The sequence below is a fragment of the Micrasema longulum genome, unplaced genomic scaffold, assembly GCF_059751315.1.
Source record: "Micrasema longulum isolate JH-2025_06_02 unplaced genomic scaffold, ASM5975131v1 h1tg000250l, whole genome shotgun sequence".
Taxonomy (NCBI): Eukaryota; Metazoa; Arthropoda; class Insecta; order Trichoptera; family Brachycentridae; genus Micrasema; species Micrasema longulum.
Genome location: NW_028277455.1, coordinates 891,630 through 1,179,987, shown reverse-complemented (window position 1 = coordinate 1,179,987; position 288,358 = coordinate 891,630). Strand labels below are relative to the sequence as shown.

Below are 288,358 nucleotides of genomic sequence, written 5' to 3'. Positions count from 1 at the left end.
TTGATTCATAATACTGTTTTTCTAAAACCTGAAAATAACAGTATTTTTATAACGTCACGATCCAAAATTTGTTCTTCGAATGGAAAGAGGCGATTTGGCTATTTGACTTATAATTTATTCCGAAAATTTCCCTACGCCTATATCAACATCAATATATTGATCTTGTTGATGAAAGTCTGGAGATTTTAAGAAACTATCATTAGCTGGTTTTAGTGGTCATTTTTTTTTTTTTTTTTTTTTTTTTTTTAAGGAATAACCCGCTAAGCCTCTATTTTGAGGCTTGTCAGCAGGTGGGATAGAGGGGATATGGAAGAAGGTAATGAAAAATACATCACAACACCCAGACCAATTGAGAAAAAAATCTTTCTTGGATTTTTTTCTTGCAACTGGCGGGAATTGAACCCGCGTCGCCAGTTTCACAGATAGCCGTCTAACCAACTGCACCACGGCGCCATATTACATACTGTGAAATATTCACTATTTTGCTTGTTTCAAACATCCCTATTTTATCGATTCCTCCATCCGTTGATTATTGTGATGTTAAAGCGTTGAAGCCTTTATTATTGATGCGGGTCAGATTCATCTAACTGAATCATTTCACCTACATACTAGGCAACGCCTGATATTATTATTTTTTTGTACTTCTTGAGCCAGTGTCAGTAATTGAATTACCAATCTTTTGAGATTGTCAAAACTTTTGTCGAGAAGAATTAAATTTCACCACCGAGGGAGTTATTAAGATTAATGTATTACAACAGAGTTAAAGAACATTTTAAAAAGATGAGCTAAACGGTTTATCATTGCAATATTTTTGAAAGGACTAGGCATCTCTACTATTTGACAGGTTATTTTTCGTAAGTAACAGATGATCGGGATACGCTTCATTTTATAAATCAATTTAGTGCTCTGTGTACAATCAAATGCGGAAAAGGATATGATGAAATATGTTTCCATAGTATGTTTACATTGTATTTTATTTAGTAATGAGGCTATGAGTTTTATTATTACTACCTTACTTCGATTTTTTAAGGATTTGAATTTACAAATCCCAATTTAAAAAAAAAAAATTCGTGTGATATCGCATTTGCCTCCTAGTTATTCTGAAAAAATGTGTTTTCTTTCCACTTAAATGTTACTTTTTTATCGCGTTTATGGTCGACGAATAATTGTAAATATATTGCCGATAGCTGTGTGTTTTATACCTTTTGAGACGTTTTTACAAAAAATAAATCTTATTTTTACTGTGCCTAAGAAAACGTTTAAGAAAAACATTTTCCTTACCTAGAGGCTAAAGATTTTAGCTGTATTGGTTCACTGAAAACCTTAGCAGGAATTTCAGTAAACTTGCAAGTAAATAAAAAAAAAAACAACTTAATATAGAGAATTTTCAAAATACAGAAGATGGAGAGCGCAGTTCATAAATGCAGCAATTAACAAATCATCAGCTTTTAAACTACAATGTTTAAATAAATAATTCTCCCACAGTTGAATATTATTAAATGTTATTGTTTATCTGAATGACATAAATGTTTTTGTATTTTTATTAGGTCTAACAATATCCAATCACCCTAAGATTAATAAACAAGAAATCCACAATCGTGGATTGACAATGAATCGTAAATTTACAAAAAAACAACTTGCTAATATTGTGTATCTTTTTTGGGGTAATACCGTGTATGTTGGATTTGATCCGACGTTTCGGCTACCATTGCAGGAGCCATCTTCAGGGAAAACTGTGTGTTTTATAAAGAAATGTATGTGTTTATGTACTAGTAATTTGTACCGTGTCACAGTCAGCAGAAGGCACATTTCTAGTTTTGTAGGAAAGAATAATTATGTTTATGTACTAGTAATTTGTACTGTGTCGCAGCTGGCAGTAGGCACATATCTATTTGTTTTTGTCATATGTAGTGCTGGGAACCATGTTGAATTTAATTTAAGCCCGTCGTCATTGTTTATATTATCTGGATGTCTGTGTATTTCAATTGCCTCTTTTATTATTCGTGCACTACAACATTATTAAATCGCAAGGACAAGGACAAGGGTTTTGGGTATGACATAATTCGTGCTCTGGGAAAACCTCGTACGGACATTTTGCTGAGACCTCTCCTAATTGTTCGATCAGAAGTGTGTAAGTGCTTCTTTTAGGTTCAGTTGTCTCTTTTGCAAATACTACCCTAAATGGTGATATTATTTTTGCCGCAACATATCGGTTCCTTAGAACTGGCATTGCCTATATAGGGACCGATAGATCCTCTCAAGTCTTCCGCCATACCGCACTCCTTCGATTGCTTGATTTATCCTTAGTGTTTAAATAGAATATTTGTTTGTAATTTGGCTAATGTGATTTTTCTAAAATATAAATAAATAAATAAATATTCAGCACCTTCAAGTATTGGAACAGCTGTTCTGACGAGTGTGTTAGAGGGCGCCGGAATATTATTCACAATAATTATTTCTGTGAAATTATGCGAGGCTTTAAAATTAATATACGAAGAGACATTTGAAAGTATGTTAAATGAAAAAAAGAAGAATCTAAATGTTTTCTATTTTTTAAAATGCTGAATTAAGATGATTGAAATACTCGAAATAATTTTAGTTTACCATTTCAGAACAAATCACACAGAAACCAGTCCTACTTTTGGACAATTATACCTCTGTCAATATTATAGATAAAAAGTCTTAAAAGTCATATTGTGTTCACATATTTATCAGCTGGCAAAATATTTCTGTCAAACTTGTCATTAGTCATAAAACGAGTTTATTATTATGAATTGAATTCATTTACAACAAAAAGTAAGCTTTCATGCTATATTCGCTACTTTTTTAGCTTATAAAAATCTGGTTTACACAATTTGCATATTAAATATTGAAGCTGGAAAGGAAAAAGTTACCAAGCCACATGTAGCAACATTACAGAAGTGCCAATTATTATTCTTTTAATTAAAAAAGAATCTTGTATTTATTTTTTTATTTAAATGATGTAGGAATAACGCTGAAATAATACGTATGTGTGAGATTTATTAATTATCTAAAATAAAAGAAAACTTTTATTGGCTCTTCTGTAAAGTTGCTACATGTCGCTTGGAAACTTTTTTCTTCCCAGCGTCGTCGCCTCGGTACGTATGGTTGAAACTACATTTATTTGTTTGAACATGTGTTTGTTACATTTCTAACCTCAAACTCGAGGTCAAAGTTATAGTTTAAATTTTTTAGTGTACCTATGGATAGATTCTGAAGAGTAAAAGATGGAGGCAGTTTTTTATGCCAAAATTGCTGTACCATTTTAGAGGAGTCCCATGCAATCAATTCTGAAGAATTGTATGAATTATACCTACAAAAAAAATATGTATAATTCATTTTTATTTTATTCATATACCCACCTACCTACGTGGCATTTTTGTATGCGTATTTTTGAATCTATTGTTTCTTTTATGTTAAAAACATTTTTTTTTCGAAAAGCATTATAAAACTTTATGTGCGCTATTTCTATCATTTTAAAAATAAGAGAGCTATAGCCAATAAAATCATAAATCTGAATCAAAAACAAAAAATGTCTGTCTCTGTTAACAAACCAGAAAAAAAGAAAAAAGTTGCCCAAAGGGTGCACCCAGCTATTACAGTATTTTTTTCTTACAAATCGTTTTCTGTAACATATAGAAAATATGAAGAAAAAGACAGAAAACATAACTAACCTTTGTTTTACTTTTTTAAAACATGTTCAATGTACACTTAGTTTCCGTAATACTGCATAAGGTACAACGCGAGTCTGTTTACACTTAAGGCCGGTTTCAGTAAATATTTATCTCTGTCCAGTCTACAATTCGGACCTGGACCTGCCTTCTGGCAAGTGTTAGCGTCAATATTTTTAGAAACGCTCACAATTATTCTGCATTATCAATTGCTGGTAACGAAAATACACGATATTACATAAAGATCTTGGTTTTTGTACGCGAACAACGTTCGAATTTCATCAGCTATCATCGACCGATATTGGTGTTCTGTATTCAAGGCTCATTTATTTTCGTAATCTGCCGTTCTTACGAAGAGTGCAGTATCTAGCATTTTTGACGACATTTGTTAAATGCAGATTCGGAATCACATTTTTTTAAATTTATTTTAGTCTTATTTGCGTATCAATGTTCCTTCAGGAACCATGGAATACGGGAAGCAAAACTGCACTAGCTAGATTTTTCACTCATAAAAAATTATCTTCCATTTAGTTTTTAAGTTTGATATGCCAATTAATCTTAATATTTTCTCAGTTTTTTCCTTTCTTTTGCTACGGTCATATAGTGATGACATGCATAGTATTGAAACTACAACAAAGACAACCTTATTTTCTTTTACCACGTTTTCAGAAACCTACCTAACTGAGATACTGCATCTTTCATACGGGGGACAGTATTTGTGAAGCTAAAAAACAAAAATGGCTATCTTCATCCACTGTCCTTTTTGAAATTTGTGGTAAATATGACTGCTAATATTGTTTTATATAATAATATTCAATTTTAACAAAGTCCTCTTCTTTATCAACAATATTTTGAGCTTGTCCAAATTTTTCTTCTTTACATTATTTACCTCTTCTTTACTTCCTCTAAGAAAACAGTTTAAATGCAAGAAGAACTCACTGGTTATATTAATTGGTCTAAGACAAAAAGTTGACTTACTAAGTTTCACTTATAGTGGATATAGCCACGTTTGTTTTTCAGCGTCACATTTATTACTACTACTACTACTACCATCACGCCATTTCCCCGTAGGGGTAGGCAGAGAGAATGGACCGCCAAACACGTCTATCCTGGCATACAATCCTAGCCTCTTCCACATTCATACATCTTGTCATACATGCCCTTCGGTTCTGTCTGCTTTTGAGATGACCAGACTTAAGATTTTGGTTTATCTGATCATGCTACGTCTTCCTTGGTCGTCCTCGTCTAACGTTGCCGTTCATTTTCGCCATTGTTTTACCATTCTTTCGTCGTCCATTCATTCTTCGTGACCAAACCATCTCAAAGACCCTTTCTTAATCTTATCAATTATACTTGTCTCAGATTTACACTCTCGCTTGATTTCATCATTCGTAACCCTGTCATACATTGATTTCCCACACATTCGTCTAAGAGATCGCATTTCAACCGCATTTACTCGGCTTCCATCCTTCCTCTGCCAGTTCCATGTTTCACTTCCATACATTAGTGTTGGGACTAAAACTCCGTTGTGCACTGCCAGTTTAGCTTCGATTGACATATTTTTATTAGCAATTACTGTGCTTAGTGCTCCGTTCATTTTGTTGCCCGCATTCACTCTTCTTTCAACATATTTTTCTACTCTTCCATCTCTTGAAAACATGCTTTCCAGATACATAAATTCTTCTACTTGCTTGAGACATTCGTTGTTTACATTTATTATGCAGTCAGTAACCTCACTATCCCTTTCAAATACCATCACTTTTGACTTACTTTCGTTCATCGCCAATTCGCTCTCCAGGCATACATCATAAATTCTATAGACTTTTTGCGGCAAATCAGCCTTGCTGCTTGCTAACAAAACTGCATCATCAGCATACAACAAGCAGCTTACTCTCTTTCATTCAGTTGTCCATGTATAGATTAAACAACCATGGTGACATTACACATCCCTGTTTCACGCCTTTTGAGATCGCAAACCAAGATGTAAATCCCCCATTAACTCTTATACACGCTGAACTCTCCTCATAGAGAGACGATACTGCACGTATAAATTTATTTTTTACTCCATACTTTTCCAACACGCCCCACAATTTCATTATTTCTACTTTATCATACGCTTTTTGCAAATCGACAAATGCGCAGAATAGTTTTTGACTTTTTGCCAAAAACTTCCCCGTTAGCATTCGCAATGCAAAAATTTGATCCGTGCATCCACGTTCACTCATAAAGGCTCCTTGCACGTCCCACACTTTGTCTTTCGTCACCCTTCTTACTTTCTCGATTATGATTTTCCCATACAGTTTACCGACAGAACTCAGAAGACTGATGGCCCAATAGTTTCCACATTCCGCACGAGATCCCTTTCCCTTATATAAAGGCACGACAACTGCCCTCCTCCAATCCAAAGGCGTATATCCTTCCTTTAGGCAGAGATTGAAAAGTCTGTGCAGCCATGTGTCCACGATCTGGCCACCTCTCTTCAGATATTCCACAGCGACCTTATCATACCCAACGGATTATCCGTTTTTACTACTTTTCAGCGCACTCTTTATTTCTGCTTATCTCACATGACCTATTGTGAGATAAGCATGGTAGAAATAAAGAGTGCAATTATAATAATACGTGTATTTATAATAATACCAATATTATTTACATATTTATATGTTCAATTTTATTACTTATTTTAGATTATATGTTATATTTTTGTGAGAATTTACGTTACTTATTACGAGGAAGCCTCTAATTGGACTAATTTATAATACCGTCGGCCGGCGTGCGCTAATCTATAATACAATTTTTGGCAAAAATTATATTTTTAACTCATATTGGATGTCCCCTAATCAAACGATTGGCCTGGGACCAAAAACAGGCGAGCTTTCTGAAAAGTATCAATACCGCGGATTTTAGGGTCAGTTTTTACCGTCTTCTGGAAAAAGTTAATTTAGTAGATTGACGGTAATGCACGCCGACCGACAATATACACGGGCGATTGGAAAATGGGTTCAAGGCTTTGAGGCAAAGATAGTACAGACAATTTAGAACCATTTAAGCAATGGTTATCTAAGATGAAGTCTTACCAATATTTTTTTACCTAATTCAATGTTTTTTTATAGGAAACTCCAAAAACTTTAAGTAAACTGCTAATTTATTTCAAATTAAATTTTAAAATACGTACACTTACACGTTTATATAATTCATCATTTCTCCATTTGCTGTCAGTGCGTTAGACTGATCACCTTACCCCGTGTCGCAGATAATCAATGTACAATGCGTTTGGTTACCTAATTTAGCGCTCTATGCACCATTGGGTGCGATAGGGGTATGATTATATTACAAATAATATTTTCTTCTTATTTTGCCGCTCCTACCAGAGGTTGGCGACCATCTTTCTAAATTCTCCACGATCCTAGGCCAGTCTAATCAGCGCTGCTGCATCCGGCACACCGATCCACTGTCTGAAATTTCTGAGCCGTGATGCTCTTTTCCATCTCGTACCACGCCTGCTCTATATCTTTCTTCCATAATAATTTGGAGAAGGGCATAATTCTCATTGCGGAAGATGTGACCACGGTATGAGGCTTTTCTTCTTTTGACAGTGGTCAGTAACTCCCTCTCTTTGTTCGTAATACTCCAAACCGCTTCATTGGAGACACGATGATATACACGGTTTTTATGGGTCAGACCGCAAAACTACGGAGGAATATTCCTCAAAGAAAGCTTTTAAAAAAATTCTTATCATTTTTTTTCAGTAATTAAAAAAAATATATATATTCTTAAAATGGAGTAAATCTTCAATTTCTCGGATGAGCATACCTTTCGTAAACCCCTACCCCTCCTCAACAAAAAAAAGAGATACAAACATATTTGACCAACAAAGCGATACGCACCAGACGCGGACAAGGGAAGCGGCTGGGTAGGAGAGGAGTAGGGGTTTGTGGAGGGACTGCTTGTCCGAGAAATCAAGGATTTACTACATTTTGAGATGATTTTTTTTTTATTTTTTATAAATGTCTTTTTGAAAAAATATTGTCAGGATTTTTTTAAAGCTTACCGTGAGGAATATTCCTTTGAAGTTTCGCGGTCTGGCCCTGAAAAACCGTGTTTAAGTAATTTTTCAAGAACTGATATTTTATCACTCATTCGGTTCTCTGTCTGATAACATACTTATTTTTATGCAAAACTTACATTAGTACATCGCATCGATTTAATTACAACACAAAATTCATTCATAGGAGTGTTGTGACTCTGCATCATTTTAGAACAGAATAATTTTTAAAAATATATTAACCGCATAATAATAGCACTCGATTTACTTATTATTTTTTTAAATTATAAATTTATAATTTTAATCCACAAATTTGTGGATTTAAGTATCACTCGTCTTTTATTTATATAATAAACAGACGTTGTCCTGCCAGAACGTTGGCTTCCCTGTTATTAGCTTGGAAAAAGACTTTTCATTGATAAGCAGGTACCTAAATACTTGTTTGTGATTTAATTCCAAAACTTAACATTGATAATATTAAAATATTTTATTTAAGTAGGTACCTAGGTACTTGTTTATATTTGAATTCCAAAACATGAAATAAATATTTGTTCAAATATGGCATTATTTTTGCAAACGTCAAACTCCGGTCGTCTCACCAACAAAAGGGTGAACTTATGTAGGATTACGATTTTAAAAATGTATTGAATAATATTATTTTAGTGTTACCAAAAATCCAATAAAAAGAAACCAATGGGTAGAATTTATAAGGAATTTAAGAAAAGAATCTGATTGAGATCCACAAAAAACAAATGCTGTTTGTAAACATTCAAAAACAAACTTTATTTATACACAAAAAAACAACATCTTTCCATTTTTTGTAAATGCATTCTCCTCAAATGCAACCTTGGTAGATCCATGAATCAAACAGTTATGCTCCTAACTTATTTTTTACATATTTGATTGGAGATTTTAATATCTACGTACACGCACAGCGCAAAGATCTATGTTTCTCTGAAAACCGCACGTAAATCGGTTAATCCGTTTAGGTTACATCACACGTACAGAGAAATTATATATATATAAAGATTACAATGAACTTCCATAAAGAATTTTCACTTACAAACTTAAATGTTGTAACTTATAAAGTTTTACCAACTCTTTGATAAATAAATCGGACAGAAATAAAAGTACCAGTATAAAATTAAGAGGAAATTGAGTGGTTATCGGTATAAATATCACATCTCCCCGTCCAAACGCTCTAATATGACTCAGTATTTTTAGCAAGCCAAAACAATTTGATCTCAGGAAAAACTGTAATTAGGTGACTTTTACCTTGTTCTTGGCTTTAATAAATGTTTGCAAGTAACTGAATCATTAGACAATCTTGTGACTGTTGATAAACATTATCCCCATCAGATAATATTTTGAAGTCATGATCATATTACCGAATTTCATAATTTTAAGAAAGCAGATTATATTGCGTAAATTTAGGTATAATAAAGGAAATATAAAATACCTTTGTTTTTAAGCACTTCTTTCTTATTTTTTCAACCGACCGGTTTCAAAACTACACGAGCTTCTTTTTTTATTTATTTATTATTGGGGATATCAACAGTAATACATGTAACAAAAATATAACAAATAAAATATACAGAGAATAAAACCAATGACAGATATCCACAGAAATACATTAAATACACGTACAATACATACTAGTGTGTTTGTGTGAGTGTAAGTGAGTGAGAGGGTGGGTGAGTTGGTGTTATATTGGAATGAGGGTGTCGAAAATATAAATATATATAAAATATTAAGAATTAGAGATAAAATTTTATAAAATTAAATAAAATAAGATAAAATAAGACTTCATTATTTAAACTAAGTATAAGACAAAAAAGTATGTTTTAAGACGCGCATTTTAAATGTTATTTTTTTACAATCAAATAGATCAATAAGGGGAAAGTTCAAATTATATTCACCAGCAAAACGTATAAGTGGAGAGTTCTGGGCATAGTTCGTACGAACTGCTGGCACATGAAATAGAGAGCTCGACGTGTGACGGGTGCGGTAGCCGGGGACATTTAATGATAACTCCGACAAAAGAGCCGGACTATCAAGGCGTCCATTGAGTATGTCATGAAGCACCCCCATGTCCAACAGTAGACGGCGATCTTCTAAAGTAAGCAAGTGGTGTTTTTTTGCAGGAAGACATATAATTGAGATCGGTATACCTGCATCTCCAGTTAAGATGTCTAAGAAATGTCCATAGAATTTTCTCAAACTTTTCTTTATTTGTGACATGTTGTGGAGACCAAACAGAAGAGGCATACTCGAGCAAACTGCGAACATGAGCAAGGAGACCATTTTAATACACGCAATATCTTTAAATACCTGACATGTACGAAGTACAAAACCAAGGTTTTTATGTGCACGGGTCAGTATGTCATCGAAGTGATTCTCAAATGTAAGTTTGCTATCAAGAATAACACCCAGATCACGTACGGTATCAACTCTCTGAACAGGTTGGTTTTTTAATATATAATGATGTGGGATTGGATGTCTACCTCGCGAAAAAGAAATAAGCAAACACTTTGATACATTGACGTTAATACGATTTTTCAAATAGTATTCTGTCAAACGGTTTAGTTTATAAATCTTGCGTTCATAAATACAACATAAATATCATAGAGATACGCGTTGTAAAACAATGGTCCCAAATGTGAACCCTGGGGTATATCAAGGTATACTTAACTAACGAATTTTCTCTTATTTTATTTTTACAGTGATAACTAAATATTTCACTATTAATACATCGGTAGTCAGATGGCAGAAGTGACCACATGTAATTTTTAAAAATATTCAGGAGAGCTGAAATACGACTCAATTTCAAGACTTCAATCCCCAGACTAAAATATTTTAGTGTTACTTTTCAAAATGAATTACCATTCTAAATGACGTTTTTTTTGTTGCTATGTGTATTTACTGAAATATTGATTAAAACTTTTGAAAACTAAAACACAGAAAAAATACACATGGTCCCTTATGCCATCTGACTACCGACATATGGAGCCGACAAGTTAAGTGTTTTGTCAAGTTGTTATTTTAATGACAAAGTAAAATGAATAAAGAAGAATAAAGAAGCTTGTGTAGCTTTGAAACCGGCCGGTAAAGAAAAAAAAATGTTAAAACAAAGTGGTTATATATTTATTTTATTTAAATTAATCATCAGAAAGTTATGCTTCAAATATAAATTTTATATGTATGTAGGTATATTTAATTTGGTTAGTTCTTGAATTCTTTAAAAGGTGATAAACCGTGTATAATAAAGAGAAAAAATGGTTTAGTAATCGCTAAAACGCGTAATAAATATGGTAGACAAACTATGAATTATATGGTACCTTATATATTTCATTTACTTCTTACAGACCTTAAATTTTACCTCTACTCAATCAGTTTAAAAAAATAATTATGGACGTGCAATCCATTCGAATTGTTAATAACATTTGCTTTATATGTGAATAAAAATAAGTTTCATGTAATCATTCAAATGCACTTGTTTAATTGGTTCACTGACAGACACTAACATATTCATTTTTCGAGTAGGATTAATTTTATAGATAGCTCCACCTCAAGTCACAAAATGTGACTTGGTGGGATTTTCGCACTGACTCATGTAAATTTTCTTGTTTTGGATTAAAAACTTGCGAATGTACTTATATATTATATTTCAACAAATAAAAATCAGAAGAAATCCAAATTAAAAGAAATTATTATTAACGAAAATATTTTTATTTCTATCATAGGATGTTTTTCCAGATTAATCTATTTGTACAATTTAAAGTTGCGCAGTAATTAAAGCGGAACATTGTTTATCATAAAACATCCAATTAAAATAATAACTCACGATATGTTGCCACTTATTAATTATTTTGTAGAATTGAATAGCGCAATGAAAATGTGGCTTTAGCAAACAATGGAAAACTCGACGTATTGTCAAGTGCGTTGTTACAGTCTTAGGAAACTGTTTGAAATGTGTGAAAATAGTTTTTATGAAAACCAAAAAAAACTATTTACGTTAGTTGTATTGTTTTGTGCCAAAACATATCTTCGTCAGTACCGTAAGATGAAATTCAATTAAATAAATTTATTTAAAAAACGTTTAATTACAAATTTATTGAGTTGAATTCGGGTCATGGTTTTGTAATGTTCGGGTAACATATTAAATATTTTGGGGCCCGGAAACCTGAAATTTCTTTGCCCGAATTTAGAGTTTATGGTAGATTCCATGACCCATCCTTTAGTTTGACATCTGGTAGTGTGGGAGTGTTCCTTTTGAGATTTGGTAGAACAATTTGCTTTCACATACATAATTATTCTAGATATATATATAGTTGCCTTAATCTAAGATCTCAAATTTCTCAAATAACTTGGGTACCTGAAAGACAATTTAAAAATTATTTTATAATTTATTTTTGAGCAGATTTGAGAGGTTTTAATATTGATATATTAGTGCATCCCCATTCTATAATGCCATTAGTTATAACTGAGTTACATTAAATATAATATCCATAGCTGTTTGAGTTTAATTGGGGATAAAATGTTTTGAAAGTTTTCTAATTTTTTGTGTCATATATTCTATGTGTTCTGTCCATTTAAAATATTTATCAATAATTATTCCCAAATATTGTGTACTATTTCAAGTATTTCAGAGCATATTTTTGATTGAAGGTTTTGTTTAGGCTGTCCCACTGTGGTTTTATTAAATGTCATGTATTTTGTCTTGTCAATATTTAAAGTTAAGAGATTGTTATCCAGACACATTTATAATGTATTGACACCGTTTTGAGCCGCAGAATAAGTTTCATCCCATTTGTCGCTTTTAAAAATGATATCTGCAAATGCCATGTCACATTTTTTTATGTGTGTCAGACATTGATCATCTATATATATAATGAACAAAATCGGACCCAAAACACTACCTTGCGGTACACTGTAATCATTATATTTTTCTTCCCTAGTAATATTACCTATTTTAACTTGTTGTGCTCTACCACATAAATAGCTTATAAACCAATCTAGTAAATGGCCTTGTAAACCTATATTTGACAGACGTTTTATCATGATTGTATGTGATATCGTGTCCAAAGCTTAGTCTAAAAAAATTGATAGATATTTCTAGCCGGAGTCTACATATTTAGAAATAAGATCTGTTATACCAGAGATTGCCGTATCTGCACCTTTCCCTTTTTCAAATCCGTACTGTTTTTTCGATAACGTATAAATTCATATTTTGTTATTTTGTGATAAATATTATTTTCTTTTTTAAAAAAATCTTTAAAATTCTGACAAGTTTCGCACCGCCTGACTTTCTGGTAAATCCGAAATATTTATCAAGTAATTACAAATCATATTTTTTTTTGTAATTATATGTTGTCGGCCTGTAGTGATCAGCGCATTACCTTACCATGCAGAGGTCTAAAGTTTGATTCCCAACATGGTTGACATGAAATTTTGATTTAAAAGGGTGTTTTTACACTAGAGTATTTCATAGTCCCTGGACAAGCACCTGGGGCGGAAGAATGATCATCTACCTTCACGTAACAAAAAAAACAAGGTACGTTGCGATTGGTATACCAATGCAGTGCCCTTTGCACCATTAGCTGCGGAAAGAGAATGATGATGATGATAATAAATCCGTTTGTCAAACGACAACAGCTTTTGAGTTTAAGTTTAAACGTGATGTAATCTACGGTGGGGTTATTTTTCGTTTTAAAAGTTTACAGATAAAATTTTGTAATTGTAATTAATATTCCAAGCATTAACATTGTGTACGAACGTTTAAATAAATTTAAATTAATAAATATTAGTAAATAACCACTTACCAATTTTTCTGTGTCTACCGGTTTCGAGACGTACCCGTCTCTTGGTCAAGACACTAAACACACCAGCATGCAAATTCCACTATACACATTCACCATAAAAGTTTCACGAGAATATAAAACCAACGTGCTGATAGGACACATGCTATTAGAAGCTAACACCAACATGAACAAGTTGGATATGTGATTTGGGAACTCTAAGAGGGTTGTACCTTGTAAGTTATATGAGATTAGATTCATACCCCTCCCTTCCTCGACCCTATTTTTCAACTTTTTTTCCCACACGGTTAAATATTTTTTAATTATTATCAGTCCACGTTGGTGTTAGAATATAATAGCATGTGTCCAATCAGCACGTTGGTTTTATATTTTTGAATAACTACTATGGTGAAGGTGTATAGTGGAATTTGCATGTTAGCGTAATTTGTGTCCAAACGAAAAGGCGTGTTCGTTTTGAAACCGGTAGGCACAAAATCGGTAATTGGTCGTGCACACGTATTGTCAAACATTTATTACAGATATAACCTTATGTATAATATACACTGGATCCACGTTTTTAGCGGTTTTGAAATAACAGGGTCCAAAAACAAAAAAAATATTAAACAAAAATAAATCGATTTAACAATGCGTAATAGTAATTTAAGTAAACTATTCGTATTAGAATGTCCTACATCGCTCTTTTACTAACTTAACCCTTTGCTTGTTGAAGGTATAAATGTGTTATGGTGTAAATATCGTTGATGCACCGAGCTGTACAGTTATCTTATAAGGAAATACCATCAAAAATAAGAGAGCAAAAAATATTATTTCATTTAAATGTCAGTTAAAAAAACATGTGTTTAGCAGATAAGTTAGTTTTTAAAAGGTAATCTTTTTCGTGTTACCTTTATAAAAGTTTTCTTTTTAAGTGTACGAATATGAAATATTTATAATTACACTCATTCATTATGTTTGGACTATTTTAAGACAAAATTTTTTAAAAATGTTTTTTTTTTTTAATCATGTATCTCTCATATAAAAATACATTTTATGTTACTAATCACTCTCGGCATATATTTGGACGTTTTTGAGCAGTTTTGGCTATTTTGAAATACACTAGAACTTTATACTTTAGAAACAATTGACGTACTGCGTTTTTTATAAGTAATCATGAGAGATTATTTACAGTTTTTTAAATATGCATAAATACTAAAAAATGACATATCTCAAAATATGGCTCTTGAAAATAACTGCCCTTTTCAACAGTGCTCTGAGTATGACCAAATGTTTGTAGACAGGCAGGATTTCCTCCCTACGGAGTTATTTAAATCTAAATTTGTTGCAACACAGGGAAAGCATTTTTGGTAACGGAATATAGAAGTCTTGGCGTTTAGAAGGCTGATGACCTGTGACTGGCTCGTTTAAGTGGCCTCTTTACACACTATGTAAAATTCGTTGCGTGCGTTCCTAGCGTGCGTTGCCTAGTAGGTGAAATTGTTCAGCGGATGAATCTCACCCACATTATAAAGGTTTCAGCTCCTTTTGTTATTTTTTATTTTTATATTTCTTTCTTTGCATTTTACAATAGGTTAGTTACAAATACAAAAAATAAAACTATTATATTAATATTAATACAAAAAAACCCACAAAGGCATGGCCTGTGCGTGGGTATACATTTTATTTTTAATTGAAATAAAGGCTACTGGAAGAATCCAATAGATACCAAAAAAATTGAAAAAGAGTGATAATACAATTTTTTAGTCACTAAAAATAAGAAAACTATAAAAGAGTAAATTCTATATTTTACTTAACAAAAGTCAACAGATGAAAGAGTTGAGGAAATGTGAATGTTTAAACATAGGCTGAATATGGCAGAATACATTAAATGTACAGTGTGAAGTGGTCATTTAAACCAGCCAACTACAGGTCATAAGCCCTGAATATGCCTAAACTTCCATATTCCCTTCTCAAAATTGTTTTCCCACTGTTGCAACAAATTTAAACTGCCTTTTTGCTTTTGATGGCAGAATTTTTGACGATTTTTAAATTATTATTTTGCATAACAGGGCAGGAGGCCTAAATACAGTGGTGAATTACATCACAGAGCACCCAGGCTTGAGAAAAATCACATTTTAATTTTTGTGTTCTCACCGGGAATCGAACCCGGAACCTTCCGTGCGTGAATCAAGCGTCTTGACTACTACACCACGGAGGCCTTTATTATATTTATGAAAAAAATAAGGTACCTATGATAAATAGTAAACTGTTTCATTTTTTTTTATTACCGAATTGATATTTAAGAAAGAAAATCTATCCAGCATTGTTCCTATTTGGTGTATTTTTTTTACACAGTTATGTGTGGAACGTATCCCCTAGTTAAAAGAGGTTCCAGTGTACATATGTAGGTAATTTTTCAATAAATCAGATAGTTGAAACTGACAACCTTCGTTGAAAAACAACGTCGTAAGAACGTAGAGGTTTTGTTCGGTTGCTGTATCATTTTGATATCTAAACAAGTACATTGAAAGTGTTATCGATAAAAGTTAACTTTTTAAACTTAAACTTCTCAAAAAGAAAATCTCTCCAACCAATCGGAAAACTTGATATTTACGTACTTTGTGATTTGTTTCTTTTGCGACGTCACTAGGCGCAAGGTCAAGTTTTTCCTCAATGAAAAGAAAATTCCTACATCCTGTTACTTGTTTCAGCGAACCTAAATATCGCTTTCGTGGAAAAGTATTTCGCATTTTGACGTTTGAGATTTTTGACAGCCGTTGCTGGACTTTTTGCTATCCGGTTGAAACTGTTCGGAAAATGCATTATGCGGTATTGTGTTTATGTTTAGCTTCCAAACGCACGACCCGGAACGGTTTCAGGAAACTATTATTTATAACCTTACACGATATCGCACAAGCGGCAGTTTCCTGGAAAATGGTAGAGAAAATAGTCCATTATTCAGAGGAAATCGAACCGAGTCGAATCAGTAATATGAAATAACGTGGGCATAATAAATTCATCGCAAACTTTCGAGCTTCGTAATAGAAGACATTCTTTGTGCTTGAAAATATTGTAGAGTTGTGATATTTCGCGTTTGGACAGAAAGAAAGAAATCGGCGAATTTAAACATGTCACTTCTCGTTGCTGAAAATAAATAAGTGAGTGGATTAAAGCCGGGAGAGAGTCAGGAGAGTAGGAGAGTAGGAGAGTAGGAGAGTAGGAGAGAGGAGCCGCGGGAAGCGGCCGAGGATGGAGGGCGGCGGACCGCGCCAGAGAGCGGCCGGGCCGGGCGGCGGCGGCAGGGCGAAGGGATATTTGGAGCGGTCGGTAATAATAGCCGGAGGCGGTCAGTGCTCGGCCGGCTATTTCAGTCCTCCCGGGCCCCACTCACCTGGGCCACGTGTAGACGCCCGACACCTCGAAGCCGTAGTGCCAGGAGCCCGAGTAGGCCCCCTGGCCCTTGGGGCCCGTGCACACGCCGTGGCCGTGCGCCTTGCCGTCGTCCCAGCCGCCGCAGAAGGTCCCTCCGTCGTCGAAGTCGAACCTGCCCCCGCTCACCTGCGGCCTCCCCCCCTCCTCCCCACTGTTCACTCGGTTCGCCTGTTGCATATTTCAAATCTACACACATCTATTCGCTCGCCGGTTTCGATCGACGCGAACATCCGTTATTTTAATTTTTAATTATTTATAGTTCGCGTATTTTTACTTTCGGTTACTAAAACGTAATTGGCGGCGTAGAGTGGCGTGGCGCGCGTCCCGTGGCCGCACTGCGCGCCCATCCCGCCGCGCCGCTGCCGGCGTACTGACTGCCGCCGAGCGCCGCGCCGCCCGCGCCCCCCGGCAGGGGAGGGAGGGAAATGCGAGGAAAAGCGCGGAGTGACGGAAACACTGTTCTCGGCTAGCGTGGCCGAAGTTTTGACGGCCGCCTCTGTGTTATTATATCTTCAGTCCGACGCTATTGTTTGACGGAGTTTGGCTGAGTTAGCGACTTCCGATTCGCTTGCCGTGGCCGCCCAGAGCGGACGATCCCATTATTCAACCCACTGCCTGCCGCTACACACCGCGGACTACGGACTACACACTACGGTAGAGTACGGTACAGTACAGTACCGCACCCGTCCGGCGTACAGAGTATAATGCACACTGCACAGACGACTCCATATTCCTCCACATACGATTGCGTTCTTTATTTCACATCCATACAAACAAACGCTTCTTCACGTTTCTACTATACACCCTTTTCCTTGTGAAACATAGCATTACAATGCAAACCCACGCACTCGTTAATCATACACAATACGATTCAATACAAAAGCGTGAGCAAACTATTCAATGTGCACAAAACCTACAATAAGGCCTTTCGATGTGAAAGAAAAATATAAAGGCGAGATGTATTCAAATACATAGTTCAATTTACCAGATCAATTTATAAAAACGGTGTGTGGCGGTCTAACCTCTCTGCCAGCCCCTTCGGAGAAATAGCGTGATGATATTAGTAGTAGTAATATTACATGATACGAGATTTGCGTTACTGCTGATTTATAGTACTATTGTGGATTCTAGATGCGATGCCCACTTAACCGAACCTTAAAACCTATTTTCTAGTTGTTTTCGATTCAAATGAATATGCCAAAACTTTTCAAAATACAAAAAATTACCCCCGGTATCTTTACTGTTCATTAAAATTGGTTTTGCCTTCTTTTTTTGGGTCTTTTTTACCGCAATTCTGGGGTGTTCTAGCCAGTGTCGTGTTTTGTTTCGTTTTTTTTTATGACATTTACACAATTTTCATATACAAATATTTATATTTGCAAGTTAGTGTAGTAGTATCTAATATTACACTATTTACAACATATTTACAACTTAATTTTATTAGTTACAATATATATACAAATATATTCGCTTGACGCGTAATTATAATTTATTTTTCAATAACATAGACATATTTAACTGCAGTAAACTCACTTTTAAAACCAAAATTAAAAAACTATTATTTGAAAAAAAATATGTTTCGTTAAAAAAAAAAATATATATTTTTACATTATAATTTTTAATTGTTTCTATTCACTCATATCAAATACACACTTACCCTGTCCTTAAACCTACCCTCACACCCATATACAATCACACACATATTCACATACCTACCAAAACCACACTCCACTTTTTTACACACGCATCCTCACACAAAAAAAAAACTCGCACACATGCACTTCTATGAATTATACTCGTATTTAACTGAACTGGATTTTTATAATTGTATTTATGTGGAAAACTGATTTGGCTTTATTTTATGTTTTTTTTTATAATGTTGTGTATATTTTTTTTATTGCTGTTGTTTTTCTTAATAAACAAAATTTAAATTTAAATTTAATTTAATATATATAAATATACATGGTGTCCCAGAAATCAACGTCTACCCGGAAACGGGTGATAGGCCAAGTCATGACAGTTATCAGAAAAATATTTTTTTAAATTTCGGTAAAGTACTTTTTAAATTATAAGTATAAAAAAAAATCGGAAAAACTGACACCCTGCGATGATCTTTCAATTCCTGTGACTACAAAAATTACCTTTTCAAAGATTTGTTTTCTGTAATGTAACCATGAATAACCTTTCTGCAAATTTCAGTTTAAAATTAGAATGTTACTGCCTCAGTTTTAATTCAAATGTTAGATTTTTGCCCAACATCATTTATTAAAATGAAAAATAATTTCATCAGCCAACTTTAACTGACTGTACTGAAAAAAAAACATACAGTTTTGATAAGTGATTTCAAAAGATTGCGCATTTTTTTAAAATTCTAAAATGGTACAACACTTGCTAGATTTGTTTTTAATTGAGGAAAAATTTTTTTTAATGAAAACTGATTTCATGCCAATTCTGTTAAATTAGATAAAGTTGACGTTGATATCTAAGACACCCTGTATACAGGTTTATTGGATGAAAACAGAAGAGTTATGATATTGGCAGGGAGTGGAATGTTAATATTGGAGAGGTTTGAAACGAATCTAAGATAACAAGTCGTCAAAAATGTGGTTTGTATCTTTCTCCTCGAGCTGACATTCCCTCGTGGCAGAATCCCGGACATGATAATAGTAATAATAATAAATCTGTATTGACCATAATATATACAATGTGATAAATAAAAAAAATAATCAATAGTTTTTCTTAAATAAAACAAAGTTATACATTTTTAAATGGCGGACTAGCAATTTCTTACAATCTGACCAAAAAAAAATACAGTAATGAAAAAAAAGTTTTAAAAAAATAAAATGAAATAATAAAGTAAATTTATAAAAAGTCAAGAAAATACAAACAGCAAAAAAATATATTTAAGTTACGGTGTCTATTTCTGACGCTATTTACATTTTAAATCATTTAATTACATCTTCCGAGAATTCATTTACGAGTATACTGTAGAAGCATTTATTTATTAGAAACACTTTTAACACTCTTGAAATTATTTTAATACAATTTATTTCTTTTTTTTGGAAGCTTATAGTAAATTTTGCAAACATGCATTTGGGCTCTCTTTCTATAAATGATTATTTCGTCTCTAGAATTTTTAATTTCCCTTTATTTCTGGTGTTGAAAGTGGCTTTTTTTGCGTACTAAAATATTCGGGTCTTGATTTATCAATAAGACTTAGTTCCATTAAACATGGTTTTTCAGGGCAAAACTGCGACACTTCAGAGGAACATTCCTCATGATAAGCTTTAAAAAAAATTCTAATCAAAATTTTCCTAAAAGTCATTTTAAAAAAAGGAGTTCAAAAAAATTGTCATCTCACAATGTAGTAAATCCTTAATTTCTCGGAAAAGCAGTCCCTCTACAAACCTCTACCCCTCTCCTACCCAGCCGCTTCCCTTGTCCGCGTCTGGTGCGTATCGCTTCGTTGATCAAATACGTTTTTATCGCAATTGTTTTTGTCGGGGAGAGGTAGGAGTTTGCGGAAGGGATGCTAGTCCGAGAAATTAAAGATTCACTTCATTTTGAGATCATATATAATGTATTTTTTATATCACTTTTTGGAAAAATTTTATAAGGATTTTTTTAAAGCTTACCATGAGGAATATTCCTCTGAAGTTTTGCGGTCTGGCCCTAAAAACCGTGTATAAATGCCCGTCACTGTCAATAAATGTAATCTTATAAAAATTGGTTGGTAATCATGGATTTTGAACAAGTGAAAACATTGTTTCGTCTTATTGTGCATTTATTTATTTATTTAAGCGCCTTTTAGGCTTTTACATGTTTTACATACATACATACAAATAAAGACAGACATGTATTTTACAAAGAAGTAGCAAAAAATATATAAATGATTTTTGGAAGAAAAATAAAAATATCTTAAAATATTAGTATAAAAGTGGAAAGAACAGAAGTGCATTTTTTAATATAAAGACAGAAATGCATTTTACACAAAAAAAGGAGCAAAAATAAAAATGAATTAAGAAGAAAAAGAAAAATAAAAATAAAATTAAAATTAAAAAATCATTACATATTGGTAGAAAATATATGAGGATACATAATAATACATACATTTATTGTAGTGGAGGACAGGAGTACATTTTTGCGTATAGGTTGTATTAAAATAATTTTAAAATTAGAAGAAGTTAGAAAAATACTTATTTAGAATACATATATAAGTCAATAAACGGTAAACAATTGAAATCAACATAAATGAAGGTCTTTTGTTTTTTTGCTTATTTTTTCGTATTTATTTTTTAAAATATATTTGCAGAAATAACGTTACATTGTAATAAATGCGAAATTATACGTTTGTATAAACACAGTAATACATTTTAACGTAGTTATGCTGAAAGCAGCCAGCCATAGAAAAGGTAAACTGAGGTAAAGCACTTTTGTGAAAATAGTGAATAATCGAATCTACACAACAGTTAGAATGTTTTTGGCTTTAACAAATGATAAACAATTAATACATTAGTTCTTTTTTATTTCAAACCAGAATTTAATTGTGTATTTGACCAATTTTGATGATTTTTAAAGTACCGTAAGATTTTTCTTCTGCTGTGGGTAATTTCTTTAAACAAAGTTAATTTTGAGACTATGTATAGATATACATGTAATATCTTATTTTTCTAGAGTTATTTAAATAAATACGTTAATTTGTATTTTAAGTATATATTCTGTAAATAAATTAAAACACTAAAAAAGATTTTTTTTTATTAATTGTTTTTTAGTAACATCAATAGCTTATATTTTTTATGTACCCACTGGGCACAACGCGTGTCAAGGTATTCATACAGGGTGTTCTTAAAACCCTGTCACATCTGAAACCACGATGATCAGTATGAGCAAGAAGACATATTGGCACATTAAAATATTTTTTTAAAACAACTAAAATCTTAAAAATAAAATATTTAAAAAAACAAATGGTTGCTAAATGAATTATAAAAACCAATAACACTTTCATATTTACTAGACTACTTATCTGTTAGGGTGACCATCTCAAGGGAGTTTTCGGGGCCAGAATTGTAAAGCCGTTTTTGCGTAAACTATTCGAATTGCGATTTTTTATAAAAAAGTAAATGCAAATAAAGATAATAGGCACCAAAACTTGCTAAAGGTGCTAAAATGCGTCATTCAAAAAAAATCTGCTCTACAAAATATTGTGTTCAGGAGATAATCCTTTAAAATGGAATGTCAAGTGGACAAAACTGATCATTTTCATCACCTCCTTTTGTTCGCGTTCAATCGGGGAATAGAGCTGCCAAAGCTGCTCGTGATATTTGAGCAGTGTTCGGTAAAGGAGCGATGAATTATTGACTTATTTGTTGTATTTTTCATTGTGTCCTCTTGTTCTCTTCATTTGGAAGAAAACGGACAGAATCTATTTGAATCGGGTTGTGGTCCCGTGGCTAGTGTTACGGACTCACGGATCAGAGGACTGAGGTTCAAACCACACTCGACCCCAACTTGATTTCAATTTCCTAATAGTAGGTTATTAACAACTCGTTGAAAATAGCCACCAAAATTGAAATAATTTGGGTAAATTATGAGAGTTGCCTACTATGTGATTTGGTTCAGCCGGATGAATCTCACCCACATTATAAAGGTTTCAGCCCCTTTACTTCACACAAAGTAGACCAATTGAAGAGTTGAGGAACTGTGGATGTGAATCATGGAAGGATGGTGAATGTTACACAGTGTGTAAAGTGGCCACTTACACCAGCCAATGACAGCTCATAAGGCCTGTAAATGCCTAAACTTTTCAATTCCCTTCTCAAAAATGTTGTCAAAAACTATTCGATAATAATAATAGTAATATTTGGCTTATTTATATGGCGCTATTTTTGTGAAAAATCACCTCAGGGGCGCTTTTTTAAAAAAACTTACAAGTGACATATTATGTTTTCTGATTTAAAATTGAGGGTATGATAATCTAAAGAAGTAAGACTTTAGTTGGGATCTGAACTGACTGGGACTGTCCATGATTCGTAAGTTTGAAGGCAATTGGTTCCAGGCAGAGGGTCCGGCAGCGGCAAAAGCACGATGTCCAAATCTAGTGTTTGGGGAGCGCCGGATTCCGACAAGTTTTCGTCTTCCTGAATCAAATGCTGACCTAAAAGTAGATTTTCTTTGACATGTATTTTCCCTAATACAAAGGTCCGATAAGTATTTTGGAGCCATTTTATGAAGGGATTTAAATACTGTCCAGCAAAGCTTGTGTTTTATTATCTCCGGGCTTTTTTACCAGTACAAATCTCGAAGATGTTGTAAGATGTGAGAATACTTTTTTACTCCCGTAATAAGCCTTGCTGCTGCATTGAAAACAGATTGAAGTTTATTAGTTTGATATTTTGGGAGATTTGCGTTTATTCCATTACAGTAATCTAGACGCGAAACGATGCCGACGTAAGCATTTATAAGAGCTTTAGTTGCGTCCATAAGAATATTTCTCCGTACGGATGTAATTTCCTTCATTATTTTACGACAACTTAGATTTTTATTATTATTTTTAGTATTTTATGACAATTCATAGCCACCGTACACTACGTAAATATCGCGGACAGCTTTAAAAGCTTTATTCCCTCGATTGAACGCAAGGACGCTTGTAATTAAATAAAATAATTCGATAATAATGTTTACAATGAAAAAAAAAATTATGAAAATAAACTTCAACAAAAAATAGGCTGTGAAATACTTAAATCAGTACACCAAATAAAATATTTGGGAGTAATTATAGATAAATATTTTTAATGGAGAGAACACATAGAATATATAACACAAAAAAATGTGAAAACTTTCCCATATCTTCAAGTCGATATGAAACATCTTATCCTTAATTAAACTGAAAAAACTATGTTTTATTTCATATAACTCCATTTTAACTTATGGCATACTAGGATGGGGAGGCACTAATAAATCAATATTAAAACCTGTCGAATCTACTCAAAAATCAATAATTAAAATAATTTTGAAAAAGCCCTTCAGGTACCCCAGCGTCAAGTTATTTGAGATCATAGATATAAGGCAACTAAATATTTTTTAAATAATAATGTTGATGAAAGCAAATTATTCGACCACATCCCAAAAGGAACACTCCCACAATAGCAGAAGTCAAGCTAGACGATGGGTCATGGGGTCTACCACAAACTCTGAATTCGGGCAAAGAAATTTCAAGTTTCTGGGCCCCAAAATTTTCAATATGTTACCCAAACATTTCAAAACCATGACCCGGATTCAATTAAATAAATTTGTAAACAATGAGGAACTTCAGCCCTACGGGAAATTGGATACTAAAAATGTTTTCTTACGCGGGGTAAAAATTAGACCATTAATTTGTACGGCAAAGTTTCTTGAAAATGTACAGAAAAAATAATAAAAAATATTTTGACAAAAACGCACTACTTTAAATGACGTCACTGGTTCATGTGAATCAACCTATGATCTGAGAGCTATGGAAGATTTCCGGTCTGCTTGTCGCTTCTGGACCAATGGGAAGAACTGAATGAGAATAAGCGGAAATGAACCTCTGACGTTACACGCGGAGTTATTTCAGAAATACAAAACTTTGAAAAATCGTAGCGCCGGTAATACGATATATAAAAATTAAAAAAAAAATTTTACTTAGTTTAACAGTCTATTAAGAAATATTTTTTTTTTTAAAAAAACACTGAACTTCTTCATTGGTTACTGGTAAGGTCGAGAAAAATCGGAAAATTTACTCAAAAACATTCTTAAATAATAAATGGAAAAAATAATATTGTATAACTGTATCATAAATTAACTAGTAGGTAGTAATGTTATTGTTTATTTCGCATAAAAATGTCTGCCTTAAAACAGGTTGTACCTAGTTAGGCAGACTAGACATGATCCAGAGAAATCTATGACCCAAGTGTATGTTAAATAAATAACAGCATTTATCGATACTATTCCTGGCCGATTACCTTTCGTTCCCATCCTTCCTTTGACCCATCCTTATGGTACCTACCTAACATCAAGATAGAAGAAATTCAAAATTAGAAAATTCGGATTTAGAACAAAAACCGATCAACATTTTTGACTTCAAATAAAATCGGATAAAAAGTGGTAGGAATCGTCGCGCGTCGTGGAAAACATTGTTACATTTTATAGTTCATTTTGTCATCCAGTGCCCAAAATTGAAGAACATTCACACCATGTTAAAGGTAGGTATCCATTCCATGTTCCTATCCTTTTTTCAAATAATTCCCTATCACAAAACTGAATGAAATTAGTTTTTCATTTACAGTCCGCCTTTTTGTTAACAGTGTGTATATATAGTAGATAAAGTCATTGTTATTTTTCTTAATAAACCATGATTATTAATATTATTACTAACGTAAAAGTAAATAAAACCTCTTTAAGAGGAGAAAATTTTCTAGTTTCTAATGACATTTATCATTTTTTTATATTTTTTATGCTATTTTAAAATTTGGAATAAAATGGACGCAATTTATGTTGACACCTAATACATCGGGCGTTTAATCCTTAAAACTTATTATCCTTTTCGCTAGAATATACAATGTAGCTGTATAATCATTCCATTCCGAACATCTGTGGGGTATTTCCGAAACAGTATTTCAAGTACCTAAGTTGAGAAGCAAAAGTTTCCAAATGGTCATAAATCAGTAAAACCAGACCACAGAGTCTGTGAATGAAAAACTTTCGTTACAATTGGCGGCGAACAACCCAATTTGGAGTATCCGATAACAAATCCGGCGCCGAAAATTGAGAAATTCGATAATAAATTACATCACAAAATTCATATCAACAATTTAATTAGCAAAGTGGCGACATTATCGAGCCTTTTTTTAAATCAAAAACTTTGTTCCTAAAACGGAAAAAATTCTCATACACGAAACCTATGTAAAAACTAAAATATCTTACATGCAACTACTATTGGGAACAGCAAATCAAAATGACATGAACAGTCTGCAAAGACAGCAAAATATAATATTAAAGTTAGTATATGACCTACCCTATCTAACAGCAACTAAAGAACTATTTAAACGAACTAAGCAATTAAATATAACTGAAATCTTGAAACTAAAATCCCCTAAATAAATTAGCCCTAATGTAATTGTAAACGAAGAACTTAAATTTGAAAAAAGTTGTATTAAACATGGACACAATACGAGAATATCAGAAAAATATCATACACAACCTTCTAAAACGAGACAAGGACAGTCGAGACTAATAAACCATTGACTGAAATTATGCAATAAACTACCAGACAAAAGTAAAAAAAGACTCAGACAACCTTTACAAACAAGATGTTAAAAATATTATCATTTACATTAGAATATGAATTTTAACAGTAAAAATATTTTATAAAATTATTGTAACCCATAAAAGTTTTTCAATTATGCTTTTTAAAAAAAACGTATTTTTTCATAATTTTTCAATTTAATTAATAAAACAGCTGTTAAATGAAGATGTTCGGCGGCTTTTTTTATTATTATTCATTAATGGACCATCAAGCGTAACCATTTAAATATATATAATATATATATATATATAATATATAAATTTGCCGGTTGATGCCGCCCGTCAATTAATAAATGCGTTTGTAGTGTCTAGAGTCGATTATTGTAATGGTATCTATGCAGGTCTACCAATGAACAAAATGACTCGCCTACAATCTGTATTGAATGCCGCAGCGAGACTTATTTTCGGAATCTCTAAGTTCAGTCATATCACTCCACTACTTCGGGAACTACACTGGCTACGTTTTCCACAGAGGGTCGAATACAAACTCTGTTGGCTTATGTATAAGTCACTGCACAACTCGGCTCCGGAATATCTAAGGGAACTATGCATTCCAGATGAACTAGCTGACAGGCGTCTTACGCTTAGATCAGCTACGTCTACGGCGAGAGGAAAAGTTATTATACCTCTACGCAAACAGCGCACTAAATTTGGTGAACGCGCATCTGCGGTCGCAGGCCCTATGGCATGGAATGCTCTCCCAGCAGAGGTGCGAGGCTGTGAAAGTGAAGTGATGTTTCGGAAAAAACTTAAAACCCACTTGTTTTCTAAATCATTTGAATAAACCCGTAGCACGTGACAACAAAATAAATCATTTTAATTAAATTACAAATTTAAAAGCTTCAATTAAATTAACTTAACAATAGAATCACCATGTAAAGCGCCCTTGAGGTATTTTATTACGAAAATGGCGCTATATAAGTTGTCCATAATAAATAAATAAATAAATAAATAAATACAGGTGTTCTTTAAACCCTGTCACATCCGAAACTACGATGATCAGTATGAGCAAGAAGATATACTGGTACATTAAAATATTTTTTTTAGAATTACTAAAATCATAAAAAATAAAATATAGAAAAAAAACAAATGGTTGCTCACTTCTGCAGGGGAGAAACGAGAGGGGGGAGGGGGGAGTCTGAGCTGCACGGCCGCGCCCCCCTCGCTTCTCCCCTGCAGAAGTAAGCAACCATTTGTTTTTTTTCTATATTTTATTTTGTAAGATTTTAGTTGTTCTAAAAATTATTTCAATGTTCCAATATGTCTTCTTTCTCATACTGATCATCGTGGTTTCGGATGTGACAGGGTTTAAAGAACACCCTGTATAAGTAATATAACTTTTGAAATTACTCCGCCTGTGACGTCACAAGTTCTCTTAGGTGAGTTCTGCTAAAAGGTGAATTGGTTTTTCGTAAATCAAAAATCTATCACGGCACTCAGTCATCAGTTGATTCAGAAGAACTAGTGATCGTTCAAAGCAGTTCGTTTTTATCAAAGCTATTTTTATTATTTATTTCATACATTTTCAAGAAACTTCGCCGGACAATTAAAAAACTCATATTTTTTATAGTAATAACCTAATAGAGTTGAATTATTAACGACGAAGTTAGCTACATATTACAGCAATACAACGGGCGGTAGGTACTAAGTACGTGGGTTGAGAATTGCAAGCGCTAACCAAAACTGCCCGTTAAACGTTTGTCGTTAAACTAAAAACCAAACTTAAACCAAATCAAAAATTAGGAACGCCGGGAACTCCAGAACTCTCTAATCATTGATTTATTCATATGAACTAGTGACGTCGTTTTTTAAAATGTATTTTTCGTACATGTTCAAGAAATTTGTTGTATACTTTAATGCTTCAATTTTTACCGGCCTTAAAAAAACATTTTTCGTACCCTATTTCCCGTAAGGCTGAAGTTCCTCATTCGAATTTAAATTAAACAGATTTGAAAATTATTTTTAAAATGTCGGTCTCCGTGGCTAAGATGATTGACTCACGCACGGAAGGTTCCGAGTTCGATTCCCGGTGAGAGCACAAAAAAAAATCATGTGTTTTTTCTCCAGCCTGGGTGTTCTAAATAATAATAAAAATATTTGTTAATTTAAAAGAAGAACTAAATGGATTTAAAGATAATAAATCTAAAAAGTAGAGAAGAATAGGTAATCTAATTAAAAAGTAAGTCGAAAATAGGTCCTGCTCAATTACTGTTACAACCTTCGTTCCTAGCTATTCGTAAAACAGTCCGAAATTTAGCAAGGAACAATCCATTCCTCGATAACAACTGCAACTGCTCTCTTTAATCCGCGCCTCATGCCTGAGGATGGTGATCACGCTCAACTTCAGGCATGTCTCGAACAGACAAGGGACAAAGGTTCACAGGGACAGACACCCTCCGTCTAGAACAGTCTTGTACGGTTCTGTTGGCATTTGCAAGTTCTGAAGGGTTTTTCAATTGGCGCGGGTAGATTTTGACGGCCCTTTTGGCCGTTTTGTTTTGATGACATCTATCAAATATTTTTTTTATTATTCAGTTACTTATGTCAAATCACCATGGCAAGTTACACAGTTAAACAGTACGTTCAAATGATACAAATTTATTATCAAAATGAGTGTTCGTTAGTGCAAACGTTGCGCGCATTGCGCCCATTTTACGGTCGACATGGTGGCCATTCACAGTCAACTTTTCAACGTTTGGTGGCCAAATTTGAGACGACTGATTTGTCAATCAATTAGCCAACATTCGTACGTTCAAGGAACGCAAGATCGCCTGAGAACATCGCCGCTGTCCGTGAAAGTGTACAGCAGAACCCGAAGCAGTCAATTCCTCGCGGCGCACAAGAACTTGGCCTTTCGCAGACTTCAACTTGGCGAATATTGCATCGGGACTTAGGCCTACACTCGAACACGATCCAACTGACCCAGACGCGGGATCTGGAGCGTGCGGCCGCGGTCTCAATTTGGAACTAACACTGTATTCCTCCACTGTCATACTGGGAAATTAGAAAAAGGTGATTGTGCTGACCATGTGTATTTGATTGATCACAAACTGACAATACTGCAGTGAGGGGTACAATAAAAGTTTTTAAAGTTTATTTGTTTTGTTATTTTCGCGGTTTGATTGTAAAGAAATATTAAATTTTCGCTTAATTAGTTTTTTTTAAAAAAGATATTGATATGCGAAACTGAAGAAAGACTCAAGTATTTATGAACAGTTTCGGGAAAGGGGCGAATGCTTTCATTGACCCAGTAGCTCAAAGTTCATGGCCATAGACAACGCCGTTTGTTCGCTGACTGAGCTTCGAATCGTTTGGAAGACGACCCCAATTTTTGCCGAAAAATATTTTTTAGCGACGAGGCATATTTTTGGATGAATGGCTGTGTTAACAAGCAAAATAGCTATATAGGGGGACAACACTAACCCACGCGAGGTTCACCAGGTCATAATGCATCCTCAAAAAGTTACCGTTTGTGTGGATTTTGAGAAAACGACGTTGGTGAGGCGGTCACCGTCAACGGCGAGCGCTACAGGACGATGATAACCAATTTCTTGTGGTCCAAATCGAACCATATGGACCTAGACATACTTAGTCTTTAAATAAGAATCTATGTACCAAAATTTGGTCTTAATTTTAAAAGGCATAATCTGCCGGTCAAAAAATAATAATATTTAAGTTACATAAAACTTTTAAGTACATTTTTTAACGGAAATGCCTTTAAAAAATATTGTTTTTATCTTATGCAAGTTTCCTTATTTTTTTTAATTTCGCGATTTTGAAAAAAAATCGTTTTAAAATGGCAAAATCGTATGATTTCCTCATTTTTTGTGCGTTTTACTAGACTACAGCCTAAATGTCAGTTCTAATAATATTGTATGTCATTATGTCCGAAATTTATGTCGTTTTACCAAAACTGTATGGACTGGTTTTTGGTTTATCTTTCATATACCTACCTATTATTATTTATAATTAAACCTAAGCCGTCTGTAGATAATAAACCAAATATGTTTGTTAAATACTGCAACCTAGAACTAGAAAATACACTATGAAAAAGATGAATGTTACAATGTGCTGGAACAAACTTATGACACATGTTCCAGAAATTATATGAAAATAATAATTGGAGACATGAATGCCAAAGTAGGAAAGGATGATATTCACCGTCCGACAATAGGCCACTATAGCCACCACATTGACCTGTCAACATCGAGAGGTATGTCCATAGAAGGTATATTATTCCCACAGAAGGACATACATAAGATTACATGGAAGTTGCCCGATGGAAACACATTGAATCAAATAGATCACATATTAATAGATGGCAGACATGTTTCTAACCTTCTTGAACATATAAAAGAGCCAACTGTGATTCTGATCATTTCCTAGTAGTAAGTAAAATTAGAGCACGAATATCCAGAGCTAAAATGCACCAAACGGAAAAAGCACAAAAGGTCAATACTGAAGCACTCAAGGATAGGTCAATAAGACTAAGATACGAAACGGCAATAGCACAGTCCCTACAAAACATAAATGAAAACCAGGATATAAACGAGGTGTGGAATGAGTGTCAAAACACAATAAAGAGTGTGGCCAATGAGGTACTTGGAATAAAGAGGCAAGAGAGAAGGTCACTCTGGTTCGATAATGAATACAAACAGGTGACTGAACAGAAAAACAAAGCTGACATGCAACAGAAAAAAACTAAAGGTGCAGAGGAGGAATATAAACAGAGGAGAAGAGAGGAGAAAAGGGTGCATAAAGTGAAAAAGAGACGATACGAACAAGGGCAGATACGTGAACTTGAAACAACGAGATCACAAGCCGAAACAAGGAAATTTTACAAATGCATCAACGAACAGAGAAAGGAATTTAAACCAAGACTTGTCACATGCAGATCAAAAGATGGTGATAATGACAAAACAGATATTCTAAAGCGCTAAATGCAACATTTTGATGAGCTGCTTAATGGAATCTCTGACACAAAAGGTAATACAATAGATGTAGACTTTGGTGAAAACAATAATACTGAAACACCACCCACATTGGATGAAATATGTCACTCAATAAAATATCTCAAAAACAATAAATCACCTGGGCATAATAATATCCATGGAGAACTGCTCAGATATGGCGGTAGTGGTGTTTGCACAAAACTAAATGATTTAATTATTAACATATGGGAAACGGAAACGATGCCAGACGACTGGAACATCGGTGTTATATGCCCCCTGCACAAAAAGGGAGATGCCATGAACTGTGATAATTACAGAGGTATAACACTGCTAGACACAGCTTACTAAGTCTTTGCTGCATTCTTATTTAAAAGACTTCCCCCACAAGTCGAAAATATAGTAGGACAATACCAGAGTGGATTCAGACCAGATAGATCAACAACGGACCAAATATTTGCATTGAAGATCATACTGGAAAAAATGCTGGCATATAACATTGAGACCCCACTACATGTTTATTGACTTCAAAGCGGCATATGACAGTATCAAGAGGTCGAAACTGTACGAGGCAATGGTGGAATTGGGGATTCCTAAAAATTGATTTAATTATTAACATATGGGAAACGGAAACGATGCCAGACGACTGGAACATCGGTGTTATATGCCCCCTGCACAAAAAGGGAGATGCCATGAACTGTGATAATTACAGAGGTATAACACTGCTAGACACAGCTTACTAAGTCTTTGCTGCATTCTTATTTAAAAGACTTCCCTCACAAGTCGAAAATATAGTAGGACAATACCAGAGTGGATTCAGACCAGATAGATCAACAACTGACCAAATATTTGCATTGAAGATCATACTGGAAAAAATGCTGGCATATAACATTGAGACCCCACCACATGTTTATTGACTTCAAAGCGGCATATGACAGTATCAAGAGGTCGAAACTGTACGAGGCAATGGTGGAATTGGGGATTCCTAAAAAGCTAATAAGACTCACTCAGATGACAATGTCTAAAATACAATGCTTGGTGAAGGTTCAAAACAGCAAGTCAGATCCATTCCAGACGTACAACGGTCTAAAGCAAGGTGATGCACTGGCATGCCTGTTGTTTAATATTGCTCTTGAAAAATCCATAAGAGATGCAGGAGTAGAAACAACAGGAATTATTTTTAGAAAGACCACCCAGATATTAACCTATGCAGATGACCTAGACTTAATTTTCAGAACTGTCCCGGGAATAAAAGATGATTTCTTAAAGCTTGAAATGGCTGCAAATGACATGGGTCTTAAAATAAATGCATCTAAGGCAAAATATATGTTTGCAAGAAAGTCACAAATAAACTATGTACAACAGGCAATTGCAATGGTTCACACCACATAGACAATGTCAATTCCTTTAAATATTTAGGTACTGAAATGACTAATGATAACAATTATAGTACCGAGATTAGAGCGCGGCTATCGGCAGCCAACATATGTTATTATAGCTTGTTTAAACATCTAGGATCCAAATTGCTCACTAGAAAAACTAAGACCATTATTTACAAAACTCTCCTCAGACCGGTCATTACATATTGTGCCGAATGCTGGGTTATGACCAAAAGAGGTGAAAATATGGTATTAGTATTCGAAAGAAAAATATTAAGGAAGATATTTCGTGTTGTCAACCAAAACAGAGTGTGGAGGAGACGGTTTAATCATGAATTAGAGGCACTGTGTGGCGAACCCAACATTGCACAATTCATCAAAATAAGAAGATTACAATGGTTGGGCCATGTGCACAGAATGAATGATAACCACACCCCAAAAAAGATTATTTATACCACTCCGGAAGGCAGACGAAGCAGAGGCAGACCAAAATCAAGATGGCTGGATAATGTGGAAAGTGACATTAGAGCGATTGGCCTGACGAACTGGAGAAGAGCCGCGGGGTGCAGGGACGAATGGAGACAAATTCTGGAGAAGGCCAGGGCCCACAACGGGCTGTAGCGCTACTGATGATGACTGTTCTAGTTTTTATAATCAAGAATATATTAATCAAAATAAAAACACTATTTCATTTTGTCCATACATCCCCTATATGTACATTGAGCCCAAACTTATTATCTATTTTTACGTGGAAATTAAGTACTTGCTAATCATCTTTAATAATGACAACTTACCATATTTTCCAAACGAACACAAATAATATCTATAGCTAGGTATTCAAGAATACAGAAAGCAAATTCAAGAAATATATAGTATATTAGATTATTTAAAATAAAAATAAAATATTAATAAAAATATACTCTTGTCTTATTTAAACGAGTTGCGGTCCTGTGTTCAGAACTCACGGATCAAAGATCCTAGGGTTTAGATCCTACTGTACCCCAACTCAATTCCAATTTTTAAGGTAGGATCTGTCGTGATGCCAAGTCAAGGTAGAAATACATTGTGTCATGTTGTAAAGTGGTACGGTGTGTTGAGGGTTCTTCTGTCGTTTTTATTGATCATTCATCGCGTTTGCTTAACCCAGGGAGAAAATACAGGACTATGTTTGTATAAAGAGAAGTAAGACCGCGCGTTGAATTTTTTAACTTTGTTCGTATGGCACTAAATTTTATGCATTCTAATATGCGTTTAAATAATTTTAATTTAATTTTTGCAAACCTCTTAACTATCGTATTTTATCAATCAATTATAGAGCTTAAAGATTTTTACTTGTTTTAGACATTATGGAGAGGTTGGCAGGTTTAGAAAATTAGAAAAGGCATTTTTTAAACAGCTCTATGGCCAATTTTGGATCCTTCTTCAAATTATCGGCCAAAAGATTACGAAGAGAAAAATGTAGGAAATAAAAACTCCTTGTAAAGAATAAATTATCTTTTATTATTCAAACCAATTGTAATATAAAAATGTATAAAAATACAACACATTACTGAATCAAAACATAATTGTCTCTTTCAAGTTTGTAGGTAGTATTTTATTTAAATATAATAAACATTATAATAAATTCTGTAAAATGTGGTAAGAATATAAAGAGCAAGAAAAATCTATCAAAATTCTATGATGAATAAAAATGGGCTTAACTTAAAAATAATAATGATAAAAAATACATAAATGAAAAATAAGCATTCCTTTCTAAGGTACGATCGATACTTTTTTTATAATACATAATCATTTTAACAAACTTTAAGATATTGATTTTCCGTACCTATAAAAAAATATATTATACTTATAGTTACAGCTTTGTCGATTAAAGTCTTTCAAAAATATCTACAATAGAGTATTAAAATCTTCAATTGTATATTATTATATAATGAATGATATCATCAGTTAATTTGTTATTCTGTTTTTTAACAGTCTATTTTATAACATAAATAAATATGTGTGTATTTTTATTTATGAAATTATTCAACTTTATAACAATTCAGGGATGTGATTTCATCAATCGTCCGCTATATTCACACCTAATTGAAGATTAAACAAATAGAATATAGTTGATTGTTGATTATATGGCTATGTCAAATTCAATATGAAAATGAATAAACCTAAATGTTATTCGTATTGCTAATAGAAAAGTTGGAGAGCTTATTGTATGGTCGTGTTAAGGTGGGAAGGGATTCACTTGTAGAACTTTTTGGAGGGATCCTTTGCCATGTCCGTGAGAGTTTGAGACGGCTTGAAAGCAACACCATAAATAGCGGCAAATTCTTCCATTTTGCTGACGAGTTTTCCAGCTCCGTAAGCGTCCACCCATCTATTGAAAAAAATACAATGTAGGTATATACATGTTATGTACTATTTTTTTCTCCAAACCCAATTTGTATAAACATTATAAAAGCCAACATATTACAACAGAGATGAAGAACAACATCAACAGATGAAAGAATTGAAGGAATTCAAATATGCCCAGAATTGTGAATGTTATAGTCTGTAAAGTAGCCACTTAAATCAGCCAATAACAGGTCATAAGCCCCGTACATTATCTCTGTTTAAATCACGTCTGAAGAAACATCTCCTTTCTCTTCCTTTCCTCTTTCCTCTTTTTTCCTTTTTCCCATTGAATAATAGTTTTGATTTAAGGTTATTTATAAACAAATACATTTATTTCTGTTTTTATATATCTTAAGCTTTTTAATCTTCATTTTCTATTAAATATGTTCGGTAACTTAAATTATAAAAATTAAACTATTATTTTATTGGTTGGTTGGAAGAAATTGCCATTTGGCAATAAGCCCGCCAATGTACAAATAACATTATGTACAAAAAGTTAAATAAATAACTCCTCCTACCATATAATTACTATAGATTCATGTAGGCTAGACACGAGCCAGCATAACAGATAGCAGAATAATGACTATTTACAAAGCACATTATTTCATCGATGACGTTATGCAACACTACAGGAATGAGGAAATTAAGGAAAAGTGGAGAACATATAAGGAGTAGTAGATTTACCTGAACGGTCCTCCGGTGAATGGGGGGAACCCAAGACCAAATACTGCTCCCACATCTCCTTCCAAGGGACTATCCAAAATCTTTTCTTCTAGACATATAATGGCTTCATTGACAAATCTAAAAAAACACAGCCAGTTTATAAAAATGAAGTTATGCATTCATTTCTATTTGCAATTCTAGCCAATGCATGATAACTTTTTTTTTAGGTTGAAGTTTTTTCCTCTTTTGGTGTCTGTAAATTTGGGGTTTGTCATATAATCGATGGCGTCTTAAAATTGCTTTAAAATCCCCAGTCATGATGAATCATTCACGGGGGGGGGGGGGGGGGGGGATCAAATCGCTCTGTCATTTTGATTTGTAAAACTACAATGGACATTTTTTTTTCATAAATAAAAATTCTTACCGTGATACCATTCTAAGTTGCATGTCTTCATTTGAATTAGCTCCCTTTGATTGCAGTGCATACTTTTCTTGGACCAGTCTGACGGCTTCATCATTAACCTCTCTGTGTTTGGATCCTTTCTCATAGATGTAAAGTCCTTTACCAGACTTTCGACCCATGAATCCAGCTTTTACTAAATCTGGCATTATGTTTGTATTTCCACCGCTAAATCTTTCTCCAAACGCCTAAAAAGTATGTAAATCAAATATTAATATGACAATAAAAATTACCCAGCTTCCCGCATTCAAAAATATAAACTACAACATAAATATTGTCACAAAAGCGATTGGTAAAACCTTAAAAAAATCTTAACTAGCTTAAATTCTTAAACTTACTGTTATTAAAAAAAACATTTTTTAGGTATACATCAGGAGCATGCAATGAGGTTTTTGAAGTAAACCATAATACAAAATACAAAACTAGAGATAAAATTATATGAAGGTACTAATTTTTTTTTTGTGTGATTTAAAAAATATTACAAAAAAATGTTAATTTATAAGTTTTCATGACTATATTTATGTAAGTAAAGTTTATCTATAAACAACATTAGAAAATTAACCTTTGATAGATCGACACCGATATGGCTACCAACATCAATGCCGACTTCATCAGCTAAAGTGGCTGCTCCAACGGGGAATCCAAATGTCTTAGTCAATTTGTCCAAATCTCTTGGATCAACTCCTTCTTGAAGTAATCTGTGGAAACAGAATAAAAATTAGTAATAAAAGAGACGAATAGGAAAAAAGAAGAGATGTAATTAAGATTAACATATTACAGCAGAGATGGAAAGTTTTTAATAATTACAACTGAGTGAAGTACACAGTGGGGCAGAGCCGACTGAGTAGTTTCAATTTCTCAATCGGGGATTAAGGTAGACAAATGCGAGTACGGTAGTCTCATTGTATTCCTACTATCATCCCGTTTTTAGTTGTGACCATGATTTGGATTGGAGTGCATTAAGATTTTGTTGTGCACGCATTTTACAAAAATAACCGTTCAGTGATCGCCACACAAAGGGCTATTTTTGACACTTCAGCATTTCAGCATTTCATGCATCCTTTCAGACCTTTTGCTAACACAATCAAATTTGGAATTGGAAGAAACTGGAAGTACTTAAGAAAAACTGAACATTTTGCACCCAGAACAGTTAAAAACCCCTGAAAATATGCAGTTGGTTAGAGCAGCATTTGAAGTCACCAAAACACTCAGCTTGAAAGCACACTGTCACTTTGGGGATGTCACATCGCTCTTTGAGAATTCTTCATTAAGATTTGTCATTTCATTCCTACAAATTAAAGTTTGTTCAAGAATTGAGTGTTACCATTACGATATGCAAACCGCTAAAATTGCTGTCAGGAAATGCTTCAGCAAATCCCTCAGATAGCAACTTTTTTCTGTAACGACGAGGCTCATTTTCATCTCTTTGGAGCCGACAGTCAGTGTCAATAATAAACAAAAATTTAGATACTGGGCTGAAAACAACGGCAACTCCACAAAAGACTACTCCACGAAATCGCGGCCATACCGATTGAAATGTGCCGAAAATCAAGAGAAAAGTTCAAAAATCGCCATCATCAAGGTATTGCTGCTGATGGCCTCCATCTTGTTGATACCATTTTTAAAACATGATCCAAAAAATAAGATTACAAACAGATTTTAATAAAATAAGCTGCTTATTTCTAAGGTGTATCGTTCCTTATTCATAATCTCTCAAAACTCTTCAGTCGGCTTCGCCACACCCTGTACAATACAAATTGCCATCAAACAGTTTTAGATTATACCTGATGCCTTCAGCGAGCATGGTTGCCAAGATCCTGGTAGTATAGAAGCCGGGTCCATCTCCGACAGTTATAACTACCTTCCCCTGCTTAAGGCCAACCTGAACAGCAGCAGCGCTGGTCTCCTTGCTGGTCTGGGGATGGGTGATGATTTCCAATAGCTGCATTTTGTCCACAGGAGAGAAATAGTGCATTCCTAGCCGATAAAAGTTCTTTTATTCCAATGCCACAAGAATTTTCATTAATAAACGCAATCGAGATAACTAATAAATTCTAAGTATGAATGATTTTGTGTTAGTTCCTCTCCAAGCACAAGAGCTTGTCTCTTTTTTGGCAAGGAATAGAATTAAAAACAAAAAAAACATAATATACTTATATGTTGACCCTTAAGTAACAGCACCGCAATGACGTAAGTCATTTTTGTTATTTTTACAGGACACCGATAAAAACAGCTTATATTATTGAATTGAGGAATTAAATCTAGAGTTTTGCGAATGCGAAAAAAATTAGATGATAGATAAATAATTGGGATGATATACATTATTTTATCAGAGATGGAGAATATTTTTGAAAAAGAGTATGAAAGTCTACAAAGCCTAGGCATACAAGACCTATCATTGGCCAAGTTGAGTAGCCACATAACACACAGTGTAACATTAAATATTTTGCCCATGTTTCATCATCATACCCCTCTCTGCACCCGAAGGTTCATAGGGTACTGCATTGGTTCAACAAATGCAGCGTATTTCAATCGCCTGTTACATGAAAGCAAGGTGATCAGTCTTACGCTTCAGGTGCCATCCAGGAACACGAAATACTGCAGGGCAGAACCACATTTCAATTAAATACTTTATGTCGATCATCCCAGTAATCAAACCCGGGACCTCGAGCGGGGTAGGCGAATGCACCAGCCACTACGCTACGAGGCGGACTTATCTCCCCTCAATTTCCTTATTCAGGTTTTTTACCTGCGATTTACTAATTTATTCTTCTCAAAAATGTTATTTATTCAGATCATCAGACCTAACTGGTGAATGCAAAAATTAATTTACTTTTTTAACAATAAGAATTTCAATCGATATTGAAAGTTAATATTATGATATACGAGGCAATTAAGTGATATTTTGGAAACTTTCTAGCTAACTCAATTCACAAAAACTCAATCGCTAATAAATTAGAAAATATATATACGTAGTATAATGTTTTTTGCTTGAGATAAAACATGTTTGGTATATTATATTTTAATATAAATGCATGACAAATAATTAAAATTTATAGAATTTTTTTCATTTTCCAAACTTTCGGAGTTAACATAGAATGTTAAAATAAGTAAAGATATACCGATAACTTTGTCAGGTCGAGCACTGCCAGCAGCGATTTTGGTTATGGGAATAGCACTAGTATTTGTTGCGATAATACAATGTTTGGGAACAACGGCTTCCAATTCCTTAATAACTTTATGTTTGATGCTTAAATCCTCGAAAACAGCTTCGATCACAATATCAGCATTCTTAAATCGGGAATAGTCTAATGTGGGAGTAAGATTTGCAAGATATTTGTCCTTCTCGATACTGAAAAAAAAGATAAAAGGCTCATATAAGAAATTACTGAAAATACAGTTAAATAACTTTTTTAAAATTAATTAACCATCACAAAACACGAATTGTAGGGTCTAGAATCTAAAAACTTCATTTTATAAACAATAATTATGAAAATTAATGTGTACTGTCTATCAAATAACATAAAGCCAGCTAGTCGGGAGAAATGCTCGGTTCACAGAGAAAGGTTGGCAAATAATAAAATCCTCCACAAAATGGAAATCGTTATTTTTTTACCATTTTAATATTTCCGAATCAGGGTTCAAGGTAACACAATAGTCATTTACATAAGTTGTGTCTGTTTTTTATTAACGTTTATTTAATGTTTTTTACGTTTTTCATAACCCGGGTTTTACGTCGAATTTTTTCAATGACTCATTCGATCTGTCAAAAGACGAGCCGCACGCCGCCGCGTGAATGGAGAATAAAATCGAGGTAAATAAAAAAATGTGTAAATTATTGTCTTAAACTAAATTCAAAGTATGTAAGTACAAAGTAGTAAGTGTAATTGACCATTTTGTTTAAGTGTCTAATTTTGACATTTTACTAAATAGTAACATGCAGTTGACGCATGCTCAGGAAGATTAGTCTTTACATCAATAAATTACAATGCAGAATGTTTAAAAAACTGGCAATAGAAATATTATTTAACGTTATATACATAATGTGAAAATGAGATAGTTTAAACAGTTATCATAAAAGTGTGAAATTACTGGGATGTAAATGACAGTTGTAATGTTGTGGTGCCATACTAAAAAAAGTGATGCCATAAAAATAATTTTTCCCAATATTTATGGAAAAATTTGTTGTATGCATTTTATGCAAATTCTAATTTTTATTTTCGTGTTTTCAAGGTTAAGTGCCCAGATAAAATTATTTAAACATGTTTTATTTTTTTAATTCAATAAAAAATAACATACTGTAGGATTGCTTGAAAAATTACAAAATATTTTTTATTAAATCATTGGTAAATATGAATAATCCCCAATCATGACAGTTCTTACGATTTTTCTGCAGTATATTTAGTACCTACAATAATTATATTTTAATGAATTTTTTTTTCCATACATTTTTTATTTCTTCACTGTAAAGTTTCCTCACTTTTACACTTTATTTTGTTGCTCCCTTAAAAAATGTAAAACAAGGGTTTTACTGTATATAACGCGTTATTCTGGGAATAACATTAAGAGATAGAAAGAGAAACGACTGGATCCAGTCAAACCAAAATATGTGATATGGTGGAAAGGATTTTTTGCTCGAAGCGGAAATGGGCGGGTCATATAACTCGAATGCCTGATGATAGATGGACAAAGCGTGTTCTCGAGTGCAGACCGAGAAAACCAACCCACCAATGAGATGATATTTGGAGTGGAGGAGACAGGGCGAGGCCTATGTCCTGCATTGGACCACAGATCATATGATGACATTGAAAATGGTAAACAAATAATTAAAGACATACACACTCATCTTCTTCCTCTTCACGGCTCCACTCAATCCAGTTTGTATCTGTCCAAGTCCACGATACAGTCCATTTGCATTGGTATCTTTCAGTATAACCTTGTAACCTTTATCAACACTTACATGGGCTATACCGGCGCCCATTAGGCCGCCACCCAGAACTCCAACCTGAAATTTAAATATGTTAACCCATTATTTGAAAAAGATTTTAATGAGGAATTTCGGTGATTTTTAATATTTTTAATAAGGATTTCTAAAATCGCTCAACAAATCGACTTTCCGTGTGTATACTATTGAATCTGCATTTTGCGAGGTATACCAGGAGAACAAAAACTATTGTATGAAATACTATTGAATAGACACATGCAATTCTAAAGTATCTGACAGCTTCTTAAAAAAAAAATATCAAGCTTTGTTTTTGCTCTCCTGTAAACCTCGCAAAATGCAGATACGATACACGTAGAGACTGCCACAATGTTAAATTTTTAAATTGGGAATTAACATATTGTATTGGCAACCAACGTAACCATAACAGACATCGGTTATAAAATATTAAAAAGGAACCAAGCCAGGTCCACTGCTGTACCTTCAAGACACTCGCTATCTATTTTATATACCACCAACTTGCAAAAACCATTATACCTCAAATTCATTTATTAGACGTACCTGTAAAAACTATAATGGACTCAGTATTAATGTAGACATTTTAACTGCACATTGCATTTATACAGAAAATATCTTCATGGAGTTGATTATTTAGGATAGTTGGTGGATGTACATCTTGAGTGGTTTATAATATGTATATGTACCGTATGTAATGTATGTGTTTGTGTATTTTATTTTATTTTATTTATTTTGATAACCAACAGCTATAATTATCTTATATATATATATAACAAAACAAATAACAAATATGTTTTATATATGCATGTAAATGTGCATATACATGTGTGTATATGTATGCGTTCACATATGTGTGCATGGTGACTCACAGTGTGCACTCAGTATTTTTATTTATTACCAATAATTACCTCCATGGAAAACGTAAATGTTTATGATTATTCTTTTTTCACTTAAGTTTTTCGTTATTTATTTTTTGTCACATTTAATGTTTACATCTTTCACTTAATTTATGAAAACTTAATTGGTCTTTTCATGGTACAAAATCTTTGTTTTTAATACTTATTATGTATGACTGTATGTTTTCTGAATAAAAAAAATAATAAAAAAATAGGAGACTGTTGCGTCTGTTCTCGGATGTCAGTGTTTACTAGAAAATAAAAAGATAAAATTTTAATGATTGTTTCTTACAGTTTCAATCTTGGTTTCAGGATTGCCAAATCTATTCTTCTTGCACTCTGTCTGTCCTCGGAAAAGACCAATAAGACCTTTAGATTGAGATGTCTGTGTGAGTTCACCAAAACCTTTAGCTTCCGCTTCATATCCAGCTTTGGGTCCTTTCTCCACTCCGGTTTTGATAACTTCTAAAATCTTTAAAAGAATAAAAACAGTTTTTTGGAAATTTATTCAGCCATTTCAAAGCAGGAGTTTCCACGTGAAGGTTTTTTTAGATGTAAAGTTTGATATGCTTTAAAGCAAACGCAAACAATTGAATACCACCATATATGGAAGAAACAAAGGGAATGGTGAACGGGAGTACTTCTTAAAGGTATAAACATTTTCAAACGTTAAGTACTGTAAAATGTTTTATAATGAAGATACGGCTTTCTTTTAAAAACCCTGATGCACGAAAGTATAAAAGTTATTCCTTTTTTTTTTCATTTTTTAATGGACCAAAACAACATGAGAAATAACATATTTAAGGCATCAAATTGGGACAACATATTAAGCCAAGAACCCTCGAGCAATGGCCCGATATTATTATGTAACATACTACAATATGTTTAACTGTGGCATCCTCAAGTCAAGCTTATTGAGTGCTGCCTTTGCAAAGCTACTAGAATATTTCTTGAAATTTTCACATAATATTAATGATTCTAAGAACATACTTCATATTTCAAGACAATACCAATCAGTAGGGAGCTTAAAACAACCATCTTTAAACAGCACAGAATGTCAACTTAAAACGAATAGAAATGTATGTATGATGTTATCAACTAATTATTTTACATAAATTATATTGAATAAAAAAATCATTGATTGTGTATTACATTTAAAATAGCAAGTTATTTCAGAATTATTCATGAAAATCATTGACTCGAAAAAGATAAGGAAAATTAATCACATACTGCGTGGAAAAACATAATTAGTATACGGGTAACCCTCCTTTAAAATTTTGCAGAAACCCTTCTACAACACGGCTTCTCACAACAAGGTTGAAAGAAAATTGAAGAAAGGTGTATTTTATTTCTTTTGATGTAGAAATACACATTTTAGATGGCAATGTAAAATGAGAAAAAGTGGCATGCACAGTAGGAAAAACTGTTAATTTGAACGAAGAAATGATTTAAACCATCATCATATTATTTAACAGAAAGTCCTGAAAATTTGCAAACACCTTAAAGAAAATGGAGAGTCATCTGTCAGTCCAGATTGTCAGGCGGGCAAAAGGTGGGTTGAAAAATATTTTTATAAACACTTACAAGTCCAGTGTTGCAGCTCCCATAGATACAAGAGCGAAACTGCGTCAGCTGACCATGAAACTGCCGGACTTATCCAGAGAAAATATTTAAAAATACTGAAGAACATCACCAAGTTGTTAATAGGGACGAAACTGGTATTTGGTGGAAAAAAAACCTTATAGAACATTTATGTGATAAAAATGTCTATTAAAGTTATTTTCTACTGTATGATAATTTTTTGTATAATTATTAGTGACCAAAAAACTTTCGAATTTTTTTGGAACCTAACCCCTCTTTTTGGGCTGGCTCTGAGTCTCATATAAAACAGTTTCACATAATAAGGCATTTTATAGGAACTTATCTACCGTGTTGTAGGAGGGTTACTTGTATTTATAAAACGCATACCTTCAAGGGTGCAGGGTATAAACCACCAGATGCTTTCATTACTTGAGCCTTTGCCTTGGCAAACACTTTGTCCCTAATAAATTGAAAACCTAAAGCATAAGCCATTATTTTATCCATGGTGGACTTCTTTGTACGGTCAATTTTAATAGTTCCAGAAACAATGTCTTTAGCTACTTTGATTGCCACCTCCTCTAAATACTTGACGTTAGTTTCCTCTGCGGAAGCGATACCTGTAAAAAAGTTATTATTGTATAAAAACATTATTTAACCATATGGAACTTATTATATTCTAAATATTTCATAATCAATAAAAATAGATACTAAAACAAAACTAGCAGTCTGTGTATATAAATAATTAGTTAAATTTTTGTACATAGCCGAAACACATTTGAGCCAAAGTCTAACTAATAAACTGACAGAAAAATGTGTAAGAACAAAGTCAAATATTTTTATTTGGTATATACAGCAGTAATGTCTTTTATAAACATATCGTCGTGATCGTAGAAAGATGGATGTGCGAAAAATGCAAAATTGTCTTTCTTTTACATTTTATCTTTAAAAGGTTACATAAAGGCTTTACATTCCAGGTTTGAAAAATATAACACAAATATCAAATTATATATGTACTTTTGTACTTATCAAATAGTGACATAAAGCGTCAAAAAAGATTTTGAACCACTCTCAGGTACAGTTAAAGAAAATCATATGCGTTGTTCTTCTACGATCATGACGAATATAGTAAATTTCTTCCTTTCATAAACAATATAAAAAAAACAAGATACGAAATTCATTTGCTATGATTGATACATGGAGTTATGAATTTTCGTATCAAGAAAAAGAAGATATGTTTAACTTGTCAACGAATCGTACTCTAAAAATTAAAGTTTCTGAAATAACTATAGAGAAACTTCAGATTTCTGTCCAAAACGAATATCCAGCTCTGTATATGAGGAAACTGAAAATCTATTTAAAGTTTTCAATACCATATTTGCATGAGCTCGGTTTCCCAATAACTTATATAAAAACTAAAAAACTAGAAAGATTAATTTAGACGAAGAATTGAGGGTAGCTGTATGTATACCAAATATTCAAACTAATATTTCTGAAATCTGCAAAATCCGACAAGCTCAGGTATCACTCAATTGATTTCTACAAATAGATTCCATTTTATTAAAGGTGGGAAACAGTTTTCTGTACATGTAGACTAAACAATCTTGGAATAGGAGAATAATTTGTTTTCGATGCAAACACTTGTAGTACAGAAACTTAAAAGAGTCGAGTGTCAAAAGAATTTTTTTTCATACAAATGATTTATAGATACTAATTATTATAATTTAGTGTAAACCATACATAACACAAAGTTAAAAAGAGCCACTAGGAACTGATATCAATGGAAAAAGAGATGCAGGTCTCTGCTGTAAAATAATAATGTGAATTTAAACTATAGTAAACATAAATATAATATATAAAAAGTTATTATTTAATACCTGGCCCAAGGGGAGAGACTAACAAATCAACAATGCCGAGTTTCTTAGCTTTATCCGCACTCAGTGACTTTCCTGTTAGTGCGAGATCCAGCGCTGTAGGAACTGATGTCAAAGTTGGCAACCTGTAAAAATCAATTATAAATTAGCACAATAATCCATTTCAAAAGTAGGTATGTAATCTTAATTAGAGATAAATAATCACTATACCAAAAGGTTCATAGAGTACTGCACTAGAACACCAAATGGAGCATTTCTCAATCGTAAATATTATGATGGTCAGTCATACGCTTCCAGTGTCAGAGAAACGGACAATGCGGACTTATCTGCACTCGATTTCCTGTACCAGAATTTTTTTCTGAGAGCAGCATCATATCAAACAGTTAGGATTTGGTTATTTTCACACACATTCGTTGTCTGCCTGGACACAGATTTAGGAACTAAATAATGGAGCCCAAAATTTATTTTGATACTGTACCAACAAATACACTAAAATATTTTGAATTTCATAGTGTGAATAAATAAATAGTCATAAAGAAATTACAATTTATCCACAAGTTATGTTGATCTATTGACTCCAAAACGAGTCAATCTGTTTTGTGTTTATGTTACGCTTTTTTTTTTTTCTTTTAAAAATAAATGTTACAAATACAAGATACACACACCATCATGATATATACGAAAAAATATATAAACAAAACAAAAATCCCACATTTGATTCTATAGTTATAAAATATAATTTGTCTTGTTGAGAATGCATTTTGCCGAGAATGCGATCCATCAGTAACAGAAATGGTTACGTAGCCATAAATATTTACTATGAAATTAGTTCATAAACCACTTTTATAATGCAAGGCATAATTAATATCCAGATTTTTACATAGGTAGTATAAATTAAGCATAGTTAATTACAAAATGTAAAAAATTGTTTATCTATAAGATTTTATAAAAGATATTCACTAATCACAGATAATAATGAAAATAGGGTTACTATTGGTATCAAATAAAAGATATGAAAGGTTTAAGTCTAAAAACATACTAATTCTCTATATATATATATATATATATATATATATATATATGTCTAAAGTGTGGTAATAATTATTTACAGGAGAGCTAAATGATGGCAAAAAATGTTACATTTTGAAGTCGATATATCGATGAACATTTTTGAATAAATGAGAATATATATATATATATATATATATATGTATATATACGAGAGGGGACCCAAAAAAAACCGGAATTTTGTCATAACTTCTTAATTTTTTAATATTTTTACACCAAATTTTGATCACCTTCTAAGTAATTCTCCCTTGACCACAACGCACCTCTGCAAACAATCCTTCCAGTGATATTTGTTTTACCTCCTTCACAGTGGCAAAACGCTTTTCTCTCATGTCCCTTTTGAGTCTGGGGAACAAAGAGAAATCACAGGGGGCTAGATCCGGTGAGTAGGGGGGGTGAACAATTGGTGTCATGCTGTTTTTGGTCAAGCATGAGCATGAGCATGAGAGGAAAGCGTTTTGCCACTGTGGAGGAGGTAAAACAAATATCACTGGAAGGCCTAAAGAACATCCCGATAAGTGAATTAAAAAATGTTGGGAACATTGAAAGGATTGATTGCAGAGGCGCGTTGTGGTCAAGGGAGAATACTTTGAAGGTTATCAAAATTTGGTGTAAAAATATTAAAAAATAAAGAAGTTATGACGAAATTCCCATTTTTTTGGGTCCCCCCTCGTATGTATATATATATTTATGTGCGCGAGCACCACTGTCACAAGTAATGTATTCAATCATTGTACTGTTGGCAAAGTTTATTAAAACTCTAAATAAGCATCCATACTCATAAAAATATACACTAATCAGATAGACAAAAGCTCGCCATTTTAGCTTTTATATTATTAATTAAAAACAGCGAAGCATCTCTAATATTTTACACATTATTCGAATTTTAATACACAAATCTTATTGAAGTAAATAAAAACTTCCGTATAATTGCAAGATTGGAATACGCAATTCAATAGGGTTGACTATAATGGGTTATTAAAAAAAAAACCATTATCGAAGTCAACTTGCAGCACCAGCCAAATATAAAAAAAAACAATACTTATGTAACCGGCCAGTTACGAGGGGAGTGGGGGGTGGCGGCTTTGTCTTTCTGGTGCCTGACAATTGGCCTGCCCGGCGTAAACAGGAGGCCTGGGAGCCTGGCGTACCGAGAAAGCACTGACCGCCAAGTCAACCTCAATAGCACTGAAAAGGACTTTCTAATGGGCCGTATTGGTACAGAGAGGCATTCACAGGGCATGGGGCGTCAAAGAGAAACACACAACTCTATCTGTATCGAGTATCTGGATCAAACTGACTGTCTACTGGCCGTCGCCCAAAGGCGACCGCCGCCGAGGGAGGGGGTAAGGGAGACCGCTCGCTCGGCTCTCCTCACTCTTACTCTACTCGACGGCCAGCAACAGAAATAGCGACATGACATTCTGAATGAGAACTATTTTAAATTTTCATTAACTAAGGAACGCGAACTGAATGAACGGACATATCAAAAAGTTTATTTATATACATTTTTTTAATTTGACAAACCTTTGAGTTCCACCACTCCCTGGTAAGAGGCCGAGCATAACTTCTGGAAGACCGAGATTGGTTTTCTTGTCCTTCATGGCAATACGGTAGTGACAAGCCAGAGCTGTTTCCAATCCTCCCCCTAAACAAGCACCCTGAATAGCTGCTACATACGGTTTTCCAGATTTCTCCAATCGTTCAAACAACTGCTGTCCTAAAAGCATATTAAAAAGATGAACAAAAATATATTGGAATGCTTAGATAAGTGGCAATATATTCAATATCCACTGCTTTTAAATGGACTACTATCAATCGATAAATAATATAATTCAAGATGGCTTACCCATTTTTGATACTGTTGTGCCATCTTCGGCAGTCTTGCATTTCTCCAACATGGATATATCTGCCCCGGCTATGAAGCTCCCGGGCTTACCAGATATAAGAACAGCAGCTTGTATAGCTGGGTTTGACTCCACTTCGCCCATAATGGCCCTGAACTCATCGGTAACTTGTTCATTTAAAGAGTTGACCTAAAAATATTTTAAAGACTAGACATATATATCAGGAGCATGTGAAAATTGTAAATAAGCAAAAAAATATGAGTCCTTCTCATTATGGTAATGGCTGTGTTCTGATGAGGACTGCACAATGTTCAGTTTATTTTCATTATTCAAATGTCAAAATATATTGTGTGCCTCAACTCAAGCGTGGTAGGCGAATGCCCCAACTATAACACGAGATTGACTTATCCCTACTCGATTTCCTTTTTCACAATTTATACTTTAGCCATCGAGTCTAAAACACTAGTCCGGAGTTTTGCTTCTATTTCACAAACATAACTGTATTCTTCATCCGCCTGAATACAGACAAATGGTTGGAAACAATAATTATTATAAAAAGTCTTTATCTAATAAGTGTTATTTTTTACACCACAACAGGCCAGCAGGCCCAATTACAGTGATGAATTACAGCACAGAGCACCCAGGCTTGAGAAAAATCCCATTTATGTGTTCTCAATGGAGAGCTTTCCATATGTGAGTCACAATTTTCAAAATTGATTAATGTTACAACTTTGTTACAAGCTCAAAGATTATTCCACAAATTGTGTAAGTATCCAAATGGCAGATTCACAACTTTTGCGTGGACTGGTCCACGTCTGTTGGACATTTTCATGGTCTGGACAATGTTATCTTTTCTCTACATGTAGTACATATACATACTATGCCATACATGGCCTAAACAATTTGTTAATTATTTGTTATAAACATCGCGGTGGACTGATGCAGCTGATTAGAGAATGAGACACATAAAAGGGTTAATAACACAATTTGTTCTTGAGCATGCCATGATAAATTAAGGACTGTCAGATAATTGGGGTCCGTGCTGGGTTTTTGTATAATTTAAATGGTATTTAATTATATTTGTATTTAAATAAATATTAGAATATTTATCATGAACTCAAGTCAAAATTTCATTCTCGTAAAAATCGTGTAAATAAAAGATAATCTAAGTAAAACATTGTGCAAGTAAAAAAGCATGTAAGTAAAATATCGTTTAAGTATGCAGTCTAAATTTAAAAACTCCGACAATCAATATTTAAAGTGATAATTAGTAGATTAACACTATGTTTTTAAATAAATCGGAATGCATCGAGTTAAATGATTACAGAGGCATTTACCTACCTTTACGTTTGGAGAATTCAGACTAATTACATATACACCGTCAACAAGTTTACATTTTGCATGAACTCTTTCATTAGCAGCCGCTGCATATAACCTAATGCGGGGAGCTGAAATCACAAGACCGAAAATAATATTAGCCGTCCATAGGTCACCCATGTAACAAAAATGTATGTTTTGTATTTATTTGATTTATGCAAAAGTAAACGTGTCTTTACCGAGAGCAGGATTAAATCTAACGTTGCTTTGGGGAAAGCGACTTAGAGCCCCAAAAAATCGACAGGTTGCCATCGTGCCGCTTTTTCCAAATCCTGATGTTCCAACTTTGCTTTCAACAGCAACCGGTCGAATTAAACGAAATTATGAAATAAATAAAACAGACTTTGCCCCCGCCTGACGTAACTGACGTCGTAAAGTCATAGAAATTTTTTGAAAAGAAATGCAAAAATAGGTTTTTATCTACAACTTCCGAAAAGCCGCGATAAGTATTCTCAAAAGTACTTACGTACCAACTAACTTATTTTCTGAACGGAAAAAATCAAGAAGTTAAAGTTTTTCCATTTTTTAGATTTGAAATTTCATCATTGGTTCAACAAATATTTTAATGTTTTCTACGAAATATTTTTTAATTCATAATTATGACGGTTATGATATCAAAATATTTTTTCTCTACGTTGATACCTACTATAATAACAATATTGATTCACTTTATTTTACCATCAGTAATCTTTTATCTACGCTGGTACTTCGTACTTAAAAAGATCATTGCAGTGTTTTTGGGCCCAGCCAAGGCTTTTGATATGGTATCTCATGTAATACACTATTACTAATTACAGTACTATGTACATCAAAAGGAATAAGGAGATCATAGAATTATAAATAGTAAAAAGATGTATGAAGTAAAGATTTACCCATTCACTTTAGAAATCTGCAGGGAAGTATCCTGGGACCAGTTTTTTTTCCTTATATATATCAATTCATGCGACCTAAGTTACATTGGAAAAACTAAACATTCTTATTTTTATCCTTTTATTATGTACTGGACGTGAGATATGTTTTTAGGAAAGAATCATTGACACCAATAACAGCTGAAAATAGTGAGGAAAAAACCTGAATTCATTTTTAAAAAAAATATTAAAAATAGCAAGTGAAACTGAAGTGTGCATATAAATATATTTTATTCTTCATTTATTATTAAACTATGTACTTACTTATATATTTTTTTAAAATGTAAATTAACCTGCAGACAAGGTTCGGCTTTGCGGGGACAAAAATACAATTATGTATGTTACTGATTTGTTAAAATAAATAAAACTTTTTAAAAAATACAATCTGATCATGTGGTGACAAGAGATCTGAGCAAAACGCTCACGCAAGGTTTTCCTGTAATTGGAATTACTCAATACCTAAAACACACGCAATTTTTTCTTAAATATTTTTTTTTTGGCCCCAAGAGTGTTTAATGTCCTTGATGAACATGTTAAGTTTTCCAAAACAAAAGCCATCTTCATGAAAAATACCTTAAATTCGGGTTTGTCCAAGGGATGAGAACATTGCAGGAGACTGCTGCGAGACATTGCATAAATGTATTTATTATTAATCATAATATGGTGCACACATAGTGCTGCGTGTTGTCCAGATGGTAAGATGCAACTGATATTTATGCTGTAATTTTTTATTAAAAAAATTCATATCCACATAATACACTTTCCACTATGTTGCATACCAACTCAAAACAGAGCTTTTGGTTTCATGAAGTTTAGGATATGTTACTATTTTATGTAATAAAATATTATGTACTTACCTTAAAAGGTAATCATTGTTTTAGATTTAAATGTTTTTTTCTCTGACTATTTTTCATTATCTTACAAAAGTACAAAATAATAATTTCAAAAAACTAACTGTATTCATAATGAGGAAGTTCAGTTTTTGTTTTAATTTATTTATTTTTGTTAATAGACTTTCAAACTAAGCCAAAAAATATTTTTTTGGATAATATCATCAGCACTATAATTTTTTAAAGATTTGTTATTTTGAAATTACTCCGCCTGTGATGTCATAAGTTTTTGTTGGTGAGTTGGCTTCCCAGTAACCGGAAATCTACCACAACCCTCAATGATTGGTTGGTTTTGGAGAACTTGTAACATCATTTAAAGCAAATTATTATATTTTTTTACACATTTTTGAGAAACTTTAGTACTTTTTAAATAAATTTTCTTTTAATTTTTACGGCGTGTAAGAAAACTTTTTTATATCTAATTTCCTGTGGCATTGAACTTTCTCATTTTATATCTAATATGGAATTAAGATGTGTAGATATATGATTATGTATAATTGAAACTTGTTTAAATGATGTCATGTAAATACATAGAGAAATAATCACAAACTAAATAAACAGAAAGTTATTTTACTACTTATTTAAATATCAGCTGAATTGTATAGTAACAAGTATTATATAATTCTAAAACCAATGAGTCAGTTTCATAGATCCATCAATTCCTCTTTGAGTATCCATCACACTTGTTTGTCGTATTAGTTTACGCATGGAATTTCTTCTTGGTTGAGGACTTGCTTCATCCCTTAGATCTGTGATTTGCATATGACTCATTTCTAACTGTTCAAGATCTTCATATGATCCTGAAGCTGATGGAGGTCTAAAATGAACAATAACATTTTAGTTAGTAAAAAAATACGAGAATGAAAATAGAAAACTTAAAGATATGCGAGAATGCAAAATAATACCTAAGTGGTATACAACGAATACAGTCAGCATAGGTCCAATCTTTTCCAAACTCTTCACCTTCTTCAAGAGTTTGCGGAAGCCTATGATGGAGAGTTTCTGGTAAGCGAAGAGCAGCAAGACCTCCAATAACAGATACTATTCCCATAATAACAAGAGGCATCACCAAAGTCTCAGATCCCTGAATATCAAATAAATAATAAATCAGTAAAAGTATCTTACTTAAGATGAATTCTGTGTTGATAACAATATGCGGGTAGATTAGCAATATGTACTTATGCAGCTATAAGTACAAGAAAATAAAAAATTACCGATTTTCATAAATGTATTAAAACAGTTGTGTTTTTTCTTACCAAGTAAGTAATAAAAGGAATTATGATTAATCCAAGTCCCCCAATATAAGCCGATGTTCCGATACCTATTCCTCGTAGTTGTGTAGGGTAAAGTTCTCCAGCAAAAGGATACACTATCAGAAATGATGCTGATATAAGTGATTTTGATATCAAAAAGATGATAAGTGTTGCAGTTACAGCATCTAATTCAACAGTTATAAAAAAACAAATGAAACAGTAGATAGGTAAGTGTGTTGAAAAATTAATAGTTCCAGAAGGTATTTTTTTACATTACATATTAACAGTTGGAAAAGTCTTTTCATTTTTCACTACTTGGGATAACTTTGAAAAGTCCAGAACTAACATGAAACGTACAGAATATAAAAGATGCATGTCAATTTTTATGTTTCAAACTAATAATGGCATCTGACAGCAGGAAATTTATATAAAGGCTCTACATTCCAACATTATTGAACAAGAAAAAAAAAAAGGATACAGGGATAAACGGTGGATGTCAGTTAAATATTGGAAATAAAACAATAGTTTAATATGAGTACCATTTTAGATTATATAAAACAGGATAGACTATTTACATTAACCCTAGACACCTAATCTTCATCAGATCAACAAATAGCTGTATAATTTTTCCTCGCATGTTGATAATCCTGTGTCGCTTGTCAACTCAGTACTTGCTACGGTCTCTTAAGCGACAGTTATGTTGAGCGATGTTTGTTTCGTATATGTGAATAATAAACTTAATAAAAACATTTCTTCAGGATCGTAGAACAACGACAAATGTGCGAAAAATGCGACATTGACTTTCTTTTTTATTTGATATTAAAAAAGTTATATAAAAGCTTTTTTTTCCAAGGTTTGAAAAAAAAAATACAACTAACCCAAGTATCAAATGGTATACGTTTGTACTTTTCAAGTTGACACAAAGTGCCAAAAAAATATTAAACCTCTCTTACATAGAGTTGAAGAAAATCACATGCGAAATATCCACTATATAAACCAATCGTTGAATCAACGAATGGTTAGGTTTAATAGAGTTTGTATGAAAGTTAGGTGTTCAGGGTGAGGCAGGTTCCTACACGTAGAATTAAGAATAGTCCAGAAGGAGTGTAGAATCATATTTGAATACATCGGACTGTGTCCAATAATTCCCCTACTATGCCTCACTTTCGCCACGCGCATTCGTGATGCTGCCGTGTAATGTTGCACGATGGGAAAAAATATAATTATAACACAAATGTAAGGTAAAAAAAAGCAATCTGTTAATTTCTCTAAAATTTTATTGTGCCCGCGGAAATATTGCTTGACACAGCAGAGTAGATAAGTAAAGGGTCATTTAATAAGAGTAATTGAATTAATGAACTTTAAACTTAAAATAAAAAACCATTTTTATTTTACATAAAACTCCTTCTGGACTATTCTTAATTCTATGCGTTCTACCTTAACATCCTTTCATTAATAAAATCCTTCTTTTTTATCCTGTACCCTTCACATAAGATCAATAAAAATACAAAAAAAACAGTACAGAATAAAAAAAAAAGCAATATCTTTAAACAAGTAATATTGTAAAATAAGAAAAAAATATGTCAATTACTTCATTACCGATTGAAAATATGTCAATTATTTTCCTCTTAAGTAAAGTATAATTCATAAAATAAAGCATATTTTGGGTGTAAAACTACACATTGAATGAAAAAAAATAGACTAATTACTCGTTAATTTTAAAAAAAATATTGTTGTAAAAGTCTTAAGTGCGATATCAATATATGTTTTTCTAGAATTAATGTCTGTATCGATTCTCCTTCTATGATTTATGAATCTCATTTTGCTCTGCACTCTTAACATATTTTACCTTCTGGTAGAAGAACAGTGACGATGCAAGTTATGCCACTCAATACCATGGAAGTACACAGTGGCCATCTTCTGCCCCAACGATCCATTAGAATCCAACACACTAGATAACTTGGAATTTCTACGATGGATGAGAGAAAAAAACTAATGTGTTGGTTACTTCCAAGAGATGGACCATAGTAACTCATTCCAACATAGACCATCTCACTTGCAAACCAGTTAAGAGTAATTAAACATGTCTTTAATCGCATGTTTGGAGTTTTGCATAATGTCAGTGCACTGGGGTTATATTTGGCCCTTTGTTCCTCGCTTAAAGTGCGTTCCATCATCATCAACTGTTTTAACTTTTGTTTGAATGTTTCAGGTAACGCTTTCCCATTTATCTTTGCTAATGTTTCTAGAATTTTCAAAGCTTCTTCTAGTCTGCCTTTTGCAAGCAACCACCGAGGAGATTCAGGAAGAAAGAACCAGTAAAAATAATATAGTATAAATGGAGCAGATGTCACATACGCCAGTAAACTCCAGTCCTTAACCATGTATGTAATACCAGCGAGAACAATTAATCCGAGTGTGTAGAACATGCATGTCATCACAGTTATAAACGAGCGATAGTTTGGGCCCACAAGCTCTAGCGCTGAAAAAAAGTTTAAAAAATATTATTATCTTAAGTGGAAAAAAACTAAATTTCAAATATTGACAATAAATCGGAATAGTTTCCAATTTGGTACCTTTATAACAGAAATAATAATAATATGCAAACATGTACTTAATGATAAAAACAACAGAAATGTATTTTTTTTTTTTTAATAATAAATAATATTTCAAACACACTAGCATAACAGGAGATTCTGAGAAAAACAGTTTTTTTTTGTTGTTGTTTTTATGCTGTCTTGACCAAACTTACTGAAATATTTTAAATATTGTAATTTCGTATAGTATCTGTTAGATATAGAAGCTGTATATTTTGTGTTAATATTTTTTTCTAAATATTAAGTAATGTTTTATATTTTTAAATACCCATAAAGTGATTTTGACTAGTAAACAAGATATTTATTTACATTAATTTGCTAAGTATAAGAGTCTTTATTCAATAAAATACACATATTATTACAATATTAATACATACACGTTCATTCTATAAAGAAAAACACTAAGTATCAAAACATAAATTTTGTCCCGATAAACTTTAAAATAATAGTTTGTCATCGGGTGCTCAGACATTAGTTTTAGATTAAATTAAAAGTTAAATAGTACAGTCGTAATTTTTTACACATATAAAATATTTAACATTTACTATTTTGTGTTAGATGCTTTAGTATTAAATTAAAAATTTCAATTTTATATCAATAAAACAAAAATTGATAGTCAAAAGTAACTATTAAAATTAACATCTTAAACATGTAAATAAAATAATAAAGAAACAAAAGAAATGGTTAGACAGAAAAGGGTATTTAATGAGAGATAAAAATATTGAGTTTCTTAAATGAATGTTTTATGTAAATAATAAATCAGTATAGAAATGTTCTGTTTACTAACCACGTTCATAATGAAAACATAATTTCATTTTTATTATGACATATTTTCAAGTCAAGTGGCAACATATTAAATATTTTTGGAACAATGAAATCCAACGTACGCTATCCATATTTGTTTTTAAATTTTGGTACAACTAGACCATCAACAGATGTAAATCTTGTTAGGTAAGTGTGTTCAATTTTACTTTTATACATCGAGCTGAACATCAGTTGGATAATAATTTTGCTCCATAAAATACCCTTAACTGGTAAAACATTTAATTCTTTATGTATTGTGTATGTGCAGCAATTGTGTCATTTATGTCTAGGACCTGTACTTGCCATATTTATATTTAGTAAATGTGGAAGAATGAGGAAGTTCAGTGGTTTTTTAAATATATTTTTATTTATTAATGAACTATCAAACAAAGCCAAATTATTGTTTATTTTATTTTTATTTATTGTGTTATGGTCGCTGCTATTTAGTAAGTTGTCCCGATTGGAGGGTTAGCATCGCGGAAACCGGAAATCTATCGCAACACCCTATGATTGTTTGATTTAGAAGAACTTGTAACGCCATTTAAAGTAGTTTATTTTAATGAATTTTTCATACATTTTAGAAAAAACTTCATTTCATAATGAAATAATTTTTACCGCATGTAAGAAAAAAAAATTATATCTTATACTTTACTCATATAAATATAACTATCCTACACATTACCAACGATGGTATCCTACGCATTACCAAAAATGATTCTTTCATGTTACTAATTATAAGCACCGTCAGTAGCAAATGCGTTGGTTATGCTTAGTATTTCTTCAGTATGAACCGAGACGCCCTAAGTATAACTACATATGTACTCTTGGGTTGCTTATGTCTAGTGTGTGCAGAGCACTTATTAAATATAAATTTTGTACAGCTACGGTTATTATGATGGAATTATTAAGTAAGGAGACTAAAAATAAATCACTTACGCTAGTTATGTCAAATAAAAGTACATTAAATAATATAAATATAAAAATAAGAACAACTGATTTTCATAGATCTATTTGCGCTGCTTCGGAATATACTAATAACTAATTTTTGGCAAAAATGACAATTATGATGGTTAGGCTAAATAAATTTTGTTAAACTAAAAACAATTTCTTTGCATTCAACAGAAAATATTTGACTACAATCTTACCAATAAATATATGATTTCTTACATATTATAAATGGTATTTGGTAGGCAGCTGGAATAGTGAGGCCGACAACTATCCTACTCCCCGCCCACCACCAGTAGTTCTGCGCCGTAGCCGTTAGTAAGCTGCCCGCTATGAGAATGGTAAGGCATGCGAAATAGGACTTTTTTCTTCCAATCCTGTCATTCAGAACACCGAAGAAGTACACTCCCACTGGTCCTCCAATGTTAAGGGCAACTAGTCCTAGAGTAGGATATATCGCCTGATCGCACACTAAATCAAACTAAAAAAAAGGAAGATGCATAGACCATCAAAATGAAAAATAAATATGTAAAACCAATCGGGTTGTGGTCCTGTGGCTAGTGTCTCGGACTCACGGACCAATGGGGCGTGGTTCGAATCGCACTCTATTCCAACTTTATTTCCATTTTCTTATAGTGAGTTATTTACAACTCGTTGAAAATGGCCCTAAAAATTAAATATTTGGGTAAATCATAAAGACGCAAATATTTCTTTAAAAAAAAAATAGTAATTTTAAAAAAGCCCTTCAGGTACCCCAGCATCAAGTTATTTGAGGAATTTGAGATATTAGATATAAGTCAATAATTATTACATATTATTAGAATAATAATGTTTGTGAAAGCAAATTATTCTACCAAATCCCAAAAGAAACACTCCCACACTACCAGAAGTCAAACTGGAGGGTGGGTCATGGGGTCTACCATAAACTCTAAATTGGGCAAAGAAATTTCAGGTTTTTGGGTCCAAAAATATTCAATATGTTACCTAAACATTGCAAAACCATGACCCGGATTCAATTTAATAAATTTGTGAAAAATTGGTTACTGGGTTTAGGTCGAGAAAAATCGGAAAATTTACTCAAAAACATTTTTAAATAATAAATGGTATAAATTAATATTGTATAACTGTATAGTAAATTAACTAGTAGGTAGTAATGTTATTGTTTATTTTTCATAAAAATGTCTGCCTTAAAACAGGTTGTACCTAGTTAGGCAGACTAGACATGATCCAGAGAAATCTATTACCCAAGTGTGTATGTAGTAGATAAAGTAATTTTTGTTAATAAACCATGATTATTATTATTATTATTAATTGTTTAATCTTCTATATAATGTAAATATTTAAGAACACCAGCACAGTATGCAAGCTCCTAATACTATTTTTCTCAAATATTTTGTAATTAAAAAGCTCAGAAAACAAGCTGGTATGTGTGCATTATGGAAATTAACTTTTATAGAACTAATCTAAAATAATATTCCATTTATCAATAATTTACTGTCAGTATTTATATTTTTGTCAGTTACATACTTACATCAATAACGACTGAAGATTCCACTTCTGATTTGTCAAATTCCCATCCATCATAGCACGGCTCAATTTCCCAGTCAGCATTGGGAACAATATCAAAAAGTTCATATTGTCGCAACACCTCAGCCCAATCAACTGCATACCTGGAACACTTGCTGTATGTGCCATTTGTTTCCACCTAGAAGTCAACACCTATAAACATAGTGCCTTATCTATTGGGGGTTAAGCGTCTAAAGCCATAATCCAATTAGGAAAATGGTGCAATGAATTTCGGATATTGATATAGGGAGTAAGTAGTATGCAAGTCATGGTACTTGCTAAAGTAATTAAAACAGTATTAACCAGCTTATCAATGAATAAGTGGATCCCTTCTTTGTGTCAACATAACTAACATTTGAAAAGCAATTTAAGTATTATTTTTCACCTCCATTAAGTAATCTCGATTTGGTTATCGAATATTAGGACTTTTTTTCTGTAAATATTGACTGTTTTCGAGCTTTTATGGCAAGAAATTATTCCACAGATTAAGAATACAAGATCAAAATAAAAGTAGAATCCTGGACGTGTGTTTTTGACTCAGTAGCTACTCTCAGGTAAAAATCCTGAAAAAGGAAATAGAGTGAAGAATAGTCCTCGTAGTGTAGTGGTCGGCACGTTGGCCTATGACGCTTAAGGTTCCGGGTTCGATTCCTGGAAAGGTCGAGATTTATTTACTAATTTATTATCTATATACGCCCAGAAGGCTTTTACATGAACGGTATAAAATTAAAATTAAACATTTTTATGGTATAACCAGTAAATATGTAGGTACTAATCTAATAAACAATTGAAATAAATTATAAATAATAAAAATACTTTATAGTTTTATTCCACTTTTATTTAAATATATATATTTTTTTTTTTACCAGTGACCGGGTTTCGTCGTGACCGACGTCGTCAGACTGGTATTTTTAAGTATTTTTATTGTTATAATTAAAATGCAGTTCCACCAAGAAATGTCAGTAGAAAAACTCAATATAATTGCAATAAAGATAAATTACTACATAAAAGCGGGTAGGTACATAATTAAACGTGTTTGAAAAATTATATCAGTTTTAGGGAAAATGAATAAGTTTACATTAGATATTATTTAAGTGTAGGTTAGCAAAATAGAAAAAATCAGAGTGATTTTTACAGCATTCAAATAGCATAAATTATTTTGATTTTATATCAAGGCGTATAAAAGAATAAAAAATTCCTATGAAACTGACAATGGAAAACGAAACATATCAATTCCTCCATACTCGTTTCCGAGCCGGTGTAGTCTGACAATTGGAGAGTCTACCAGACGACACAATAAAGGTAGACTGCAATCTTGTACATCTATTTGGTATTTTGATACTTATCAGTCTCGTTAAATCATAGGGACGTCCGGTGTGCCATGATATGAAATACTGGTTAAAAGGGTGGTTTTACACTGCGATATTTCATTGTCCCTGAACCTGAAGCGTTAGACTGATCACTTTACTTTCATGAAACAAATAATCAAGATACGCTGCGTTTGGTGTACTAATGAAATGCCCTATGCACCACTTGATGCAGAAAGGGGAAAAGATGATGATTATATGGGTAAAGTAACAAATATAAAATGTAATAACAATTACTACCAAAACAAAAATTGTTTACAATTTTTTTTAAGTTCAAATTCGAATTTGTAAAAGAAAAATACATGCGCTGAATATAATCTGTAAAAAACATTTTACCCACTTTAGTTATCATTCAAGCAGCATGCATGGTACATTTAGTTATAATTAGATATGTTATCATAGTATTGACCTCAATTTACTGACTTATAATTAAAGTAATGCGTTATTCCCTTATTAGCTAAATGTCAAATTTGGCTCCGCAGAATATAATTTGGGAAACCCATCTCAATTTCTTTATATTTTTCTTCACCTACTGTATTTCAAAATACTGCCTTTCTTTTATTTCTTAATACTGTATTTTTTAAAAGTTGATGTTGTTTGTTTTATATAATTTACATGTTGAAATATATTTATGGGTGTGAAAATGGATAATATAAAAAATAAAAATTTAATCGACCCTCCTGCAAAATTCTCGTTTGGCACATCAGTCTTTTTACCGTCAATGCTTTTTATTTGATTTTATATACTCAATACTTTAGTTTTTGAGGCCTGAACTGAACTGAAAGATAACAAATGGTAACTTTCCATGTTTGCCTTACTTCTCGGGGGATTCCTAGTTGTCGGCGATGTTGCGGCATTAATCCTGTGATGTTCATCAAATCGGGAATCTTACACCAGTGTTCTGGAGTGTCAGTCATGAAGAGTTGGTTGAACGCCCCAAAGCCGCAAGGAATACATGCCGGGAGACATACAAGCCACAGAAGAAGCTTCTGGTATAAACCAAATTCACCCACGTGTGGAAGGAGATCATCCAAGTCCATGCCATCTCGAGCCTAGCCAAAGTAAAAATAAATGGTATGAGAAGTTCAACTTATATGTATTACACTTTAAAAAATAAACTAAATGTGTTCTTAAATTAGCCGATTAATTAGATTTCCATAAAAAAAGTATCACGTTTATTATTTTAACACATTATCTTGACATTTCTGGGCTCCGATTATAATGAGAAATTAACAGAGTTATCTTCGACTGTCTATAAAGAAAAACCGATAATTGTGTATGAAAATGAGTATATTTGCATGAACATTTGAAGTATCTTCGTCAGTAACCCATAATTGAACATGTTTAGAAGAAAAAAATTTTGGCTTATTCTGCTTTTCATACAGAAAACTTAATTTTACTTTGTAAACTTTGTAATTATTTAATACCAAAAACACGTCCAACTTCCGCTCAAAGAAATTTCTCTTTTGTGGCCCCAAGAGTGTTCAAAACGAGTGTCCTCCAAAACGAAAGCCATTTTCAGGAGAAGTGTACAAGATTGAATTTCGTCAAGGGGAAGCGGCCATTGCTGGAGACTGCTGCGAGGCATTGCATAGATTTATATACTTTCAGATGTGTGGTCCAGGTGTTAATTAAAATTATTTTACGTATTCTTTAACAATGTACATGCGTCTACTTTCCATTATGTTGTATCTCCACAGAGCTCTTGGCCTCATAGAGTTAGGGATACGTTATTACTTTTTTTTGCTATACGAATCTTTATATTTAAAATGTACTTATAAAAGTTTAAAGTTTGTTAGTGAAAACTTTTGGTGGATGTTCATGGTAATTTATCACAGAAATAAAAGACGGCTAAAAAATGTGTACTTTTGTATTTTATATTTTATAGAATGTCATAAAATATGTATTTAAAAAAGTGTGTTTACACAAGAATAGAACATAGTCTATGGACTGGTACCTGAAGCACAAGACTGATCATCTTATCATTATGTAACAAAAATGAACAAGATACGCTGCGATTGGTGTACCGATGTTGCACCCTATGCACCATTAGTTGCAGAAAATGAACGATGATGATACAATGAGGAAGTTATGGCTAGAGTGGAATACGTTTTAAAAGAAGCTCGACCGCAGCACTAGTGTTGAAATGGGTGATATTGCTACAGTTGAAATACAAGCAAAGAAAATAATTTAATTAAATATCCCTTTATTTCCACATCCTGATTTTTTAAATGCACTATCTGTTAATATTTTACAAAAAAGTATACAACAAAGTAGACATATCAATGGTTGAAAAGTATACTTACATATTAAAGAAGAATACTCATTACGCTGAGTGAAACACATATAAAGAGAACAATACGTATGTATTTTTATATCTAAATTTGTTGCAACAGAGAGGTAAAACATTTTTGAGAAAGGTATATGGAACTCTAGGCATTTACTGGGCTTATGACCTGTCATTGGCTGGTTTAAGTGGCCACTTTACACACTGTGTAACATTCACCATTCTACCCATGTTTAAACATACAAATCTCTTCAACTCTTCCATCTGTTGACTTTTGTGAAGTAAAGGAGCTGAAACCTTTATCATAAGGGTGAGATTCATCCGGCTGAACCAAATCGCCTACTGGCAACGCCTAAAAACAATTTTCAGTGTGTAAAGTGGCCACTTAAACCAGCCAATGACAGGTCATAAGCCCTGTAAATGCCTAGACTTCCATATTACCTTTTCAAAAATGTTTTCCCTCTCTGTTGCAACAAATTTAGATATGAATAACTCCTTTGGGAGGAAATCCAGCCAGTCTGCAAGCATTTGGACATACTCAAATATTGTTGAATTAACTACTTGATAAAAGAAGTATAAAAAATTCAAGATTGTTTTCAGGTGTTGCCTAGTAGGTGATTTGGTTCAGCCGGATGAATCTCACCCGCATGATAAAGGTTTCAGCTCCTTTATTTCACAAAAGTCAACAGATGGAAGAGTTGATGAGAAGTGAATGTTTTAACATGGGCAGAATGGTGAATGTTACACAGTGTGTAAAGTGGCCACTTAAACCAGCCAATGACAGGTCGTAAGCCCTATAAATGGCTAGACTTCCATATTCCCTTCTCAAAAATACTTTCCCTCTCTGTTGCAACGAATTTAGATATGAATAACTCCCTAGGGAGAAAATCCAGCCAGTCTGCAAGCATTTGGGCATACTCAAACATTGTTGATATAATTTTATAATCAAATAAAAAAATTATAACATAGGTAAAATTTAATGCAGGTATATATAAATGTTTTTAATTTTTTATACAAATAAAAAATAATGAAAACCATCACAATAAATCTTATAAATAGTTATTTTTTAATATTCCCTTAAGTATTGCACGAAATACATGTAAACTATTTTTTCCCTAAAAGTTGGGAAAGTTTTTTATATGGCGTCACTTAAACATTCAAAAGATTTATTTTCACTACGGCAACTCAATTTTCAAGCTTATTTAAAGGTAATTTGAAAGCTTTTTCACTATTTCTTCTTCACAGTGGGTTATTCAGTTTCAGTTTTTTCGGTTTCGGCTACCATTGCAGGGTTACTGACAAGATAGCCAAAGTGCTGAAGAAACATAATATTGGAACAACGTTTGGGACTGTGGGAAAAATAAAGAACCATTTATTGAGCGGATAATAATCCCCTGGAAACGGAAGCTGTTTATAAACTAAGTTGCCAAGGATGTAATAAAGTGTACATAGGACAAACAGGACACACAGCAAAGAAAAGTATTGACGAACACAAATGAGATTGTAAACTTGGGCATCCTGACAAATCTGCAATAGTGGAACACTTTATAGACACCAATTTTTTCGCATTTGAACCGAAATTTTTGTATAAACCCAGTAATTACAGTGCATGAATAATAAAAGAGGCAATTGAAATACACAGACACCCAAATAACATAAACAAAGATGACAGGCAAAAATGAATAGAAATGTGCCTACTGTCGACTGCAACACGGTACAAATTACTAGTACTTAAACGCACACTTTTTTCCACAAAAACACTCGGTTTACCCTGAAGATGGCTCCTGCAATGGTAGCTGAAACGTCGGAACAAATCCAACACACACAGTATCACCCAAAAAAGAAACATTGATAACAGTGACCGTGAAAACCTTCGCACCTATAGGAAATCGATGTTGTGAAAAAATAGTTAATGATTCATTCTACTAGTGATTTTGAATTAATTTTAAAAATATCATTTTACAAATGATTTATTACAACAAAGTTCTATGATGTAAACAGTACTTTCGATATACTTACTAATGAGAAGCCTTGACACATAAAGAGGCCTTGCGACATAAAAATATAGTTCAAGGGATAATATAAAAATAGCTACTTACCGTATCAGATTTATTAGTAAGCCGAGTGGAACAGTCCGGAGTGTCTTCCATGTTGGACTGAAGTAAAGTCAGTAATACAACCCCCAAAGAAGCCATACACATATTACCTAGATTAATCCACACACGATACAATCTAACACTGGAATTGCCAACCTTTTTAAATGAAATTTTTCATTAAGGGAATTAAAGACACTCAAACACTCAAAAGTCAATACCAGAGATGAAACGAGTATCCGGTTACTGTCCAGAGGATACCTAATATTAATTTAAGTGCAAAATTTTTCATAAAATCAACACCACTAAATTGATTTGTTGATGTCAAGCATGTTTGGGAAAAAGGAAGTAACCCTGATAAGGAAAAAATAGACCCTTTTGCGTAATAACATTCCTTCAGTGTTCAGTTCTAGAAAAAGAATGTAACCCGCAAATATATTTTTTTTGTCAAAAATTGTTTTTTGATTAAAAATATATTTGTGTGAAAAAATTAAGCTTAAGAGTGAAACTACCCAAAACTATTATAATCATTTAATTACTAAACTTATAAACCATTTTGATATAAAACTCATTGATCAATATCAATTAAAAATATCATGAAAATATTTGAACAACTTTTCAATTTAAGCCCATTAAAAGTTTTGTTTTAACTATGAGAGAAATTTGAGTACTGTGGTGGTTTCACTGATTATTGGTCATCTTACAAAATTTTACTTTAGTGGATTACCACCGTTTACCTGAGCATGGTCGATATACAATGGAAGATACAAGTAAAAACTAGATTGATCATTTTTGAAAATCTGTTTATTACTGAATGATATCTGGCTTAGGGGCTCGCTGAATATCCGGTATCCGACCAAACCACTATTCGCTTTATCATTAGTCGATACTACCCAGGCCTGAGGAGTGATTTTTTATTCTAAATAATAATTTCAAGAACAAATCTGTAACATGACAAATAAGTTCAATAAAATGTTAGGATTTATTTTTACGATATCAGGTTCATTTAAAAAACCTGAATTACTCATTACTCATTACACTCAACACAACGCCAGTGCAGAGTCCTCGATACAATGTTCATTACACAGTGATTGAATGCGTGGAAAAGTTTCTTAGAATTCCGTCGTATAGATTGTAGCGTGATTGATGTTTTGAACACTTCTGATCTTCGGTGCAATTTCTTTAATCTGCGATCTTTCGAAAGACAAAGAAAAATGTTGGATGTTGTTTAGATGTACAAAATTGTTAACAGCCAATTTGATTCAAGTAGATGATTGCAAAATATCAATTTTAATGTACACACTCGCCCTCTAAGACATTACCACTTGTTCAAACTGACTAGGTGTTATTTCAATATTGCATTTAAATATCCGTTAAGTATAATGTATAATGTTTACAGCTGGACAAATAAACACCTTCGCTGCCCTACTTCGCCAAAGAGCCTGGAGCCTATGGGAACGCCTGAAAAACTCTAATAACAAAATTCTCCAAGCCACTGCAGGGTGGATCCATTCACCGTTGTTCGAGCGATGGCGCGATATGCTAAGTGCTGCAAATATAAAATTTTATTTTATGTTTATTGTTATATTTATATTTATTGTTATATTTTTGTTTACATTTATAATTATGTTCATGTTTATATGGTAGAATTGGCTCTGCACTATAAAGCCATTTTACTGGAATAAAATAAAATAAATAAAATAATGTCGATGTGCCCAACATAAAGCACTCCAACTGCAGTTTTGGGATATTTCATCTAAGTTAATATATGACCTTATCCATAAACATAAAAAAATACATTTTAAATATTTACACAATTTACAGACGTACAAAATTCAGATAAGGTTGAGTAATAAAAAAAAATAAATTATATGCTATAAACTTATTAATAATTTAAAAAGGAATGGCCCACGCTCAGACACTGAAGTCTTTGTGGGCATTTTTTCCGTTTTATGTTATAACTTAATTTTAAGATGAATTTTTTAAAGTGTATTTATGTAATTAAAATTCTATGTAAATCTGTGTATGGAAAAATGAACAAAAAAATAAATAAATTTAAAAAATGCGTGGAGAAAAGTACCACTTGCTTCATTTAATTTTGAAGGGCAATTTATTTTTTAAATTTATTTTATTTTATTTTTGCACCACAACAGGCCAGGAGGCCCAATTACAGTGGTGAATTACATCACATAACACCTAGGCTTGAGAAAAATCTTATTTAATATTTGTGTTCTCACTAGGAATCGAACCCGGAACCTTCTGTATGTGAGTCGAGCGTCTTGACCACTACACCACGGAGGCCGGCAAGCTTAAGTAAGGGTCACCGAGGGGCTGGAAGAAGACAGATGTCCTGGCTGCGTAATGTATTAGACTGGACTGGCTTCAGGACTGTGGAGCAGATTTTTCAGGCAGCACAGGACAGAAAGACTTTCGCCAGAGTGATTGCTAACGTTGGGGATACCTGACAGGGCACTAAGAAAATGATAATATTTATAGCCTTCTCCTACTAGTCATTACTTTATAATATTAATAAAAAAAAATATTTTAAGTTGTTTGAAAGTTCAAAATTTACCTCATTTTAGTATTTATACTATTTTGCATATCATTATTGTTATTTGTCAAAATTTTTTTTATTTATTGTTTTAAAAATTTTATTATTAAATTATGTCCGTTTTAATATTTGTATGAGCATATGATTATAATAAGGAAATTCAGTGGTTTTATAATTTTTTAATAGACTATCAAACTAAGACAATTTTTTTTACAGTTTTTGTTAAAAGTGGTTTATACAGATTTATAAAAAAATATGTGTAAAATGCCATACCACAAAGTGAAAATTGTTTTTGATGTTGAAAAAAATATTTTTACGCATCAGCGCTGGGATTTTGAAATTACTCCGCCTGCGACGTCATAAGTTCTCTCTTGTCTTGATTGGTATGTTGGCTTTCCGGTAACCGGAAATGTATCACACCACTCTGTCATTGGTTAGTTTCGAGAAACTAGTGACGTCCTTCATATTTATAAAAACCATTTTCGTGAATATTTTTATACATTTTAGAGAAACTTCGCCATACAATTAAATGCTCTTATTTTTACCACATTGCAAAAAAATTTTATATCCAATTTCCCGTTGCACTGAACTTCTTCATCATACTGTATTTAATTTATAAGACACTCTAAATAAAATTTAATAAAAACTTGAAAAACTTTTCACAGCAACTCACAATAAAAAAATAAAAAGTGGCGTCAGAACTGGATTTCTGAAGACTATAGAGATAACACTTTGTTAGCGTGTATTAAGTATATAAACACACGCCAAAAAAGTATAGTATTCAAAACACCACCCCAGTTGCTCCATATTTGTCATTTGATTTAAGGCCTCGACTATATAATCTCTTGCATCTAAAATGCGCAGAGCATTGCAGTTATGAGATAATTAAAATTATAGAAGATATACCTACATATTTTTAATATTGAGCTGTCTTTATAATCCAATGCCCATACCAAAAAGCACCAAACGACATTTGGGAACTGTTGTAAAATTAACTTTTTTTTAAAATTTCATTTCGATCAATCAGTTGAAAAACCGTCTAGATGCTTTTTTGAAGGAAGAAGAACTTGGACAAAAAGCAGTACACGGGATATAGGCACACCAGCAAAGGCCACCTGCCTATATTGAATAATAATAATATATTGTAGGCTAAATTATGTACCGCACTTCGCTGATTTAAAAAATTTAGGTGAGAAGAATGAAATTACTTGCAAACAGTTTTTAAATTAGAAAAGGATGAAAAAATAGGTTTGAGAAACTCTGCAGTTGACTTTGGATAATCCAGGGCAGTAAGGAAAAAAAGCCAAATGAACTGACAAGGCATATCTACATCACCTTTGTCTACATATTTTATTTGTAAAAATGTAGCATAGTACGACATCGTACTATAAACATGATATTAAGAATAGCAGATAGGCAAAAATATAATTGATTTTGCATTCTACAAAATGCCGAAAATGTACAAAATTTTAACGGGGTATTTTTAGAAATGGATTTTTATTAAAATTGTTTATCAAATTTAACCAAATTATGGATCAAATTACCCTCATATGGTATATCAGAAGCATTTAATATATTATTCTGATATCAAGAAAAGAGTTCAACATTCATACGTATTTATCAATCCATACAAACCGCAAAATCTTTAATCACTGATTATAAGATTTATACATAGAATTAAGAATGGTCCAGAAGGAGGGTAGAATCATATTTGACTACATTGGACTGTGTCCAATAATCCCCCCACTATGCCCCACTTTCGCCGTGCGCATTCGTGGTATCGCCGCGAAATGTTGCACGATGGGAAAAAAGCAATCTGTTAATTTCTCTAAAATTTTATTGTGCACGCGGAAATACTGATTGACTCAACAGAGTAGATAAGTAAAGCGTCATTTAATAAGAGTAATTGAATAAATGAACTTTGAACTTAAAATATAAAACAAATTTAATCTACAAAAACGGATATTTTTATATCATGTTAAATAATATTTGATGTTTTGAAGATAATGTCGGTCAAATGTCTACCACAGAGTTGTTTAATCCGAGGTCCTATTTTCATTATTTCTCTTATTAGATGAGCAAAGTAGGGTAAGAAAAATTACTACCCTGGCAACACTAACGAAATGTCCATTTTGATTTCTTCGACAATTTGACAAATGGAAAAATAATTCAATTTTTAAGTTATGCATTTGCTACTTAAACATTAGTTTGCTAATTACACATGAAATGTGATTGCATCCTGTTTCTTTGAGATCCTAGCAGTATTTCTACACTTTAAATGGACACAACACGGCATAGTTGAATTCAAATCAGGAGTTGCGTACTGAGCGACGGCAACAAAGAAACTAATGGGTCAAAACGTAAACCTTCTCATTTATGAGTAGTTTAGTCGCCTTCTGTTTGATGTGCGTATGCAGTTTCTGGACTATTCTTAATTCTATGATCTATATACATATAAAAAGCAATGTTCGTATGTGTGTCCTCGATGGACTGAATAACTACTGGACTGATATACGTGTGGTTTTCAGCGAAATGTAGACCTTTACCACGAGCATATTTATAGCTGATAAAAAGTTCAATTTATTAAGTAGAAAAAAGTTTGGAGAGTAGTCGTTTTTTTCATCGTTCAACAGGGCTGCATTCGCCGAGAATGCATTTACAAATGAAAATGAAAGAATGTTTTTTTTTGTGGATAAAAAAGATTGTTTATTAATGTTTACAAACAACATTCGTTTTTTACGGATCCCAATCAGATTATTTTCTTAAATTCTTTATAATTTTCACCCATTTGTTTCTTTTTGCTGGATGTTTGGCAATACTAAAATAATATTAACCGACATTTGATGAGTCCACCCCTGTTGGCGATAATTGCAGAGTTTGACATTTGCAAAAAGAATTCTATATTTGAAAATTAATTATTTTAAGTTATGGAATTAAATCCTAAACATGTACCTAGTTACCTACTTACCAATGAAAAGTTACACAATCGTTTTAATGTTTATCTGAATGGTTTTTAGACATTTTCACGACACAACCGAGTATTTCAATTTCAAATTAAATGTCAAGCACATGTCGAAACCCGGCTGGTGGTTAAAGAACGACTAAATGTGCAAAGGGCAGGACTGAGCGTTTGGGCATGAGTAAGTGTCATAATTTTAGAGGGTTCCGGGTGCGTCTATGTGTATTAATATGTCGATAGTTTTATTTAAGAACACCGAATCTGTTCCCATGGTTATATAAAAGCATTATGAAGTAAAGTTTTGTGAGCATACTTAATAATGCTGTATGTCAGTTCCAGAATGCATAACTAAGTTCGCACAGAAGCACTGCTTACATGTTGGTCCAAGATCCTTCAATCTTCTAACCAAGGAACTACAAAACGTTAAATTACTGGTACAGTTTAAAGTAGGTTTGAGGTCTTGGATAAGCATGGAAGGAGCAGATAAACACATTCTTAAAAAAAAAATGAATTAAAATTAAAAATAAATGCAGGATGCATAAATCATATTTTCGTAATTTTAGCATATGTTAATTTGGTTTTTCTTTTCTTTTCATGGTCATGTGATACCATATATATAGGTTTCCTCATAATACACACACCCTAAATATATATACTCACCCTAACTAACATGTACAATGGTAAAACGGATACACAATTTTTTTTGTGACTAAAACTAGTAATTAGAGTAAATATTATTATGTTATAATAAAAGTTATACTCATAATGTAATTGAGACACATTTAATGTTTATATTTCTATCGACATATTGTAACCACTGTATAAATTCCATAATGTGTTTTGTTTTTATGAGAAAAAAATAAAAATAAAATATCAATCAGCTTCCATTTAAAACTACTAATAGAGTGTTCTCTAAACAGGCAGTTGCAAGTCGTGCGTCATGCATATATTGTACCCTGTTACTACCTATCATCCACACGCCTTCAGCTAATTTTAGTTCCTCCCTTTTTCAACAATTCGGGGTTCATTAGCATTAATTTGTATTTGAATCGATAGGAACTGTGTCGCAAGTTGCAAGGTGGCGACTCTGTTAACTTATTACTCTGGAAATATCGTGTATTTCCCTTCGTGGGGTGTGCGATCAAACTGAATTCTGGCCGTTAAATAAAACTAACACGATAAGTTATTTACCATCAGTCACTAACTTGTATATTTTTTCTTACATGCTCAATGGTCGACCATTGACTGATAAAATCGTGGACTTGGGTCCCAGCAAAAATATATTAGGGGAGGTACGCCTAAGTCACTAACTTGTATATTTTTTCTTACATGCTCAATGGTCGACCATTGACTGATAAAATCGTGGACTTGGGTCCCAGCAAAAATATATTAGGGGAGGTACGCCTAAGAGTATGCATTGTTTTTTATTTATTTTGTTTTATTGTGACTATTATTACTATAATTATTGATGTACATTTGAAAAAACTTATTACTACTTCGAGAGTTTATTAATAATTTAGTAAAATTATATTCGATTGTATAAATTGCATCTATCTTAAATTACATTTTATTAAAATTAATCTTAAATAAATTTTAATAAACTGCTTTAATTAAAACTAAATTTTGGTCTATATACAATTTTTAATTTTTCTTTTGTGACTATTGGTGTTCACATATAATTGGTGAAAAACATGTTATAGCTTAATTTAAGATGTATTTTTTAAAAGTGTATTTTTGTAATTATATTTCTATGGAAATAAAATGTGTACGGAAAAATAAATTAAAAAAAAAAAAAAAAAATGCTTTAAGTAATAATGCACCAAGCTATGGAGGAGCCCAAACGTAGGAAAACCATTCTATGACTATTGGGTATTAAGTTAGCTACAGATCGCAGCAAAACAATGGGCCATACTCAGGTGGAGAATTACCAAATGGATATTAATTTGCATTGTAAATACTTTTAAATATGTACCTGTGTATTTATTATTGCAGGGTTTTTCCAATTTATTTTTCTATAATTCACCTATATTTATTTTATAAAACTGATAATACATGTGTGTTTATTTTTTTATTTATTTATTCACAATATACTAATGTTACATTTATTGAGACATAAATCCCAACTAAATGGAACCAAAGTCCTGTGTTGAGTTTGTTTGTTTGTCAGTCACATCTCCGAAACGGCGAGTCGTAACGGCCTGAAATTTGGACACGTCATTTTAGATGCGATTTCAAAGTTAACATTGCTATTTTTTGGTAAAATTTTGATCGACCTCTACTCGATAAAGACTTAAACTTTATATGGATGCTTAGTGCGGCCCCGACATATTGCCCGTAATCAACTGTCATTATCAACAGTAAAAATAAAACATACTTTAATTCACTAATCTCCTAAATTGAGAAAAGATAGTATCTGAAGTAAATACGTTGATATAAGGAAAGTTTTTAGGCAACATAATACAAGTGTCGGGACAATAAATGCCAAAAATCAATGCAAATCATGGGAAAATATTCAAAATCAATTACCTGTGAAAACTGACTCCTTTGACGCTACTGCTGCAACCAAACATTCTGCAATTCACCAAAGTCGATTTTTATTTATTATAATGTGAATATCCAAGTTATTTACAAACAATGTCAAGCACAGCTACAAAAGCATCCGATCGAACCGTTATGTTTATGTAGTCAAGCAAAACAAAATGGCCACCAATTTGTTGCTAATCAACAAACCAACATCGCTTGCGTTCTATGAAACATAGTTATAGGGCTTCTCTATAGGTTCATGCATTATTACTCTGAGTAATAATGTCTAATCTTAAGAGGAAACGCGGTCTGACTTTTCTTCATACAAACGATTTCCCGTATTTTCTCTCTGGATTATGGCACTAAAGCGATGTTTTTTTTTATACACACAATAGATATTTACTATTGGCGTGTCCCTATTGTTTCGTTTTTATAAAAATAGTTTATTATGGAAACTAAAACAATCCAAAAACCCGTAAAAAGGCAGTTTTATATGCTGTCTTTGGGAGCACGGTATACAAATATAATTATTTTTGAAAAAGGCAAAACGTACCAATACAAATTTTTTTATTCCGACTCTCTGTCTAAAAAAGAACAAATCGGTTCAGATTTGAGGTGCGGAAAACTGAACAACGAAATGTCAATTTAGTCTATTCTAACAAAAGTCTATACAGGTGTTCTTTAAACCCTGTCACATCCGAAACCACAATGATCAGTATGGGCAAGAAGACATATTAGCATATTTTTTTTAATATTTAGAAAGAAAATTTTTAAAAATAAAATATTATTATCAGACTTCCCCCACCTCGTTTCACCCCTGCAGAAGTAAGCAACCATTTGCTTTTTTTGATATTTTATTTTTTTAAATTTTATTCGTTTGTAAAAAAATATTTTAATGTGCCAATATGTCTTCTTGCACATACTGATCATCGTGGTTTCGGATGTGACAGGGTTTAAAGAACACCCTGTATATGAGTATGTATTCAAATCCAGCAATAACAAAGCATTGCCGGGTTTAGCTCGTATATTATAATAGTTAATACATAGTAATAATTCAATAATCATAGAATGGTTTTTCTCCATACGGTTATTACTCAAAGAGTTAAAACTATTTATATATTATTGGTCCAATGCCAAAGAACCAAATATGTAAGGTTTGTTTAATTTTGAAATTTAAACATTTCCACTGATTAAGTCCAGTTTCAAAATAAGTTTATAAAAATAGTGCAGGAAAACCTCGATATAACAGACTTATTGGGAGGAGGGGGTGACCGTTAAATCCGTAAGTCCATTACACAAAAACAGGTTTAAAATAAATCTAAACAACTTTTTTTTAAAAATATGTACACTGTATTTAGATATAAATAAACAATGCAAAACACAAACGAAATTCTATGTATAATCTTCGGACACTCGTCGAGAAGTGACATTGCTGTTTGATATCGACGAGCTTGCTTTCGGTAATCCTGCTTTGAAAAGGGAATAAAGTTTTGTTTGCACTTTTGGAGTTTGCTGTTTTTTTATAATCAGCTCCCTAAAATTACAAAAATGCGTATAATATAGTTGTACTTCGTTATCTGACGAATAGTCAATTAATGTTATTAGATCATCGAGATGTGATCTTTACCACTGATAACTTCATTTTTGGCAGTGTTGTTTCTTCTTCGCTATCTTCACTTCCATCCTCATTTATTAGGTTCATAACTTCATCTGCTATTTCACTTTCAGTCATATTATACCCAGGGTCACGTTCATCTACTTCTAGCCATTGTAAAATATCCTTTTCAGTTACTTCTTCTCCGGCATTATTACGTATTGTCCTACAGAAATCTAGAACTTCTAACCCTTCTAAATCTATGTCTGCATCTTGGCCATCAAACAAATTCATCCAACCATTTTTTAATGTTTGCTCTTTCACCTCTTTCCATGCCGCAGCAAAATTAAAAATTGTTGATTTTTAACTATAACACTTTAAGTTTTGCAAGGAACGTTGTCCTCCTCTATCTTCTGCATTATCTTCATCCTGCAATACAACCATTACTTCATCTAAAGATTGACTGTTATATCCGAAGTTCGTTAAATAGAGGTCCGCTATATCGAGGTTTTACTGTACTCACAGTTAAACTTTAGAGATCTGGCTAGTAGGTGCGATATAAAATACCTACAGAATTTATGAATAAGTAAAGGAAAAACAATACAGAATATGTAGCCATGCTTGTTTTTATTTTTATTTAATGTCATGTATGTATGTCGTAGTGTTAAAAATGGAAATAGAAAATTTTGCTACAAATAAAACAAGAAATGAATGAATATTTTTTTATTGAATTTCTGCAACTCCTTTACAGAAACGTTCAGTAATAATAATCCTAATTGGAAATAAGAGCGCGGTTGAGAAGAAATTCAATGAATATTTCTACAAAAATACAATGAATATAACATAATTATAATCCAAACTTGAAATTATGGGTTAATTTGAAATATACGAGACAAAAACGTGGGTGGTAAGTTATAGCGAGTGTTGACCCTTATCGGTCTGTAATAACAGTCACATGGCACACTAACATATCGGGTGATACACTTTTAATAGTCTCCCTCAATTTCGCGAGTCTATACAGAACACTCATCAGGCAAGCAACATTGACATTCCACAAAACTCCTCTGAAAATACATAACATTCAACGAACAACGCGCCTGTCTCTCTTCGAGATTCAACCATCTAATAACATGCAGCATTCAACCAAATATACAGATTCGTTTAGTATGTCTTACGTTTAATAGTCACCGTCATTTTATTATTGTACCTCATACACTCACGAGCAGACATCCATCTCCATTCGCAGGTTCATTCTCTCTCCTTACATATTTACACATTCTTCCATCTTACTTCACTAGGATATTTTAGGACGCAATATCACACTATCAGGAATTGTTTATGTTGAGAGGGCTCCTCTTATAAACCCTGCAGTATTTCTATCTAAAAATTAATTTACACGAAAACGTCAGCTCGGCGAGTCGCGGCCGAGCCGACGACAAATCAGAGCCCTCCCAAATCACAGTTTGACATAATCGTTTGTTGGTTTAGTTAAAGCGAGTTAAGTTTAGTCACTCGTTCGCAATTCTGACGATACACTGTCTAAAAGGCAAACATAAGTTTCACCGAGACCGGCTTAGCCTAATTAAAAAATAAAGCGAGATTGAAAATAAGGTAATCGGCGAAGACAGATGGTGAGGGGCCTTAGGGGGTTCCAGCCGGCTGGTTTTTTGTGCTGAGGGGCCAAGGGCTAATATTTGTAAAGGGAATGTCGCCCCCGGCCAGTAATAGGGACTGGGCCACACTCCGCTGACCGGAAAATGCTTAACTAAACAACTCCGAGATACCTTTCAGTCGTCGCGCACATAAATAAGTCAATGGTCGTCCTTTTTATTCAAAAACTTCACGCAAACACGCACATCTGCTTTAATCACTAATTCACTTTCGGCACCAAACGGTGATACATCGATATATTTCCCGATACCGCTTATGTAACAAAGTGTCTCCGTTTATTCTTCTTTCACAAATAAAAATTGGCAATTTTGCACAAAATAAATGTAAACTATCTCGTATTTGGAAAATAACATTCACCGAGAGCTGCGAAATGATGATCATTAACAAAACTAATACACTATATCATCCCGAGTAGCTTTCAATAGAATCGATATAGACTTTTGGAATTTTATATTTTAACCGAATAACTCCGAATCTCCACCTACGCTGCAGTGTAAAATCTGAAACAAGACGAAGCACTCATTAGATGTGAAGAGAGATTTACTGGAAACAAGGGAGAGAGAGAGAAGAAAACTCACCAGCTGCTGGGCACCTGGGGAACAAGTCCCTTGAGGCGTCGCATCTCCTTAGTGGCCCACTGGGCTGTTGTCTTTGTGCGAGAGGTGGGAGAGCGTCGCCCTAGGCTCAGCATGTCGGTGATGGGCTTTACGTCCAGCAGTTGTAGAACGCCCACTCCGAAGGCGCACAAGTCCCCCACCAGGCCGGCGACCGACACCACTTGGTTCTCCGTATGGCCTGTGTCCATGGCCACAGCTATCATGAAGTTAACCATAATTATGATGTAAGGATCCAGTAGATTGATTTCTGTCCCCTGCTCTTTGTCATCTCCCTTGAAGCCTTGCACGATACCAGTATACGCTTCGAGGATGCCCTCTCGAAGTGTCTCCAGATGTTCCGTCATCTCGGGGTCGTCGCGATTCACGGGTACTAGTGAAGCTTGGTAAAGCATCTTCATCACTACCTCTAGGTACTTATTGAAATCTGCGCCAATGGTCATGGCAATGTCTCCAAAAACGGAGAAGATGGGCGGCTTCACCGATTGGTGGATATTACTGTCTTGAAGGTTCTCCAGGAGAAGCGTCATGAGGTCGTCGCAGTAAGGGAGGATCTTCTTTCTGAGAGCGCGACAGATGTCACTCACCAGCCCAACAGACACCACGCACACCTGGTGATCTTGGTGATTCTTGAGACCGGTAAACAAGTATGCCTTGAATACATCCATGTACTTGATAAAACCTTCTTGCAACACATCTACTAAACACGATACTGCCATCATTGCATCTTCCTGGATGCCCCCGACTTTGCCACTACTAGAGGTGAAGATAGTTAGCACGGCCTGCATTACCGTGTCGGATATTTTGGGTGCATCCTCTGGAGTCACTTTCTTCAGGAGAGATTGGAGAGTAGCACACAGGAGAGATTGTAGCTCGTTATATTGCGAGCGCTCGGTGTGTCCAGATATGTGTTTCTCCATCTGCAGAACTTGCTGTATCCTGTCCAGAATTATAACTGTAGTTTGTTGAATCGTGGAGTAGCAGTCTTTAGGTGAAAACTTCACCATCTCCATGAGGGCCTCGTAAGCGTTAGTTCTCAAATTGTTCTGCCCGGAATCCGCCCGGTCTGTGTTGAAGAGTAAGCGGTGAATTATAAAGTTGAAGAATTCAGACATGCTATAAGTTTGGGGTACGTCAGAGGTACTATTCACTTTGGCGGCTTCATATGTGGCTTCTGCCAAATTATTGAACACCCAACAAACATTGGTAGCCACAGAGGGCTCAGCATCGAGGCCGGTAATTAGTGCTTCCAGAAGGGGCTTGAAATAGGCTTCATTGAGGACAGCATTAGGTATGATCTCGCATATACGTCCCAAGGTCCAGGCAGTGGTGTCTCGCACATGCACATTGGTGTCGTACATCAACTGTATGAGTGTTGGCATGGCTTCTTCTACCAGGGGTTTCTGGGTATTGATCTGGAGTCCACCAAGTATGCAGCCAAATGCCGTAAGAGCGGCATCTCGGAATCTCCAGTGGTCCGATTTAATATTTTCTTTGATGAAAGGAAATACATATGGAAGGATATCATCTTCGCAACAATTGGAGAGGATCATGAGACATACCGAGGCTGATTTGCAAGGGTTCCATTCGTCTGAATCTTCCTGTTTAGTCAGTTTGTGCATGAGAACTGGGGTGAGGAACTGAAGGGCACCGCGCGCATAATGTCGCGATGTTCGTACTGGAGGACAACCTAAAAAAATATTTTACTGTAGAACAAACCAAATAAACAAACAAGCCATCACGCAGTTTCCCCATGGGGGTTTTGGATCTTGGATCTGTTAACAATGTAAACTTTTCATGTTTACAGCAAAAGCTGCAAACATGAAAAGTTTACATTGTTAACAGATCCAAGATCCAACTGAGGTCAAGATAATTATTTAAGTTCGATAAAAAATAATGATTTAGTTCTCACATAAGAGAAAACAAAAATGTTTTGTTTATTTATTGGTACAAAACCATAATTGCTAAAATTTAGATAAACAATGTTAATGCGAGCTATAAGTGAAAATTGCAAGTATTTTAATTAAAGATACAAACTATGCACATGACATAATTGTACTTCCATGAGTTTACCAACTCATTCTGGGACAGAAAAAATTCATTATAATCAGATACACATAGATATACAATTCGGTGGACAAATCTAGGAAACCTTTTAGGACAATTTAACATAATATAACTATAGCTGGATACCGAATATCTGGCCAATGAATAAACAGTGTAAAAAGTGAGTGTTTCACGCGCTTTAAAGTTACAATTTGATAAAGTCGCTCTTGCGTTGACAAAATTGTAACATACAAAACCCCAATTGAGCAGCATGGTGTACAAAGAGGGGCTGCTTTCGTCATACATAATACCTGGTTCTTTGAAGCAGGTATTATGTATGAAGAAAAGCAGAATCGTAGACTGCCAAATAAAAATTTACTTAAACTAGTATTTTCTTTATGTATTTTACTTCGATTGTGCCTGTATATACTATAAACAAATATATTTACCATTGTTAAATGTACTAAATGAGTCTGTAAATAAATAAATAAATTAGATAGCAAATATTAACCAGATATCGGTTCCATCTCTGCTATATAATAGTGAAAACTTTAACTAAAATGGGGAATGTATGCTTTCTCTATAAAAAAAAACCATTATGGGCCTAACTTGTAAACCTCTCATTTGGCAATAAGCTTGCCATGTACAAGAAACTATTTAAATAAATTATACTAGATCATCTGAGGTAACGTAACAGTGAATAAATAGTATGAGCCAAGAACTGTTTTCCTAATGCAGAGTGATGTATAAATATGCATCTGAACCAGTAGATAAAAATGATATCAGTCGATGAAATTAACATTATTTTATGTACTAACCTGATTCCATTGCTTCTGACTCTTCGATAGACAAGTCAATTTCTTCTTCACTAACAGTTGACCAAAACTCTATTCCTTGAAGTGCAATTTCATCTATTTCAGATTTCATTGCTTCTAGTGTTATGGGGAATAACGCTTGACCCATATATGGTTCCATATAGTGATAGTAATGAGATAATATTTTAACCTGCAGAAAGAAAGACATTTTAGATCGTACATCTCAAACTTTTTAGTACAGGGTGGCCCAGTTGGTATTACTAATCGGACGATCAAGGTCAAAACATATATTTTTATTACACATACAATGCAGCTTTACAATAAAAATCTTTTAAATGGCCACCACGTTCTCCTTAACATTGTTGAAGTCTTGATTGAAAATTCTCTATAACTCGTAGCAGCATCTCCTGGTTCATTGCTTTGATATTTTTTTTTAAGCCAATCAACAGGCTTAAGTAAACCCTAACAGATTGGCATTAATGAGTAATACTTAATATAAACAGTCTTAAAATCTACTTAAATTTACAAAATGTATAATTAACAAAAGGTATAAATATGGCATAATCTAGGCGGACATGGCAAAGGTGACATCGCGAGTCGGGAGTGACAACACCGCTTGCTTCTTGAATGCCTGCCCTCGCTGTAGGAACACATTGACAGTACTGTTTAGTGAGATTTTGTTAACTGTTCTGAGGATCCTTGGCAGAGGGGTAAAGAATCCGATGTTAGTTTTTTTTTTTTCCCCACAGCAAAGACAGGATTGGTACGCAAGTTACGGCGAGGTACATTAAGGTGTATCTGAGCAAGGACATAATGGGCATCTATACAGTTAGATATTTATTTGTGCAAGAATATCAAACCAGCCAAAATCCTTCTGAATTCTAAACTGAAGATATGAAAGTACTCGCTCGACGATCATAATAGTTAACAATGAAAGTATTTGATCCGATTCTAAATATCTACTATTTTTTAAATTTATATTTCACCGATTCAATCCGCGTTATATGAATATTATAATTGGGAGACCAAACAAATGATTTATACAATGTAATAGCAATTGAATGGCTTAGATATTCACAAAATAAATCCACAGATTTTGGACGCTTTCTTTGAAATGTGTCAATGTGATGGTTGAATTTAAGTTTGTTATCAAAAAGTATCCGAAGATCTCGAGTTGTCTCGACGTTCATATAAATTGTGTTGTCGATTGAATAATTGAAAACGATTTTATTGATTTTTCTTGTGAATTTAATAGGCATACATTTATTTATATTTAAAAAATTGTCGTTTTCATGAGACCAAGATAACAAAGAATGTAGATCATTTTGCAGTTTATGACAGTCATCAATTGATTTTATAATTTTGAATATTTTAAGATCATCCGCAAACAAAAGATATTTGGAAAATTTAATTTTTAAAGCAATATTATTTATAAATATCAGAAAGAGTGGAGGTCCGAGGTTGGATCCTTCTTGTATACCAGAGGAAACGGAATTTCTTGAGTAATGTTAGCTTTTAAGTATTTACATTTTTTTTTAAATTCTTGTGTAAAACTGCATTAAATGTGTAATAAAAATATATGTTTTGACCTTGGTTGTTTCATCAGTATATCCATAATAACTAATAACACTCTAAAAACCGTCAATACCCGTTGCGCCACCTGTACCATGATCCCCCAAAAAGCCAAAAAAATTATGTTTGAAAAACATTCAATCCTCCATTTATTAAAGTTTTACATTACTAATGATAAAAAATGTGTTCACAAATACGAATGAGCAACAAGTTCAAACCAAAAGTCAAGTATAACATTTTATCCTCATTTTGTCCTAAAGTCTACTAAATATGAACTACAGTAAAACCGCGTTTTTATGTTCCACAATTTTACGTTTTCCCGCTTTTTACGCCGAAATGTTCAGGACCCATTTTTCTTCATACATTCTTACACAAATATTCCCCCAATAAACGTTTTTTACATTTTTCATCACCCCGGTTTTACATTGAATTTTTTTCGGAATTTATTTGATGTGTAAAAAAAAGTCAAAATTATGCCGAAATAATAACGTCGCGGTCCGCGCGCCACCGTGTGCGCCACGCGAATGAAGAATAAAAACAACTAATAAAGGATAAATTATTGTCTTAACCTAAATTCAAAGCAGGTGCAGTGTAATTGACCTTTTTGTTTAAGTGTCTTCATTTAGGGTTTGTTTTAGTTTTCATTTGAACAAAAATGTCATAGTGACTTGTACAAATCATGATACGCAGTTGACAAACGTTTAGAAACAATAAAGTTTTGATTTCATTGAACTATGATGTTTCAATCATAAAGTTATAAAAAATATGGTTTAAAAAGTTGTCATAAAAGTGGAAACAATTTTGCCGCGATCTATTTTGTCATATGACAGTTGTTCTTAGTGATGACATAGAAAAAAAAAGTGATACCATATAAATAAAGTTTCCCAACATTTAGGGGAAAATTATTGTATGTTATTTTATGCACATTCAATTATACTTGTTTTTTTTTACACATAAAATAATTTTAACATGCTGTTTTTAAATCGATTAAAAAAACAGATTAAATAATATTGTTTGAAAAAATATAAAAATATTTTTAGTGAAATCATTGAAAATAGGTAAAAAAAAAAAAAAAATATTGACAATTTCCACTTATCACCGTTTTTTAATTTTTCTGGAGGTATATTTACACTTTAGTGTCGAAAATCAATTTTATTTTTATGTAATTCCTATTTTTTCCATACATTTTTCATTCCTCACTTTAGCGTTTTCCTCAGTTTTCCTCACTTTTTTTTCTTGCTTCTTTGAAAAACGTAAAAAGGGGGGTTTTACTCTATTAAAGCATTAGGGGGGATCCCTTGTTTGTTAAAAATAAATATGAGAATACTTTACTCAGGCACAACGTGGCTACCAACAATGGACAATATATGTTTGAATTTTTACAAATAAATACAACTTTTAATTTATTTATACATCTGTACCTTAGAAGATAAAATCCAGAAGTCTACGTTTTGCCATTTTAAAGTTAAAAATGCAGAAATTAATCGCAATAAACTATTTTATATATGAATAAATCACCGATGTTCACTTTCATTATAAAATGCTTTTTTAAGTTGAAATAAAAGTGTGACTTTGTTTTAATGCGAAAAACATCAGCAGTCCCAGATATGTTATTTTAATATGTGTGTACTATTATTATCAAAATAATATTTTTTTCCATTGAAAGTTTTTTATAGATTGAAATTATCTGATTCGGTTAAAAAATTATGATGGATTGGATAATCGCACAATTACAAAATCGTGTTTCATGAACATTTCGTTCAATGTGACTCCCATGGTTTATCCTTTAAGGTACAGATATTTTCTGTTGTTTTTCTTAATAAAAACAAAATAAATAGGATCGAAATTAGAAAAAACAAAGGTCAATGAAAATGTCTGGAAAAATAAAAAAAACACTAAAATGCAAACTAATTTTTAAACTTAGATATTATATATAAAAGTACTTACCAAACATTGTAATGCTGCAACATTAATCCGTCTATCTGAGGACTGTGTGGCCTCACACACTACTTCCATGATATAATTTCTCTCATTCTCTTTGTCAAAGTTAGCTTTGGTGAATTCCAAGGAGTTGAATAATGCCGTAGTGGCCGCAAATCTTACATAGTTACTCGGCTCGCTTGACCTCATGCCATGCACAATAGCCGTAAGAATTTGATTACTCTGGGCCACTAGGTCTTCTGAGTCTATATCTTGACAGATGTAACCTGAAAACAAACAATTGAAATTACATTTTTTGCTAAATTAATTAAATGTGTTTTATAAGGCTCTTCGAAAAAATAATTTTGCAAAAAATGGCTTCAATTGCCAATCAAATAATAATTCCAAATCAACACGGTTTTATGCCTTTAAAATCAACACTGACTCATCTTATAATATATGAAAATGTTGAATCATGATCGATAAGTTATCCAAGTTGGGTTTCTGTGGATCGATTTTAAAATGGTTTCAGAGTTACCTAACTGGTAGATCATTGGCAGTAAACATTTGTGACACCATATCCAGTACCATTGAGGCGACTAGTGGAGTCCCACAAGGATCCCATTTGGGTCCGATACTTTTTAACATTTATATCAACAATATTGTTGACATATTTAATGGTGTCGAAGTTTTGTTGTTTGCTGACGACACGAAATTTTTTAAGTAATTAACACTGTTAATGATTGTATTACTATCCAACATAACTTGAATAAACTATTTTCGTGGTGCTCAACAAGTAAACTCCAACTCAATATAAAGAAATGCCAAATCATGAGATTTCACAGGACTCAGTTTCCAATAATGTTTAATTACTCTATTGGCAATTCTGAACTTGTATCCGTTTCCGAAATATGTGATATAGGTGTTATTTTCAATACCAAATTATCATTTATCAGTCATATTAATAGCATTAGTAATAGATCTCTAAGAATGTTGGGTTTCATTATCAGAACCACTAAAGATTTCAAAGATATTGGTGCACTTAAAATAATGTACACGTCACTTGTAAGAAGCATTTTGGAGTACAACTCTACAATCTGGGCTCCTCATTATTCTAGGCACCGATATTTTATAAAAAAGGGCCAAAATAAGTTTTTATGATTTATTAATTTTAAACTAGGTGTTGGTATTGAATTTTTAAATTATAATTTGTTACTGTTTATTTTGAAAATATTAAGACTAAGCGATAGAAGAGTTATAACTGATTTATTCAATTTAAATAAAATAATCCATTGTATTTTTGACACCCCTGCAATTTTATCGCTAATTAATTTTAATGTACCGAAAAGGACAACTCGGCAAACATACCAATACTGTGGCAACAATACTTCGACATCATATGGTAAAAATGGAGTCATCTATAGACTGCACACTCTAGGCAATGAGTACCCGGACGTTGGTGACTCATTTCACATAAAATTTAGTACATATAAAACGGCTCTTCTCCTGTATTTCATTGGTAATAGTTCTAGATAAATATTTAGAACTATTATTAAAAGTTATTATTAAGTTATTAAAAGTTACTATTGTTAAAAAAAAAAACTTCTCCGAGTGTTTTTTTTTCATTTTTCGTTTCTTTTCTTGAATTTATTTATAAGCACAAAATATTTCTCTTCTTCATTTTTTTTTTAAATCATTATATATTTTTTTTATTTTTATCATTTCATGTTATTAAAAATTGTTTACTCAGTTTTTTTTTAACTGGTTCAAAATATTTCTAATACCAAATTATCATTATTTATCAATAATTATATAATTGGTAATATTTTTATTTTATATAGTTTTTCTTTTTTAGACTTTCTTAATTTGTTAATTAATAATATTGTTTTAAATGCTCTGTATTACTTATAATTATGCTTACATGTATGTATATTTAATTGTATTTGTAACTAATGTGTAAAAGGTACTAAGTGCCGTTTATTTAAATAAAATAAAATAAAGTAAAAATAAATTAATTAATTACTGCGAAATTGCCATAATATGAATTTTATTGTGTCAATAAAGTTTTACTATTCTTATCCAAACCTAACAAAAATACTTTCGGGAGACTTAATCAACTGGAATATAAAATTTGATAGATAAATATGAATACTAGAGTAATTAATTTATAGGGAAAAAACATCCATACAAGTTTAGATACAAGTAAATTATCTACAGGATAAAATGAAAAAAGTATGTGGAGAAATTGAGGGAAAAATAAAGATAAGAAACATGACCGGTACGTATTTGCAATGGAAATGAAATGGAAATATTAACAGTGCATTTGGTGAAATTTAATATTTCAAAATATGTTTCACATTTCGTTTGATCTATACAGATGACATATTAAAATGCATGTGATGTGAATTTGCGAGTGTTTAAATATTGAAAGGACTCAAACGCAAAAATGGACATAGAGCACGATAGAAACAAATCGATCGACACAAAATGAAATTACAACACATCTATAATTTGCTGGTCAATTTTTTTTTACGTTTATTAGTATTTAATATGACCTTCGATATTTAAATTTTCTTTAAATTGGAACACGTTAACTTTTTAATAGATTCGTTTTACTGTAAATTTAATTTCAAGCAATGAAAATTCAACAGATTAAAAAATACATATCAAGCAAAACCTATTCGTACCATGACAAAGATTATAGAAGAGTTATCTCTCTTACCAATAGCTTCCAAGGAAGCCTCTCTATGCATCTCACTAGCACGAGCCCTCACTACGTTATCCACTAAATTAGCAATCACATCATTCCACTGGCGGACAGGGATCTCAATAACAGCGACATGGGCCACACACTGAGCCGCTGCGCTCGGTCTGCTTTCTTCCGTAGCAAGCGCATCCAAAATCTAAACAGACAAATCGTCGCATGTAAACATCGGCTACAGGAAATGCATTCAGTTCTCGGAATACTCCGCATGCACATCAAGCGTTCAACTCTTCATAATACAAATCCTAATATTAGGGTCATTCTTACAAAAAAAAGCTTACAGTACGATTTTTAAGAACAATCACCTAGCAGTTCTACTTAGGGATATGAAAACTCACAGATCCATGAAATGTGAATTTTAGTTCTGTAAATATATTTTTTACTAATTTATTTAGCCTTTTGTACATAATGTTAATTGTACATTGGCGGGCTTATTGCCAAATGGCAATTTCTTCCAACCAATAAAATAATAGTTTAATTTTTAAAATTCAAGTAACAAAACAAAGTCAAAAAAACTTTCATGGAACAAATAATTCCACTGGTAATGTGTATTAAGGTATGCAGAATTACATCTCTAAATATTTTTATTTAGCAAAAAAGCAGGGATCCAAATATGAACATATTTATTTATTTTGACATGTATACAAAGAAACCATTAAGCGTTATAGTTAAAATGTTAATATCAAGTATGGATTATAGAATTCATTTGTTCTGAATTAGAATTGAATAAATAATATACTTCACGGCCATCAAAACATAAGACAATTATTCTTAGAAAAATCGTACTGTAGTATGTTACGCAATGTGAAAAGAACAAACTTTAAATTACAAATGCGTTTAAAAAGCTTTAGAAGTCGAATAAGCAACACTGTTAATGATTACAAATGAAAAGGGATTACAAATGTAAATGATTTAAAGCAGAATGATGAAATATTTCAAATTTATACAGTAAAAATAATAGAAACATGATGTCTGATTTGACAAGCAATTGCTGCTGTGATAGAAAGACATAACATTCATAATTAGATATATGTATTTATTTAATTTTAAATGTTGATTTTATTATTTAAAACATTGAAAATTATGAACTTAAAGAAATGATTCATAAAAAAATAAGACACGTTACAAGTGCAATTAAAATGGCGTTTAAATTCGTAAGTTTGTATTCGTAATTTCCCGTGCCTTTTTTCTCTAACGGACGTTTATCGTGATAATATGTGATGCTATGCATAAATATGCTGTCATGTGTGAAGAAAAATTGTTTTGATTGCACTGCCATGATGAAAAACACAACACATTTATAGTTTCATATGTAATATATTTTTGTCTTAACTTACCCTAGTTAGAAAAATAAATACAATAGAAATTATTGAATAAGTAGATGATTAGTTATATTTTTAAGTACTTTCTTCAAAATGTTGACAGCTGCCGGATAGTGCCGTATATATGGTAACAAATTACACAGAAATAAACATCAACTAAGGAAATATGCATATCTCTTTCTCACATGAATATCCTGATACACAGTCTCTATTTTTTTTAAAGAGCAACACAACATTTACTATATCTTAGATGTAGCTATTGTAGGAATAACAAGTATATTTATTATTTGCCATTGACTTAAGGTATGTATTATGAATAGTATGTTAAAAAAAATTCACTTGTCTTTTTTTTCTCATTTTCTCTGCTGTATTTTTAAACATATAAAATTTTAGAAAATAATAAATAAAGAGCATGGATTTTTCCATTAATGGTAACATGAAATGATTACACTTACGTTTTTCTTGATATAATGTCTTCTATCCTCAGGTATGGAGAGCCACCGAGTTTTGTATTCGAGCCGGAGACTCTCCTCCTTGGATGTGAGGTGGTTCTTAAGTTGCAAGCTGGCAGCTATCCGAGCCACCTGACTATTTCCACACTGGACCAGCACATCGGACAGCATCTTCATGAATTGTCCAAAGTCTGTGGCGGCCATGCGCTTAAGAAATTCTTCAGCCGTGACCAACTCATTTTTATCTGGAATGGACAGAAGAGTAGACATATCATTTTGAATTAATAAAGATATACATATATCCTAACCCTATAATTATACAAAACTACATTCAGAAAATGTTGCCCTTCTGGTCAACAATCATATAATCAAATTGTGCGAAAAGAAGACAGATATAATTTATCAACTCATCGACTAAACAAATCATCTTACGCACAAGCTCTCATATTTCTCATAAGAGGCGAGCAAGAGTATGTGTGTACGTAAATAAAACAACAGTTTATATTACATTTTAGAGAACTGTGTGTAATTTGGAACATTTTGAAGCATTGACATAAAATACTCGGATGAAATAATCTAATAGATTTACCTTTCCTGTATTTAAAGTGGAGCCGCCGTAGCAGATATTTCAACCCTTCCAGATGATAAGTGCCAGATAAAAGATTTTTTTAAAAACCACTGAACTTCTTCATTATATAAGCAAGTAGTTAACAAAATGTCACGGAACTTTTATCATCTTTCTTTTATCCTTTCAACTCCCAAAGTTACAAAAATATATATTCAACAAAAAAAACTTGTATGAAAACTTTAGGGCCGATGATTGGCCCCGTGGGATCAAAAGGTTTGTGTGATCACTTTATATGAACACATATGTCCAAAATTCACCACTCTGCCTATGTTTGAACATCCTCATATGTTTTTGTAAGTATTAAAAAAATATGTTTAATTTTATAAAGATATATTTATACATAATTGAACAGATAATATAAGAGTAATTGTGATTAGGACGGAAACCTACATTCAATGTAAATTGAAAATGATGAAGTATATGAATTAAATTTGTCTGTAACCAAAGTGATTATCCAGTAATCAAATCTGTGTAAAGAAAAAATTGTCGATAAGAGTAATTACTTATAATTTTCATGATAAAATGAGAGAATTACACAATTTTTGGGCAGTAAGCATACGTTTTTCCTTAACCAAACACATATTGCACATTGTTAAAATTTATTTAGGTATAAACAAACCCCCTGACAGCTGCAGTTCGATATTTTTATAGGTTATGTGTCCTCGTCCATATTTTTTCACGTGAGATTAAATTTGTTTTATTACGTCTAAGTATTGTAATCAATTTACATCATGCTATTTTGACACACACAACATACATAGATCACGTTACTACGTTAATTTACATATTGTGCTACGTACTATAAAATATAGGTAAACTTAACATTTTATTTATATGTATATCTCTCTATAAGGTTTAATGTAGATATCAAATTAATTATGGTCAATGCACTATAGGTTTTATTATAATGAGCGACATTATTCGTCAATAAATAAAAATTCCGGAAAATTCGTTTGATCAATTCAAATCCGTTGTCGATAAACCTAAAGATAGCAATGTTGGAAATACGAACGCGGTTTAATTGTCACACAGAAATTAAAATTACAATTAAAAACGACTATAAGGGCAGGTAAGAAGAGTGTTTATACTTCGTTTAGCTAAGAAAAACACAGACTTTAATCACAGAAACAAATAACCGGTAAACATAATACGACATGGGATGTAGTGGAATTGCACGATATTTTATAGGCACGATGTTCAATGACAAAATTAGAGTAGCGAGAAAAATGATACGCCAATCCGAGATATATTAAAGTTTAAATATTTACGGAGGATTTAAAATGCACATAAAATCCGCTATATTCGCCTTTGAAGAGGCAGATTTCTTTCGAGAAGATTACGCCATGAGTCAGACAGACATGTTCTAACGGACATTTCTGTTATCGATACGTTTGATAGTGAACAATGTATTTGCACTAAACTTACCTGGAGATATAGTCTTCTCTAGAATGTGGATAAGGTTTGTTTCTGAGTGCATTTTGTGTAATTTAGTGCTGCACTTTTTTTATTTAACCGACACCGTATACTCAATGCCAGCCAGCGATCGGCGATCATGAATGTAGACTGAAGGTGTTTCCGGTAGACATTTTGAAATTATATTGAAATCTCACACGATAAAAACTTAAAGAATTTCGTTTAAACGTAACGCTTTTAAAATATAAAATAATAAAAATATATTTCTATTTCATTGTTCTAAATAAATTAAGAAATAAGAATACTATTTTTATTAAGTTTTGAATATGACCATGACCGGAACCAAGATGTGCCATGATGGTACAAAGTACAAATTTACAAATGTCAGATCTGCCAAACGTCTACAAAAAATGTAAATAAAAGGTAGGTATTAGGGGTAGTGAAATAAGTTGACTATTGATTAAAAAAAGATAGGTAATATTCGGCCTAAAAAAACTTTATTTCATAAAAAAATTCGTAAAAATTATCCGTACGAAATTCGAAGACAACTGTATGCAACGGTTGGTAATGTGAGTTTTTTAAAAACATTATTGTAGGGATTGTAGGCTTAGAACAATTATTTTTTATTGATAAGTAAATATTGCCGTGGAAAGTTTATTAGAAAAAAAATTTGACACATTTAATACAATTGCATAAAAATATTTCACTAGCGGTCAACAAATTTATAGAATTAACTAGCAAAACCTCAAAGTAATAATGCGTCACCCATTATTACTCTGAGAGCAAAACATATATTTTGAAAATAATCAGTCGTTCCATAAATCTTATAAACTTATTTTATGCTTTTTTACATTTTTTGTAACTATTTTTGAATAAATTAGTAACTTTTTTATTTTGCGATCACTTTGGTTTTATTTTGTTGTGCAATATAGCTACTTTTCCATAATATTGTAGTTTTACGAAGATACCTGCCTTTGAAACAGTTCGTATTTTTATAGCTATTGGAGATTCAGTTATCTATGCTATTTGGCCATATATATATTTTTTGAGAATTGCTACAAATTGCTTTTTTTTAGTTATTCTACTCTATGGTATGGTTTAAATCATAGCTAGTAACATAACAACATTTTGTCTAGCGCCATCTATGAAATTTAATACTAATCTTTTAAAAAGAGCTCAACGTATTGCACATACATTCTTTATTTTATTCAAATCATATACATAGATGACGCTATCTGATAAACGAACTTTATTTGGGGGGATTTTATTTATTTTCATTTTATGTTTTTTTTAAAAATCAACATAAAAAAAACAATACTCACTTTTCGTATTCCAAAAAGTCCAGAAAATTTCCATTAAACTACTAGGTACTATTACTACTACCATAACGCCATTTCTCCGTAGGGGTAGGCAGAGAGAATGAATCGCCACTCACGTTTATCCTGGAATACATTTCTAGCTTCTTCCACATTCATATATCTTCTCATACATGCTCTTCGGTTTGACAATTCGATTTGTCTTCCTTGGTCGTCCTCGTCCCACGTTACGGTTTATTGTCGCCATATTTACCTGTTTTACCATTATTTCGTCTTCCATTCGTTCTATCTTTTCGAGACCCTTTCTTAATCTTATCAGTTATACCTGACTCAGATTTGCGCTCTCGTCTGATTTCATAATTCGTAACCCTGTCATACATTTATTTCCCACACATTTTTTTATTTAAATATTTTATTTAAATCTTAAAGTAGGGCACACATATCATACATATTGTTATGTGTGTTCTAATAATAACATTGCAAATATATTTAATTTATAAATTGTTTATCACATATGTTTTGACCATTATTTTAAATTTTGATAAGTTTTTTTCTTCATAAATATTTTTTTCCATTTCGTAATACTTTTTAATTGCTTTAAATAAAATTTGAATTTTCGGACTTTGCCTTTTTCCTAAATGGAAGTCTAATTTTGTTCTTTTCTCTAGTATTGTGATCGTGTTCATGCTGGTTCCGATCAATTTTTTTCCAAAATTCTGGTTTTTTATTAGAGTTTATAATTTTATGAACAAATATCATTGTATTGTAAAATATTTTTTGTTTATATGTTAATAATTTCATTTCATTTACCATCGACTTTACCCTCGTGTATCTGTTTTTTTTTCAAAATGATTCTAAAGGCTTTATTTTGTAATACAGTTAGTTTATCTATGTTTTCTTTGTTTGACAAAAATAAAATGCTACTACAGTAGTTAACGTGTGGTATTCGTCTAAGAGATCGCATTTCGACCGCGTTTACTCTGCTTTCATCCTGTCTCTGCCAGTTCCATGTTTCACTTCCACACATAAATATTGAATAAAATCAATGTTAACCTCTCCAGACTGTGAAATGCTGATTCTGTCACCAATTGTCCTTTGTTTTGTTATTTCTATGTTATTTCTTGTTTTTGACATATATTCCCTATCATGCTTAGCTAGAAACTATTTTAGCTATTTTGTCGCAGATTTATTTATTTTTATAGGAATGTACCTAATTGTCACTGAACTTTGACTTTTTTGGCTCGGTTGTTTGATAATTAATAGTAATAAAATATCCAAAGCAATAGAAACAATTAAAAAAAAATCTTTTGAAATAATACTTGAATAAAAATGAACAAATTATTAGTTTTGATTTTTTACTATTACTAATGATCAAATAACCGAGCCTTTGCCTGTTGTGGTACAAAAAAGACTAATCCATAAGGCGCGCATAAAATTAGAAAGGTTAAAAAATTGATATGCATAGATTTTTTTACATGTGCCTGCTATTAAATATTTGATTTAATTTTAACTCGATTTCTTTTTACATGATTTTAATCTGAGAGTAGCCACAAAAAATATTTTTGAAATACAGTAAAAAACATTTTTTTTTTTCATTTTTCCCAGTAAAGGCCCACTTGCAGTTGTTGATTATGGTACAAAGAATCGAGAATCGAGATTTGTTTTAAATCACAATTTTGCGATTTTGCCGATTAATATATTTTTAGCATCACAAGAGGCCAGCAGGCTCAATTACAATGGTGAATAACAGCACAGAACAGCCAGACTTGAAAAAAATACATTTCGTTTTTGTGTTCTCATCGAGATTCGAACCTGGAACTTTCCGTTTAAAGGAAAATTATAATTAAATTGTTAAAATCTTGAGACCCTTCTCCGGTTCTTAAAACAGTTTTAGAATTTCGAACGAGCCGTTCAGGCCAAGTCTTTCAACCAAAGGATAAAAATACAGGAAATAAAATATGTTTTTGTAATAGATTTAATATATTATCATTTATTTATATTTTTGTTAACCATACATACATAAATGTAGGTACATACATAATACATACATACAATTACATAGAATTTGTCGTTTCTTGCAGATATCGGTAAATATGCTTTTAATCTGGAAAATTAATTATTCAAAATTTTACTAAGATCGGATGGCAAATATTTTCGTGGCAACCTTACACATAAGTATACACAATATACAAACAAAAAAAACTTACAAAATATGATTCTTAACGACAGTACCACAATATGGCGTGCTCGTCTTATAAAATAGACATTCTACGATATGTAACATCAAAACACTTGAAATTATAGGTAACTCAATCAAATTATACAGTATTTGTTTCTAACTAATCTGCACGATTAATGGTGTATGTATAATTAATAATGTGCTGTATAAATTTGTTTAAAAATATTTTATAATACGTTGTAACTATCCCTTAATATTAATATACACTTTCTTAAAAATAGTGCGCCAATAGGTTGAAAAAATATTATTTAATATAGGTAAGTAAGTACATTTATTTTAACTTTTCTTTTTTAATATTACCTTGTGTTAGATTTAGGTAATGAATTCCTCATAACGGTGTTTAAAAATAAGTTTACGTTATGGTTTGTTGTCAATCTTCAATATCTTTTTAAATGTTTTATAAATTTCGTTGTTTGCAAAAAGCGTTCAGAATACCGTACTAAGTGCAAATTACGTATTCTAGCCGAAGGCATCTGAATTTAATCGAAATAAAAACAAACAATTGTTTAAAATTTCATTTCATTTAAAAAGAAATTATGAACACAGAATGATATGACATAAAAAATATCTTATCAAATAAAACAGCAAGTATTTCAAAAACATCTCTGTTTTTTTAAAATAAATAATCAAGCGGCACGTAAGAACTAAGTAATTAAGTACAATATTATAAAGTAACACTATGTTCAGCTAATTAAGATCTCAAATGACGATACAAATAAGGTATTAAATTAAAAATTTTACAAAATATACTATGAAAGAATCAACCAAAGGTAACTGAAGTATTTATATCATCTTTTATCTATAAAATGGAACAGAAGGTAACATATTATCAGTAAAACCTTATCATTATTTTATCGACGTAAAAAATATTCAAGAGAAAGCTATGTACAAGAAATTTTAGACTTATATGTGAAAGGTGATCAAATGATTATAAATATCAAAACATCGCTACATCAATAAATAACTAATAAAATGACATTTGATATTTCACTTGGGGAAACTATAACATAATGTTGCCATGTATGTGTTAAAAAACATTTTTTTTTCAGAATTCTTACCTAAATCTACACATTTCCAGCTCTTATATTCTACTAGTAGAATACAACTTACTTTAATCATATAAGTTACAAATAAAGGTAACATATACACAATTAATTATTACAATAACAATTTATAACATCAAGACAGTTTTTTCGATATGTCAAACACTTATTAAACAGATTCAGTGACAATTCAAAATAATTGTTGGTAAATTTCGAAGGGTTTAATTTTGGGTAAAATCATTCGAACGAACTTTATAAAACCATCGCTAAATCAATCAGTCTCTTCTTAGTTCCACTCTTCGTCTCTCTTCTCATTCAACATTCCCTAAAAAAACTAGTTTTAATAGAAGGCATCGTATTAAAGCTAATACCTAATAAGTTTGAAGAATAATAATTTTAACATGAAAATCAACAAGTCATATGTATAAAATTGGTCGTTGGATGTATTCACCAAATCTTGACATAATATGTATCTTTATGGCTTTCAAATAAAAAAAAAACAGACAATGTATATTTTATTGAATATACTAATATTTATTAGACTGTGTGGACAATATTTAAAATAAATTTAATGCGTATTGTAAAACGTACACAAGTTGACTTAAGTAGGAAATTAATTATGTTAAGTAAGAATGAATTATTCAGATTTTTGCAGGATGAGTTTTTGTTTAAATTTTGGTCAGAATAAATAACTTTAAAATAGCAGAAAAAAATAAAAAAACGATTTAATTGTTTTTTTTTAACGACTTTTCTAATAAAAATAATTATACTACTAACTGCTCATTTATTATTGATTACTTACACAAAACATACAAGTATTTTATTTGGAATTTTAAATGTACATTTTTTTATGTGAAAGCCAATCAGTCTGATGTTTGAAATGATCAAATTTGGGAATAATTTCAACATCACATTACCTAAGGGGATAATAAGACACGTAATGTCAAAGGACAGTTTGAGATTTACAAAGGTACATTATTATAAGAAGGTACTTGTTTTGTGAATATGTCCTCACAGTGGTTCATACTTTTAGCGTCGGCGTCGTTATCAAACGACACACCGAAAAATACTTAAAATTTTACATCAAATTTATGCGACACGTACCAACTTTCTTTCTTAACTCAAATCAGATCATGGTACGTCACATTAATTTATAATCTCCTAACTTAATTACGAAATAAATTATCAATAATACTCACGTTATGACTCTTTATCAAGAGTCTAAAAATACTTATATTTTAGTTTTGAAATTGACGAAAACACTCAACGCGTCGGGTACATTAAAACAAATATTCACGCTTGTCGAATCATTCTTGGAATGAATTGTTTTGGAATAAGGATGTACACAAAATCATAAGCAATAATGTCAACTAAAGAAAACTAATGGCACTGATATGAAATGGCAAAATATTATTTTTAAATATGGCGAGAATCCTCGTTTACGAGTAGGTTAATGAATAAAAATATAAACGTTGCTGGGTATTGAACAAATAAAAATATTTAAACAAAAGTTATGGCTTATAAACCGCAGTGTTAGTGGTAGTGGGTACACAAATAATCAATCGAAAGGTTACAGATACTTATTATATTACCTATACATATCGGACATATATGTAAAAGTGGTAACGGTTTTAAAGTATGCATTTATACTTAAAATAATAACCTAATATTCCGATCACTGAAATAATCACCGATTAAGACACAATAAAAGTTTTGCAAACCAAAGTATCAAAATATACAATTAAATATTTAATGCATGAATTTATACTATAGAGTATGTGAAAGAATAGAGCTTTTTAAGCAAGTTCCTAAGTAAATAATTTCAATTCTGATTTTCTAGCGCAATTGACTAGAATTTTATCGCATTAAAATAAGCAACATTTCGATTTCCAAAATTGCGGTTGCGTGGTAACAATACATTTATAATGAAATAATTTTAAAACACCTTTTCAAAGCATGCGCAGTTCAAATTATCGTAAATTCAAATCATTTTTTCAAATATCCCTTTCTTACAAAATTACATATAAACACTAGGAAAAGTAGTAGACACGTTAGAAATAAATGCGCACTTTCATGCATACGTGAGTATTTTAGTTATAGAACATTAAAACAAATAATAATAAAGGATATTATAAATATGAATACAGATAGCCTTAAAAATAAAATCGGGATTTCAGTTTCAGTTAAAAAGCCTTTAACTAAAATTAACAATAAAAAGAATAGGATACGAAACTCTAAATAAATCTCATTTGATGGCCGACGAAATAAAAAATACGTCATTTTATGTGATGCATCAAAAGTTGGCCGCTAAATAAACACAGTGATCGCTAAGATGACCACCTTCGTTAAAAATAAGTTCCTTATTCAAAATTAGTTCCATTTTGACATTTAAACATGGCAAGGGAAGATAAATGCAATACAGAACAGTCATCTCGGCGATTTAATTTAAAAATATCATTCGAATCTTGTCTGCGGAGAAATTAAAATGGTAAACTGGCTACAAACATATTCTCTATGAGTGGCGGCGCGGGGACCAAATCTTCCAACTTGAGATAGAATATCCTCTGCAGACCTTGCACAGAGAGAGACCGAAGTTCCGGGAGTTTCCCCAATAGTCTACTGAAGTAGTGCGCCTTTCTCTGCGCCTCAGCGTTGTATGTCACGTGGTCCCTCAACGATCCTATTATCTTCATCTGAAGCTGCTCCACTCTGTGAGGTTCCTTCAAGCCATGTCGTTCTGAAACAAACGGTAAGTTAAGTCGGACGCTTAATTGAAATTATTAAGTTAAAATTTAAATAAGGCCGTAAATTAATGTAAAGGTTATATTGATATCTACCAATTATTCTTGTTCACTTGTTTAAAAAAAAAGTGTTCTTATGGATGACCCAAACATTTCGAATAACTTTTTAGAAAATGATGATATCTAGGAAGGGAAATTGTGTTATATTTTATTACCTGTGACAAGAGTGAGAGCGCAAAGGCAGGCGAAGGCGGATATGTCAATCTCCATAGAGTGAAGGCTGCAACTGAAGTCCAAGATGGCGTGAAGCCAGTCTCCGAAGGATCGCTGACACTGTTGCTTGTCCAACACAACACCGTTACAGAAGGTCATTTTGGTGTCGTCTAGCTTCGTTCGGTACGAGAGTCGCAGAACGAACAGTTCGAGGGAGGCAGATTGGAATAGGAGCTCCTGATCATCGGGGCACAGTTCTATGAATCCAGGAAGTTTATCGGCGAAATGTTTGATGACATCTACCGAAGTTGTCAGAAGGCTATAAAACTGTTGGATTTTTTCTGCTTCGGAGATTGGCGGCTCGAGGGGGCTCGGTTCTCTGTAGTGAGAGTAGTCCAGACTGGCGAGGTCGGGGGACGTGTCCACGTGGGCGCGCACCAGGGCTGTGATGAGAGACACGGGGGGGCTGGGGGGAGATTCCTGCGGCGACTTGGGCTTGGAGGGCAATCTCCCTCGCCTGCCCTTCAGGGAGTCCGTCCGGACTACTTCTTTTACCATACCGACAGCCAAGCACTTTTGAAATCTGCAAAATTGGCAGCGATTTCTCCGCCTCTTATCCACGGGACAGGCCTTGTCTGCCAGGCATACGTATTTGGAGCCTTTTTGCACCGTTCTCTTAAAGAAACCCTTGCAGCCTTCACAAGTGCGAACCCCGTAGTGTTGACAGGCGGCGGTGTCTCCGCACACGGCGCACAGCTGGCTGGGGGACGGGGGCGCTGGCACTCCGGCCCCGGGGGAGCTGGAAGCGGAGCTGGAGGCGGAAGGGGCTGGGCCGGGAGGGCGCAGGCGGGGGCTTTCCCCGGAGCTGGCCGACTCGGAGCGCTGCAGCGGCAGGGAGGCGCGCCGCGAGCGGAGACCCAGGGGCTCGGCCGCCGCGGGGAAGGGGGGCAGTGAGTAGGAGTCCTGCGGATGCGCGGCCGGTCCGGGCTCGTACCCGGGGCTGCAGGGCTGCGGGGGCACGTAGTAGGCGGCCGGGGAGTAGTGTTGCTGCGGGTGGAAGTCGTACACGTGCGCCGGCACGTGGCCGTGGGCGGGGTGGTGGTACGAGGCGGGCCCGAGGTTGTAGCAGTCCTCGTCCATCTTGATGCCGAAGCCGGCGGCCAGTTCGGGGCGCGTGTGTCGCACGGAATACGTCTCCTGGAAGCTGGGGAGAGCGGGGGGGGCGTGGTGGCCCTCCTGCTGGCTGAACTCGACGTCGGGGAATGGATCTAGTCCGTCCTGTAGGGCGCCCGAAGCGTCCTCGCTATAAGGAAGCGATAGAAGATCCGCGAATGTTGACCCAAATGATGTCTGGAAAAAAGAAAATACTATATCAGTCACGCGGAGAATAACAAATAAAACTAAAAGAACGAATTTCCGGAGTACTTCTAAACCATAACGATTAAAGTAGGTATTTTTTCCCCTTCTGCGAGACGTCTAAGCATTCACCCTCGCTCCGCCCTACACTATAAACATGGGCGGGTTTGCGCAGCCGCCTATCAAGTATTTTATAAAATATTCATGGCGAATGCAATGGCGTCTGTGATGTTAAATGAAATGTTTTTGATTCTCGTATATTATTTACCTACTACTACTAACTTATTATAAAAACTGAATGCCTAGTTTTTAAATTCCGGAGTCTCAATTTGAAGGATGCGAAAGTGTGTCCATAAATTATATCTATTTCCTGTTGGTACTTTGTGATATCGAATTACGTATAATAAAAAGCATAATAATATGTATCGCGAGTATCTAAAATTACGTTCGGTTTCTTATTACATTTTCCCGCCGTTTCGATAAAAATTTATAGCAAAAAAGAATTGGTGCTTTGATTGTATTATTTTGTATCTTTATATCGTCACGGATGAAAGCTTCGCCCCTGGGACCAAAGCTAAATGTCATCACCTTGGAGACGATACTCGCTACAAATTACGCCAGTGGCAGTGGTGTAGCGGACGAGTGAAAATTTGTACAAAATCATCTACTATAATGTAATGTATATACGCGTGTAAAAATCATTATAAGATTCTTACAATATTTGTTCTGTAAGACGATACAAAAACATGATAAAAAATATCTATGCAGGTGAAAAGTCTTCTTTTTCAATTAAATTTACTTTCAGTATTATGGTGGGATTATAATGTCGCTGCTTAAATTCTAAAGGGCCACAAACCGAAATTTGACTTTTGTCAGTAGACCCAATCAAAGCTTTGAACATGAATGAGCTTTTTTGAAAAATGTTTTTAATATTATTAGATGCGTTTTTAAAAGCTGTATCTATCTAATAATGAAGTTTTGTGTTTACTATCACCCAAAGAGCGGCGGTGATGGCGGTTTCGCTCTGAAGTTAGCCATCAGAACACAAATATCAAAAGGGCTGTTGCGGAATTTGGGTCATTTATAAAGCAAAATCCACGGGAGTTTTTTTCTTATAGAAAAATATGACCGATTTAAATCTCATTTTTTAAATAAAGCGAAATTTCGGGACTTCTGATTTGTGGCTCTTTTGAATTTAAGCAGCGATGTATATTTTGAATTGGATTAAAATTTCGGTTTCAGCTTCAGCCAGTTTTGGCCGAAAATTGACCGAAACTTCTGCTCAGCCGAAACCTGTCATTGAGATGTGTCAGATTACGTTCGGTTGTATTTGGGTGGAATATAAGTACAATTAGAGATGTTGGATGGTTGTTCATTCAAATAATTAGCATTGCCATTATCTAACATAAAAAATAAATACTAGACTGTTTTTGTTGACAATAGTTAGTAGTTCTATGATTTTTATATTTATCTTTTTGTAATTCCTTTAAGGTAAAATTGCTATAGCGGACATTAAAAAACTGTTACGTGCATGTTTTTTTTTTTTACAAAAAAGGGTTAGAAATAAGCAAATTTACGCCTTTTATTTCATTGTGTATTTTATTAAACATTAATGAACTAGTAAGGTAAGTTTAACAATAAAAACGCCCAATTTTGGGCGTTTGCAGTGAATTTCAACATTTTAGTAAGTATCGGTTTCGGTTCCGGCCGAAACTAAAACATATACCGAAATTCTGTTTCCAGTTCGGTATCGGCTAAAAATCTTGTTTCGGTAGGTCACTACAAAATTAGTTTATCTTATAAACTCACTGGGATAATAAAATAATTTAACAATAAAAAAATAGTTCGAAATTTATTTATTTATTAATACTTTTACAATGCTTGTGTTTTTTATATAGAATAATGTTATGAATATAATTTTGAATGAACAATATATATTAAATACATTATTTATTTATTTAATCAGTAAAAAAGGTTCCATGTAAAATACTTGAAAACCTTTATTTTTTTCATTTTACAGGACCTCGACTCACATGTTTAAACGTGTTTATGATTCATATCATTAATTGTAGTGCTTTTGCACTTATAGTTTTCGCAGACAGGGTATAGTCTAAGCTTATAACCGAGTTACACAGTTTAAACCCGCGCTGTGCCAGCATCATAGAAACAAAAGACGAGTGATACCTAAATCCACAAATTTTGAATAACCATTGACCGGTTTCATCGCTTTTGCGACATGTTTAAGTCTGGGCTCCAACTTTTGTAGATTCAAGTATCACAGTACAAATACACATAATAAATTTCAATGAACTCGTTTTTTGAATATATATATATCATATATTTATAATAAAAAAATTGTTTATTTTAAAAGCAATTGATATTTTTTATATTAAATAAAATATTAAAAAGTCTTAATAAAATGAATTTTAGCACGGATTGTATGTCGTTATTATACTCGTATGTTATAATATAATAAAGAGTGTGTATGACGTCATTAGAGTAGAGATTTTTCAGTTTATTAAACTGTAAACCATAATTACCTTAATCTAAAACGGCACCATGCATCACAACATAAATCAAAATAAATCGTTTAACTACACCCTGTTTATAAATTGTGGAAAATATTAATGCATTTTTTTTTAGAAACCAATAAAAGATTTATGTATGGGTTTTATATTTTAAATAAATAAGGTAGTTACTAAAAATCTTGTGTTAAATTTCGTAGTATAATTTTATATGGATAAATAACTAAACCTATACGTAATAAAACAAGTAATAATCAATATTTTATACATTGTACTGATTATTATTACAATTTTTTATTTATTATTTTTAAGCCACCTAACAAACTTGTGATATAATATGTTTAATAAAGTCTCAGAGTAATACTTCTCTAGGGAAGCAAAGAATAGAAAAAAATCGTTTTAAATGTTTAGTTTAGTTTTTAGTTTAACAACACACGTGCAAGGGACGGTTTCGGTTAGCGCTTGCAATTCTCAACCCATTGTATAGCTGTAATTCGTACCTAACTTCGTGGTCAATAATCGTAGAATTATTTTTCTCCGTATGGGCGACTCTATTAGATTAATATTCTAAGAATACAATAAATAAACTTAACCCAAACAATCTTAGATTCTATTTAGATGTTCAATAGGTTTAGTCATGGTATGATTTAGGCAGACATGACAAGTGTGTCATCTCAAGTCAGGAGTGATAACAACGCTTGCTTGTTGAATGCTTGCCTTTACTGTAGGAACACATCGAACGTACTGTTTAGTGAGATTTTGTGAACTGTTCTGAGGATCTTTGGCAGAGGGGAAAAGAATCTGACGTTGGTTTTAAGATTTCCCACGGCAAATACAGCATTGGTACGCAAGTTACGGTGAGGTACATTGAGGTCAATCTGAGCAAGGATATTACGGGCATCTATGTAGTTAGATATTATTTTTTGTAAGAATATTAAACCAGCCAAAACACTTCTGAACTTTAAACTGAAAATGTAAAAGTATTCTAGATGATCGTAAAAGTTAATTGTAAGAGTATTTAATCAATTTCTAAATATTAACGATTTAAACTACGTGAAACTACGAGTACTAAAAAATATATATTGCAAGGTTTTCTGTTATTTTTTATGTCGCAGCCGGATTGTCACTTTAGTCGAAGAACCAATTACAAAACGGCTTCGTTTTGTAAAAGAGCCTATCGACGATTAGCCGTATTGCATTTTGGCTGAACGAGCATTTGCCACATTGCATAGTATTTCCTTCGTTCATATTGGCTGACTGAAGATTGGCCATAACTTGATTGTCAATTTAAGTTATTATTATTACTCGAGGTGTTGCGTGTCATATGTTACATGTGATCAAGTAAACATAACCCAACCTTCCTTTACGCTCTCCCTAAAATATTTGTAATATCCGCCAATTTAAAAAAGCGGCTAAACATGGCTAGTTTTAAATAAATTGTAAAACGGGACCGACAACACGTTAGTAGCTATTTTACAACACGGAGCCGTCTTGTAGTAAATATGGCTAGCCACTATGTATTCCTGGGCCTCGATTATGAACGCTATCATCAGGCGCGTGCGGTGACTTTTATCAGTATGGATGCTGACAAAAAACCATGATATTCCTTATTTTAGCAGATTTATTCAGAATTATTTAATAAGCTATATTAGTTGTCCATAAGAGTAATAATAATTAATAGTTGACAATCAATAAATTGACGGAGCACAGGCGCGTCTAGAAGTGAAGCCGTAAATGTTCTTATTTTCTTCTTCTTTTTCATGCGGATGTTCTAGACCCTAGACTCTAGGTTCTAGACCCGTTGAAATAAACTGATGTACTTACATCAAAACTTGATGGTGGGAGGATCGGTAGTGTATCTTCGTAATCAGTCGGGAGAATTTTATCTTCAACTATGACGTCATACTGAAACTATGTCACTTTAGTGCGTAAATATGTGTACCGTGACGTACGCTTCCCCTTGTTTCATATCGATGTACCTATTCAAAACTTGAAGGTGGGGTGTCGGTAGTGTATCTTTGTAATCGCTCGAGAGAATTTATCTTCAACTATACCTCACGGTGAAGGTATAACGTCCTTGTCTTCTCATCAAAATCGGCAGCGACATTATTAACTTCCATGCTTAAATGTTTACGATTTTGTCACATCTATATTTGATATGTTTTGTGATATTGAAATTGTTTTACTTTTAGTTTTTTACGCAACTGTTTTGAGTTTAATTTTATGATTATGTAAAAATATTTTATTAAAGCCATAAACCGTTGATCAAAATACACATATATATATATATATATATATAACAATATTTTGAGTTTGTCAAATTTTTTGTAGACATTCCTTGACTTCCATATTACCTTCTTTAAAATGTTCTTCATCTCTGTTGTAAAATGTTTAAATATATATAAAGAAAATATATAAATGGTTTGTTTTAAATCATCAATATTTTGATTGCTTTAACATAATCATATATTATTTCATGATTTCCTTATCCGTGTGAAATAATGCTAAGAAATAAGGGCATCCCATGAATGTAAGGTAAGCAAACAGACTTCCAGTGTGAAACCACCATTTAAATTAACATTTCATCTCAACCTTGTCAATAATCGAATTCGGGACTTTAAGCGTGGCTGGTAAACGCACTAACCATTATTTTCAGGATTTTTACCCGAGAGAAGAAGTTCAAAACACTTGTCCAGGGTTCTGGTTCTATTCCACACACACGATTATATTTTTTCGCCCAGGCACGGTAAATATGTTTTCATTTTTGACCATCCTGTTGATCTAACATATTTCCACCCCGTTCATAAAATCATCCCCATGGATCCATCGGATAAAATTAAAGGGAGGAATTTAACAATGGTAATATTATAATTCATTATTTTATTGTCACTTTGTTATCAGTTGTTTGCATCAGGAATGCATTCACGCCCCTGTAATAATATTACTATAATGTTTTCCCCTTTAAATCTTATTTTAATCAACCCTTGACTTAGGGTCTGTTTGTAATAAAACCGGTAAGCATCATCAATCTGTTGACTTATCCAATATATGTAAAATGCAGGGTTCTTTATTAATAAACTATGAATTTTATAGAAGAACGAAAAGAAAAATCAAGAAGATAAGGCGGTGACAGACAATATTTTATTTGAACATTGTATTTCTGCCACTCTCTCGCAAATGCCTCCCCGATACTGTGCGATAAATAAAAATTGCACGTCGGATTGATTATGCCTAACTAAAACCGACAAAATCGACGTTTCGCCGTCCCGATTTCCGCACCCCATAACTGAACCGATTTTGTTGTTTTTTTTTTTAAGAAAGAGTATTAGACTGAAATTCGTGTCGTTACCTTTACCGTTTTTTCTTAATTATTAATGGTTTTAGATGGTTCTAGTTCCTAAAGTAAACAGTTTATCAAAAAACAAAACAATATCTATAGCGTGTGAAAAATCACCGCTCTGGTTCCATAACTTGGTAAGAAGATTCGGGAGTACGTTTGTATGAAGAAAAGTCAGTCTTTTTTAGGGAACACTGGCTTCATGTGTTTTATAGAGGAGATATATTTTCAACAAATGTACAGTATTCGGCAGTTAATAAAGTACATCTGGCTTAAGAAAGAAACCACCGACGAGTCAGGTATCTGAAACACGGATGAATGACAAGAACGACGCTCTACAAAACCGAAGTTAGCTGATTAGGCCAGCAGTCTCTTTTTTGAGCCCGATTTACTTTATTTAATGTTCAAATACTGTTATATAAGTTTTTTATATACAATGAAAGAAAAAAAAAAGAACACTATCGTACATTTTTAATAATTAAAAATAAGGCAAAGCCATATTTTGATAGTTTTTATTGTTTCATTCTATTAAAGGCATTTATAAGATCCCAAAGAGTTAATATGTTTAAAAGATACGCAATTAGCCAGTTTTTGTCGAGTACCCTTCAAATATAAAGATTATCCTAGCGAAATTTTAATTAAGTTTTAATACAATTTATAAAAACCTAATGCCATTACTAATTTCTTTTCATTAGTTATTTCGCGGTTATTTCAATATTTTTTCTTATTTTTTTACTATAACTGAAAAAGTATAATAAAAAATTAATACATTAATATAAACTGAGAATGGGGAATACGTTTACTGAGATAGTTTGGCTATGTTGAACGAATGGATGAGGAAAGAATGGTAAAACAGATATACATTGCAAGTACGGTAAAGTAGAACGAGATGGCCAAGGAAGACTTGGGATGATCAGATAAACCAAAATCTTAAGTCTGGTTATGTCAAAAGCAAACACAACCCAAGGGCATGTTTGACAAGATGTATGAATGTGGAAGGAGCATGGAATGTATGTCAGGATAGAAGTGTGTGGCTATCCATCATCTCTACAGGAAAATGGCGTGATGGTAGTAGTAGTAGTAGTAGTAGTAAAATACATTTCAGTACAATACAGTTCTGTGTGTGAAACAGAACCCGAATCCTGGACTAGTGTTTTCGACTCTACGGATAATCTCAGGTCAAAATTTTTAAATAAAAAAATCAAGAGCAGATACGTCCGCGTTGGCGCGTTCTTCTACTACATATAAGGTCCTGGGTTCGATTCTTGGCAAGGTGGGCGGGAAATTTTGATTTCGAAGGTAATTCTACGGTTTAACATTTTGCTGTCCCTAGACTGACAACAGACGCGTAACACTGATCACTTTACCAACGATCTAGATACGCTGCATTTGGTACTCCTATGCAGTTCCCTATGCACCACTGGATGTGAATAAGCTGATGATGATGATGATGGTGACGTTTTTAAATGAAGTTTTATCTCAGTTAAAATACACTTGAAACTTACAAATAAATTCCTAAAATATACAATGTATACAAATAAAAGGACAGTCAAAGTTGCAGTTTCTTAAATTCTTCAATGTTTAAATTATTATAAAATAGAACAGCCCTTATAAATGCTCTGATCTTCTAGGGCGAGATTCTACTAAATCTGGGTAGTAAGAAACGCATGAAAAAACTTTTATTTCTTCTCAAATCGGTTTGTCTATTTTACAGTACAGTATTTTAAGCATGTCCAAATGTTTGTAGATAAGCTATTTTATCCTCAAACATTTATATGTTCAATCTTTTCACTATTAATTATCGGAGGTAGTGAATTTATCCGATTTAATTAAAAATTAAAATCACCTGTGTTTGAAGCAGGAGCATGCTTGAGTGCGGGTGTTGGAAGCGCGCGGGGGGCCGCGGGGGTGCGGCGCAGGACTCCGGCCCGCCCGAATCGCCCCCTGACTCCTGGGGCGAGGGCTGCGCGGGACCTAAAATAAAATTAAAATAAATTTAATTGTTCGATAATATATTTTAAAGGGATTTAGTACATACCAGATTAAATGTGTAGTTTTTCACATCTTTAAAAATATTTATATGTAAAGAATGTACTAATTACAACAGAGATGAAGAACATTTTAGAGAAGGGAATAAGGAAGTCTAGGCATTTACAGGGCTTATGACCTATCGTTGGTTGGTTTAAGTGGCCACTTTACACACTGAAGAAATATTGACGCTCAAACATAGGCAAAAAGGTGAATGTTACACACTGTGTAAAGTGTCCACTTAAACAAGCCAACGACAGATCATAAGCCCTGTAAATTCTTAGACTTCTATATTTCCTTCTCTAAAATGTTTTCCATCTCTGTTGTAATTTGTTAATTTTAATGAGTCCCTAGAGGATAAAATCTAGTCATTTGTTTACAAAAATTTGGTCAATCTCAAAATATTGTATTAAAGTATGTAAATTTATGCCTTCATTATGCCTTTTCCGCACCTCATGGTGCATAGGGCACTGCGTTGGTACACCAATCGCAGTGTATCTTGATCATTTTTGTAACATGAAGATGATCAGTCTTACGCTTTAGGTACCAGTTCAGGGACTATGAAATATTGTAGTGTAAAACACATTTTTAAATAAATATTTCATGTCAACCATGTCATGAATCGAACCCGAGACCTCTTACATGGTAGGCAAACGCACTGACCACTGCACCACGAGGCCGACAAATATCACTATTTTTACGACGATAAATCAGTATTTTTAAAAATATATTTTTTTAAAACTTGTAATTAAACATCAAATACGAATTAAAACTTGATTGCAAATTTAACACGACAATTAAAAGACATCTCAGTTTATATTAAAATTATAAAACATGACAATGAATCCGGTAAATATCCGGATTAATTTCTTATCTGATTTTAAAATTTGCTTTGGTGTGAAACGTATTTTTTGGGACAACATATTTTTTATACAAATTGATCGTATTGAAAGATGTGAAATACAATGCCATACATATGGAAACACAAAAATTACCAATGAGGAGAAAAACATTCCCAAAAATCATTGTACGTTGGTTTAAAATTTATAATGAGCTACGTGAAGAAATAATATAATAATAAAGCATTTTTTTTTAAAGTTAATCAACAAAATATGACATGTTCTTCAAAACTTTTGATATTTAATGTCATGTAATTAAATCTATGTTTTTTCAACAAAATAAAGCATGAAAATATTATTTATAGATATATTCTTAAGTATGTTATTTCGAGTTGTAAGAGAATTCGTGATTTCATAATGTATTATTATTATTAATCAAATTTAATCTACTTTTTTACATCTAGTAAATGTTATTACTGTAACTCTCCAAAAAAGAAACTAACTCTTGCGCTTGGACTTACACAGTTATAGTTATTTATTTATTAGAATTTATAAAATTATGAATATACGAGCAAACGAGAAAAAAAAACTTATAGGATATTAAAGGAAAAACAGAAAATAAAATAACATTCATAATAATTAAAATTAAAAGCAGTTTTTACACTTGTTCAAAAAATTTCTTTAAATTTACTTTGAATTTATTTATTGATATATATTAGTTTTGATAGTTTTTAGTTCATTGGGGAGATTATTGTAATATTTACGCCATTGAAGACAAAGCTATTTTGACCATAATTTGTGTGGAATTTAGGGACTTTATTTTATTATTATTTGAATGCTTTATTCATATCAAATTCTTTTATTTTTTTCTTCTTTATAAATTTGTATAGTAGAATTTATTTTATAAATAGTGTCTACTGCATGAGCTTTAAATAATTTATATAGAATTACCCTATTGAATGTTGAGGGTTTCTTTAAAATTACTGTGTGTATATTTATTTATTATGAAATTAATTTCCATCAGTATATTTTAAAGCGTATGAACGTTATTTAAATTAAATTTAAATGTTCTGTTTTTTGAAAAAAAATATTTTAAAAAACACAAAATAACTCTTTATTACAACTTAATAATTAAAAACTAAGCTACTTCTTTATACAGTAAAAAAATGTTGCAAAATTATTGAAATAAATAAATTTATTTATTTACCAATGCTAGGGCAGAAGTATTTATTATATTTCATCCGAATTTTGTAGATTTCAGGTGATCTATTCGGGTCAAAAGCTAGCATTAACAACTGAAGTATAATGTAAAAAACTAAAATGATTTTATTTATTTATTTTAAAATTGCAAAATTTCACCTCTCACTGTTGTCAACAGAAGATGACACAACTGAATGAAGTAGCTTCAAAAGTGGCTTCCGTAATATATCTAACACCATTGGGATAGCCATAATAAAGCGATGGAGATTTCATTACCCCGTGAATTCCAGTGGTTGGTAACCATTATATTTCTATGACAACATGAAAAAAATGGGTTACATTGTGTGAAAATAAAGAACACAAAATTTCGTAAGTTCAACTACCAAAATCAATAATGAAAATCTTTGATTAACGTGGAAAGAAAATCAAGTAAATATTCCATGTACCATGGGTTTGTATACAATTAGTAAGCTAAAAAGTTTAAAAAGGGTATAAAAAAATCTATGATGGAAATAGGTAGAAGTAAAATTGATTGGGCCATTCGACAACACTCATTTTGAAATATTTGCTACGCTATAGTACTAGAAAATGTATGGGTTATGTTTGATATAAAAAATATTAAGGAAAGCATTGGACTTGATTGTAAATATTGCAAAAAACATTTCGAAGTCACCTTCAGAGAATTATCATTGATCCTTGTACTTGTACCTTTATGTAATACACGCTTTAGACACTACTACTACTACCATCACGCCATTTTCATGTAGAGGTAGGCAGAGAGAATGGACCGCCACACACGTCTATCCTGGCATACATTTCTAGCTTCTTCCACATTTATACATCTTGTTATACACGCCCTTCGGTTCTGCCTGCTTTTGACATGACCAGACTTAAGATTTTGGTTTATCTGATCATGCTACGTCTTCTTTGGTCGTCCTCGTCTCACGTTACCGCCATTTTCGCCATATATACTTGTTTTACCATTCTTTCGTCATACATTCGTTCTACATGACCAAAACATCTCAGAGACCCTTTCTTAATCTTATCAATTATACTTGATTCGGATTCACACTCTTGCCTGATTACATAATTCGTAACCCTGTCATACATTGATTTACCACACATTCGTGTAAGAGATCGCATTTCAACCGCGTTAACTCGGCTTTCATCCTTCCTCTGCCAGTTCCATGTTCCATGCACTAATACAGTGCCCTGTATTATTATTATTATTGATCAATAATTATTATTTTTTATTTGTCGTAAAATCTAAATCGTTCATAATATTATAAAAATATGCTATTTCATTTATTTATACAACACGAAAATAAAAACACAAGTAGATATTTAACGCTGAAAATGTATATTTAATTTATGGTTCTGTTTAAATTTCTTTTTTCTGTAGTTTGAAAAAAAACAATGTTTTTTAAAAATACTATAGGACACTATAATTATTATAACTTTTGCAGAAACGGTTGTCAATACCCGTTTCTATCTATTTATTTGTGTAAAGCTAAACGCTTAGCGAAAATTTTATCCCTGATAAGCTCATAATAATATTCTAATAAAATACCTTAAAACAGCTTTAAAATTGTCTTATGAAACATTTACTAAACAAGCTAAAACTGCCTTTGAGTTGAACATACACAAGCTTCACTTTTCTTTTTTTTTTCTCACATAGACTTATGTCGTTTTAATAATTGAATTGAAGAAAGCATTCACGGGAAAATATGCTTAATGACTCCAAAAAATAAGGGTTGTTATGGTGTGTTGTAGAATGGAAGTGGGCTTATGACGTTTTGGTTGTCGGAAAGGGGGTAAAGTAGCATGAGGTGGTTAAGGAGGGGGTAGGTCCCAGGGGAGAATATAAAATCAGTGGTATTTGCAACCCTCCATAATAGCTGGAGTCATTATGAGTTATGTGTGTCGAAGTGGCGCTATTCACTAATATTTATAGCAGGTATGTATTGAGGGGTAGTTGAAAACGGTTTTTATACTATTTTATTTTCATTATTGATGGTTAAAAATTGGTATCCAATTTTTCTAATAAAACATGGATACTTATATCGTAATATTGCTAGAAGATACAAAACTTTTATTTTTACATGTACATCATATTATGTGGGTATTATGTATTTTTATTTCAAAAATACAATTTAAATAATGCATTTGTTTTGTTGTCCACAACATTTTTTTCTTTTTTTACAATTTACACTGATTTTCGGTAGATGTAGCCACTTTACTGGCTATATATACATAGGCATGTTCAAACTTATGCAAACAATATTTTCAAAACTAGTTTCAAGAAAACAAACTCATTATTAATACTGTCAAAATGCTTTAAATGATGTAATTGTTCATGGGACAATACGCGTGTTTGGCCTTCACCAATAATAATTTGTAAATTTATATTTTACTAGCGGACCCGATAGACGTTGTCCTGCCCGAACGTTGGCTTGCCTGCCAGATTGCCTGCCTGGTTCCACAATAGTTTTTTCGATATTCGAACTTTCCACCTTCTAGTTCCAATTATGAATCTATGATTGAACTCCAAAGCTAAAAAATATTAATATTCAAATATTGAATACAAGTAGGTACTTGTTTATGGTTCAATTCCAAAACACAAAAGAAATATTTTTCAAATATGGCATAATTTTTGCAAACGTCAAACTCCGGTCTTCTCACCAACAGAGAGGAGTACTAATGTACGAATACGATTTAATTTTTTTAAATTAAAATTAATATCATTTTAGTATTACCAAAAATCCAGTAAAAAGAAATAAATGGGTGGAAATTATAAGGAATTTAAGAAAATAATCTACAATAATCACAAAAAAAGATGCTGTTTGTAAACATTCAAAAACAATTTTTTTTTACAGAAAAAACAACATCTTTCCATTTTTCTGTAAATGAATTCTCCTCGAATGCACCCCTGGTAGATCGATGAATAAAACATTAATGCTCCTTACTTCTTTTTTACACATTATATTCAAGATTTTAATATCTACGAACACGCACAGTGCAAAGATCTATATTTCTCTGAAAACCGCACGTAAATCGGTTAAGGAGGAGTTCGTGACATCACACGTACAGAGGAATTATATATACAAAGAAGAAGAAGATACAAAGCCTGTTAGTCTTTTAACACCATCGATATGAGAGATACATTTGTGATGTTCTATAATTCTAGATGTTTCTTTTTAAAGTGAGAAAAGCTTAGGATTAAGCTGACTGAAGAGACAAATAAGAGTTAACGAAAATAATTAGTTACAGCAAAAGGCCACAGGAAACCGTGTACCAGCAGGCTTATTCTGTGACAATTTCGTTTCGAAAGTTCGTTCGTTTGTCATATATCCATCTCATTCTAACGAAATCAAAACCGTATTTCGCTCTCGTTCCCTCTCATACGATACGAATGAATTTACGAAACAAATTAGTTACAGTATAAGGCCTTAGGAATTCGTGTAAAACCGAATTCATTTCGCAGTTAATTTTTTGTTTTTGTTTATTTATAAGATCCTATTGTACCTTACCATGAATTATCGGGATCATGACTGACAAATGCCTATAGAAGAGCACAAGACCGTTCAAGATGGAGGAAGACTGTCCACAGACGAACAATGCCTGGAGTCGGGCGTAATCACCATCCTCAGACACGAGGCACGAATTAAAGAGAGATTGTTCCTTATTCAAATTTAAAGGTGCATAGTGACTGCTTAGAATAACTTTGAAATAGTGTAGTCAAAAATCTGTCAAAAAGTATTACGATCGTAAAGGAAATCCAACAAGTAAACATAATAACGGTTATTTAATACTTGCAACCTGTCATCGGCTTGTTTAAGTGGCCACATTGAAAACTGTATATTATTCATCATGCTGCCTCTGTTTGAACATCTTTATTTCTTCCATTCTTCCATCTGTTGATTTTTGTGAAGTTAAAGATCTTAAACCTTTATTGATGCGGATGAGATTTTTTTGACTTTTTTTTTTTACCAACATAGGTACTAGGGAACGCGAGAATTTTTTTTTTTTTAATTGGACCGGTTTGTTTAATAAGAATATTTTGAATTAAACCAAATTGTTATGGCCTTTTCTAAATGCTCTCCATCTCTGGTGTAAAGTTTTCATACTTTGTTTTTTCTCTGGAGCTCCTACACTAGTTGGAGGTTGACAGAAGACACCAGGGTGATGTTTAATGTGTATTTATTGAATGTTGAATAAGGTACGACACTTGGTTGTGGAGCGCAAAGAGAACGGCGAGTAGGAGTGATTGGGCACGAACTACATGCTACAACTGAGTGGCAGCGTTAAACTGACTCTTTGGGATGACTTGCTTAAACTGACTGACGTTACCACGCCCTATGGTCTCTTTATAGGCCACGTTCCTTTGTTCTTCATGTCTCCATGGGAAAAACGAAGTTAGTGTACTGTAGGACGTTGCTCTTATGTAGACGGACGTTTTATATGCAATATTGTTAGTCTTGCAGAATATGTTGTACTGTATTCAATATACACGTAAAATGATGACTGGCTTCCTCGGTTGATGCTCTATTTTTCAGGTGAAGTCATTGCACGTGGTGTCATAGATCAATGAACTATGACTCTTACATGTTAACATAAGCCTTAGTATCTCTTTATCAATGTTCAGCTATTACACTTTTTTTTTTTAGAAAAAAGAAATATATGCGTTCTTATGATTTACCTAAATATTAAATTTTGAAGGCCATTTACAACGAGTTGTTAATTTATTTATTAATTTATATATACGCCCAATGGGCATTTTTAAGGACATATTTATGCATGGAAAATTATTATAAAAAGAGTAGAAAGACTCAATGGTATATAGTAGACTTTGTGGGAGTGGAAGCGGGAGAGAGGTGTTTATAATTTAATTTGATTCAGTGATCGCTTGAAAGAAGACAACTTGTTATCAAAAAAATCAAGACTGGTATGTTTGTTGGCGGACCTAAGAATTCTGGGCATAGGGGAATGAAAAGCATAGTTAGTTCTATGGTTATCGGTATGAAAGAGTAAGTTATGTCTGAGGTTTCTAGTCTGGATATTGAATTTTATTGAGCTCGGTAGTTCAGGCGCATCAAAGAGTAAGCTGAGAATTTTAAATAAGACTAGAAGGTCGGATTTATTTCGACGGTCTTGAAGAGAAGATATATTTAAGGTAGTTTCTAACTCATTATGCGTATATTGGTCTCTGGACAGGCCCAAGCTCCAGCCTATCTTGCTCAAAAATCGATGTTAAACTGATTCAATATTCTTGATGTAAATAACTCACTATTAGAAAAAGGGAATCAAGTTGGGGTACAGTGGGATTCGAACCACGAACCTTTGATCCGCGAGTCCACGACATTAGCCACGGGACCACAACCCGATTTAAAAAAAAGAAATGGTTTATTCTGATCCCCCCTGAAAGCGCGCTCGTATACTAGCGTACCTATTTATGTAAGGAAAATTACGTTGTATTTTATATTGTTATATGAGTCAATATTGCTTGCCTTATAATCCGGAACGTTTTGGATTGCCCGCTTGCTGCTGTCTTATGACAGCAATAAATGTTATACATCTTTGTTGTAATTTATCAATCTCAAATCATTTCTATTATTCAAGGGTCTGCACAAAAGTAATGCAACTTTAGAAAACAAACTGTGAAACATTTCCCAAAAATTTACAACTCACAAACATAATATGTTTGTACAGTATTTGCATTTAAAAATAATCAAAAATGAGCAAAAGTATAAAAAAAAGTCCTAAAAAATCATTTTTGGCAAATTTGTTACTATTACAATGTTTTTCTAGAACTGTAATATTTAGGTTTTCGTGATTTTATTTTTTTTCATGTCAGTGAGGAAATTCAGTGCTATGGGAAATCTGATATAAAAATGTAAAAATTAAAGCATTAGATAGCGAGTTTTGCCAATAGATGACTCAAAATGTATGACAACAATTTTTTAAATTATAAATTATATTTTGGGTTTCTTGGTATCTTATAAATTTTTTGTTTTTTATTTATAATATCACTAATATTGAAGGGGCTTGCTTAGGCGAAAGCGCTCGTCAAATAGGTAAAATGTGTGCACTTTTTATGATTTTTTTTCTGTTGGTCTATATAAATTGGTTATGTTTTTTATGAATATTTCAGTTTTTTATTGTTTGTTATGTTAATTATAATTAGGTTAATTGGATTAATTACGTTTTTTCTTTATTGTTATTATTATGTTAACTTTGTCAAATAGCTAATCTTAGGCATTTTTTACATTTTGTATAATGTTTTCCTCGGCACGGGACACCCCAGTGAGGGAACATTATTCCGTTTAAAAAAAAGAAAACAAACAATATAAAAGTGTAAATAAATAAATAAATATTACGAGTACTAAGTAGGTACTAAATCAAGAAGTATGATTGATACTCTGTATTCAAATTACATATACTATATTTTATTGGTTTTATTTAAATACAGTGTTTTTAATTATGTTGTTTTTACTTATTCTTTGTTATTATTTAATTTAAAACATTGTTGATGTTTCAAAAAATACTTGAAGTTACAATGATTTTAAATTCCATTTTTAATTATAGTGTAAATATTCAGGTTCGTACAATCGAGTAACAATAAGAAGTAATCAAATTTTATGCTGTATTGACGAGAGAAAAAGTGACTTTGATAAAAAAATTTATTCTGGACTCAAATGAAAATGCATAAAACCAGATGGTTAATTCAAAATACGGCAATAAAATTCAATACCGTCGAGAAAAAAAGTCACTCGCATTTAAAAAATGATTTTTGAAAAGTGGATTGAAAGTTGTAAAGTAATTAATTACTTATTTATTTATTGTATTTTTTTGCTGTATAAATAGCGATGTATCATCATACTACTAGATACATGAGATTAGGCGCTTTCTATCCAAAATTTAAAAAGAATAATCGAATTCTCATAACAACAAAATATTTATTCAATTTATTTTATAGTATACCAGTTTCAAAAAACAAAAAAAAACTGTGTCATACACATAATTTTGTTATAATAAAAAGCCTTTCCAACAAAGTAAAATCGTCTACAGGTTAGTAACTTAAATCTATTTGAACAAGGAAAATATGTTGTGTTTAAAAAGCAACACATTTAAATCCAAGCTCCACATATTAACAACACTAGATTCTTAATTTTAATACAATTGAAAGTGAATAAAAAAGTTTAAATAAAGTAGTATATTGTGAGAACGTACCCATATACTCGTATATTTATCAATATCTGTATTACGTTTTTATCTTGAAATTATTATTAAATACAGTACTTATATTTATTTACTTGTGTTTTTAATAACTGACTTCTAATAACGATATAAAAAAAATACAAATAATTAATCTAAAATAATAAAAAATAAACGAGTTGAGGGATCTTAGATGAAGATTTACCTAACCAGAGGAAACTACGTATTAAATATTAATGTTAAAACACTGATTTGAATATGTCCAAATGTTTGTTGACAGGCTAGAGGCTTCCACCCTTGGGAGTTATTTAGATTTAAATTTGTTGTAACAGACAGATAATAATTTACTTCACAAAAGTCACAACTGTGGATGTTTAAACATAGGCAGAATAGTGAATGTCACACAGTGTGTAAAGTGGCCACTTAAATCAGCCAATGATAGATCGTGAGCCCTGTGAATGCCTAGAATTCCATATTACATTCTCAAAAATGTTTTCCTCTCTGTTGTAACAAATGAAATGTTAAAATGCAATAATGATACCCAGGAAATAAAATAAAGAAAGATCTTTCCAGACAGTAGTTTTCCAAAATAAATTCAAGTGTTTTTACAAATAAACAAATGAGTTTTGTTGGTATTATGTGTCTTCATATGAATATAAAAAAAACCGCTCTAAAAATAAATATACGAATAAAAATGAATTATAATACAATATTTAGAATCTCATATATGAGATAACACGTATGTTTATTTTAAAAATAACATTCTGTCTATGTCGAATGTAAATATATATGTATACTGTAGCCGATTCAGAATAAACCTTGTTTGAAAGAGTCATGTTTTCATACGAAATTGCACGGGGAAATTTGTTGACGACTTTTTCTAGTGAAATTGTAGACTCAGTCGATAAAACAGTCGTTGTCCTTGGAAAATTCGCTTCAGTTTTATACAGAAGTTGACAGATGCTGTTTATTAAAATAATTGGCTGATTATAAATACTCACATCTGCAAGAAGGGAAGCGTGTCTATAATAAAGGCGTAATTAAATTTAAAACGATTGTAAAATGTCATAGGGTTAGAAAGGTGGACCTTTATGATAATTTTTTTTATATTCAATTGTTTTTACCATAGATATGATACAAGTATGATAAACATGTAGTTTATAACGTTGTACTTTCTATGGAAATCCATAATTTTTTTAATTTTATAAAACATGTTGGAATTTTTACAATGAAAAAGAACAAAAAATACGAAAATGGAAGACATGTATTTTTTTTTATACAATAGTGAGATAAGTATTTTAAATAGGTACTTCATCTCATTAGAAAATTAAAATTATTTTCATTGGTTATTATGACATAAAAAAAGTTGTGTGCGTAATTATTTTTGATTAAATGTTTGTTAACAGTGAAGTATTCATTATTCAAAGAAATTTATTATGTTTCTTTATTGATATAATATAAATATTATATTAAAGCAGATGATAAAACAGATGGAAGAATTGTAGAACTATGGAAGTTTAAACAAAGGCAAATTATGAATGTCCAACAGTGTGAACAACTTGAACAAGCCAATGACAGGTCATGAGGCCATATTTCTTCTCTGAAATTGATAAATTCATAAATTATCCTTTTACATTAAAATTCAATAATTTTATCAGCCAGAAAATGTCGCTAAACATTACATCATAAAGTAGCAAAATAAATACATATGTATAATATCGATTTGATAAGGTTTGTGGCTTGTACTGGCTAGTTAATTTAATAGCATCGCTTATACATTTTGTAATGGCATTCTCCCTGTCAATTTCGTGGCACGGTACATCGATTAACAAAGCTTGTTACACATGGCATAATGGCCCAGAAACAACATTATTTTAACAGTCACAAAACCCTGAGAATTTCAATAAAATACGCTAAGGAATTGACATTTTAAGGCATTGCGATTTAAGGATAAATATTGTGTTCAATAAGGTTGCAGTATGAATTTATCAAACGTATTACGGACATTTTATATTCGCGCTGCTTATAACAGAAGAATGATATATTGTGAACTATTGATTATCTGGCCTAATGCTTATATATTGATTCACTTAGGCAGAAGTACGTGTAAGTTTATTAATCTAAAATCCAATTATTTATCGTATGGTTTTATTCATCCATAATGATGAATAAAACGATTTTACCACTTTAACGTTTAGCAAGTTTTAGATAAAAGAATCACTTTGAAAAATAAGCTCTTTAAACGATAGAAAAAAATCGATTGCCTATTTCAGGATTTTTGTTAGATCAGATTGATTGTCAGGTAGGTAATTTATCCATTTAATTAAACGTTACTTAATTCTACAAGAGAAATTGACGAGTACCTATCGTAAAATTGATTTTATTTTTTTATATCGATTGCTAGATTAAAATTTATCATACGAGAATTATAAAAATAAAACTCAAATTTTCAAATTGTCCGGCACAGGACCATGATATGTAGTAAAAAATCGGACCATGGAGGTTTTAATAACTGGGAGTGTCAATCCTGTGTGAGTTTTTATTTTTTTTAAATAAATATGTGACTGGAACACAAAAACACACATTTTTCTTGATGAAAAATGGTTTTCCGTTTATTTGGTAAAAACTGTAAGTCTGAATTTTCAGTCCGTGACTGTGGAATTATTTCAAAATATATCATTATTTCATTCCTGCTCGTGTCTGTGTACTTAACGAAACTATTTTAATGCGACATGTTCGAGGCAATAACGTCAGAATAGGATCAATTTTATATGAATAGTTGGAGCGAAGTTATTATATGAACACGCGTTTTCCATCTTACAGCTGCGCATAATAGCCGGCCATAGAAGTTCCTCAAGGAAAACTTGTACATATTTTATGAACGAAAGATTTCAGATGGCGCGGGACGCCGAGTTTTGGCGGCAAACGATAAAAAAGCGGGAAATGACCGATCAGCAGGAAATATTAACAAAAAACTCTCCATTATAAACATGTAGGCAACTATTTAAAACGTTTTTGTGCAAAAAATAACATTGAAACAAAATATACCTGTAACGGAAAAGCGTTTGCCTCACGCATTAGGGTTCCGGGTTTGATTTCCGATAAGATCAATATTATTAAGAGTTTTATATAAAATTCATAATTTAGGCGTATAAACAAAAAAAGGTGACGTGTGAGATGAAACATTAAAAAATCAGACTATAAAATGTAATTATTATTGGTATTCTCGAACCCGAAACCTCATGTTTGTAGCCAAACGCACTAATGACTACACCAAGAACATGATAATTATTGCAATGATCAAAATACCCCAAACACTAGAAAAAATGTTACTACTCGTATGTTTTGAGTCAAATTTGAAAATTATTGCAGTGATACACATAACTCTACTCTACCAATAGAGACCATATCTCAACAGAGGCAAAAAAAACTTTTTAATATATATCTCAAATGAGACGAAGTAATTTTACAATCTGTAAATGCGTACATTTCAAGATTCCCCAATATTTATTTCTTCTCGATATATTGGTCTCTTTAAAACTCAACTATTTTAAATGACCGCGTTTACATTACGTTTGGCAGCCTGGTACAGGGCGCAAATTTTTTATCCAGACAAATAATTACTTACTCAAAAGTACGTGTTATAATTTTTAATGTATTGTAATCGAAGCTACATAAATGGGTTGTTCAACTATTTTTTATTTATAATTTAAAATGCAAGCACATATTCAGCCATCATCTGCCTTGAAAAGGTCCATATAGAGAAGGAACTTTCTTTATTTGGCTACTGGGTATATTTTTTAGATATAAAATGTGCACGCTTACCGATGTCATTTCAAGACACAATGGTAAACGCGCATTAATGAGATTCAAGTAATTAACATTATTTATTTGATTATTTATTAAATATCGACAGAATACATTCATTTATTGAGTACAGAGATGTTGTTATTCTCTATTTATGTACAACAAAACAGACTAAAAATGTATAGTTTACTAGTCTCATCGTCATTACCGTTTCTCGATCCGCTCACAGTCACTGCATTGGTCTTTTTATGGCAATCGTTAACATTTATCATAAATTTTATTGGCAAACAAACAAACCATCACGCCTTCATCTTATCTTCATGCACGCACGCCGATTATTCCTACTTTTGACATGTCCATCTTCAAGTATTTGATGGACTCGATCGTGACATGTCTTGCATCCATCAACATTCGCATCGTAGATCCTTCAAGCCGTTCTTTCGTTGTTCATTCGCTCTACATGTCCAAACCAACGCAGCACCCCTTGATTCTGTCGATAGTGCATATCTCAGCCTTACCCAGTTCACGGATCTCGACATTTGTGCACCTATCATACATCGTTTTACCACACATTTGCCTGAAGGATCGCATTTCGACAGCATTTAACCTACTTTCATCATTATTTTTCCAATTCCATACTTCTGTCCCATACATTAGAGCTGGCACTAGAACTCCATTGTGAACTGCTAGTTTAGTTTATTTACAAACTAAACTTAAATATTCTATAATAAACAATATTTAAACATTTTTGTTTCTAAACATCTTCAATTACAGGTTATCGACGATGATACATTTTCGTACAAAAATATCGATTTTGCTCTATACCGTGTCCATACGTACCGATAAAGATAGCGTTTGTAATCGCTGCGCAGATGCTAAACCAGGGAAAAGGAAATATTGCAGTGCAAAACCACCCTTGAATTTAAATCAATATTTCACATCCACCTTGCCAGGAATTAAACCAAGGACGTCTAGCATAGAGGGCGAATGCGCCAATCACTGTACTTTGATGCGGACTTATATCCACTCGAATTTCATTTTCAGGATTTTAGCCCGAGAGTGGGTATCGAGTCAAAAATACCCGTCAAGTCTAAAAACATAGTAATATATTATGTAAAGACTTGACGATTTTATTAGGAATTTAACATTAAAGTCATGTAAATACAAAGTACCACGGAAAAGTCTATGTTAGGAATCTACTTGACAGACAAAGTGACGTGAAGAAGAAAAAAAGTCACTGACATCACTAAAATGGCGATGGGCCTGCCCCGCGGCTTGCCACGTAGCCAGAAGCTCGGACGAGAAATGGGCAAAAAGCCTGTTGATTTAGAGACCTCGAACGACAAAATGCAGGGTGGCCATAATTGATATGAGGAGAGATGATCTAAACCGGCATTACTCACTAATTGTTGAGAAAACCCAGAAGATTCTTCGTTACTTCTACATGAGGGAGTATGGATACTACGCATTGCAGTACCCATCATTGTTCATTTTAGGTATGCTTTGTATCACAGGTTTGCGAGCCAGAAGGAGCATTGCCCTGCCTATGATAGCCTTTAAGCATCTGAATGGGTTATTTTACAATCCTAACATTTTGAAGCGCATAAAGTTATAAATATGGAGCAACTTTTTAAGAGCTAGACAACACACACCATTTGCTCTTCCTGAATTCAGGACAAATTTACCGTTAATGATGCCTGTGAGGAGAAAGATTGGTCTGTTGAACAGCCTACCGAGAGAGGTGAATCTTTTCCATGCTGGGATTAGTTTAAGGCTCTTCCTCTCTAACAATGTATCATAATGTGTATTAGCGACTTATTCGTCATAGTAAACTATTGTTTTTATGGACTATATGTTGGACCTTAATAATCTATTGTGTTTTTTTTTTAAACATGTTTTTGTTATTACCAAATAATATAATTGATGTACATTGTAATTGGCAGTAGTGCTGTATTGTACATTTAAATAAATAAATGTCGTCATGACCTGGATATGGAGACGAATGGAGGAGGCCTTTGTCCAAGAATGGACGGAAATAAGCAGAAGAAGAAGATCTAGATATTGTAGATGTTCGTCTACCCAAAGTATTTCACACTTAGAACCAGTAAGTACAGGTTTATTAAATGTTGTATGTTTAATTTATGGAGATTACATAATTTTATACTAGAGATTTTACTATGTAACTTGAGCTAATGTGAGCATGACTGAAACATGATATTAGCGTCTATCTAATTGTAATTTTTTGAGTATCGAATAATAAATTGACCACTTATGAACAAATATTACGAAAATAATGACGACGGCCACTTGCTGAAGCCATGGCCGCTCCGCTCCCTAAATGGAGCAAATGGTATCCACAAAGTACTTAATTAAAACAGTCACATTAAAAAAACAAAGACAAATAAAAAAATACTATACAATGGACTTAAACACTACAATGACTTACCTTACTACTTGAAAAATTACACTTTAAACAAATTTAAAATCAATCTGAAAAACTACATAGTGACTGTATTTACCAGACGAGACTAGACAAAACATGACTAGACCTTATAATATTTCTAATACTATATAACGACGATCTATCAGCTGTGGACGTTGAGGACTAAAGAACTTCATGCCTTGTAAAGTAGGCAAGTGTGGTTAAGGCTCTCGGGATGCAACTACATCGACCTCGTTAAATATATCATTTTGTTGCTGGAAAATTCGTTAATATGCAATTTGTTGACGTATTTTCTGTGTAAAATAAGATATTTTGTCTTGTTTGTCTAAATGGTACATATATCGAAGTTTTTCAAGGAGATCAGAGGTACGAATTTGATTGTTTATTAAATTTGGAATAAAACATAAATTAATACATTATTTCAAGACGTTTATTTATTATTCAACGCATTCTAGGTAAGGTAAGCAATTTAGAAAACGTATTTTGTGTAAGTTTTCACGGTTCTCATACTGAGAAAGTATTTTTATTTTTTACTTTTGAAATCTAAACATGCGTCTACCTTTTGAATATAAGAATTTACCAAATTATTTTTTTTCAATGTCAATAATTTTTAAATAACTTTAAAAATAATTTTGTAGTGGAGCGGGCAGCGAACTGTAAGACACTACCACGGGACTACAACACGACTCAAACAATTATTCATACATAGTGGAAATTAAATAATTTTCTCGTATATAGTATGTACCGGAAGCGGAAGACAGGTGATCGTGTAATAAAGGGTTCTATAGGTCAAACGTCACCATGAAAAACTGGTCCTGGCTTCTAGTTTTAATAGGTAGGACAACTTCCAATAATAGTCCTTGCGTTTCCAGTCAACAGGATGCCGCAGGGACCTAGTTAAGTACTATACTTACTTGAATAAAGGTAGGCATCCGAAATAATTAAGCGTGTTTTAAATATATGGGTAGCAGGCGCGTGGAAGTTATTATGATACCAGGGAGGCGATTACGATACCTTGATACCAATACAAATGATACCTTTTTTCCTGTATCACGTAAAATTACTCGAATATCAAAAGTAATACACAAGTTTATCTGACATCTTAATCAAAGTAGAATAATAATAATCAGAAATTTTAGGCGGGAAACATGCGTTTAGTAATAACAAACAAAATTAAAAAGAAACGGATATAATCCTTGGTACCTACACTCTACACTACGCACACAGATGCGTTTCTACTATCATCTCCCAGGGAACAGCTAAATGTGAACCAAGTGTTTTTTCAGTAACTTTCTAGGAAAAAGACAAAAGATCCTGTGTACTGCACACCAAAATAAAACAGGGACGAGTTTGAGTATTGTCTATTGTCTTGTTAACCTTAATAATAAGTTAAGGAATGGTATCTTTTTGTGCTGTTACATGTTCACTTAATTGCCATACTTACTAGTTCTTTGCTCAATGTATTATTATTGCGTTTCTTAAAATTGTTTTTTATTATTAACTTTTTAAAATCATTCTTATGTTGTTGAAATTCCATTTGTCCAACGATACGTATCGAGACGGCTGAGACGGTATACTCAACTTGTCTACTATCTGTATCTACCTAAATATTACGAAACCAGTTCTACCGACTTGTCGATACGTATTTTGAGGAAGATATGGGTATCGTTGAATTAAAATTAAATGAAAATAGTGACATCATTTCTTCCGAAGTGTTGTCTATTGCACATAACGGTTAAATCATGTCATCTCAAATGTCAAACGATTTGACGCATGCGCTACAACTAGCACAAATTTTCAATTTTCAAACTGTGCTCTGCGCTCAATGTCAAACTAAAATTGACTTATCTGTCTTTCTAATATTAAATAGGTTTCAGTGATAAAAAAAATGGCCACTGCAAAAATGATTGAAATCGAAGCTCGGAAGAAATTATCTTCAACCATACCGTCATAGTGAAATATAGCTTCCGTATCACCCGATTGTAAGCAGATTAAGGTATGTGTTTTTTTTCTTGTTATTCGGGAAGATTGAAAATATTTAATGTTAGTTTATTTTTAAGCCCCGGCAAAGAAAAAATCGTGTTTGGAAACCGGTCCGTATATTAAATTTATTAGGTGTATCTATCAATTTCGCACAAATTAAATACAATTGACATGGATTTGATTGCACGTACAGCCCACAAATCCTAAAAGAATAGGGAAATATCACGTGCCACAAAAACCGATAAAAATATATGAAATAGATTTAGAATAATTAATTGTATTTCCCAAATCAATATAAATATTGTGAATTATTTTTATGTAACTTTAAAAAATAAAATATAAGAAAATGTCACTTGAAAAACGCGACATGTTTGACATTAATAGTTGTGACGTCAAGATTTGTGACGATATATATATGTATAGTTGGATAACTTATACAGCGAAATTTTTGTGAAAATCACCTCAAGGGCGCTGTACAATAAATAAATATCCCAGCACGTCTTGCAGCTACAGAGCGCATGGACGGTTGGGATTCTAGTTCCTCGTTTTCAATCAAGATCAATTAAAAACTATAATAGATAGGAGCTAGATTACAGGACGTCTTGCGGCTACAGAGCGCATGGACAGTTATAAATTTAGCCCCCATTTACAAATTTTAAAAATTGACAAATAAATTTAAATTAAATATTAAAAAAATAGAATAATATAAATAATAAAAAGAAGTTAGATTACAACACGTCTTGCAGCTACTAAGCGCATAGGCGATTGGAATTCTAGACCCCATTAACAAAATTTAGGTATTTTTTAGTGTATATATGAAAGCTAGATAACCAATCATCGTGCAGCTAAAAAGCGCATGGATGAGTGGAATTCTAGCAAAGTCAAAATGACGGTGTTCTATGAAAATTTTAATGGTTTGAAACAAAGTTGAAAATGAACACGAAAATAAAATAAATTTAAAATATTTTTTTATGCAACTAATAAGAAGCAATATTTTTTTTATATTATACAGTATTTCATAGACCCTTATTTCTTAAAATATATTTTTAAAAAAAAGTAATATTTCCCTTTTGCATTTCAGTCGGTAAATTTGTGTGCATATGGATTCTGTCGATATTGGATATGGGCCGTTAAAATGCCGAACGAGTAATGTTGTACGGTAATTATAAATTGAATTAAATTTCCTTATTTTGCCGTTATTAATAGCCGTATATCGATATCTTCGTGGCCGTAAGGTGTTTGCAATAATGTTATATATAATAACTGGGCGGATCTGCGCAGCCTCCCTCCATCTGAGCCCGTATTGCGCAATGCTTTCGACTCGAGCTCCGTATTATAATTTCTGCATGCTTTATACGCGAATAAACCGAGTGCAGTATATCATAATACGTGCGCAAATGTACATCTGGGCTTATCGGTGATATAGGATCGGGAAATTATCGCTTCTAGGGCTGTCAATCAAACGGATATAGACATCACCAAACAATATTATATTTTATAAACTCATTCGAAACTGTACAGCACTTAGGTATTTCTTAAATACATTGCATAGGAAATGAACGTAGATGATGCGATCGTGGATTATGAAGGATGATGCTTCACAAAAATCGCACTTTTCCCTCTTTCCAATTGTTCCAAGAAGCTAAACTTTTAGATCTAAGACAAATATATTGTTTTCAATGTTTAAAATATATATTTAAGAACCAAAATTTATTTACAAGTAATTCAAATAGATCGAGTCAAAGAAGGAATCGTGTGTTAGAAATACCACATTGTAAAACGAGGCTCGCACAGAGACATGCATATTGTATAGGCCCAAAAATGTTTAATTCTTTTTTTACTGATAATATTTCATTGATTTCAAACTTTCAAAATTTTCCTTCTTTTAAAAAACATGCACTATCCTGGATTCAAACTAAAGATATGAACTCTTTTTTTCTATGATTTATTTTGTTGCCCTTTAATAATAAGAAATATTTTTGTGTTTTTTTAAAAATATTTTTTGATTCCTTTTTTAATTACTATAAAAAAATACCATATTGTCTTTTACAGAATATTTTATTTTTTCTTTCTTATGTCATACAAAAATATTATAACTGTCCATTATTTATTATAGGAGCAAAAATTAATTAACATTTTCTTGTATACCCACGAACAGGCCATGCCTTTGTGGGATGTTTTGTTTACTATTTTTCTATTAATATGTATTTCATTGATATAAAATTATGCTTAATTTTTTTAATACTCTGTTTTATTATTATGTTTATTGTAAAAAAACAAAAAAAAATACATAATAAAAAAATAAAAATTTAAAAAAAACAGTCTGCTACTTAGAAGTGATGGGCTCACACTGACCCATTTTTTTAAAACTGAAAAAAGATTTTGTCGTGAACTTGGCCATTTAAAAAAAACATCAATTTTTATGTTCTTTGTTATTCCGACAGCGTCAGCACATTTGTTTTACTTCCTGGCTTCCTGGACAAACCCGCCCCTGGTTGTACCGATTGGAAGAGCAGTCAGGCAGTTGAACATGATCACTCAGTGTAACTATATTTAAGAGGCACATACTCTTGGTATTGGAGAGTATTATACCTTAATAATGTCGAACCATCGCTCGAGGGTTCCTGGTTTGACATGTTGTCCCCGTTGAAATATTTTATTTTGTTTGTTATGTAATTTTAGTAATCTCCACCCGATTCCCCTTTTTAGGTATTTACCTGAGAGTAAAATTCGCGTCTAAAACACTCTTTCCCTTATTTCACTCCCATAACTGTATTGTGACACAAATAATCCAGATACTCTGCAATTTAAAGACCGCTGTGTCCCTTGCGCTGCAGGGTTTAAATAAATAAGTGAGTTAATTGACTATCAAACTAACCAAAAAAAAAAATGGAGTGTATTATCATCGCTGTGATTTTTTATTTTTTTTTGTAATTTTTATTACTCCGCGCGTCACGGCACTAATTCTCTTCGGTGAGTTGTCCTGATTGATCAGTTGGCTTCTCGAAAACTGGTTTTTCTCTACAATATACATAAGACGTAAAACAGAGTATCAAAAAAATAAAGGATAATTACATGACAATGAAATACATATTAATAGTAAAAATAGTAAACGAAAAATTCCACAAAGGCATGGCAAATATTTTTGTGTAACATAGTCACATAAGAAAGAGAAAATAAAATATTCTGTAAAAGATTATGTGGTTTTTTATTTTATAGTAATTAAAAAATTAAAAAAAATATTTTTAAAAAAACATAAAAGTATTCCTTATTATCAAAGGGCAACAAAATATATCATAGAAAAAAAGAGTTCATATTTTTAGTTTGAATCCAGGATAGTGAGTGTTTTTTAAAAGAAGAAAAATTTTGAAAGCTTAGAATCAATGAAATATTATCAGTAAAAAAATAATTAAAAATAACAAATAATAATTAAATCTATCGCACCGCTCAATCACTGGTTGATTTAGAAAAACTTGTGACGTTATTCAAAGGAGTTAATTTTTATAATTTTTTTCACACACTTTACACAAATTTTGCCATACAATTGAATAGTGCTCACTTAGAAAGGTATACGTAATGTAGTTTTTTTTGAGTAATTTAACAAAAACTTTAAGGCAAATTACTAATAAGTCAATTTTATTGTTTTTTTATTTTTTAAATAAAACATTAGATTTTTTCATAAAATTTAATGATTATCAAAGGTACCTTCGTTGCCTTATATATCATTTTACGTTTAAATAAAACTGTTTTTTGTATTTTTTAGTTTGTATACTCGTAGTATATGGTCTTCTACATGGGAATATCTCAATAAAATATTCTTGTTTTCATCAGGAGTAAGTAAACATTTTCTTCATCCAATTTTTTGCAACACTGAATTTCTAATTGATTGTGTTTATAATAAACAAAGAGAACACTGTCCAGTCTTCCTAACAGGTTACTCAATTGAGGAGGAATTTTGAACGCATTTTTTAAATGAGAGAATGACAATGATGTTGAAGGAATGAAAGAAAAAAAGAACTGAATGACGAAACTGAAAAACATCATGCAATTTATGAGATTAATTTTAATTCTTGAAATGCGAAATCCATATTTGTATCAACCTGCCCCAGCCGTGTAAAACGTAATTGATTTTTCGTACAAGCTCTCTGGTACGCATCTGTCTCGTACCTTGTCTATGCCAGATTGTAATCGATACCAGGCATTGCAATTATACCTGTGCACTGGTAACAGAGCGCCCATTTAGGCCTTAAATGTGGACGTGGTCTCTCCGCAGGTGAAGGCAGATAAACAAGACGAAACGACTGATCTTATGTCTACCCAGATGCAGGAAAGAATAATTATTATTACATTATTAAATGTTTCGTCACCTTACTATTAAAATTGACTGAAAAAATATGCAAAACACGAATGTTAAATAACATGAAGGTTTTTTATTTATTTATTTATTCATATTTTTTGCTTACAAACTATAATTAATAATAAAAATAATGTGACCTTACTGGGGTTACCCGTGCCGAGGACACTCAACAATTTAGTTTTTTAAAATTACATTTGAGAATAAACAAAGAAGACTAACTTAAAAAACAAAGATAATTAACAAATATTGAGACAATTTTAAAAACAAGGTATTTATGTACATCTATATTTTTTATATTACAAAACACACAATGAAAATAACAAAAACCTAACATAAGCTATACACTTGTGGAGCAGTTGATTCAATATTGTTATGGGCGAATGAGACAATCCATATTACTTCTACCTAGCATCACTATCCATTTTTTATAGCATTTTTAAACATTTTCTCGTTATTAATTGTTTAAATAGATAATGGAAGTAGGTTATAGATTTTAATAGAATAATACTAAAATTCCTTTGTCCGAAAGTGGTATTAGTTTGTATTTGTTTAAGTTGTATATGTGTTGAGGATCTAGTTATTATATTATTAGTATGTGATGTATTGTGGGGGTTATGTCTTTCATTTGAGTAAGAGTAGTTTTTGAATCTATAAATGAATATTGTTTTGGCGTATAATTGTTTTGGTGTCATAAGTTGTGATTTATTGAATATTTCCACATATATACGTCCATATTCTCTGTGTCCGGGCGGAAGAAAAATAAAGTACTGTGTGTAAAATAGAACCATAACCCTAGGCGAGTGTTTTTGACTCGATGGCTGCTCACAGATAAAAAATCTAAATAAGGAAAGGTGTTTAGCGAGTTTGCCTACAAATCTTGAGCTCCTGGGTTCGATTCATTGCAGCGCAAACTCTTGTCATGATTTTCATATAATTAACATATTACAACAGAGATGAAGAACATTTCAGAAAAGGTAATATAGAAGTCTAGGCATCTACAGGGCTTATGACCTGTCATTGGTTGGTTTAAGTGGCCACTTTACACACTGTGTAACATTCACCATTCTGCCCATATTTAAACATCTTTATTCCTTCAATTCTTTAATCTGTTGATGTTTGTGAAGTTAAAGAGCTGAAACCTTTATTTATGCGGGTGAGATTCGTGTGATTGAATTATTTCACCTACCTACTAGGCAATGCCTGAACTTTAACTTCTTTAACTTCACAAACATCAACAGATGAAAGAATTGAAGGAATATAGATGTTCAAATATGGGCAGAATGGTGAATGTTACACAGTGTGTAAAGTGGCCACTTAAACCAGGTCATAAGCCCTGTAGATGCCTAGACTTCTATATTACCTTTTCTGAAATGTTCTTCATCTCTGTTGTAATATGTTAATGTTATCAGCTCTCCAGGGAGTTTAATCCAGTCCTTGTCTTCAAAAATTTGGACAAACTCAAAATATTATTTTCATATAAATTATCCCAAATAATAAATACTATCTAGAAAGATTTAGAAATACTGTTTTTGAGCACTTGTGTTTCTCAAAATGTTTGCTAAAAGAATTACGGTCAAATGACGAGCACGTTGCGAGCTTTTATTACATTTACAAACCAATTGCGTGCTTTTTACCAATTATAACACAAAGGAATGTATTGTTAATTTTAAAAGGTACGCAGATGACTCACAAGTAGGTTGACCATGAATGACAAAAGCATGTTGAAAGGTAGAAGAGGAAAATAAAGCGAGTCTTATTTTTTTTTTTTACAAATTTATATTTGCAAAACAATGAAAAGGGTACAATAAAAAAAATAATGTAATACAATTACGTAGAATGAAATTGTCGGTCTCGTGGTGTAATGGTCAGTGCGTATGCCTGCCATGCAAGAGGTTTCGATTCCCGACATGATTGATATGAAATATTTATTAAAAAGGGTGTATTCACACCAGAATATTTCATAGTTCCTTAACTGGTACCTGAATTACCTTCATGTAACAAAAATGACCAAGATACGCTGCGATTGGTGTACCAATGCCCGTGCCCTATGCACCATTAGGTGCGGAAAAGAAATGATGATGATGATCAAATTATTAGCAAACATATTAGACACTGTCTTTTCTCTCTAGGTATAGTAAATACCTATTCTGAGGTAGGCACCATTAAAAAAAAATAATACACCATATTTAGTCTGAGTAGTTAAGTATGTGTAGAGATGATTTAAATATGGAAGTCTTATAAAAAAATAAATAATATATAAAATATGAAAATCTTACGAAAACGATGAAAAACTTAAAAAATCATAATAGTATGAAAGTGAACAAAATATATGGGAAAAAACTCCAAGAAGGTATAAACTGATATACAAATAATAGAATCTCCTATCCGCACCCAATGGGGCAAAAGGCACTGCATTTATTAATCGCAGTTTATCTCAATATATTTTCACTATTCAAATAAATATTTAATGTCCACTCCATCGAGTAAGGAATCTGAGATCTCATGCATGATAGGAAAACGAGCTTATCATAAGACGACGAGGCGGACCAATTCCACGTGCCCTTACATTATATATTATTTTTATTTTTGCCTTATACGCGTCTTCCAGCAAATTACAGAACATAAACTCTTTGCTTATACGTTTTTAGAACTTTATAAATATAAAAATATTAAACATTAAATGTAATGATATGATATACGAGCGCATATAAGTATTTAAAAATAATTTTTGAGTTACCCTAGAGTCTTGCCCTTTAATATCTGTTTATTTCTGTTAAAAATCTGTCAATCTCATTATTTGTCGCATATGTAGGTATTAGCTATTATATCTAGAACATTTTTCTGATTATTTATTGTTAAAAAATATTTTACACAAATTTAATAATTCAATCACAAATATGCAGCCAAAATACGAAATTACAACTGTACCGTTGATATCGGTAGCATGGTCACCCTATTTGTAAGTGCTCGAATTGTTTGATATTGATACTGGAATTGTCGTTCCGATTACGTGATAATGTGACTTTATCCTTGGTTTCATCTGTACTGAAAGGGGTTAATTCGATGTAAAGAATGACAGGAGCAATTAAAAAATACGTTCCTCGGTGCAAGCGCATTGGACTAATTTAAAGAATTCTAATTATTTATTTTCGCTTAAGCCCTTCCGCTTAAGCGGGTTAAAAAACGAAGTATACACCTTTGTCTGTAAACAATACTCTTACTTACGCGTGTATATAATAAATATAGAAAGTACAAAAAATAATGAATGTAATTTTAAATAAGAAATATATCGACAATATTTTGAGTTTGTCCAAATTTTTGTAGACAAGGACTGGATTTAACTCCCTGGGAAGCTGTGAACATTAACATATTACAACAGAAATGAAGAACATTTTAGAGAAGGTCATACATAAGTCTAGGCATCTAAAGGGCTTACGACCTGTCATTGGTTGGTTGAAGTGGCCGCTTTACACACTTTGTAACATTCACCACTCTGCCCGTATTTGAACATTTATAATCCTTCAGTTCTTTCATCTTTTGATGTTTTTGAAGTTAAACTGTAGTTAGTTCTAGCTTCGATTGACATATTTTCATTAGCAATTACAAAGAAAATATATACATGTCTACCTGCTCACTTAAGAACAGGTGTAATTCGAAAATATGTACATATATTTATTTTTAAAATACACATTACAAATTATTACCAATTACTCACCAGTTGGTTTTTTGGTTGACTGGAAGATAAAGTTTTCAGCAATAAGTCTTTTACTTTAAAAGATAGGATATTACAAAAACAAACGAAATAAAAAAATTGTGTTAACTCAAATCGCTACAAAAATAAACAATCCCGTTTCTAAAAATTGACTTTTAGACATAAGACTTCTAGGATCAATCTCCAGGGGTGATATTCCGAACGCTCTCACGGCCGTAGAAAACACATTTATCTTTCGTATTTTGTATGTAAAAACGCGAGATAAAAGCGTTTTCTACGCCCGCGAAAGTGGTTTAGAATAGCACCACTGGCGCTGATGTATAATATTACTAGCTTTTACCCGCATTGCAACTTTGTTCACGTGGTATTAAGGAGAAATTATTTAGGTAGATAATTAGTTGTGTCGTTTATAAATAAGAGTTTTTGTTTATCTGTAAGAATTTTCCCAATGGAACGATATATTTTACCGGGATCGAAAGAAGCATGGTCTTCCAACTATCGCTATGAAAGAAATACGATGATTCGTTAGTCTGTGGTGACGTAACGTCGTTATTCTGTTCACGCATCCAAAATCCTTCTACAAAACTAAAACGAAAAGTGAACCGAACAAACTATACCTAAAGCAACTCAATTTTAGAAGTTTAAAGAATTTATTCCAAATTGATACTTTAACATCCTACCTAACCGCCGACTCATTTTGAAATATTAAAAAATATTTTTACTTCTCACCTCTCCGGCTATCCCTATGCAAAAAAATAGGTCAATCGCTCCGTTGAGACGTGAATTAAACACAAACAAATAAACAAACAAACGCACTTTCGCATTTATAATATTAGTATGGATGGATGTAGGAAAATCAACATTGTTACAGCTTTCACACAATCTTCAAGTTTTTTACTTTGTTCTTCTGCCGCTAGATGTCGGTAGTTCAATCACAATTTGCATCGAAGGTAGGTACTAACAACGCGCCTGCGTATTTATTCCGTACACACTCTCGGTATACTAAAATCTGCAATACCTATACATTCTTTTCGACGTGCGTACAAATTAATTTAATTATTTTGTAGTGGTTTATGGGCGAGATATATTGACCTCAATAAACCAGTGATTATATTAACCGATTATATTAAACTTTAACCGATACTATACTAAAATTGCGTTAACTTAGAATAAGTGCTATTATTCTTAAAATATTAATATCAAGCTTAGTAATAGGCCTTGTAATCGACAATAATATATTACTCTAAGCCTCTGAACTAGTAATGTTTATGGTAAACCTTAATTGGCCACCACAGAACAACGTTAACAATAACTCTAATCTAGTGACAAACACTTAACATATTTCTACACCGGAGCTTTATTTAAACAATTAATAAACAATAATTAATAAATAAAACAGCGCTCCACAAAATGGCGGCTCATGAGATAGTAAAAGTTAGCAACAAAACGTAATTTCCTATAAAATTGATAATTTATTACCCTGCTTACATTATCGGAAAGCAACCAATTTATCATCGATGTCAAAAATTTATCTATTTCTACAGTATTTTATGATTTATAGTTTAATTAATAGATTAATAATTTCTCGGAGGTGATTTACATTTTCAGGTTAAACATTAGAAAATGATTGAGCATTTACATAAATTAGTTTTGTCAAATTATGCTAACCTTAATGTTGAAAAGAGCGTTGATCCGATCTTGCCAATTGATGATTACCACCCTCCTCTTGAATTAACATTATATTTACACGAAACCTGGACTTTTTTAAATAATGATAATACAGAAATATCTATTTGCCATATGTATGACATAATTTTTAATTCTATAGATAAATTTGTCCCCAAGTATCAACTTAAAATAAACTATCCAAAGTGGTTTACCGCTGAACTTAAAATTTTACTAAATTCAAAAAAAGTACTACACAAAAAATTTAAGCAAAGTCGGAGTATTCATGATTATCAGGAATTTTCCAAAACAAGAAACGAATGTAAAACGCTTTCCAAGATATGCTTTAAATCGTATGTAAAAAGTATGGAAAATTCGGCGTTAAACTCAAACAATCTTTGGAACTACATAAAAAAATTAAACAATTCTCATTTCGAATATCCAAGTGCTATGCATCTAGATGGAAAATTAGTGAATGGCACTGAAAATATTGTAAACCTTTTTGCAAATTTCTTTAAGGAAGTGTATGATGAACCTATTCCAGATGATAAGATTCCAACCTTTACTTTTGATAAAACAATTACGCTTTCAAACTGTCAAATTAATATTTTATCTTGTAAGAAGAGACTACTCTCTTTAGATGAAAATAAATCAGCAGGTCCTGATAATGTTCCGCCTATTTTTCTCAAAAAATGTGCCTCAGTTATAGCTGAACCTCTCACCACGTTTTTCAATAAACTATTGTCAATGGGATGTTTTCCCTCCAAATGGAAATTTAGCTATATAACTCCAATTTTTAAAAAGGGGGACGACTCAGATATTAAAAACTACCGTCCTATATGCATCCAATCAGTCATACCCAAACTTTTTGAGTCACTCATACTTGACCAAATTCAACATGATGTCTCAAATATAATAGACACTAAACAACACGGTTTTATAAAGGCGCGGTCAACTGCCACAAACCTAATGCTTTACCATAATTACATATCGGAAGCCTTTAATGATAAAAATCAAGTTGATAGTATATACACCGATTTTACTAAGGCGTTTGACAAAGTCTCTCACAAAATATTACTAAGTAAGCTGTATGGTTTGGGTTTTCGTGGAGCTATCCTTGATTGGTTTCGAGCCTATCTATCTGACAGGTATCTATATGTAAAAATCAAAAATGTAAAATCAGACTGTTTTTCTGCCTCTAGTGGTCTTCCACAAGGCAGTCACCTAGGGCCTGTTCTTTTTCTAATGTTCGTAAATGACATTACATCCTGTTTCCATGATGTCGAAGTTTTGCTTTTTGCGGACGATATTAAAATATTTAAAAAAATATCGGACATTAATCATTGTGAAACTCTGCAATCAAATATTAATAATTTGTATAATTGGTGTAAAAAAAATAATTTATTTCTTAATATTCAAAAATGCAAAATTATGACATTCTGCCGCAACAGGAATCCCATCGTTTTCACGTATAAAATAAATTCTTCACCTTTAGAAAAAGTTACAGAGATGACAGACTTAGGTATTCTTTTTGACGAAAAACTGAGTTTTATTAAACATATACAAAACATTACAAATAAGAGCATGAGAACCTTGGGATTTTTGCTGCGAACGATACGGGATTTTGAGTCTATAAACATAATGAAAACATTGTATATTGCCCTAGTGCGAAGTCAACTCGAGTATAACTCAGTTATATGGTCACCGCATTACAGGGTTCATGTTAAGGACATCGAAAGAGTTCAGCATAAATTTTTGCGTTTTATCAATTTTAAATTAAGTATACCGATTGAATACATAAATTACTCATACTTAAATGATTATTTAAACATCCAAACATTAGAAAACAGACGAAAATTAAATGACTTGCTTTTTTTGTTTAAAATAATAATGTCGATGTTCGATTGTTGTGAACTTATCAATTTGATTAATGTGCGAGTGCCTGGTCGAGTTACCCGATGTAATACTTTGTTCTACTGCGGTCCATCATCGACCAATTACAGCGCGAATTCGCCAGTAATGCGGATGCATGTACTCGCGAACCAATATGCTAACAACATCGATGTCTTTAGCGTGAGTCTTGTAAATTTTAAATATCAATGTATATGTTCCTTATCAAATAGAACTTAATATTCTGTTCATATTGTATTTTATAACATTATGTACCTAGCTGCTTTAAACCTTTAATTGTATTTCTTTAGCTTATCAAAAAAAATAGAAATATATATATATTGCTTTAATTTTTTTAAAACCAACTTAACTTTAAAACACAGTTCTATATTTTATTACAGTATATTGTATTTTCTTTTTTTAATTTATGTTGTTAATACACTCATCTTTTTATTTTTATACCAACTATACTTCTTAACACTGTTCCTTTATTTTGTTCCTTTATTTTATTTCTTTATATTGTGTTTTTTTTTTTTAAATCTATGCTGTTTATATACTCATCTTCTTTTTTTATACCAACTTTACTTCTTAACACCGTTCTATCTTTTGTTGCTTTATATTGTATTTTTTAAATTTAATGTTGTTTATATACTTATATTTTGTAAAATTTTCATGTATGTAAAAGCCTTATGGGCGTGAAAAAATAATAAAATAAAAAAAAAAAAAAAATAAAAATAAATGATTAAAATTTAAATTACGAACACATCGAAAAATAAATCTGAACTCATCAATATAAGACATGGTTTTAATCACTTTACATACATATAAAGTTTACATTTATATGCAAAGGGCGGCCACGTTTCCTTAAGGCAATTTCTTCCTACCTACCCAAACCGTGCAATGAGGAACTTCAGCCCTATGTAAAATTGGAAACAAAAGATGTTTTCTTACGCGCGGTAAAAATTAGAGCTTTTTTTATACTGCAAAATTTTGCACGACGTTACTAGTTCATGTGAATCTACCAATGATTAGAGTTGGAAGATTTCCGGTTTACTTATCGTCAACGGACCAATCGCAGAACTAACCGAGAAGAAGCGGAAGAGAACTTGAGACGTCACACGCGGATTAATTTCAGAAATACAAAACTTTAAAAAATCATAGCGCTGATAATACGGTACATAAATAATTTTTCAAAAAACATAAAATTTTCTCATTGGAGAAGGAATATATCAAAGCATTTTAATTATAAAATAAAACAAAATATACAAAGTAGTAGTTGGTTATTATTAAAATATTTTTTTCATAATTTTTTTAAAAACTTTGGCATACAATTCAATACTCAGATTTTTACGGCGCAGAAGAATATTTTTTTCATTTCCAATTTCCCGTAGGGCTCAACTTCCTCATTTACTTCCCTTTTTTTTCTCAATCCTATGAAGTACTACACATATTATTTACTTCTGGATTTCTTTCAACACAAAGATGCCAAGGGTACCAGATTGCAGAGAGCTTTCTCGAGCAGCTTTTATCGTTCGGCTACAAACAATTTTTCCTTGTACTTGGACACCGCCAAGGAGACTTAAGTTGTCAGATGTGGTGTGCGGTATATGGTGAGCAAGCTCTCTCTGTATACCCTTATGTTAAATATATTTCGTCGCCTAGTGATCTAATAGTCAACGCGTTTGCTAACATATCGGGTTTAATTCCTGAGATGGTTTACACGAAATGTTTTTTGAAAGGCTGCTTTTGGCCCTCAAAGCTTAAGATTGATATCTTATCTTCATGTAACGAAAATTATCAAGATTCGCTTCGGTTGGGGTACAAATACAGTGCCTTATGCACCATTAGGTGTGGAATGGTAATAATGATGATATTTCATAATGTTTTTTTTATTTACTTTCGTGTTTATTTTGTAGGTAAATAATTGACATTTGATCAGTAATTATAAACATTAGTTAACTACAAAATTAATACACGAACGTCACCGTTGAGTAAATTGTAATAAATTGGATAATTATTTAAATATCCTTCAGGGCAATTATGAAAAACACAAGGCATTTAATTAAGTCGTTAATTACAAGATATTTTCAAAATAATTATTGAAAGCCTGCCGTCACTTTAGTTTAACGTTTATTTTTGTATGTTTTTAAACATTGAAATATCTAGTTGGTTTGAGGGCTAATGGATAAATTGGGTGGTTTGTGGCTGATGGACCTCAGTAAGATGAAAGCTCACTCATCCTTAGCCCTTTCATCTTTTTCTTGTATTTTCCTTATTTTTCCAACAACTCCCAAATGTTATAAAATTGTCCATTCTTCACTTCTTATTTCGAAAGCGGTGGATGTACTATGATTGATGTGATAACAAGCGTTCCGCGCCCGTTTTATATCGTTAACTTTTGAATTCTGCAGCTCGATCACAGATTTAGCACGCGACCATTTCGCGTTTTATAATAACGAGTTCGAGGTTATTTATTCTTCAATCTTTTCTTCGATATTAAGGGAAGATTTCATTTTTTATTTAAACCAATCGACAGGTTATTAGATTAACTCTAGTGGATTGGTACATAAAAATACAAGCTTTGGAGAGATTAAAAACAATTAAATAATTCTCTCTTATAACCACCTCTATAGTAATAAAAATACATATTTTAATTATATTTTAATCGGGGTGAAGTGCCGTTGCAAATGTCTCAGACACACGTTTCAAAGGTCCGTGGTTCGAATCCCACCCTACCCCAACTTGATTCCTATTTTCGAAATGTAAGTTATTTACAACTCGTTGAAAATGACCCTCAGAATAAAATATTTGGGTAAGTCATTCTAAGTTCTTACGCTTAAAAAAATGTATATAATTATTGAGTAAAGTAAACAAATTTCCAAAATATTTTTAGAAAATCCGTTTTATTCCAAAAATGTTTCTGAAGTACAGGTCTAATCATGGAAAAAAATATTAGGAAACTAAAAATGTAATTTTAAATCTACGAGTTGTTTGTGGCACTAAATAATAATAAATTCAATCTATGATTTATCTACAAATTAATAAACCATCTGTTGAGACTAGCAACATAAGGGCTTGAATAAATAATTAGGTTTGTATTTTAATATTTCTTATCAAAACACCCTGTTTTAACGACGTATACAAACTGCAAACCATGCGTTTTGATACAAAACTTCACTGCCTATTCTTATTGAGAAGCGCCCGATAGTTTTAAATAAAAAAATACCAGTAAAAAAGATACGAAAATTTAAAACTTCTTTATTATTAAAAAAAAATATTTTGGATAATGAAAGACTATGTAGCCTTTTTGGAAAGTAAATTTTATTGACCTATCTTATAAGAAAATAATAAAATATTTAGTTGGTACCTTTTTAAAATAGTAGCTATCTAATTTTTAAATATAACTGTAAACTTGCAATACATTAAAGAAAGAAAAAACAAAGAAGTATGTTGAAATGCTCATTCCATAAATACTGTCAGTTTTATTTTAGTTTTGATTTACAAAGATGTAAATTAACTTTAAGTAAAAGACGTACCTAATAAAGTAGTTATAAATCAAAGAATGCGGTAATTTACGGTATAAATAATATTGGGTATAGGGCAAAATATTTCTAACTTATCTATTAATTTATATTAAGTGTAGTCGATTTGTTTCTCCACCGCACCGGTGCAAATTATGTAGATGATATTGCTAGGCGGGTGCCGTCAAAGTTGTAATATTTATATGCGCAAGTTGCATATTTAATATTTATTTATACAACCTGGCAGCTATGGGTGGTATAGGAGAAATAATGTAGAATGGAAGAGATTAAGCTAGATTCTGAACCCGGAAATGCGATATTATTTGTACTAATGCGCTTTGTAACGATTCATAAGCCAACAACAAAAACACTGATTTTGTAACTTGTAAATTTCAGGTTGATTAATAAAGTTTATTTTGTACAAATACATACTTATTCCGTACAATTTAAACTTTAATAAGTTAGTTAGAAACAAACAAACAATTTGAGTTTACATTTTAAAATTTGTATATTGTGAAAATAGTTTCGCTCTTCAAGACTTTTTCAAATTGATACTTGTTAATTTAACAATATCTATAACATTATTATGATAAAACACACATAAAAAAACTCGCCGAATAAATAAAAGTATTTTAGTAGTTATTCGAAATTTCCATGTACAATAAATATTGTGACAACCTCCATCAAGCTAAAATCGGTAGATGCAAAAAAATAAATCGGTAGATATCGGTTTAGTAGTATTAGCTGGAACAGTTTAAAAAATGAATAATTAAACTGTTACTTATGACGAACTACGCTGCCAAAAACTGTTATTTAACATTTTGTATCCCGGAGTCGTTTAAACACGTGATTATATAACTACGCGTTGTGTACCGGTCCCGTGTTTTCACGTGGTTTACCAGCTGTCTAAAAAGGTGCATTTTATTTACATCTAGTGACTTTTATCAGTACTTTTTCGCTGCTGGAAAACCACGTGAAAACACGGGACCGGGACACAACGCGTGGTTATATAATCACGTGTTAACACGGCTCCGGGATACAAAGTGCTAAGAAACAGTTTCACATTTTTTTAATTTTTAGGGTGGCTACAAGTTTGCCAACCTCCATCAAGTTAAAATCGGTAGATGCAAAAAAATAAATAGGTAGATTTCGGATTGGTGTTATCAGCTGGAACACTTTTAAAAATGAATAATTAAACTGTTACTTATGACGAACCACGCCGCTAAAAACTGTTATTTGAGAAGCAATTTCAATTTTTTTCATTTTTATGGTGGCTACAAGTTTGCTACACTATTTTAAAAACTGTTTTTCTTATTTTTTAAGTTTGCTGAAACAGTTTTATCACAAACAGTTAAAAAACCATGGTGAGTGGTGGTAAAAGAGAAGGAGATGTTATAAAAATATAAAATTGTTCGAGATGTTTAAAAATCGGTTGAATTACCATGGAATTTGGTCGATCATGTTGTGATGATATAATAATGTTTAGAAACCCGCAAAAAATGCCCAAACGGCCATATTTACAACTGGGTCTAATACGAGTATAACCCAAAACCGCCACGCACCTTTTTATTTTGGCCAGCGGATTTCGAGGGTTAAAATTACGCTTTATGATGAAAATAATGTAGTGTTATCGATGAGGTTACATTTTATTTAGCTAGGAAGAAGTGTAATGTGTAACTTCACGAATCCCCTGATTCTGTCAAACCAAGTCATCAAAAGGGCCGAGAATTTCAAATACCTGGGAGTATATATATTAGACTTCCATTTAAGAAAAAGGCAAAGTCACAAAATTCAGTTTTATTTAAAGCAATTAAAAAGTATTACGAAATGGAAAAAAATATTTATGAAGAAAAAAACATATCAAAATTTAAAATAATGGTCAAGACATATGTGATAAACAATTTATAAATTAAATATATTTGCAATGTTATTATTAGAACACACATAACAATATGTATGATATGTGTGCCCTATTTTAAGATTTAAATAAAAAATATATGTTACGGAAAATGGCAGTTTTCAAAAAGAACTGGGAGTAGAATAGCAGGCGCGTACATTCAATAGTATGAAGGCTGTCTGGATATCGGATATTCATCTCATCATCATTATCTTTCCCTATCCGCACCTAATGGTGCATAGGGCACTGCATTGGTACACAAATCGCAGCGTATCTTGATCATTATTGTTACATGAAGGTAAGATGATCAGTCTTACGCTTCAGGTACCAGTCCAGGGACTATGAAATATTTAAGTGTGAAAACACCCTATTAAATAAATATTTCATATTAACGCGGTCGGGAATCGAACCCAAGACCTCTTGCATGGTAGGCAAATGCGCTGACCATTACACCACGAGGCCGACAAATATCGGATATTTACTGAGTGAAAATCAAATGCCGCCTATATAACGCCTGCATAACCGTGGCACCTCGCTAGAGCCGAAAGCAGCAAAATTCTGAGTTTTGAGAATAGGTCTCAGAATAATGTTGGGTGTGCGGTGGTTTGACTTTGTGAGGAATGAGGTAATAAGAGAACGGACGCAGCAAACTCCGGTGACAACTGTCATCAAGCGGAGGCGATACGGTTGGCTTGGCCATGTGCTGCGGATGCCTCCTGAGAGCCTTAACCACGCTTGCCTATATTACAAGGCATCAGGTTCTCGACGTCCTGGACGTCCACTGCTGCGTGTTCGTCGGCATTTCGTGTCAGAACTACGGGACGCGAATCTGACTTGGGAAGATGCGCAGGAGCTGGCAGTTGACAGAGATGCCTGGAGGATCAACTAGGGAGCGGACATAGAATAATAAAGAAGCATTACTACGCTATAATGCTCATTGTAGTTAGTTTCTGACGGTGTATAGGCGTCTAATGTGGTAAATGGCGATTTATTTAAACACAAATTAGAAGGAAAAAATCATTATACAACTCTAGAACAAGTACATTATTTGTAAAGAGAAACCATCACGATTGTTTATTTAAAGACCAATAAACTAATATCACGCGGGTATTGATTGGTTTTTTCACAATGCCTTACAGGATAAATTATATTGTGTTTAAAAAGCAATAAACTTTACACAGATAAAAAACGAAAAGTGTTATTAAAAAGACACCTCAATGTATTATGAATTGAAATTATTAATTAAACGAGTTTAATTATTACATAGCGAAAAATGCGCACAATGTATCATTATATCATTTAAGAACAACGGTTATAAATAATCCTCGAATAATAATTGAATATCAATCCTTTTTCAAATGATATTCAAACTAAAAATCTATTATATACTGGTTATCTGTTTGAAGTTAATGCTAAAAAAAATGACTAAATGTATAGTTACAATTCTGGTAATCAAATATCGGCGATGCACCGTGAAAAGCATGAGTTGCAAATTTTAAAAATATTTCATGTAATTTTATTTGCACTAATATATTCAGTTGCCCCACCATTGCCAAAAAATAATATATCTTTATTCCAATTGTAAATTATCCCAATAACCAACCACAATCATTCATATTTTTATTCACCCTATCATTAAGCTCCTACAAAATAAAATCACAGTAAACGGTCAAGCTTTTTTTGCTTTTTATTGCATTAAGCCAGTTAGGACTATTTTTGAAATCATTATGAAATATGTGTATGAATATTCATAATTCTTCTGTACGTGTGATGTCACCGAACTTCTCCTAAACAGCTTAACCGATTTACGTGCGGTTTTCAGAGAAATATAGATATTTGCGCTATGTGTGTTCATAGATATTAAAATCTTCAATCTTATATGTAAAAGAGAAGTAAGGAGCATAAATATATTATCCATAGATCTACCAGGGTTTCATGCGAGGAGAATGCATTTACAAAAAAATGGAAAGATGTTGTTATTTTGTCTATAAAAAAGTTTGTTTTCAAATGTTTACAAACAGCATTTGTTTTTTGTGGATCTCAATTAGATTCTTTCCTCAAATTTGTTAAAATTTCTCCCCATTAATTTATTTTTTTTGGATTTTTGGTAACACTAAAATAATATTAAACTCAATGCATTAAAAAAAAAACTATTTCTAGATAAGTACACCCCTCTGTTGATGAGAAGACCGGAGTTTGACGTTTGCAAAAAGATTGCCATATTTGAAAAAATATTTATTTTATGTTTTGGAATTCAACCATAAACAAGTACCTACTTAAATTCAAATTTATCAATTTTTAGTTTTGGAATTTAATCACAAACAAGTACCTAGGTATCTACTTATCAATTAAAAATCTTTTTCCAAGCTAATGGCAGGCAAGCCAACGCGCAACGTTTGGGCAGGACAACGTCTGACGGGTCCGCTAGTTTATTGTAAAGTTCTTCGTATAAAGCTGTACTTTCTTGTGTGTAGGTGAGACTGGTATATAACAAGACCGATTCAAATCATTGATCGTGTTCACGATTGACCAGTTATTGCAACCCCTCATTATCTTTAACTAAACGACTGTCTTGTTACCTTTGTATTATTAACACCTGTCTATTTTCTGCATCTCAATTCCGTTCATAAATACTCGAGTCGTTACAGTCGCGTCTCGGCTGTAATTTTTAGCAATTTCCTCAGAATTACGTTACTTAAGCCATTTCTCGCAACAGATCAACACGAGCCAACAATTTCCATGTCATTTGCTAAAGCGAGATTTGATCTATGGATCAAGCGGGTCGTTTTGCATATGCTGTGCACCCAGACTGCTTCGTAACTAAATTACAGCTTGATTTATAACTTATTTGTGATGATAAACTCGAAAACGTGATCCTGGACATGTTTTATTGTGTTAGACAATAACGATAAGTCAAGCGTGAGACGTTTTACCAAACGAAATATACGTCAAAATATGTCAAAAACTTGACGGTGATTGACATTTGAATAAATCAAGCGATGATCATATACTTAATATATAATCGTTGCTTGATTAATTAAAATTTGGAAAATATTTTTATGATCACTATTAATTTTATCCATTATATGAGGCATTCAGTTAGCAATTTTTTTCTTATATTCGCCAAATATAACAATTGACTCCAATAAGTTTACAATTTTACAAAGTTAACTGAGTATATTATAATGTGCAACTGTGTGACCAATATTCAAAAGTTGATTTAATAATATGTATTACATTTTTAGTAATATTATAAATTGTGTACAATTAGTTATTTTGTGGTATGCATAATTTTTATGTGACAACATTTACAATAGCAATATTTTGTGGAAGCTTCTGACTGGACTTAATGATTTGTATTGATAATATGATTGTATCTTATAAATTTATAAATGACTGTTGGCTTTCCTATGAAATAAAATAAAAATAAAACAATAAATAAATAAATTTCTTCTGAAACTATATCCATATTTTTAAAAATATACCAAATATTATGCCATTTCTCTATAGAAGTAGGCAAAGAGGATAAAACATGACTCTATTTTAGTATAAATATTTCGTATTCTCTGCATTCATGTATCTTTTCATGCACGCGCGCCGATTACTCCGATTTTTGACATGTGCATCTCCAAGTATTTGTTAGATATGGTCATTTGATGTCTATCGTGGCCTTTCTCGTTTTCTGCATCCATCAACGATCGAATCGTAAATCTGTATGGCGTTCTCTCGCCTTCCATTCGCTCTACATGCCCAAATCACGGAAGAGCGGGTAAAATAAATCGATAGTTTCTCTAATCAAATTCGACACATCGACTTTTGTAGCACTTTAGGGGAGTATTACTGGATGTACATACGGACCACAGTGTGTGTGCAAATTGTAATTTGTAGGTGTAAAATAATATTTTAAAGACCTAAGGACTATTACATATTATGTATGTGCGACAAGAAATGTATAGTTTTAATAACACGTATTAAGGTATGTACTTTTTTTCTGATGAAATGTGTTTATTGATAATAATTATTATTGTCGTGAGAGGAAGCAACATTGGCCAATAAAATCCATCCATTACAATGTTTTACTATCCGCAAGTAAAATAATGATGCCATTTACAATAAACCACGCCAGAATTATAAATACCGTCAATATTTTATTTTAAAGACAAAAAGACGCTAGTAGAATTACTTTCTCCTCTCGATTCACGAGATTGAAGATAATTCGGAATAAAGATGCGCAGAAATATTGAGGGAAAGTGGACGGTAGGTGGCCATCTTCATTTTATATACAACCGCATTAAAGTGTTGTTAAGATTACTGATTCGAGTGCACATTACAATAAATTTTAATTTTTAATACTAAATTCGTGGAACTTGTCAGACTGGCATTATTATTGATGTATATTGTCGTTATTATTTATTTTTACATATGATTAATGGATGTCCGCAATGGTCCGTCAAATGGTCATCGCGTTTGATTACCGTGCAAGAGATTTTGGGTTCGATTCCGACATGTCCCACATGAAGCTTTTATTTAAAAAGTGTTTTTTTGAAGCGTAATATCAAACACCTTTCCTTCATGTAACAGATGGTCAATATACGCTGCATTTGGAATGTAATGTATTTATTTAGATAGTTGTACAAAATATAAATTTAAACAACCAGTTTTTTTATTTGAAATTTATGTATTAACCCTTACGGATTATTACATTCATTTTACAAAGAATATGTCTGTTTTTACACTTTGATAATTATATTTTTTACGCCTTTTGAAAAGTCTGTCTGAGTCATTTGTTTCGTTTTGTCTGGTAGTTTATTTTATAATTTCCGTCATTGATTTATTAGTTTGGATTATCCTTGTCTTGTTTTGAAATGTTGTATGTGATATTGTTCTAATATTCTTGTATTATGTCCATGTTTACTACAATTTTTTTCAAGTTTCAGATCTTTGTCTGCAATGATATCACAGGGTAACTTGTGAATAAATTTTAATGATTCTATTTGAATCAGATCATAAACATTTAATTGTTCAGTTTTTTTAAAGAGTTCTTTAATTGGTGTTAGATATAAATGTCATATACTAGTAAAAACGTATTTCATAACCAAAATAGAATGCAAAAAAAATATTTAAAACATTTTTTTAAAATTCAAGCGCTCCCCGATGGCACTCTGGCAATCTGTGTGGTTTGTTTTTAACAAAAACCAATGCCATCCCACGGAACGACGCGATTGACCCAGCATCCCTTATTTCTTTTGGGAACTTATAAAACGTTTTAAGTCCTTTAAAGTATATATTGTACTGAGTTGCCTAGATTCCTGTTTTTGGAAGTCGGAAAATTCACTTCCCCTCGTAGGAAAGCAATGAGTTTTATTATTACATTGCACCATCGGGTGTTCTTTGCACCATTGGGCGCGGATGTGGACATAATATAGACAGTAGCAAGATTCTTTGTTTACAGAAATACACAATATATTTATGTGTTTAAATAATCAATTTAATGGAATAGTTGTAATAATAAATTATTTCTACTTTCTTACGCAGTTGTGTTGAGCAAATGTCAATATTTTTAAGTGTGCATCTAGTTAGAATTTAATGATATCTTACATCGCTATTTATTATAACGCAATAGAACGTTACTCGTAAATATAGCCATGTAATTGTTAGAAGTAATTTGCTTGGCAATCTGCCTGTCTTACATATGATGTGAAGAATTTCAGAGACACAAACCAGCCTCATTCGTCAAAATGGTATTACGTATAAATAGTTGATTGCTATTCTTAATTATTTAATTATTTTAAAAGGTGAAAACATTGTTTGTTATCAAATCTTTTTCTAGTGATAAAGATACTGCTATTCTTTTTTGGGTAGTAAGTGAAATTACTTGTAATATATACATTTTATTATAATTAAATTATTTTTTAAACATTCGATGTGTATCAGTTAAATTTTAAAAATAAAATGCTTTTTTTTTTTTTTCAGAATACGGTTTTGAAATTTAACAAACTTAAAAAAAAAAAAAAAACAATTTATATCATTTCGTCATTTGAATTTTAACAAAAAGGTTTCTAACTTTTTACTAAGCTCTTTATTGTACCATTTTTAATACAATTTACAAGTTTTAAGCAAATATATTATTTTCATACTTCGGCACCCATACACACGCACCCTCTCCTCATTCATTCCCACACGCACATGTATCCTCTCCCTCATTCATTCACGCATACACACATTCACATACACATGAATACAAACGTCACACAAATACAATTACTAAACTTCTTTTCTTATATATTATGTATCATTATATTTACAGTGGATTTTTTTAATTGGCTTTAGTATTGTTAAGATTTTTCTAATTATTTTGTTTATGTAATAGCTGTGAAAATCCCAAATAAAATAAAATAAATAAATAAATAAATAAATATTAAATATTGATATCTTTATCGAAACCTTTTGTAGTTATTAGTGGACTATTACTGAATTCATAAAATCAAATAAATCCCATATAATAACTAAGAGGCATTATATTATTGTAATACGTAGACTCGTTACTTGACGAAAATGAATTAAGCTTGTTTATTGTAAAACAAAATTTTCACTTATTTGTACATGTGTTAACGTGTACAATTAAACAATATCACAAAATTTTCATAAAAAATATGAAAAACACTAGATAAACAGACTTTTTACACAAAATAACAAATACATATAAATACTGTTGTGCTTTTAATTTTCCCTGTTTAATAATTTCACGAATAATACGTACCTGTTTAAATAAACTTAATTGCTTACCTTTGTACTGTTCGATAATGATTTTTTTTTTTTTCATTTTTATTTTGTTTACTCTTTAATTTATGCTACTGGTAACGTAGAACGAAAACCCGTTGAAATAAGACGAATTATTTATAAAAATTTCGCTAAAATAAATCTGAAAAATTTAACTTGAATGGCGATGATGATATATTAGTACTAGTTAATGTGCACACCACAATCTTAATGTTGTTTTAAATATCAATTGTTTTATGAGTATTTGGAAACTGTTACTGGCACCGTTATCCCATTAATTAATTACGGGCCCCCTATGATGAATGGTAGGTATATTTTTTGTTTTATCTTGAATCTGGGACGAGATTATTGACGCAAAATTGCTAAATACTAAATACGTGCCATAAATTAAAATGATTGAAATTTAGCGGTGAATCTTCGTCCCCATTGGAAATAATTATTATGTGATGGACCAACACAGTATAGAGACCTTGAGTGCAATGATTTATTGAGTTTCGCCGAATTGTTGCACGCAAAAACTGCAGTTGACCCAAAACTTGTATTTATAATTATGTTTTTAACGTCCATTAAGCGTCGTTGACCGTAAACTTTGAACAAAGTATTAAATGTTAACATTTAAAAAAAAAAGTTAATAACATGTAAATTTTTGTTTTTAAATGGTTTTAAGGTGGGAAATGAATTCAAAATCGAAAATAAATCATTGAAAATTATTATCGACGATTTTTGATATCCATCTCATTGATTTTAATCTTAAATCAGTTATAGCTTCTAGGGACTAAAAATTATTTATAAATGAAACGTCCCCTGGGCGATTATTAAAGCATCGATAAAGATAATTACTTAAAATTAATATGTTATTTTTTACTCTAAAGAACAATAAATTTTAAGGGTTTTTTTTTTCATTATTTTTAAAGAAAAACTCTTTAAATTTAATGAAATATTAATGAATTATTTTATACGCCTATAAAAATAGGTACCTACACATATTTCGACAATTATAGAGAAGAAAACTCTAGGTGTGAGAAACAAATTTTCACGATTCACGTAACCCTGATTTATGTTTAAAATTTTAAGTAGATAGTTCGAAAAAATATTTTTTTTCAGTCAACATGATACAATACTTTATAAAATCTAATACAACGCAAGGTTTCGTTATTAAAAATAACAGTCGTTAAGTCACTGCAGGAATATGAAGAGTTTTCTCAGATATAAGATATTATAATAAGCTGTAAATAGGTGCCAGTGGACGTAATGACACCTCGCATTTGGATGTATTTTTTAAACTCATTGCTTGACCTCAAAACAAAATGGCGGAGTCTCTTAATACCAGTAATCACACGCCGAGGTGATGAGCATTATTGCGTGGTCTAGTATAAGAATAAATATAATAAAATGTTTTTTCTCGCTGTGTTGGTATGTCGGCAGTGTTATTATACGTTTCACAACTACCACGAAACACATGTTGTGCCATACTCTTTCTGGAGAACGAAGAATTACTTTTGGTTTTGACCGACAAAAGACAATCGTTTGTGATTAAAAGAAATGAAAAAGTAATTGTGTACAGGTAATTTGCGCAGTTAAATTAATGTAATCACGCATTATATTGTAACTATATAATAAAAAATTATCATTGAAGTGATTATCTCATACATTTGAAAATATTCATACGTCAATTATTGAATTAAATAATTGCTTGCGACTGCGATGCAGTTATTATTCTGCTTGCAAAATACCTACATTTTGATTCACTCGTGAGCAGGGCCGTATTAAGAGATCCAAGGTCCCTAGGCCCCCAGGAGTCGGGGGGACCCCTTTATTTTTTTTTTGGCCAGGGCCCCCCGGAGGTTGGGACCCCTAAGTAAATATGTATAAAATACTTTGAAATGAAATCAGGTATTTTTTTTAGTCGGGGGCCCTCCGAAGGTTTGAATTACTACTAGACCGGGGCCTAGTGTGTCTATAGTGGTAAAGCGGCCCTGCCCGTGTGTAGGTACCTAAATGTAAAAATTGCTGCACATGTTTTTTTTTTAATAATCAATATTATTTACTAACATGTAATATAATCGTCTATTCATAATCAAAAAAGGAGTTTTATGGTCTTCTGTCCTTTTTATTTTATGTGGCATTTATGCATATCATAATCATAATGGATTATTCAATACTGTCATTACAACGGAGTTCATTGTAGCGGGAATATTTATATTGAAAAAAATAGATTATGTATTAGATCAAATAGTCTCTACCATTTAGATAAAATAATATTACTTGTTGCTTCTTGTATTGCACAATCTCATATCTCATATCTTAAAGCTTACATTCTGGTATCCCTATTGTCATCTAGTAGATCCTAAATGATTAATGATATTACTTTTACGTAGATCTTACAAAGAAAATTAAAAAGAGTATTCTATCAAATGATCATTTCGGTCCGTCGGTTTTAAAGTGTTATTAATAAATAATGTCAAATAAATCCCTTCCGATTGGAAGATTACTCGGACGGGCGGGCGTTTTTATTAGATTTTTCGAGGTAGAGATTTTATCAGTCGATCCTCGGACGGAATGAGAACTGAGGATGTATACACGCAAAGTAGCTCGAGGCGCGGTTGAAAATTTTCGCTTTTGAAATGAAAGATTCCGGAGAAAAATACAAATGACCAATCATGATACACGGTGCTACACGGGCGATTATTATAAAATTTCAGCGCTTTGCGGCGTGTAGATGATTGTATAGTTAGTTATCTTTGATGTTTTAAGCGACAATTAGTTTCGTTCGTTAGTTGCCTGCCTGGGGTTAAATTTAAACGAATAGCAATAATGCTATCAGCGTCCATTATTCTTCTAATAAGACTGGCAGTCGTGCTGGAAGATGAGAAGACATTTGTATAAAAATATAGGTGGTCTTAAACCAGAAATAAAAAGTACCTTTACATTAATTTTGTTCCGTAAAAATAATTTAATTGAATTATTTAGCATAAACATATCTAACTTAAGTGGCTAAAAAACATATTTCTTCTTCATATAAGAAATATGGATAAACATCATATGTTTTTTAAATAACTGATTTAAGAATTGAGATAATCCATAGTGTTGGAGTGCTTTATCTGTTTAGTTTTTGATTGTTTACTTTTTAGCGCGAACACTTTACAAATTTACTATTATGCTCAATGTTTGTTTTTGTAAATTTATTGATAATTTTAAGTTGCCAGAATTTCACTCGTCCATGCACTTTGTAGCTGCCAGACGATTAGTAATTTAGCTTCAATAGGTAAATGTTATTAACTATCAAATATAAAAATTTAATAAATGATGTCTAGAATTCCAACCATCCATGCGCTCAGTAGCTGCAAGACTCGTTGTTATCTAACTTCTATTTTTATAAATTTGTTTGTTATGTATATATTTTTTAAATATTACTAAATCTCTTAAATTTATTTTCAAATAAAAAATTAAAAAATGTAAATAGGGGCTAGATTTCTTATTGTCTATACGCTCTGTAGCTGCAAGACGTGCTGTAATCTAGCTTCTGTATATCATAATTGGAGACGAGGAACAAGAATCCCAACCGTCCATGCGCTCTGTAGCTGCAAGACGTAGTGGGATATTTATTTATTTATTGTACAGCGCCCTTGAGATGATTTTCACAAAAATGGCGCTATATAAGTTATCCAACTATATATATATCGTCACGAATCTTGACATCACAACTATCAATGCCAAACATGTCGCGTTTTTCAAGCGACATTTTCTTATATTTTATTTATATAAATTATCCAAATATATATATATAACGAAATTTTTGCTGAAACATACATTAATTAAGGAAGTAACGTGTTGTTTATTATACGTCAATGGTATGATGCTGAAGATTTTGGGTTCCAGGTAGAAATGCAACTTTCAAAGAAGCGAGCAAATGTGCATTAACTCTTTATTTTACTACAATGGTTAAACGCGACTTAGAAAATTAGTAAATAATGGTGGAACTCCTCAAGATGTTCCCCACTCATTGATGCATTGCCTTCTTTAGTGTCGAAAGACATTATCTGGAGGCGCGATGCAGAAGCGCTGGTAAGGATCTAAGGCACATCCATTCCGTTATAAGTAACAATGACCAATCAGAAGAGGTAGTATCTTACATGGTTAGAGTAGTGCAGTAAATAAGGTCCATAAACAATAACAGGACATAAAATTCCGTGATCTCTATCTAAGTCAAACGGAAGGCCTACTGAGTACGGCTCATCTTAAATAAGGTTTTATATTCACCAAGCAAATGCGGAGAAGTTCCTATAAAGTTTCACAGCCGACATTTTCTCCCTTTTCCAACAATACTCGGATAAAGATTGCCAGGAAACTTAATTCACCTTGTACATACTAAATAGTTGATAATACTGCAACAGACATAAAAAAAACCAAACAAACAAACCATTTCCCCGTAGGGGTAGGCAGAGAGGATATAACGCCATATCACTCTATCTTGGCATACTGACCTCGCTTCCTCTACATTCATACATATTCTCATGCACGCACGCCGATTATTCCTACTTTTGACATGTCCATCTTCAAGTATTTGATGGACTTGATTGTGTCATGTCTTTCTCGGTCTTCTTCGTTTTATGCATCCATCAACATTCGCATCGTAGATCCTTTTAGCCGTTCCTTCGCTGTTCATTCGCTCTACGTGTCCAAACCAACGCAGCACCCCTTTCTTGATTCTGTCGATAATGCATGTCTCAGCCTTACACAGTTCACGGATCTCGACATTTGTGCACCTATCATACATCGTTTTACGACACATTCGCATAATGAGGGATTGCATAATAAAATATTTAATTAAAAAAATTAAATAAAGTAATTACATAAAAATTTGTTATGACAATTACTGTTAAATTTAAGTAAGCGCAAAGAGAATAAACCACAGGCATGTTTCACGATTTAGGTTTTGTTGTAGCGAAATGAATATGAGTCGGCTCGGAAGAAAGGTTAGATATGAGTTGCGAAACGTCGCAGAGGGTTAAACTTAAACAATTGACGCAACGTACTGATAAACTTTAGAATTACAGCGGAGACGGACGAGTCGTGAGCCCCTTAAATCAATACTCTTATTGGCCAATAGGAAATAGATCCAATTCGTTCTCACACATAAATTTACTGGAAACAATAAATGCTTGCCCTAAATCTTCGGCGATCTTAGGCCTGGCCGTTTAGAAACTGCAAAACTGGTGAAGCGATATCATCGGTATTTAGTGTTAAATTCTTATGAGGAGTCAAGAGTCAGGAGTCAGGGTAAGGTGGAGTAGACATTAGAATGATCAGAACGGAGGAAAATATTTCAGGTGGAAATATTATATTCAGTACGGTTGGGATTGTAACAGACGCAACTACAATCTACAGCATCTTACAATGCATTAGAAACTTTCATTGGTCTTCATGACTTTAAACTAAATAAATAAGAAGTATCAAATGTTATTGGCACTTTCACTGTAATATCAATATTGGCTTAATTTTTCAGGTCCATGATGAACACTGACTTAAATTGCATAAAAAAATGATAAACAGTCAAATTGATATGTATATACACTATACACTATACATGTTTTGTTGCATCTTTGGTTTCCTGACATGGTTGATATTTTTTTTTATTATTTAAAAACTGGTTTTTACAAAATAATATTTCATTTAGTACCAATGCGACGTTTTATGCACCACTGGATGAGGACAGGAAAACAATGATGATTTTTTAATAGTTATATTTACTTTCGGTTAAAATGTCGCTATTTAATCATTTGAATTTTCCTATTTTTTCCTCTTATTGTTTACCACTATTACTCTCTCTTCTCCTCATAGTACTGTGTTACTTTTTCCTCAGTTAATATCTATTTTTTTATTTGAATTTATCCACCGCATTTACTATATATTTTTTTAAACATTTAAAAGGAAAATAAAATAATGGTTACATTTGTGTTAATAATTTTAGGTATTTACCATCACCTTTTCAAATTGAAAGGTTTTAGTGGGTAAAGAGAAATTGTCTTATATGTTTGTAAATTGTATATGTAAGCATATCAAGTGTGTAAAAAAAGCTCGTATTTTATTTGATGTAATTATTTCAGTTTTATCAATATAGTTTTGACGATTTCAAAACATAGTTTTTTTTTGATGCAGTTTTTTATCACTATATGAAATAACATGACTCTTTTAATAAAATCAAAAGTGTGTTCAATATATACATAGATATAAATATATTGTGTAAGTTTACATTGAAATTCGTAATGCTTTCATAGAACAACGCTTTGAGGTATTAATATCCCATTGTTAGCAGTTGACTCGAAATTGATACTACCGCCTTCATTAAGTGTAAGATCAATTAATTTAACGACATTGCTCCTTTTATCAACGATCTACGAATACAATCAGGAGCAAATCAAACCTCCGCTGAGACCAACTAATTTCTACCGTTTGAACCGTCCGTTAATAGTAATCCGATATTTAATTTAATCAGAGTTCATTTCTAATTGCGTGGGCAGCTTTATGCACTAAATAGAGTGAAGCAAAAACGGTGTTAGCATATTACAAGACACAAGCGAAATTGAACCTTGAGATCTCCAATGCAAAGCCTGAATTTAGATAAAGGTTGTTTTGCATATATTCATAATTGCATCAGATTCGAGTTATGAATGGAAATGGAAAGTAGGTAATACCTACCTTGCTGAAGAAAAATATCATAAAATTAAACGAAAGACTTGAAAATAAAGAAAACGAAAAAAAAATGACGACTTTAATTATTTGTATAACACCTATATTTCATCAGTCGTTTCAAAGAAATTGCCATTTGTCAATAAGTCTGCCGATGTACAATTTATAAAATTAAGTACAAGTTAAAACGTACGAATTTTTTAATATCGGTACTCCAAATCATTGAAGCAAAGCTATGTCTTGCAAGAATCTAGTCTAGTATCAAACTTCGTTGACTTTACAGGCCCTCTATAAATTTTGTTTTGTGATCAGGTACTGTAGGTAAATTTGTGTACAGTAAATATGATTCATAAAAAATAATGTATTCTTTTGTTTTGCTCGTAGATTCAGAATAAAATTTCACTTGTATAAAACTAATAGTTTATACTCGTGTCAAACCGTTTATAAATATTATGCACTCCGAAACTTGTATGCATAATAAATATTGAATTCCAAAGTCACTTGAACTACGCCAACGCAGAAAAATGTTAAATAAAAAACCCGCATCTCGTTATAATTTGATCGATTCTATTTATCGTTATATTAAACAAAAGTTTTACTAAAGTAGTCTGCCTTGGAGGGTGTTTTCATTAAAAGAGTCATAAATTTAAATTTCACGAACATACCTGTATTATTTTCTAATATATATTTATTATTGTTTTTTTAAGAGTTTTCAAAACACCTACCTACATAAGAAATATTTTAAACCTTTGATAACCTTAGACACATTTTATAACTAAATGACCATAATTATTTTTTTTTTAAATCGATTGAAATATTTTAAAGCTTTCCATTTATTTTATTCTTAAGGTCTAAATCGGGTTGCGGTCCCATGGCTAGTGTAGCGGACTCACGGATCAAAAGCTGATGTTCGAACCCAACTTGATTTCCGTTATCTAATAGGAAGTTATTTACAACTCGTTGAAAATGGCCACCAAAACTGAAATAATTTGGGTAAATTGTAAGAACTTTAATATCCATATTTTTTTAATAACAGTGAATTATGCGAATTGAAACAAACAAAAAAAAAGTTATTTAACCATTCAACGTTAAAAATCACAAAGTTATTTTTCTTTATATTTCTTTATTTTTTACGTATTTTAGTGATTTTTTTCTTATGTTTGACCATCATTATTTCTTACATTTTTTCATTTTTGTCTAGTAAAAATTCAATAACATTCACCTAAATTATTTCACCTCATAGTCTAGGTGTAAAAATCTTTTTCTATTTAAAAAATATTTTTTTTAAATATATTTATTACGTTGAGTAATCTAAAAAATGCTATGTTGATAAATCGGAAGGATTGTGTTCATTCTACATTTGTCTTTTAGTTGGAACAATCTCTTTCCCAGTAAAGCCTTTACTGAACTGCAATATAACCTCTGACTCAGTCCTTCAACTGAGAAATGCACAACTATATATAATACACAATATTACACACAACTTACTGAGCATAGAGAACAACTATAATATAGAGCCCGTAGCCTCAATATGGTTGCATTCTCCAGGATGTCATGTGTAGAAAACGCGCACAATTCTATTATTAGGCATTAAGTAATCAAATATCATTGTCATAAAACTGATTAATACTCATGTTTATGGTTAAATTCCGTACTCTAATTCATATGTGTGTCCTTAATCGGATAACAATAAAAACAGTTAAAATCATGTTTTATATACAATTACACAATAATGGATTACATTAACTTTTCTACTTTGATTAATTCTGTTAGGATAAAAGCAAGTTTATTTTTACTGAGAAGAAAACAAGAATATGAAAAAAAAACAAACTTAGTATGGAAATTACTAGCAGTTAAAAGTTCGATATTTTTTACATTTTAAATATTACTTTTATAAGTAATACGTAGTATCTATCATGAAACCACAAAGGGGAAAAATATGGCCTTCTCAATTAAAAAATAAACTAACTCTTGACGTTTTTAAATTTATTTTTTATTTTCGGTTACAATTATAAAACTATTACTTATTCAAAAATAATCTGCTTATCTCGGTTTGCTTTTTTAAAAAAAATATCAAGATGAATATAGTGAAAACAAAAGCGTAAAGTGATTTTATAACAAATCAGAGACTTACAGACTTATGAATAAACTAAAATAATTTACTTTAAGACATTAGAAATAATGTAAAAGCTTATTAATTGAAATCACTAAAAAAAGGTGGATACGAAATTAGAAATTTATCGAAGCAGTTAATTTATGCAAATGAAAAAAGGAGTGTTTGTTGGAAATGTTTTAATTTTAGTCAACGCAGTGCAAATAAAAAGTTATCTTGTTTACGTGGATTTATAATCTTAGTATTTGGAATTGTAGTAAAAAACGTATTATGCCGATTAAGGTACATATCGTGGGGTAATAAGTACAACTAGGTAACTTCAAAATCACCTTTTTTAGGTTACACACTAAAAACACATATTTGTGTCTTCCACCATGAATGCTACAAATAGGCAAGTAGTGATTAATTATGATAATTTGAATGCATGACTTGTCTATTTGTAGCATTCATGGGGGAGGACAAAAACGTGTTTTTAGTGGGTAACTCACAAACGCTGATTTTTTACTTACCTACTTCTAGTAATTATCCCGCAATATTGTATAAAAGCTATTTTATTCGTATATAAAAAAAAAATAACGGTTTTTCAAACAATATTTTGCTAAAATGATAAGTGGTTTTTTAAAAAACTCATAAAGGTGTCAAACGCTTACTTAAAATCAATCAGCTTGTTTTATATTAAAAAAATGAAAAAAGTCTTATATTGTACTGTAGTTTCACTGTTATAAATTTTTCGCTTCGATTTGAAAAAACAATTTATTTATAAAAATTATATTTCAATTACGAAAAATATTTTAAACTAGAAATATTTTTTTAAATGATTGTGGATTGACTTTTATTATGAAAAAGAAAAGTGTGTTTTAGCTAAAACGCTTTCCTTGCATAAGGGGTTCACTAATAATTTAATACGCTGTAATTCACCCCGTAACCGGACTATTTTAGAGAAAAAAAGGCCTTTAATTTTGTGTGTTTTAGAATCATATATGTGTAAACAAACTGCTGAATATTACAAATAAAGTAAAGTGACTACCTAAGCCAGCCAATGACGGATCATAAGCCTTGTAAATCTCTTGTCTTTTATTATTTCTTTTAAAACATGTTTTTTATTCCCATTGAAATTTATATCGATTTCCATTATTTTGATTTACAGAGGTAATTTAATCAGCTGAAAATCATCAAAACGCCAGGACTCTTAACGAACAAAGCTTTTTGTTGGTAGTAATTAGTTTTAAATGTTGCTGATGTAGGTACAGTTAATTTTCTAGCGATTTCTCGTTAGCGTTTCGATTCATTGAAAGCTAATTAACCATTTGTACTAATTAACCTACTCCGTTATGGTAATGAGCTGCCGAAGGGTGTGAACCGTCAGTAAGGCTTAACTGAATCTCGAGAAAGTATCTGTGGACTCCTTAAAAATACTTAACACTGTGAAGGCTAAGATTTTAATATATTCTTGTATTATTTTATTTTTCTTACAATTATACGGGTTAAAATAAAACGATTAAAAGTTTGCACAGAAGTTGCACAGAAGCTTTTTAAGTTATTAAGTGATTAATTTTAGAAATAAACAAATGCGTACGGTAGACATTTTTTGTCATTGAATTTATTAAAGGAAGCACGAATTATTTTTTAATTCATTTATTAAATCAATAAACGGATTAATTATCAGGGGAATCTTATGTAAAACGTTTGTTACCTAACAACACAATAAAGATATAAAAGTATCAAAAAAAAACTTAGAAATCTCCATTTATGTTACTGAGATATTTGCGAAAAACTTTGAAAAAAAAATTGTGAGATTTCTAATAATTATGCTTAATTAACTCAATTGAGAGTGCTAAGTTTTCGGTATCCAGTAGTATAATTGAAATATGTTTTTGCAAGATTTAGAGACGGCTTTGAATTACATTTTTATTTAGGTAGGTAGTTTTTTTGTATTTGTAGTATATTTTGGGTTCAATAACTAATTTTCCGTTTTTGGTGGAGATTTATAAGTTTACTTCTAATACCCTCTAAATAACATCTTTTTAATTAAAATTTACGGTTAAAATGGGTTGTTTTAGTTTATTTTCTAACAGGAATTTTAGCTTTATGTTTTATTTTAAAACATACGAGTACTACCGTAAAACGGGGTTAAATTGCACCATCAAGGGTAACATTGCATCAACAAAAAAAAGTTTTTAGAGACACCTGTTGTCATTGCTACTAACAATAACTCATTGTTTCTCCAAATATTCAATGGATGTCACTTTTCACTCTTACCTAAGGTTATTTTCCATTCAATATGGTACTTTAGTACTGAGCGATTAGCGGTTTGGGTTGGTTGTGCAGTTTTTATGAATAATTTCTATAGGTAATTCTTATCACATCTTCAACAGTGTGTAGCATTCTAAGGTGAGTAAAGTGGTTTCGTATGTTGAATTTTGTCATGTATTTGATAATACCAGTATTTCTTACTAAATTTACCAAAACATATTAATATTAATATTTCCATGTCCATGTGGAATCTATTAAGATACTGAAGGAAAAAAATAGTGATGCAATGTCACCCCGCCCTAGGGCTTACTTTGCATCATTTTTCAAAAAATTATAGCTTGTATATGAAACTACAAAATATACTTATAACCACAAAAAAGTAAAGGAAATATATTATATAACCATGACATTTATTGTCAAAAACACTACTCATCTCCTCGATGAAAAAAATCATTATAGCTGAAAAGTTATTAAAAAGTGATGCAATTTAACCCCGTTTTACGGTATCACTAAAAATAATAAATTGTTAAAATATTACAACTAAATAACAAAAAAACACCAATTATATAGTACTCTTTGGAAGTTCTAATAAATTGAAAATTAGGCTCATTTTTGTATTATAAAACTAATATATATGCATTTTAATAACTAATCAGGATTGAATTCCAAACAAATTACGAGCGGTTCACGGCAATTATGTTCGGTACAACTTAATTATTTAAAAACCAAGCAATTTATGACTACACTCCTGCGTCTGTGGTTTACAGTGGACAAGAGATACGTATATAAAATAGTACATAAAGTTCAAAGTAAATGTATCGTGGTATAAATAGTCCTGTATTATGAATGGTGTCTCGAGGATTTGTGTTCTGAATAGTCGTATCAACAAGAGTGTGAAACTGGTTTCAGAATGCGTATAGAAATGAAAAAGCTAATTAGAGATTCCGACATTATATCTGTTAGCACACCAGGATTGTAAATTGTAAATAGTCTTATCTCAGAGGTATTTCAGTGTGTTCTTGCTATAGGAAATTATGTAGTTCGACAGCGTTTTTTATATGTACCAACCATACTTGCCTGGTGTGAAAATGCCCTTAAGGCGAAAATAAAACGGGTAAATATATAAATTGTTTCTACTCGAATTGAGACCCCTTAGACAAATGTGTGGGAAATCAATGTATGTCAGGGTTGCGAATGATGAAATCAGGCGTGAGTGAAAATCCGAGACTGACAAGATTAAGAAAGGGTCATTGACATGGTTTAGTCATGCAGAACGAATGGACGACCAAATAATGGAAAAACAGATATATATGGCGGGAATGAATGATATCGAAGGACGAGAACGACCAAGAAGAGGTGGCATGATCAGATAAACCAACTTCTCAAGTCTGGTCACGAGATATGTTCATGTGGAAGAAGCTAGGAATATATGTCAGGAGAGACGTGTATCTATCCTCTCTGCCTGCCAGGGGCGAATTGCCAAAAGAAGCGATTATTCACAGCTTATTATTATATTTGACTTTTGAAATTAATGTTTTATAGTAAATATGTTTATGGGAAAATAAATAAAATAATTGTTATTTATTATAAATCACCAACACCGTTTATATTTTTCTACAAAAAATATCTATGAAGTGCGCTCAGCACCCAGTCCGTTCTTAGTGCACGATAAAACTAGCCGATTACCTCAGCTTTTTACTCCATACAAAAAAGTACACTAAATTTTACGTCTTTCCCATGTCAGCTTTTCAGTACTAAAACAAGCTTGCAAATTTTAGTACTAAAACAATCTTGCAGATTACAAATATTATTTGAAGATTCTCTATTTGGAAACTAGTATTTTGAACATTATTTCCGAAGGACTTTTTTCTTTGATAGGATACCGTTGACATAATATATATCACATAGGACTTGTGGCGTTCGTAGTGCCCGTTTTTGGCATTATTCATTTTCAAAGGAATCGGCCAGGGCTCAGTGTTGACAATTACTGCGAAATTTCATTGTGGTAATTGTTAATAAACTTTTGTAGAAGTATTCTATAAAAATATTATACAATAAAGCAACGAATATCGCGTGGTTTATAATAATTGTTGTTTGAGTTGATTTTCACAGAACCACAAAAAAAATATTTTATAATTATACTACTTAGGTATCAATTACTAATATGTAGGTATAAATTAATGAATATTTTTTGTAGATTTCCTTTAAAATTAATCACGGCTCGCCATTGCTGCCTACCCCTACAACAAAATGGCGTAATGGTAGTAGTAATAATAGTAATAATTTTAATAAAATATTTGCCTTGTATTACTAACGCGTTTTAAATTTAGACTTTTCCAATTATTTATTCTTTTTGTTACAGTACTACTAGAAAATACAAGTAGTAATATAATTATTGTGATACAGTGTAGATTGTACCGAGGACCTTTAACCTATAGTTTCTATGGGATCGAAACCCATATAAAGCAATAATAGTCGGTTTACTGAATACATTGCGTCCTAATAATGTACAGACCGTAGGAAGACACGAATAAAGACAATATTTTTAACATTAAAAGCTTTACAAATAAACTTTCTTTGAATTAATTTTGAATACCTTTCCACTATTTATATGTAGTATAGAAATATAATGTTAAATAGTGACTTATTATTTAATAAATTAAAAAGAAATAGGACTGCCGTAGAAACGGAAATACAGGTTGTTATTAAAAAAAGAAAACATGGAATTATTTCACTCTCGTCGGAACTAATGTTGTTTTTGAAGAAGTTTAAGAAAACATTATCAATTTCTAGTCAGTTTACATTATTCATGTCACTGTAAAATAAAACAGTTGACAGGTGTCAGGTAGATCAATTTACACAATATTTTTTAATTAACAAAGAAATACGACTATTGGATAGAACGCAGTCTGCGAAACCAATAAAACTAATATGCGTAATTAAAATTCAGTCGACATTATGAGAATTATTTACTTTGCGAGATACAGGTATCATTAAAGTTTTAGTGTTTTTGAATTTAAACGGAGGAATGACTAGAAAATAAAAATTAATTGGTACTTAGAAGGGCTCATAGAGAGAGTAGATTAATTAAATAATAAAAATGATTGTAAAATACACTAATAATATAGATATTAATGAATTTTTATTTGTTTAAGGTTGACATTATAATGTGAAAAAAAACCTTTTTTTAAATAGCGAGTTTCAATCCCTAACAGCGTGCGTTGATGTCGATCTATTATTAAAATACAATTTACTTACAAAGAAAATTACACACGTCATTTTGTTTCCCTAAGCATTCAGTCACGAAATAACGTAGTACGCGTAATTTTCTGGGTGGAAATGCTTTGTAATAAATAAAAAAACAACCAAAATAGTAGATGCAAATAGTAATATAAGTAACCGTATCAAAAATTTATTTTCTATGGTTACACCCGATTCAATCCAAATCTAAGGAAACATTATTTCCTGAACAAAAATAAGGTTTAATTGGAGAGCGAATTACTCTGTTATAGATATTTAGTAATTTAATTTAAGTTTTATAATTTCAAATACATATGAGAAAAAAACATACACACAATAAAATCTTAAGAACTAACTATCTTAATAAAGGAGGTTTAATCCAGTCCTTGTATCCAAAAATTTGGACAAACCCACAATAGCGCTTGTTAATTTATTGGCTGATCCGGTAGATATAATAATATTTTGAAGCTAGATCCGGGCCCCGATTACAATGTGAAATTAACATTTATCTTCAATTTTATCCACAAAATAAAATTAAGTTTTCTGTATGAAAAGCAGAACATACGTAAAATGTGTTCTTCTAAACATGTTCAATTATAGGTTACCGACGAAGATACTTGAAAATTATCTTCAAATATTCTCATTTTCGTAAAAAAAAATATCGAGTTTTCTTTATAGACAGTCGAAGATAACTCTGTTAACTTCTCAGTGTAATCGGGGCCCAGCGATATGTAAAATACTAACGTACAATATACATACTTTATCTTGAATTAAATTAATAATATGTGGCTTAATGTGATTTTAATGTCTTTATCAGATCTATATCTAAAGAAAAGCATTCTTTGAAAGCCATACATAATACAAATGGTTATAAATAATATTGTATTAAAATATTACTGTGAAATATTTGAAGGTATCGCACAGTGCAAAGAGGCGCCGCGCCGCGCCGCGCGCCGTTGCAACGCCCATTCTAAGTGACCTATTAGGTCGTTTGTTATCCGCGATTCCGGCCCCGTTCCCACAATGTATCCAGCTGCTTATTAGAATGTGATTTATCACGCTCGATGGATTCATTCTTTTACTTCGCTTCGCACTATGCCCAATATTATATTGGCTCAAATTTTTATAATATCTTTATGGCAGGGTCCGTTTTTACACGCATCGAACAAGCTTTTAGTGTTGTAACCTATCAAAATGTTTACACGATAACTAATTTAGTGGTCTTACAATGCAATCTCACGTCAGAAATACGTTTAAAGGAAGATAGGCTGGAGGTTGGGCTTATCCAGAGACACATAGTTAGAAACTACCTAAAATATATCTTCTCTTCAAGACCGTCGAAATAAAACCGACCTTATAGTCCTATTTAAAATTCTCAACTCACTCTTTGATGCGCCTGAACTACTGAGCTCAATAAAATTAAATATCCCAACTAGAAACCTCAGACAAAACTTATTCTTTCATACCGATAACCATAGAACTAACTATGGTTTTCATTCCCCTATGCCCAGAATTTTTAGGTCTGCCAACAAACATACCAGTCTTGATTTCTTTGATAACAAGTTGTCTTTTTTTAAACGTTCACTGAATTGAATTCAATTATAAACATCTCTCTCCCGCTTCCACTCCCACAAAGTCTATCATATACCATTGAGTCTTTTTACTTTTTTTATAATAATTTCCTATGTATAAATGTGTCCATAAAAATGCCCATTGGGCGTATACATAAATAAATTTAAAAAAGACAAAAATGGTTTACGCACGCTTAGTTAAAAAAAAAAAAAACGCGAATTGTTAAAATTATTGATAGTATCGAATGTCATTTATTCGTACTTTAAATAACACACGCACGATAAAAAGTGGAAGCTTATATTAAAAATTATGTAACATGTGCAGGTATGAATAAAGAAAGTAATTTTTTACTAAATGAGAAAGAAGCATTATACATGTCGTCGTTTAGCCAAAAGTCACTTACCCCAAAAACACCATTTTGAGAAAACGCAATTCGAAAGTTTGGAGAACTAGGAAAAATCAGATTATTGGGTTTTTTGCATACAACGCAATTCCTTCGTGTCTTTTTATAAATTCCTTTGACACCTTTTTTATGACATGTATTTTCATATATCTGGAAGGTTTTTAATGTGGCAAGGTGGCTAAAATTTGGTTTAGTGACTTTTGCTTGTTTATGATCCGGACAATGCAACCCAAAAAGGGAAATATTACAAATGATCATTTTACATAATTAAATATTTTTTAACATGTTTGTTGTTTTATATTTTATTGTTCACCTAAATACAAATACAATGTTGTTTTAAGGAAGAAAACTGTCATACTTAAAAATGATGCAAATATGCATAAACTGTCAATAATTTCTATCTGCCTTTAGTGATTTTTGTCTGAGATACATTGTTGAAAGCCGCACCACTGTTTTTTACTCGCAACAAATAATGTTCATTTACACAACTTTTTTTCTTATTATGTACCTTTTTTTTTTTTTAGAAAAAAAAAATATTTGCGTTCAAATATTTGATGTTTAGGGCCATTTTGAACGAGTGTAAATAACTCACTATTAGAAAATGGAAATCAAGCTGGGGTAAAGTGGGATTCGAACCACGGACCTTTGGTCCATAAGTCCGAGACACTAGCCAGAGGACTACTACCCGATTCAAATTAGTTACTTTCCTTAGTGATTTTCGACTCTTATAAAACATAGTTTGACGATTCGAATTACGTACCTATCTCAAAACTGTCATTTTTAGGGTAAGTGACTTTTGTCTGAACGGCGACGATATGAATACTGAAGAATTTTAAAATTAAAACCGTGAAAATGTTATAATTTAAAAAATAAAATCAAAGCTCGTGTTATCAATAATTTAAAAAAAAGTTTTATTATTAAAACTCCCAATATGTACGCAGGAATATTTTTATATGTGTAGGTACTTTTTTTAAGATTTGGAATTTTAAATCAATCAATAAAATATACAAAAAATACGATCTTTATGTGCATAGATCTATATCGATTGAAATCAAATAAAATCAAACTCTTTCGAATTTCGCTATAGTACCAAATGAAAAACTGGCCTTTATAGTAATAAAAATGCTGTAAAGTTTCTAATTGATCTCGCCTTGGGGTACTTGGTGTTCGATAGTATCTACATAGTTGATGCTGTCATAATTTTGACCAATAAGGAAGAGTTGCGTATATAAAACGATTTAATCCGTGATTTCGGTACTGTGCATAACCACATATCACACAATCGTACACACTTCAGACAATGCTTTGTTCTGAGCGCAATTCTTTAGACAAATAATTAAAACACAAAAAGTTGGAAATGAAAAAAAGAATCATAATATATATACGTAATTCATCATAATAAGGATCTTTGTGTCTTATATTTTGGAATGTGTACGTGGAGGGATTGACGGTTTCAAAATGCCACCCCTACTTACCCAAATCTATTCTAGAGGTATTGTGACCTCTTTTCAGATCCACGCATTACAAAAATCAAGCTATAGTGAACGGTTAATGACTGAATGTTCTTATAATGGCATTATAACCCGTGCATCTCAGTATACGTAAAGTAAATTTGCCTGTCACCGTCAATCTAATTTTCCAAATTTGACGGTAATAAGGTATGTTAGTTCATTAGCTTGTTACTACACCGTAAGAACCAAGTCCGATCCGCCTATTCGAAACCTGGCATCATCCTATTTAAGACCTAACAACCAATCTATTTACTACAAAATATGAAAATCCAAGCCTTAACACTAAGAAAATAGTAAAGACAATAAAAGGAGTTGGGGATTTATGCGTTATTTATAAATGATTTTGGTTGAGTATTCATGGATGCAAGTTAAGCGATTCATGTTTAAATGACAAGCGAAGTGATTTTAAAAAAGGTTGGTAGATGTTTCAACAAAGATTGATTTTTAAAAAGGAAATTGAATGTGTAGATTTTTTCAGACCTTATGAAGTGTTTGAAATGGATTAAGTGATTTTATAGATTAATTATGCTTGGTTTTTTTTCTATAAAAATAAAAAGATACGTGCGTTTTTATGTTTTAATTCCAAGCTATTTTCTGTCAGTCACAAACAACCGTGTGATTTTTTTTTTGAAAAAATAGTTGCTGTAGAGCGTGTTTTGAACTAATTTCAAAATGATAACGACAAAAACACTGAATTAAAAAATACTGAGTAAAATTAAAAGCTCCGCACATTTGATGTATGCGGGACTGTGCATCTCAAATGATTATCAAAATAAAGCCAATTCAGACAGTAATATGATTGAAGCATAGTGGTATTGAGACACAGAATTTAATAGGCAATATAGGCTCAGATAATAATATACATAAATGCAAGATTGGATGGATTGTCTCGTTGCGTCACAGTTCGCAATGTAAAGTGAAGGAAATTATTGTATATTTTTTCATTTAGTTGGGATGCTAATCAGAATAACAAAATATATTGAATGGTGTTGCTAAATGCTTAATTGTTTTAAAAAGTTATTCTTATTCTTAGAGGCGGGGGTCAGTGCTATTTAAGCTCCTGACGTACTGCGACCTGTGAAGATCTATTGTGTTGGGTCCCTGTGAATAGTTCTCGCCCTCCAAGCCCAGTTTTATAAAGAGCTTGGGTACTGTGTAGAAAAAGAGGGTTTACATTTTGCTTAATCTTTCCGTCCAAGCCCAGATCCGTAAAATTAGATAGGGGGCGAGCTCTTTAACATCCTCAGGTTTAACCAGAGATCCCCTGAGGATGAGACTTCTTTTATGATGTAAAGTATCGCATTCACATAGAATGTGCATAAGTGTTTCTTCATCTGCACTGAAGAACCTACATCTAGAAGTTTTAGAACGGTTCATTCTAGCAAGGTGTTTGTTTAATCTGCAGTGCCCTGGGCGGGGCTCTAGTAATAACCCTCACTTGATTTCGGCTGAGCTTTATTAGGTCGAAGGCAAACCTTTGCGAGTACCCTTTAATCAGTTCCTTCGCATGGTGCTGAGCCGGTACTTTCAGAAAGTTAACAGTATTTTCTAATTTCACTGGAAAAAGGATGTCGATGTTTTTTTGGTGGTTGAAAATATTTTTCTCTTAAATGTCTAAAATTCATTAAATTATCATATTTTACAATTCCAAATATCTAGTAATTTAATTTTTTTTTAAATGTTGTAAGTGTTGTGCCTTTATTTTAAAATCCAAATTGTCGATTTTCACCCAGAATTTTTTTTTCAGATGGATTTATTGGACTCTCGTAGTTTTAAACCATATTTTGGTAATCTAACATTTTTTGATTGTGAATATAATTTCTGTTTTAACTGACATTATTTTTATTACGTCCCCATTCAATATTTAATTTTAATTCGTACATTTAGCGGTAACCATTTTCTTAAATTTATCAAGTTCACTTAGCAGTTAATGCTATTGAAGATTCGTTGCAAGTTTACGATGCTAATGCTGATTATTTCACAAAAGTAATGAGAAGTGCCTAGGTACGATTGTACTCAGAGAATCAGGGACAAAGTTGAAATGATTGGAAGAGTTATTACACTGAAGAATGCATTATTATATTCCACTAACTAGTGTCTACAATATATAGCAACAACTATAGTATGTTTGATCTAAAGAGACTACTTTATTGCATTTGCGAGATAAAGTATGTATTACGCTCTATAACCCCTGGTATGCCAAGTACGCAGTGACGAGGTGACAATAGAATAAAAGCTTAGACGTAACTTTGATTTCTATTACCAGTAAATTGTAAAATTATCCATTTTATAAGTCATGACTCACATCGACTATTTCGTTTTTATGGATTATGAGAGATTATGCTTGGTTATCTGAACTAGTTTTCAGACAAATATAAGTTTAAAAAAAATCTTGTCTGCTTTTATGACTTTTCATTTTGGAAGCGTGAATAAAAATCAATAATTATTGTATATATTGAAGTTCCAAGTATTTTTTAGTGATGTTTTTGTTCTGTATAATATGTATGGTGATATGTATGTTGTTAAAGTGTTATACATATATTCCTCCCAACTCAACACAGGACTTTGGTTCCGTGGAGTTGGGATTTGTATCTCAATAAATGTTACATAAATATATTGTGAATAAAAGATAAATTTAAAATAGACACACAACGTATTTAAAAATAATATAGCTAACAAAACGTCACATTCATTGTTTTTTTATGGCAACATAAATATGATTGTTATTACATAGAATGGAAATATCATTTTAAGACGAAATGAATAAGTTATTTTCAAATACGTATAACTTTAAAAGTTCTACAAACACATCTTAATTTTAAAGCAATACCTAGGAAATATTATTCTGGAAGCAAGAATGATAAAATATGCAAGGTTATATTCAAGTTACTATGAATTACAAGAATTTTAACAATTAAACATATACTTGAAAAATATCCCTGGATTATGATGGATGGTAATCAGAGTTGTATATTTATTAATAAATATAACTATTAACAAAATTTTGGGGTTTGGAATTTATTTTTAAATGGTTTCAATGAATACAAAATAGAAATAGGTAATACAGAATTAATTCCAGAGAAATTATAATTCTTTTCTCAAAGTCAGTCTCCAGATTCCAACGAGTATTACATGGATGCTTAAATTGCATAAAATATTTTATATTCATAATATGCACGGAAACGTTATTAATAATTTAATAATTACTTGTATACCAACCTTATCATTATCATGTCAAAATAAAACACATATCAAAATAGACGTTAATATGCAAATTCAATGAGAAAAACTATTTTTTACCTGTTGAATGCTAAGAATATTTTGGTAACATGTATATTAATTATCAAAGTTTATTAAATCATTTACTTTTACTACTACGCAACGTTTATAAAAGCATAAATATTCATAACATATTATAATGTTGCTATGTACAGAGCTTTTATTTTTCAGCCATTTTACGTGATTGTTTAGCTATTAAATTCATAATTAACAAAAATTTTAATTAATTTAATTTTATCGACTCATCGTTTGATTTCGATTTTATGATAAAATTATGATTTTGTTAAACCATCTTGATGAAACATTATGAAGTCATTATCCAAAATGCTAAAGTGCAACCTTGTTGGTGTTAAGATTTTTTTGAAAGTATTATATTGTACAAAAATAAAATAAAATAAAATAGGTGAAGGATCAAAATTAAAACGGACTTGTACATGAACAGGTATAATGAAAAATGTAATTAAAAAGAAGAAATTCACTAAGGATATAAGCGTCGCGTCGTGAATCAATAAAATCGTTTAATTTAAAATGACTGATAGATATGTTGTAATTATATACATCAAACTGATATGCTAATATTGGTTATAAAATATGAAGTATTTTAAGAATCGTTAGATTAAATGAAAATATATAAATACATCTGTCATTGGCTGGTTTAAGTGGCCACTTTACGCACTGTAACATTCACCATTCTGCCTGTGTTTGAACATTCACATTTCCTAAACTCTTGCTTCACAAAAGTCAACAGATAGAAGATTTGAGGAAATGTGGATGTTCAAACACAGGCAGAATGGTGAATGTTATACATTGTGTAAAGTGGCCACTTAAACCAGAAAATGACCGGTCATTAGCCCTTTTAATGCTTAAAATTCCATATTCCCTTTGCAACAAATTTTAATCTTGATAGTCATCAAAACATTAATCGTTAACGGTCATTATGGGTTAATTTGTGTTTGTTGACCACTTTACTTTTTTATTTATTTATTAATTAAAAAATTACACTCGTTCAAATATTATTGAACTCATTAAGGCTTTTTAGGCTGTGCCCGTGTCAAGCCGTAATAATTAAAAATAAATAATACATGGTAAAATTAAATAAATTAAATTTTAATGACATGTGATGCAATACAGAAAAACAAAGTATACAAAATAAATTAAAAAATTCCAAAGAAGACAATGTAAAAAATAATAATCAGATATAACTATTAATATACAATTTAAGATTCATACATAATCAAATTTACAAAATAATAGTATCATTGAAATCAATTGATTTTTTAAAATATAAAAACATAATTGAAATGATAATTGAGATATGGTTTACGGAAACTCAATCTATACTGTAGTAAGAAATGAGAAAAATAAATAATATGGCAAATAACAGTAAGTACTAAATTAAATAATACAAATATACTAAATACTAATGAACTAATAACTATTAAAATAAATATATCTTTAAATAAATTCAAGGTAAATCTAAAGAAAGTTTTTGAACAAGTGTAAAAACTGCATTAATTTTTAATTAGTATGAATTTATTGGTATTTTCTGTTTTTCTTTGTATTATTAATGTTTTTGTTTTTTTTTCTGATGTACTTGTATATTCAAAATTATATAAAGTCTAATAAATAAATAATTATAATAGTGTTAGTTACTCTCCAAGCACAAGAGTTGGTCTCTTTTATTAGAGAGTTACAGTTATAACATTTACTAGATGCATATAAGTAGATTTGTATAGAATAAAAAAAAAACATGTACCTACCATTTATGAAATTTATCAATAAAAAAATAATAATAAACAAAAAATACACAGTGAAAAAACATAAAAATATCAAGATAAATGCAAAGCAAATAAAAGTTTGGAAGGAAAGCCGATTAGTCAATTTCCGCTAATCTCGAACCTTAAAAAGATTGACAACCTCGTCCCTATCGATGCGCAGCAACCAAATGCAAACATTTTTATTAAATATATTGGCACTTGTGAGTTTTTGTGGCTGCCGGAAGTTGATTAAATATATTGCCTCACTTTCCATAAATACTTTGTCTTCTGTATTGGAAACTTATGAGCTTTATGCCTGTTTTTCTGATCATGCAGAAAAAAAACATCCATAAGGTAATTTAAACGCGCCTTTTTTTTTACATTGAAGCGCTTTATAGCCGAAACAAAGAGAAAATGTATGGTTCGAACAGCGCCCATAAAACAGTTGTGTAGGTACCTAGTACCTAATGCAGAACTATTCAAGTCGACGCGTCTTATTGCAAGCTCACGATGTACTAATGTACGAAAGTCTTTCAGAGGTGGGTTCGACACAGCATCAGTCGGGTTCGAATCCAATATCGTGCAGAAATCTCTCGCCGCCCGGTGCTTTCGCCTCATTGTTTTCTCTCCAAGTGGGTCAGTATCGGCTCGTAACTGGCTGCGGGAAGGTGTGGCCGCGAACATCTCGGATGATGAGAGATGCTGCGATAGTAGAAATCGGATTGCCAAATGGGCACGAATAGCAAATTAGACGACGGGCGACACCGCGCGCCCACGCGGTCACACGGCTGCGATGGTGATCGAAGGCTCGTGTCCTCCAGATCTGTTTATTTCGCTTGACGAAGGGCATTTCGCGTAGAGTGCAATTCGTCTTCTGCTATCGATCGTGAATACGTTACGCACGATAATATCTTCTTATGGCGTCTTTATCTAGTTTGATACCGGATAACCGGATTTAAACAAAAAAGAGAATCGTAAAGGCAAGCTCATATGAGAAAAATACGTACAAAATTATTAGTACTAAAGTTTTTTTTTGTGTCATGTTTTTAACACAAAATAACAAACAAATTGTTCAACTTAATTTGTTGCAATAAGAGGGAAAACATATTTGAGAATGGAATGGAAATGGAGATGGAAGTCTAGACATTTATCACCAGTCCTTGGCTGGTTTAAGCCACTTTGCACCCTTTGTAGCCACTTAAACCAGCCAATGACAGGTCGTAATTCCGTTAATGCCTGGACTTTCATATTCCCGTCTCAAACATGTTTTCCCTCTCTGTTGCAACCAAATTAGTTCTAAATAACTCTCAAGGGAAGAAATCTAGCCTGGCTACAAACATTACTCAAAACATGGTTTAGTTGAAACATTTGAGTTAGTAGGTGAAAATTCTTGATGGAAGTTCATTGTAATTTATTTTATAAAAAAAATCATTAGTGGACCCAAAAAAAATATTTTTTTTGATAATGATCCTTAAGATAAAAATAACTTTATTTTATTTACTTTCATATAATTTTGAATTATCTATCCTTACTTCTGTTTTGAATAAATACATTGAACTCCTTAATAAAGATACCAGTCTCGAAGATGTCGCGAAAGCGATGAAACCGGTCACTGGATATTTCAAATTTATGGATTCTCGTCGTGGACACTCGTCTTTTATTTATATATTAAATTGTATTTCATTTAAATTATTTTTTCGTGGAGTTTAAGGTTAATGCCGATTATTACAAACATAAAGATACATTTATTATAATACTTTTAAAACAAGCAAGTGTAAATTATTATTATAAGATGGTTCCATATAAGCATACACCGCAGAAAAATATTTACTAATTTTAATTACCATTTAAATCCTTTTAGAAGATAAATTAAAACCCAAAGTTTTTAATGAAATACCAATTATTGAATGACATAAAAAACATAAATTACTAAGAGAAATTCTCAAGCAAAATGGTTAAAAAATAAACACCTATTTATTTTTTGCATTATCTGTCAAGCTTCATATAATGACCGATGAACATGCCGTAGGTTGTAGGTGTTGTAATTTATGTGTATTATTGTTGTATTTATTTGTATATTATTTTATGATTTATCTGAAACAACTAAAATAATAAAATGTAATTCCTTTATATTGCTGAGCTTTTTACCAACAAATTGTAAACAGCATTTTACACACAGCCGATAGTTTATCGCTATACTTATCTCAACAAAGATGGAGGTACATTACGCCTTGAATCGTAATCATAAATTTGATAGTAATCTTGTTACCATAAACAGAAACGAAGCCTTTCCCAACAGCCAGGAAGCCTTCTAGCTTTAATTGTGAGAAAGTACAGATCAAACGCAATTATTAATTGTAGATTAATTTTAATACGATCTGACAGGTGACGATCCGGTAGACACAACGAGAAGAATATAAAAGGTTTATTAATTACGTGAAGATACAGGAGATCGAAAACATGACATTTTAATAGGATTATTACTTATTAGTTATTATATCCCTATCATCAATAAATCCACGATCACTAGAAAGCTATTTAAAAGTTATGAATATTATCGATGATTGAGTTTTAAGTTGTGATGATGTTCATTGGTCATATAAATTAAACTCGTTTTATAATTCCTTTATTAAAGATTTATAGGAATTAAAATCAAAGTGCAAGGCGCTAATACGTTAAAAAATTAGTGTTGTTTTAAATAGGTGATTAATTAGCGGATTGAAAAAAGGCATTGAAAACTTCAAAAGAAAGAATATAACGAGTTGATTAAGACTTAAAATATCAAATAATTTATAAAATATTGGTTTCAGCTGAAGTTAGAAAGCACAGTTATCATCTGTTTTGATGACGAAATTAATCGCAATTAGTTAATCGAGTAATCTGACAAAAATAAGTTGATATTTTTTTAAAAAGAAAAAGAAAATATTTGCGTTATTTTTATTTACCCGAATATTTCGATTTGACGGAAATTTTTAACGGGTTGTAAATAACTCACTATTAGAAAATGGAAATCAAGTTGGGGTAGAATGGGGTTCGAACCTCTGACCTCTGATCCTTGAGGCCGCATCACTAGCCACGGGACCATAACCCAGTTATCGAAAGTTCATTATTTCAGATTCTGTGATCTTCACACACAACGCAATTTTATTTAGACCTTAAAGTTAGATTTTAATATCTGTACCTCAGAGGCAGACGGATGCAAATTCAAACGGCAAATGTTTAACAATAGTCTAAAGAATATATTTTATCTAAGTGATTTCTATTATAATCCTTAAAATATAGCTTGATTAGAATGACAGCTGTCAAACTAATTTCATTAGTGATGAGAAATTACTGACCACTGATCAGATCGATTTTATCAGTTATTTCATGCAATCATGAAACTCTGTTTCCGAAAATTGATATCAAAAAACAAAAAAACAAGCCTATTTTAGTGTGTTTAACATAATTGTTCACCAAAAAATAAGTCATTTATACCTTTTTCATGAACAACACCAAACGAATAATTTTTTTATTCGAACAATTTACATTGATCAATTTGTCTCATCTTTAACGTTTTTGCAAAATGATGTAATCTTGCAAGAACGTCGTTAATAATTAGGTTTATTTTCGTTTTGTTTTTTAGTTTTAAAGCTGATTTTATACAATAATGTTGATTTATGTTTCAAGCATTATAGTAAAAAAATAAATGAACACGCCAGATACAAATGATTTTTCGTGTGTCAATATAAATAACTGATTTGACGTTACTACAAAGTTATGTCGTCACTTTTTCTGACAACTGTCATTTTAATCATGTTACATTTTAAGGACTATAATTCAGAACGTTAATTTGTATTTTCAGTATCTTAATACATTGGTGCTTTTATTAAAAGACTTTTCTTCAAAATCAATATACATGATAATAAACTGGATACGAAAGCCGAAATGACATTTCATCAAATTCTGGATTTGCATCCGTCTGCCTCTGAGGTACAGATATTATGGTAGTGTTATCTTTCTATTATAGTGATGCGTTTTATTAAAATAACCGTAGTATTTTCTGATTTAAATAATGAAAATAAAAAACGGATTTCCTTTATAATCTATGAATTTTTGTAATAAAAAGTAGTATGGACATAAAATGCATAATTAATTATACTTAATGAAGCAAGAACGACGAAAATTTTGCAGGAAGTGATCGTTAAGAAGGCCATTGTAATAGTAAAAAAACATGTAATATATAATGTGAAGATAAAAGGAGACTAACAGAATTTCATCATCATTCCCATTCTTCACCTAACGGTGCATAGGGCACTGCATTGGTGCACCAACTGTAGCATATCTTGATCTTTTTTGTTACATAAAGGTAAGATGATCAGTTTGACGCTTTAGGTGCCAGTCAAATGACTTGAAATATTTTTGTATTAAATCACCTTTTGGAATAAATATTTCACGTCTTCCATTTATATAAATTTATATGCATAGTTGGATAATTCATACATCGCCATTTTTGTGAAAATCACCTCAATGGCGCTACCATGTTGGAATTGAACTCGAGGCCTCTTACATGGTGGGCACTGACCACTATACCAAGAGAAGGGCAATATAAAAAATATCATTAAAAAATATGTAATTTTTAAATACGGCTCCGTTTACCTAAAAAAATATATGTTTGTTATAAAAACAAAAATTTAGAAACCAGTATACAGTGGTAAAAATAATTTGCTTGTCAATTTTCAATACACCATATCGCACCTTTAGGATGAAAACGACTCAACTCAAAAAATCAATTTTTTAGGAAATTGAAAAAGAATAATGTAAATTGTGAAATCTTTGTATTCTTTCGTTCATTGTTTCATATTTTTCGAAGGAGCCACCAAATTTTGACTAGTAAATTATACCGAAGGCTTTCAGCTATGAGTTTATAAAAAAAAAGCGTAGTAAAAATAAATTGTTGTAAGTTTAAACAACTCATTTATTTAATGAGTCATTCTATTGACATAATTTAATTAGGTCAGATCAGGTTACCAAACACATGCTTTTATTTATTCACAAAATGACATAAACGTAAATAAGTCACTTAGATTATCGATAATTTAAATAATAAAATGACATCAACTTAAATAAGTCACTAAGATTATCGGTATGTCGGAACGAAACAATCACAAAGCTCAAATGGTCGTTTTAATATTTAAAAAAATAAAGTAAACATGCCATTTGTCTCGGAATAAAATCGACTCAACCGGCTTTCGGTCACTATATGTTTGTCTGCGTTTCGTCTTTCACACAGCAATGTAAACATAACACTAATGGCGTCGCTTCTGTACTGACCCGGCATCTAAATTCTCTGAGCAATAAAGAGACCGATGTAACGGTTTTGTCCTATTCCCGCCCGAATGTTCAGAGCTTACTTCTTCCACTCCTTGACTACGCGGATGTATGTTATCCAGATGCTAACTCTGAATTGCTTGATAAGTTAAAACGATTGCAGAATATTTGTATTCGTTATATCTTTAATCTTCGCAAATTTGACCACATAACCGAGTATCGCACGCAACTACACTGGCTCAGTATCAGGCATAGAAGAAACATTCACATTCTATCACTTCTTCACAATATTTTAAATAATCCCACTTCGCCTGTTTATCTGAGAGAGCTCATCCAACCTCTTTCACAACACGGACTATCTCTTCGTTCTAGTAACGAGAGAACCCTTTTAATACCCTGTCATCGCTCTAATTTTTTTGCCTCCTCTTTCACAGTAGTAGCCGCTCGATTGTGGAATAATCTACCCACTAATGTTAGAGACGCCCCTTCTTTATTTACATTTAAGTCAAGATTGAAATGTCACTATCTAAATATTTAAATTGTTCCTTTATCCTTCTTCTTTCCTTCCCATCCCCTCTCCTCTCTTCATAGTAAAGTGTTAATTTTTTTTATACATATATTTATTTTTGTTAATCTTTGCTTTTAATTTTTGTATAAAATTGTAAGATTCAATATGTCCATGTATTCATAATTTTATCAAACTGAACGGTTTGGGTAGGTAGGAAGAAATTGCCTTAAGGCAATATGCCCGCCCTTATATGTATATTTATTGTATATGTATATAAAGTGTCAATAATAAATAATAATAATGTTGCGTTTTTTTATGCAAAAATATAAATAATGTTCATTGAAGTCGTTGACTTTTTTGATTAAGTCGTTTTCGTCCTAAAGATGCGATACATGGTATGTAAAAGGTCTAAATATTTTCGAATGGCCGATTGATAAATATACTAAGTAACGTCATAAAGTGTTTGCTCAAATCAATTACAGATAGGTCCATAGTCTTTGTTAAGTAAACACCACGCTCATAATCTACGTTCCTGTCAAGATATTTACAAGTCAATTTTGATTAAAAATAGTTTTGAAGATCATAGTTTAAGAAAGCATGGTTTCATACGCTAAATGGTCTCTCATTTATCCGCTACTGTTTGTGATATAGATGGCAGATAAGATCGGATGCTGTTCGGATAATTTCAGAGCAGACAGCTTACACTCTAAGGCGGCCGGTATCTCCTATCACGAGAGCCAACTAAGTATTGCAGATGGACGCCGTTCTCATAGCGATATTATGCCACTGTTAATATTATTTACAGATATATCATACTCAACCATAACTGGTTGCAATCATGTCGTGTCATGATAAGATATAACTTAGAATTTTATTGCCGCTTGAATTACGATTCTTATCTCACTCCGATTTAAAAAGTCTAAAAAAATATTTCGTTGGTACATTAGTTTTATCACAGATTAACCTACCTTTCTCGTTTTTCAATCGCGAGCATTTTCAAAATAAAAATTTGAATATTTTTAGGGTCTTCAATGAAAAAGAAATAAAAGATTTTTTATAAATACTATTGAAAGGAATTGCACGAAGCTGAGACAGTACCAATATACTCAAAGTCCTACTGTGGGTTGCCCGAACGTGTTCCTCATGATGAATTTAAGTAGAGAGCCCAGAAGCTTTAGCAAAAAGTACCCAGTCAGCAGCATGCGAAGGATCTGTTTAAGGGGTGTTTGCAAAGGTTTGCTTTCGACCTAATGAAACATAGCTGAATTCAAGTAAGGGTTGTCACTAGAGCCCTCACAGGGACTGCAGATTGAATTAACACCTGCTAGAATGAACCTTCCTGAAACTTATAATAAGAATAAAATATCTATACACAGAATACACAAATGTAATGGTTTATATCACATGAAAAAACATCATACGAGGACCACTGGGTTAATCTGAGGATGTTAGACCACTCGCCCCCCGCCTAATAGGGAAGATTTAGCAATATTACAACATTCGCCTTCCTTCCGGCTCTTTAAAGACCAGGGCCCCGATCACAATGAGAAGTTTACATTTCCAAGTATCTTTAATGTTATTTACAAAGTAAAATTAAATTTTCTGAATGAAAAGCAGAATATACTTCCGTTTTTTTCTTTTAAACATGTTCAGTTATGGGCTACTGACGAATATACTTTAAATATTCATGCAAATATACTTCTTTTCGTACATAAATATCGGTTTTTCTTTATAGACAGTCGAAGGTAACTTTCCATTGTAATCGGGGCCTTGGGCTTGGAAGGCAATAAATAAATTGAGATGACCCGTCACAATAGACATACACAGGTCGCAGTGATGTCAAGAGCTTTGTAGCACTGATACCCATTTTTATAAGAAAAATAGGAAGAAAAAATATAGAAAAAAAAAGTGTGATATATCCCAAAAATTTCGAAGCTTAACATTCGTCGGCCTTGTGGTGTAATGGTCAGCTTGTTTTCCTACCAAGCAACAGATCCCGAGTTCGATTTTCTACATGTTTGATATTAAATATCTATCTAAAAGGGTGTTTTTACACCAGAAAGTTTCATAGTCCCAGGACTGGTACCTGAAGCGTAAGACTGATCATCTTATTTTCACGTAACAAAAAATGGACAAGATACACTGCGATTGGTGCACAAATGCAGCGCCCTATGCACCATTAGGTTTGGAAAAGAAAATACGCCATTATATAAAAGTTTTTATATTTATCAATACTTAAAATTGAGGATAAAAACAACGAATCGTTTTATTTTAAATATTAAAGCATTATAAAATCTCTTTGGCAGTACAGACAAAAACTTTTATAAGTAAGGTGTTTACTTCACAAGTTTGTATGACGTTACGTGAAGTTTTTTGAGAGAAGAATTAATTGTTTTTCTCTTTCTGTATAGGGCCATAATATTATATTACGAAATAATTAAAAAATAATAATCAAATACCATACCAAATTATAACATTAGCAGTGATTGTTTACAAAGGCATAATAATAATTAAAAATCTTTATTGACCAAAAAAATCTTTATACACTATGTGATAAATACGAAAATAAATACATATTTATTTTTAAATAAAACAATGGCAAACGGTTATACGGCGAACTTATTGCCACTAGCAACTTCTTATAGTCTAACCAAAAACAAATAAAAAATACCGTAATAAAAAAACTTAAAAAAATTAAATAAAAAAATAATAATGATAATTGTTAAAAAATAAATAAATAAAAAGTTAAGAAAAAACAAACCGTAAAAAATTAAACCAGTTATGGTGTTTATTGCTTTCGTTATTTACATTTAACACATTCTAATTGATTTATTTCGCATTCCAGCAGAAAATTCAAATGCGCCTGGGCGGGTAAAGAATACCATTATGTGTGTAAAATAGAATCTAAAACCTGCAAGTGTATTTTTAACTCAACGGCTACCTACTCTAAGGCAAAAATCCTAAAAAAAGGAATCGAGTGGGGATAAGTCCGTCTATTGAATTTGTTGGCGCGTTCGCCTACACGCACCACTGTGCGCGTATAGAAAAATAATTTAGAATTTTTATTTTATTTGGGAAACCAACAGTTGTACATACATGTTTACAGTAAACAACAGATATATTGTATTAACTCGGAACCAATAAGAGATTTTTACAAATTGTACAAAGTGAGTAAAGAAAATTTAAAACATAATATAGTCTATACATATAAAAATGTTTTTTAAATATATATTTTTGTATATTTTTTTAAACAATATATATTTATTTTTTGGCGGGATTAGGAAAGGGATACATAAAGAGAGGATAAGAAGGGGAGGGGAGATGTTCATATTTATTATTATAGTATCTATCAAGTAACATAATGCATTTTAAGTGTCAATTTAAAATCCGAGAGAGTAATATTTGTGTAGTCATGTCTTTAAATTTGATATTGAAGACTGAAAAAGTCTTACGAAAAAAAGCATTTTTTGCATACGACGTTTTACTTATTGGTATATGAAACAGGTAGAACCGTCTACAAATCTTGACTGGAACTTGATGTATTGTTATTAAACTAACTAATTCCGCACAGTCAACTAATCTTGTCAGTACAGAGGCATTAGTTGGTCCGCACACACTCTGCCGTATTGTAGTGAAGTGATTCCATGGTAGGTGGAGGCAGCGAGAGTTGGTACATAAGGAAGACCGGTTTTGTATTTTAGGTACTTTATAAATTTGTTTTTTATGTTTTCTATTATTGTTATGTATATGGCATACTAAGGATTCGATATCTGAGATGCGTGTTCTATGTGGCTTCTAATAATGAAGATTTCATATCTATAGATGCAAGTACTATACAGATGTATATGGTTAATCCTATCACATCCGAAACCACGACGATCGGTATAATAAAGATGACATATTAGCGAATTAAAATAAATTGATGCGTTTCAAAATTTAACAAAATGTATAATTTAAAACCAAATGGTTGCTTACTTCTGCAGAGGAGAAAAGAGAAGTGCGGAGAGGGTACCTGGATACGTCGCCCGCCACTCGTTCCCATTCTTACTTCTCTCGCAGCTCCACAAATTTAGCAGGATTAAACAACCATTGAGTTTTTAAAATATTTTTGTTTCTAATTTTGAAACGTATCTATTTCTGTGTTTTTAATATGCAAATATGTTATCTTGGTCACACTGATTATTGTGGTTTCGGATGTGACAAGGTTTATTATACACCCTGTATTATGTTTTCATATCATATTTTACGTAGGTACTGTCGAGCTAAATTGTCATTTACCCTAAATTAAAAATTTTGGCAATACAAGTAAATTAACGTCACAGACATCTTCTTGTGAATATTCATTATTTGGGATTTTTTTAAATGCTGGCCTACAAAACTTTCTACTGTCCCAAAAATAGTCACAGTGCACTTGAGCCATGTTTGCAGTGATGTCAACACAGAAAATTAAACCACACAAAAAGCGCGGGAAGAATTGCCGCCAAACGGGTTTGAGTTCCGTTTTTAAAATGAAATCGAGCGTTAATTTATTTTATTTCGCAATATGAAGCGAATGATTTTTTTAAATATGTGAATTGCAAAACATTTGTCACTTGTAAATTAGTATATTATTCCTTAAAAAATATATGGATTTAGTCATTCACAAGAATCCATTTTGAGTATAACTGATAAAATAATTATTTGTTAAAATAACCTTGTGATTTATAACTATGAATGATTGAAAAAGAAAAAAAGCATTGACAAACATAAGGGACATCAAAACAAGATCTGGACTATTGATTAAGTGCTCGTTTAAATCGTTGTAAACTCAAACCAAAAAAGTCCAGATCTTGTTTTGAGTTAACAATACGACAAACGATAACATATAAAATAAATAAAACAATATTGTTTTTCACAAAGAACTTTTTTTTCACCTATCGGTTTCAAAGCAAAGAAGCTTCTTCGTCGAGATTTACGTAACTAATTAATTCTTTCCTATTTTACTTTTATCATGTTAACTAAATACTACACGTGGAGCAAATAAATCAAGTCTTTTATTCCCTAAAAGGGTGGTAATTTGATATGATTATTTTCGAAGCTAGACAGGAGTGGACTAAAAAAAATACGAATTGTTTATTTGGTATTTGATTTATTGGCTTCACGTGTCGTATTTAGTAAACATGAAAAAAATAAAAAGAAAAGAATCCATAAGTTACGTTAACCTTAACGAAGAAGCTTGTTTGTTTTGAAACCGTACGGTTGAAAAAAAAATTGTGGTTAAAAACAAAGTTGTTTTCATATATTTTATTATAACGAATAACCACAAAGTTAGTGCTTCAAATATAAAATTTAGATCTTATAACTATTTGTTTCGTTTGTTTTAATTCACGTTACTAATAAATTTTTTTTAAAGAAATATTAGCGTTCTTACAATTTACCCAAATATTAAAATTTTGGTGGCCATTTTAAAATAATTGTAAATAACCCACTATTAAAAAAAAGTAATCAAGTCGGGGTAAAGTGGGGTCCGAATCTCGGATTTCTGATCCATAAGTCCCCAACACCAGCCACGGGATCACAACCAGATTCATTTAGATTCGAGTGCAAAATACATTTTTGATTTAGTATTGTTAATTTAGATCTTTTGGATATAAAAGAAACATAAATGAAAATGATTACTTATTAATAACATATTCAAATGCACATTAATGTTATTATTTTAAAAGTGATTTGATTCAATTTATTTCTCTGATAAACTATATTGATAAACTTGGCCATGGGGTTTTTTTGACACGGTAAACATTGGTTCTTCTTTATTTCTCATCTTAAATGGAAGTCGCGGCATGAGGCTATAAAAGTGACAAAGAAGTATTATTTAAAATCTCGCAGCGTGAGTGGACCAAGTAACTACTATGCATAATACCTACATTCATACAATCGAATCGGCTGCGGGAAGCTGAGTCTGGTTTTTCATTAACTGCTTGAAAAAATCATAATTTTTAAATATTTTTTCTAGATTGATATTTTAATCGTGATGAAACACTTTTATTTTCCTACGTACACTTGTCATTGGTTGGTTCAAGCGACCACTTTCATACTGTGTGACATTCATCTTTCGCGGTATTTTTATCTGCACTAAAAATGCTTAGTTTGAATTTTTTTACGATTTCATATAAAAAATCGAAGATCCGAAATAGAATAACGTAGAACGTATTTTTCATGTAAATGAAACCCATATTTTTTAAAGATTAAAAATAAATCTAAGAGGGTGTGGCTAATTCAACGCCGTTCATTCAAATTTACACGACATTGTATATGTAGGGAGCCGCAGTTTTTTTTATATAATTTTTAATTATTTATTTAGGGACTCTGAGGTAAAAATTCTGCAAAAAGAAATCGAGTGGAGATTAATCGGCACATGGTGAACGGGTTAGTGAGATGGTCTGCCATAAAATAAGTATAAATAATTGAAAAAAATACAATAAAATGAAAATAAATCTACACTTTATGTGCCTTGTGGATAGTTTTTACCGTCGGAAATAGGACTCTCGTATTTCTTTCTTGGATTATGCCACTAAAGTAAAGCTTTAATTACAAATTATAGAAATTTACCATTTGTGTTTGTTTTATGATAAATTGATTTATATGGGAACTAGGACCATAGACAAATCCAAAAAAAGTGCCGAGTTTTATCTGCCGTCTTTGTACGTAAGGTATACACATATACGATATTTGATTTTGAGAAACAGAAAAGGTACTGACAGAGAAAATAATAAAATAGTATGAAGGAAAAAACAGAAAATTAAATCAATTATAGATATCCACAAATAAACAAGTAAATCAGTGTGTGTGTTGACATGAGAAGGTATGTAAGTGAAAGTTGTGAAAAAATAAATAAAATAAAATATAATGTGTCAACGGTACAGTAATTATTATAAAGGTGACAGCAAAAAATAAAATAATAAGGAAGCAATGCTGTTTCTATAGCACATGTATCATCGATTGAAGCTATGTCAACTCTGAGCCATCTCTGATTTGACGCGAAAGAAGAAGACAAAAAAATACACTTAAAAAGACAAGTGTAATGGTATTTTGGGTTGTAATGCCGTGAGATTTTTTACCGATTTTGCAGACAAAACTTTACTGCTGCGTCCATCATCTAGTGTGATGTAGATCTTACAGTCCCGTTAACAATTTATACACTACAGCAGTCTTTAAGAGCTTAAAAACATATTGACCATACCGAATTGGTATTTTGAATATTGATACTTAACACACTGAATCAACTATAAAAAAGGTATTTCACGCGCGGTCATTATTAAATTCTTGTTTCTACCACAGACGATTATTGATTATATGGATAATCGCCTTCAAATATTTCATTCTCACCATTCAATCGTGGGGGCTCCCGGGTCATTCAATAATTATTTTTAATATATTATTTTATGCTAAAAATAACTCTAAGTGATATTGCGCTTATGCATAAAATAGACAAAAACCGGTTCTATCGAATTTTTTTTAACAAACCTATAACGGTTATCGCAAGAAATCTCATTTTACCTTGGATAAGACGATATTATAATGTATCCATGTTTTTTTGCTAATCAATATTCACACTTAAACGCCGGTACTATCAAATTACATAAATGAATTACTGTTGGAATATGCCTTCCTTCTATTATTCAATCAAGGAAATGTAAAAGTACATTTGTATATAACGATAATATACAACATATTTTGGTAGTAAAAAACTGTAAATGTAGATTTACGTAATACGTATAGTTACATAGTTGTGAGGTATATCCATAGGTGCATAGGCACAGTATTTGCATACTTTAATTTTATTTTCTACACCACAACAGGCCAGGAGACATATTACATTGGTTAATTGTAACACGGAGCAAATCCAACTCCTACCGCAGCTGTTATAAAGTCCCGGGGGAATCTCTGTGTGTTTGATTCGCAGTAATCTTGAGTATGCCTCATGCGTATAGAGTCCGCAATATCAAGATTATATGAACTCGATAGAATCTATTTTTAAAAAGTCCTTAAAGTCACTTTTATATTATAAGTCCCAAATTTATAGCTCAAGTTCAAATTCAAATTACGAACAACTTCAAATCATTTTTGAATTTGATTATCTGACAAAAACGCCGCGTCGTTTTCATATAAAATTTATCTATGAAATATTAAACTATAAAGTAGATACTAACTTCCTCAATAAAATACAAATAAATGCGAGATTGAGAACACTCAAACATCGGGACATATTTAAACTGCCTTTGTTTTTAAGTACTGCTGCATACCACACACCTATGACCCGCATGTGTCGGGAATATAATATCGTGGGTATACTGGCAAAAAACTTTAACTCTCAAATCCCTGTTTTGAGAATTGGAGCATTTAAGTTTTGTTCCAATTTTAGTCATTTATATTTTATTTAAACATAACACGATGTTAAGTGCTCATTAATGAAAATGTTTTTAAATTTTCCGTTTCTTTTTATATAAGTAAATACATAGTTATTCAAAGCTTTTAGCCTGAATAGAATACTTGGTACACAACGTACCCTAAAATTTATTTTTAAAACTACAGATATATGAAATTTAATATGACTTAGTGTATTTTGCCAGTTTATAGAGCATTAAAAACTTTACAAAACTGTATCATTAAATCAAATCCGAATATTTTCGAGTTAACGTTTTTTGCCAGTATCCCCACGAAATATACTGCCAAAATAACAAAAAGGTCATTTTACATAATACTCTTCTCAAAACTTTTGGAAATATTCTGTTAGGAATAAATCTTAGTCAATAAGTTGTACACACGAACAATTTATTTTTCATAGTACTGTATACTGTATAAGAAATTAAAAAAATATAAAATCAACTAATGTAATTCTATCAATATAGTGTAATTCTATAATTGAAGACATAACATATTATATGCATGTGAAATTGTATCGACGAATACCTTAAAAAAGTATGTATCTTTGTTGAATTACCTAATAAAATTAATTAAAAGAAATTAAAAATAAACGTTCTTAAATATTTGATAAATAGAAGAATATAATTAAATGTTTTTTTCACTCAAATAAAAAATAATTACAGCACAGAGCATTCAGGCTTGAGAAAATCACATAAGGTCTGTAAATCCGTAGACCTTCATTTTCTCTTCTCTAGACTGTTCCTCGTATATGTTGCCAATCTCGAATTTTTATCATATCAAAAATACAAAAATAAGCCGCGTACAAAGTAGTATACTTTCTGAAGGCGGTTTTGATCCGTAAAAAAATATGTAATTCTAGAATTCTCTACGGTTTCTATTTCAGATATTTCTTAATGTGGAAACTAATTCTTTATCGTCATGGTTCCTGGCCTTATGAATTTTTTATCAATGGATATAATCCAATTTACCTACGCATCCAGGTAGAAAATATAATTCGATATTACTTGATACTCCTCAATGATAAAAATATGAAAATAGATAAGGTACATTTCTAAAATTGAAAAAATAAAAGCCGAATTTGAGAACTATATTGCGATCATCTACATGTCCGCCTCGGGCTCTGATGGTCAGCGCGTTTGCCTATCATGCGAGAGGTCTCGGGTTCTTTGATAGTCGGTATACCAATGCAGTATTCTATGCCCCGTTGGGAGCAGATGTGGTGTAAAAAGGAAAAAATCTCGGAAAGGGTAGTGTGAATATGGAGAGTGGGGAATGCCAGCGAGAAATATGTCAAGTTTAATGTTTTTATCAACAAAAATAAACACTATAATAAAATAAATAAAAACAACTTTGATTTTAACCACTTATTTTTTTTTATGATAAATAACCACAAATTTGGTGCTCTAATTATTAAAATTATAAAATAAACACTGTTTAAATTTACGAAGTAGAAAGTATTACGCTTTTATTATTTATGCGATCAAGACACACATTACGTTTGTCTACGCTTTGGTCACGGTTTTCTGAAACGTGTGGATAAAAGAACCATAAATATTTTATTGTTTTATTATTCACAAGAGACCTAGCTTTTTAGCTATAATTACAATGGATCGTTTAACAAATTAAAGCCAATATGCAAATTTTATGCAAGATTAAAGCTGTCGGCGTAATAAAAAATAATAATAAAAATATCAATGAAAAAAAAAACAATGCCCAATTTGAATATTGAAAATTAGAACGGTGGAATGGAAAAAAACATTTTAAGCATTAACCACTTATGTTCAAATTCATAAACCAAAACATGTATAATATAAAAGTCAAATCACGCCAAAAAAACGAACAATAAATCACGCGATCTGTTGTATTGTCAATTTATTTGACGGAAAAAGAATTGTCGTTCTGATAATTTCTGATTAATTAGGTACACGAGCCAATCGATATAGTACTCCATCATATTTTCTTTTGTGTAAAATAAAACACTTTTTGATTTATACCTCAACAGGTCAGAAGGCCTAATTAGAGCTGTGAATTACAGCATGGAAAACCCAGTCTTGAGAAAAATCACATTTGATTTTCGTAATCTCATTAGGAATCGAACCCGGAACTCTCTGTGCGTGAGGTAACCATCTTGCTATAACACCACGGTGCCAGTAGAAAATTGATCTTTAGGTACATAATTTTGAAGGAAGAATAGAAAATGAACGATTAAATAGTTTTTATTGACAGAAAATGAAATATTTTACACTTTTATTTTATGCCGTACAAACTTTTAATATCTAGGTACTAAAGGATTGATATTTTTATTTTTTGATTGATTTCGTAAATAACGTTCATGATCCTAATAATGTACTAAACAATCATTTTGAAAGTTACCATGTGATATTTTTTTTATTGAACGTTAAGACATTGGAAGGATGATTACTAAATGCCAATTTCTTCTAACAAAAAAGATAAAATAAAAAGTGTTTATTATATCAAATCTTGAAACGTACAGTATAAAAAAAAACACCATTAGATTTACATAAATTAAAAAACTCAAATTCTCCATTATTGTTTCGCATTTTAAAAAGAATCAGTACAGGAAATAAAGCGTTACTTAATTTTCAATCAGAATAATGATAAATCCAAAAAATAAATAGGCGTTTGAACTCGAGAATGGGGTTTTGTCTTGTGCGTATTGTCAATTTCCGAAGGTGTTTGTATTATTAAATTACTTTGATAACATCAAATTGTATTTCTGTATATAAAGCAAGTCTATTACCATAGACATTACTCCCGTTCGGTAGCTCTAGAAAACAATCAGACAATACATACGTCTCTCGCTTCCCCTTACCGCGGAGTATATTGGAATAGAACGAGACCAGAATATTTTATTATTCTGACTTTTTTGTGAAATAATTGGATAACGTCTTATGTAGTTCTACCCGGATGCCTTAAATTAACTGAATCTGTATTGTATGGTAATACAATATCACACTTTGAGGAAACTGTTAGGAATTTCTCAGAAATTAAAAATATAGTTAAATTAATGCTACGTACTAAGGAAAATAAGAAACTTTATTATTCATTATTGTTAAAAATAAAAATGTTTAAATTATGAGAAAAATCCGTTTTTGATATATTTACTTTTTTAAATAGTTTGAAACGTTATTGTAATATCTCGTCAGCAGAAAATTAAAAAAAATGAATTAGGTAGTTAGAAATGGATAAGATTTTGTTTTTTTGTTAATACTAATGGCTAATGATAATGTATTAGAACAAATATTAAAAAAACAAAAAAAGCTGTACAAATATAATAACAAAAAACGTGTACTTTTTTGTACATAATTTTTTTAATTGACTTAAATTTATTGTCTTATATGTATTTCATTCAAAAATTCTTCTCATCGTTTCTTTGAGTCCCTTAAAATCTGTATACATGTAAATGTTTTTCCTTTTCGAAAATGTTTTTTACATCTGAGCAGGTTTTTCATTCTTTATTTTAATTCCTACCTTTTAATTACTTTTACAAAAAAAATTCTTCATTTTTAATATTATTTCCATTTGTAAATACTAGCTACAAATTTTTAAAAACTTTTTTACTTTAATTTTAATTTTTAAACTTATTTCTTTTTTTCCTTCTCTTTTTTATACTTATTATTATTGCATTAAAAGTTTATTGATGACCTTAAATATAATTATAATATAATATGGAAACTTCACTGGTCCATTAGAGTTAAGTCTAACTGTGTAAAATATAAAACTATGCAACCATACTGTATGTTTCCTGAATAAAAAAAAAATAATAAAAAAAAATCATATAAATAAACTGTTGATGTGTATTTAATAGAACCGTTGAGGGAACTGTAAATTTTAAACGTTTAATTAGAAGAAACAAAAAATAGCTTACGGAGAAAAATATCGATGGAACTATTTACAAGTAAAAAATATTATGAACAATCTTTTGAGTTCATCAAAATTTTTAAACACAAGAACTTGATTCAACCCTCCTGGGAAAAACTCATAACATTTTTTATAAAACTAGCTGTCCCAAGAAAAAATATAAAAATTTGAAAAAATCAGGCATTGTCTATTATTGTAGATAATTTATATAAAGAGCTATTTTTATGAATATCACCTCAAGGATGCCGTACAATAAATATTGTAGTGTGTAAACTTAAACCATCCAACGAGAGGTCATGAACCCTGTTAATACCTAGAGTTCTATATTCCCTTATATAAAATGTTCTTTATCTCTGTTGTAATATATTAATAAAAAATATTATTTCTAATTAAACCATATTAATAAAAACCAAAGGAAAAATTGTATATTTGACAAGGTTTTATTTATTTATTAAATTTAATTATTGACCTGCAGTGGTTACATATAAAATTAACAATAAAAAAATCCGTATATTGGATTATGGTGAATTTTATATAGTGTGTAAAGTGACCACTTAAACTAGTCAATGACAGGTCACGAGCCATGTAAAAGCCAAGACTTTCATAATTCTTCCTCAATTTTGTTTTTTTTTCTTACTTGCCAAATATTTTAACAGACTTATAATGAAAAAGTTACGTGTTTAAAAAAAAAAAATATTTGTTTACGGACGCTGAAATTAGACCATTTTTTTATATTATTAAATCGTATTATTAGCGCTAAGTTTCGTATTTTTGAAATCTCTCAACCTGTGACGTCACAAGTTTTTGTCGGTGGGTTCTGCTAATCGATGAGATAGCTTCGCGGAAACAGGAAATCTATCGAAACACCTATCATTGGTTGATTCAAGAACTTATGATTTAGTTGAAATTACTTCATTTTTTTTTTCATACGTTTTCGAGAAACTTCGCCGAACAATCTAATTTTTACCGCGTGTAAGAAAATATTTTCAAATCCTATTTCCCGTTGCACTGAAGTTCTTCATTGCTAGATACTAGGTACCCCTTACCAATATCATATTATGGATTATTGCATCAAATCAATAACTTCCTTCCGAAACACGATTCTTTCATTAAAAAAATGACGCAGTAATTCATACAAAAATACAGTACAGGTACAAGTCTACCGAATGTTTTGGTCGGTTAATAGTTTTCAGTACAAGAAAAAGGCGTTCCGAATATTTAGCAAACATATTTACATCTTACTTACACCGTATTAGCGCATAACTACTTCATAGAAAAAAATATTGGCCGAACAATCCCAGAAGCAGGTTCACACATACATATTATACCAATTGGCAATATTAGTACACACTATATGCGCTTACCACGATGCCGCCAAATAAAATATTAATAAATAAACCTTTTCAATTAAAAAGTGAAAATTGGGTTGTGGTCCCGTGGCTAGTGTTACGGACTCACGGGCCAGAGGTCCGAGGCTCAAACCCCACTCTACCCTAATTTGATTTCCATTTTCTATTAGTGAGTTATTTACAACTCGTTGAAAATGGCCACCAAAATTGAAATATCTAAGTAAATTATAAGAACGCTAATATTTCTTTTTTTTAAAAAATATTTTTTTGTGTTTTTTTAACGATATAAGAAAACCTTACATATTCAGTGGATATTTTGTTTTCGAGTTATGACTTTTTAAAAAAGTAAAATGCTTATATCGATTATTACAATTTTCGTATTTTTTTATCTTACATTTAGAGTAGTGATGAAACGGATAGTTGTTTGGCCGGATACCAGATATTCGGCGAGCCACTAAGCCAGATATCGAATTTCTTTCGAAATTGAAAACAAAACTTTTAATGTGCATAACATAAAAAGAGGTTCAAATATTTTCATATCATTTTTAATGATCGTTTATTGAACAGTGAGTTGCGTATCACTATAGTTTATAAAGTAGGCAAGTGACAACAAGAGACAATTGTCATCAAGCGAAGGCGATACGGTTAGCTTGGCCATGTGCTGCGGATGCCTCCTGAGAGCCTTAACCACGCTTGCCTACTGTACAAGGCATCAGGTTCTCGATGTTTCAGACGTCCACTGCTGGCTGTTCGTCGGGAATTCGTGTCAGAACTATGGAATGCGAACCTGACTTGGGAGGATGCGAAAGAGCTGGCAACCGACAGATATGCTTGGAGGATCTTTGTGGACACTATATGTTCCAACTAGGGAGCGGACATGGAATGATGATAGTTTATAAGTTTTTACACCAGAATATTTCTAAATTATAGTCCCTAGACTGGTACCTGAACCGTAAGACTTATAATACCAAAATACACTACAATTGGTGTACCAATGCAGCGCCCTATGCACCATCCGGAATGGAAAGGGAATGATGATGATGGTTCATAAGTTAATTATAACAATTACAATGGTTTTGCTTGCGCAAATTCACGCAAATATATTTTTAATTAAAAATAAATTTTTGATAACCATTTTTTAGCGGGTGAATTTTTTTTTTAGGATATATGAGAGTATTGAACCATGTGGACCGCATAGATGATACGAGGCTTGCAAACACCATTAAGTCTGAAAACCCCTACAGCAGAAGACTACCAGGAAGACCGCCAAAAATATCGATGGACAGCTGGATGTCATCATACCAGAACAGTCCACCGTCACAAACAGGTCGTACGACCTAGGCCAAGAGAAAGAAGGAGTCCTCAAGAAAAAAAAAAAGCGAATTTGTCCTTTAAGTGCGGCAGTACAAGGAGTGTAAGCAAATATTTGTTTAATGTGATTCTGAACGAAAATATGAAACTAATTATTCATAGATGGCGCTTTTATTATTTTTTATTGAATAATGCCATTTTTACGTTTATTTTTAATGGAAATTTTACAAAACTTGGCTCGCGGAAATTTTGAATTATATTGTTTGTAACAAATACCTTAACAATATAACTTATGTCCCTTTCACAAAAAGGTGAACAAAACAAAAAATAAGTTATCTTATTTTACACCATTTTGTGAATAGATAAAAATGGCATTATTCAATAAAAAATGATAAAAGCGCCATCTATGAATAATTAGTTTCATATATTAGTTGAAAATCACCTTTTGAAGTGTGGATCGTATTTTACGAATAATGATAATTTGTTGTTTTTAATATCATTTATGTCAATATGTCTTAATGAAGGAGAGTAAGAATAAGAAAATATGCCAATAATGTTAGAATTAATTTGGAAACTTTATAGGAGTGAAATCGAGATCGCCCTCATAAAGCGCATCGTATTATGACTAAAAATGCATTAGTGATAAAAACAAATTAACTTGGGCGTGAAACACTTCAATTTATTGACAAGATCGACTGCATTTTTCATTCTCGCGTTATGTTAAATAGGCAATTTATAAAAGTCTCACCCACAGCTCTCCAAATTATGATATTATTGAATTCACTTAACCTCTTAAATTCTAGACCTCCGTTTGTTTTATTGACAGTGTCGGCGTTTTGAAAATTGACTAATGAAAGCTTTTCTACTTAATTAAAAACGTTTTGTGATGAACGCAGATTTAATTGTGGTGAATACATTCTGCTTTTCTCATTATGGCAACAAAACGAATGTATCAAAGGAGACCAAGAAAGCATTTTTATTAATGTTTTTTAATACACGGTCCTCCAAAATAAAATTTAATATGATAAAGTATTTTAACTGTTCAATTTTTTTTGTTGTATTCATAAAAATCACCAAAAAAAGGATGTATTTGTTAACATATTTCAATAGAGATGAATAACATTTTAGAAAAGGTAACATAGAAGTCTAGGCATCCACAGGGCTTTTGACCTTTCATTGGCTGGTTTAAGTGGCCACTTTACACACTGTGTAACAATGTTACCTTCTTTTAAATGTTTTTCATCTCTGTTGTAATATGTTAACAAATAAATCTTTTTTGCTGGTGATTTTAATATTTACAACAAAAAAAATTATCAAATAATTAATATACTTTATCATATTAAATTTTATCCCTCCTTAGCTCCCCGGGGAGTTGAATCCAGTCCTTGTCTACGAACATTTGGACAAACTTAAAATATTGCTGATTTATTTGTTTGCAAAATACCCATTGTTACCGAGTTTATTCACACTCATTTTAGGTCCCTATATAAAAAAGGTTTTTAAAAAATATTTTTTCAAACAAAATGCGTTTTTTAAGGATCCCAATTACATTATTTCTACAAATTCCTTACATTTCTACCTATTTATTTATTTCTTATGGATTTTGCAGAATGCTAATATAATATTATTAACTGACATTTATTACATTTTTAAAACTGTCTTTCTACAAATGCACTTCTGTTAAATAAATCATTGATATATTTGGATATTAATTATTTAAAGCGTTGTCAATCACTTATAAATAAATACTTGCCAATGAAATGTTACACAATTTTTCTTGCAATGTATACAACGGTTTTAACACGTTTTCACAAACAAACACGTAATTTGGTTTCGGTTCTAAATGTAAAACTGACGTCACATCCGGCTGGCGGTAAAATAACGACTTAATACGCGTTGGCATTAGTTATGTGTCATAATTTTTAAGGGCTCAAGGCGCGTCTCTATATATTATTAGGTCGATGGCAAAAATGAAATGCATTTTAATTACGCTCATAATATGAATCGTGGCATTTTTCAAAAGTTAGAAAAGATAGATGCTTAAGTTTTTGTAATAATTTACGACACAGAAACAAAATGAGTGAGTGGTGGTTTCGCAAGGAATTCAGAATAAAGCTATGTCAATGGATGGATGCAGTAACCTCTGGTGACAAGCGAAGGTGAATTGGTTGGCTGGACCACATACCGTGGATGCCTCTATAGAGCTTTTATTTGTGCTTGTGCATTTTAAAAGGAATCAGGTTCTCAGCGTTCTAAACGTTTATTCCTGACTGTTTAGCAGTTAATATTTAAACTGCTGGACGCGAACCTGACTTCGAAGGACACTCAAGTGTTGGCGGTAAAAAAATAAGTGCAGATTGTGAAGTATAGAACGCCATATTTTTTAGGCGAAAATGCATATAGACTGCCTATAAAAATGATTTTTGTTATAGCGTTATAAGTGATATGCGTTTTAAAAAGGTTGATAATAAATGTAGTCGGATATGATGATTTAATATGAAAAAATACACAAAGAAATTCTAGAAAATATTAATGTTCGTCTTTTACCTTTCTCTTCCCGTGCCAAAAACATCATCGCATTCCGGTGTTGTGTAGTTAATATGTGTGCCAAATGGAAATATTTTAAATGGGAAAAAGTAAATATTTATATTTTTTTATTTGTTGTTTATTTATTTGGCTTACAAATTTAAAAAAAAAATGGTATTGGAAATACAGAAACATTAAAAAAAAGATGCTACTTATTTTTCACCAATTACATGTCAACACTAATGGAAACACATATTAAAATAAAATAAACAATGTCAATAATTCAAATTTGAATTAATAGTCTTATATCCACACGTAATCACGAATAATTTAGACATTTAAATAAAACTAGCAATGTACATGATCAAAATAATAAAATGATAAAAAAAAAATATATTAGTTAAAGTTAAAGTCAGAAATAATAATATTTTAAATCTAATTGCTAAAAGTATTTAAAAAAAAAATAAGCTTACGCTCGCAGCGCGAGCAAAAAGTCTACCCTGGACAAAGCTCAGAGCGCTAATGGCACCCAGCAATGTAGTGTACTGGCTTTTGTTTTTAGGCCTGCGTGTAGCGTAATATTATCTCTCTCACTCGCAAATATATCTGTAGCATTGAAAGTGAAACGTAAAGAGTATGTGAGACAATCGTGTATTTGGTACTTTTTTTACTTTATACGCCGCGAGTTACGACACATAGGTTGTACTGGTGATGTACCTCCGATTTCTGATGTTTTGTACTGTTTCTGTGCCCAATAAGTGTTTATTATTAATCAATAAGTTATTTTGACCGATACGTACATGTGTAACAGAGAAATATCAAAAAAATTAACTAAGTATTTATTGTATTTATAGAGATATTAAAGTTATTAGATGCAACGTGTACTAGCTACACATCATCGGGAAGGAAGGGTTAAATTGTTCAATGCAATAATGTCAAAATGGCAGACGCTCCTAATGTCGTGCCTCGCGGATATTTTTACACCTGAAATATTCTAAGAGCAGGAAAATACAAAATATTTTGTCATCTGTAATTTCATATCAACTATAGATTGCGATTACGAAATGACCAGTCTTTAGCCACAGTAGCAAAAAGCCAATCACATGAGAATTGACGTTACAATGTAGAAGTTAGAATTTTAGTTATTCATTTGAGAAATTAATATTGTAAATGCAAGTGAATAATGTAACAGCTTAAAGCCATCTCCGATGTCCGTTGGTTTGTCAATGTTACAACATGGGTTTTTTATTGACCGTACAATGTAGCAGTGTGTTACCGGGTAAATTACCTTGCCTTACCGACTTATCGATGTAATTTTATAATTAAAACTAATAATGAATTAATTTGGAATTCAAATAAATAATGTATCATTATCAATAGTGTTACTAGTTTTTCTCTAAAGCTACAGAGTTGAACATAATATTAACATTCATTTACTTGTTTTTCCATACATATACATATATATGCTATATACCTAAATTATATTTTGCAAGATTATAAGATTTTCAAAATATGGACGCCCACTTGAACGTCATTTTTTTTATATGCAATAACTAATTGTTTTTAAAATCGCTGCAAACAAAACATAATAAATCTTTTAGATAATATTATTTAAAGATAAAATAATTTTAGACAATTTAAAAATACTTGGACCTTTTTTCTATGATTTAATGTTTTAGGATAAATTTAAAGAAATGTTTATGTATTTATAATAGTAGGTATTTATTTAATGACTTCAAAATAAGTGTGTTAAAATTAGCCAAACACATGTACGATATTTTCAAAAGATACCGGTTTTTATCATGAAAAATAATTTGATTTAACACAATTTAAAAATAAATAAAACCCCCACTTTTATAATGAGAATCCGTTCGGTTAACGCAATATGGCGGATGTAATATCGATATGTTTGTAAATATATTATAAAAGGCTTGATTCGCAGGTAATATTGGTCTAATAATACGGAATCCAAGGATATCGAGTCCTGAAAAGTTTTGCTTCTACTTTGATATATTAAGAATTCAAAGCGATTAATATTGTTCGATGCTATAATAAAATATAAGAACTATTTTCCAACAAAAAATGTTATACGAATTTTAATTTGGGAAAGATTTTATATTCCGTGTACCTGTAATTTGAATTGACAATTTCAATTCTATGGTCGTTAAATAATTAAATGACTTGATTGACTGATACCTATCGGATTTGTAAAAATATAAATTTAAACAATGCAGCGAGCTGTTTTTTAAAAAAAACTATTTTTACTCACCCTGCATTCTTTTAAAGAAAGAGTATTTTTTTGGTAAACATGTTTAGATTAAAAGCATATCAAACTTTAAATGCCATTTGTCTTTGCCAAAAGTAATACCGATCTAACGCAAAGCCTGTAAGAAATATATTGTCATTACGCCTGGATTTCTTATGAAAAAACTAACATTAAATACTTTATTAAGTATTATTAATTGAATGTAAGCATTTTAAACACGTTTTATATGTTTTATTTAACAGTAGTGACTATTTTAGCCGGAAAACCTGAACTATTAACATGTGTCAACATAATTAATTAGCAGTTTCGTGGGATTCTCACCAGGCATACTAACCCACTAACAAGTAGTATTAGCATGTCTAATGTCTACACTTTTTGTAGAAAATCAAGTATATGACCATTTCATTATAGGTACATACATTAATGTATGGTATTATGTTGGGTACGTTACCTGATGTAAGACGAAGGCATCCAACGGTGACCAATACACTTTCGACAACTTTTAAATCTGGTTTGGGTAAGGTACTAGTTTTTGTAATATAGGTATGATAGAATTACGCTTCGTATTAATCAATTTATGCGACCATATTGTTTCTAAGATTTTAATCTGAGATATGTGTTACATAAATTCGTTTTGTTTTACGTCATACGCAACATATCGTCAGGACTAACGTATAAACAATTGACGTCGAACTTGTCAAATCTGGGCACTAAAATAATTTTACTTTACAATCATTGTTTGTGATATGTGACATTATTCATTAACACAGTGAATCTGCCATTTATTAAGAATAAAAAAATATACTTAATTTATTCAAATAATTTGTGTAACAATTTATCTTAAGGTTTTTTTGTACTAATATTTTAAAAGCACTAAAAAATATCTAATTGTGTTGGTATTATTGTAAATGGTTCACAGCTAGTGATTCGCAACGATGCATGTTGATTCGGTGGTAGTGTCACACATTCCAGATTAAATCAAGGTTCGGACCACATTCAACCACAACATGTTTATTCCTACTACTATCATCACGCCATTTCTCCGTAGGGGTAGGTAGAGAGAATGGACCGCTACACACGTCTATCTTGGCATACATTCCTAGTATTACATAAACTTCTATCCGCATTCATACATCTTGTTATACACGCCCTTCGGTTCTGCTTGCTTTTGACATGACCAGACTTAAGATTTTGGTTTATCTGATCATGCTACGTCTTCTTTGGTCGTCCTCGTCTCACGTTACCGTTCATTTTAGCCATATATACTTGTTTTACCATTCTTTCGTCGTCCATTCGTTCTACATGACCAAACCATTCCATGTTTATTCCTATTTTTGTAATCTAAGATTAAAAACCCGCCTACTTAAAAATATCTACAAAATTACAGGATTTTAATTTTTGATTTGTTTTTGTTTTTTTGATTTGATTTGATTTTTTTCATTTTAACCACTATTTTTGACAATTGAACACTTGAAATTAAGGAAAAATAACTTAACTATTATTACACTATCTCACTTTTGTTCACTTAACTTTTTATTTCCAACGCCCCACTGCACCTCCGCATAAATATCAACGCGTTTGTCCGTTCACATTTTATTTTATTTATTATTATTTAATTTTTTAAAGTTTTTTTTTTACAATATACAAGAGATAAAACAGAGTATTAAAAAAATAAAGGATAATTACATAGAAATGAAATACACATTGACAGTAAAAATAGTAAACAAAAAATTCCACAAAGGCATGGCCTGTTCGTGGGTATACTTGAAATGTTTATGAATTTTTGCTCCTATAATAAATAAACAGTTATAATATTTTTGTGTAACATAAGAAAGAGAAAAGAAAATATTCTGTGAAAGATTGCAATGTATTTTCTTTTTTTTTAAAGTAATTAAAATCAAAAAAGGAAATAAAAAATATTTTTAAAAAACATAAAAATATTCCTTTTCATTAAAGGGCAACAAATAATATCATAAAAAAACAGAGTTCATATCTTTAGTTTGAATCCAAGATATTGCGTGTCTTTTAAAAGAAAGAAAATTTTAAAAGTTTGGGATTAATGAAATATTATCAGTAAAAAAGTAATAAAAAATTTTGGGCCTAAAGAATATGCATGTCTCTGTGCTAGCCTCGTTTAATAATATGGTATTTCTAACACACGATTCCTTCTTTAACTTGATTTATTTGAATTACTTGTAAATAAATTTTGGTTCTTAAATATATATTTTAAACATTACAATATTTGAGTTTGTCCAAATGTTCGTAGACAAAAGACTGGATTTCACCCCCTCGGGAGTCATTAAGATTAACAAATTGCAACAGGGATGGAGAATATCTTAAGTCTACGAACATTTGGACAAACTCAAATATTGTAATGAAACCAACTGGTCCAAGAAGAAGTTTAAAAATTGAAAAATAGTTTTCAGGCGTTGCCTAGTATGTGAAATAATTCAGTCAGATGATTTTCTTCACAACAATAAAGGTTTAACTTCACTAAAATCAACAAATGGAAGAATTGAAGAAATATGCACGTTTAAACATAGGCAAAATGGTGAATGTTACACAGTGTGTAAAGTGGCCACTTAAACCAGCCAATGACAGGTCATAAGCCCTGTAAATGCCTAGACTTCCATATTCCTTTATTTAAGATATTCTCCATCCCTGTTGTAATTTGTTAATATATTTTAAACCCTGAAAACAATATATTTGTCGTATATCTAAAAGTTTGGCTTCTTGGAACAATTAGAAAGACGGGGAAGTGCGATTTTTGTGAAGCATTATTTTTAAGATGCATTTTTGAACAGTTTCTAATGGTTTAATATGGTTGTTATAAGCTCCCCCCCCCTATCCAATTATTCCATAGGAAAGCGATGACTGTACAAGTGCATAATATTCCATTTTAATAGTATTTAAGTGGGCGTAAATACTTAGCCTTTTGAACACATTCTCAAAGAATTCCATCTATAAATCCTTATTTTGCTATCATATTTTCGTCCTTTTTAAGCTTAAATTACTTTCCATGAGTCACGTGATCGTGATTTAGGAGGAAAAAACAATATCCCAATGATAAATAAAAGATTGAGAAAAGATTGTCTATTATAAAACGAAGAATTTATTTTAAATATGTGAATATTAAAAAAACACACATTAAAATTTTTGATAGACACAAGAATCTACTCTGAACAAAATTATGCAAACTAGTGGCAAAAATGCATTTTTTTATTACTCTTGCAAGGCCATTATACTGGCGATGATTTTTAGGAAAATTGGCCGTTAGCACAGAAATGAATAGAGCTCTAACTGGTTCTAGCAATGTATTTGTATATTTTCTACTCATTTATTAAAAGACACTTTGTTATTTGTGTAAAAACTGGTTTTGGAGAAGTTTGGCAGACCCGTCGGCACGTTTACTTCATTGAGAATGATTTCACCGCGTGACATTGAATTTTCAAAAGTATCAATGTTACTATTACTTAAATTGACAAACTACAACAGGGATGATGAACATTTAAGAGAAAGGAAAATGGAAGTCAAAGCATTTGCACGGCTTACGACCTGTCATTGGCTGGTTTGAGTAACCAATTTGCACACGGCCTGACTTAAGTTCCACATTTCTTCAATAGGGAAATATCGCATACTACGATTACCGATAAAATTATGTGAATTGGATTTAGAATATTTAATTGTATTTTCAAAATCGGTATGGATATTGTAGAAAAATGTTTTTATACACATAAATGTAAAAAATAAATTCAATAAAAATATGTTAGTAGAAAAACGCGACGTGTTTGGCCTTGGTTGTTGTGACGTCAAGATTCATGCAATTGTTCCACACAAATTTCAATGGCAGGAACAAATAAACATAAATCGTGACGTATTAGGGGCGTGGCCAATGGATTTACCTTTTTTGCGGGAATTCTAAATTACAATTTTAAAAGTATTTTTTATAATACTAACTAGCGAAAAAAATAAATTACCGGACAGTATTTTACAGACCTTTATTACTTTAAAAATGTAAAAGAAAAAAAGTATTTCCCTATTTTTACATTTGTTGATTTAAGTGTTGTTTAAAATTCAATCAGATGAATCTCTTCGCAACCATAAAGATTTCAGCTCTTTAATTTCATTAAAATCAACAGATGGAAGAATTGAAAAAATATGGATCTTGCGAAGTGGCCACTTAAACCAGCCAATGAAAGGTCATAAGCCATGTAAATTCATAGACTTCAATTTCGCTTCTCAAATATGTTCTCCATCCCTGTTGCTATTCGTTAATATTAATGACTCCCTAAGAGGTGAAATACAGTATATTGTCTACAAACTTTTGGACAAACTCAAAATATTGTATGACTTGAATGATTATTTTTTGTGTATATTTTTGTGTGTTTGGCGTAATTTTGAGCATATCGAGTCACTCACTTTATTAAATAACAACTTGATTAGTAATAGTAATAAAAATACTTGTATAGTTTTATTCAACTTTAATTTATACATTTTTACCAGTGACCATGTTTTGCCGCGACTGACATCGTCAGACTGTAAAAACTCAATATATTAACTTGATAAATATTAAGTTGATTTTAATAATATTGGTGGAGTTATTTAAGTCGTCGTGTCAATTGGAAATAGATAAATAACATACAGAGATTAAGTTTGTAAGTGAAAATTCTTGATGGAAGTTCATTGTAATTTATTATATACACAAAAGCGTGATACTTGAATTGGATATTTCAAATTTGCGGATTAAAATATCACTCGTCTTTTATCTATATAATAAAATACAGAGATTATTTTGGCGTAAAATGTAAAGTATTTGTATCATTTTTAAGGGATAAGAAGTTATAAAAACTTTCTACTATTTTTTATTGATTTCTAAATCGTTACTGATTTAGTAATCATTATTTCGAAGATGATTCGTCACTCTTTATGTCCCATTGTTAGTAGACTTGATTTCACAAGATTTCACGCGTTGCATATACGGAATACGAACCTAAACGCATCCATTTTCGATCTAATTTGCATAGAAAATCGTTAAATTAGTCTGAACTGTAGGTGTTTTAACAAAAATGGACATGGGAATATCAAATAAATCGGAACGAATTTATTATGACTGTAAAGAAAGCTATATTTGTACTTACGTGGTGTATTTGTAAAATCCAAATAAAAAATGGCTTAAAGATGAACCTTACATATATTTTTACCTATCTAGATTTAATAGAAGAGTGCAAAATTATGCTATCCATATGATTGAGTACAAATAAAATAAATTATCGATATATTCTCTAAAATTGGTGGGCCAATTTCAGGTAAATATTTTTAGATAAATATTGAAATTAAAATAGTTTGAAGTGTAATAAAAACTCAGGTTCCTTTCAGGTTAAGTGACAAAAATGTAAAATTTATAAAATATGAAAAGTTAACGAAAGGTCATAGGTTCGTTTATTTAAATAAAAAATGTGTTGTTTTTTTTTATTGTTTTGACATCAAGTCTTTGAGGGCTTCTCACAAAGTTTGAATTTTTGTTAGTCAAATTATATATTTAACTGGCCAAAAAAAGATTTTTTTTTTAAAGTTACTAATAATAAAAACAGGGTCCTAGAAGTAAAATCGTTATAATATGTGAATCTATAAGGGCAACATATCTAATAATGTTTTTGCTTCAAGAAATATAAGTTGACTTCGAAAATGCGTTATATTTTAAAAGATCATATAACAAGACATTATTGAAGAAAATAAAAAAAAATTGACAGTAATTCAAAATATTTAAGAGAGAAGATGTTAAACATATAAACATTTTTAAATAGTACATATTTAAAACAGTGTAAATTTTGTACTTTGTGTTATTCGTAAATTAAAGTTACATGTTTAGAAGAAGTCACTTCCCACTCCTCTGCAAATTAATTATATTTTCTTATACGTAATGCGAAACGTTTAAATATAAACATACATATGACTAAAAACAGATTTAAACGTATTTTTTTCCGAATAAAATCTATATGATAATAAATAAAAAAGAGTAATAAAAAAAAACATAAAATCACAATATGCAATTTGCATCCTTTCAGTTGCGTATTGTTATATTATTATATCAATACAATACATATTCATTATGTTTAGCTATCTACATACTTTGTTATCCCCAGGCTAAGTATTATAATTTTACAGACAGAGTAACTCTAGATGCTCACGGCGATCTCAAGGTAAACCAGAGATTCGGATATTGCCAAAAAATAACATTTTACACGACTTATTGAGAATGGCGGTAATCTTGGATCCTGTTATTATGTTAGGACTGGTTTACTGCAAGAACGTTTAATCGTATTGGCGCCCCCGTACATTAGGAAAAAAGAATCAAATTACTTTATATTTTCACACTGAAATGATTTTAATAAACAATAATCTTATGATTTTATCTAGAATCTTTAAAGACACTTCAGACAAACATGAGTAAGAAAAGGTATATAATGAAAGGCAAAATTCGATCAATTCATTTGCAATTTTTTTTGCCGGAATTCAAAATTAGCTATTCACAAAATACTCCTGGTGCCGGCCCTAATATATGGAAGCGAATGGAATTGGAAAAACAATCATAAAAGTTGGCTGAATGCTATCGAAACGCCATCTTTCAAGCTAATGTGTGGTTAAACTATTTATGATAGATGCACAATGCTGAGACATGCGGAGTGAATGGACAGCGAAAGAACGGCTAAATTGATTGACGATGCGAATGTTGATGGACGCAGAAATCGAAAAAGATCGAGAAAGATAGCGTGATTGAATTCAATGAATATATTACTTTAATATTGGTAATATGGACATGTCAAGTCAAAAGTCGGAATAATCGGCGCGCGTGCATGAGAATATATACGAATGTAGAGGATGCTAAATCTGTCTACAGAGTGATATCTTTTATCCTTCCCCCTACGGTAAAACGGCGTGATGGTTTGACAAATCGTTATATATTTCAAGGAATCTTAAATACATTTTTATCAGATTATTTTATTTAAAAACTCCACTATATGCCTCTAATTTTTTTTCAAAAGTGATAAGTATGTTATATGTAACATTCTATATACTATTAATTACTGTACATTCATATTTGGCTATCACTGATTTGATTATTTTTTGTAACCATTCGACAGGTTTATTAAATTAAACCATGTGGATTAGTATGAAAATAGTCAAACAATGAATGGGGTAATTTTTATAATTTTTAAAGTAATGAATATTGTTTTTTTGAAATTTGTTTATTTATTCATAGAAATACATATGTTCTACAAAAAAAATATATCTCTAACTCAATGAGGCCAAGAGCCCTGTGTTGAGTTGGGATACAACATAATGGAGGGTGGAAGTACGAGTATGCACATTATAAAACAATAGATAAAATAAAAAATTAAAAATATTACATTAATATTTATTTCAATAAACACCTGGACAACACGCTTGATAGTATATATATCTGTGCAATATCTCGCAGCAGTCTCCTGCAATGGTCTCTTCCCTTAGACGAAATCCAAACTTGTGCAATTCTCCAAAAATAGCTTTCGTTTTTGAGAACTTCGTATGTTCATCCAGGACATTAAACACTCTTGGGGCCATAAAATATATTTTTTTCTGAGCGTAAGTTGTACGTGTTTTTGGTATTAAATAATTCAAATTACAGGAAAACCTCGCACGAGCATTCTTTTGGGATCTCCTCTTATAACTTCTTTTTTTTAGTTATCCCTCTATGAATCTGAGCCACCGATATAATATCTCGTACGTCCATCTTATTGAAAGTAATTTTATGTGGGAATATTATATTTATGTAACAAATTGTTTCAAAATCAATGGATTACTTTTTTATAAAATCCAGTATCGTTAATTTGTAAGTTACAATTATCTTCAATCAGTTTATCTAAAAAATGTAATTCGCTCAGTTCATTAGATCTAATATCGACCAGATACGTATGACTGCATTCTACTAAGTTATCTTTCTTGCGGTCGGAACACTTATGAGATAAACAATTACACCAAGCCATTGTTTTGACAGTCAGTAAGGCATTACTAAATCCTAATTGACAGCTGAATAGGCGGAATCAAAGAGAAGAACGAATCTCATATTTAAAGCCATAGGCTTTCAATTACTCACCTTGCTTTGCGATTAAAAATAACTGTCCATTAAAATGATGCAATTGTATAATAAATTGACCGCTGAAAAGTTCTAGCGGATAAAACAATATTTATTTATTTAAAAATATTCACATCATTTTTCGTTTATGAGCGGAATTAAAAATGTTGTTCTGTGCGTAAATTAAAGCAACGTCTAACTATCGACAAGAGTCATCAACTTGAAAACTATTCACAGGCAAAAATTATGAAAAAGCAAAACGGTTGAAGATTTGTTCGCCCAGTGAGTTCTTTGCTACAATATCTGGGATCCCAAGTTTGATTATTCGTAATTAATTTCTGTGCCTTAGAGGATAAAACACAGGAGTCCACTTTTTGCCGTTTTGAAGTTAAAAATGCATATTTTAGGTTATTAAAACACCGAAGTGCACTTTCGATATAAAAATGCTTTTTTGAGTTGAAATAAACATCTGAGGTCCGATTTGTTTTAGTGCAAAAAACATCAGTTGTCCTAGATATGCTATTTTCATATTTATTTATTTATACTTTCACATTGTTTGTATTCTTTTTTTTATACATAATAATGTTCCCTCACTGGGGGTCCCGTGCAGAGGGAAACATTTTACAAAATGTGAAACATGCCTTAAATTAGTTGTTTAACAAAGTTAACATGAAAATAATTTTAAAAAACGTGATTAATCTAATTTACCTAATTTTCATTAACATTACAAATAATATAAACTAAAATAATCATACAAAAACATAACCAATTTATATAGACCAAATTTCATAAACAGTACACACATTTTACCTATTTGGCTTGATCCACTAATCGATTCGTGCGGAATTAATTATATTATTATCAAACTAGTCATAATTTTATACTGACTGTTCTTAATGGATTGAAATCATCTCAACAATTCTGACGTTTTGGAAATCGCAACAATCACAAAATCTTTTTTCGTAAACATTTCGATCAATGTGACTCCCGTGTTTTATCCAATTTAAAGTACAAGTTTATGAAATGTGTGTTTTTTTAACATCGATATTAAAAAAAGAAGACAATCGTCTTCTTCTTCATTAAAAATCAAAACGTCAAAGTCCAAAATCTATTATTTCTCTTTCTTTTTTAAATTCGTAGTTTTGAAAAAAAATTTGAAGTACCGTTTTATTTTATAAATATTTTTTATTTTCATAATAATTTCTCAAGTATATTTGTTTTGCATTAGAAACGCACAAATAAACTTAGTTATGAGTTTTTGCACGATCTGGATTTTGTTAACTTTTGTATATTATTCCAATTTATTGTAAAAAATAAAATGGAGGGGCACTTGTTAACGTGTACTCAAATCTAGCCTTCACATATGAATAAAAAAATATTTCGCTCGTGCGCTTTGATTGCAGTACCAATGTAGTGCTCTATGCACCATTGATTAGCAGATTAGACATTTAAAACAGTACTGACAGCACTATCTCGGGATAAATATTTGAAAATTTAAGGTAGATTCAGCGCATGCGTCAGATTATTTGGCGTTTGAGATGGAATAATACGCATGCGCTGTAAGGTGCTGCTGTGATTATTTTCCCTAAAATACAAATCGTCTTGTCGGTAAAGCCGGCTTCGTAAAACCGAGGTAGATAGAAATAGCAACAAAAAAACCCTCTCGATGTGTACTTATGACGTAAGCGATTGTAATTACCCCCCAGAATGCACGATTTGTTTATTTTGAAGCATTTGAAAAAAAATGTATATTACAAAATCAATCAAACAATTAAAAAAAGCATACATGAGTGACTAAATTTAATTGAAAAATTGAATAATTATTTTGGATTAGTCGTAGGATGTTTATTTTTATCAATCAATCAATATATCAATACCTCCAAAATAAAATGTAAATATTAAATCAGTCAAAACAAAAATTTGCTTTATCTACTACATTGATCAAATGATAAAATACTAAATATGCAATATTTTTTAATTTTCTAAGGTTTAGTCTGTTGCATTTATTTACATAAATTATTAATCAATAGAATAAAGAAACTAAAACAGTTTTTATATCATTTAATTAGAAAATCAGACAGCACATATGAATGCGTAAAATTATAAAAACTATAAACCAAAAAAATAGTTCCGTTATCAACATTTACTAAGTAAATTGAATAATACATTAAAAAAAGTGTTAGTACTTACTTATCTATGTTATATGACGTGTGTGAGGGTGTGTGGATATGTGTTGATGTTGGTGAGGGTGTGTGTTAGAGCGTTTAAGTTTTTCGTTGATTGCTCATGAAGATGTATTAGTGATAGGGGAAATGTAGGAAGATATGTAGATTCTGGGCTCCGATCATAACGGGAAGTTAACAGTTATATATTTTCAATTATTGTTTATGTGGAAATAGGGGAAATGAAGGAAAATATGTAGATTCTGGGCCCCGATTATAAGGAAAAGTCTCTAAACCGCTAAAAAACGAAGAAATAACACGGATTCCATGTTGATGTTTATTTCACTAAATGTCTTGATTGATGTACCATCATCACAAGAACAAGCGGCATTCAATGCCGATCCGCCGGTCGCGAAATTATAATGTGCTGTTTCTTGATCAGTACAGCAGAAACTATGGCTGGCATGCACCAATGTCCCAAAATCGTAAACTCGAGTCAAGATCAAGACTATTTTGGTGTAAGTCATTCTAAATTTAAACAATCACTAAGATAGACCGAATCTTGTCATAAGGTAGTAATTTTATTATATTTTTTGTCCTAGCTTTAATTTTCTTTAGTTGCATTTTGTTTCAATTGTACATGTAGGTATTACAAAAAAATATATTTACCATTGTAATGGACTTAATAAGTCCGTAAATAAATCGATTTCAGGGTATATGGATCCCTTTTGTAACATATACGGGTAAAGAGATCGGTCTTACAATTTGTGTGTCATTCCAGAAACAATAAAATATAGCAGCGTCCAAACTTTAAGACAAATATTTCATGTCCATCTTTTGAAAATTGAACCTGGGACCTCATTCATGGCATATAAACGCTCCTACCACTACACTATGTGGCGCACACTTCTCCATTCGATTTTTTTCAGGATTTTTACACGAGAATATCAATCGAATTAAAAAAAATCGTTCAATGTTCTGGTTTAATTTCACATGAGTAATTAAATAACTTTTTTTTGTCCGTCCAGACGGTATTTAATATATCTGTCCATATCGGTCCAGACACATCTTTGAAGATACATTTTCAACACATCAGATTTTTTTTTTCGGAAGTTTAATTCCATACTGATTGAAACAGGACTAAGTTATGAATCAAACTAAAGCGCCACACCCTGAATTCAATTCGTTTATCATTATTTATGAACAAACTATTAACAATTTATCTCACACTAACGCAGTAGATAACCAACAGTTTGAAAGCGCAGTTGCATCACCTCCATTTATAGAATACTCTTGAGCTTTTTACAAATGCATTTTATATGTCTTATCGCGACTGTTTTTCCCTAGACATTTTCGACAATCATAAATTAAAATAGAGTTATTTATGTCCTTAGTGAGTCACCCATTGTAGAAAACCTCAGATGTAATGGTGTCCATGAATTATGACAAGTTGTTGAGTTTCCTCAAGGATCTTGTAGTCGTGTAGCGCAGTCTTAAGTGCAACTATCAAATATTAATTAATTCAGCGTTTTGAGTTTAATTGACAAGTTATAAAATATCGACAAAAAAATAAATTGCCAATGTTTATTTGTAAAAGATAAAGCTACCGTTAGGTTACGTCGAAGGGGTCTTCGTAAAGGAAATTTCTTGATGCCACTTTGCGTAAGTATTTTCACAATAAAATCAAATGAAGGTTCAACAATGTTTAGAGTATTTCCAAATGTTTGCAGACAGGCTGAATTTCCTACCTAGTGAGTTGTTACATCTAACTTTGTTGCGGCAGAGAGGGAAAACTTTTTTGAGAAGGGAATATGAAAGTCTAGACATTTACACGACTTATGACTTGTCATTGGTAGGTTTAAGTGGCCATTTCACACACTGTGTAACACATTCACTATTCTGCCTATGTTGAAACATCCACATTTTTTCAATTTTTCCATTTGTTGACTTTTGCGAAGTTTTCCCTCTCTGTTGCAACAAAGTTAGATCATATGGAGGTTATTATTTCCTTTAAAAAATAGCGTTAAACATATATTCTATCTTAATATTTAAAAAAAAACATACCTGCCTACATGAACTAATATCACAGCCTATATATAGTTTAAACTTCTTAACCATACCAGTATGACGATGTCACGAGAGCAATAGAACTGGTTATCAAACTAAGTGGATTAAAGTCTTAACCTGTCATTCATAAATAAATATTTTATAAATTAATATTAAGATTTTTGGTATAACATTTTACCTATGAATAATTGCATTTTAAATTCTGTATCCTTTGTAAAAAAAACATGTTTCATATATATGTATACCCTATAGTATATTTTTAACTCTTAAGACTGTGGTTAATAATCCCTTTGCGAGCGGTGATGTAACATCGTGTTACCACCAGTATAAGACGGAATATTCTAAAGTTCAGATATTTGAAAAAAAAACATAGAGACATTGTGTTTAATAATTTCTTTTCCATAATTTATGTAAATAAACATATAATATATTTATCCATAATTTATAAAAAATAAATTAAAAACAGTAAACACGCCGCTCATATTACGCGCGTGCGTTCCCCATCACTGTGATCAACCGGCTGAAGACTGAATCTGTTTTACACAACACTCACCTCAAAACAGTATCTATCTTCCTTGTTATGAGTTCTATCTTCGTGCTCTCTCTTATACAGACGTGTTGGTGAATTAGTGGACATTCATTCTTCATGTAGCAAAGATAAATATTTTTTGTTTTCCAATCCAGCACAGTTGTACAAATTTTACTTTTCAAATCCGGTGTGAAAATGTCAATTTAAAGATTACAAATAATACGAGTTCATCATTTAAAAAAATGAGAGAGATATATCAAGTATTGTTTCCTTTTTTTTTATTTATTTTTTTAATAAAAACCTTTATGAGCATAAATAAACAATACATTCAGTAGAAAAATGGAACACTTAAGGTTGAACTTGCCAAAAAAGTGTCTAGCTCTTGTGTTTGGCAAGTTTACAAAATAACATAAAAATAAAACATAAAATGCCAAACAAAATAATAAAATAAATAAAAAAATTAAACAATTTTAAATATTGAGAAAATATAGCACTAAAAAAATTTGAATAAAAACACAAAATTTATAAACACGGGCACATATTAAACATACATCTCTTTTAATGTCGACTAGTGTGACATCACAGCCACAAGAGTTAATCACGTTAATTGAAATTAAAAAAAATTAATTCTATTTAATTTTGCGTCTACTGTATTTTATTTTTATGTGCACTTTAGTACTATTTTGTAATAATAAGAAGAGAAGCTTGTATACTTCCGATTCGCAAAAAATGAGAAGATTCATTAATCTTCCTACAAAGCATGCGTAATGATAATTCTCTTTGTGTAATTACGTTCCTTCAACAAATTCTAGGAATAAATCATTTGGTAGAGAAACGGTTTGTTCTGCTCGCTGTAAATTATTACGAACACCCATGAGGAGAGAGAGAATCTACTTTCAGATGGTTATAACACGTTAACTACTGGAAATAGTAAAGCTTATATAACAACTTCCAAAGGTTACCTGGAAGGTATGAGAAAATATCGATATCCAAACAAACACTTAAAGTATAATAATACAATACAACGCACATATCATTAATCATATTTTCTGGAATAGTCTCAATATTTTGCTGGTTGTATTTTTTGTTCTATTCTAGATACAATTTATTGTCTTTTGATTTGTGCACCCGGAAAATTAGAGACGATTAATTCCGATTAATTCGGTATTTTTTTTATTTACTACTATGAACTAATCATATTGTTGTAATACAATCGCGACGTCTATCAAAACAAGCGTTAAATATATTTACGTCTTTGCCGTACTATGATTGTAAATACAACAGGCTGCAGGGCACAACAGGATCATGAAATAACTATGTTAAAGAGCCTCCAAAACTGTTTATTTATTTATTTATATGCATACAAAGTACAGGTAAACGTCGATTTACGCCGGGGTTCTGTTCCGAGAGACACCGGCAAAAATATGACGGAAAATATAAAGCTAAGTTCCGCGTCAAAATTCCAAGAATAATCTAACACATTTATTTAATACATAACCTATATATATTCATCAGAAATTACAAATGTATTTAATAAATACAGTTAAAATTCGTTTGCAAAATAAATAATAATCTCTTGATATGAATAATGGTTTTTTAATATTAAATACTTACTCACCAGTTCGTCGGTGTTAAATCAAATTCTCACGCTTTTTGAAAAAAGCATCCAATTTCAATTGCTTTGATTGCTGCTTCCTTTCTTGCAGAATCATCGCACATTCTACAAATATTTGAATATTCTTTTAATTTTAATAATAATAAAATAAGAATATACAATCATTCCTTTTTTTTTTTCGTACATAGAAAACGAGAACTAACTTGGAAACAATTTCTCACGCACAATAGGCTGCTCACGTACACGGTAATATAATAAAACAACGGGTAAAAGTGTGTCTGCTATTAGAAATGCGGCGTCTACAGACGTCTGGTGTCGGTCGAACCGGAGAATACCACGCCGACACCAACCAGCGTAATTGTAAATCGGCGTAAATCGAACCGGCGCAAAACGACGTTTACCTGTACTTGTTTTTTATCTGTAGGAACACCTCACTGGTCACAACCAGTGTCTTGTTTGCATTGACTGTTACATAAAAGTCCATCATGCTGTGTCCCATAATGAGTTATTGGTTACTTTTGGGAGTAGAGTATTATTGTATGGTAAGTAAAATAAAATTTCAAATTTCTTAGACCTAGATGTTTTTGCATCAAAATGAGTAAAAACTCATTTTTGATTTAAAAAAAACCTTGATTGTAATATACTATAACCATGTCTGATTACTAGAAAAGGAAGACTCTTTTCGACATGCAGGAAAAGGATTCTATTTGGGACGAGGTAAGCAACCAAGATGGCACCAACGCCAAGGGTCTCCTTTTAAATGAACCGACCAAGTAAAAGAAATAACGGGATCCTCATTGAACGCTGCCATCAACTTCCAGAACCAGAAGGAATTTTGGCGAATCATGCACCTAGTGCCTCTGGAGATCACGACGTTCAGCATTTAGTGAGACAGTAAGAAGAAAAAAAAAGAATTGATATAAACGTTAGAATTAAAGCTGAAAAATAAATCACGATTTAATAAATTAATACATCGTACTGCGCACTGCAAATAAACAAGAAGTGAATGAATGTATGAAGCTACGCCTTGCATAGCCAAATCATTTAATGTTCCCTAGACGTGCAGTTTCTGCAATTATGTATTTAACACCTTCCTCACAACGGCTATGTATTTTGTGATGTATTATGGTATGGAATTACATCTCGCTGTTTTTATCGAACATTAATTTATTTGTTATGTGTGGATAAATATATCATTGCTGTTGACTGCAATAACACGTAACGACCTCTGACCGCACCTCAGTCTAACTACCTTCGCCACGATACAATACATCTTCACATTGTACGTGAGATTTGAATGCGCCGATGTGAGATTATGCTGCCCTGGTACCACGAAATGGGAAACGTTATTTTTGCGTTTATTTCCGTTTATACGATATACAAACGCGGAAATGCTTAAGGTTGAACGTGTTTAAAAAAATCGGAATAGGTTATGAGATTTACACCGAAAAACCAATTTGATAAATAATTTTTCGTGATCTGAGATCAAGTAATACAAGATAAATTAATGCTTAAGAGGATAGGCGGATGAGAGAGAATTTGAACATTGCATTTTACTCACTCTCTTGCAAATGTCTCTCCGATACTGTGAGGAAAAGATAACTGCATGTCGGACTGATTTTGCCTAACTAAAATAGACGTTTTTCCAGCCCCCCTTTCGCACCTCAAAACTGAAACTATTTGCTCATGTTTTAAAGAAGGAGTATCAGAATAAAATTTTCTGTGTTGACCCGTTTTTATTTTTTTTCTATCGTATTTGCACACCGTAAGTTCGTCTTCTTTGTGTTTTGTATGATACAATTGATAAAAAATGTAAAACAATATGTACACGCCAACGGTAAATATATATAGTGTACAAAATATCACTGCTCCAGTGCCGTAATCCAGAGAGAAAATAAGGGAATACGTTTGTATGATGGAAGGTCACACCACCTTTATTCTCGATTGTTGTGTCAGTGGAAACATATTTGACGATTTTTATTTAAAAAATGAAAATCAGACATATTTGTTCAAATATTGATTCATGCCACACAGTATTTACATATATACTTCGTATAGATTAATTTAAATATAAAAATATAACATTTTAAAAATTGAGGTGATTAATTTATTTATTAACTGGCATTGTCCATGTTTACAATTTAAAGGGTTTAAATATTACTATAAAATAATATTTTAAAAAAAGAAAAGAAGCATTGACAAACATAAAGACAAGATCTGGACCATTTATGTGTTCGTTTAAATCGTTGTGAGCTGAAACCAAAAAAGTCCAGCCTTTTTTTTAACAAAAATGATTTTAAAAATTCATATAAATTCGGTGTTTCGGATAAAAGTCGGCCTCGATGTAATGGTCAGCGCGTTTGCCTGCCATGAAAGAGGTTTCGGGTTCGATTCTCGACATGGTTGATACGAAATATTTATTTTAGAGTGTTTTTACACTAGAGTATTTTATAGTCCCTAGACTGCTACCTGAAGCGTAAGACTGATCATCTTAGCTTGAAGTAACAAAAATGATCAAGATATGCGGCGATTGGTGTACCGATGCAGTACCCTAAGCACCATCAGGTGCGGAACGGGAATGATGATGACGATGATAAATTATTTGAACTTAAACAGAAAACTTTATTAGAAAACGAAATTCTCATTTTAACAACGCTTTTTATTTACCGGTGAACAAACTTAATTGAGGACGTTTCAACAAAGCGAAATATCTACAAAATGTGAATTTTTCAGGAGAAGGTTTTTTAATGTTTAAAATAAAACTATTACAATTTTAAATAAAATGAAAATTAGATTTTATAGATATATAAAATCCCTCCACATATACTAAAAGTGTAGAATCAGTAAAATTATTTTTTTAAATGTTCTAAATTCACAAATTTTCACAAAAAATAAATATATACATATTTTTGTGATGGGAATGTATGGAAAATTAATTTATGTTGGGAATTAAATATGTTTACTTTTACATTAAATTATTTTAAACGGATTCTATGTAAAATTACATGTCTACTGACATATCTAAATACCTATGTAAATATACACGTTTAGGTATTTATATCCTATATATTTTTTACATACATAATCGCACAAATAAAGTGATAAAAAATTATATTTAAAATAACATTATTTTATAATTATTATTAAACTCCTTTTTTCTTGGCCAAAATTATGTTTTGTTTGTGATTTTTTTCGTTTTTAAAAAACTAACACCTCAAAAAAATATTTAGATATTTCGCTTTGTAAAAACTCTTTGTAGTGTAGTTATTTCGTTTTGTAAAAATTCACGATATTTTAACCGCTACAACTTTGCATATATATCGTTTTGTTAAAATTTTATTTCACCAATCGATAAAGCTCACACGGGAAAACCCATTTCAATAAAAAAACGCATTTGTTTTTTTTGTAGAAAATTCACTTGGTGAAAACGGTCCTCAATTAGGGTTAATTGGTGTTGAGTTTGAATCGGAGTTATCTCAGCTGGCGCAGCGCAGCGGTTAGACGACAAATATTTATTCAGGTAATCGATGACTAATATAGGCTGGGATTAACAAGAGACTTGTTCCCCGAGTGCCTACTTAACTGGTATGTGAATATTTAAGTGACCGGTACAAGCCAAGTATGTGACTAGCCACTTGATTAAGTATTGTGATAACTTACTTGATTGGTAGACTTAGAAACATTTAGCCAAGAAGCGGATCTGTCGCATTTGTAGTGTCTAACACAACTCACATATTTTAGTAATTCTTATAATTTTTTTTTTTAAAACTTTTATTTATGAACCGTTGCGGATAACATACATTTAATAACGCTACAAAAAGTGTTACGATAGTTTATAACTGGCTTGAAACAAATTTACTTAGTTTAAATCAAGAAAATAACATGTATTTGCCTTTTCGAATCTCAAACAAAAGTGGCCCTTCACAGAATTTGTCAATTAATTTCCATGATTTAAAATGTAATGTAGATATTTGTAATAAGTGTTCCAAAATAAGTTCAGGGGAAAGCTTTAAATATTTGGGTATATACATAGATTATAGGCGAAAATGAAAAAAACATATAGCCCAACTAGTCAACGGAGTTTTAGTCCCAACACTTGTCTGGAGAGCGAATTAATGATGAACGAAAGTAAGTCAAAAGTGATGGTATTTGAAAGGGGAAGTGAGGTTACTGACTGCATAATAAATTTAAACAATGAATGTCTTGAATAGGAAGAAGAATTCGTGTATCTGGGAAGCATGTTTTCAAGAGATGGAAGAGTAGAAAAAGATGCTGAAAGGAGAGTGAATGCGGACAACAAAATAAACGGAGCACCATGCACAGTAATTGCTAATAAAACATGTCAATCGAAGCTAAATTGGCAGTGCACAACGGAGTTTTAGTCCGAACACTTATGTATGGAAGTGAAACATGGAACTGGCAGAGGAAGGATGAAAGCCGAGTGAACGCGGTTGAAATGCGATCTCTTAGACGAATGTGTGGGAAATCAATGTATGACAAGGTTACGAATGATGAAATCAGGCGAGAGTGTAAATCTGAGACAAGTATAATTGATAAGATTAAGAAAGGGTCTCTGAGATGGTTTGGTCACGTAGAACAAATGGACGACGAGAGAATGGTAAAACAAGTATATATTGCAAAAATGAACGGCAACGTTAGACGAGGACGACCAAGGAAGACGTGGCATGATCAGATAAACCAAAATCTTAAGTCTGGTCATGTCAAAAGCAGACAGAACCGAAGGGCATGTATGTCAAGATGTATGAATGTGGAAGAGGCTAGGATTGTATGCCAGGATAGACGCGTGTGGCGGTCCATTCTCTCTGCCTACTCCTACGGGGAAATGGCGTGATGGTGGTAGTAGTAGTAGTAGTAGTAGCTCAACTAACAGATAAACTCAGATATTTATCTAATGTTTTCCAAGGATTGAAAACTATCTTAACCAAAGAAAAATTAATAATCGTATATTACGCTTTAATTCAATCATCAATAACATATGGTATAATAGGGTAGGGAGGAGTCTTGGACGCGCATAGTCACTCAATATAAATTGAACAGAAAAATATATTAAAAATAATTTACAAAAACATAGACTATTTCCTAGTAATAAATTATACATAGAGAGTGGACTCCTTAGTTTTAGAAAATAATATTTATTTCAGTGCCCGAAATATGTTTACTTGAAAGGGAATTGTTTAGTAATAATTTAAATCATTTTAGTAATAGATCCGATAGTGTACTGTCAGTTCCAGGATGCAGAACTAAGTTCGCACAGAGGCCCTCCTTACATGTTGGTCCAAGATCCTTCAATCTTCTAACTAAGGAACTACAAAACATTAAATCACTGGTACTGTTTAAAGTGGGTTTGAGGTCTTGGATTCGCATGGAAGGGACAGATAGACACATTCTTTAAAAAAATATATTAATTAAAATTGAAAATAAATGCATACTGCAAATAAATCATGTGTTCGTAATATCAGCACATGTTAATTTGGTTTTTCTTTTATTTTTCTTTTCCTTTCTTTTCATGGTCATGTCATACCATATTTATATGATATGAACTTTTTATAATTATAAAAGGAATGGCCTACGCTCAGACGCTGAAGTCTTTGTGGGCATTTTTTCCAATTTATGTTATACCTTAATTTTAAGATGTATTTTTCTAAAATGTATTTTTTAAATTTTATTTCTATGTAAATAATATATGTATGGAAACATAATATTTTATATTTAGTTTAATAGTTAAAATGTTATATTTTGCATTTTTTAAAACCTACTTTTTGATTTGTTTTTTTTTTTTAAATTATAAGGTGTTTAATTTTGTTACTGAGTATACACTATTATATTTTTTTACAATTCATGTTTCCATTATTTCATTTTATTTGATTTTAAAAGGTAATTTAACAAAGGAACATAGTATGAAACACAAAATTTAAAGTTATTTGTCTATTCTATATCTTCAATTATAGAATTACACAAAATTGATAAAATTACTCTTTTTCTAAGATATTGTATGCGTTTTATGTAAAAATTGTCGTTATTTTTCCAAATAAAAAAAACGTTTTTAAAATAGGGCTGTCAGAAAAATAAATAATATTACAATCGGCAGTTAGGTAGTTTAATATGGAATGTTGTATCGTTTCTGGACCGGCACCTGAAGCGTAAGACTGATCACCTTACCCTTATATTACAGGTGATCGAAGAACGCTGCATTCAGATTACCAAAGCAGTGCCCTATGCATCACGAGATGCAGAAAGGGAAATGATAATGATAATAATCGGTTAAATTAACACTTCCGTAAAGCTAATTAATTTAATATGCCATGTCAATGTCAATTTCAAAATATGAAGGCGACGGAGAGGGGGTGACTAATTAATTCAAATTCAGAGTAGAACTGACGTGACTCATTTGTTCTGTCATGGTACTTATTTTCATAAAGCTTAAATCATATAGCTGCTTAAGGTTTGAACACGAAAAAATGTAATCACAGGTAGGCGTAGATGTTTAATTGGTTGTTTATCCGACTATATTAATTGGTCGCCTTGTGATGTGGGGATTTATTTCTTTAAAATTGTTGTTTACAAAGATTTTGACCAGCTCTAATATTTTAGAACGAATGTGGTGTGAAATTGTAGTGTCATGTGCACTTTGTGTGGATATACGTAAGAAGAAAATAAAATAATATAACTAACTGTGAAACTAGCGTCGCGGGTTCGATTCCCGCCAATTGCGAGAGAAAAATCTAAGAAAGAATTTTTCTCAATCGGTCTGAGTGTAATTTATTTATTTTATTAACATAAACGGCAAATCTGCCCTTTACAAACATTTATAATACTGCATATTTGGCTTGATAAATATATATATTTTTTAAATCATAAATTTCCTTATACCTAAGATTTATTTATCAAAAATATATGCATGCTTTATTTAATAAAATAATTATATAACTTGTAGTGTTGATGATAATTATTATTACACTGTCTATCCATTTATATTGGCGATGTGTGTTCGATATTCGAATAATGAAAGGGAATCTTAGAGAACTGCGGGCAATAACTCGTCACAATCTATGGCCATAGTCTCGCATAGATAATATCTAAGATAATCTTGTAACACATAGATTCTCTGCGTTGCATAGAGAACGTGCACAGGGTGGCTTAACCATAAACAATCATGACCATCTTACGTTTAAAACATTGACGTTGAGGTCCAAACACAGATTTTTTTTGTCTCATACAAATAACAACAATCTTTGCGAATAAAATCCTCAAGGTGATGGTAACAAATTATATTCCTGTTCATCTATATGAAATTCCACTATTGGAAATATCGATGATACCGTCTAAATTATAAAATGAGAAAAAACAAGTCAAAAATGCAGTTACATGTTTTTCGAGCTTTATCAACTGGAAATCTTCTAAAGTTTAGTTTCAAAGTTATCATGTATAAAAACTAAAAACCCACTAAAAGATTTTGTTTTAAAACTGTTTTAAATCAGGCAACAGTCGACTGTTCCATGCTAAGCCTCATGTAATCGGCCCTACGGGTCTCATTTCATTCATCAATAGGCAGGTAAACACACGAAACGGTACACCATGAGGCCGACTAATCTTCACACGATTTCTTTTCGCAAAATTTTCACCCGCGAGTAAAAACGAAATAAAAAAAATAAAAAAAATAAATAAAATAAAATAAAAAGTATCCACCCAATTGATGGATCAGCACAATATGTGTGAAACGGGTCCGTACATCAATCAATTTTAGAATAATAATTTTTAACAAACACATTTTTTTGACACAAAATTGGACATGTTTAACGCTGTAAAAAAATGTGTTGTTTACACTTCGACCGAATAACATTTCAAGTCTAATGAGGAGCTTCACGATAATGTTGGCTATAGTATTGTTCGATATAAAAATACTGAGATGACACCATCTATCGGGAAACAGCTAGAACTTATTAAAGTCCCTATTATTAATTTTATCTATGGAACTTTCTTTACGTATTTTTTTCTTTCTCTCTGCAATATTTTTACAAGCCGTCAGTCATGGGCTGAGTTTAAAATTGAATTTAATCATCTTAGATCATGGAATAGCAATTTATTACGGGTATCATACTTCGAAGCTATATGATAAATGCTTTTTATTTACGGTTCAATGAACCTTTTACAAAATTACAATAATAGCAGTGAATAAAGATCTTACAACGAATAACATAAACGTTATAAAAATATCAAAACGGGTTGTAATTACAGGTCCGAGGTTCGAACCCCACTCTATCCCTCCTTAATTCCCATTTTGCATTAGTAAGTTATTTGTAGTTCATTGAAAATGGCCCCAAAATTGAAATATTTAGGTAAATCATAAGAACGCAAATATTTATTTTATAAAAAAAGTATTCACGAATAAAAAGTATTTTAAAGTTCATTAAAAAGGTGCATCAAACAAAATAATAGGTTACAAAGAGAAGAAAAAAACAAGATTTAACAGGTATGCGTGGAACCTAAGTTTTGCAACCAAATAACCGTTATGAAAAAAACTTTAGACTTGAAAATTGAACTAAATTTACGAACAAAAAAACCTTCGTTAATCATTGAGATATGATATATAAGAATAACACTCCATACAAATCCGAGCTAAAAAGTCATACCCAAAAGACAAGCAAGTTTGAACAGCAAAACAAGTAGTGCAGTAAAAAGCATGGACTGTTTCCATCGGTCTACTGTAAATTCTATTCAGTATGTCCCTCTCTTCCGCATACGCGTCACCTTTGTTTATCGTTTCACTATACGCCCGACTAACTGAGCAGGACAGAGATAGGAGATAGCTAGTAACATATTAAAAGGACGTTTTTTAACATTTAATAATTATTTTAAACAAGTATTGATTAAGATTAAAACATTACTTACCGGTGAAAGGTTATACCATCGCTTTTCCAGATCGATTTGTGTTGTATCTTAGCGTGTATAAAGGCATTTTAGTAATTGCGAGGAGAAAAGTAGCCAGTTAACGCTCGCAACAGATTAAAGTCCGTTCTATCAAACATATGCCAATTGGCCGCAGGTAAAGGGAACATATTTCGAACGCTAATGTTTACTCTAGTAATATACCTCAATGTCGTTAGTGGGTTTGTGCGCGTCGGTGAACCAAGCTAACATATGGCATATAGCACGCACATTTTAATGATTTGTATGAAAACTTTTTTATTTGAATGGACTATAAATTATTATTTATTTATATTATTTCATCATAATCGTAGATCAAAACGATGCACGTGATTTTCTTCAACTTTAGCGTGATGATTTTTTTTTCCAAGCACAAGAGGTTGCCTCTTTTTGGTGTGATATGGTTTTGTTTTTTATTTTTACTTTTGTCTTATAATGTATTTCTCCCGTGAAAAAAATGTTGTTTCTAAAACTTTTATATATTTAAAACAATGTCACAATATTATAAGTATATCCAATGATAGTAAATATTTATATACTAATATTAACTAACATAAGTTAAAATGTTTGACCACGTTGTCATTGCTTTGAACATAAATAACACAAAAGTAGGTAAAGCATTTGATACTTAAATTAGTTATGAAAATATTTTTTTCAAATCTGGAATATAAAGCATTTATTCGAGATCAAATATAAAATTAAGTCAATGTCGCATTTTTCGCACATTCGCCGTTGTTCAACGATGGCAATGATTTCATTTTTACCCATTAGGCATTTTAGAACTCACCCAAGATGGAATATATCGAATTCTCGATTAGTTTTTGTACGGTATTTTTAGCACAGTACCATTTTGGTTGAAGCCATCTTGACCCGTAATCCAACGAGGTTAAAGGGTGAAACTCCTTGAAAACAGCTGTACAATAAATCTCACATCGGATCATTTATTACTTGGACTGTAAAACGTGATGTTAACATTCGTACATATTAAATCAAAGAGAGTTCACTTCAATGTGAAAGCACGGAGATTTGATTAATGAAATTGATTTCATAAAAATAATTACATTATTTAAAAAACATTAATCACTAAAGAGATGCTTTGAACTATGATTAGGATGGTAAAATATTGAGTCGTTTAAAAATAAAAGACAAACAGGTTATTATGTCCAGATCGGATTAATAAAAAAAATAGCACTTATCATCATTACGAAATTGCTAAAGAGCTTGACATAAAATTAGTCATTTTTTATACATAAATTCATCAAAAAACACTATTTTTAAATAAACCAAAATTATTGACAAATCATAATTTTCTAAGTATTACTAAATACAATAGCAAAAAATAAATAAAATCGTCATTACTTAGGGTCGCTCTGTATCATTCAACTTTTAACTCCGTGTCACAAAAATTTATAATAACGAAATTTAAATAAAATATTTGAAAACAAAAAATTTTTCGCTGTGAAGGAAAAAAGCTATGTCAGGTACGGGCTGGGTTATAATGGTGATTAAACCTAACCTTACACAACAAGCGCCGTGGCGCTGTTGGTAAAACATCTAACTGTGAAACTAGCGTCGCGGGTTCGATTCCCGCCAATTGCAAGAAAAAAATCCAAGAAATAATTTTTCTCCATTGGTCTGAGTGTTATGGTATATTTTTCGTAATTTCCTTCCACATTCTATTTTCCACCCGCTGACAAGCGTCTAAAGAAAAGCTTAGCGGGTTATATCTTATTATTCTTACAGAGGCGGTTTCTTTGTATGTGCATAAGTGCAGTACACTTAAAAGTAAAAATATGTGGAAATAAATTAGTAGTTTTATTTATTTATTTAAACACAATTTTTTAAATATATACAGTTAACATACTCGTAAATATGCATAGAGGCAGGTATATTGCATTAAGGTTATTTCTTCCTACGCATCGAAACGAAATTTGAAGTAAAATTATGTTAAACAAAGCGACGGAGATTCGTTGCAACATTATACTCAAACGTCATATTAATATTCAATACTAGCGCCAAAAGATCTATGAAGATCGACTCTGGCGGACGATTTTGTCTACTTTACCCTAAATTTGGATGCAAAATACCATATCTGCCAAAACCCTGATTTGAGCGAGATAGACTACGAATCCTACCGTTATAATATTATTAAACTTAATATACAAGTAAAGAAATGCACTTTCAAGGTTCTTGGTCAGACGCCGCCAGTGATTCGAAGTGCTAATTGATAAGCTAAACAAAGGAAAGTAACCTCGCATTAAAACCACCACCTTTTTTTTTACAAATTTAGGTTCTCAGTTATCGTTTGAATTTAATGCTCGGAGTTTACCGTTTTTGCACATTTGAAAATGCCGTTATTACCATTAAATTAGTTACCTTAAATTGGTCCTAATCACGAGTGTAAAATGAGATATAAAACGGCGATCATAACATGGTTTCTTAGTTAAAAAATCAGGAAATGAATTCAAGACACGCGGATCTGGAGGCTATCAATCTCTCATAGTAAATTGTACCCACAGATCGTACCTTTATATACGTTATTACAAAATGCTTTTAAGAGTGTTAAATGTACATACCTACAGGTGTATTCATATGCAATGGTATTTTCGTATATGTGTTTGGTTATACACGTATTCCACAAAGCAAGCTGGGGAATATTGTCGTGAAAACGTCTTTAATTATTTTATTTATTGATTTTATTTTTTATTCCAAAAGTATCAAATTAAATACATTTATATATTAATGTAACATATCCTAAACTCAATGATACCAAAATCCAAACTCTCAGCATAAAGAGACTCTCGAAGATAGCAGAAGAGTTATATTCAATTAATCACGCTCTGTAAAATTGATATTTCACAAATTTATTGAACAAAATTTATTTTTTTACTTTGAGAAAAATTGACAAGATGTCTCTTTAAAAGAGTTTTCGGGTACGTGTAGGGCATGCTTGAGGGAATTTTTTATTTGCAAATCAATACCACCTGCGACCTTCCACCGTCCTGGAAGGCCATTTATGGCAATCTTTAGGCTTTATTCGGCAGAACTAAGGGTGCATAGGCCACTGTTTTTGTAAAACAAAAGCAGCGTAGTGTGATCATCGGTTACATTGAGATGATTAGGATGGTAAATAAGGTGATCAGTCTTAGAGACAATGAAATACTGCAGCTCAAAAAACCTTTTAATGAAATATTTCACGTTCGTTCTGCTAGGAACAGATCGAACAAATAAGGAACCCAGGACCTCAATAGTGATAGGTAGACGTGCTTATCGCAACGCAACAAGGCGGACTAATCTCATTTTTCAAGTAGCCATCGAGTCGAAAACACTCGTCTAGGGTTCTGGTTCTATTTTACACACCGAACTTAATTCTTTATCCGTTTGGACACAGAGAAAAGCACAATATTCTCAGTGTCCAAATCTGAGCACTTTTCCGATCCGTATGATATAGCTTTAAGGCCTCTGTAAATGTAAATCTCCGCGGAGCGTTGCGATATCCGAGGCGCATTAATCTTATTATGCACGTTGGATGTTGGATGTTGGAAATAAGTCTGCCTAAACATTGTTATTACTCACACTGACCCAACATTATCTCGCTTGTTTACTCTACCGCCCGAAGTGGGTCCAAGGCGAGAGACTGCGATCTTTCTAACCTCAACTTTTCCTTAACATTATATTTTATACCCCGCGATTATTGAGTTCGCTCGATAATAATTCACAAATTTCCCGCTCAGGAAATTATCAATACGTTAGGTAACGCCATTCGATAGACTAGTGATGCGAATAACCAGCTGAGGAATTACCGAGTACACGAATAAATCAGCAGATTCCCAAAGTACAACCCTTAAGATGAAACGCGGTGACAGAGAAATTTGAAAAATAGGTATTTGTAGATAGTTTTTCACTGATGAGAGAGATGTCTCGCAGATACCTCAACGATACTGTGCGAAAAGGACAATTGCACGTCAGACTGATTATGGCTAAATAAAGTCGACATATTTAATATTTTGGAGTCCCATTTTCCGTACCTCAAAACTAAATAGTTTTTTTTAGAAAAAGTATCAGAATACAGTTATTTATCATATTTTTATAGCGTACGTTTAAAGACGGCAGATAAACCTGTGCGCTCTTATTGGTTTATTGGATGGTCCTAGCTCCTATAAGAAACACTTTATCAAAAAAGCAAAAAATAAAAACAAACTTATTATGTGAATGATAAAATCGTTGCTCGAACGCTATAATAATCCAAAAAAACGTTTGTATGAAGAAAAGCGAGTACGTGTTTCCTCTTAAAAACTACCTGCTTTTCTTTCGTATTTTGTGTAGTATTTTTTATCAAAAACGTTTGATATAAATATGATTAAATGTGAAGAATCATCTTAATCGAAGAAATTTAAAAACAAAGAACATGGTGAGTGTTTTACCATGGAAATAAATAAGTCACATATTTAAACGATCAAAAACTTATTTTTTTTGAAAGAAAGAAGTTTCCGATTTCTGTTAAAATTCATTCCACATTATTTGGTATTCTCTTTTATTATACCTTTTTACTATACCTTTTTAACCATTTTGATGGCGACGTTTTTAATTTCATTTATGAAAACTTTTTTTTCCGATAAAAATTAAAATAATTTATGTAATCAAAAAACTATTTATGCTCTCTCAATAAAAGAAAACAAAAAATGAAGAATGAGTACTGGCATTTTCTCAATTTTTTCTTATTTCATAATATATTGAGTTTTTTTCTAACGTTTCTTGGTGGAACTGTGTTTTAATTAAAAATAAGATTAATAACTATTTCTTTTGATCAAATAACCCGGCTTCAATGGGTTCGATCAAGTACCTACTTGTTTTCATATATTTAAAGGCATTTTTGATAATTATAAGAAAAACTGCCTGTTACAGTGAACTAAGCTTTTTGAGTGCCTCGTGTTCCATATTGCCTTTTCAAATAAGCTCTTCATTTCCGTTAAAGTCATGGTCAATAAATTGTTTATTTGCCAGAATCCAAATGCGTTATTTTGCTTAAGTGAAAGTAAAAGTTTAATTTATGTGGAGATTCCTAAATAATTAAACTTTCAAGATGGCGCGACGCAGAGCCTTTGGGCATTTTAATGTTTCCATTCTTTCGACACAAAGTACGTAAAGTAAGAAGAGAGTACTCGTATGCCACCTACTGTAGGTAGCCGTAAACTGTAATGTTGTTTTCAAACAGAGACGGAATCGAAATTCGACGTTCGGATTCCCCAGAAAATCATCGATATGAGTGTGAGATAAAACTATCCACGAAGGTGCGCAAATGTCGAGATCCGCGTATTCAGCAAGACAGAGACAAGTGTTGTTGACAAAATCAGCAAAAAAATGGCCAAAAGAATTTACGATGCGAATGTTGACCGCTTTAGAAAACGAAGAAGAACGAAAAGTTATGAAATGACTAAATTCAATAAATACTTGCTGATGCACTTGTCAAAATCAAAAGTCGTAATAACCGCCGTGCGTGCATGAGAAAACGTATGATTGTAGAGTAAGCGAGGTCTGTTTGCAAACACGGAGTGGTTTAGCATTCTATCCTCTCTGTCTACCTATCAGGTAAGCCGTATGATGGTTTGTTTTGTTTTGTATAAGTGTGAAGTCGATAGCGTTTCAATTCGTGGCCTTCGGTGCGTTAATTTACTAAGCATCTTTCGTTGTGATCAGACGTGGCGCTGCGCAGAAAAATGTCGCGTGTGATGAAAAAATGCTTTATTTGCACTGCGTCTGTGAATAACAGAACAGATATTTTTTTTATAGTTATTTATTATTTAAATAAAAAATGTTCACTCACTGGTTCGTGCCAAGGTAAACATTTTACATTGGGCCCTACTTATAAACCTGGTAAAAAGTAGACTGTCCCTTGGTAAAATTAACGTATCTTTATCCTATCTTATTTATGTATCTACGAGTACACACTAAATGTAATTTGATTATTTATCTTATAAACCAATTTTGATTAACAAAAAATATAAAAGTTACAGGTTTATAAGTAAGGCCCATTATTTTTAAACATGCCCTGAATAGATATGAAACAAAATCTTACATTTAATACTTTTCTCCTATGAGTAACATTTATTATGTTCTTTTTGTTATTTTTAGTAACTTCATTGTTTTTGTATTATAACATAAATTAAAATTAATCAATTTTTTCATATGTCAATATTTAAATACCGTGAGTATATAAGTATTAAGATTTTATTTTTAGAAAAATATACCGTTACTAAGTTTTTTTGTTATTTATTTATATAGTTGAATATTTGTTTTATCACAATATTATACAAAAAATATTTTAAATCGTGTCTATTTTATTTGTAGTGTAGGTTTTTTTAATGTCTTGTAAACAACTGCATTATGTGAGTATGTTTTAATCAATAGGTTTATGATATCAATTTATTGTTAAAATAATTTGAAATGCATATATTAAAAAAATAGTAGATATGTACTCGTGTTGTGTAAAATATAATAAATTCCCTATCTTTCTTTGTCCCCGTATTGGAAATGTGAGCGGCCATAAATCACAGTATTTCCTACACCGTATAATCGCCGGGCATTTAAAAATAAATTTTCATCGCCAACATTGTTATAAAACCAACACATATAGTGTGCACATACACATACACATGTGGATGTATGCATGACTATTGAATGCAATACCGGTAAACGTAGCGTCCGCAAAAGCAAAAACCGCAATTCTGCTCGTAAACACCGAAGCTCGGTTAACCGCAGACTTAATGAAAACCCACGGATTTTCAACTCCATTAACTGCAGATTATAATCAACGTAGACATCTCACAATGTCTGGAAAGATGACAGTTTAAACGCGTACAGGCGGTTGAAGTATTGATTTTCTATCGGTTTTATCGGCCGGAGAAGTTAAATTATTTTAATCTTAACCATGGTTTCGATTTTATGGTGTTTTGTGTTCGAACCATTTAGTCTTCTCTATATAACACGATTCTGTGAATTGAGATATAGTCTTGGGTGTAATGTTAAAACATCAGTTGTGAATTTTGAATGTAAAAGCTTTATAACGAGGACATATTAAAGACACAATACGAGTATATGACTTAAGGTATTTTATAAGTTAATATTAAAATAAACCTTGTCTGGAATGCGTACTTGGCTTTGTCGGACATAGCGTATTGACATGCTTGGGTACGCACCAATCGATAAAATTAAAAAAATAAAGCTTTAACAAACAACAAAAAGAAATAGTAATTTTACGAGCAAATTAACATAATTAAAATATACATATGTAATTTTTATTAATAGATCCGGATTACACTCATATAAGCGGAAAAATGCGAAAAATTATACAGTTTTTTTGTCGATTTTCAATTAATTGCCTGCACTTACATAAGTCACGTAAATTATGATTAACGTAATCATTTTATTATAATTATTAATCATTTGAATATTCGCATAATTTATGACGTATCGCAGAAAATCATTTAAACCTACGTTGAAAATCCCGGAACAAGGTAGAAACGCTAATTAATTATAATAATGTTTATAATTTAGATAAACTGCGTTTTTTATACAATGTCGGTTCGCATTAGTTTTTGTTATTGTGCAACGCCGTTGGTGGTCTCTGAAGCCAGATCATAATCAAGCAAATCAAGGATTATATTTTTTAAAGATATTTTTAATCTTTGGATGATTGATGGTGGAGACATTTGTGCCGAACTTCGTTTTTCGGTCGAAAGTTTAAATGCCAAAATACATAGAAGGTAAATACTAGGTAACAATTATTTACGGTAATTTATTCACATAGGCTTCCAAAATTTTATGGTAACTCGTTACTAGTTATTACACCTTAAATCTGTATATTTTTAATGATTTTAATTAAAATGCAGTTCTTGTAAGAAATGTAAGTAGAAAAACTAAAATATATTGAGATTATATTGGATAATGTAATGTCCAACATGTCATGATTTTTAATTTTTGTTTATATCTTCAATTATTAATAAAACATATAAAAAATGAACAAAATACTTCTCCTCCTAGGAGTTATAATAATTCATTTAGAACGAAACATAAAAAGAAAACATTTTTGTGACAATTCAAAATATTGAATTTTTTTATGAAAAAAATTCGAAAAAAAATTGTCTTCTTATGATTTACCCAAATATTTCATTTTGACGGCCATTTTCAACGAGTTGTTTTAACGAGTTGAATATGAGTAAATACAATCCAAAATAGTAAGAAGACATCATATAAGAAACATAAAACACAGTATTGTAGACTATTTGTATAAATTATATTGATAACTACAATTATGAAAAATATTTAATTAACACTTTTAAATTTGCTATTCGACTTTTTGTTTTTTATTTCATTGGACTGTTTATTGATTTATTAACCAGCGAGCTTTCTCATGCTTTTTCTGTAAAGATGTATAAAAATATTATATTGAGGTTACTTAAAAGCCTTTGTTCTCTGAACACAGATATCAGACAGTTTTTAAACTTTTTTTTGAGTTACATTATTTACAGCTTAAAAATGATTACATCATTTTTTTCTTGTTTTTATTTTTAAACTTAAAAAAAAAACCTTTACAAATTTGTACCGTCAGGGCATTTCAATATAAAACGTTGTTATTTTTCCTAAACGATAAGTTTCCAAAAATAAATGAAAACCCCGCGTTAAATACAAATCCAAAATAAAATTTTTAGAAAGGAACTTATTTGTCATCAGAGTAATAATATTGAGAGTTTTTAAATAACAGTTTTACACAATCAAACTGGTGACAGCTCAACGCTATACTAATTCCCAGGAGTAATTTTTTTTGGCGAATTTTGATTTAAAATAACCGATTTAAAATATTTAATTGTGTACCAACAGTGATTAATTACATGAAATGCATTCTCATGTAACAAATAAATGAGTAATTTTACACCTGAACAAATTTGTATGGTCAGGGAGTAAAGAATTATCTATCCAAAATATGTTTTTTAAATATTAAATTTTTTCTCGTGTATTAATTTATGGAATCGTGCATATCTTCTTAAAAGAAAATATGAAGGTGGATTTCCTGCTTTATTCGCAAGAAACAAAAAAGCCATAGAGACAAACGATAAGGGGATAACAAAGGATTTCAAAATCACACCAGAAATTTTTCGGAAGACAATTAAATAAACAATCAAATTTCACACCTATGAAGAATTTTAAATTACGGTATTTCGTGGGAACTTTTTTACACTTAGTACATACTATTATTTTTTGTTCATTTCGAAGTGACAATATAATATGTAATAAGTAATAAAAAAGATCTTCTATTTCCCAAAGATAACATTTAACAGTCAAACAACACCTTTGGGTTTACGTAACAGACACAAAAAAAAATATTGTATCATGCAACGATTGATATAGATAAAAATTGAAAAATTGAAACATTTAACATTAAAAAATGACTTGATGAGATAAAAGGGTTGCGTAGTAAACTGAAAAATATAAAATATCGAAAAAAAGTTACTTTAAATCGATTCAAATGTTTGATCGAAATATTAATAAGGAATTTTATTGTAAGAATCAAATGACAAAAAAAAACTGAGAACGTGCAATTTAAGGTAATAAATTGACCGTATCAGAGTTTTAATTTGATTTTTTTGATTTGATTAAAACGACGCAATCGATACGATCAGAAATTCACAATTAAATGATGAAATAAATCCGAGATTAAACTAGCAACGCAAAAAAGCGCTTCCTTCATATGCTGTTCTCCTTGAAAACAAATTAAAATTCACGATATAAATAAAAAGGACATTAAAATGACCGATGCAGGATTACGTGAATGAGATGAGTAATGAATAATGCAGTAAGGACATCAATGAACACCGAATTTGATGCGAAACCTGTGTCTTTCGTTTCCTGGTCCAAAATTTGCCGTTGCGGACTGGATGCACGCATATGCGACTCAGGACCGGAACTCCTAGATCCTGGTCTTCTGCGGACCGGAACAGGAAGGAAGAGAGCCCAGGAGCACCAGAGGAACCCGGCTGATCTAAGTTTGTATTTACATGTTTGGTATTAGCTGACGTATTTGATTATTTTCAAGGCTGGTTAGATAATAAAATTTGCATTTTAATTTAACACACTTCAGTACTATTTATAACAACAAATAGTAATTAACAGCACACTTAAAACATTTATTACATCAAATTCATCTATAACTTATTCATATTTATTGTGTATGCAGACAATTGGTAGAATCCCATATTTAATTTGATAATGTATCCAAAATAAAACAAGTTTATTGGATTAAAATTCTACTTTATTTTTTATAAAATATACAAAGGGTTATTGTTCGAAAATATCCTAACAAGACGAAACGCGTCACAATATACCCTTTGTATATTTTATAAAAAATAAAGTAGAATTTTAATCCAATAAACTTGTTTCATCTTCATATCTAAAGATACATTACCAAAATAAAATAACTTATTCAGCCAAAGTAAACAATGTTAGTACATTATTATCATTACTTCATTTTTCACGTAAAACATACATCTTGTTTTTGTCGCTCTTTAGAAAGCCTTTTAAGAAATTAAATATATAATTACTTAATAATCATAAAATAATATATTTCCAAAGAGATATTTCACGTTTTCATACATAAAATATACATTTTCATCCAAATAAACGTTGTAGGTATTTAATTAAATTTTAATTAGTGCTTAATAAAGCAAAACATTATTAGTATATATTTATCTTACGTAATTTTTTGATAGTGACAAAATAACGTATTTTTCTGAGTGGGCTTGTTAAAAAAAAATATTTTAAAAGTTTTTCGGATATTTAAAGAAAATATCTACCAAAAAAAACATTCAAAATATCGATTAAACGAATCATTAAGCATGCACCATAGAATAAGGAATAGTCCAGAAACCGAATACGCACATCGAACAGAAAGCGACTCAACTACTCATAAATGAGTAGGTTTACGTTTTGACTCATTAGTTTCTTTGTAAATGTCGCTCAGTACGCAACTCCTGATTCGAATTAAAGTGTAGAAATACTTCTAGGATCTTAAAGAAACAGGATGCAATCCGATTTCATGTGTAATTATCAAATGAATGTGTTTGTCACAAATGCATTACTTCAAAAATGAATTATTTTTCCATCTGTCAGATTGTCGAAGAAACAAAATGGAAATTTCGTTAGTGTTGCCAGGGTAGTAAATTTTTTTACCCAACTTTGCTCATATAATAAGAGAAATAATGAAAATTGAATCTCGGATTAAACAACGCCGTGGTGGAAATTTGGCCGACATTATCTTTAAAACAACAAATTTTATTTAAAATGATATGAAAATATCCGTTTTATGTAAAATAAAATTTGTTTTATATTTTAAGTTCAAAGTTCATTAATTCAATTACTCTTATTAAATGACCCTTTAATTATCTACTCGGTTGTGTCAATCAATGTTTCCGCGTGTACAATAAAAGTTTAGAAAAACTAACAAATTATTTTTTTTATCTTACATTTGTGTTATGGTTATATTCTTCGCGATCTGGCAATATTACTCGGTGACTTCAAGTATGCGCGCGGCGAAAGTGTGTCTAAGTGGGGGAAATATTGAACACAGTCTGATGAATTCAAATATGATTCTACGCTCCTTCTGGACTATTCTTAATTCTATAGCATGCACATTGATTATTTTTTCAAATTTTTAATATAGTGTTGCTGGGTTTTTCAAAAACGTTTTTTTAATATTATAATATAATATTTATTATAAATAATATTAATAATAATTATAATATTAACCAAACACAAAAAAAATACATGTTCAAAGAAAGGAAAACAAAACAAATAATGTAAATTTAGACGAACGCAGTGACTGTTGAGCTACGAGGCGGACAATAGTTTTAAACTTTCTATACACAGATAACTCTCTTAGAACGCGGTAAAGAGGTTCCTGTTAAATGCTAAAACAAAAATAAATGTTAGTAAATACTTTTATATCACTACTGACCGACATTTCTATGTATAATGGTTTCAAGATTTACCCTTCTTGTCTTTTGGCACCAATTACACTTACATACAAATCCTACTACTCATCTTCACCAAAGTAGTTGCACAAAAATATAAGTCCAACCGGCTGATAAGACACTTGCTATTAGAAGCTTAAACCAACATGCAAATAAGTCACCTTATACCTGATACGTTCATATTCTTCCCTTCCTCTTTTATGAATTATTGTTCCCTCACGATTAAACATTTATTATTATTATTATTATACGTTCAAGTGTTAGCGTTCAATAGCACGTGTCCTAGTCATAAAGACTGGTCAAGAGATATAACATTATACATGATAAATATTGTTCATTGAAGTAAAATTAAAAGAATATTGTTTTTAGAAGTAAACAAATAAATTAATATCTCTTTGAAGTAAATATAAACCTTGTACATTATAAGCAAGGTAAAAAATAATGCAACTCCCGTAAAAAAATATTAAAAAAAATAGCATGTACTTTTTTTATTTTTTTATTTATTTAATTTTACAGGACGCCAAAGGGGCATTTACAAAAAAATATACAGGTAAGTACAAACATAGTAGGTAATAATTTGAAAATTAAACAACGCTTTTTTGTATACATGTAGAAACAATTAAAAGCATACTGCTATGCAAAATAAAAAGTGAAACTTTACATAGTAAAAAAGAAAAAAAGATGGAAATAGGAAAAGTGATTGAATTAAAAAGCAAATTGTAAAGAATTAAAACAAAAAAAAATTTAGATATACGTATAAAAAATAGTATTGACAAATTAATGTTAGAAACAAATAATAAAAATTAGTTTACAGTATGTATATATAAGATAATATATGGTACACAAAAGTATTTGATACATTAATTTAGGAAATTCTAAAATTTTAAGAACGTTGGTTATTATATATATATATGTTTCTGTTTGATGCAAATCTGAGATTTGAACGTTAGCGTATCTAATTATTGTCCTGACAAAGATACGGGTTCGGGGAGAAGCCGGTAAGTGGTTACATATAAATGTTTGCTTACATTTATTAATAGACATTAAATTGCGTCTCTTAATACTAAGATCGGATTATTTCATTCCTTGGCCAATAAATCTCACTGTATCAGCCATCACTTGGAGTAGACAAGGCATTCTACTATAGATACAGCCAGCTCTGGCGAAGTGGAGTGCAACGGAGGCTGTTCAATTATTATCGATTAAGTTGATTAAATACACTGCCTTCAATAGTGTGGACGGCGGTAGCTTAACTACACATTCATCGGATACATTCTGACACCTGCATATAAATCCTTTGCATTCAATGAATACTATACGTATCGAACTGCGGTAAAAATAAGTGAATTACTACATTGCGGGAATTAAATACAATTGAAAATTTACTGACATGTTTTAATTAACATATTTATATGAATAACATATTACAACAGAGATGGAGAACATTTTAGAAAGGAGAATATAGAAGTCTAGACATTTACAATGCAGTAATTGGCTTGTTTCGTATAGTTTGGTTACGGTTTCCGCTTTTAGCCATTTAATTTTAAAAAATTCAACAACGTTAGCACTCCTAACACATACCTGGAAACCGTTTTAAAAACCTAGAATCGTCTTATCGGTTTCGCTAATACTTTTTTTTTTTAAATATGTCAAAAACAGAATTTTAAAAACTTCAGAAAAACTTCACTGGTCCGTTTGAATTAAACTATTTTTTTAACATTTTGGTGCTGTCTATTTCTTTAATTACATAATGAAAAAAAAAAACCTTTTCAAATATTGGCCTGAAATTCACTTTCTGCTTTCAAATAATTTGCTGTTAAAATACTGTATCGAAAAGTACATTTAAAAAGCATTTAAAAAACTTAAAAATAGACAATAAATGAAAAAAAAAGGACGTTCAAGAAATATTAAAAATCCCATTTAAAACTGTTGTTTTTTTGTGCCATAACGGGTAAGAAAGTTTGATAATAGTGCTAAATAAATTGCGCAATGTTAACATCCAGGCTTAAGAAGTATCACGTATAACTAATGTAGTTTTGCCGGGAATTGAAATCGGAATCCTCTTACGCGAGGCAAACGTTTTAACTAATAAACCGCAGGGATCTCCATTTATAATTTTTACAATGTGAAATATAAATTGATTGCGTAAGAATTAACAATAAAGAATAGAAGCTTCGTAGTTTAATGTCTTGTAATTCATACAAAGCATTTTTTTATTCAGCTTTGACAATATTACTTCAAATGTCTTCAATTTAAATTTATGACAGAAATATATATTTTTTTAAAATACGGGCAGGCAGATTGACCTATTACGTTTACTTAAGATAAAACCCTAAGTAGATTTATTATATAATGGAGAACGTCTTCGGGATGACCATTCTGGGCATTTACTGCTCTATTAGAAATGTTAAAGTCATCGTTTGTTATTTACAAGTTATGGTTTTTAGAGAGTTGGAAATTATTTATGGCATCTAAGCGCGTACTTGAGGTAATATTTTATTCTCGAACATTTGGTGAATTATGATGCGGCGGTCAAATAACAAATAACTCATGAAAGAAGCAGCGATTTTGCATTAAGATCCGATACAAATTGTTTAATTAATGCGTAATTCTTCAATAATGATTCGTGAACACCGAATAAAAACATGTTTTGAGAAAATATTTAAAAACGTAACGATACCGAATATTAAATTGCGGTTTTTTAATATTGTTCAATAATCTCCCCAAAACCATTATTAACATGAAAGATCTTACCATAAAATAAAAATAACCCAAAAAAACATTTCCTTAGTACTTTATAATACATACGTTAAAAGGTATTTAATAAATGTATTATATAAGGAAACACATCTATTTTTTTTTAAATGTGACACACTGGAATGTTTCCAGACTTAGTGGGTAACAAAAATTAAAAAAATATATTATGTTATGTACTAATATAGGTTTCATGTACCACAAAGACGTATAAAGCAACAAACGTTATTTCTGGAAGAAAACGATCAAATCAACGCCATAAATAGGTTGGTAAGAAATTTGGGAATATTGTTGATATTCTTAAGACGAGTGATGCACAAATCAAAAAATGTCTAGAATCTCAGTTTTTACCTAATTATGTTAATTATATTAATTTTTCTTCTCATGTACTAGTGTATATTGTACATATCTATATTTTAATTGTCCATTTTCATATTAGTTTCTCCAATGGTATGTGGTTTATTTGATTTGTTTGATTTAAATTGAACAATGTAGTAGGTACACTGTGTGCAATAAAAGGCGGCTAGCCGAGGAAAATAATAAATCCGTATTGAAAGAATCATCATTTTACCTTTTCCGCACCCAATGGTGCATAGGGCACTGCATTGGTACATAAATCGCAGCGTATCTTGATCATTTTTGCCACATAGCATACAAGGCGGCCCCCGTGGCGTAGTAACCAAGACGCTTGACTTACACACGAAAGGTTCCGGGTTCGATTCCCGGTGAGAACACAAAAAATAATTATGATTTTTCTCAAGCCTAAGTAGTATAGTAATTCACCACTTTATTGGGCCACCTTGCCTGTTGTGGTGCTAAAATGAAAAATAAATAAAATAAGATAAAATGAAGGTAAGATGATCAGTCTTACGCTTCGGGTACCAGTCTAGGGCCTATGAAATATTTTTAGTGTAAAAACACCCTTTAAAATAAATATTTTATATCAACTATGCCGGGAATCAAACCCGAGACCTCTTTTTTATAGCAGGCAAACGCGCTGACCATAACACCACGAGGCCGACAGTAAAAGAAAAGAATAATTAAATAATAATAAATATTTTGAATAAACGCCCCTCTGCAGCACCAAAAGATAAATGCTTTTTTGTTTTAGGAATTCGGTGTTAATATTTGTATTATTACATTTTTACAGTCACTTGCATACTTTTGATGAAACATTTTCCAAATAATAAAAAAATGTGGTCTGAATAGAACAGAAAGTAACTAAAATATAAGTTAGTTATCTTTATGTTTTGACCCATCGAGCGAAGTAACTATTATGCTCAGAAAATATTACTATAAAGTGTTTATTAGGTAATTTAGGAACGCTTCACAATAGTTTTTTAGTGAGGCAGATACAAGTCTGTGAAATTATTTCACATTCCGGCTAATACTTTCACTTCGTGATAATTCATTTAAAAATAATGATAGAAATTTACGATACTAATTTATTAAATATACCAGTTGTTTGTTATCCTTATTCTCGTAATCTGCCAGACTTGCGGCGTGTATGCTCAAGGAGATATGGAGTAAAGTTGAACTATGAACTCGCCGTAGGCATGGTCTTAAGCGCTCAAGCTAAGCGCAACGTAGATTGTGAACTTGAGCAAAAAATCAAGTAGGCTTCGCGTATTTTTCTCGCTGATCGATGCGTGGTTTGTGCACTTTCCGTCGGGAAGCTTAAGCAGTTTAGCTGTTCGGGATTGAGATATAATGCGGTGTTTTGCCTGTAATTACCTCATATTATCTTGGACTTGTATCATGTGGGAGAGAGTTTACTAGATTGATATTTTATAGCAGTCCACGGAAAATATGTATTATAAAACACGAATCGTGTAATGTATAGATAAACTCGAGACTTACTCCAAACAGTATCTCATTTATTGTACGTATGGCCTCAGCCAATCACAACAGTCATATGATGGAATACATATACAAGAAACTGAACAAAAATTACATGACACTATGTAGCAAAGACAGACAAGGGCGATAAAATAATGGTATACAATATATTCATAAACACGATCAAGATATAAGACTTTGAGCTAAACCATGCGAATCCATCTTCATCCCACACTGTTTTAGTGGCGAAGAAATCTACAAAAAGCCGGAGGATCTATTCCAAAAAATTCCAAGTTGTGTGACAAATTGACTTATCTACACATTCTGCACATTGGCGCATAATAACAATAGTTGCTCGTAGATTTGATGAATCTCAGATTTTAACTTCTGGTGATACAGTTGGAAACATCAAAAGAAATTGATTGCAACAGAGATGGGGCATCATTTATAGCATTACTTATTTTGAAAATGCATATAAGGTCAATCTCAGTTCTACGTTTCTCCAATGAAGATGAATTGAGAGATTGCTCTGTTTCAATATTGGAATAATAATCCCTTTGCAATCCGAGCAACTATGCCACTTTTTTTAGAAAACGGTGTTGGATGGACTCGATATGGTCAATATGAGTCCTATTGAATGGAGACCAAATTGAAGAAGCATATACATAGTATATACATTGTTCAGAGTACACAAATTATTTAACGGACATTTTAGTTATTTCTGTTCGTGTTCAGGCAGGTGATAATATAGATATGTGAGTACAATAGAACCAGAATCCTGGACGAAAAATTTCGACAGTATGACTACTCTTAGGTGAAAACCCTGAAAAACGGAATCGAGTGGAGAAAAGTCCGCCTCGTGGTTAAGTGGTTCGCATCTTTGCCTTTTATGCTTGAGGTCCTGGGTTCGATTTGAATCAACACAAAGTTTTTCAGGTTATATAAAAATGCAATAATTTAATATCTCTGGACTGGCTCCTGAAGCGTACGGCTGTTCACCTTACTTTACTGTAACATATGATTGAAGTTTACAGCATATTCTTTATCAATGGAGAGCCCTATGCACCATCAGATACTGATTAAGTTTGACGATGATCTACTAAAGCAGATGAAATTTGAAAAATGTCATTAAAAATTTATTTAAATGGGGAAGTTCAGCCCTACGGAAATAAGATATAAAAATGTATTTTTGGGCTCGGTAAAAATTAGAAAATTTAATGGTTTGGCGAAGTTCTTGAAAATATAAAAAAATAATAATAAAAACAAACTACTTTGCATGACGTCACTAGTTCTTCTGAATCAACTGATGATTTGAGAATTGTGATAGATTTCCGGTTTACTGTAAATCAACTGCCCAATCAGCGGAACTCTTCGAGAAGAAGGGGAAGAGAACTTGAGACGTCACACGCTAAGTAATTTTAAAATTACTTAAAAAAAAAAAATCTACCTCTGATAAAACGATACCCACATAAAAATAATTTTTAAAAAGGCTTAGTTTAATAGCCTGCTAACAAATATTTTGTTTTAAAAAAACTACCGAACTTCATCATTCTAGTATAAAAAAATATGTATTTCTGCATAAATAACTTTCACTGACCAAATAAAAAATACGAAATTTTAGTATCTAAACCTGCTCAAAAGAATAAATGTAAACTGAACTTTTTGTCGAAAATTCGTATATTTAAAAAAATAACAAATACAATTAAATTGTGATATCAAAATGCGCATTTAAATGGCGGCATAAATCAAAACTTTCTCATCATTTTTAATACGCAGTCTTTATGGGCGATTAATCATTGAAATTTCTTCAAAGACTACACCATAGGTTATTTCGTATTGTAAAAATAATATTTGGGAGTGTCTTGATCTGCACACGTGTCTGTGGGCGTACCTAACACATTGTATAGCTCAGTTTATCACTGAACGGTTAACTTTAAACCAGTAGTTAAATTACTTCATGTTTATGCTGAAAATCTGTGCGTTAAAGATAACTGTGTTATGTTAATAACATAATGCAGAAATACGAATAATTGAATTTTATTTACATTGGAAACAGTAGCGCCACACAGCGCTGAACGCCCACGACTAAATTGTGAACTAAATTTGAATGGGTGAGAAAATGAAATTTCCCTCCAACTCAACGCCGCGCGGATTTTCCCAGAACTACCCACTTAGTGTGACTTAAATTTTCCGACGATAGATGGCAGGGGTTGTTTGAATCTGTCTATTCACAGATGAAAGTTTTTTATCAAATTAATATTTGATTGTTCTAATTAACCTTTTATGTTCAGATAAAATGAAAAAAAAAACTAGATTCAAAAGTTTATGACATTCCCGCTTTTAATTAGGATATAAAACATTGTCCTGGTTTCAGATTAAGGTATGAAAAAAGTATTAAAGTCAGAGTTTCTCTTTTTAATATGCACTTTGTAATGTAAATGCATTTTTATTTAAATGTCAGTCTCATCTAATTAAAAAAGAGATCAGACTGATCGAACACCCATAAAACTTCTGCAACTTTCTGCAAGGTTTTTGCGTAATATCAACATAATGTTTTATTACTAAAATAAACTTTTTTTGTATTCTGATCGAGATTTGAAAGTGAGCTGTGGTTGTGAAATTTCACTATGAAAATCGCTTATTTATTGGCAAAAATATCCACAAATATATGTGAATTAACACTGTAACGAAATGTTACGAGGTGTCAGATTTGACGATTAACATAGCCTCTATATAACACAAAGATCTTACATAATACCCTTTTATTTACTCATAGAAATTAAAGTTAGTAATATTACGTAACAAAACCTGAATTTTCATAAACCTATAATGAGTATTTAAATTTATGTGTCCGTTTTATATTTTGATCTGTTCATCGCTAAACTCCTTGGACACAAAATGACATGTTCAAAGTAGAAAAAGTTTTTTTTTAAAACCAAGTTTTTTCACATTATTTTTATTACTTTTACGTACTAAAAATACAAAATAAAACCTTTGTTGTGTAATCTGTAAGATTTAATTTTCTAATTCAGTGAAACTATGTGTGTCAGCAGGCAATAGGCGTTGTGTATATTTTCACGTTATTTTGAGAAATTTCCCGTAAGCGTGAGAACGTCTTGTAAATGTATCTGGAAATCTAGTGAATGTCGTCTGTGGATTACTACCGGAAACTATTGTACATAAATAGAAGTGAGTAACTACGAGTATTACCTATACAAACATATACACACGATTCATTAAAGCCATAATTTATACGGCGTATTATAAAACTCAACGCTAAAAAACTTGTGAACAAAGCTTTCCTCGCGAATTATAGATACTAAAAAACATTATCTTATATACTGCCATCAGAAGCAAAAAAGCATTCCCAAAAATGTTTTTCCTCTCTGTTGCAATAAATTTTACCCTCCGCTAAAGATCCTCAAAACAAAACAACAAAAACAAAAATCCTACTTAACAGTTCCTACAGCTAATGCTAGCATTCAAGAAGCAAGCGGTGTTATCACTCCTGGCTTGAGATGACACACTTGTTATGTCTGCCTTGATCATATCATGACTATACTCATTGTACATTTAAATATGATTTAAGATTGCTTACTTTAAGTTAATTCAATTTTTTTATTTTTATAAAAACCTTTGTTAACATAAAAAAAACAATACATACAATAAAAAAATGGAACACTTAAGGTTGAACTTGGCATAGAAGAGTCTGGCTCTTATGTTTGACAAGTTTACAAAATAATATAAAAATGAAACAAAAAATGCAAAACAAAATAATACAATAAATAAAAAAAAACTATTTTAAAAAACTGAGAAAATTTGACACTAATAAAAATTAATTAAAAAACACATTTTTTAAAAATTGATATACACAGGCACATATAATACATACATTTTTATTTTCAAAATACGGTTAATGTTAATTATGTCAGGAACATTTTCTTTAATTTATCCTTAAATTTTCCGTTATTCAATTGTATTAAATATAATTAATGACATTCTATTAAGGCTCTCATAATCCTGTTTGTTGACTTATAAAAAAAATGAGATACAAATAACTCCCTAGGGAGAAACTCCATTCTATCTATAAACATTTTGATACTCAAAACATTGTTGATTGAACTGACGGGAATAAGAAGTATAAAAATTGAAACATGTTTTCAGGCTTTGCCTAGCAGGTAAAATGGTTCAGCCAGATGAATCTCACCCACATGATAAAGGTTTCAGCTCTTTTACTGCACAAAGGTCAACGAATGGAAGGGTTGAGGAAATGTGGATGTTAAAACTTAGGCAGATTGGTAAATGTTACACAGTGCTTAAACCAGCCAATGATTGGTCATAAGCCCTGCCTAAATTTTTATATCCCTTTTTCTGAAAAATGTTTTCCGTTTCTGTTGCAACAAGTTTAGAAAAAGGCAGATTAGGGTACGTCATATTATAAAATATGACACTTTAGTATTTATCAGCAAATTAGAAAAAAAAGTTACAAATAATCATAAGTAAAATCACAGCATGCGAATTGTTTAAACCTGTGTTTGTCATATCTTCACTGAGTTGTTGCGTATGAATCTCTATTTATTGTTTTATTACTTTAAAAACTAAAATAAATTATATCGTTTTTCATACTGAAATAAATATTTTACTGCTCATCGCTATATGCCAAATGGTTTAACATTTCTTATGGAAAATACCATGCATACAAATCATTTTGTGATTTTGGTCAAAAAGTTGCCTTTTTGTACGGCAGTGTTGTTATTTGTAATTTAATTTTTATAACACAAAATTACTTATCAAATTTTTAATCAAATAAAAGTGTAAATTAATTATTGTAAAAATGTATAAAATTAATTACGGTAGGTACACAATGTTCTCGAGATCCGTACTTATGTAAGGCTGAGATAAGCATTGTCGACAAGTCAAGAAAGGAGTTTTGCGTTGGTTTGGACATCTACGAGTAGAGCGAATGAACAGCGAAAAAATGGCTAAAAAAATGACATCCTATGAAGATCGGAAAAGACATCGCATGACATGTCAAAAGTCACAATAATTGGCGGGCGTCCATGAGAAGATGTATAAATGTACAGGAAGCGAGATCTGTATGCAAAGACAATGTGATATGGTGTTCTATTCTCTGAAGTTTTTTGTTGATCTTCGTACTGAATTTCTTAAATTGTATGTACCTACGACCTGTGTTTTGTATCACTTACTTATTTTTATTTATTTATTTTGTTCATTAACGCCCAAAAGGCATTTACAAAAAATAAAAATGAAATACATGCTAACATACTAAATAATAAACAGAATATACAGAAAAAAATTGTGAAATTAGTTAAAAAGGATATGATAAAAAGTTTTACAAAGTAAAAAAAAAAAAAAACAAAACAAAGGTATGCAAGAAAAAACAGTAAGCATATAAACAAAAAATGCAAAGATATAAGCTAATGAAATAAATTCTGTAAAGCAAATATTATTTATATAAAGTGGTAAGCAAGAAAGACATTTTTAAGTTAAGTTAATAAACAAGCAAGCGTATATTATCACGAAAAAATAAGAAATAAAAATATGTATCTATGAAATGCGTATTTGCCAATACTACAATGCAATTTGATATAATAGCAAAAAATAAAAAACAAGTATAAGGTAATAAAAATAAACAAGTAAGTATTTTTTAAATTTATGGAATTGAATTGTCAATAATAGCTTGACGAGCAGCTACAAATAAACTTGATATTGTGGACTTGTAAGAGGTAAAGAATTGTACAGAATGTCTGCAGCCGTTCCATAAGTGTTACCTAACCTATGCAGTTTCGGTATCAATGAATTGTTTTGTTGGTTGGAAGAAGTACTGGAGCAATGAAACAATAAAGTACTCCTAGTGTTGACAGCAGGTACTCTAAAATTAATCAATTCAAGTATTTTTGGTGCGTCAAAAAGAGGGTTTACAATTTTATACAATACAATGAGATCATTAATAGTTCTTCTTTCAGAAAGCGTTGTTAGGTTAAGCAGTGTTAATAAATAGTCATAAAACACACTTATATGTAAAAGCCTATTGGGCGTTAAAAAAACGCTTACACACTAATTTAGTGTATTTAATTTAATATTTCTAATCATTTTATTTTTAATTAGCGCGGCGCGCGGCGTGATAAGAGAGGTTTTAAAAATACCATGAAGGCAGTTCGCAGCCTCTGAACCCGTTCAAAAATCAGCGATTGAGCGATACAGTCAGGTGTTAGTTACGGCTTCAATTTATCTATCGGAATAATATTATATTGTGGGCTTAAAAAACTTGATTCCATCTTGTGTATTGTGTAACTGACCCACAGACAAGCGGAATGGCTGCTAATTAACAAACTTCCCAAGAAACAATGCTGATGTGGCCAACATGAAACTCATTGAGACCAGGGTTCAAGTTGATATTTGAAAAAGTAAATGAGATGCGCGTATAAGGCATGCACCATCCGCAAAACATATTGAACTCTACATTGTACATAGGTATGTTATTAAAGTAGAAAAACACGAAAGCGCGTTGCTAAACGACAGGCAAATTGAAATGAGCTGGTTTTGTTATGAAACCGGTACAAAAATGGCTGTGTCTTGTATGATGTTTAAGAAATGTGTACGGGGTACAGACGATCGTCTTTCGAAAACAAAAAAAAGACATGCATGCTCTGAAAATAGGCGAAAATTGGGTCGACCTTCGTCCCCCATAAAAAAAATCATGCAGAAACGATCAAAAATTTTGTCTCGAAACTCTTATGGCAAAGGCCCAATTATAAAATAAATTTAAAAAATAGTGGTCATTATTTTGGTTTTCTGTAATTTATGTTAGGTTTAGGTACGCAAAGTGATCTTGTTTGTACTTCTGGATCACCTTCTTTCAGCACAAATATCCCGAGGCAATCAGATTATAATGAGCTCATTTAGGTAGCTTTTCTCGTTTGGCAACGTCCAATTGAACGTTGTTATGCAGAAAGCAGCCAGCCATAGAAAAGTGAAACTGAAATAATAAGGCTTTTGAGAAAATAGTGAATTATCAAATCTGCACAACAGTCGGAATGTTTTTTACTTTGACGAATGATAAAATAATGCATACGTTCGTTTTTTAAAACACCTTTTAAAAAAAAAGAGTATTTCATGTCAACCATGTCAGGAATCGAACCCGAGAATTCTCGCATGGTAGACAAACGTGCTTTCCATAACACAAAAGACCGAGATCACGACAGAGAAAAAGAAATAACTTTTTTGAAATATGTGTCAATCGAAATAAAGGAATTATTGGAAAATGTTAAGTATATTGGAAGTGTCAAATAATGTAAAAAGTCACCTGCTTTGAACAGATATATACAAATTAAAAAAATTGTAAATTCAGAATAGTGATTGTTACACAGTGTATAAAGTGTCAATGATAGATAAAAAGTCATGTAAATGTCTGAATTTCAAAAATTCGCCAATAATTCCTTAATCTCGGTTGTCAAATAACGTAAAAAGACAATTGCTTTGAATTGACATATCCAAAATTTGAAAATAGTGCATTCAGAATGGGGAATATTACACAGTGAACACAGTATCAATGATAAATCTAAAGCAGTGTAAATGTCTAGAATTCAAAAATTCCTTAATCATTTCTTATTCTCGGTTGACATTTGGGTACAGATAGATAATAAATAATGAAAAAGCTGTTTTCTTCGTTTCTTTGAGATGTTTGTTTCGTAATATGAAATCTTATGTGGGTGTTATTCCAGTAAGTCCATAAACAGTTGGACATACTTAACATATTTATTATTTATCTTGTTAACTGTGCTTTGCACAATGCATATGTCATAGAATGACCACTATAGATTTTTAAGGAAAAAATTGTACCGAAAAATACTTGTCAATTTTTCAAAGGATCTATTTCTCTTTCTGGCTTTTAATTTTCTAACTAGAGTTATGTTTGGTTACGACAGAAATTGTAAAAATGACATATTAGGTTCATGACGCCGGATTAGAATGCATAAAACCAGAACCACTTGGTTTATTATTGATAATGATTACAAAAATAACAAAATGTTACAGTATGTATCGGCTAGATAAACTGAATATTATATACAAAAGATTGGCAAAATGAGAACGTCGAGTCGGTAAGTCAGCGAAGTATAATGACCGTCTATCATGTCAGATATTTTATTGACATTTCACAATCGGAAGATTGGCTTCCATTTTAATTTCTATCATCCTGAGTTTAGCAACGCTGACTTATAACTTATTAGTGTCTCGAGATGCAGAAAGTTATTAGTTTATAATCTTAATTTGATTAGATGTCCGGAAATAATGAAACACGCCGTGTTAATGTGTTTCTTTGATGGCGGCTTGCAACACAAAAAGGTGCCTACCGTTACAAATATTTAATTACAATTAAAACATCTTTTACTTTCTCATTCATTTGCAAGGTTCGCTGTATCACCATGGCAAGGTCTTTAGAAATAACCACTTTTTAATATTTCTAATTCGTCAATTAGTTCGAATATTCAATCAATCAAATGAAGTCGTGTGTTCAAGGGAAGGCATAATATTATGTAAATAAGCATCTACGCATTAAAAGTAAAAACAAATTGAATCGATTGAGTTTTCAATTATTATTATTCCCTTTAGCGTAATGTTTTACAGCCAATTAAAAAAAAATCAGTGGTAAAATAGCATGCTACACACACACAGTACATTATTTATTTAGGAATGCCAGCGTAATTTATCTTTGAAGTTGTGAATAAACAAATAAGCATGATTATCCGTTTTCTTGTACCTCAGCTGTTTCTGTGTGGAAGTGACGTAACGGAAATCGTATTGTGTACTAAAAATAGTCCCGCCTTCGCATATATCGACCGCCCCCGCCCCCGCCCCGAGGAAGGGTAGGAAAACGTAAAGCAAAGCGAGCAGCTGATGTCGCGGTGACGCCACGCAGCTATGACGTCATTGGTAGCCATTTTGTCGAATGCTGCAGCCATGTGCGATCCATTCAAAGAAGTTGCCCTCTTGACATGGTAAACGACCTATTTTTGAAAATAGGTCGCAAAATGAGAAATTAAATATTTAAAAGGATTTTCATTATTATTGTTATGGATTATTAATTATTTACAACTAACTGGTACTCTAAGTAAAAGCCTTAAAAATGTATCCTCATGTGACAATTACTAAAACTACCGCACTTCATTTCGTTTAAAATACCTAAAATACCTAAAACGAAAGATGGTTCACCAATTTGTGTGCAATCATAATTTTAAAAAAATATGAATACTTACCGTCCATTCAAACCTTTAACTAACACGTGTGCGTGACACAACGTTCTCAAATAATATATTCGAGTGTTACGCAAACAAAATTTACATGTTTACTTGGTTCACCGACAGGCACTAACACATTAACAGGCATATTAAAAATTCGAACGCAAAATACGTTAAAAAAAAATTTTTCTGTCTTAATCTCCAAGCATAAATAATTTTAAACCGATTCGTTTTGATACTTTCATAACCTTTGAATATCCATGAAAATATCAATTACCAAGTGTTATATCCATAATATAATTATCTGGCATAAACAATAATTTTTGCGTTATAAAACATATTAAAAAAACAAGGCAAAAATCTCACGCTTCGAAAATAATGCAGTTTAGAATGTTTCCTTAAAATATTCGCTAAAACTAGTTATTAAATAATTTAAATGCGCTATAAACACACAAACATTGTAAAATGGAGAATATTTTAAATATTGTGGTCACGATCATGGTGCAGAAATAATACAGGAAGAAATGTATTGGTGTTTTTCATTAGGTGAATCCTGTTACGATCCTAGAGATATGTATTAGTATAGGCAGTTACTTCTATGTACACCAGTGCTCCTTAAACGCCGAGGCACTAAAAACGCATTCCGCTCCTTCAGAAAAATAGTGACGAAATCACTATTTTTAGCACAAACAATGTTTTTAGTATGTTCAAACGCTTGCAGACTGGCTGGATTTCCCCCCTAGGAAATATTAAAATTTGTTGCAACAGAGAGCTAAAACACTTTTGATAAAGAAATATAAAAGTCTAGGCATTTACAGGGCTTGTGACCTGTCATTGGCTGGTGATTATTGAAATATATCACAAAAAATATCATTAATAGTTTTTTTAACGTTCTAATACATCGCCGTATTCATATTTATTTTAATTTTATTTAATATGCCGTTTACATTTATCAAAAATATTAAAGGTATTAGATTAAAAAGTGTTTTTTTAAACTAATAAAACTAACTCAATGTTAGATTAAAATTACATTTGAATGTAAAAGTTTTTATTTTAAGAAATATTAAATGAATTATAGATTAGTGGCTGCATTACCTTCTCAAAAGTGTTTTCCCTCTCTGTTGCAATAAATTTAAATATGAATAATCCAGCCAGTTTGCAAGCATTTTGACATACTTAAAACATTATTGAATTAACTACCTGGTAAAAAACGAAGTATAAAAATTGAATAATTGTTTTCACGCGTTGCCTAGTAGGTGAATTGGTTCAGCCGGATGAATCTCACTCACATGATAAAGGTTTCAGCTCTTTTACTTCTCAAAAGTCAACAGATAGAAGAGTTGAGGAAATGTAGATTTTCGAACATAGGCAGAATGGTGAATGTTAACACAGTGTATGAAATGGCCACTTAAAACAGCCAATGACACGTCATAAGCCCTGTAAATGCCTAGACTTTCATATTCCCTTCTCAAAAATGTTTTCCTTCTCGGTTGCAACTTATTTGAAAATTAAATAAATATTAAAATAAAATAAATGGCCATAAAGCTAGTGCTTCAAATATAATATTTAAATTAATGTAGTTTATTATTAATTTTTAAAGCATTTACTTCGTGGTCAACCATTTTTCTTAATGTTATTAAATATTTGTAGATAACCACTTACCGACTTTTCTATGTCTAACGGTTTCGAGACGTACCCGTCTCTTCGTCAGTGCGTGTGCTTATTTAAATGCATGTCGTGTTGGTTTTATATTTTTGTGCAACAACTATGGTGAAGCTGTACAGTGGGTTTTGCATGTTGGTTTAATTGGCGTCCTGACAAAGAGATAGACATAGAAAAGTCGGTAAATTGTTAGATACGAATATTTGGTAGAGTATTGTTTAATTAAAATCAATGCTCACTGTGCACGATAAAAAAAATAATAAAAAAAATAGTGCCCACTTAATATATATTTTTAAGTTAATTCACATTCGTAATGTATCTAAAGGATGCCAGTGACACTATATAAAATGGATAAAGTTTGTAAAGTGTCACTATTATTTCAACGCAATAGCAAAATTTTACTTTTGTATTAATTATGGCAATAAATTCAATATTATTACTTCAAACAGAAGGAAATCACTATGATTTTCCCGATCATGGGTATTTTTTTCCTTTACATTATTGACATATTTGATGATCAGTTGATATTTGAAATTAGTTTTTATTCTTTTTCCAGGTAATTTTCAATATATCGACGATAGAAATTGTGCTTTAATCTCTTTTAGGACCTAATATAAATTATTCAAGAAAGAGATAAGAAAGAAAAAGATCCATGTTTTTGTTTATAATTTTATGTACTAATATATCATAATAATAAAATATAAGTATAATGCATACTTTTAAATCATATTTTTAAATCAAAATCCCTCGCTGTTGTAAATGTTTCGCTAAGCTTGTCTACCGTGCCACACATATGGAGGCCATTGATGCTCTTACACTCCAATAACTTTTTACAAATGTATTCTTTATGAGGAGGGGGCGTACGAACAAAAAGTTTGGCAGCCTTACGACGCTTATAGTTTTCGTCAATATCGAATGTTGAGGAACAAGTCTTCTAAGAAATTGTGTGAAGGCCATCTAGAAATAAAGTCAAATAGACATAGATGGCATTATAAATACAATATGCCACAGAGTATCAAGGCTCTTGATCCTATTCGCCAATTCAGAATTTCCCGCGTTATTCACGTCCTGACATCAGTTGTGGTCGAACTTTCTAGATGCATCTTTCTGGAAATGGCGTCTTAATGTATGAAGTTATCAAGTAGTCTAAATGACAAATCGTTTTGTTATTATCGTTTTTTTTTTTACAATAAACAGGATTTTATTTAAGATGAAAGAAAATACTAGAATTGTCGATTTTTATTTTATTTTTATTTTATTTTATTTTTGCACCACAACAGGCCGGAGGCCCAATTACAGCGGTGAATTACATCACAGAACACCCAGGCTTGAGAAAAATTACATTTAATTTTTGTGTTCTCACCGGGTATCGAACCCGGAACCTTCCGTCTGTGAGTCAAGCGTCTTGACCACTACACCACGGAGGCCGCCATTTTACACAGTTCTTAAAGTAAATATCCCTTCAATGTAAATAAAAGAATGATACGTCTATTTAAATCTAAACTATTCGAAACGCCAATCTTCCGAAATGTTTACTTTTACAGAATATGATTCTCTGTGAAATTCCTATCCGGTTAACTATTTTAGAATAGACCCCAGGATACTCTTGAACAACTCTTTACAATAACAAAGCGTTTAGAATATTTTGGAACCTACCATAACATAGCGTTTACAATATTTTGGAACGTACCGTTCAAGTACTCGAAAAACCGCTCTCCTGCACATTTTATGTTTTGGTTTTTAAAATAGTTCAGAGTTGAATAGACGAATAAGTCCTGCATTATTTATAAAGAAGACGTGTTTTTGCATAATAATAATGCATCCCATTTGTTTCTGTTTAGTAATAAAAGTTAATGATTAATATTTAATACCGTTGAATGTACGAGTATGTTTCGGTAAAATTAATAAATAAACTAGATTTTTTGTGTACGAAAGATATAAATAGCTGGTTCTAAAAAAAACTGTACCTTCTAACTTATTGAACGACAGTTATCACCCACGTAGATTGTTGAATGGTTTGTAACAAAGCACGCATATTAATGACAAATACGGAACACAATTGATCGGAGTAAATTTATTTTTATTGTTTACAAATTCATCTATAAATAACGCGAGATTCAGTGGATGTTGATTGAATTTAAAGGTAATTTAAATATTTTTAAAATGCGACAAAAATATCTATTTATTGTACCGAGTACTTTATTTAAAACACCGTTAACATTTCTTTACGAAACGTACTTTTTAAATATTTAGTGTATTTTTTAGATTTTTTTATTGTCATATGTAGATAGAAAACCAGATGCTTTTAAAGTATGATGGAATGAAATCACAATAAAACGGTAAGAATTATAGCGGTAGGAAGGAAAAAACTGCTTAAAGGCCATATACTTGCTTTTATATTATTGTCTAATGTACTGTATATCGTGGTGATCGTAGAACAATGACGGATGTGTGAAAATGCGACATTTATTTTCATTTATATTACTTGATTTTGAAGAAGTATTATTCCAGGTTTGAAACAAAAAACAAAGTATAAATAACTAACCCATGTATTAAATAATATACCTATTAACTTATTAAGTTGTGACATAAAGTGTCAAAAAAATTAAAGCGCTCTCATGTAATGTTGAAGAAAATCTCAATCACATCGTTGTTCGACGATCATGACGATACGTATAAAGAATCTATAAATAAATAATTATTTTAACGCGGATATGGTTATATTTAAGAACAACGTTACAAAGCGGTTCCTATAAAAAAATATTTATAAAATTGAATAACAACGAAAGGAAAAAAAACAAATTAATCACAACCGTATTCAAACGAAAAGTTGGTATATTGTTTTTCTTTACTAGACAGTACTTATATAGTGCTCTAAATAATATAAAGGTAATAGGTAATTGGTAATTGGTATAAATAATGTTAAAATGTGTTTTTAAGGATTTACTGGTAGATAAGTAAAATAACTCGAATCTCCAACAAAATTTTCAATACCCATACACCACTCTAATTATTTTGCCTCCTCTTTCACAGTATTAGCTGCTAGATTGAGAAATCCATCTTATATTGTCAAAAACGCGCTCTTTTTTTTACTTAAATTTAAAACACGATTAAAATGTCACGATCAGAATATTTAAGTTTTCTTTTTCTTTCTTTCTTTTCCTTTCCTCATAGAAGAATGTAATTTACATTTCTAAAAAAAAGCGATTTTGATAAAATCAAAACGGTTTTATTATATATACAATATGTTCATATTTACCATTTATTTTCTCAAATCAAACGGTTTGGATATGTTAGAAGAAATGACTTTAAGGCAAATTATCCTCCCTAATATGTAAATAATCTGTCAATGTTTATAAAGTGTTTAAATAAAAATAAATAATAATGATTTTGCACCTTTTACTACACAAAAACTACACATGGAAGAAAGGAAGAAATGTGGGAGTCCTAATATAGGTGGAACGATGAATGATACGTTGTGAATCCATACAATTCCCAGACTTCTATATTTCCTTCTTAAAAATGTTCTCCGGTTCCATTAAAATATCTATGGGTTTTTTAACATTCGATTTAAAAAGAACCCCGTTTGGCCATCTATCTATCTGTGGCCTTGATCACGAGATACAGTGCGGAACTAGTGAATTTATATTTTATATTAGGTATGTGTTGTGTGTCTAGATTCTAGATGATGGGTATGAATGTATGTATGTGTATAATATAATCTTTCTTTGTGTATGGTTCAGCCATTATCACACACATTTTAAGTAGATTTATTATTGCGGAATTGATGTAAATAACTTCAAAATCTTCGCGATAAAGAATTGCTATTTGACGTTTTTAATGATATGTAATTTAAATTAGCCGGTATGTTCTTAATTACATTTTAAATTCAACATTGTTTTTTATAAAAAAGCCCCGATGTATGCCTTTAGATGAAAACCGAACCTTAAAACACAAAAAAATAATGAAATCAATCGATATTTATCTCTGTATTTGCTTATAATTAAACCGTTTGGCACTAAAAAATGAATGAGGCCTATTGTATTATTTGACTCTGTGTACGGGTGGTCAAATAATAATGTTCTGTTGATAAATTAGAAACAGAATCCTGAATATGTGAGTTTGACTCGATGGCTAAAAATAATAATAATTATAAAAAAATAAAAAAAATCAAGTAGATTTAAGTCCTTCTTCATGTTTGAGGTCCCGGGTTCGATCCCTGATAGAGAGGTTGGGAATTTTTTGTTTGAAAGTTAGTTCTCCATTGCAGTATTTCATTGTTCCTGGTATTACACCTGGGCCGCGATCACAAACGCCATCTTTATCGCTACAGGTATAAATAAAGTCAAATCGATATTTATGCACGAAAATGTGTATATTTGTGTAAAAATTTAAAATATCTTCGCCAGTAACCTGTAATCAAATATGTTTAAAAAAAAAATATTCGTATTCTATTTTTCATACAGAAAGCTAAAATTTTCGTTGAAGATAAAAAAATGTAACGAGCCCTGGGCCTCAATTATGACGGGAAGTAAAAATTTATCTTTAATTTTATCTATAAAGTTAAATTAAGTTTTCTGTATGAAAAATAGAATACAGTTACATTTTTTTTTCTGTACATGATAAATTATCGGCAACCGACGAAGACACTTAAAATTTTTATACAAATATACAAACTTTCGTACACAAATATCGATATTAGTTTATACCATCTCAGTATATACCGATGAAGATACCCGTTCATAATCGCGACCCTGAAAGCGTTAGACTGATACATAGATTCGCTTTCATTCGATTACCAATGGAGTGCCCCATACACCACTCTGAGCTAATAAGGAAAATAATGATGATTTAGGTTATTAGAAACAATTTATGTTTTTAAGTGAATTTTGTACTAAATCTTTTAAATTAATACAACTGTAACAAAGTAGTTAGAAATATATCAATTTTAATAAAGTACCTGACTCATATAAAAATAAAAAATGAATTCTACGTAACTTTTTAATAAATTGGCGAACCTCGTCTTCATTCCGGTTGTTGCGTTTAAATAATATATTTTTGTTTTTTTTTTATGGTTTTCCGTTGGAGAAAACGTATCGCGCGGGCGTCATTAGGCTCCAGGCCTTTGGTAAAAGGTACCTTATTTTGAAAACAGGAAAATTAATCGGAATGTAACTATAAACAAATAAATTTAAATAGTGAATTGTTTTAATATTTTGACTATCCCTAGCAACGTATGTTTTAAATGATTTGATTTGCACAACATCAATTTATGTAAACGAATACATTGATTAGTTTCAAAATTATTTTAGTTACACCAACCACGTAAACAAATATGATAGAATCCCCGTCTTCACCGCACAAAATCCCACAAAATAAATAAATATCTTAGTATGTGGGATGCGTAAATCAAAATGTATCAATGGACTATTCAGTCTGGAACTTTCTCTAATTTACAAAGCGATTCAATCATCTTATTTTCAATCATTTGCATTGTGAATTCTCGAGAACGAATGATTTGAAACGAAATGCATACCAGATATTCCAAAAGATTTATCGATCATTGACAGATTTCTCCTTCATAAAGCCCACGCATGCGCAGATGCGAAATCGAAAGTTTCGACCCATCTCCACTTAAACCGCATTCTACTGACGAATAAAACACCATTTACATATTCGATACTTTTAAGGTATTTCTTAACGACTCATTTCAATATTCATTAGAAAATCTAGTTCCTAAAAACACATTTATGGTTATTTAATCACTTCATTTTAAACACTATTTTAAGAACCAAAAGGCGCTAATGGATTAAAAGTACTAAACCTTAAATTTATCAATATGCTTTAAGCACGTAGGTACCTAACTAAGAAAAAAAGAATAAGTTTAATACGTGAAACCTTTGCGTATTTTAAATAGATCTATTTATTAACAAAAATCACCGGAAATGTGCTTGACAAACAATAAACTAATTTAATATTTCGCTTATATTTTGACTATTAACGTTCATTAGCCAATACTCAACTCAAATGATAATAAAACAATAATAATAAATGCGGTATCTTTCCATATAAGAAGTGCTCACGAGATCTATGGTACAATGACTCTAATCATAAAAATAATGATCATTAATACAATCCCACGTGGATTTTTACGTTCGTAATTCATCATCAGACTTGGTCGTCGTATGATAAGAATTCGATGAACAGGTTCATGAAATTCTCAAGAAATCAGTGGGATGGTTATTCCCACAGCATCTCAAATCAAAGCGGATCATCAATGAGTTTACCGAATTATTCGGCAATGATTTTTTGCATAAGTAATATTGAAACAATTCAAGGAAAAGGTGTCATGTATATTTAGGCGCATTTTGTCACTCCTTTTTTTAAAGGAAATAGCTGATGAAGGTTAAGCAAATGCACTCATATTTTTACATTTAATTTCATTTATAATTTTCTGTAAACGCATCATCATCATCAAACCCTTTGTAAATGGAGCGTGTCTCGATCATCTGTTACTTGAAAGTAAGGCGGTTAGTCTTACGCTTCAGGTGCCAGCCCAGGGACAATGAAACAAATATTTCGCGTTGAACTTTCCAGGAATTGAACCCGGAACCACTACCGCTTCGCCACGAGGCAAACTTTTCTTGACTCGATTTCCTTTTTAAGAATTTTTACCTGAGGATTTTGGTTCTATTTCACATTTATTTGTACGTAAGTTTATTATTCAACTCTTGTATAATGCCGATACTCCTGTACGCGTGCAAATCTTGGCCAAAGCTTACAACACCGAAGTTCTTATTTTTGAGATCAAGTCTTGAGGAGAATATTAAGCATAAATCCAAGAACAGACGCCGCAACCTCCTAAAACGAGCGTTTTGAGGATGCGGTGGTAGACCTGGCTTGGACACGTGCTGCGTATCCTTCAGGAGAACCTAAACCCATATTGCCGCTGTTTTTTATCTGCGGGCTCCCACCGATCTGGAAGGCCGTCAATGACGATCTTTTGGCTTTATTCGGCGAAACTAAGGGGCGCGGGATTGACTTGGGAGGAGCCGTGTTGTTGGCTGGCGATAGGGTCTCCTGGAGGCGTCTTGTGATGTCCACGTGCTCCGCTTCGGATCAGATGTGGAAAAGAAGAAGAATGTCGCTAGGCGCCTCAAAAATATCACTATTTTTATATTTTTTTATTTACCGACCCAGTAATGAGTTTTTTTTAGAGACGCTGAGTACAGTATGTAAATGTAAATAAATAATATTTTATAACAGATTAATATTTCATTACTTTTTCCATGAATCATCATTTTCTTAGTGATTAACTCATACGCAAATTACGAAACAAATATTAGCTATAACCATGTTGTACCGTTCATTGCTAATATAATATAATGGTTGACTTTGAGAAATAGGTACGGCATATAGTATTTTAATTTGCATTACGAACGAACACCAAGGAAATATTCGCGATAATCACTATTTACTAAAATTATAAAGCAATCACTCACTCGGATTGCGTATTAATTAATTTTAATAAAAAAACGTTAAAAACTTACCCAGTCTCTGATTTTTTAGGTCAATGTATTTTCTTGCAAATATTTAACTAGCAATGAACTGAAATCGAACTTTTATTTATAGCGCTTCTGGATGCAACCAATTTTTTTGTTATTTTATTCAGTTTCCCCAAATATAATTAATATTTTAAGTGCGATTAAAATATGTTATTTTGTTTCTTAATAAACAGATTGGGTACTATTTGAAATTAAAATAAATCAATTGTTGTTTTGATATACATCATTGTTAATTGAATAGATGTACAAATCAAACGTATTGTAAATTACAGTACGGTATATATTTTTCTTTAAATGATGGTAAATATTTATATACAACCACTTACCTACTTTTTTATTTTATTTACCTATTTAAAAAATATATTTAATCAGAGTACTTTGGCTTTGAGTGGCATGCATCCTATAACAACGTTGGTAATGCAACTTCTATGGTAAAGGTGTATAGTGGGATTTGCAAGTTAGTGAAATTAGTGTCCTGACAAAGAGAAGGGTATGTCTCGAGACCACTAGATGTAGAAAAGTCAGTAAGTGGTTATATTCAAGTATTTATTGAAATGTTTGACGACAAACTTAAAGCCTTAAATATTTTGAAAATTTAAAAAAATTAATATTTTAAAAAACTTTATTGAATTAAAGAGGAAAGAAATTTAGTATTTCAACTAATGATTGGAAAATAAAAGTGAATAGTGGTTACCTATACTTTTTGAGTAAGTAGACATTAATAAAAAAAAAATTGATGTATGTTTTGTAAAAAATACAATCGACATGGTTTATAAATAGTAAATGATTTTTATATTGAAATGAATTTAAAAACTCGTTTAAATTAACGAAAATACAATATTTTAGAGAAACTTGTCACATTTTCGTAGTAAAGGTTTAAGGTCTCATGTAAATAGGTTTGAAGTAACCTGTATGTTTTGTTTGGAAGCATGTATCGGTCTTGTCAATCTTGAAGAATCATCAATAATAGTCAAACATCATCATTACTGTACTCTACCGTACGCATTCATAAGTGAACTGACAGATTCTTGCCTACAAATCAATACGCGCACAACGGCCCTCAGACCCGCTGGAGATGGGCACTCCACCAACCATTGTTAGGTGATCGCGATGACCGCTGAATTGACGAATCATATACTCGGTATAAGTCACGCACTTTATTGAAGCGAATTCAGTAAAAATTAAATACGTTTTGTTATTTCTTTCGAGTTCGGAAGGAACTAAGATTTTATTTTTCTGTGTAAAATAAAACCACAATCCTGGATACGTTCGATTCGAAAGCTATTCCTAGGTGAAAAAATATAATCGGATTTGAAAAAGTCCACTCTATGATCATCAAGTAAGTATTGGTTTATCATGCGCGAGACTCTGGTTCAATTCTGAGCAATGTCGATATAAAGTTTCAATAAATTTGAAAGGGTGATTTTCATTGCAAAGTTTTATAATTCCTAGACCAGATACCAAAAAAATATTGTAGATGTAGGTATTTCGTTGATGCAGATAATTTACAGATCAAGACCCAAATGATTTTATCACTTTCTAAAATTAAACGAACCTCTTTTAAAATTGTTTTTTTTTTTATTTTATAACAAATAACATAAAATGCTTAAGCAGTTATTTTGGGACAGCAATCAATCCAGAAAACCTTGATCAATGGATCGATATTGAATCGTGTTGTGGTCCCGTGGTAGTATTGTGGGCTCACAGACCAAAGGTCCCAGATTCAAATACCACTCTACCACAACTCGATTTCCATTTTCCCAGCACAAGTTATTTACAACATTTAGGAAATGGTCTACAAATTTAAATATTTGAGTAAATGATAAGAACTCTTGAATTTCTTTTATAAAAAAATGTATATATATATATATATATATATATATATATATATATATATATATATATATATATATATAAGGTATAATACTCTCCAAAAGCGAAAAAAGAGTATTTGGGTCTCAAACATAGTTTCACTAATGCAAAAGATGTAGATCTCCAAAGTGATAATGTTCAGCTGCCTGAATGCTCTTCCAATCGGCATAACCAGAGGCCGGATGGTTCTGGAAGCCGGGAGGTTAAAAAGTTTGTTCTGAAGCTGTCGGAGATAACTATCAGAAACATAAAAACTCTCTAAAATGGTAAGTTCTCGAATGATCTCGAAGATGAAACCTCTTATCAGTCTGAAATAATGGGTCTGTATGAACCTGTCCCTTCTTAATTGCAAACTGTTGGTCCAAAGCTTGCCCATGAGAAATGCAGTGGAATAACGCCATGGATAACTACCATACTCTTTTTTTTCTGAACCCTCTCCAACATGATAGGATATTTCACTTTGTGAAAGCGTTTCCTCCACATATCCAAAAACCATTATAAAAACTTTTTTTTATCGAAAATCGAGGAGCTTTATGTTAACGAATAGGTAAATGAAAAACGAATTTCATTCAGCTTTGTGATAAGGAAATATCTGAATACAGGATAGAAACATGGAATGGATACCTACTTTTAACATGGTGTGAATGTTCTTCAATTTCAGGGACTTGATGACAAAATGAATTATAAAATGTAACAATGTTCTTAACGACGCGCGACGAAACCAACCACTTTTTATCTGATTTTATGTGAAGTTAAAAATGTTGTTTTGTTTTTGTTCTAAATCCGAATCTTCTAATTTTGAATTTCTTCTATCTTGATGTTAGGTAGGTACCATAAGGATGGGTTAAGGGAAGGATGGGAATGAAAGGTAATCGGCCAGGAATAGTATCGATAAATGCTTTTATTTACTTAACACTTCATTTCTTTTTAATGTGAATTTCGAAAACTGCAATCCTAATGCAATTAAACTCTAATGCTTTCATTGCCCGTTTCATTGTATATTTGTCAGATTACATAGAGGGATATTGTCATTCTTCTTCATGACCAAATTACGATTACACGAATAGTAGCAAAAATAGTTTTTTTTCAGTGTAAAATCTAGTTATAAATATGTTTTATCATTATGGTATTTTATATACATTTATAACCGATTTTTATTTTTTTAAATATTACTCAATCTACCGACGCCGTTCATACAAGTCACCAAAAGATTAATTCTATAAGTATGCAATTAAAACCGCTTATTTCAAAGTTATTTAGTACTTCAATTAAATTTAGTCACGGTGAAAGGATTTTCAACACTAAAAAGATAATTATCTTTATATATATAATTCCTCTGTACGTGTGATGTCATCGTACTCCTCCTAAACGGCTTAACCGATTTACGTGCGGTTTTCAGAGAAAAATAGATTTTTGCGCTGTGCGTGTTTGTCGATATTAAAACCGTCAATCTAATATGTAAAAAATAAGTTAGGAGCATAAATGTTTAATTCATCGATCTACCAGGGTTGCATTTGGGGAGAATGCATTTGCAAAAAATGGAAAGATGTTGTTTTTTTGGGTATAAAATAGTTTGTTTTTAAATGTTTACAAACAGCATTTGTTTTTTGTGAATCTCAATCAGATTCTTTCCTTACATTCGTTATAATTTCTACCCATTTGTTTCTTTGTATTGGATTTTTGGTAACACTAAAATATTATTAAATTCAATACATTAAAAAAAATCGTATTCCTACATAAGTACACCCCTTTGTTGGTGAGACGACCGGAGTTTGACGTTTGCAAAAATAATGCCGTATTTGAAAAAAATATTTATTTTATGTTTTGGAATTCAAACATAAACAAGTACCTAGGTACCTACTTAAATGAAATATTTTAAGTTTTGGAATTAAATCACAAACAAGTAGTTAGGTACCTAATTATCAATAAAACGTATTTTTCCAAGCTAATAGCAAGGAAGCCAACGTTCGGGCAGGACAACGTCTGATGAGTCCGCTACTATTATAATATATTTAAACTTTTTACTATTTCGAAATCGAAATGTATATAGGGCAATTCATTGGTTAGAAACGCATTTTTCTGAGTATTCCATATACCCTAATAGTATTCAAATTAATTTCCTACCACGTTCCAGCAATGTAGGTAAATAGAAAAATAGAAAAGCTCAATATATCGATGATACTTACCGTCTTTTGTAATGCTATCGGGCTCACGAACTCTTTTAAATTTTACTATAAAAAAATCAATTCATCAAAATCCAACACTCACTCCGTTGAGCACTTTTTAACTCGTAATTGCATTTTAAGAGGTAGTTTCTTTAAAACAATCACCTGTCAGGTGAGACGCCAAACAGTGTCGTATTAATAGCTTGAAGATTGACGTGGACGCGCAATTTCGGAATGGAATTTTTAACATTAGCATTGCGAATTTACGATAAACGAAAAAAGCGTAAGATACTGCTAAAGGTACCACTTATTTAATGATTTTTGTGAAAAATAATGATAAAATTGGCTGTTTAGCACAACTAACTCAGCGACATAATTGTTTTCTTATTATGAAAAAAAAAACATCAAAATTTATGCTGTGAAATATTAGCAACTACCCTCCGATGCGATTGGCTGAGTCATATACTGTGGCTGCTTTCTAAGAGTCATATGACAACATTGCCATTTTTACAAAGCATCATGCTCTCGACTTTTTAGAGGTCAATTGTTGACAGTTAATCGGCAGTTTATGCTGAATTAAGAAAATGCACATAATTAGGCAGCCAAAGAGGAGGTCTACGGGCTGTTTGTGTACGTCATATGCTGCAGCTAGGAACTGAACATGGAACAATGGAGTTGGAAAATTTAATTGCCAAATTCACCGTTCTCTTCTTTTATTATGTGTCAAAATCTCATTTAAAAAAAAATCATTTAATTTTATCTTAATTCTTAAATATGAGTATAACGTATTTTATTTACTAAACATTTAATATTGTTAAGTGTAATACCACAAATTAAATTATATTTATCAACAATACTTGAGTTTGTCCAAATGTTTGTAGACAAAAGACTGGATTTCACTCCCTCGGCAGTCGTTAAGATTAACAAATTACAACAGGGATAGAGAATACCTTAAATATGGTAAAATGAAAGTCTAGGCATTTACAGAGCTTATGACCTAATAATGGCTGGTTTATGTGGCCACTTTACACGCTGTGTAACATTCACCATTCAATATAGGCAAAATGGTGAATGTTACACAGTGTCTAAAGTGGCCACTTTAACCAGCCATTGACAGGTCATAAGCCCTGTAAATGCCTAGACTTTTATATTCCCTTCTTTAAGGTATTCTCCATCCCTGTTGTAATTTGTTAATATTTATTTGATTACACTAATGTGAATTACAGCATCAGTTGTTTATTATGAAAAAAAAAAACAAAACATTCGCAAGCTAAGTTAATTAATTTCGCATGCTAATTAAAATTAAAAATAGCACTGATTTCCGTGAGTGACGCGCGTGTGTGAGAATGGGTATTGGACAGTCCACGTGACCTCACCGCAGGAGACGTTCCACCGTGTGATGCAACTCTCGCCTCAGGGAGGAACACTTGCGCCATGGTTTAATGGACCCAAGATTCACCTAACACATGTGTGGGTTACTACTGCAATACCAAATACCAGTGCGGGCCTCGAAGTTGTGTACTAGCTGTTGGTGTTGTGTCATCATCATGCTTTTATCCACATCTGATGATGCATAGGACACTGCATTAGTACTTACATATACGGAAAAGAAAATCAATCGCGATTGCACTCATGAACTGCTGCTGCAATATGGATTTGTGTCATTTTTGTGGATATTTAACATAGAATAGACACTGTGTCAAAAACCTTCTTATTTCAAAAATTGCACTCTTAGAACATAACTACTTAGGAAAAAAACAAAAAATACCTAGTAATAATTATGATAATATTGTTTTTATGATTTATTTGCATTGTTGATATTTCAAAATAGACACTTTTTGAGAAGGGTACATGGATGCCCAGACATTAAAAGGGCTTATAATCTGTTTTTTTCATTTAAAAAAAAAAATATTTTTTGAAATATTAATTGTTTTAAACTGTAAATCATTCATAAACAAATATTTACCAATAAAAAGTTACACAATCGTTTCTACAATGCTTATCCGATAGGTTTTACACGCTTTCATGACACAAGTTGAGGCGATTGCCTTTGGTACTTTCATTTCTGACGTTCTGAGCAGTTATTTGGTTTTTCTATTTAGTTTTTCTACTTGGTTTTTCGTACTTTTTTTTTCTCTCTATCTATCTTCGCCTCTGTTGTATACGCCATGCTTTGGTCTGACACACGTTTTGTATATCCGAATTATGTTTACTATTCTGCCTATATTTGAACATCTTTATTTCTTCAATTATTTCATCTGTTGATGTTTGTGAAGTTAAAGAGCTGAAACCTTTATTTATGCGGGTGAGATTCATCTAATCGAATTATTCACCTCCATACTAGGCAACGCCAGAAAATGTTATTTTTTCAATTTATATACTTCTTCATGGACCAGGCGGATTTATCAACAATATTTTGAGTTACTCCACATTTTTGTACACATGTTACACAGTGTGTAAAGTGGCCACTTAAACTAGCCATCGGTAGGTCATAAGCCCTGTAGATGCCTAGAATTCTATATTACCTTCTCTTGAATGTTCTTCATCTCTGTTGTAATACGTTAATATAAACAGCTCCTCAGAGAGTCGAATCCACTACAAAAATTTGGACAAGCTCAAAATATTGTATATATTGTTGTGCTATATTTAGTTATAAAGGAGCTAAACTTGCTTTGTTTTTTTTGTTGTTCTCAATATGTGTTATTTTCTAAATATTTATATTATTTTTGTCCCAAATTGAGTTGTTGTAACTCCTGGGAATGTTATTTAACGTATTAAACTTGTAAAATACTTTGTGTTAAATGATTTATAAATAAGAAAAAAAAAAGTAGGCTTTTTGGCTTCGATTCCAAAATTTACGCCTGGCTGGTGGTCGAAGAGCGACTAAATAGTGTTAGCCGTGACCGAGTGTTTGGGTATGAGTTAAGTGTCGTAATTTTTGAGGGCTCAAGGCATGTCAATACACAAATCGACATAAGAAGAGAAGATTAAAACATTCATTTTCTCAGTATCCCTAAATTCGTAATTTGAAAATGTCCTATTAATGAACTGGACGTTAGAATGTTAAAATTCTTCTATAAGTAACATCATACCTATTTATTTGCATGATTTGAAAGCAGTGTAGTTATGCAAGGCCGAAAGCGTACAAAAAGTACCAAATCGCCGCTCGTGTTAAATCTCACTGGAACAAGATTGATTGATAAGTCAGGTTACTTAGATCGAAACATCTCGTGTTTAGACACGAAACTTGTACACAATCGTTTAGCGTTTGTATCCATGTGTATATAATATAGGTACACATGTACATTATTATTAAATAGACACATCAATGCAAGAACTTATTTTATAACAGACAGCTCATCGCTAGTTGCGAGACATCATTCAGACTTAATTATATTTATGTCTTCTCGTGAAAATAAAATAATACTCAACTTGTATTTGATGATCAAATTAAACGGGATTTAAACAAAATAACTATTGTTCCTAGTTATCCTTACGTTTACGTTTTTAAGTGCTCATTAATTTATCGTGTTCCGTATTGTTACGAATAATTAAATAAACACGTTACAAGCAGGTATAATATTGCATTTATATTTGCAGGCCATGATGGTTTAAAGAATAATGCTTTTACGAGAGATGAGAAAATGCTATAATAACAATGTTACTGTGGAAAATATTACATGTAATAAGATATATCATTGCATTTGTAAAAACAGTCCAATTCACTAAATTTACATGTAAACATATTAAGTTATATTTTTAAGTACATATTAAACTGTTTTATAAGGTATAAAAAAAAGGTTTTCTGCACTCGGCACCCAGTCAACGAGCTACACATAAATACCTCCTTTTTACATTAATGTTTGCAAGTATATCGAAATTTTCTTTTTTTTCCCTAAATTTATAAGAGCAACATCATATTTGGTTTATTTAAGATCAAGCTAGTAACGGAAAACGTGTCTTTTGATAATACGTCAACAGTTCAACAATATTTTAAAGCAGGTACAGGCATCAATTTATAGCTATATTGAGCTTGTCATCACATTTCTTCCCATTTTATTATTTTAAAAATATGTAGCTAGTTAATTATACTGGAGGTCTAATCACAAATGTAAACAATTATCAAATGTTTCCTTTTTTGCCAATATGCAGATAATCACAATTGATTGGTTTTCATAACGATCAATACAAATCCCATACCTGACAATCGATTTGAAATCAAAATTTGTTTTACTATTGTTGTAGTTTGTGAATAATTTTCAGTACAACTTTTCAAATATGATTTCAAATACACCACCTTTATTTTAAAGCAAATTTCTTGCAAAATAAACGCATTTTGAATTCCCTTCCTTTTTGTAATATACACTTACATTATTTTTTAGTATTTACATATTTCACTTTTGCCCCAAAATCAATTGATAAACCTAGATACATTTTACGTAGGTATTCTTATGTATTTCAAAAATTACTATATTATAACGTGCACCTCAAAGTTGACTCAATGTTTTAAATATAACTTATAGATGATTACGTGAGATTTATTTATAAAAGAGGAAAGTATTTGAATTATTTCAATGCGGCTATCATTAAACTCATAGGGACTCATATAATAAATACACAAAAAACTCGCGTCATGCAGGCGGTGATGTAAACATTGTAAATCATAAAATGCGGCTAATCACTTGTACGGCTTTAGATAGAAAACCCCTAATAAACCGGCTGTACGCGGTTACCGTGACGAGCTATATGACGTAGTCAGGAGTGCGATAGGAAGCTAGAAATAGACCGCCGACGCTCGTTTCTCCTTTTCTCTCCCTCGTCGTTCAAATTTCCACAGACAAGCGAAAAGCTCCCGAAATCACGTGGTTCGAATCGATGAAAGTGACGTCACCAGCGCCAGCTGACGTCAGAGGAAGGCACCGCGTCACGCAAACGGCTGATCCTGTGTACGCGTCAAGAAAAGCAGACGCTGAACTAAATAAAAGGATAACCAAACAATTTGAAATAGATTTTCATTTCTTTCTCACGGGTCAACGGCTCGGTATTCAATTTTAAATTTTAAATCAAATATGTGTGTAATTGTTTCGTGTCTACGTAAAGATGGCACATTTACGAAACCGACGGAATGTATAATTGATTGAGTCGGTCTAAAACGCTGGCATATTAGCCGGTGAAAAAATAAAGAGTTTCAAATTTCAATAAATCACGGATGATTTCGATCGAAGCGTGCCAATTATAAAGTTATACAACGTTAATTGTGAATATTTATAGCTTGGCTAAACTGTAATTAAATTGTGATTGATGTCGTGCTCACATGTGACCAGTCAACATTAAAAAAATTCAGTCAACCGATTACAATTTGTTTTATTGTTTGTACATAATACCGGGTAATTAAATACAATTTTAGTAATGATACTTCTCATGGATATTTTTTATGTTTTCTGACACATATTTTTTTGTGATTACGCTTACACATAATATGGAATAAATATATAGCCTTCGTTTTTTTGCTTTAAGATTTTAATTATAATTATTCTTGAGTAATTACATTTTTTGTGAGGACATCAAATCGAATCTCGTTTGCATTCTTACACATTCTTCTTCTGCTTTCGAATTGTTTGCCCTTGACTATATTGAACTTATTATGTTTCTTAGAGATATAAAACGTTAGTTTTTCAAGAGTACACTTATGAAAGCGATTGAGAAATCGTATAGTGTTTTTTTATGAGAACATAATATCGATTTTGACGGGTCTTATGCCCGTCGGTGGCCGATTTACCATTACCGATGGCATCATTTTTTTCTCCCGCAAACATGTTAGTGTTAAAAGCATCAAATAAAAAAAAAGAAATTTCATACATAACATAAAATAATATTGTAATTATCAAGAAAAAAAATTGACATGTAATTTTTTCAAAGTTCTTAATGCCGCGCCGTCAGTTGATTTCGTATTTTCAGTAAATAAAAAATACTCTTTTTTAAGTAAATAAAAAAATAAAAACTTTATAAAAAATACTCGGATCAATTAAAGTACTAGCTTTTACCCACGGCTTCGTTTGCGTGGCACTTTGGAGAAATAATTTTTGTCGTTTAGCAATAAAAATTTTCCCGAAGCAATAAGGTATTTTTTCGGGACAAAGTGTAGCCGGTATCGATTGCCGGACTTTCAACTATTGCCATACAAAAAATACGACGGTCCGTTTGTCTATGGATACGTGGCATATATATTCTGTTCACGTTCATTAATATTTCCACTCAGAATTCTTTTTACCGCTGTGAATTTTCCAGAACAAGCGATATTTTTTGCGGAATAAATAATAATGATACTGGTCAGCTCTTTGGCTACCCTTAAGCAAAAAATCACGTCGATTGATTGCTTCGTTGCATTGTGAATAAACACAAACAAACTTATAAAAAAACTTTCGTACTCATAATATTAGCACGGATTAGTAAAGTACGGAGAGTAGTTGTTTTTCAATAACTCATTTTGACTTATTTGTTATATTTTGTGACCCACAATATTTTACCAGGTCTTTGTGATCTAGCGGTTGGCGCATTTGCTATCCGTGTATATTTTCTTGTCATAATCTCATAATTTCACAGAAATTATTATTGACAGTAATATTCCGGCACCCTCCAACATACCCGTCAGAACAGTTATTTCAATACATGACGGTACTAGATATGAGACAACTGTACCTTAAAGAAGCACTAACACACTTCTGGTCAAATAATAAGGAGAGGTCTCAGCAAAATGTCCTTACGAGGTTTTCACAGAGCAGGAATTATGTTGTACCCAAAACCCGTACGACTTTTGCTCAGAGACATCTCTCATTTATCGCATCGACAGTGTTCAGTATTTCGAAAGAGCACATTAAGCTCCCAAGGACGGAAGAAGTTAAAGACTGGATTTTTCTTAGTCGGAGGGATTTGAGAGAAACTCCGTGATGATTTTCCGAATGTTTGAGTTTACTGTTTACCATATTTATGTGCCATATGTATGTTTAAAAAAAAAAAAAAAATATGTTTCTGATCCTATATTTGTGGTGATAAACTCATATGCCTGTGTCAATTAATTGCTCGTCCCATCTCAACACAGGACTTTTAGTCCCATGGAGTTGGAATTTATGTCTCAAATAATGTACAATAAACTTATATATGTAAATAAATAAATAGAAAATAAATATTCAAAATGTTTATATCTTAATGCAAACTATAGCCCGATTGTAATTTAATTTTAAATCACTATTGATCATGTCTGCAAAAGTGCTTTTTATATTCTGTAAGAAAGGTAATGTTATATGTACATGTATACGCAGATAATAATTGAAGGGTGCACAGCAAAAATGGGATCATTACAAAATAATAAATTTACGGAAGACCAAAACGAAGAGTTAAAACAATATTTGTGGGATTATGGATTCATGAATTTAGTAAAACACGTTTTCAATCAATGATTGAATTTTTTTTTTCACACAATATCACTAAAAAATAAACCAAAACGTCTAGGTACTAAAACATGTTAAAAAAAAACATTTTTAACATGGAAAAAATTAGGTCAATATGGCAATCGTCGAATTTGTTTTTTGCTTCCCGTGACCCCATATTTTTTTCTTACAATTAATAAGTCAACAAGCCATATTTTAAGTGTTTTATTAGGAGTAAGTAAACATACGTTGAGTCTTTTTTTTCAAAATTTAAAAATAAGTACCAAAAGAAAAAGAAAATGGTATAATAGAAGTTGTCAAAAATGCTCGCTTTCGTCTATTTGACATTCGATTTTGAAGGCTTGTAATTAAATAAAATATAATATGTAACGTAAAAGCGAGCACAATCTTGTAGAACGGAAAATCGTATTAATATCTCGGAAATCAAAAATTGAACAAGTCCGTTTTTGCCTTGTACCATTCAATTGTGCGTGGGTGGAGTATGAATAATGGCAACCTCTGCTCTTCACTCTACAATCGTAATTGGATTTAAGTATTTTTTAGGCTTTACCGTAGAATCTTGTTTTCGTAACAATAATGGCTTGAAATATTCACGTAACGCGTTCTTTAAAAATCTGCTTCCTTTCTTCCTGTCTTGTTTTATTGTGATTTACCACATTTTGCAATAATTAGTGATCATCACTTTTTCCTCACACTAGTGCACAGGAAATTTTACCAATTGCAGTACAAGTATCTTAAACGTTTTTCGCAAAAAGAAAAATAAATGTATGAATATGTAGATGTTAAATATGTATATCATAGAATTAAGAATAGTCCAGAAACCGCATACGCGCATCAAACAGAAGGCGACTAAACTACACTTAAAAGGGTAATTTTACCTTTTGATCCATTAGTTTATTTGTACACGTCGCTCAGTACGCAACTCCCGATTTAAATTCAACTATGCAGTGTTGTGTCGTTTTAAAGTGTAAAAATACTGCTGGGATAAAAAAGAAACAGAATGGGATCACATTTCATATGTAAGTAGCAAAAATGCACGTGTAAGTAGGAAATGCATTATTTCAATATTTAATTATTTTTCCATTTGTCTTCCACAATGTTTCCGCGAGTACAATAACATTTTAGAGAACTTTAAAAAAAATACACAATTATCTTACATTTGTGAAATGATTATATTTTTCGCAATCTGGCAACATTACGCGGCGACTTCGCGCATGCACGCGGTGAAAGTGAGGCAAAGTGGGGGGATTTTTGGACACAATCCGATGTATTCAAATATGATTCTACGCTCTTTCTGGACTATTCCTTATTCTATGATAAATATACACATATATATATATATATATATATATATCCGGCAATGCTTTGCTATTGCTAGATTTGATTACATACTATAAACGTAATATATAAAATGAACACAACTAAAAATTTGAAACCAAATTATTGTATTTAGTTAAAGTTAGATATGTACATAAACATTATTATTTTTTTGTTTCGGATTACATAAATTGTGAGGATATGCGGTGACAGGGAATTTCGATAAAAAGGTGTTTGAACATTGTTTTCCTATCCTATTCCTATAAAAAGACAACTGCATTTCGGACCTTTTATGCCTAGCTAAAATACACAAAATCGACGTTTTGTTGTCCCATTTTCCGCACCTCAAAACTGAACCAATTTTGTTATATTTAAAAAAAACAGAGTATCAAAATGAAATTTACTGTATCAGTACATTTTGAATTTTTTGAAAATATTTATCAAATTCGTAAACCGTTCGCACGAAGACCGCAGATAAAACTGCGCTTTTTTTATGGGTTTTTGGATGGTTCTAGATCCCATAATAAACTATTTATCAATAAAGCAAAACTATTGAGACTCGTCGTTAGTAAATATTATAGTGCCAAAATCCAGGGTGAAAATATGGGAATACGTGTGTATGAATCCAATAAGTGATCTATCAAAAACTATCAACAGACATATTTAATATAACAGGTAACCTAGACGTGCCAATAACCACTTTCGATTTAATAATGATGTCATTTTTTCTCACGCTTATTCGGGTTTAATTCAATTAAATAAGCGATGAATTCATGAGCCAATTTTTTATCCATCACGTCAAATATCTTATATTGATTTATATTTTACCAGCGTCTAGACTATTTTATGTATAATGGCTTATTTCACGTAATGTAAAACCTATTTCATTTTATTCATTCGAAGGTCTGCGCCTCGGGCCATGACATAAAATTATTAGCTTAGTTATTATGGATAACCTAGGATAGGCACTGATTAAAACTATTGAAATTGTTATTGTTTTTGTAATTCGATATCTGCAGCAATATTGATTGTTTACAGCACAAAAAAACACATTGTTTCTTGAAAAAAATCCACGTTTTTATTCAGAAAAAAATGGGATACAATATTGTTAATTTAAATATAAATTCTGTGGAAGAAATAAAATATCTCGGGGTTAACTTGGATAAATATTTGAATTTCAAAACACATTCTCAATATGTAACATAAAAAAAAAAAAAAATCATTTATGTTAAGATTGTGAAATGTAATAGATATAACGAGGAGTGTTTTTATATAAAACAATCATTTGTCCACGCATAAATTACTGTTCTTCTAAGAAATTAAAAATATACAAATTCTTCAAAATAAGGCGATGAAGATTATACTCAAAAGAAATATTTATTCTAATGTAGAAAGAATGCACAAAGAATTTGGCTTGCTCACAGTAAAGCAGAAAATTAAACATAATGTAGCAATTTAAATGCATAAAATAATTTAGGGGACGAATAAAAAAAAAACTATAATTAAATTTAACAAACAATGTCATACATATGAAACAAGGGATAAAAAAAGGATAAAATTACCAATGCGGAGAAAAAACAGAATCTCAAAACTCATTGTACAAGGGATTGAAGCTGTACAATGAGTTACCTGAAGAAATAAAGGAGAGAGAAAAAAACGAAAAATTTAAAATTAATTTGAAAAAATATGTAACTGAGAAATTTTGATAAAAAATTGTAATATTATTAAAAGTTGATATTTGTTCTTAAGATGTTATGAGCTAACTTAATAAAGCATAAATAAATCAATTTAAAGCAGCGGCTGACTAAATTTCATATTTAGCAAATAATGCGTTTCTTTCAACGATTGGAAATAAAAATATATTAACGTATTGCAATAGAGATAAAAAACATTTTAGAGAAAGAAGTACAGAAGTCCAGTTATCTACAGGGCTTATGACGTGTCATTGGATGGTTTTTTAAGTAAGTTTTTTTATTAATACATAGGTACAATACATAAATGATTTTTTTGTATGGTGTAACACGAGTCTACATAGGGCACAAGACTTGATATATTTATCTTGTTTATTTTGATGATGACGTTGTATTACTTTTTCAATTTTCAAATGGACATTTTCAGGCCGAATTTGAAATGATAATTCGTTATAAACATGCTGAATCTTAAAATTGATCCTTGAAAATTATTGGGTGTCCACCATTTTTGTATTAGACTAACTGTTTTTTATGATACCAAGTATTGATTTAAAATTTACAAAAAAAGGATAAAAATATCAAAGAAATACGATACAGTTTACATGTAGGTATGTCCATTACGAAGTCACAATTAATAGTTTACAAACGCACTAAAAAAAAAAAAATTGAATAAAGTGAAAAATTTTATTACAGTTCTATTACATTACCATATTTGTTCATTTTACGTTTTCACTTAATTTTTTTTTACTTTTCAGGTTTGGTCCAGGCCCTAGAAAATTTGATTAGTAAATACTCGTGATTTTTTTTAAACTTAACAAGAATTTCGTTGAAAGTAAAAGTATTTTCATAACAACTGTCGTGTGATATATTTTCACATGTAAGTAGTACGGTAGGCGGAAGGGATGTCCCATCCAGCTGTGATTGTATTCGTGTATGACGCGAGGGTGTTTCCGCCATGCTGTGACGTCACAGCATCACCTCCTCCCTTCCGCCCCCAGTGATGTAACTCCGACGGAAATAGACATTCCAAATTGTTCTCCAAAAAGTTCGTATAAAGTTTGATGACGTCATTCTGAGGCCGAAACACTTCAAGTGCAGCTGTGAAAGTGTAAGGCGAGGCCTAAGTGTTTGTGAGATGGAGAGAGATACACAGATTGCCGGGTATGCGAGAGTAAATGAGGTGGACGCTGTGTTTGTAATATTTTGCGCGTGTACGTATTCGGTACTGTTGTTTAAATCTGCGTGGGATGAATTTGCGTTTGTCGGATCCGGTAAAGTCTTGTCGTGCTAATATACCCTAAATGAAAGTTATTTCCGTTTTTAAAGATGTCTTATTAATACTAGACAAATAAAATTGGTGCCTGCATAATGATATATTTTTTTTGTAATCAATAGGTACTTTAAAAAGGTAGGTACTATTTTTGAAGCCTCATAATTAAAACGATATAATAACTTATGCCCCTTTTTACAAATGCCTTTAGATACCGAAAATTGTTGCGTAAACATTGAAATCTTTTTAAAATATCTGTGAAAATAATATATACCTAGTTTTTTTAAATTTTTTATTTGTATGGTGTTTGATTCGGGGTTTAATTACAAATTATTAAACCAAATTTTTCTCTAAAATGTTATTATGAATGTTGCTTACAAAAATTAAACTATAATATTTTAACGTTTTTTTTTTAAAATTAACATTTCATCCCAACTTTATTTTGAGTATGTCCACATGTTTGTGGAAAGGAATTCAACTCCAAGGGAGTAAAATTTGAGTCCTTTTCTAATTCTACTATCAATTTAGATAATCTCATGAAATTATTAAATAAATACGAATATTTAAACATAGGCAGAATGGTGAATGTTACACAGAATGTCAAGTACCCACTTAAACAAATGTATTAAAACTTGTTTCCCATTTTCTCACAAAACTATTAGAAAATGACCCTAAAATTTTATTAAGTATTTAAATTAATAATAAAACTTTTTTTTTTGAAACCAAAAATAAAACAATAGGCCCCTGTAAATGCCTAGACTACCATCCCTTTCCAAAAATGTTCTCCATTTTTATTGGTGTATAATAATTATCAATAAATTTATTTAAGTAGGTATTATCATTTTGAAATTTCACATTTAAAGATAATAATCACCTATTAACTGACCAGAAAAATATTTGTAATATTTCAAAGAAAATTAACTTAATACCCGTGGGAACTTAGTTGTAAATTGTTTAAATAAATTAATCATTAACAATTAAATGTCATGTAATTAATAAAAGCATATTTCTGTTACCTGAGCTTTGTCGTGATGGGGCAATAAAAACTTTCACTTAATATATCACCAAAACTGGACACACCCCCACTCATAAATAAAGACACAGATTTAAAACTATTATTCCGAATTCCTTTGACGCAAGAGAGGACCTTGGGCTGAGTGCCGAGTTCACGAGAAAAAACGAAAATTAGAAGAAAACTCCTGAAGATTATGACGAAACGAAGTATTTTCGCCGTTTGACGGAATAACGCCGCGCTCGACTGAAACCGCTGACTATTTCTAGAACACTGAAATTTTTCGATAATCACTGAAGGACAATAGGGCTTCTCAACATTTTGCCTTTGAGGTACCGTTTCGGGGGTTAGTTCCTAATAAAACCATATAAAACAGATCAAATGATTAACTTTACTGAATATTTACCCTTTATTTGCGTCAAACAAAGTTGTACATGAGTTTACAATAAAAATTACGATCAATATTTTCAATGATTCATTTCTGAGTTTTTTATTTATTTATTCACAGTTACCTTTCATTTTTTCAAACATAAGCTCAAACTCATTCAAACGAGATAAGAAACTTTTTTTTTAATATCACATGGTACATCAATATTAAAATGACAAACTTTAGGAAAATCGACCAAGAGACAATTACATGGTCAAGTTATAAACGTTGTTGTTAAATATACACAAATAATAAACACATTTTTTAGGAAATTTGCTTTTTATTAATTTAATATTAATATTATTATGCTAAGTATATTTGAAAATTCGTCACTGAAAAAGTATATTTTATAAAAATTTAAGTAACAAATCAATGGATATCATGCCTATATTAAGAATTATTTATATTCTTGTAGTGGTTTAACGGCCACGGTTCGATGATTGCTGTTTTTTATCACAACTTTTTACGACTAGGTTAAACCGTACGAAAATAATAATTTAGGATATAAAAAAAATCTAAATATTTGGTTTTAAATTTATTTTATCCCAAAATAAATACATATTTAAATTATTTAACCTACGTTTTTTTTTCTCTTGAAAACACCAGTATTTTTGAAATTATAGGATACATATTCAGGATATCTATTTTCGTAATCAGATGTATTAATGACGCTTAGGAGGTTGTAATAAAAAAAATCTAAATTCATTCATTTTTCCAGTCAGAACTTCGAAATGAAATTGAAAAAAAAGTCTACCAGAAATAAATCATAAAATGAAATGCTTTGGAAAAGACAACGATCTTTGAATACTTTTAAAAATTTGTCAAAGAAGTGTCGAAAAATGTATTCGCACAATTTACAGCGGTTTAATAATGTTTATTTTAGATAAAAATCTAATTGTGGATGTACTTAATAAAACAATTAATAACGTCGCCATTTTGCTGCGCGTTTTATAGTAAACATTCATATCAAATCTGAGGGGTTGTTTAACAGAACCGTTTGAGATTCTCTCGTTAGGCAGGTGCGTGTTTACATGTGTTGGGGTATACGCACGCTTGTTACGTTTCAGTTTCAGGGTGACGTCACTACACCCACGCGCTTTCAGCCGTCAGCTGTTGGCGTATAATGGATTTATCTGACGTTTAAGCCGGCTATTCCGAATCAAGTTATAATCCAAATCAATATCATAAGCCCGTACTAGACGTCAGACAATACAAACGTGTAAAGGATATAATTAGTTTGAATATAGGCATTGACAATACGTATACTTGTATCATAATACGTAATACTTCAATATGTTATTGTTTTGTTTTTAATGAATGACATTAGCTACTTATTTTACCCAAATAATAGGACTGACTGAACACGACAAAGTAGAAAAAAATTAGGTTTTAATCAAATCAATAACATTAAAAAAATGTTTGCAAAAAACACTCCTATTTGATTTATAATTATTATTTTCACCAACGGTATTTAAACAAATAATTTTCTTCGGACTAAAATGTCAGATATTAAAAACCTGGTTGTGGTCCAGTAACGAGTGTTGCGGACTCACAGATTGAGGTCCAACGTTCGAAATCCACACAACTTGGTTTATATTTTATAATGGTAAGTTATGAACAACTTGTAAATTGCCTCAAAAATGAAAATATTTGCTCAATCATAAGAATGCAAAATTAAAAAAAATAAAATAAACTGAAACAAAAAACCCTTTTGTAAAAAGGAACATAAAATCTAGGGCTTGCCTGAAACATTCAAAAATAAATACCAAAAATATTAGCTGTTTTTATAAAGCTACTTTTTATCTGAAATATATAGCACTCATCCGGATTTATATCAATAAATAAGTAATTAAAATAACTAAGCTTCCAAATGATTTTTTTAAAAGTTAATTTGACTTTACGCCACGACTAAATACATTATATCAAATAATGACTTCACATCATTAAAAATATGGTAAATAAATATCAGCATGTCTTACAAAAATACATATATTATACTTAACGCCATTACAAAAGTATGGTGTTAAAATAAAAGTAAAACACACACATTTTAATTACCAGTACACATAAATCATTACAAATTAACAAATAAAGAAATGTGTATAAGTTAAACAAAACAAAATCAACTCAATTAAATCGATGATTTAATTCATCAAAAATGTTTTTACATAAAAAGCCAGCAATTGAAAGGTTATTTAAAACACATTTTTTATAAACTTAATGACCACGCGTGCAGTTTTATAGACTTTTGCAATTTTAAAGTGTAATCCGATTTGATTTATGAATGATTTTTTTCCTAATAGCAATAAATATGTGTCATCTAATTAAATTTAATAAATTATCCGGAAAAAATCTAATTGCTGTTAAAATCAGTACGATATGACCTCCAAATTACGTAAAAAAAACACGTTGAAAACTCTTTAAGTATAATAAAACTTTTTAGAACAAAACGTCTTTTTAAAAGATGGGTTAAGAATTGGATTTTTCTTGTAGGAAGAGATTTGTGATGGAAACTCCTTGATGATTTTTCAGTTACTTGAGTTATTGGTTTTTATTAAATTTTTGTCGTTGTTCGTTCTTTTATAGTAACGTGCTATGAGTTACATTTTAATGGTGTCCTTGTTTATTATAAAATAATTCTTAGGTTACTTTACTGTTAGAGTATATTAATAATCTAATTTGGGAGTAGTGTTATATGTAAATATAATATGTAATATGTAAATAATGTTGTTTGAGAAAAAAAAATGTCTCTTAAATTGGCGCAATTAAAATGCTTCAAAAATGCAAGCTGTATTAGAACTGTGAATTAATGAAATTGTTTATCTTTTTAATTAAGTGCATTCAAGAAAAACACTAAAATTACAATTAAAATTAAATAAACGCAAAATTGATTGAATTCATAAGGAAAGTTCAGATTAAATGCGTATTTAATTAAATTCAGAATATAATCAAACATCAGACGAAAAATTCTGCCATAATTTATGTTTTTTTTTATTGTGCATAAGAAAGCTTGAATACATTATAAACTAATGTAAATTGGTTAATCTTAGTATACTGAATTCAGTTTTGTAAGCCAAAAGAATGTTTTAAAGATAAAAACGGCTTTTTTGTGTTAAGATTCTATAAATAATGTAAATATTAGTCTCGCTACGTGTCTGTTAATAATTTACGACTCTTAGAAACTCCTCAATAATTTGAAATGCAGCGAGAAAGCATACAGTTCGCTAAAAGACAATATTTAAGATGTAAGCGGCTCAATAAAGCCTTTGGCTAATGCAATTTAGCATATTTCTAGCAAATTATTAAAAATAAACGTGTGATATGCAAAATAAACAGTGCTAACTTAGCGTGCAATACGAAAATAAATATTCCCCTCATTCAAACATAATACTTTCACTTATTTTAGCCTTGATTAGATAAATTTTAATTAGGACGGCACAGATGCATTAAATTCTTGTTAATATTAGATTTGACCATGCAATAGTAAAACATATATAGAACCAGAACTATTCGTTTTAGTTTCGAATGACTGCTTCCAGGTAAGTCCTGAATAAGGAAATCGAGTGGAGATAAGTACGCTTCGTTGTGTAGTGGTTGACGTATACGACTGCCGTTTTTAGGGTCCTGGGTCTGATTTCTGGCAGAGTGGACGTAAAACAATGTTTGGAAATATTTTTTTAACTGTAATATTACACTGTTCGTTGACTAGCACCTGGCGCTAAAGATTTATCGCCTCACCCTCATGTAACACATGATTGAACTACACTTAATTTAGTTTGCCAATGCAATGCCCTATGCAGCACAGGGTGTGGAAGGCAGGACTATGGAATTCAAGCAATATAAAAATACGGGAATTTATCACAATAACATTGAGGTAGATTTTTTTCCACCCGATTTTCGTTTATTTCAGGATTGTACGTGAGAGTAGCCATCAAGTCAAAAACGTTCAGGGTTCTGGTTTTATTTCACAAACGAAACGGTATTCTTCATTCGCCCGGAAACTAAATAAACCTAGGCTTATTATAAATTTTACTGTAGCAAAAAATAAATAACAAATTAATGGAGCTTAGAATGCTGAGTTTTCAAATATGTTTGATAAATCATATTCTGTTACCAGAATAATTGCCTATCATCAAAACAGCTAGTAAAATGATTCTTGGTAAATTTAGTAAAAAAAGAATATTTATTTTTTCAGATACATACTCGTATATACTCGTATGTTTTCATACGACGCTTGCCAGCGTTGTCGCGTGGCTTCTTTATCACATGTAATTCTTTAACACGTGTGTCGTGGGAGGGCTCTGCAAATCACGTGGCTTAATAAATACTCAAATACGTTATTGTATTATGGATAATTTAAATAGCGCCATTTTTGCGAAAACTACATCAGGGGTACTATACAATAGGTATTCTAACACCGCTTGCAGATACACAGCACATGGGCGGTAAGGATGGATTCTAGTTGCTCATAAAAAAATATTAGCTGGATTAGAGCACGTCTTGCAGCTACATAGTGCATGGTTGGAATGAAATCAAGCTACAATTTATTTTTTGTAAATTTAAGTGTTTTTTTATCGTTAACAAAAAAATAGAGCAAGATTACAAATCTTGTATCTGAACAGCGCATGGATGAGAACGGTTGAAATTATAGATATTATTTACGATTAAATTTATGTATAAAATTATTTCATAGTTGATGACGTTGATGACTAATTAATTGTAAAATAATGAAACTGAATTGCCAGGGTCGGTATTTAATAAGAAATGCATTTCTCAGAAATGTATGTTTCATTATCACAGCATGGTGTTAACATTAGTTGTGTCCTTTTTTTTCCAAACGAAGAAAGCAAGACGCTAAATTCAACAAAATTTGTTAATAATGTATTCTCTTCGTTGGGTTTTTTCTTTATTCCCTCTGTTAAACACGAACAGACACTCCATTTTACAGGTTTGAAATCAAATATGATAAATAATGTAACGTTAAAGCAAACATAATATTGTTTGCAGCAGAAAACTTTCTTTCGAATGACATTAAACCATTACCATTTTGCTTTTTTTGTGCTTATTTTCAAATTTGGAAAAAACGGACAGAACTTATGCACAACTGATTTTTTTATTTAAAGATAAAAGAAAATGACTTGAGTTCTTATAATTTACTAGTTTATATATATTTTCAGACCATTTCCCAAAAGTCGTACAAAACTAGTGCTGGGAAAATGGAAATTTAGTTGTGGTAGAGTGGGACTTGAACGTGGGACCTTTGGTCCGTGAGTCCAAAATACTATCACGGCATCACAACCCGGTTGAGTTTACTTTTATACCGCAGAACACGAGATAAGTAAAATTCGGTTGCTATAATAAAAAATGTATTGTGTGTAGATCTAACAAAGCCATGTATCTAATGAAATTAATATTTTTACAAGTATTATGAATTTATTAATACAACAACATTAATTATTAAATAAGTGAAAGTGTACTAAGTATTTTTAATTGTAAGCTTATATTTAATTAAAAATTCTTATATAATTATAATGGGATTTCATCAGGAATTGTCAATAAATAACTTAAATAAAAATATAAACCATGTCTCTGTTATATTTATGCCAGATAAAGTTGAATTGATTATATGCGAATAAATGTTTTATTTATATTGTGGTTGAATTTATGATACATAACTAACTAACTAACCATCACGCCATTTCCCCAGAGGGGTAGGCAGAGAGGATAGAACGCCACACCACTCTGTCCTGGCACACTTCCTTTGCTTCCTTCACATTCATACATCTTCTCATGCACGCACGTCGATTATTCCGACTTTTCACATGACCACTTTCAAGAATTTGTTGTACTTGATCATGCCATGTCTTTCTCGGCCTTCCTCGACTTCTACAACCAGACACATTCGCATCATAAATCTTTTTAGCCGTTCTTTCATCATTCATTCGCTCCACATGACCGAACCATCGCAAAAGACCTTTCTTAATTTTGTCGATAATGCTTAACTCAGCCTTGCATTCTGCTCTAATTTCGACATTAGGGCACCTATCATACATTGTTTTTCCGCACATTCGCCTGAGGGATCGCATTTCAACAGCATTCAGTCTACTTTCGTCCCTTTTTTTCCAACTCCATGCTTCGCTTCCATTTTGTTACATCAATAAAATATACCATTTACATTTTGTAACATCTTCAGTTTAGTTAATCAAAATAATTAAATGTGCAAATTGAATAAATTTTGTAATTATTATGGACTCGTGAGATTGAAAATAAGGCATGTTAGGAATAGATCTGTTGATTAAGTTCAATCAAACTATCCTGAATTATTTTATCCCAAGTTTATGAGAATGAAAAGCAATTAATATAAATACACCAAATTGGTGAGATAATAAAGAAAAAAGTTTTAAATGGTCAATAACGATAGTAAATTATTTCCAAACATTCGTTTTGTTGATAATATCTATTAATATTTTTCCCTGCGGGTTGAATCAAGTAATTTGATTGCGAAAATTCGATTACACTCATGGTATTGTTAATTTTTGTTACATTCTTTTCTTAATCGGTTTGTGGTTCTGTAGCTAGTGTTTCCGACTCACGGATCCAAGGTTCGTGGTTCAAATTCCACTTACCCCAACTTAATTCCTATTTTCCTATAGTAAGTTATGTACAAATCTTTGAAAATTGCCTTCAAAATGAAATATTTGGTAAATCATAAGATCGCAAACATTTCTTTAAAAATTAAAAAATAAATTAAATTACATACGAATGACAAAATCATTATAGACATGTAAAGATATCTCAACCAAGATGTAGATTAATAAAAAAGTAGATTATAAAATCATTTGTATTTTCGAGATTTAGAGGGTATTAAAAAAAGTGGATTTTTAAACAAAGCGAGAGTTATACGTATCATAGAAAATGTTAAGATTTTTGTTTGTTTTAATTTATTGAAATACCACCTGAGATATTATAATGAATGTTTTCTATCTAATTAATCTATGAAGGGTGAATTTTTAGTATGAAATGCATTTCGGGAGGCGGTAAAAATAGACACGAAACATTATTAATTGATTTAATTTATCTCTCTGCTGAGTCGATTCGAGCCTGGGATTTGAACTGAGTTAGGGAGCTGAGCTAACTATTCGTCTACTATTTATATACGGTTCGCGCATCGAAAGATGCCGGACATTGTCGTCCATATATACTATTCCAGCCGGTTGACCCGCAAACTATTAATATACCTTCAATTTGCTCTACCGGGTAGTCATGTATCAAATGGCCCAGTGGAGCACAACCAGAGAAGGGGTAAATGGCCGAGGTTCTTAAATCATCCCTTAAAAACAAATGTTTTATAGGAAAAATTTATCCAAGCTTTGTAACTAAAATACAGGCTTTGTTACTTTTGCTGGCGGGTCCGTGACGCGAATATCAAATAAAAATTGTAGCAATTCTAATACATTTTTAAAGTTAAATGTATTCATCAATCAGTGGAATGAACTTTTGTATCAATAATGCAAATTTATGCCAAAAAAAGTACATGTATACCTACTTTATAACCCAAAATCTAACAAGGAACCAAAAAATTGTTACTTAAATAAAAATATACGGTACAAATTTGTAAAAATATAGTTGTCAATATACACAAAAAAATGACAATACTTTATATTTTAAATTCTTTCGCGCATCTAAAGTAAAATGTTGGCTTAATAAATGAAAAATCTATCTTGTTTAAATATTTATTGTAATTTTTTAACTGTCTGAAGTAAAAGCATTTTGTAAAATCTGATTCTTGCTTAGTTTACGGTACTTATTTTAAATTAACAAATGATAAAAAATATACGTATTTTATAAATAACAACAAAGTTAGTGCTTCAAAAATGAAATTATTACATATTTTTATTTAAAATAAATACAAATTACCAATACAACATATAAATGTGACGACATTTTTGATAACGTCACTAAGTAAAGTTCTAATAAAAGTGCAAAAACACCTAATTCTTAATATTTATATCAATTTGATTTTATAACTTATTTGTTTTTATTAGTTTTTCAAAACAAATTATGGAATTTGGGAACAAAATACGCTATTAAAATATCCGTCGGCATCGTGCACATCAATTAATATAAATCATTTTTATCTGTGAAATACATTTTATTATTTCAGAATGCTTTTGTGTCGTGCAGTTATGCGTTGCCTCTTTTGATGTAATTTTAACTAGGAATATACGTATGAAGTTGCTCATCACTGGTACATCTTATTCCACTAAAGTATTTTAGTGAGGATTGCTCTGTGATATATTTAGGAAAGTGGTTATACCTTAGAGCTTGTACATCTAAAGACTTGACGCAGTGATTGACACAAGAGAGACTAAATAAATACTATCAGACAGTTGCATAATGTCCACAGAAAACGTTAACTAATTTACTTTTAGCTTATAAAAATACGTCCATTTTAAATACTAAACTGCCTGTTCTTAAAAAAAATTCACTAGCGTAAAAATTATTTTGTACTGTTAAAAATCCTTAAAATCAAATTGCATCTACCAACTTCATACATTTTATTTTTAAAAAATGTGAAGTCTAATTCAAATTTTAAAAGTGTTTTTTTTTGTGTAATGAAAGAAGTACTACTTTACATACATATTGATTTTGAAATGTTTAATTTTTTCGTATTGACAATGGTAAGTATTTATAATTTTTCTTTAGAATAAATTTATACACAAACGATTTATAAATCAGTTGAAACAAAAAAAACGTTATGGGATGAACCTGACGCCACAGCACTTTTTGTATATATTTTTAAGTATTTTTAAAGGTTTTTTTAGGGAAGTTTAGAATTATAAGTTGATATTAATATTCAAGAAATAATTTCAATACGCGTGTTCCTTAATTTAATTTTTAAATTTTTAAAATTATTATAGATTATTATTATTTTTTTAATGGAAAAAGACAGTATTTACAAATAAAATAAATTATACCTTCATTTTAATTACTGCTTCTTCACATCCTATGATATGGTTTTTTAAGTGTTTGTTTTTCGTCGTAACATTACGAAAATTTTGGTACAATAAATCCTCTATTTTTTGAAAAAAAATACCAATGAATTACCCGTTTTTGAAGTTACGAAAATCGAAAGTTCATAGTAACAGTGAATAATCAAATAACTTATAAACAGTTAAACGAATAAAAAAGAAACGGAAATCAACAACTATTTTATAGACAATAAAATAAACATTTACAAAGACACTTAGGTAAAGCTCATACAGACATGCAGTCTAAAAAAGAAATCACTCATTCATTTTAATTTATGAACTTGTATTTGAAGAAGACCACTAGCACCTAACAGTGTCAACTACATAAAAAAATATACTGCCGTGGGAATATTTCCTCTTAAACCTAATGAAAGTAAAATCTATTTGCATAATTGTCTAAAAAGTTCCCAACAACGATGATCTCAAGAATCGTCAAAAAACATGTGAATCACCTTAATAAACGTTCTAGGTATCCGGCCATTAAATAAATAAAGGAAAAAAAGTTTGATGTTATTAATGGAATAATAATAAAAACATATTTATTTCAAGTGGGGTTTGTGAATACTGTGGTTCAGTAGGTATATAGATTAATCATTCGCTAATTTCACTTTTAAAATTTGAACTCGAATTATAATTATAAAATGTTTCGATGTTGAATTATATTAAAAATAGAAATTTGGTGAATAGAAAATGATATCATTTGACGCGGTTGAGGCGTAAGTGGTAACGCGCGTGTTTCGGCTGCCGTCGGCCGAACAAACATACTCGCCGACGCTAATTCAATAAGCAGTGAAAAGCTGCAAATATTTACTCATTCAAAAACAGCGATGCATTTAGTGAAATTTTTATTTGAACAGTCTCGGACTCAAACGTGCAATACTTACGTAAAAATTCAAGACTTTTCATAGTACATAATTAACCACTCAATTTGTTTAAGTCACATTTAATTAGTCATTTTTTACATTGAACTAATCAATTTGTGTCATTTTAAAGATATGTTATTCACAAAACAATGTACAAGGGTGAAAAGTGATCAGTGTCTCGAGTGGTGTAAAAAATCATAAAATTAAATAAAGAAAACAAAAAATACATACGTTTGTTACTTAAGATACGGATTGATGATTCGATAGCGTAACTCGAACTGTTATTGTTGGAGTCTGTGTTAGGATCTGGCCGGTCAGGACTCGCAGACTCTGGTCTGCACCAGCTTATGTCTCCTTTACTCTGAGTTGTCTCGTGACCGTTGTTTACAATGTAGTTCGTTGTTGGTGTGGTCTTAGTACGCATCTCTTACAATACATATCCATCGAGTTCAGGTCTCTTAGACGGACCAAAAAGTCCTTAAACTGCACAGTTAAACGAAAAAGACTAAAAAGTCATGCAAATCCACCGGATTTCGATCCCATTGTCAGATCAGAGTCACCCATTTGATTTTCAGCAGTCAAAATAAAATGTAACAAAGCGAAAGTAGAGAAATTAAACACTACATAAAGTTTAAAAAAAGCACTATTTGGATTCCTGCACATAAAAATCAATAAAACGTCTACACGTTACAAAAGTTAATGCACTTTCTGAGAGGAAAAGTTCTACTGTCTACACATTAATAAAAAAGTTCTCGCAATGCTACTAGAGGTACATATAAAATTGCGTTCAGGCAGAGTTTGTTTATTGTTTGGTTCACAACATCAAGAATGCAGGCCTCAGTCACCTGGGGAGTCCCGGGGGCTGCGGCGAGGGGGCTTCGTCTCCAGGGGGGCTCCTAAACTCAACCCCGAACAGAGCCCCAATTCGCTTAGCAATATCCTCATGCGTGGACCGTGCTTACACAATCAAACGATGAGCATTACACTATGAAGATCAGTTTCAAACTTCGAAACACACAAGTTAAAAAAAAAACTTAACTTTATTTTTTTTTAAAAATATATTTTAATCACAAGTCTTGATTGATTCGTGAAATGAATGTACAGTTTTTCAGTCACGGAATATAATAACTAAATATTTGCAACCCGAAAGCACATGTCACAAAAGCACTGAAATGTTTTTCAGGAATCAACCGCTATCCGAAACTTGTTGAGGAAGGACCAAACTTTTACATTTCAATCACTTTTTATTGATTTGTCTGTCAATTTAGTGGTTAATTTTTTAAGGGTTGTAATTAATTACGAGTTATGATTATGTGCGATGAATAGTTTCCCGATCACGCGTGTGCACCGGTAGTTGTAGTTGAGTAATGTTTCACGAGTGGCAGTCGACCGCCCGACCGTTTCGTCAGACCGTTGCTGCGCTACTAAACGTCCGAGTCGAGGTAACATCCGACTATATCTCACCGCCTTCTGACGTCACAGCGCCTCACACTCCGTTACCGGCGCGTTACGTCACGGAGTGACGTCACCAACGGGACCGTTCGAGCGCCTTGCCTCTCTCTCGCGGGACTAGCGGGAGAGAGAGACAGAGGCGCTGAAAGCTCTAACGGAATAGTGAGTGAGAAGCTTTCCGTTACCTGGCGCTTTCGTTATCGCACCGCGGCGCGGGTGTGCTTGTTAAGGATTAACTTCATCTTCGAAGCTTTTGCGTATAGTTGCAAAGTATTTTCACTATCTGCTTTAAAATACCTATAGTTAAAAAGTAATTTATTTTAGTATTCTGAGCCCTTTCTATTAAAATAGTCTGGCGGATCATGTGTCCTTAATTTATATAAAAAACAACAAAAGATACATAAACTAGTAAAACTTTTGCTTTTAAATAAACATAAACAAGTAAATATAGCAAAATTTTGCCATACCATAATGATTTTTTATAACATTGAAGAAATTTGTTTTTTTTTTAAATATTTTTATGAACATTGTGTCGTTTTACTGAAATACTTATTTAACAGCGTAAGCTCATTTCATTTTCCCCTATTAAATGTAAAAAAACTCTTTGGTATAAATTTTAAAGGAAAAAATTACGTATTCAGGTGAATTAAAATAAATGTAATAATAATCGGGTGAAATACGTGGTGTCATGGACAAACGGATCAAAAGTTCTAAATTCGCACCCCGCTCTATCACAACTGTTCCCATTGTCTTAAAGGGAGGTTTTTACAACTCGTCGAAAATGGCCCCCAAAATTGATGAATGTTTCGCTTAATCTTGAACGTAAGTGTTTTATTTAAAAAAAAAAAATTGTTTATTTATTATATACGCCCAAAATACTTTTAAATGACTGATACAAAATAAACATTTAAGCCTTTCATGGTATAACAAGATAATATAAAGGTGGTTTAAATATGCATCTAATAAATATAAATGATGATTTTTTTTTTAAGCATTGAATTACATTAAGCCTAAGATATATATACATAAATAAATATAAATACATACAAATGAATAAATAAATTTAAAATCCAACAAAATAGCAAGTAGACATGTCATTAAATGTTTTTGAAAAATTTAAAGTTTAAGGCATATATAAGTAAAAGTAATGTTGTAAAAATTTTTTTTTTAGGAATCTAAATTATTAAAATTTGGTGATCGATTGAATTTCCTTAAGTTTGAAATCGCAAATTTTACTAACATTTATGTTTAAATGTCAACGTAAAAATAAAATGTTTGCCTGGTAGTAGATTTTAGAGTAAGTTATATAAAAGGGTAGTTTTATATTAGTAATTTACAAACCCCTTTAATAACAAGGTCGCGTGAATTTGCATGAAACAAATCGTTAACAATCACGATTTTGCGCAAGGTCTTAAAAATCGATTAACCTTCAAAATACCTACACAAACATAAATAAAATACTGATCAAATCTTTCCAACTGTGTCTTTTTTATTTTGGATGGGAAATGATTCAAATTTGCTGATAACTAGATAGGTACACACGTATTTATTTTTCAAGTCGAGGCCTCTGTGGGTAATGTCTAAAACACTTCACGCACGGAAAGTTGAGGGTTCTATCGTTATCATTCATCTCTTTTCCGCACTCAATAATGCACTGCACTTGTACACTGAATGCAGCGTTTTTCAATCACCAGTTACTTGAAGGTAAGGTGATCAGTTCTACGCTTCAATTGTCAAGCCAGGAACGATAAAATAAGATAGTTTAAATAACCTTTGAAATCAATATATCACGTCCACCCGGCCAGGAATCGAAACCAGGACCAACTGCTATACGACGAGGTAGACTTATCTCCACTCGATTTTCTAATTCGAATTGAATCAAAAACACTTGTCCGGGATTTAAGTACTATTTCACACACAAAACTATATTTTCCAACCGCATGGACACAGAAAAGATACTTTAAAATTCTGCCAAAGCTTAAAACCAAATCAAGAATATGTAAAATTAATTTGCTTTCTAAAACCAGTTGACATATCAAGTATATTTTTAATTTTACAGAAATAAAAACAATGGTTTTATTATTTTACACGAAAAATTACAAAATTATTGTTTCAAATAGTATTTTGATTTAAAAAGTTTTTATGGAGGTTAAAGCTTTAAAATGGCTGTTATCGATCTGTTGAATTCGAACGGTTCTGAACTTGTAACAAGTACTTGCTGATATAATACCGCTTTGTGAATATCCTTTCATCCCCTGAAATACATTTTTCGGAGCTTCATAATTAAAAACAATAAATAAAAATAGCATTATTACAGAATCGACCGAGCGTAATTTGATGAAGTCAATAGAACTGAAAGCGGCTCTTTCGTTCGCCCACGCAAGTCGATCGCTGAAAAACGAAAACTCCAAATAATATATTCAAGATGAAGTAACGAATATTAGCCACCATTGTAGAGATTTAAAAAGAGAGCGGGGTCCTTTACGTCACATGACGTCATAGGTTCGAATACATTTTTTTTACAATTTACGACTTTTTTACATTGATTTATTTACAATGCGTTTTTTTTCAAAAATCATTTAATCTGTTATTCTGGCATTGCCAGATTTAATTTTTTTTTTATTTTTTCATTTTAATATCTTTTGGTCCCATCTTTAGCAGTCGACTATTTATTTTGTCTTTAAGATTTAAGAATGAGAGGAAAAATGAGTGGCATAACTGTTAACTATCTTCTGTATGCTGATGATGCCGTACTTCTTGCTAGCAGCAAGGAAGACCTGCAATTCTTGGTAAAAAAAGTCTACGATGCATGTAAGAAAAGCAATTTGCTTATGAATTTCGATAAATCGAAAGTTATGGTTTTTGAAAGGGATGAAAATATAACTAAATGTGAGATAAGGGTGAACGGAGATATTCTGAATCAGGTAGGAAAATTTGTGTATCTGGGAAGTATGTTTACTAGCGATAGAAATACTAAGAAATATATTGAAAAGAGGGTGAGTGCCGGGAACAGGGTGAACGGTGCACTGAAATCTACTTTGGCAAACAAATGTTTATCGCATGAAGCAAAACTAGCAGTTCTCAATGGAGTGCTAGTGCCAATTCTAATATATAGAAATGAAGTATAGAATCGAAAAAATAATAATTACGTTACATGCTGTCAAAATGCGATCCCTTAGGCGAATGTATGGTAAAACGATGTATGGTAGGTGCACAAATGTCGAGATCCGTGAACTGTGTAATGCTGAGACATGCATTATCGACAGAATCAAGAAAGGGGTGCTGCGTTGGTTTGGGCATGTAGAGCGAATGGACAGCAAAAAAACGGTTAAAGGATACACGATGCAAATGTTGATGGATGCAAAAAACGAGGAAGATCGAGAAAGACACGGCACTATCAAGTCCATCAAATACTTGAAGATGGAGACATGTCAAGAGTAGGAATAATCGGCGTGCGAGCATGAGAAGATGTATGAATGTAGAGGAAGCGAGGTCAGTATGCAAAGACAGAGTGATATGTGGGATTTTCTCTGCCTATCCCTACGGGGAAACGGCGTGACGGTTTGTTTGAAAAATTACTGCATTTACGCAGTGCCTACGCGCGATTATGATAAGGATTAGAAAAAAAACATTTATTTTTTTGTTTCAGCTCTTTTTCTTCACAAAAGTCAACAGATGGAAGAGTTCAACCGAAGGAAATGTGGATGTTCAATCATCGGCAGAATGCTGAAAGTTTCATAATTTGTGAAGTCGCCACTTAAACCAGCCAATGACAGGTCATAAGCCCTGTAAATAATTGGACTTCCATATTCGCCTCTCAAAAATGTGTTCCCTCTCTGTTGCAACGAAATTTAATCTTGATAACTCCATGGGGAAGAAATCCAGCCTGTCAACAAAAATTTGGACATACTCGAAACATTGTTTTTTACATTAATTTATTTTCTGTTTTGTTTTAACTACTCGATAATTCGACGCGGGTGGTATATACAATTATATTCAGCGGTTGATGAGGCGATAGGTCCAATGATACACTTAATTATACAATTATTAAACTCGTACTCAGAAGCCATTATCATTTGGACTTAAGTCGAAATAACGACATGGAATAATAATTTATTTATGAAATTTGCGGTTTAAGAATTTTGCTGACATCATACTCTGACACACTTGTCAATTACTCTGATTATCAGCGTGGGCGTTATAGGAGTATTTAAAAAAATAAGGTTTTTTCTTATTGTGGTTTTGCAAGTAACGCATAATAACTTGTCAATTTAAACTGTTTGTATACAGACTCAGAGATTATGAAAAATAACGACAATGATTTGAGTGTGTCCAAACGTTTGTAGACAGACTACATTTCTTCCTTCTTCCGAGAGTTATTAAATCTAAATTTGTTGCAAACATTACTAAAGTAGTCCGCGCGAGTCCTACTTTTTAGTGTTAAGACTGATTATCACCTTTCTTTTACAAAAACAGTTTTGGTTGATTCGAGCATGTATTATTGTTATAACAATTTTTTTTTTTAAATCATTAACAGTAATTTCAACTTATTTGAAGGTCCTTGCAAAATTTTTAATTTTTTTTTTATGAAGTTTTCTATTTTAGATTTTGACTAACAGAAACAACTCACGGAATATTAAAGGCTCTACAAGTTTTGCGTGTCTCCAAATGCTTGCAGACTTGCTGGATTCACACTCTAGGGAGTTGTGAAGATAATTTCTTTTTGCAACATTGAGGGGAAAATAAATGAGAAAGAAATTTGGAAATCTAAGCATTTACGAGGTTTAAAACCTATAATTGGCCGTTTTGCACACTGTGTAACATTCACCATTCAACTTATGTTTAAACATCCACATTTCTTCAACTTTTCCATATAATGATTTTTGTGAGCACTCTTGTGGGTACACTACCCTGGTAGGTAAAATGGTTCAGCTGGATGAGTCTAACCCACATGATAAATATTTCAGCTATTTTACTTTACAAAAGTCAAGAGATGAAAGAGAAGAGGAAACGTGGATGTTTAAGCATAGGCAGAATGGTGAATATTACACAGTGTGTAAAGTGACCACTTAAAACAGCCAATGAAAGGTCATAAGCCCTGTAAATGTCTGGACTTCCATATTACCTACTCAAAAATATTTTCCCTTTGTTGCAAGAAATTTAAATATAAATTGGCAGATATTGATAATTTTTATAAAAAGTACACGTTAAGCGTGTTTTTTATTATTTATTTTATTTAGTTCTATAATTAACATAGTCTAATATATATTTACAACACAATATTTACATTTATACTAATTCTAACATTATTTATCACTATTATACACTTAATATCCTAATTTATAATATTCACTGTTTCATATGTACATTTTCACTAATTATATTCACTATTTACACTATATATAACCTAATATTTTTCACATACATACTTTTTACATTTAATTTTAAAATATTTACATTTATTTCATTTTTTATGCTTTCTGGCATTT

The 288,358-nt window shown here is 31.6% G+C and overlaps 5 protein-coding genes across 6 annotated transcripts; all 5 read right to left on the bottom strand.

The window, feature by feature from the left end:
• Positions 1 to 15,588: 15,588 nt before the first annotated feature.
• On the bottom strand, positions 15,589 to 17,334 carry LOC148283293 (junctophilin-1-like). Its single transcript, XM_088223740.1, has one exon. It carries the CDS (start codon positions 17,139 to 17,141, stop codon positions 16,920 to 16,922), a length of 222 nt encoding a protein of 73 aa, XP_088079866.1. The 5' UTR covers positions 17,142 to 17,334; the 3' UTR covers positions 15,589 to 16,919.
• Positions 17,335 to 34,095: 16,761 nt separating this feature from the next.
• On the bottom strand, positions 34,096 to 50,125 carry Mtpalpha (monolysocardiolipin acyltransferase Mtpalpha). The gene is made up of 14 exons (XM_088223737.1): positions 49,907 to 50,125; positions 49,692 to 49,798; positions 48,353 to 48,539; positions 48,031 to 48,223; positions 45,439 to 45,560; positions 43,952 to 44,181; positions 42,276 to 42,455; positions 40,966 to 41,132; positions 39,250 to 39,479; positions 37,912 to 38,104; positions 36,690 to 36,825; positions 36,092 to 36,315; positions 35,689 to 35,805; positions 34,096 to 34,987 (listed from the first exon to the last, which is right to left on the bottom strand). Exons 1-14 carry the CDS (start codon positions 49,977 to 49,979, stop codon positions 34,852 to 34,854), a joined length of 2,295 nt encoding a protein of 764 aa, XP_088079863.1. The 5' UTR covers positions 49,980 to 50,125; the 3' UTR covers positions 34,096 to 34,851.
• A 1,954-nt stretch (positions 50,126 to 52,079) lies between these two features.
• CarT (Carcinine transporter) lies at positions 52,080 to 64,846 on the bottom strand. Its single transcript, XM_088223722.1, has 8 exons — positions 64,444 to 64,846; positions 60,876 to 61,109; positions 58,656 to 58,829; positions 57,347 to 57,605; positions 54,628 to 55,260; positions 52,782 to 52,963; positions 52,431 to 52,609; positions 52,080 to 52,342 (listed from the first exon to the last, which is right to left on the bottom strand). Exons 1-8 carry the CDS (start codon positions 64,543 to 64,545, stop codon positions 52,150 to 52,152), a joined length of 1,956 nt encoding a protein of 651 aa, XP_088079848.1. The 5' UTR covers positions 64,546 to 64,846; the 3' UTR covers positions 52,080 to 52,149.
• A 9,926-nt stretch (positions 64,847 to 74,772) lies between these two features.
• On the bottom strand, positions 74,773 to 89,468 carry Fs(2)Ket (Importin subunit beta Fs(2)Ket). Of its 2 annotated transcripts, XM_088223736.1 has the most exons (7): positions 89,294 to 89,468; positions 87,244 to 87,485; positions 85,425 to 85,605; positions 82,730 to 82,989; positions 79,214 to 79,400; positions 76,314 to 78,039; positions 74,773 to 76,235 (listed from the first exon to the last, which is right to left on the bottom strand). In XM_088223736.1, coding segments are annotated over exons 1-7 (2,649 nt in total). In that variant the 5' UTR covers positions 89,346 to 89,468; the 3' UTR covers positions 74,773 to 76,234. The 2 variants fall into 2 exon arrangements, with proteins under 2 accessions (XP_088079862.1, XP_088079861.1); XM_088223735.1 differs by lacking the exon at positions 74,773 to 76,235 and having other exon boundaries at positions 76,310 to 78,039; positions 89,294 to 89,431.
• Positions 89,469 to 93,117: 3,649 nt separating this feature from the next.
• LOC148283289 (putative nuclear hormone receptor HR38) lies at positions 93,118 to 282,823 on the bottom strand. Its single transcript, XM_088223733.1, has 4 exons — positions 281,649 to 282,823; positions 105,898 to 106,025; positions 96,836 to 98,183; positions 93,118 to 96,616 (listed from the first exon to the last, which is right to left on the bottom strand). The coding sequence occupies exons 1-4, from the start codon at positions 281,839 to 281,841 to the stop codon at positions 96,360 to 96,362; spliced, it is 1,926 nt and encodes a 641-aa protein (XP_088079859.1). The 5' UTR covers positions 281,842 to 282,823; the 3' UTR covers positions 93,118 to 96,359.
• Positions 282,824 to 288,358: the final 5,535 nt, after the last annotated feature.

What these genes read in the sequence shown, in the direction of transcription:
- LOC148283293 (XM_088223740.1), bottom strand. Translation starts at nt 17,141, where the DNA reads ATGCAACAGGCGAACCGAGTGAACAGTGGGGAGGAGGGGGGGAGGCCG.
- Mtpalpha (XM_088223737.1), bottom strand. Translation starts at nt 49,979, where the DNA reads ATGGCAACCTGTCGATTTTTTGGGGCTCTAAGTCGCTTTCCCCAAAGC. An exon ending in TGAATTCTCCAAACGTAAAG is followed by an intron (nt 48,540 to 49,691) that starts GTAGGTAAATGC and finishes AAATATTTTTAG; the next exon opens with GTCAACTCTTTAAATGAACA. An exon ending in CACAACAGTATCAAAAATGG is followed by an intron (nt 48,224 to 48,352) that starts GTAAGCCATCTT and finishes ATATGCTTTTAG; the next exon opens with GACAGCAGTTGTTTGAACGA.
- CarT (XM_088223722.1), bottom strand. Translation starts at nt 64,545, where the DNA reads ATGTGTATGGCTTCTTTGGGGGTTGTATTACTGACTTTACTTCAGTCC. An exon ending in AACTAGGAATCCCCCGAGAA is followed by an intron (nt 58,830 to 60,875) that starts GTAAGGCAAACA and finishes GTTGACTTCTAG; the next exon opens with GTGGAAACAAATGGCACATA. An exon ending in AATCTTCAGTCGTTATTGAT is followed by an intron (nt 57,606 to 58,655) that starts GTAAGTATGTAA and finishes CCTTTTTTTTAG; the next exon opens with TTTGATTTAGTGTGCGATCA.
- LOC148283289 (XM_088223733.1), bottom strand. Translation starts at nt 281,841, where the DNA reads ATGCGTACTAAGACCACACCAACAACGAACTACATTGTAAACAACGGT. An exon ending in TGCTCCTGCTTCAAACACAG is followed by an intron (nt 98,184 to 105,897) that starts GTGATTTTAATT and finishes TCTTTTTTCCAG; the next exon opens with ACATCATTTGGGTCAACATT. An exon ending in CGCTCTCACTCTTGTCACAG is followed by an intron (nt 96,617 to 96,835) that starts GTAATAAAATAT and finishes CGTTTGTTTCAG; the next exon opens with AACGACATGGCTTGAAGGAA.